This window comes from Panthera tigris, chromosome A3, assembly GCF_018350195.1.
Source record: "Panthera tigris isolate Pti1 chromosome A3, P.tigris_Pti1_mat1.1, whole genome shotgun sequence".
Classification (NCBI taxonomy): Eukaryota; Metazoa; Chordata; class Mammalia; order Carnivora; family Felidae; genus Panthera; species Panthera tigris.
Genome location: NC_056662.1, coordinates 138,183,205 through 138,425,222, shown reverse-complemented (window position 1 = coordinate 138,425,222; position 242,018 = coordinate 138,183,205). Strand labels below are relative to the sequence as shown.

At 54.8% G+C, this 242,018-nt stretch overlaps 1 protein-coding gene and 1 long non-coding RNA gene across 7 annotated transcripts; one reads left to right on the top strand and one right to left on the bottom strand.

Moving 5' to 3' along the window:
- Positions 1-41,787: 41,787 nt before the first annotated feature.
- On the bottom strand, positions 41,788-184,293 carry MYT1L (myelin transcription factor 1 like). 6 transcript variants are annotated; one of them, XM_042982600.1, is made up of 20 exons: positions 184,239-184,293; positions 184,033-184,066; positions 183,676-183,738; positions 152,958-153,310; positions 135,215-136,192; positions 130,700-130,834; positions 125,685-125,775; positions 123,948-124,055; positions 120,014-120,216; positions 112,618-112,880; positions 110,107-110,343; positions 107,787-107,908; positions 106,834-106,902; positions 77,870-77,932; positions 72,219-72,302; positions 70,638-70,859; positions 56,664-56,755; positions 49,650-49,753; positions 44,919-45,062; positions 41,788-44,622 (listed from the first exon to the last, which is right to left on the bottom strand). In XM_042982600.1, exons 1-20 carry the CDS (start codon positions 184,291-184,293, stop codon positions 44,482-44,484), a joined length of 3,561 nt encoding a protein of 1,186 aa, XP_042838534.1. In that variant the 3' UTR covers positions 41,788-44,481. The 6 variants fall into 6 exon arrangements, 4 of the variants coding, with proteins under 4 accessions (XP_042838534.1, XP_042838536.1, XP_042838535.1 ...); XM_042982602.1 differs by having other exon boundaries at positions 41,788-43,873; positions 49,644-49,753; positions 135,221-136,192; XM_042982601.1 differs by having other exon boundaries at positions 135,221-136,192.
- On the top strand, positions 77,889-83,114 carry LOC122237459. The gene is made up of 4 exons (XR_006216072.1): positions 77,889-78,720; positions 78,833-78,939; positions 79,243-79,492; positions 81,686-83,114. It is a non-coding gene; the product is annotated as an uncharacterized LOC122237459 (long non-coding RNA).
- Positions 184,294-242,018: the final 57,725 nt, after the last annotated feature.

The following is a 242,018-nucleotide window of genomic DNA, read 5'->3' as shown; positions in this document are numbered from 1 at the left end:
TTAGATGCTTTATTGTGGTTATTTTTGAAGGTGCCTTTATATATGGATGAAATGAAAATAAAACTATGAAATGAAAAACAAGTATTTCGTTAAAAGTACTATATTTCTCCTTTGTGAAAAAAATCCAGGTTACCAGCTCGATATACGCTATCAGCACTAAAGGCGAGTGCTGTGTTTGTTCATGTGTCCAGTGTCCATTTATTTTAAAAGTGGAGGCTGACATCAGACGACTTTCTCCCGAACTAACCTTCCCCTCCCACCGTCCAGGCCTCTCCTCGGTCAGCTCCTTCCCTGCAGGTTCTAGCAGCACTGCGTCCTCACGGCCTCTCCCACTGAAAACCTTCACTGGGACCCCACAGTCAACGGCAACCACCCCCCCCCAACTTGGCTCCCTGCCAATCTAGACCTACATCTCTCTGCCCCGCCGATCGGAAGCTTCCCACGCACGCTCCCCGGCCTCCGGCCTGCACGTTCTTGGGGGACTGCCCTGCTCCCCAAACACGCTGCAGCGCCGACATCCGTGGACAGACCTGCTCCCGGGTCCCACAGCTGGCGGAAGTCCTTCCCACACCTGACGCGTCAAAACCCAGTTGAAGAACCAGGTCCCCGTCCAGTGAGGGCGTCTCGAACTGCCCGGAACAGAAGGAATTCTGTGATGTCCTCACGCGGCGTCTGGCCTCGGAGGGTCCAGTTACTGGGGAACACATCCGTCATGGCCCCCGTGAGAGGCTGTGCCCTCCAAAGCCACAGCCCACCTGCGGACCCCACCTGTGACACCCACGGTCAAGTCCAGGGTCCTGCTAATGACCAGTGGCCACCCCAATGTGTGCTGAATTAAACAGTGGTAGACACCTATTCTCGGCCCCCAAACAGGCCATGTCCTCGTCCTCAAATAAAACAAAATGTGATTAAAAAAATAATAAGAACCTTTAAATACATGGTCAGTTCAGTTGTGTTGCTCTCGTTTCCTGTGGGGAGAGGAGCCCTCAGACACGGTCGGTCCCAGAGCTGCACCTGCAGACACTCCCCTGACCCCCCACCGTGCCTGCGGGGACCGTCCCGGCCGGCGCTCAGGTGACCCGTGAGCCCGGGATCGGGCGAACGTCTCGTCAGTGTCGCGACCAGCAAGGCTCTCAAAACACAACTGACTGATAAGAAAAATAAGACCTTCTGGATGCGGGATCTGGGATGTGTGATTTCTGCGCGCAGGAGAAGCTTCCTAAGACCACAGCCCGTGTCCAGCGCAGGCGCGCGGTAACCAGGACGCCCCTCCCGCTCTGTGGGGTCGGTGACAGCAGCAAACCGCCCGTGAGCACAGGGCTACCCCCATGTTCTCAGCAGGACCACCACGTGGTGGACACACAAACCCACGCGATGAGACACCCAACACTAGAGAAAATCGCTCCACAATACGAGGAAAGACGTGAGAAAAGACCACGATCACCTGAATACAAACGTCAGGTCCCACGAGCTGTCCCCGCCTCTGAGCGACAGAAAGCAGCCCATGACTCTCAGAGCCTGCGTTGGGGACAGAGCCAAAGGGCACCTACGGGGGCCGGTCCGGACTGTGCCGACACCCGCCCGGGGGGTGGACGCGTCAGAACCGACGAAGCCGGTCACCCCCGAGGGCCACACCTCTCAGGCCACTCACGCCTCGGCGCAGCCGCGGAGCCCCGGACCCAGCACAGCGGCCAGCCTCCGGCGAGAGGCGCAGAGCCCAGCCCTGGCTCATCCGAGCTCCGGAACCCTGGTCCGGTCGACTCATCTACGGTGTCGATCTGTGCTGTTAATCCACCGCACATGGACCGTGCCCCGGACTGGACTGGCGCACCAACCTGGTATCAGTCCACAACAATAACACTGCACTGACCTGCTATCCCAACTGCCCACATAATCGTTACTGACCTACCGTTCTACCACAATAATCAGTTACAACGACCTTCGGTTCTGATCTGCTGTGTTAACTGACTCTAATCTGCTGCGCTGACCCACTGTCCTAACCCACCGTACCCGAGTACGACACCATCGACAAAATTTAACCCACTACACCAATCTCTGTACTAACCTCCCAGGGCCGCCCAGGCCTGCTCCCTCCCTGAGCCCCCATGGCTTTGTCCCTCACTCTGAGGGTGGGGAGAGGCAGGACCGTGGAGGGTGGGGCCGGGCAGGCCACCAGAAGGCACCTAAGCGGGGGGAGGGGCCGGTGTGAAAAGGGCAAAGGGGGCTCAGGAGGGGCCCAGCACCCCGGCCCCCACGGCCCCCACGTGGCAAGAACCCCACACGAGGGGCCCATTCGGGCATGCTCCGTGCCCGGTCAGAACACACACACCCAAACCAGTCCCTGGCACACAGTCTCACCCAGACCCTTCGCAGCTCCGTGGCCGGCCAGGGGCAACCACGCACGGACACGGACGCACACACTCAAGGCACGTATGCGTTGGCGTGACCCTGAAGTGCCACCGGAGGGGGCACTGTCCTCCCTGCAACCACAGTGAGCTTCTTTACCTGAAAAGTGGGGCCACCAGCAGGTGCTTTGGGGGCCTGACCACGATCCTGCCACTGAAAATGGCCACCTTGAGGGCAGGCAGGCGAGGTCGACACACGGGGGCTGCAGACGAGCTCCTCACGGAAAGTAAGTAAACCGGTAACACAAAACACACAGACGTGCCAGAGGGAAAGCGGCCTCCACACCCAGGAGTGTGGGAGCAAGGCCACCAGTGTCTTCTCTGCGTCTTCCTCAATGAGCAGTTTGCTTCCGTGATAATAAGTAACTGAAAGATGGGGCTCTTTCCTTTCTAGAGAAATGTTTTAGAGGCGCCTGGGGGGCTCAGTCAGTTAAGCGTCCGACCTCGGCTCAGGCCACGATCTCATGGTCTGTGGGTTCGAGCCCCGCGTCGAGCTCTGTGCCGACAGCTCCGAGCCTGGAACTGCTTTGGATTCTCTGTCTCTTTCTCTCTCTGCCCCTCCCCCACTCATAATCTGTCTCTCAAAAATAAATAAACATTAAAAAAATGTTAATACAACACTAAAAATAAAAAAATAAAGTAATCAGGTTCCTACTATTTTGAGCTCAAGGGATTAAAAACTCATTTCACAGCTCGGGCTCCTGCACAGGAGCGGACGCTGGGTCCCCTCTCTTCCCTCCCCTCCTCCCCTCCACCCTGTGTGCAGGGGTGTGTGCCCCGGCGCCTGTCTCTGCTTCATCAGGGCTCTGGGCGTGCAAGGGGCTTTCACGGCAGCCCTGCACCCTCTCTACGGCCACAGCCTGGCAGTGTTGGTCCCCACTGCCAGCTGTTTATCCCTTAGTATTTTCTAGCTCCCGTTCCCCAGAGAGCAGTCTGTCCTTGGTCAGGGCAGGGCCGGAACATCAGCAAGTGGCCAGCATACAGACTCACTGTCCTTGGTCAGGTGCCCACCAGACCCACCCAGCTGTGGCCGGGACAACCAGGGTCATGTGACACTCGGCAGGGACAGTGCGTTGGTCAGGCTTGTCTGGAGAAAGAGACCCAACAGGCGTGTGTGTGTGTGTATGTGTGTGTACATATATACGAGGGGGAGTTTATTTTAAGGAGGGATTATGGAAGCTCAAGTCCAACATCTGCAGGGTGGGCCAGCAGGCTGGACACCCAGGAAACAGGTGCCGTCTGAGTCCAAAGGCCTTCTGCTGGCAGAATTCCTTTTTGCTCAGGGCACCCCAGCCTTTTTCTCCTAAGCCCTTCAACTGATTGGATGAGGCCCACCCACACCACGGAAGGCAATCCGCTTTACTCAAAGGTTACTGACTCAAGAAAGTCTAGAGTAACGTTCAACCAAACGTATGTCTACTGTGGCCCAGTCTGAAATACACAATTAGCCATCGCAGGCACCCAGGCATGCTGGTGAAGCCAATTTATTGCAACAAATATTATAATTTAAACCGTTGAACGAGTTACTTGAGGTTGTTCCTGCAGAGAGGGAGAGACAGAGCTCGCCCTTTGAGTTCAGCGAAATAACAGATAAACCATGTCATCCTACTGGGCACTCGCCCAACCTTCACCGACTGCTGAGCAGTCACATACTCTCAGCACAAACCAAGCCCAAGAAGCAACCGGTTTCAGGCCTTACCAAACAGATGTGTTTTTGCTTGCTGCTTTTCTAAAAGCCTCAAATCAGGCTGTGTTTCAATTACCTACACGGAGGAAATGGATCATAAAATAGAATAAAAAAATACGGAAATCAAATAGTTACTCTCCACCCAAAAGGCTCTGAGGGCACCTCACCTACGGGGCTCCTTACAGACAGAAGGAAGTTCCCGGAAGACAAGAAATGCGACCCGGTTAATTCTGAACAAGAAAACATTTTGGAGAGCTAAGTAAGAGTTTCATCAATGAGGAAATATCAGAGGACAAAAGAGGCGTGGGACAGATAATTAACCCCAAAAGGAACTCACAACAGATGGCTTTGGGGTCAATCACCAGCTTCTGAGGGAAGGACACACAAGGCAGAGAGAATAAAAAGTAACCCTGAGCCAAGGAAGGCCCTCTCCAAAGTCTCCTAGGTGGACCTCTTCACTTCAGTCAAGGCTGTTCCACGTGAACAGCCCGCCCTGCCTCGCCCACGGTGGCGGTGGGACGGTCTTCTTTCTTTGTCCTGATTTTCAGAGTCCGCAGCGCTGGAGTCCTTCCCCAGTGAGAAAACGTAAAGCCCTGATGCAGCACAAACCAGGTCCTCTGCACCTCCAGATGCTGCTAGCTGCATGGGATCCTCGAGGGAACAGAGAAACAACCAATAACAGTAGTTATCACGAAACAGTAGTTAAAGGCTGTTTGACACAGAGCTCTAAGAAAGCTCAAAAGAATAAGAAGGCTTCTCTGTGGCTAAAGAAAATGATAAGGGAGTGGGATTTTAAAGCTGGTGTTTTCTGAGCTCCAAGAGGCCTGGATCTACAGAAACAGTTCTTTCCACAGCCATTTCCTTTTCTGTGTCCCTCCAGCTAAGCTTCTAATCCCATTCCTGACCAATGAGAGGGAAGGAAGGAGCAGGGACTGGGCTGTGTCAGGATAGAGGCACACAGCTATCACTCGTGGCGGGCACTTCCGGATGTAGTGGTTCCGGTCTGCTGGTACAAGGAGGCCCCTGCAACAGGACGTAATGTGTCTCAGCACCAATCCTTGACACTAGCAGGGATGCCAGGAAGGAGAGAGGGAGGTAGGGATGAACAGGAGGGCAGATGGATGGAGGGGTAGGTGATTAGGTGGATGGATAGACGGATGATAATCTGAATGGGTGGGTGGGTGGGTGGATGGATGGATGGAAAGACAGGTAGATGGATGGAAAGACAGGTGGATGGATGGATGGATGGATGGATGGATGGATGGATGGATGGAAAGACAGGCGGATGGATGGATGGATGGATGGATGGATGGATGAATGGATGGAAAGACAGGTGGATGGATGGATGGATGGATGGATGGAAAGACAGATGGATGGATGGATGGATGGATGGATGGATGGATGGATGGATGGAAAGACAGGTGGGTGGATGGATGGATGGATGGATGGACAGACAGGTGGGTGGGTGGATGGATGGATGGATGGACAGACAGGCGGATGGATGGATGGATGGCAAGACAGGTGGGTGGGTGGATGGATGGATGGATAGATGGATGGATGGATGGATGGACGGACAGGTGGGTGGGTGGATAGATGGGTGGATGAATAGATGGATGGATGGATGTACAGGTGGGTGGATGTGTGGATGAGAGATACGTAAGTGGACAGGTGGAGGGCTAGATGGAGGAGTGTGACGATAGAAGAAAGGGCGGATGGATGGATGGAGTGACACACACAACGATGTAAGACAGTTACACAACAAACAAATCCACAAGAAAACACAAGCTCAAGACTAATATTAGCCACTGTTGCCATGCCAACGCAAACATCCCACATGTCTGAGTAAATAACAAAGATGACTAACTGTATCCACTTTAATCGCTATTTTTAAAAGTTAAAGTGCTGTGCAGCTGAGTACAGAACATCAGAAATATTGTTCCACTCCAGGAAGTGACGAGCCTAATCTGGGTCCCCTTCCCTAACGGAAGCCATGAAGGGAAGTGAAGCCGTATCCTCTGGTGACACACACTCCCACAGGTCTGGGAAGTCAGGTTTCTTGGCACAACACTTCTGAGTAAAGAAATCTTCCTGCCCAAGAGCAGTAAACGCTTTCTTCTCCCCCCACAAAGAGAGAAAATAACAATTCAAGAGCTCCAATCACTGCAAAGGCAAAATGTAGTAATGTCAGCCTTACATTTGCCAGGAGTAACTCTGAACTTCTTCTGTCCCTGTCCTCAGGCCTTAGCCAATAAGTAACACCAGTTCGCCGCCAGAGTGGCATGTTACAAAAGTTGGGAAGGACGGGAACTGGCCGTCACCGAGCACTTCCTGGATCCTCGCAAGTGCTGTCTGCGTGGGGTGAGTTTCATGTTGGTAGTTTGGTCTGTTAGAGAAAACGGCACCTGAGATGCATGGAAAATGCATTATGCTTAGTGGTAGTTCCTGTCTGAATCACAAGTATGTGATTCAGTCAAAGTCAGGGCACAGAGCGACAGCGCATCGGTGGCCCCGCAGCCACCAGGAAGAACACGAGGCTGTCACAACATCACACCCCTCCCCCCTGGGCCTGGGGGGCCTGCCTGCCTGCCTCTGCTGGCACAGCCCCACAGTTCAATTCAGCACACTCAAACCATAAGACAAGTCTCCACGGCAGAAGCGTCTCCTGGCCAGGCCGTGTTAGCAGATGCACACGTGTGTTCTTCCTCACTCCTCGAAACGCCCCTACAGATGGGGAAACCGAGGCCCCAGGGTGAATGAGCTCCCCTGGCAGGCGCGGGGCCGGGATCTCAGCACAGTATCACCCTGCCCTCAGACCACGGCACCTAACCTGGGGTGCCCCACACACTGGGTTCCTTGGGACGTGTTCAAATAGTAACTAAATGTAATGACTTTGGACGCTGAAGTCGGTCGAAGTCGCTCAAAGTCGTTCAGGGCACTTTGTCCTGTGAGACGTTGGGCAGACCCAGCAGGTGTTTGCAGGGGCCTGCCTTGTTCGTACCTCCCGGAACCCATGGGCTCAGACGCCGAGAAGGTCGCACAGGGGCGCGTGGGGTGTGGTGGCTACACTGGGGGACACCTCCCTTGTCCCTCAGGTCACAGCGTCTCCACCCAGAATACCGACAGCACACTCGATCCTCATGATCCGGGGATTCCATGTCTGCACACTTGACCCTAAAATCAATCCTCACGGAGCTTTTGCCATCACTCGAGGACCAGAAGGAGTGGCAGAGAGCCTGAGGGGCCGGACGCCCGTGTTCCTAGCGCAGAGGACAGCCAGGTGACCCTCTGCCGTCTGGCTCCTGCTCAGGCCGTGAACAGGTGTCCTTCTTGCTGCCCACTGAGTGCTAGGCTGCCTGCGTTCCTGTGCTCTCTTCGGGTGACTTCGCAGCTTAAAACTGACCCCGAGCATGGCGCTGGAGTCCTGTCCAGTTCTGAGTTCGAGAGCCCTGACGGGTCTCAGGAGAAAACAGGTGTGTGGGATGAGCTTTACTCTGGCTGGAGCTGCCGCTGTTGGCTGGGACTTCGTGGCGGGTCAGTCCAGAGTCTGCATTAAATACAGTGTCTTTAAACAGAAACACACACAAAAGAAGGTCATCCACTGTTGGGTTGATGACAGTGTTGTGACGAGACTCCCGGGAACGGGCCTGCATGTCCCCAGGACGGACGGTTCAGGGTCGCTGACCCGTGTCTGCAGTGACCTTAGGGAACAGGACCACTGCGAACGAGGAGGACCCACCGCAAACACGGCCTTCAGGAGCAGGATGCCAGGGGCCCAGGTGCCGATTGTGGAGCTCCTCCCAGGGCAGGTTCCGGGGTGTCAGTGCGACTGCCACTCCAAGACAGACAGCCAACCACGAGCACAGACCAAGCCAGGAACATGTGGCCTCCAGCGGAAGCCCTAAGGATCCGAAATAAAACAGACCCAGCCGACACACGGATCAGGTGATTGCCTGGGTTCTCAGGACAAACGCAGATGAAAGTCTCCAGAGAGAAGGCAAATCATAAGGACGAGGGTGTCCTTACCGAGTGAGGAAACAGGTACACACACCACGTTTCCAGGGTCCAGGCATCCGAGGGATGCCCCGTGTGCCGTCCTACCCGAGAACAACGAGAAACGGCCCCGAAGGGACTAGTTCTGTCAGCGGGAAGGGACCGACGCTCAGGCATCGGAGGAGCCTGTCCCGAGACTCCCCTTGGCCTGACGGGACTAGTTCTGTCACCGGGACGGACGCTCAGCCAACAGAGGACGCCTGTCCTCAGGAAAACACCGACTGTGTCCAGGAAGGAAACAGACCTGGAAAAGCCCACAATGTGTTGACCAGAATTCTCGGTGCAGAACAAGATGTTGCAGATTACAAAAACGTGCCCGGAAGTCCCCAAAATACACACACAATGGCATTGAGAGGGTACTGTTTAAAATAGCAGAAGCGAGGACACAAAGAAATGACCCATAAAAATGGACTTCAAAAAATGTGGTGATTCTGAGCAAAGAAATGCTACATGGCCATTAGGAAAGATCACACAGTCACAGGGCACAATGTGCTGCGATGTGCACTACAGAGAAGGGCACAAATTATGCCTCAGTTTTTACAGATGATGGAAGGGTGGATGGATGGATGATGGATGGATGGATGGGTAGATGAATGGACAGATGGGTGGGGGAGTGGACATTCAGACAGGCAGACAGACAGGCGGGCAGACGGATGGACGGATGATGGGGAAGCAGATGATACAGATGGGTGTGGGGAAGTCTGGCCAAAGATACGAATGGAATACTGCAGGTGCACAGATGACAGAGACAGAGAAGAGGATATAGGAAAACAGACGTACCAGCATCTCCGTGTCCGTACGTACACACACGTGAATGGGCACACGTGCATCTGACGGGCAAGCCCAATCCCGTAAGAGTTTCCTCCGACGACAGGAATGCAAGTTATTTGTTTTGTTCGGTCCCTCTGTACGTTCCCATTTTTGTTATGAACACATACAGCTTGCACGAAATACTTTCAAAACACCGTAAGAAAGATAAACTGGACAGAGTGATGCGGGGGTGAGAGGGCAGTTTTGCAGCTTCCTCCCCGAAGGCTCAGCCTTCCTTCAGCAGGAAGGCCCCTGTGCACACGTGCAACTGGCCGAGTGCGGAAGAGAGGTGAGCCCTGACGAGCAGCTGAGACAGAAGGCCTCGGGGCAAATGTCCAAGGACCGTACAGACTTGTGCACAACGTCAGAATCTCGGGAAGCAAACAGGAAGAGCCAGTGCCCCGCAGACAGGCGCAGGCCAAGTGTGCCCCACACGCGGGCAGCTGGACAGGCACGGTTTCCATCCCGAACCTCAAAAACAGCAGACTCTGGTTCCAGAAGCTGACGATCCAAGCTGAGCACTGTTTCCTCCTGGTTTTTCTCCCTCTGCCTCCCATCACCTCCACGTTATCTCTGATCACCTAGAAGGGACACCAGCCCAAATCCGTCAGCCCTCCGAGAAGTCTTTGGTTAAGCAACTGGCTTAAGAGAAATGTGGCTTTGATCCAGGAGTTACAATCCCTGAACTATCCTCCACCTACTGAAGAGAACCGCACCCAGAGACTCTCTACGGGGGATAAATACACTGCCTTTAACCCCAGACAACAAAATTCTTTTGCTGGAAGGAGAGGGAGCAAGTTGTTAGCCTCCGTTTACCTGTGATGGTATTTTCTAAGCCCACAGCTGGAGCAAAGTGAACAGGGCTGGGGGTGAGGCCCCCGTTAAGTCACACCACACTGAGAAACGTGGCCAGCAGCGTCCTGCCATCCAGCTGACCTGTGTCACAAGGGGCCCAGAGCTCAGAGCTGCTCTGTGCCCTGAATGGCAGTGCCTGTGGCGGAGGGGACAGGAAGAGGGGCCTGACTCGGGGCACGGTCATCAGGCACCACAGTGTCCCCCACAACGGTGCAGAAACTCAAGATGCCTGAAATGCATGGCACTCCCTGGGGGCGCACTAAGTGACGTTCCGTGGGCGGGGCGGGAGACAGCACGTGAGCGCAAGCAGTGTGTCACCTGCGGCGGCCCAGGGCATAGAACCTCCCGGGCATTCGCTCACCTTCTCTGTGCCTCCAGGACAGCGTGGAGGGCAGGGTCTAAGGGCAGCAGTGCATGGCCAGAGCCCGGGTCCCCGAGTCGCTCTGACAGCAAACATTTGGTAAAGGGCCAGATTGTAACTATTTTGGCTTCTCACAGCTACGCAACTCTGCCTTTGGAGCTGGAAAGCCGCCGTTGATAAAACAGCCGAGGGGGCCCGGCACACACTCGTACAGATCAGTCTACAAGGCGGGCAGCGATCGCGCTGGCCGTGGTCACGGTGTGCCGGCCCCTGGCTCAGAGCAGAACCCCGAGGACGGCTGCCCAACCAGGGCCATCGCCACCGCGCCCCTGTGGGTCAGGTAAAAACTCACGTCGTTTCAATCCACCGAGACTTTGCGACCAAGCTGATACAACAGCATTCCAAAGGCAAAGGGGGAACAGCAGGGTGGCATAGTTTTTAATTCTTTTTCAATCTAGACTTGGGCATGTGAAGCCAGTGGCTGATTGCTTCTTCTAATTGTTACTTTTTTTCTTTAATTTTGTTTTATGTTTACGCATTTTTGAGAGACAGCACGAGCGGCAGAGAGAGGGAGACACAGAATCCGAAGCAGGCTCCAGGCTCCGAGCTGTCAGCACCGAGGCCGACACGGGGCCCGAACTCACGCTCCGTGAGATCACGACCTGAGCCGAAGTCGGACGCTTCACCAACTGAGCCACCCAGGCACCCCAACTGTTACTTACTTTTTTAATACACTTTGTTGCAGAATAATTTAAATTTTTTTCAAATTAGAAACAAAAGCGAGTGGGGAAATTACACTTTTGAGGGACTGGACTTGCTCTCCTGTCTGAAGCGAACTAAAAGCCCACAAAAGACACAAAGCAAGTATTGTGAGGACCGTACATGTGGGTCAACAAAGGACATGATCCCTGAGACCATACAAGCACCCCAGAGGTCACGCCCTACAGGAGGGGATGATGCTGTGCCTCTGGGGAGACCGAGGCAGCTGACTCAGGGCAGTGTGCGGAGAAGAATGCACCGGGGGAGCAGGAAAACCCCAGGGATCCACTCGGCATCGAGCACTCGGCTGGGTGTGCAAGGGCCAGTGGAATCTGAAGTAGAAGAAAGGAAATTAACAAAACAAAAACCAGAAAAAAGGAGAAAACCCAATGAAGCCAAAAGGTAGGTTTTTGCGAAGGTCAGGAAAACGGATGAGTCTCCTGCAGACTAGTCAGGTAACAGCATTTGTCACCAGAAGCCAGAGGAGTGGCATCGCGAATGGCCCCGCAGATGTTAAGGGGCAGAAAGGAACAACTTTAGGAGGGCAAGCGCCTTGGGGACACTGTCTACCCGTGCTCATTCAGGAAGAAAATGCTGCCTTGACCGATCAGGACTCACTGTAAGCTCACCTTCCCGCGAAGAAGGGAAGCTTCCGCAGGAAGTCCTGCCAAACAAACATTTAAGAAAAGACTGTAATATAAGCAGTTCTGCCCACGCTCACCCAAAACGTGGAAAGGGCAGGAATGCTCTGAACTCATCCCGGGGGCAGGGCTGACCCTTAAGTGTCCAAATCAGACCAAGACATTCCAGGAACCGGGACAGAGACCAACATCCCACGTGCGAACACAGACCCGGTCACCTCAGTGGGGCAGGACGGGGCGAGAGGGGTCTTGCGGGTGAGGAGAGGGAGGGCCCTTACCCTGACCGTGGTGAGGGCTTCACAGGCAGGGACAGATGTCAAACTTACCACCTTCAACATGAGCACCTTTCAAAATGTCAATTGTGTTTCAATAAGGCTTTTTTTTTCTTACGTGAAAATTCGCCCAAAAGTCAAAAAAGGAGCATTATCGGTGGTTCAGCACGTGCTTCAGGCCCTACTATAGAGCAGACCCGGGATGATCCCGGCGAGCTCTGTGGTCTGGGGAGACCCGAGCCCGTTCCCACCCAGGGGTGGACTCGGAAGCAGCCTTCTCCCCGTGAACCTCGTCCACCGCCCTGGTGGATCGTCGCCGGGTGAAGCTCTGTTCCCCAGGGCGATGTTGAGAAACAGTTTCCAGAACAAAGAAACGAGCCAAGAAATTAGCGAAGCGGGCACCAGGAAAAGGGGACGCCCAGATGAACCCATGAAGCAGCGAACACATTCCTTCCTGACTTTCTTGCCAGGTTCCAGTTACACGGCGTGAGTTATCTTGTTGCTTTGTAATGGATCCCGCGTCATCATTTCGTTGCCACGTCTGAGGATTTACCCATGAGGTTCACACACTCTCCGGTGTGCAACCGGAGAGAAGCCAAGGGACTGGGGAGGAGAAAGCACAACTTCTGCTCTTCAAAATTAACTTCAAGACAATGTGTAAGTCATTGAAACGATCGACTTAGATTTTAAATCTATCGACGAGATTATCCCTCACGCCAACAGAGCACCCACTTACCCGCGGCAGGGACGCCCAGTCTGCACAAATCGTGTATGCAGCACACAGGGGCCCAGTACACAGGAGCCCATGACCATTCAGGGGCCCAGCATGCAAGAGCCCAGCACGCAGGAACCCATGAGCACACGGGCCCAGCACGCAGGGGCCCATGACCATTCAGGGGCCCAGCACACAAGAGCCCAGCACGCAGCGGCCCGTGACCATTCAGGGGCCCAGCACGCAGGAGCCCATGACCATTCAGGGCCCAGCACACAGGGGCCCATGACCATTCAGGGGCCCAGCACGCAGGGGCCCATGACCATTCAGGGGCCCAGCACACAAGAGCCCAGCACGCAGGAGCCCATGACAATTCAGGGCCCAGCACACAGGGGCCCATGACCATTCAGGGGCCCAGAACACAGGAGCCCATGACCATTCAGGGCCCAGCACGCAGGAGCCCATGACCATTCAGGGCCCAGCACACAGGGGCCCATGACCATTCAGGGGCCCAGCACACAGGAGCCCATAACCATTCAGGGCCCAGCACACAGGAGCCCATGACCATTCAGGGACCAGCACACAGAGGCCCAGCACGCAGGGGCCCATGACCATTCAGGGGCCCAGCACACAAGAGCCCAGCACGCAGGAGCCCATGACCATTCAGGGCCCAGCACACAGGAGCCCATGAGCACACGGGGGCCCACCTGCTGCAGGAACCACTGCCCCGCACAGGGAGAGGAGCCACCAGCAGTGTCCCAGCGGGCTGCTGAGGCATCAAATTCGGGAAGGTTTAACTGCTTTTAAATTGCATTCACCAAAAAACGCATTTTTAAATCAACTGCATCGTCTCCTACTTTCTCACGTGCCCCTAACACTATGGAAACGGTCACGATTAAAATGCCGAGTGCACTTGGAGGCCGCGCTTCAGGAGACCTTCCTCGCTAGACGCTGGCATTCAGGGAGCACAGGGCTTCTCCAAGTGCACACAGCACGCAGAGACAGGGTGGGGGGACCAGGCCCCTGCCTCCCAGCCCTGGGTTCTGACGGCAGAGCTCAGAGCTCAGCCACAGCCCTGCTGGGATCTACTCCAGTTTCCGCCCTGCTATGGTGTCTCCAGTCAGAGAGAGAAAACTCCTGAGCCGACGGGCATCAGCCCAGTGAATGCAGGCCAGACTTCTACTGGTTTTCCAACTGATGGGGAGAAAGTTCCGGAGACTGGAACCGTCTCCGTTTCTGCTGACCTTTGCAACGTTGAACCTTTCATCACTGCAGGGGACACCTCTCTGCCTTCCCGGCACTCGCTTCTTCCCTCCAGGCCAAGTGCCCTCGCCCGCTTCCAGCCCACGGCTCAGGCAGAACAGACTCCTCTGGGCTCCAGAAGCTGGTCTGGCCAGTGCGGAGCTCCAGAAGAATTCCCAGAGCTCGAACAAGGGGCTGCTCGTGCTGTGCCCAGGCCGTCACGAGGAAAGCCTACAGTCGCCAGTCGCCTCTACAGAGAGAAACCGAGTCACGGGACGGGCAGAGAAGGAAGCCAGGCCGAGTCAGAACCGCCTTCTGGATTCAGAGGTGCAGGGACTGACGAGCTCAAAATACACGGGAGGAAGCTAGTTCTCCAAACTCCTGAAGCCCAGCTAAGCTGCTGTGAGTTTCCAAGAGGGCCACCTGGTCACACGGCCTCCAAACACAAGCTTTCGAGGGTGGAGCTGGGGCTGTGGCCACACACACACAGAGCCCCACTACCCGGTGACAAATGTCTCAGTCACAGCTCTCCCAGGGAAGGTCCCTCCCGGAGCCTGTTCTGAGCGCTGAAGAGGGTCCTCTCCCGACCAGGGCACGTCGGCCGCTCTCCAGGCTGACCGCCAGCAGCCGCCCGTCGGCGCGGACCCGAGGAGCAGCGAGCATGGGAGGACACTGGCCCATCACCCTCGTGGGAAGATAAATTTCCACTACCTGAATATTTTAGAAATATTCTTGTGGTGCTTTTCAAGTACCTTTGAGCTAAAGACTCTGACTTCATCGTAACTGGGAACTTCAAAGGAAAATCAGAAATTGTAAGTAAGCCAAAGGCTCCAGCACCCCCCAGCGTCCTGCAAAGCCCAGCGGAGCCACCTGGCCACCTCCACCTGGATGGACCCGGTAACCTTTAGGTCAGCCTCCCCAGGAGCCCAGGGTGTCCCCAGAGGGCACGGTCAGGACTGAGGGGCTTCCCGTGAGCCAGAGGGACGGCACAGAAGTGCTGAGAGGAGAGCCCAGCTGGAGGGCGGTGCACTGCCCACCCCCACCTCGGACACGTTTCTACGCAGCCCCCGTGAGCGAGACCCCCTCACTGTGCCAGGGGGACTTGGCGGGAAATATAATCTCCCGACAGCCAGGCCTGGGAAGCTGCAAGGGAGGCTGGTGACCCAGGGGCAGAGACAACGTGAGACATGACAGACCGCCAGTGGGCACCACCATCCCCAGAGGTGCCTGCAGATGGCTGGGGACCCCACCCATGAGGCGGGAACCCCAGGGCCGGTGCAGGGGCACACTGGCTGCACCCCAGGTCCACAGCGCTGCCCGCACTGAGCAGCGCCCCCTCCAGCGCGCCACAGGACCAGGTGTTCCCCGAGGTGGGACTGCACGCGGGCACAGACCGCAAAACACAGTCCGATCGGGAAACAGAGGCGGCAGAACAGCAGCCTGGCGGGCAGAGCCCCTACCTACTCTGGGACCGGGCTGCGTCCCTGGGCTTCCTGTCACATTGACAGCTGTCTGGAGTGGCCTGGGCTGTCTGATGGCCATCAGTTTGGGAGTAGATTCCCATGAGCTCACAATGGAGGCCACAGGGAAAGAAAGAGGTTGGGGGAGGGTGCGGAGGGTGGAGGGCCCGTCTGCCCGAGGCCAGAAGCCCAGTGCGGACAAAGAGGCCGTGTTGAGAGGAGGGCCAGAAGGGCAGAAATGTCACACTGTTTTAGTCCTCGCTTTTTAATTACCGTGGGGACAAGCTTCTCCTGTGGTGAACAGACTAGAACATTCAAAACTGGAGCAGGAACTTCTACAAACACTCCCAGGCTGAACTGCACAACAGCACCAGTAGACCAGTAGAGAGGGGGCTTGTTGAGGCTGCCCAGGAGCACGTCTGGAGAAGCACAGTGACAGAGCAGAGCAGGGAAACTGGAGCGGGAAACTGGAACCCCAGACTGGAGCCCCAGACCGGAGCCCCAGACCAGAGCCTCAAACCAGAGCCCCAAGACTGGAGCCTCAAACCAGAGCCCCAGACCGGAGCCCCAGACCAGAGCCACAAACCACAGACCGGGGCCCGCAGACCGGAGCTGGAGGCTCCAGACCACAGGGGGCCAGTGCGGCTCACTCTAGAACACACCAGATACTTCCAGTGGGCATGAGCTGGGCTCAACCCAAACCTGAATCACAGGGTGGTCACAGACCGTTATTTTTGAAGCCCTGACCACGAATCTAAACAACCCAATCTCTGCCGGGTTTGAACACACTCCGGGAGCACTTCAGGAGATGTCAGAGTTCGGGGATTCTGAGTCAATCCTTCTTTTTGAGGGGGTGCAGGGAGTCTTAAAAGTAAAGGGCCGATGTGGGGTCACGTGGTCCAACTAACCTTGAAGCCAGGTTCTATCTTTATCTTCATATTTTTAGTGCCCGATTTCTACGAAATATTTTTAAAACAGGGGGAAAAAAAAATAGTGATGCATGAGAGCAGAGAGCTGGGAGAAAAGCCACAAAGGAAAATTAAATATTTCTGCATGAGCGGAGCTTGTCATGTGATGGCACCTACCAGAGCCCGAGCGAGCCTGGCACCTCAGACCTGGCCTTCCTCCTCCTCCACAGGGTGCACGCCTTCTGGACCGTATCCTGTCTCCCAAAGCCTCCTCCCTCACCATTTGTTGCCCTGCTCCCACGACCTCGGTCCGGGGCCCAGTGACCCACACAGGGTCCCCTGCTGGAATGTGTCACTGCAGGAGTCAGCTCGGCCCTCCTCCCAGCCTCTCCAGCCCAGGCAAGTGCCCTCTTCCCGGGCCTGGGTCTGCAGAGCTGTGAAATGGGTTTGTGTCCATTTCAGCAAAAATCTGTGAAAGTCTGCTTCCTTCTGGAAGGGATTTGGTCAGCAGAGTGTCCGTTCTGCCTGCCTCACAGAATCCAGCAGACCAAGCACGGGCATTTCAAAACATTTTCGAAACTACAAAGAGCCATGAAAATATATGGTAAAGTTTACGCAAAAGAACGCTTTCTGGAAATCTTTCAAGTGTTAACTATTATGTCACATTCCAGGCCTACCATCGGCTATTTGTCAAACACTCTTAAACCTCTGTGGAGAATCTTGCCATGAACAGTAAGCCGGAAGACTGCATTTCTGTTCCACAACGCTCATATTCTAAGATACTGTTCTTTTTGGGGGCGCCTGGGTGGCTCAGTCGGTTGAGCGTCCAACTTCGGCTCAGGTCATGATCTCTCGGTCTGTGAGTTCGAGCCCCGCATCGGGCTCTGGGCTGACCGCTCCGAGCCTGAAGCCTGCTTCAGATTCTGTGTCTCCCCCCTCTCTGCCCCTCCCCAGCTAGTGCTCTGTCTCTCTCTCTCTCAAAGTTAAATAAACATTTTCTGAAAAAATGTTTAATGCTGTTCTTTTTAAAAAGCAATTAAGAGTTGGAGACAAAGCACAGTACTGGCCAGATGTGAAAAGTGGTTTCGGGTCCAAGTTTCTTCCAGTGACTCAGTAAAGAAATTATCCGTATCCAGAAAGCCTTCACTGTGCCCGCCATCGAGTCTGTTAGTTTACAGTGTGGTGCCCTCTCGGGCGTCCTCTGGAAGGAAGGCCGATCTCTCTGAGAGGGACAGCTCGCGGAGGGTGACTCCCGCCAAAGACCCCGAGCAAGCTGCGTCGCAGAGTCAGCGGCCGGGAGAGGTGGTCTGCCACGGACTCGGTTAGAAGTCCCAAGGCTGAGCGCCCACTTCCTAGAGCTCACTTGAGATTTTACAACTTCTGCAGGCCCTTGGGCGGTGCCAAAGGAGTTGGGCTCAGCCAAGAAAAGTGGAAACTATTTTTGGCATCCAGAAGGGCAGCTGTAGGCCGCGGACACAGTCGGCGCCTAAAACGCATGCCTGCCTTTACAGATTTGGAGAGCTTCTAATCCGGGACGCATCCGGAAACCTCGAGGCCCGAGGCCAACTCGGAGCGCGCCAGGCCGGGGCCGCGGGCGCAGGTCGCCTCCGCACGGCCTCCGCGGAGGGGGCACTCCAGGGAGGGCGAGGCCGGCCCGGGGGTCTGCGCGCGCAGAGGCCAAGTGCGGGGCGCCCTGTACCCACTGGAGCGCCGAGCAGCGGCGAGTGTGGCACCCCCGCGAGCGGCGCGCCCGGGCGGAAATGCGCTCGGCCCCCTCCGTCTACACCCGAGCTGGCCACGGGGCTCGCTGAGCACAGGGAAAGCCAGAGGGAACGGACGCCCCCGCGAGCCGGGGGTACCCGGGAGGGAGGTTTTAGGCGCCCGGCGTATGCGGGGACCAGGAGGCGGTGCTGCGGAACTCTGAGGACCCAAAGAGGGGACGAGGGGACCGCGGTCCTGCAGGAGGGGGAGGCGCGCGGGGGCGCACCGCGCTTGGGCAGGCGGGGTCCGACCCCCGCCGCAGAGGAGAAGGGGGCGCGGAGGAGGAACACCGACAGGAGAGGGAACCGGGGAGGGGGCGGCGTGGAAAAGACGACGGGGAGGAGGGCGGGGGGATACGGTGCGCCCGGGCAGGGTGGGGACCGGGAGCGGCGGGAGCTGCGAGAAGGGGGCACCGAGGGGGGACGCGAGCGGGCAGGGAGGGGCCTGCGGGGGCGGCGAGCGGGACTCTCCCGGGGCTGCCCCCACAGCCCGCCCCCCCCCCGCCCCCGACCAGCCGGGGATTCCAAGCCGCCGGCTAACAAAGGAGGCTCCGGAGGCCGCGCGCCCCGGCCCAGGCGGACAAAGGCCCGCGCCCGCCCGCGCCCTCGGGCTCCCCGCCGCCCCCCGCCCTCCCGCCCGTCCGCGCCTTCGGGCTCCCCGCCGCCCCCGCGGCACTCACAGGATGGAGGTCTGCGGCGCCACGGCGGGCACGGCCTCCAGCAGCAGATGCATGCAGCGCACGGTGCTGCGGAAGCACAGGCAGCGGCTCGGGCAGCCGGCGCCCGGCTTCGGGGTCCCCGTGGCCAGCGCCCCCCAGCCGCAGCACAGCACGAGCGCCAGCAGGCAGCGGCGCGCGGGGCCCGCGGGGCCCGCGGGGCGCACGGCCATCGCCCTGGGCGCGCGGCGCTCGGGGACGCGAGACGACCGGGAGGGCCCGGCGCGACCCTGCGGGCTCCGGACTGCGCCCGCCCGCGCGGCCCACGTCCCAGCGGTGCGCGGGGGGCGGGGGGGCGCCAGCTGTGCACATGCGCGCGGCTCCTCCCACCGCACCCGCCCCGAGGGCCGGGGCGGGGCCGGGCGTGCGGCCGCGGCGCCCCGCTCTCCGCCCGGGGGCCCCCCGGGGCCAAGTCCGGGTCTGCGCGCGGGAGCTGCGGCCTGGGCCACCGCCCCGAGCCGCGTTTGCCGCTCGTGTTGTGTCAGAGCGGTGTGAGCGTGCTCGCTCTGCTCCGGACCCAGTTCCACGAGGCCTCTTCCTCTCTCTCTCTCTCTCTCTCTCTCTTCTCTTTCTGTCTCTCTCTCTTTCTCCCCCTCCCTTTCTATCTCTTCTCCTCCCACCCTCCCAGCCTCTCTCTCTCTCAATCTGCACCCCCCCTTCTCTAAACACACACACGCTGCAGCAGGATTGGAGCCAGGCAGACGGGCACCTGCCTGTGACCCCGCGGCCCTCTTTCTGCCGCTGCTGCCCCCAGGGCATTGTTCCGAGCACAGAGGACATTCGTGTAGGGGCCTGGGTTCAGTGCTGGGCCAGGATGTCGCTCAGTGCCCTTTCAGGTCCCTCCCTGGTGGACACACCCCCAGGAAACCCTCGGGCCCACCCCAGTGGGACATGGGTGGAACCACCAGGAGACACAGGGGGAGCTGTGGGAAGGAGGAGAGACTGAGTCACACACACACGCATCCGCACTTTTGTTCTAGCACTGCACATGTGATCCACTGATTCTCACAAAAACCCGATTCCTGCATTTTACAGGTAAGGACCATGCCCAAGTGCCAGTGTCAGAGCGCAGCCCAGGTCTGGGATGTGTCCACTGTGTGACCTGGTGGCAGTCTACCCCAGGTGTGCCTGAGGGCATGTGGGGTGAGGCTGCTTAGTGGCCGGGCACTTTCCTGGTGACGGGTTAGCACACACCTCCCAGGGTCCCCACCTGGTGGCAGCTTGGCTGGGGTCTGGCTCAGGTCCTTCTGAAGGCTTGCACGCCGGTCACTGAGGTCACTGTCGCCACTGCCACGTGAAACAGCCTTCCTGGCTGCCTCGGGACCCAGCACAAGCCACCCCAGGGGCCTGCGCACTAACCAGGCACAAAGCTTCCCCACTGCGTGCTCCTGGACTCCACACGCTTCTCCACATGCCGTCCGAGCGTCCCCGCTTGAATGCCCCACGAGAATTTCAGCACGATCATGTCAGAAACACGAAACATTCCTCTCCCTGGAAAACGCACTTTTTCTCCTGAATCACTGGTCTGCTGCTCCAAACCTCCTTCTCATAACTTCAACCTGGAGCTGCCCCTACCCTGGTCCTCACCCTGCACGATGGAGTCGTGAACCGCACTGCGCGTCACTGCCAGAGACCCCGTGCTCTCCCCGACCTGGCTTTCCGTGACCACCCCCAGCCCCTGGCTCAGCACGGAGGCCCCCTCCCGGGCACCCTCCTGCTGAGTCTGCCTGGCCTTCTTCCCCACAGTGGACAGAGAAGAGGTCACAGCTCTGACCCCGCCACTTCCTGTCCAAACATCTGATTTAAGTGGGCAAAGGCCACATTTCACAAGACACCTTTCACCCACTGCCACATCCAGGAGGCGGGGGCATCTCTGAGCAAAGCACAGTGTTGCCTCCTCTTCTCAGCTCGACAGCAATGTCTACACCAGCCGCAGGGGCCCTGTCCCGTGTCCATCTGGCCCGGCTACTGGCACACAGAGCTTGGGCCCAGCTCTGACCCAGGTGTTGTGCTGCAGGGGTTTGCAGATGAGACGAACACGGGTGGATGTGTGCAGTCTGCTGACTTTAGGTAACAATGGCCTCCACAGTGTGGGTGGGCCTCACCCAATCAGTTTACGGCCTTAAGCATAAAAATTGGGGTTTCCCAGAGAATAACTTCTGCCTCAAAACCGCAGCATCAACCCCTGCCTGAGTTTCCAGTCTGTTGGGCTGCCCTGCACACAAAGGGATTGCTGGTCCCCACAGTCACATGGGCCAGTTCCTTAAAACCCATCTATCCATCCCTCCATCCTTCCTCCCTCCTCCCTTCCTTCATTCCTTCCATCATTCTCTTGTGCTGCTTCTCTGGAGACCCCTAACACACGGCCATTTGCAGGATGCTGAACGAGGAGGTGTAGGGGGGAAGCCGGTGCGATCATTTGTCCAGGAAGAATTCACATTTTTGCAATGAAGCTCCTTCTATCGAGCTCAATTCACCTCACTTGTCTGTTGTTCGTGCTTCCCTGCTCCTGCCCTCTAGAGGCCCAGGGAAGCCTCACACCTCCAGGTTCCTGGCCTTCCCCCGGAGGGCTGCAAAGCCGCCGAAGGTCTCCGTTGCTAAGGACCCAGACGAAATACTCCCATTTCCCTTCGACGACCACTTTGCAGATCTTATCATCTGCCCCGAATCCTGTCATCTCTCTGCTAATTGACAATCTTTAGTTGCTTTGATAGCCACACAAAGAAGCAAAGATTAAGGAGTGAAGAAATTCTGTCTTAACCTCAACCCTGTTTTCTGCGGACTAAGTCTTTTTCCGGAGCCTCAGGGTGGCCCCAGGGGGCACAGGATACAAGCCCCACCCACCCCCACCTCCACCCCGCTCCCTGTGGCAGGCCTTGTCAAGCCCCGTAGCCAGTGCCTGGAGAATTTAGGTTACTGGTTGAGGACCGCTGCTCGACGGAAAGATGGAGAAAGGAGCACCGTGCTGGTCCAGGTCCACGTTGTGCCAGGCACCGACGCGAGCTGCCCGTCTTGCGATGGACACTGCTGGGGACCCGCTGAGACCTTCGCTGGGCTGCGGTGCCCCACCCCAGCTCCCACCTATTCTCTGGGGCGCTGCTCGGGGCCCGGAAGTTGGGGTAAACTGTGCCCCCCCACACACAGCCACAGGCCCAGAGCTCCCTGGGCCGCCGGCCAGCCTCTCCCCTGCTCAGCCGGCCGCCCCCACTCCTGAGAGCCCCGCCTCGTCCACGGGCTCTGGTGAGAGGCCCCACCCTGGGGGTGCACCTCACCCCTCTTGCCCGCAGGGTCCCCCCAAGGTGGGCAGTTTGCACTTCACGCTGCCTCGTCGCCTCCCTGCTCACCTCCCTGCCACGCGGAAACTCTCCACGGATCTACACAGGAAAGAAGACGGGCTTTGGAGCCAGAACCGGGAGGCAGCCTCACGCTCCTGGTGACTTTCTTCCCCTCTCTGGGCTTCAGTTTCCACACCTGTGACCTGAGACCAGGTAGGGGTGAGGACCAAGGGACAAGCCATAGCAGACGCCCACACGCAGGCGTCTTCCACAAACACAGTGGGCCGCCCGCCCGGGAAGCTGCCTGGGGTCTGCGTGGGCCCCGGAGTCTGGAAGGCTAGGAGGCCAGCCGTGGGGCCATTCCCAGACGATGAGTCAGCCCCTCGCAGAACCTGGCTGTGCCCGAGGGGAAGGCCTCCCTCTCCAAGGCTCTCAGCTGCTCCTGCAAATTCCTCTGTGAGCCTGTCTGCTGCAGGTGCCTGTGCGCCCAGCCCCCGTCGGCCCCCCACAGGCAGGGGACTCCACGCAGCAAGCAGTGCTGTGCAGGGTGGGGGGGCGCCCTGAGTCCTGGAGGGCGGAGGGCAGAGGTCAGCCACCAGGGTGTCAGCAGCTGGGGTCTTCGCCGAAGCTCCCGGACACAATCTGCCCCAGGCCTCTCTCCAGTTTCTGGGCACAGCCGTTGGCCTGGCGCTCCTTGCCGTGTACACACCTCCCTCCGACCTCTGCCATATGGTCCTCACATGGTGCTCCCCAGTGTCTGCTCACTCGTGGTCCTTTCCTCTTCCAAGGCCCAAACTGGCTTGGAGCCCTCCCCACCATCTCCTCCTAATGTGGCCATTTACATCCACAAGGGCCCTTCTTCCAGACAAGGTCACATTCTGAGCTCCCAGGAAAGACGTGGGTTCTGAGGTCACGTCAAAGGGCCCGTGGTCACGTCAAAGGGCCTGTGGTCATGTCAAAGGGCTTGTATTCCTCATGAGCCGTGGGTGAGGGGCTCGGGTGCAAGGACGAGGGGTGGCCTCCACCAGGGAGGCCAGGGGAGGCTCAGGAAGGGGCTTGCTGTCCGGAGTTTAGCCACAGAACTTGATACAATCTTGTGCGGCCCGGGGAGGACCCCTCTTCTGTGTCTCCCTGGCTCCATCCTTCTGGCATGGCCCCAGGCACCCCAGGCCTTGCCAATGTGGGGAAGAAAAGAGAAACCTTAAAAAGCCTTTCTTGGGGGCGTCTGGGTGGCTCAGTCCATTAAGCATCCAAGTCTTGGTTTCGGCTCAGGTCATGATCTCATGGTCATGGGACCAAGCCCTGTGTTGGGCTCTGTGTTGACAACTCGGAGCCTGCTTGGGATTCTCTCTCTCTCTCTCTCTCTCTCTCTCTCTGACTGACCCCCCCCCCCCGCTCGTTCTCTCTCTCTCCCTCTCTCTCAAAGTAAATAAATAAATAGGTTTTTTAAAGAGCTTTTCTTTGGTGGTTCATATTCCCATCACTTCTCTACCTGAGGAATGTTTACATACACTCCACACGGCTCTTTGGGTAAGTTGAACGATCATGGGGCCTTTCCTGTGCTGGCGGGAAGGGCTCTGGTGGCAGAGGACGTGCCCCGGAGAGGCGTCCCCGCTGAGTAGTGCTCCTCCTGACCAGGACCATGACCATGGGCACAAGCAGCGGGCACCCACCCAGCCCGCCTGTGTACACACGGTGTCTGGTGCGTCTGCCTCGGGCTCCCAGGAGGACACATGTGCACACGCGGAGAGCTGAGCCAGGAGAGGGGACCTGAAAAAGCCAGGGGGCACGAGGGCCCGCCCCCTGCACATCTCCACCCCTCGCAGGCCTGGGAAGGCAGGGGAGGGATGGGGTGACCGCGGCAGACCTGTCACCCACCCAGCAGGAGCAGGGATCCCCGTGACCCTCGGCTTAGAAGACCAGGCCTACGGAAGAACGGAGGGCACCCGGTTCACACAGTGAGTGTTGAAGCCCGTGGGTGGGTGCCGTGTGCTGAGAACCCCACAATCTGGGGGAAACATAGACCTGTACTCGAGCACTGGATGGGGGGGGGGGGCGCTCTGTGGCTTGTCCGCACAACAGGGAGCCGTCAGCAACTCAGAACCACAGTCCTCCTCTCTGGAGACGTCTTGTGTCACCTCCACAGCTGGGACTTCACCCCATCCTCCCTCCTGAGCCCACTGCCCTCTGTGGGGACCCGCCAGTGCCCCTCTGCCACCTGACGCCCGGCTGACCTGCCCGCCAAGCAAGAACAGGCAGTGTCAGTTTGTGGTCTGAGGTTCTAACTCTGCTGGTCTGGCTGCTTCCCGCCCCCCCCCCCCAGAGGCGGGGCCCTGGATGGAGGCGTCTTCCCAGATGAGGTGACCCTTCCTCATTTCTTCCCTCACAGGCCCGCAGCCCTCTCCCTCCGGGGCCACCTCACATGCCCGCAGGTCCCCATGCGGCTCTGTGCTCCTTCCTGTCGTGCTGGCTGGGCTTCATGTCCATGCTGGGCAAGTCCCTGCCCCTTGGGCTCTGACCTGTGTGCACACTCAGCACCCGGCAGAGGCAGAGGCCGTGCCAGGCATGGAGGGACCCTGAGCGCGTGTCCCCACCGGCAGGACAGACAGGCAGGGGTGGGGTGAGAAGGTGTGGCCGACGCCCCTACTAAGCCCCTGGGAAATATCTCTGCAGCAAATGAATAACCAAGGCACCTCTGGGCGGGGAGGGGGACAAGGATCCTGCCCCGGGGTCCTTCAGGCAGGCATCTTCATTCTTGCTTTGTGTTTGGGGGTTTAGTAAACACATGTTCAGACTCTACCCAAGATACTTAATACTCACCCCTCAACACGGAGAGTTTCTGATGAGGGAGCAGAAGGCAGGCTGCCAGGCCGAACCGCCCCCCCCTCCCCAGGTGGGATGTACGATGTCCCTGGACTCTCCTCGCTGCCCAAGAACAGAGGGAAGGGGGAAAACAAAGGGTTAACTATTGGGATCACGGTCCTGCAGGACCCGAGTCTCCATCTATTTACAGATATCTTAGTAAATCTCAAGAAAAGGCAATCTTATCAACAGCCTCATCTCCAGAGACCCATAGACTCTTGGAGCCCCAACATCACCGTCCGCGGCGGCAGCGACGTGGGAACAAAGGCAGAAGGAAATGGCAGGCGGAACTCAATGTCCGTATACCCTGCAGCCCATTGGCAAACACCGGAGGGGGCAGAGTGAAGGGTTTCTCCACAAATCCCCACCGTCTCAATCCTGATGCTTCACTAGAGGGAAAACCACCTTAGCCTGACAATAGCCAGGCCTCCAGGATCCTGGGAGTCCTCTTCAGCATTTGAAAACCTCACTGGAAACTTCCCTGGGGGGAGGGGAGCTCACCTCTCCCAACTCCCAAGTATGTAAACCAGTCTCTCCTCTTGGTGCCCTGGGCGGCTCTTCCTGCCCACCGTCCTGTCCCTGTGCTTTAAGAAAACCACCTTTTTGCACCAAAGACGTCTTCAAGAACTCTTTTCTGGCCATTGGCTCTGGACCGCACAAACCCCACCATCACCCCAAACTCCTCACCATTTTGATGACACAGAAAGTCACTTAGTCTGAAGTTCACAGAGCCCTTCCCTCCATGACTAGGTCGTGAGGTTGCTTGTGGAGGTGACCCTTGACTTGTCAAGGGCAAAGTGGAAAGCTTTGGGAAATTGAGGCCTCGGAAAGTCTCCAGGAGGAGGAGCAGGTTTGGGGTGGCTCTTGCAGCCCTCACGTGGGAGTGATGAGAGCATCTGGTGGGTGTCCCCCTCCCATTTTGGCAAAAACACCGCCTCCCCGACCAGAAGCGTCCTGTGCGATGCCGAGCTGAGCAAGCCGTTAGCCAGCAGAGGTGAAATCATTATTCGGCCTTGCCAGAAATGCCCCGTAATCCTTTAGGACAAATTAATCACTTCGGGAACAATAGTGTGGGCAGGGGCCGGCCGTTGACTAATGCACACAATCACTGCCCACGATCACTGTAAACAGCCTCGTCAGCCTGCTGCGGAGTGAAGGAGGCTATTTCATGAGAAGATTCGAGCGCTCTCCTTTGTAAAATCAACATGACTTCAGAAGAGTCCCTCTGTCCAAGTAGCACAGTTGCTGACTGTGTCTGAACTGTGTCTGAGCTCCCGCCTGGAGTCAGAACTGGGAGGTTCTTGCCTCCTTTCTGCCTGAAGGGCCCCCTTCCTTCCGACCCGCTGGGACCGGGGTTGCCCTGAGGCACAGGGCCCAGGGCCAGGTCGAAGTGTCTTCCTATGGGAAGCCCTCCAGCCAGCCAGACAGGCAGGGCGCCTGGTGCCAGACAGACCTGCTTCCGAATCCACCTCTGGAGGCTACCAACTGCCCGACTTTGGACACACGGGGCCTTCAGAACCCGGAGCCCCATTCGGGGGCAGGAGTTGCGTGCCCAGGAAGAAAGGATCCAGGTTTGAGCGTGTCATGGGGTGGGTGTCCTAGCAGGAGGGGTCACCGGGGCCCGTGCTCAGCTCTGCCAGCCTGGACTTTTCTCAAGAGTTACTCCTTCCTTCCCGGCTAAGGGAAGAGACACCTGATGGTTTTGGAGGGGAGTCTAGGTCCCCTGTGTGTGGGCTGAGCTCAACATTCGTGAACTCTCAGTCTATGAGTCACTGGTCCAGACTGGTTGGCCGGGGGCCCCCTAGAGCTCCAGAGGACACGGCCTTCTATGGTCACAGTGGTTATCGTGACACAGAAACTTCGTGATTTCATCCCCAAACCACACTCCACTCCACAAGGCAAGAAAACCACAGTGGGAGAGAAACATAAACACTGTTACAAGCACTTAATACTTAAGTCCCTGTGTCTGGCAGGAGCAGCGAGAGAGCAGGGTGATGCTGTCCATCTGGCCTTACCTCCGCGGCAGGACCCCAGGCTCGCCCCCTGGTCACACAGAGCTGTGGTCACATTTGGGAACCAGAATGGCTGGTCTGCGGGCAGACCCTGCAAACACGGGTTGTGAGCGTAAAGCTCTCTGTGCGTTAACCAGATGGCTCAGCCTCGTCCTGTTTTCCTTCCTGATAATTGTGTCTCTGGAGCTACGTGGATTGGAGCCTGAGCGTATTTTGAGAGTATACCATCTGAACTACTGGGGAACAAAGACATTAATACAAAGAGATTTTTGCCAAGAGTTAGCTTTTCTCCATGGCCTGGCCTCCAAACCTCAGACGTAATGTCCACCTTGTAAGTCAGAGGTTGAAGCTTTTCTATTGTTTTTTCTTGTCACTCTGATCCGAGAAACAAGATGTCAGAGTGATGGTCAGTGTCATTTCAATTTCCCAGGCAGTTATTGTGGATTTCCACAGTGGCTTATTTAAGAGTGTCTCTGCAGCCAGAGCAGTAAGGACATAACGTTGGTGATTTCGGACCCAACAAACGCTGGGGCTACACGTCGCACCTTCAATGAATTCATGGAGTTTCATTGGGCAGGTGCTGTCCTGGGACTGAGACCCTGGCAGGCTGGTGGGGGTTGCACTGTGTCCCCAAGAGAGGCGTGTTCAAGTCCTAGGATGGCTGCCTGAGGATGTGACCTTATTTGGGAATAGAGTCCTGCAGACGCGGTTGGGGTGAGGCTGGAGGCCAGCAGGGCGAAGCCTCCTGCTCTTATAAAAAGAGGAAAGTGTCGGGAACAAAGACACCCAGAAGCGCCCTGCGGCCGGGGAAGGGGGGCCCAGTGCAGCTACTGCCCGCAGGAGCCCAGTGACCTCAGTAACACCTCAGCTGGAAGAGGCAGGAAGGGTCCACCTCTGGACCCTTCAGAGGGAGCGGGACCCTGCCCACACCTTGATCTTGGACTCCTGTCCTCCAGAACGGAGAGAAGATTCATTTCTGTTGTTCGAAGTCACCCAGCAGCCGTGGGAGGTCATCCTTGGCCCAGAGGGCTGTTCCAGGTCTGAGAACAGCCGCGCCCTGGCTGTGCGTGGGGGATGGGCTGGCGTGAGCGGGCTCTTCTGCTGGCCTTCCCTGGACTCTGCCTCCCGCACCTTTACGTGCTGCTGATTTCAGCGTGTCCTTTCCAGGGCGCCTGTCCTTTCGGGGTGCCTGTCCTTTCCGGGGTGCCTGGGTGGCTCAGTCGGTTGAGCGTCCGACTTCGGCTCAGGTCACAATCTCACAGTTCATGAGTTCCAGTCCCGCGTGGGGCTCTGGGCTGACAGCTCGGAGCCTGGAGCCTGCTTCGGATTCTGTGTCTCCATCTCTCTTCCCCTCCCATGCTCACACGCTCTCTCTCAAAAATAAATAAACATTAAAAAAAATTTTTTTTTAATCAGCGTGTCTTTTCCCTGAAGCGAACCTTAGCTGTGTGTGACAGCTTCTCTAAGTTTCGAGTCCTAGGAAATGGCTGACCACGAGCATGGTCTTGTGGACCCCCACTTGCAGTGCGAGGGTCTGGGACAGCCCTGGGGGAGGCCTGCCCCTCGCTCTGTGTGGCCCAGAGCAAGCACACAAATGGAGACTCGGGTGGGGACTGGTTTACGTGTCCCCTCCCAGCCCATCATCGAGCCCCAGCACACCGGTCCCACCTGCAACAGCCACCAGGTAGCCTAGGACTGCTTGCTCGGCCCTTCCTTTGGGAGAGGGTCAAGAATTCTTAGAACATGGGGCTGGGCTTAGACTCCTGCTGGCACTTTCCTTGATCTGTGTGTGGCCCCTTTCTATGGAAGTGCACCCTAGAGAGGGCAGGAGTCTCGGGGCCCCAGGCTGCAGCAATGCTGACAGGAGGCATAACTGTTCATAAAATGGTCCACGGGGATAGACCGCATGGGCACACGGCTTCACAAGGGCAAGCCAATACAAGGTCACTGCCACCCCACCAGCGGGCCCGGGTATGTTGGGGCTCAGCCAGAGTCTAGACTGTTCTTGTTTTGTTTTTGTTTTTTAATGTTTATTTATTTTTGAGAGACAGAGACAGACAGACAGACAAGCATGAACAAGGAAGGGGCAGAGGGAGGAGACACAGAATCTGAAGCAGGGTCCAGGCTCTGAGCTGTCGGCACAGAACCAGACGCAGGGCTCAAGCCCACGAACCATGAGATCATGACCTGAGCCAAAGTTGATGCTTAACCGACTGAGCCACCCAAGGCAATTCTGGCCCATTCTTTTTTTAAAAGGTCAATCTTTATTTAAGCTAGCTCTAGATCCTTCCGATTGTTAGGCATTCCTTCAAAACCACCGGCCAGTTTTTCACTTAATAAACTGTAGGATTGATAAATTTAGGCTCTTCTCCCCAGTCTACAGATTGACCCCATACATATTAGGGATGGGCATTCCTTTTCATCATGTTGAGTCATGTCCCCCCAAAAGAGAGGTTGAAGTCCTAACCCTGGGAGCTGTGAGTCGACCTTGCAGGGAAATAGGATCTTTGCAGATGATCAAGGCAAGACAAGGTCACTGGGGTGGCCCTGACACCCGGAGACTGTACGCCTCATAAGAAGAGACACACAGGACTAAGGGGACCTGGGATGATGAACGTGGAGGGGTGGAAGCGGAGGGGCAGAGATGGGCAGGCGGGTCTGCGAGCACCTGGGGGCCCCAGAAGCAGGGAGAGTCAGGAAGCACCCGCCCTCGGGGTGTGGAGGGCGCACTGCCCTGCCTGCCGTCCTGGGTCTCAGACTTCCCTCCTCCAGAACTGGGAGAGAAGACGCTTTTGCTGTTTTAAGCCCACCAGTTGTGTCACTTTGTCCCGACAGCCTCAGAAAAGTCATAGTACCACCAGTCGTAACTCTGTGCTCTGTTGGAACGATTATTTAGGAACCACAGCCCCGGGCCCTGTTTTATCTCTGGATAAACGTGCTCCCCTTCTTCCAAGGCCCGTCGGCACACCCCCACTGTGGGCAAAACGACACCACTGTGACCACGTGGCGTCATTTTATTGAGAAAACCAGGTCACTCCATGGACAAATGGGTCCAGGGTGGGTTTTTCCAAAGTCCAGGTCACTCCTTTTGACAAAGAGACCCCCCCACCCCCCGCACCCTGCCCTTACCCCAGCCAAGCTGCCTCCACATTCAGATCAGCACGATGCCATGCTTCACACCAGATCATCCAAAGGCTCTTTTTAATCTGAATTTCGAAAATGAGGCGGATGACGGAATATGCTGGCTTAGACTCAGGTCAGGGCAGCCGGGCGTGTGGCCGAGCGACGCGCTCTGCCGGCGGGTTTCCTGCTTGTCGTCTGAGCGCGTGCGGCTTGGCCGGGCGGCTCCTCACGTGGGCTGCGTGGCACTCGGCCCACGTCCCCGTGGGCTCCTCCGTTCGTGAGGTCCCTGGTCTGGACTCGCTCCGCCGTCCACACCGGGGAGGCCTTGTAGCCCACGGTGACAGCACGTGGCCGCTGCCTGGCGGGCGGTGTGGGGGGCGCCTGGGCCCATGCGTTCAGCACCGGGCGTCCTGAGTCGGTCGAGTCTTGGTCGTCTTTAGCTCAAAACAGCCTACAGGCCGAGGTGGCCCGTTTTGGGGTGCTGTGCCCTGCTCCCCTTCATGGGCCCGAAGACAGATCCTTTGGAAGGAACCCAACGTCATTACTCCCTCCCCGCCATCCCCCCCCACCCCGCCCCAGGAAGACAGCCTGTCCTCACAGAAGGTGGAGAGAGGCCTGGAGGTCCACGCCCCCCCCTCCCCCCCCCCCCCACACACAGCCTGCCACAGGGCCACGGACGAGAGAACTGGCTTCCTACATGCACGTGGTGTTTGGAGTCGGCGAGGAAGGAAGTGTCCCCACGGGAGCCTGCAAGACGATGCTGGTGCCCTGACCCCACTTCCAAGGGTGGCTCTCGGGCCCCCGAGCTGCTGGGTCTGAGGCCTGCGTGGCCCTGACAAGGGTTTTCACCCCGACGTGCAAACAAGGACGAACGCAGGAGTGCCGGGGCGGAGGGAGATGGGAATCAGGCCTCGTGCTTTCACTCGCCCGTGCCCCACACCGGGAGCTGGTGGGCTGGCTGGCGTGGACCTCCCGCGTTTGGGTGGAATGCTCTGCACCCCTCCCTGCCCGGTCACCGGAGGAATGTCCCAGAAGGAATGACAGGAGCCGGAAGCACCGTGGGCTGTGGATGCGGGAGCACCTGGTGGGCGTGGACGCCAGGCCCCACGCGTGGAGAGGTCAGAGCCAGCGTCTCCCTGGGGTCGGCTGCCCGCCTCACTGTCTGATGACATCTCAGTGGCTCTGGGCACCAGGGCCACCGTCTGCGACAAGGATCCAGCGGCCCAGCAGAATTTACCCCGCGTCTCCTTAAGTAGTGCTTTCCTGGACTCGCCGTTGGAGTGGCCACTCACCCTGATTGTTCTGGGGTTCGAGCACGTAGCCTGTTTCCGTAATAGGGGAGAAAGAATGACGTTCCCTCAGCCCTTCATGTTCTCGGCTGGGGCCGCGGCAACAAGACAGACCAACAAGAGAAAAACAAGTTACAAGTATACCTTAAACAACAGGAGCCAGGCAGGGAATTCTGCACTGATAAGAATCTCTGGTAAATTTGGGGGCGCCTGGGCGGCTCCGCCGGCTGAGTGTCTGACTTCGGCTCAGGTCGTGATCTTTTGGTTGGAGGATTCGAGCCCCGCGTCGGGCTCTGTGCAGACGGCTCGGAGCCTGGAGCCTGCTTCGGAGTCTGTGTCTCCCTCCCTCTCTCTAACCCTCCTCGGCTTGTGCTTTGTCTCTCGTTCAAAAATAAATAAACGTTAGACAAAAAAAAAAAAGAATCTCTGATAATTTAGAATCATCCTTCTCACCCAGCACGAAGACGGAGACAAACGGAGATTTCCCCGATCATCGTTAAGTTCGCTGCAAAAGGGAAATGCGGCTCTGTGGGTAGAGCTTCTCCTGGGTCTGATGTTTCTCAAAATATTCGGATCGAAACGATCCTTGTGATGAGGGAGCATAGGGCAGGCTGAGGGCCCAGCACAGGCTAGCAGCCCCCCTGCAGGTGGGATGTGTGTGACATTCCTCAGGCACTCCTGGTGACCAAGGACAAAGCAGAGGACGGAAAACAAGTGGCCAACTGACAGAGATCACAGTCCTGCAGGGCCTGGGTCTCTATCAGTTTACAAATGTCTTGGTAAATTACAAGGAACAGGCAATCTTATCAATAGCCCAATCTCCAGGAACCTATAGACTCCCAACATCACCCTCCATGGTGGGAACAAAGGCAGAAGGAAATGGCAGAAGGAACTCAATTTCCTTACACCCTGCAGCCCACCGACAAACACTAAAGGCGACAGAGTAGAAGGTTCCTCCAGAACTCCCTGCTTCTTAGTGCTGATGCTTTGCTAGAGGGAAAACCACCTTAGCATGACAATAGCTACGCCTCCAGGATCCTGGGCGTCTTCTTTAGCATATGAAAATCTCACTGGAAACTTCCCCAGGATTTGACCCTCCCTGACTCCATAGTATATAACCAGTCTCTCCTCAGGGTCTCCTTATGATAAGAGAAGATAAGATAAAGTAAACAGAGAGGGAAAAGTTAGGACCTGAGTTCCCCGGGTGGAAAAAACACACACTTTGGAACAATGCTGGGAGTGTCTGACCGCTGCAAACCCCCTCAGGCGTAAGGCTTCTCTTAAGAATGTAACAGACCCACCTACTCCCCTTCTGGTTTCCCTCAGGCATTTGAGGAAAGACCTAGGTGTGGCCACAGACCCCTCTCACAGGATGCAGTCACGCCCATCAGGAGTGGACATGCCCTGGAGCTATCAAGCCATAAGGGTAGGACCTGAGAAGGGACACGCGGTGGGGGTGGGGGGATGGCCAGAACCTGGTAAAACAAGGACCCTCCCCTACAGCCGGGCATTCACTTGCAGAGAGCTTTCCTTGATTCTTCTGGTCTGATACTCTAATAAACTACTCTGCTGCTCGTGTCCCCTCTTCCCTCCGAGTTGCGAGACAATGAACCCCGGGTATTGAGGTAAAGAATCCTGCAAACTCAGTGCAGTTCATGCCCACGGGTCCTGTGCCTGTGCTTTAATAAAATCACTTCTTTTGCACCAAAGACGTCTCAAGAATCGTTTAGTGGCCATTGGCTCCAAACCCCAGCATCACCCCAAAAAAGTCTCATCAGGACTTCAGTACACTTTCCCATCGGTCCTGTTTCCCACATGGTGTCACTTAGGCCAAGTCACCGAACGGGGCCTCCAAACCTGACCTGACTGTAGTTTCAGCCTCGCCTGAAAACACAAGTCTTGATGGGCAGACAGAAATTTTCCGATCAGCACCAATGAGGCCGTCCCTCTGTCCATCACACAGGATGGGTTCTCCATCCCCACCCGCCCACCAAGGAAGTCAAGGTCACATGGGCCTTCTCCATCCCCGCCGCAGGAAGACAAGGTAGTCCAGCTAGTGGGGCCCCTGCCCTTCCCCCTCAGGGAAGGTGACCTAATAACTTCCTTGCCCACCCTCCTCCCCATAAGACCTTCCATTTTGTGCAAGTGCTCCCAGCCCCCTGGACCCGCCAGACGGGATGAATCCCTTGACCAAGCCAAGCGGATGCGCACATTTGCGAGGCTGAGTTTTGTTTCTTCCCGGTCTGTACCCTTCTGCCCTGAATTTGCACAGGCACCCCCCGACCCACAGAAGCCAGGCTTGCAAGCTCATTCTACAAGCAGCCAGGTCTTGGGAAAGGCTTACTAAGGCCCGTGAACCTAGTTTTGTACCAGGAAGGATGAGGCGCAGGAGGGAGAGGGGGACAGAGGACACCCATCTGGTGGCCAACCGAAGGTTAGAGGCGGTGCAGCCTCAGGTGGGGCTAAGAAATGGAACCATCTCGTTTTCAGCGAAAGACACAGATCAAGGTTCAAATCCAGACTTCAGGACAGCCTTTTCCATCTGGAAAGTGAAGGGGGACTCTCCCTTTATTCTGCAGGAATAAAAGAATTTAAGAATGTGGCCATGGGCTAATCTTCTGTGCTGTGTATCTGAGAAGCCTAAAGCATGTGAGAATATTTTGGAATCCACACTTAACTGGATTATCCTTGGGAAATATTTGTGGCAGCATAGCGACTGATGACATGTAGCTCAGGAGCAATGGCATGTGTGTCCCTGAAGGGATTGTGGGACCTCCAGCTCCGGGGGGGTGGGCTGTGGGACCTCCAGCTCTTGGGGGGGGGGGGCTGTGAGACCTCCAGCTCTTGGAAGAGGGCGGGCTGTGGGACCTCCAGCTCTGGGGTGGGGGGGTGGGCTGTGGGACCTCCAGCTCTTGGGGGGGGGGGGCTGTGAGACCTCCAGCTCTTGGAAGAGGGCGGGCTGTGGGACCTCCAGCTCTGGGGTGGGGGGGTGGGCTGTGGGACCTCCAGCTCTGGGGTGGGGGGGGCGGGCTGTGGGACCTCCAGCTCTGGGGTGGGCGGGGCGGGCTGTGAGACCTCTAGCACTGTGGGGGGCGGGCTGTGGGACCTCCAGCTCTGGGATGGGGTGGGGGCGGGCTGTGGGACCTCTAGCACTGTGGGGGGCGGGCTGTGGGACCTCCAGCTCTGGGGGGCGGGAGCCATGATGGAGGCTGGGTCCCGGCCATCGAGGCACATCACATTGGTGCTGGAAAAGGTGGCACCACATGGTCTAGGCTGAGATGCTCGGGGGGAGGATGTCACAGCAGCTGTGGGAGTTGGGCTCCAGACGATTTAGCTCTAAGGGAGCAGGTAACATCAATGAAAACCAGCCTCTTGTTTTCTAGATCCTTCTGTTGCTAATCTAGCACCTTCTTCAGTGTCTTTGGTGTCTCTGTGATCAGGAATATACTTTGGTTTAATGGAAAAAATGTTCAGCTGGTCCATTACTTTTCCCAAATCTCTCTGCCTGCCCCAACTCAAACCAAAAATGAGTTACAAATCGTGTCATCTGAGCCTTTTTGCACAGAGGGACGTTGTGTGCCGTCCATACTCAGATCAAAAAGGAAAATTCCTCATTTTTGCAAAATGCCTGTGGTTATTTTAAGACTGGTCTTCCGAGAACTTGGAGAGCTTTCCTTACGGTCATTCTGTGTGTGGAATCACTACCAACTCATCTTACAGAGAAGAAGGAAGTCTGCAATTTTTGTTCCGACAAGTGTCTGTCGTAGTCAGTTTGGGCCGCAGCTATAGACTTGGGGCTCAAACAACAGAAGTGGATTCCTCACGGTTCTGGTGGCTGGGAGTCTGAGACCAGCGCCTGACTGGTCCAGGGTTGGGGAGAACCCGCTTCCTGGCTGGCAGATGGCCATCTGGAGGGAGCCTCATGTGTTGGAGGGAAAGGGAGAGAGAGAGAGAAGGAATCACGAGAGGACTAATCCCATCACAGGGTCTGCATCCTCGTGACCCAACCGCCTCCCCGAGTCCCCCTCCTCCCACCATCACACCGGGAGCTAGATTTTCAGTGTCAGAATTTGGGGCACACCCATTTATTCCATGGTAATCCCCAGCAGACAGTGCGACCCACTAACTCCAGAAAGTGGGAGAATGAAGCGTCTTCTGAAGGCCCCAGCCCGTGCCGGGGAGCAGACTCCCTAGACTCTCCAGCCTCCGTCCACTCTCGCTCTCAAACTCGGGTTATGATGGTGGCGGCATCGGATAGATCCTTTTATCGATTTGTCCTATGCCTGGAACAAGTTGCTGACCCACCCTAATGTAACCTAATGAATTTGAAGAATATTGTGTGGAAACTAGGACAGGAAATGCCAGAGACCTTCACCAGCCTCCAGAGGGGAAGAGATAAAGCGCGGGGGAGACGGTGTCGTGGCATCAGCACATCTCTGACCAGTAGCAACACCTTCACCACCTCCTTTTCGTGTGTGGTGTTCTAGCCAAGGGTTTAATCTCTGCTCCCGCCCTGGTCCTGCCATGGGCCCCTGTCCCCGTGCCCCTCCAGGGACAAGCGTACCTCCCACGTGGAGAGGAGAAAGCTCACATCCGCCTTCATCTGACCTTTTTGACCCTTCTGTAATCTTCCCTCCCATTCCCTTGTTTGAAGTTATGTCTAAAAGGGGGACATATATTTACCAGGAATGAATGTTTCCAGAAAAGTAAACTTGCCCACATTAGAATTTAATAGAGGGTAAAATAGAGGCCTGCTTTCTCAAAATTTGGAAATAATAATTTTTAAAAAAAATTTTAAAATCTTTATTTATTTTTGAGAGAAAGAGAGAGCGAGAGCATGAGCGGAGGAGGGGCAGAGAGAGAGGGACACACAGAATGTGAAGCAGGTTCCAGGCTCAGAGCTGGCAGCACAGAGCCCGACGTGGGGCTCAAACTCATGAACCATGAGATCATGACCTGAGCCGAAGTCAGAAGCTTAGCTGACTGAACCATCCAGGCGCCCCTCGAAATGATAACTATGTCTTTAAATACGATCCAAATAAATTGTATAAGCCCATATATTTTTCTCCTCTGTCAGCCAAGTCCTTCCATAGGTATGAATCTCAAATGTCGCACTAAAAATACACATTTGTGGGGGTTCGTCTATTTTTAAGAGACACAAAGCCATGCACTGTCACTAGTAGAGTGATTTATGCTCGTTTTCATCGGGGACGGATTTATTCTTTCAGCAGCCAGAGCTCCAGCTACGTGTCCTGTGCTCAAGAACTTTCCTGGTTGACTGAGAAAACCCGGGCACTCTCTGCCCTTTAGACAGTTTAGCAACAAAAGGGAAGAGTCACGGCAACAGCTGACTTTAGACAGACGAAGGCGGAGCGCGTGGGCCTCTGACCCGAACCTGAGCTAGTTACCGCGAGTCACCACAGGAGCCGCTGACCACCCAGGCCCGGGCGGCGAGATGCACCTCCTCGCCGAGTGACCGGGTGACCGTGCTTTGTGGACGACACGTCCTCCCAAGGCCGTTTTCCATCCACCTGCTTCCAGGTCCAGCCCTCGAGGCGGCCCCCCGGCCCGAAGTGTGGGGTGATTGCCGAGACACCGGCCTGGTCCCTCCCGGCCCCGTCTGGTTTGGGTTTAGCCGCAGGGCTGCCGAGCCCCGGTCTCCGGGCACCTGTTGCCAAGCCGCTTTCCCTGGCGTCTCCCAGGCGGACGTGAGATATGCCTGTTCATCAACCTCAGCTTCTTTTCCTGTGGCTCCTCTGTCATTTGTTACAGGGCCCCCCAGCCCAGAACCCAGAGGGCAGAGTGACAATTACGTCCCCCTCCCCTGCGTCAGCCGCCCCCTCCTGGACCGTGTGGTGCCTCCAGGAACCTCCGCAGGAAGCTGTGTTCTCGTCCTCAGACCTTGACCGGCGCTCGTGTCACGAGGGACCTCGCCCGGGGGGGAGCCACACTCCCCTTGGCCCTCCGTTCTTGACCGGCCATGTCTCATCAGCGACCGTGATACGTCCGCCAGAGCTGTAAGGCCTTGGGGCCGCACCTCGTCCGTTCCACCGCTTGGAAAGGGGGGCCGGCCGGGCCAGGGCGGGCCTCCAGGGTGGGGGTCTGGGGGGGGGCAGGTCCCCCCATGAGGCTCCTCAGGGTGCTTCCCGAGATCTGCTCCCACCTCAGCCAAGCTGGTCCTGGGGTGGATGCTGCCGGGCCTTTGTGGGGACACGCGCGAGCGTGGGGGGGGACGCGTGCTAGGTGCCAGTGGCCCTTCCCCCCCTGCTCCCCAAAGGTCTCTGGCATGTTTCTCCTCCACGTATCAAATGAACGCCTCCTGTTACAAAAAGAAGCTAGTCCCAACCCTGAGAACACGCACGCTGTGACTGCTGGCGGTTTTATTAGATGCTCAGCGTCTTGCGTTCGCTGCCTGTGTTGCAGGAGCGCTGCTGGGCTGGGGGCTTGTGGGGGGTTGGCAGCTGCCTGGGGCTCACAGACCTGTTGTCTCTTATTTCAGATCTAGGGGCAGAGGGGTGAGCAGGTGTGAGGCGGGCGAGGGGTTGCTGGCTAGGGCTGACTGCGCCCTTGGAAACAGCCCTGAACCCGGCCCGCTGTTGCAGTGCTGGGACCTAGGACAGTGCAGTGAACACTGTCGTGTCCCAAGCCCTGGGGACAGTTCCTGCACATTTACCAAATCCTAGCTGGTCCCCACCAGCTGACACCAGTTCCCTCTTGACGCCCTAAGGTGTAATTCTTATTTCCTGACTCATCTGTACTCTTCTCTCTTCCCTTTAATGTTAAATTAATGTTCTGTCTTTATCATGCTCCTCCCCACTCCTATGTTTGTGCATAATGATGAGGTCCAGAGCATGCTTTCCCAGAACATGGCACTTGGGCACATTGAGTATTTTTTAAAGTCTTTTTATTAAATTTTTAAATGTGTATTTATTTTTGAGAAAGAGAGAGAGAGAGAGCGCAGGGGAGGGGCAGAGAGAGAGGGAGACACAGAATCCAAAGCAGGCTCCAGGCTCTGAGCTGTCAGCACAGAGCCCGACGTGGGGCTCGAACCCACGAACCACGAGATCATGACCTGAGCCGAAGTTAGACACTTAACCGACTCAGCCACCCAGGTGTCCCTTTTTAAAGTCTATTTTTATTTGTTTTGAGAGAAAGAGAGCGAATGCATGCAAGTGGGGGAGGGACAGAGAGAGAGAGGGAGAGAGAGAGAGAGAGAGGGAGAGAGAGAGAGAGAATGAGTGAGGGAAGGGCAGAGAGAGGGAAACACAGAATCCGAAGTGGGTTCCAGGCTCTGAGCTGTCAGCACGGAGCCCCACACGGGGCTTGAACTCACAGTGAGATCATGATCTGAGCCGAAGTTGGACGCTTAACCCACTGAGTCCCCCAGGCGCCCTGGAGTATTGAGTATTTTAAAGTGGAGAAATTTGGGGACAGCCGTCTCAGGAAGGACTCTACCTCCCACCCCCAGCGGGTCGGCCCCTCGGTGAGGTGCTCACCACGTCCCAGCGAAGACGCACCCTCATCTCCAGGCAGAGGGGCTCAGCGCAGTGCCCCCTGCCGGTGACTCAGCCTGTAACAATACTCTTCTCTGGTCTTCATTTCCTTACTCAGGCTCCCGGGTCTTATCAAACTTCCATTAAATGGATTTGTATGTGTTTCTCTTTTCAATGTCTTTTCTTGCAGAGGCAGCTAACTTAGCCGGGAATTTAGGGGGGTAGGAGGGAAGCTACCCACTCCCCCCCATGTTTAGCTTTGTTTATTTTCTTATGTTGTCTTGTTCAAAAATTATTTTGAGACAACGTAAGGCATGTGCACAATCACACAGGAAGAAAGCGGGTGCAGGTTAAAGAAAGAGTGGAAAGCGGAGGGTTCCGAAGGGCACACGGGGCCAGAGACCAGAGAGGACCCTGATGTGCCGGGATGGGGTCCCAGCATGCTCCCCGAGGCCGGCCGGCACAGGCCAGGTCCTCTGGGGCCGCCTCGTCCCGGGCTCGGGCCCTGGACGGGGGACAGGTGTGTGTGTGTGTGTGGGGGATGGGGACACGTCTGCTCTGTCCGTTTGCAACGAGGTAGCTCCAGGGTGTGGTGGGCTTTGTGCTTAAGTTCACGTTGTTTTTCCACTTTTGTTCAGAGTCTGTGCAGTGACCCATAACTTTTTTGGGTGTCATGTGATGGAAATATAAAGACAAAGTACAGAAGCTAGAGTTTTCCCTTAATGTGTATTTTATTTTATTTTTTTTTTTAATTATTTTTTTAATTATTATTATTTTTTTAACGTTTATTTATTTTTGAGACAGAGAGAGACAGAGCATGAACGGGGAGGGTCAGAGAGAGGGAGACACAGAATCTGAAACAGGCTCCAGGCTCTGAGCTGTCAGTACAGAGCCCGACGCGGGGCTCGAACTCACGGACCGCGAGATCATGACCTGAGCCGAAGTCAGCTGCTTAACCGACTGAGCCACCCAGGCGCCCCTTAACGTGTATTTTAAATCTTACCCCTGAGACCCTGGCTCCCTGCCTTGCTCTGCTGTGCTGAATGTCTGTGGCCAGGGACCCTGGAGGTGGGGCAGGGGGTGGGGGGGAGGTAGGTGCGGAGAGCCGGGAAAGCCGGGCATCCTCTGTGCTTTGGGCTGGGGGTTCCTTGTGTTCTGGAGGGTGGGGAATGGACAGTAGGTGTCCAGGAGGGGACTGAGGAGGAGTCTGGGCTCCGTCTGGGGTCTGGTGGGGGGGGTCCCCAGGGGCCTGGCCCTAGAGCGGCCTCCTCTCCAACCGGCTCTCCTGCTCCTCCCCCTCTGCCCGTGTTCTGTGTCCTCCTGCTTTTAACACCCTCGGGGCAGCTCAAGACCTTCTAGAAACCTCACTACACTCAGGCTTTTTATTTATTTACTCAAAAAATTTTTGAAGTAGGCCAGCTTCAGACAAAGGAGCCAGAGAACAAAGGGTCCCCGACACCTCTGCCCACTCTCTTGCTTTGCCTCCAGGCCCCCAGGCTTTCCCGTCATTCCCCCAACCTCTCCCTCTGCCTCCAGTGTCCCCCTCCTCCCTCTCCCTGAGGCCGGCCCCCCGCTGCCCATGCAGGGGTGCGGCTCACCAGGTCACCTTGACGGACCCCAGCCTCACTGCCACCCAGGTGGTTACACTTCTGTTCCCTGCGCTATTCACTCGTAGCATCACAAGCGTCTCACTCGTGAGCCTTTGTCACCAATGTTTAACGGCTCCGTAGCATCCTAAAAAGTGCACTTACCATGAATTGTTCAATCGTTCCTCCAAAATAGGACTTATAAGTTATTTTCATTTGCCTCGGTGCATGTATAATTGCAATTGTTTTGGTATTTTAGGATAGACCTCTGGAATTATTGGGCCAAAAATGTGAATCTCATAAGGTCTTTGACATGACTGCTAAAGTGCTTCCCAAAGTGTTGACAACAGTCCCAGCCTCGTTGCTCCTCAGGGGGAGTGGCTTTCTGGTGACAAGGTGCCAGACTTAAGGCACGACAGCGGCTCAGCGGCTCACGGACATGCCACCTCCTGCGTCAACCTCGTTTGGTCCTTGGGCAGGGCCTTTGACCGAGCTGCACCTGCTGTCTGAGGGAGACCATCCCTCCTGTCCTGGTCACTCCACGAAGCTGGCCCAGATGTTACCCGTGAGATCTCAGACAGCGCCAGCCGGCCGGGCGGGTGCTCAGGTGGCCCTGATGCTTGAGGACGTGGAGGACCCCCCACCCCCTCCCCGGGATACAGTTTGGATTTAACAAAGATCACCCGGCCTCTTCCTCAAACGTTGTATTTTGGGGGATTGTGTCTATATAGGAGGGCGTTTCTGAAATTTTAAAGGGTGACTTTTACCAGCATAAGTGAAGGAAAGGGGGTGATGCAGCGACATGTCATGTCTGAAGGGCAACTTGTCTTATGGGTGGTCCCTGCCAGTAGCTTGAAGTTAAGAGTGGGTGACTGAGCAGCAGGGCCGATCATGGGGGTGACACAGTGCCCAGGGAAGGGAGCTGCAGGGGCGCACAGGGCATCGCTCAGAGCACCTGAGCCGCTGGGCCGTGGCTGTGAGGCTAAGCCAACCTCGGCAGGGTCTGCAAACCCACTGCCCTGCCCTGCCTCCCGGGAGGCAGAAGGCGGCCCAGGACTGCGCAGGAACACGGCCGTCAGGCCCCAGAGCCGGCTGTGTCCCTCAGGGTGTGGGATAAGGGAGAACCGTAAAGGAGGCTGTCGGCTCGGCCGGAACGTGTGGATACGGTGCGAGGAGGACGTCGTATCGCGTGTGGTAATCGCGCTGTGGTTGTGCGGGACAACGAGCCTGTCCCGGGGGACACCTGCGTGCAGACATGACGTGTCCTCACAAGAGCGAGGACAGGAGCGGAGGCAAACGTGGCCGAGCGGCCTCGCGCGGCAGCAAGGGGCAGGGAGCGTCCTTAGCTGCGCGGACGGCTTCGAGAAACCATCTACGGGGAGCCGTCGCGGAGGGAGGCGCCCCCCTAGAGAGGCCGACCCTGAAGCCACCGGCTCTGGGGCCACTGGCTCCTCGTGGGCCCAGATGCCGTTTCCAGACTCAAGTGAAGACGCGGACCCTGGGTAGAGATCCATCGTGCTACAAATGTGGCAACACCGTTTTTATTTAGAGTAAGATGTGTTAACATCCAGCATGACAAAATTTGTACAAAGTTCACAATTTAAAAATGAAGTATCACTGCAACTTGTGATTCCACACATTTATAGCAAAATGAAAGTGTCAACAAACCCATGCCGTGTAGTACAAAAATAAATCAAACTTCAGTTCCACAGAGAGCACAATAAATATTTATACAAAATTCTGTCTTCATAAATGGTTACTTAAATTAACTCAGAAATGAATACGAACAATAAGTTATAATAAATAAACTCTGATGACTCACAATAATTCTGTATGAAAGGTCAGCATTCTAATATGTGACACTTTGTGATCCCTATATAATAGTCACAGATAACTCTTGATTGGATATTATGTACCAACGTTAGATGAGCAGCAGATTTGTGCTTAAAACCCCTTTCCATTGTACATAGGTGATAACGAGAAGAATCCGGAACTGATACTAGCTATTACTCTACTAAAAGCATTACTATATTGGCAAAGAAGCTGCGGACACATCGCGGCAGGGAAACGCATTCGCCCACACGAACGGCAGGGCCCCCCCGGGAGCCCAGGGCCCCGACGGCGTACACGGCATCGGGTGACCGAGAAGCACCTCGCTTCAGCTCTCGAAAAGGCAATTCTGAGCACGGCAGCTGCAACTAATCGCACAACAGAAAGAGGGCGCTCTCCAGGGCGGGCGCTGCAGGGCCCCGGGAGGTCCGTCATCTTTCCCAGCTCGTTATTAACGTCCTCGCGGAAAACTGTGAGCGTTTGTACAGTGGACAGTATAAAGTGCCGCTGGGGGTGTACATATATTTATACACATATATATACCGAGGTTGAGTATTGTATCAGTATTTGCTGTGAGATCCCTGTAATCTCCCTTAGCAACATCGTCGGGTCAGCCGTGAGGGCTCCTGTCATCTTTCCAGGGCCGGCCTCGCGAGGCTGCTGACCCCGGGAATTGCACACCTCCGTACGGATATATAGGACAAGGTAAGTGCAAATAGTCGACTGGCACGTTGTGGGGACAATGACCCTGTAAGTCCTGTTCTGCTAAAAATATTTTTTTTTTATTTTTACAAAACCCATCTTTTTTTTTTTTTTTTCATAACAAAATTTTAAAGTACTTCTGTACTTCCTGCATAACATCAAGACATGGAGGGAAGAGATGCCGTTACATGTAACTCAAGTCAACACCAGAAGACACAACACGCCGTCCTAGGGACTACTCGGAAGGGGAGGGCGCAGCAATGAAAAGTGGTCTTATGCATACATATAGTGCAGTCATTGGAAGAAAACAATCAAATCTCCAAGTATAAGCAAGTCTAGGATGATCTAGTGTAAAGCAAAAAAGTGCTGAAGTATAGGTAATTACTCTTAAAATCTGATTGCATTCGTTCTTAGAATAGGTCGTGACAAATCAAAGAGCAAGGCTCTGCAAAGGCCCTGTGGTCGCCGGGTCTCCAAGGGAAGGTGGAACAGAAAGGCCTGTGTGCGGGCACTCAGCGTCGGGCGTCCCCGCTGAGCTGCGCTCCGCCGCCCAGCAGAAAGCGCCCCGCGGTAGGACTCCCGCCTCATTTGCCTTATTCCCCGAATGTGAAGTCATAGTAACAGCAACAACGACAGTAATAATTTCTAAAGGTGGAAAGAGGGGAAATAAATACTCTGAAATTATCTCTGAACTTAAATTAGAGCACACAGGTTCTGTGAGACAGACGCCATTTGCAAGGACAGACGCTTCAGAGGGGCACACAGCTCTCGGGGAGATAAGGGGAGGTTGCTCCAAAGTCTACCGACACTGGAAAGGGAAATCTTCGCGCTGTCCACCTCTCATAAGCCCCTGTCTTAACTGCAGTTCCCAGAGGCACACCATGTAATGCTCAGGAGTTAATTTAAAAGTGCTGTTTAAGCTGCTTTGAATCTTCTGCCAAGTTTCCATGGCTTGATGTTGTCTTACAATAAATTACTTATCTCATTTCTTACAGTTAATCCATATGCCATTTCCTTGGAATGCAAAAAACCTCATTTATTGCCCCCACCATACACCATCCTCCTAAAACAAACAAACAAAAAAATCACATAATATTTCCAAGCATTGTTCAAAAATAAAGCATTTTTTTGCAACCAATTCTTGCTATGAAACAATATGCACACAAAATGTTATTTCTTAAATTCCATAAAATCCTCCAACATGAGGCAAAATGATAATGTCTAAAAAGTGGCTGCGGGGTCACCACATGATCATTCAAAGCTGGGTTTTTTTTTTTTTTTGTTTTTTGTTTTTTTTTTTTTGTCCATTTCAGTTCAAAATACTAAAACATTTAATCACTAAAGCATTAAAAAGAATTTACACTCTATTTATTTTGATCCGCTTACCTCTTCAGAAATATATATACCCCCAAATGTGCATACATTAGCAGCTATAAACATTACATGGCATATCACACTATGTCAGCTTATATGAAAACGTACAAAATGTGAATGTATTGAAAACTATTCTGCAGGTACTATCTTTAAAGCAAGACATAAAATCATTATGAAGTCTTGTAAGCGTCACACTGTTTCAAACAGAAATAAATATAGAACACTTTCTGGTGAATCACAGCAGCAAAGAACAACAGGTCTCCTTTTAAACAACATCCCGTCACCTACAGCAGCTGCTCAGACCTGAATTCCTCTTACAGCTTGCTTTATATTTTCCAGTAGGGCTTTATTTTCTGGGCTCTGATAACGATCTTGATTTGTATACATGTCCGTCAAAGTAGTCACGTATGCATCAAAATTTTGTTCATTGATTGGATCCTACGAGATATTAAATAGTAGTTCATACACAACTTTTACTTTCTTAATAGGATATTCACATCAGCATAAAATAGTATCATAGCATAGTGCCGCCGTCTTTACGCTACGTAAAAGGCCTACTCAGAGCGTAAGTACTTAATCTTACGGGGAGCGCAGGATCTGCCCCACCGGTGCTTCTAGCCGCTAGCGCTACGGTTTTGGGGGCGGTGAGCGCAGACATCCAAAGTGTGGAGAACCATGAGCTTAGGCACAGAAGCAGACAGCGACTGCCTGTACGCCCGCCCTCAGTCACTTACCATGTGCGGCAGCTGGATGTTGGCTAGGCTGTGGATCAGGGACTGGCTCAGGTTGGCCAGCTCGTGCAGGAGAGACTCATTCTGCTGCTCGATTACTTTGTTCTCCTCTTCAATGGTCTTCAGGCTGCTCTCCATCGTGGTGATCTAGAAGGCACAAATTTGTGTGCCATGTAACAGGAGGGCGGGCCGTGGGGTGCGTGTGCCCCCACAGCGGCAGGCCTCGGCAGCCCGCCACCCAGAGGCCTGCTTCCCCCAGAAAGGTTTCGACGGTAAGAAGCGGTCGTTTTAAGGGTCCCGTTCTTACGCTTTTGATGCATTACCCTCGAAAATTTGCTAACTCGGCTACCGCTGCTTGTCTTTCCGGGGAGCGGCCGATGGGCTGGGCCGGCTTTTATTCTACGTTTTCACAGCTCTGTCCTCAGGCAGGACTATCACCGAGGACCTCTCCCACGAGGTCGTCTCCAGCGACTACTCTGACCCCAACAACGCTGGGGCCAGCTCGTCCTGTTCAGCCTGAATCTAATTCTGCCCCCGGTTAGGTCCTAAACTGTAAAGTTACTCGTGAGGCAGGCGGCTGTCTGGTCCACAGGTGGCAGTGGGCCCTCGTCCACCTCCACGGGCGATCGCTGCCCCCTCCCCCCGGGTGGTACGCAGTAGGCGTTCTCCGCATCTGCAGGTGGAGACATGACCGCCTTCCTGGACTACCTGAGGCCTACCGGGCTTCTCTTAAATGAGAGGCTCAGGGGCCTTAGCGCCCCCCGGCCCTGCCTCCAGCCCACAGCCAGCGCTCACTGACCCAGCCCGAGCTGCCCCCACCCGCCTGGGCTGCTGGGCGTGCACGCAGCCCGGGCGAGGCAGGCAGGGCGCGCGGGCGACCCAGGGCACAGTTAGGGCCCAGGAAAACGGGCACCTGAACCCGGTTCTTCACGGGGAAGCCGCCTTCGCCCCTGAGTTACTTGCACCGCCCCTCAAACTCTGCCCCCTCCCCCCCCCCCCCCGTTCCTCACGGAGCCCTTCCCTGCTCCCGTTAGCCCGCCTGCTGCTTCCTCGGAGAGCCAAGACCCGGGGCCTAAGGGGGGCCGCGGGCCGCAGCGGCGCGGGGGTACACGGGAGGGCTCTGGAAAACACCCACCCACGAGGATCTCCTGCAGGGATGCGCACCGTGTTCCCACAAGACCTCGGTTACTCCTGCACCGCTCATCAGCTCGGGCCCAAACTAAAGTGACCCGCCCCGGAAACACGTGGAGTTGGCCGCAGGGCAGGCTGCTGAGCAAAAGCAGGCCCCAGCCCCGCCCACCTGCCCCAGCCCCGCCCCCTGTCCCAGCCCAACTTCCTGTCCAGCCCCGCCCTCCTGCCCCAGCCCCGCCCTCCTGCCCCAGCCCCAACTTCCTGTTCAGCCCCGCCCCCTGTCCCCGCCCCGGCCACCTGCCCCAGCCCCAACTTCCTGCCCCCGCCCCATTCTTCTGCCCCAGCCCCGCCCCCTGCCCCGCCCCGCCCCCCTGCCCCAGCCCCGCCCTCCTGCCCCAGCTGTCTGAGGGTGGGGCTCTCCCCTGCTCTGGGAGGGGCTGTGGAAGAGAAGGAGGCGGAAGCGGAGACCTCGCCAGTCCGTCCTGGAGCCAGTAGGGAAGCGGCTGTTGTGGCAAAGCCCAGCGGAAGAAAGGCCAGAGGTAACTCTGGTAGAAGGGGCCTACAAACCAAGAGGCCTGCACTGGTGGGGGTTCCAGGACTGGGGGTTTGGGCAGCCGGCCAGCAGCCTGGTTCTGCTGCCCATGAGCCATGTGGTCTCGGTCCCCTCCCTGTCCTCAGCTTGGGGACAAGGACACAGGTGTCCCTATCTGACAAGCACATCCTCTCTAAATGCTTGGGGAGCATCTAATCACTGTGGCAGAGCTGGGAGGCGCCGGGAAGGCCTGTGTGTGTGCATTCAAAATCTAGACAAGACTTGAGTGAAAAATGAGATTTATAAGCAAAATAGATGTAGCTAAGAATCACTGATTTGAGAATATTAGAAACATATGTAAGTCTTCATACTGTTCTGACCATTTCAAATGGAGAGACCGCCACTTTCGGTCTCCAGTTCTGGACCTGGGACCCGGGGAGAGGCTGGGGCCAGACCCGCCACCCAGAAGATGATCGGAAGCAGCAGAATCTCTTTCCACACTGAAGACTTGCATGCAGCCCCAGCGTATGAACAGGCGAGGCAGCACTGGGCCCAGAGCCGCGGGCTCGGTCCCTGTCTCTCCGAGTCACCTGGGCAGGGCCTCAGGCCTGGATTTGCTGGGTCGGGGAGAACAGCAGGGAACGGACCATCTCAGTGGTTCGTCCGCCCAGACTGCTGGGCTGCGTCCCCTGTGGTGTCTCTGTGCGGCCTGGTGGCCCCGGGAATGCTTGCCTTTACCTCTGGTCACTGATAAGGAGTGAGGGTGCCAGGGGTCATGGGAAACCCAGTGGCAGGACTACCAACCTTCTGGCACTTTCCGAGACAAGGTTGGGAGGCTAACTGTGCCCTGGCCAAAGTTTAGAAGGCAAAGGCACTCAGGGGCTGCTGGGTAGCGGGGCTCTTGTGGCCACAGCCTCATTTGTCCCTGAGCGCCGACTGGGGGTGGGAGGCTGCCAGGAATGAGCACGTATGCCTTCCTCCTGAGGGACACCAGGTCCGGGCTGCTCCTGGGCTGCTGAGTGCTGTCTCCGTGGCCGACTGACCGTGTCATCATTCAGCTGACCTGCCCTGCACCCTCCAGCCCCGGAAACTGTGGGCTCACGGACCCTGGCTCAGCGTGCTGCCGTCCCTTGAAGACACCGGGCTTGTATTCCAGAGACGAGGAGCCACCGAGGGACAGCAGCCAGGTCAGTGGGATACATGTCAACCCTTAAATTCATTTTTGACGCTGGAGGCGCATGGACGCCTCCAGGAGCACACGTTCCCATGGGATGTCGGAAAGCCCCAGGTGGGCAGTGGCAATCCACACGGGGACAAAAGGACCAGCGAGGGGTGAGACGAGTGTGTGCACAGGGGCCTGTCTCTGCTCCGGATGTGCAGGGCTGCTGGGAAGCTCGGGTCTGGGGGCGCCCAGCGCCTGGCCCTCGTCCCTGCCCTGGCTCCCGCTGCTGGGCCCCATTTCCAGCGTGTGAGGGCTCGGCCCCGTGAGCAGACACACGGGAAAGCTGCGTTTCCACTGCAGGGCCGGCCGGGCACGGAGGTGGGCAGGAAGGAGGCCTTCCAGTGGGACACGAGTGCGTTTTGTCAGAATGTGGCCCGGCCGGCTGCGGCTCACCGCCCAGGACGGGTGGGGGGTTCTGAGTCCTCAGGATTACGAGCGCGAGCTGGGTCGATCAGTGTTCAGGCTTCCACCCGTGGGAGCAGAATACAAGTCCGGGAAGGTGCTTTCATTGGACCCAGTGAAACAAGTCACTGCAGGTGTGCGGGCTCACGGGGGCCCCTGTGGCCCTAGAGTCCTCCCGGGGCAGTCACCTGCTGCGGGCCTCTGACCTGGGGCCGGGCACGGCCCTGCATGCGGATTAGTGCTAAGGACAATGCCCAACTGGTAACCAGAGTGAGCCCTGGCGAGGCTGCCGTGGGCCAGCAGGCTGGCGTGGAAACGGCTCAACAGAACAGTCGCACCGGAGAGAGGACGCCCCCGCTTTGCGCTTCCTTCCCACTCAGGGGCACCCATGGGGTCCCTCTGGGCACTCCGGTGGGGACACAGCCTCCCTGGAGGTGCGATGCCGCCACGGACGGAGCCAGCCCGCTGCACGGCAGAGCTGTGACCCCCTACCCGATGTGCCACAGGCCCGCTCTGTGGGCGGCCAGGAGGGGTCCGCGGGGGGAGGGCGTGCAGCCCTGGCTTCCTCCAGGATGGACGTGCCTCGCTGCAGCTGTGACGGCAGCACCCACGTGCGCTCCCAGAGAGGAGGCAGGGTGCCTGGGGTGCCGCGTGGGTGCCGCGTGGACTCGGGGACGGGGCTCGGAGCTGCCACGGACGGGCCATTGGCCTCGGCTCAGCCAGTCATGTGTAACGGGACAGTGATGACACTTACCCCGTGGACCACTGTGCGTGCAGTGGGACTACACACCACGGCTGCTGCGGCCAGGTATCCAGTAGGTGCTCAATAATGGCTGCTCCTTCCTTCCTTCCTTCCTTCCTTCCTTCCTTCCTTCCTTCCTGACACTGGGCACCTGGGCCTAGGACCCCCGTGAACGGGCAGCCTCTCTCCCTCCCTCCCTCCCTCCCTCCTTGCACTGGGTACCTGGGCCTGGGACCCCACGAACGGGCGGCCTTCCATAAGACCCTGGGGCCAGGCTGCTCCTCTCCGGGAATTATGCTGTCTCCCTAGGTAACACAGTGACCACAGGACATTAGGGCCTGCCGTATCTCAGGAGGAAAGCAGCTCATGTGCAGGAACGGGAGACCCTCCGGGCAGGACTGCTCGCCAAGGGCATTTCACTCAAGTGTGTGTTGGGGCAGGAAGCAGGGGGCTGGCGGTCACTGTGCACCAAGGGTTCAGCCACCAAAACAGCCCACGTCAGCAATCAGGACATGGGATGAAAACGGGGTGGCAGATAGGGGAAGGGGAGCACGTGACCCCGGCCCGAGCACTGGAGCATCCCCGGAGCCCCAAGGCTGAGCGCTGGCCTGTCCCTAGGCCCAAGAGCTGGCGTGTCCCCGGGTCCCCGGGTCCCTGGCCCGAGCGCACACGGTGGCTAAAATTGAGGGCTTCAAAAACTGTTACCTGAGTCCTGAGTTTGATCATATCGGCTTCCATCTGGGAGTTGGACTCGTTGAGCTCCTTGATCTCTTCATCCAACTGCTTGATTTCTTCATCGTTCTCTATGCCTGTAAGGACAGAACTGCGTTCAAGCATCGTGCGTGTAGACACAGCCACCGTTTTGAGTTTTCTGTGCTCTTTTTATGTTTGGGACTGGGTTTTCTGGAAGAAGAGACTCTTGGGTTTATAGAATAGCCCAGATTGCATGTTCTTCCAGCCTTACAACCGAGGCACACAGACCCCTCTCCACCGTGAGGGGGCCCGTCGGGGACAACCGCCCAGGGCCCCGCTGCCCCGTCTACGTCGTGGAGGTGGGCTCACCCCCCTCAGCCCGTTTTCAGTCTCTCCCTTGTCACACCATGGACACATCCGAAAACGAGACCAACAGCGTCCCTGCCCTCGCCAGGCCCCGCAGAGCCGCTGACATGTGACCACACCTGCAGCCCGAGCGCCCGGGGCCCCCTCCCGCCAAGACTCGTGGCGGCTGAGGGGGACTGCGGGGGTCGTCCCCAAAGGGCTCTCTGCACACGGGCCACGTGACTGACACAAACAGGAAAATGCTAGAAAACATGCGTCTGCTGCTGGGACCGCTGCGGCTGCGGGGCGATGGGGAGTATAGGCTGCACCAGCCCCCCGCCCTGCCCTGGGTGCCCTGGGACCGACCGCCAGCTGTGGCCTCCTGGGGCGCCGGGGCCAAGTTTCTAGCTCAGGTGGCTGCTTGCTGGCAGTGGAAGGCGCCAGGGCGGAACGATCCAGACCCTTTTTCGTTCTGGCCTGTGGGTCTTTTAAGGCTGAATGTAGTCAAGGGAAGAATGGTAGGAGTCCCACAGAGACCCTCACCCTTGACAGCCCAGGACTCGGGATTGCCATCCGTGGTCACATAGCTCAGCAGCGGAGGCTGACTTAACGCTCGGACAAGGCGCGCAACCCAGGCCTCGGGGCCAGAACAGACGCCCTTCTCCAGTCTGCAGACAGAAGGGGGGCGGCCACCCTGGGAGGGAAGGCCCGGGACACCTGGGGCCCTGGCCCACCCGGCCTCCCCACCAACGCGTCCGAAAGACAAAGACGGAGCGGTGGGATCCACAGTGTTGGGTCTCAGTTGTTGATTTTGGTGAAATGGAAAAGAAAATGGACATCGGAACAGTAGGCGATCTTCCTGAGGTGAACCACACGCGCAGGTCTTGGGGGAGACACGGCCTTTCCTCTGTACAGCAGAGAGAACACGCGTGTTCGGCTTGATTTCTGGGTCCACCACCCTTCCTTTCCAGTCTCCTCCACAGACCCACCCTGGGGGCTAAATTGCAAACAAGCAGATGTTGAACCTGTGGAGCTCCCCCTGCTCCCCCCCCCCCGAGGGACCAGCTGTGGCCCGCTGACCCCAAGGCTGGGTCTCGTGGCCCTGGCTCCACCATAGAGGCCTCAGCATGTGTCCCCAGCCATGTCTTACAGGGTCCGGAACGTCACCAGCAAAGCCTCCCTGCTCGCCATCCCACGTATGTCCCAAAGCTGTTCACGGGTCCAAGAGGAAATCCTTCCAGCGATTTGAGCTGTTACATTTCCCCCCTTTTTTATCTGTGACCAGACTTCCTTGGCAACTCTCTCAGTCAGGGCTAGGCTGATTGAGTCTCCGCATGTGGTCCTGAGCACACAGGAGGGCTCGGCCCAGGGGTGGCTGATGACATTATTGTTTCTGGGGACGTTCGGATGCGCCTGGAGATAAGAACACGGGTGCGTAAGAATCCTGATTTGTAAAGCAGCTAGACTGTGAAGCAGTCTATCCGCTAACACGGATTGGCCACGCCAGCAGCCCAGGTGCACGGAGAACATCTCTCACACAAACGGACCTGGGGACCTGTGTACCGACGGCCCTTCCAGCCTGTGTCTGAGCTGGTGGATTTTCAAAATGAATTTCGGTTAAGGTTTCTGAACAAGTGCTTCATGTGATACCTTCTGCGGTTTTTTAGGTCTGAACAAACTTAAAACTTCGCTTTTTCGGGCTGTATGTCATGTTTCTGTGGATCCAAAAACTGCATCAGCGTGAGTGTGGTCTCGTTTCTAAGAGGCACGGGGAACCTTCCTGTTTTGTGCCGACCCCTGAGGGACCCCTGAGGTCTGTCTCATCCAGATTCAGGTGACTTCTGAAAGACACCATTATTCACGGCAAAGCCTTCTCTCTGGTGCTCGCAGGGAAGGGGGCGTCTCCCCGAGTCCCTCTGGTAATAGCCTCTCCGTCCTGTGTGCACCGTGCAAAGGAAGAGCCATCAGCGAACCAAAGAACTGGTTTCTCTTATACGTCAAATGAAAGGTCTAGATTTTTATTTGTGTGTGGTGGCTAAAAGTGTGGAAGGCTAGACCTGACCATGTTATGCGGTGGAGCCTGTGCGGGAAGGCTGGTGTAGCTCTTCTTGGGGACCCGTCCTGCGTGGACCCTCAGAACTGTTTGGTCACGACGTCTGACTCTGGATCATTCCTGATAAGAAAAGGATGCTCTGCGCACCTGCCTGTTCCCAGCGTCAGGGTGGCACGTTTCCGCTGATGGCGTCGGAGTGGAATTGTGACCGAAACAACTCATCTGAGGTCAGGCGGGTTGAAGATGACCGCGCTGTCACAACGCCCAGAGGACTGTGGGGAAAATCGCACTGGCTTGTTGGAGGCGATGTCAGCGGTAGCCAAAATAAGCTGAAGTTCGTAAAACCCCCCGACGTGTCAACATCTTTCTCGTGGGGCTGCCTTCTAGCAAACGAAAGCTTGGAACAGTTTTGAGAAAGCTCTGAGAAGAGAATGTGGTCTCTGGAAAACGGGTGACATCTTGGGGGCCCTTTTACTGGTTTGAGTTTTTACAAAAGAGTGTCCAGCAGTTCCTACTTTCTACTTAACTTTCCTGGGACACCAGCTTTCCTGGGACAGCCGCAGAGACCACACGACCTGAGATATTTCCCGGACACTGGACGCATTTCTGACCCGCCCCGCTGAGGGGTTTGAGAAGCCACGGCTGTAGAGCCTGGATTTTGAAACGTGACAAACCCGGGACCTAAATCCGTACCTTCCCACGGAAGAGTTTGGTGATGAGTGATTTTCGTAGTCCTAAACTTCAAACTCCTCCATTGCAAAAATGGTCCCTCTCTGGGGACCAGATAAAGATAAGAGATAAATTAATCTATAAAAGACACGGGAGTCAGACTCGAGCAGCGGGGGCTAAAGGAAGCGGCTGGATAGCAAGTGTTCCTTGAGAAGCCAGTGTGGTCTCCGTGGTCACCTGTCTTCAGTGAAAAGTGACAGAGACTGGTTTTTCCCGCTGACCTTGCTGCAGGCTGACAAATAATTGAAGGGAAAAGGAAGAGTGAAAATACTGTATGTGGCCTAGCACGGTGGGCTTCCAGTTCTGCTGAACTGAAGAATTAAAGACAAAAATTCCTTTTTGTAAGTCTTAACTTGGTCCTCTAAATGTTTTATTGTAAGTTCAGCTTCCAAAGATACGTATTTTCAAAATTGTATGCTGTGGAGCGCTTTAAATAATGTCCATCAGAGCCTTGGACCAAAGAGTTTAGTCCATACGATTTACGAGCGACTTGCACTGCACGGACCAAGCGGCAACTCAGGCGTCATCACCAGAGCGGCCTGCGGGTCAGATCCACTTTCTGACGGAAGTCATATCATTGCACGTCCAGTAAAAATACAGCAGGCGGCCCTGTGCTGACCTTCCCATCTCTGAGTTTTCTTCTAGGAGCGCGGGATTCACGGACGGACGACCGTTAGTGCGTCTGTGAAACAGGACAGGGTGCCTGCCGCGTCTGTCCTGTGCGCTTGGGCGGCCCCCCGCGTGCCCGGGCGGTTCCCCCGCAGCCCAGCATCCCGGCCGCCCCTACAGCGAACATTCTCCTGTGAGGGTGGCAGGGACAGAGTGGGGGGAAGGTGGACGGGATCTCAGTCCCTTGGGCTCAGGAGAGAGTCCAGAGAATTCCAGCGTCTGGAAACAAATTTCCTCAAGCTCTCCGCATGCGCCTGCCCCTAGGACACCCCCGAGGCCCCAGGTCATGGTGCGGTGCCTGCTTCTGGAGACGGGAGAGAGCGACCGGGGCGCAGCGCGCTTGTCCGTATCTCAGGGCAGTGGCACCTCTGCTGGGTCCTCGCCTGCAGGGAGGCTGAGCTTAAGTGTGTCAGCGCCTGCAGCGGGCAGCGGGCAGCGGGGACAGAGGCCCGCCCGCGGCCTCCGTGTTCGATAGATGTCACAGCCCCTTCCCGCAGCCTGACTTCTGTGACAATCCAGGGAGGAAGAAGGAGGGCTGCCTCATTTCCTTCTGTCCTTGGCAAGACGGGGACAAAGATCCAACAACAACAACAAAAGAGCAAAAACAAAGGCGAGGACAGCTGGGCTGGCGGCGGCGGGGGGGGGGGGGGGGGGGGGGGGGGGGGGGGGGGGGGGGGTTGGGGGGTGGGGAGCTGCCTGCTGAGGGGGCAGGAGGGGCTCTGCAGAGGGGTCTGAGCAGAGGCCACACCTCCTGCTGCTTTGAGAGCTGTTCTGGGGGATAAAGAAATCATGGCGACCTTTAAGTTTGAAGAATAAGGAGAAGGGGGGAGGCGGAGGAAGAAGAGGAAGGAAGGAAGGAAGGAAGGAAGGGGGGGCAGGGTCCTGGATTTCAGCGCCAGAAGGGAGCTTCAAGGACACTTAGAAGAGCTCCTTTTTACTCAGGTGAACACTTGACGGAAGGTGCTGGAATGCCAACACAGAAGTAGCTCAGCCAACTGAACAGTGGTCTCCTTGAGGCCTGCGCGCTCACGGAAGAGCCGGGCGTGGAGGGAGGGAAGCTTCTGGCCACGTTACCCGCGAAGGTGTTAGAGCATTGTCAGGCCAGGTTGCACTCAAGATATTCGAGAAAAGAGACAGAGACAGACTGTTTTCCACATCTCAGCGGGGGCAACGCCGCGACCAGATCTCTGCACGTGGCAGGACGGGGGCGATCCTTGTGGAAAACGGCGTGTTCTGGCCCGTCCCCGGGAGCGGCAGCGCGTTTCCCCCGTGCTTGCCTGTGGGTCAGCGGCTCAGGGTGATGCCCGACCATCCTCGCCTCACGACACAGCCTCTGCACCGAGAGGAGTGTCCCCAGGGGTCACTAAGAGGTGACTCTGGTCCTGGCACGAAGAATGTCCAGACAGATGAGAAACTCAGGCTCAGGAGGACCCGGGTCGGTCCAGCTCCCACCTCTCATGGCTGCGTGACCCGAGCTGCCTCACCCTGGCGAGAGCGAGACAGAACACGTCCCTGCACCTGGATCCCGCCTGCCTCCCTCCGCACGGCCCCTCCTTGGGTCTGTTTTCTGTCCTTTCCTTCTCTGCACTGACCCCCAGCCCGCTGCCGCTTCTGTCGCCGAAGAGTGTGGACCGTCACAGGCCCGACCCACCAGCGGGGGGCGGCTGCTTGACCACCAGGGCGTCTGGTGAAAGGTCACGCTGAGTGTTTCTGGAAGGGTGGCGGTGGTGGTTTCTTCCCGGCGGCCGGCACTGCTGTTCACGGCAGCGGGCCTGGCACCTCCCGGCGGCTTCCCCACGCGGCCTCGGGCCTGCGGGTGACAATGAGGTTCCTGAAGCTCCGGGAGGCGGCGCTCCATGCGCTCGAGCTCCGTGCCTGTGGCCCCGAGTATGTGTCCCACAGAAGCGGGGAGGCCAGAGCCCGAGCCTTCCAGACGCACGCATCGTGACCCTGGCCGTCTTCCCAGCAGTGACGGCCGCGTGTTAAGGACCGTGTGGTGCAGGAGGCCCGAGGACGCCCCGGAGCTGCTGTCGGGACCTGGAATGAGTGGTCGGGTGGCCGTGACCGGCGGAGGCCTCGGGGCCCTGGCCCGGCCGGCCTTCCTGCGGGGGAGGTGGCCTCAGGTAGACCCCAGCAGAGGGGGCCAGGTCCCCGGGGCCGCAGCTCCAGGGACGGGCCCAGGGACTGGGCTCATCTGGGTCCACATCTTGCACTGCTGGCCTCTGCTCCCAGGGGCCCAACCTGATGGCGGTGCCTGCCCGGGACCCCTCCTTTGCCAGCCTCGGGGTCGGCCCTGCCCCGGTGCCCTCCTCGCAGCGTCCTCTGAGGAGGGGCCCTGCCCCTGCTCTCCGAAGTGGCAGTTTGCCGAGTGGTTGCAAATCCCGGGCGCCGTAATCCCTCGAGTCCTGTTCTACCAAGTCCCGCCAACACTGAGTCAGCCGCCCCAGGGCAGGCGCAGGTCGGAGGCTGCGAGCCCTGCTTACGTCCCAGCAACCATCGGGCTGGAGGTTCGTTCTATGCGTGTTTCTGCTGAAAGACACCTGGATGCTCGCTGTTGGTTCGTTAGCGCTGACCTCACGGTCACCGGCACACGACAGGCGTGGGCGGGGCTCACCTAACACACGCGTCACTCGCCCCCATCGCGCCTTCCCAACAGAACTCCCCCCCCCCCGGCAAAGTCTCAACAAACCCGAAAATGCCCCCCTAAAAAGACTGTGAAACGGAGCCCGTTTGCAGGATGAGCGCGGTCTTGTCCCCTCAGCCTGCAGAGCCACACTTCTCCCGCCACATCCCCAGGGGCCACACACGCACCGCGATTTGCAACTCTGCATGAACTCGTGAATGAAGGAGGAAGCTGTGAATACTGGAGAGGCTGGGCTGCTTCCTCACCCTCCCTCCCGTGGCACCCCTGTACTCCCGGCTCTGGCACCCACAGGTCCTTGCAGGTGGACGGTGGGCCAGCTGGGAAGCTCAGCGTGGAGGGGGCAGGAGGGCGGCTGTCCCCAACCCGGCCGCTCCAGGAGGGCCTGGGGCAGAGGCACAAGGGGGGCAAACCACTGGGACTGCTGGGGATGCTCCCCCCGACCCCAGACGGATGGACTGGCCTCTTAGATGCGGCCAGAACTATCCCGCACCGGCAGAGACGCTGCGACTGTCTCGGGCTGTGGTTACGCCAGAGGACAGAGCGGGGCCGCAGCTCCTGCCCCCCGGGCAGCCTGTGGGGTGGTTACCGTTGCTGGCCCGCTGTCGGATGGTCAGCATCTGCTCTCCTGACAGCTTCGCCTTCTTCATGGCTGACGTGGCTCGCGGGCATCCCGACAAGCTGGGGACAAGACACGGGTGGCATTAGTCACGGGCCTCCGAGACCCCCAAAGCCCTGCAGAGAGAACAGTCGTGAGCCACGAGCGAGGCGTGTCGCCGAGTCATTTCGTCAGACTGGTTGCCGGCCACAGGCTTTTTGCGAATGGGAAACAAGCCAGAGCAATGGATTCCGCGTGGCCCAGTCCCCGTGCACGAGGGGGGCTGTGTCTGCCTGTGGATTCGGGGACGGTTCTGCACGGGGCCCCGGGCCAGGTCGCCACTTGTCCCCTTCACCGTGTGCCTTCTGGGGCCGCGTGGCTGTCTATGGAGCGACTGGCTTTGGAAAACTTCCTTCTTACAGAAGGTGTCAAACTTACAGGAGGCCTGAATTAAGATCTGATTTTAAATGTACGAAAGCGGAAAGATCCGATAACGAGCTCACCCCCACATTCACCGTTCCGTCTCATGGCACAGCGGGTCCTCCTGCACCTGTCCTGCCTCCAGTAGAGTACTGGGGGCGATCGCAGTTGTGAAAATGGAGCCCCAATATCATGATCTCACTGGAATGTTTAAAACCCCTTTGCCGGGGCGCCTGGGTGGCACAGTCGGTTAAGCGTCCGACTTCAGCCAGGTCACGATCTTGTGGTCTGTGAGTTCGAGCCCCGCGTCAGGCTCTGGGCTGATGGCTCGGAGCCTGGAGCCTGCCTCGGATTCTGTGTCTCCCTCTCTCTCTGCCCCTCCCCCGTTCATGCTCTGTCTCTCTCTGTCCCAAAAATAAATAAAAAACGTTGGAAAAAAAAAAAAAAAAACCCTTTGCCACTGACATCAAATGTGTGGCCTCTTGGCAAACTTCCCATCTGCCCCCTGACGTTGCTAACTCTCTGTCCCCTCCGGATGCATGTACAGAACCGGGAATCTGGCCCCTGTGTCTGTCTGACGACCGTCTTCCCAGGCGGCTCCCCTCCCTCCTTCTCTTTCTCACTAGGTAAGCCTTGAGGACAATTGCATCCTGACACGTTCTGTGGCCCCGAGCCTGGGCCTCCCCACCCCTGCCCCTCGGGGGCTCACTCTTACCCGCCACCGTCCGGAGGGACCGACACTGGGGGCCCCCGCACTCGTGGTTCCCCTGGCACTTTGTGTGCGGATGAAATGAAAACTGTACGTGTGTATACAACTGTACGTCCAACATCACATATATATTGCATCACGTATGTATAACGTATTTCACCCATAATTCAGGGCCAGACGGACCCTGTTCACAGCCTAGCGATGCTGTGAGGGCTTTACCTGTACCCGTGTCCATCCAACAGCCGGTGACAGCGTGGCTTACGTGGTTATTAGCAAAACCGTGTAATGTCAGTGTTCATGGCGGAGGCTTCCTAAGTGTCTCCACAGACTTCTCTCACACGTTTTCTGATGGGGATTAGCACTGTTCGGGGGAAGACGTATCCTTGTGCGTCACGCATTTTCACGGTCCTGCGTGGTTCACGCCGACGTCCAAGCGGTCTTTGGTCCGCTGTCTGTGAGACGTTGGTATTCGGCGTCGTGCAGAGTATTCGTGAGGAATCGCCACACCTGCTGCTCTTCCTGGGACCTTCCCTCCGTGAGCCGTGCTTGCTGATGGTGTTTCCAGATTTTTAGGGCGTGAGCTCCCAGGGAAAATGCCTCTGGGCCCCCGATGGCATGGCGGGTGGGGGACAGGAGGGCACTGGAGGGTCCCCGGGTTTAGTCATCTGGGGGGGGCTCCGTGCTCCTGCCGGGGACGAGCCTCACGTGTGTTTGCTCCCCACTGTCTGTCACCACGGTGGCCCGCGACCGTCCCTTCGCGGAGCCAGGCCCTCAGCTTGGGTCCTGCCTGTTGAGCCCACTGTGGACGGACCACCGCCCTCCGGCTTCTCCAGAGCAGTGTCCCAGCGGCCGCCCCCACTGTCCTTTCGGGGCTCCGCGTCCGATGTCGGCAAGTGCGGTTTGTCCTGCCCGTGTCCGCGTCTGCCCCGCTGCTGGAAAGCGGGCCCGGCCGGTCACCAGCCCCCGGCTCTCGCATCCCGGTGTCCTCTCCTGTCGCCGCTCAGCGGGGCTGCTCAGAGGCCAGCTTGTTGCCGGCCGAGTCTGGCGGCTCCTGGAAGCCGCTAGCACCAGTGTGGTGCCCGCTGGGTATCTCCCCACCCGAGTCCCCCTGCCCTGACGATAGGGTGGTGGGAACTAAGCCACGCGGCAGTGCGCGGGCGCAAAGCAGCAAAGGGGAGGTGTCAGCAGAGTAGACCCACCGGGCATCTCCGGGGGTGCCTAGGACGCTGCTCCCAGACCCGAACGTGCAGCGGAAGGAACACGTCCAAATTCGGACTCCTCGCCCACACTGCTTTCATGTTCCGAGGCTTCTCCTGGTTTTCAGTGACGCGAAGGGCCAGCTGGGGATGGCAGGCCACCGCCCTCAAGCCGGGAAACTGAACCGGGACTCAGACAGCACTGCAGAGTCATCTGTTTTGCTCAGGCCCACCCACCCGCGCACGGGGACCGCATGACCTCGTGGGTCAAATTTGGAAGTGTCCCGTGGCACTGAGCCGGGTGCGGGGCGGGTCCGTGGATCTGGTGGCAGCTCACGCTGGCCTCACTTTGTGGCGTGTTGACTCCTGGGGGCCCGGATGGCTGAGGATTCAGGGGAATGTCCCACGCCCACTGCCTGCAGGGAGCGGACCTGGGGGTCTCGGTGTGGCTCCCACAGGGGCCCAGTGGGCCATCATGTGAACGCTTCTAATTACAACTGCATCACTCTGAGTGGGGGTTTGGAAAGTCACAGAGTCTTAGTTCTGGCTGCTGTGGGCATCACTTAACTTGTTGCCCACCCAGCTTGCCGCCTCCCCCCCTCCCCCAGATGTCAGGCACAGGGACAGCACCAGGAAGCCCAGGGTGGGTCCAGGCAAGCGCTTCAGAGGGAGGCGGGACATTCGGTCAGAACATCGGCCCCAAACGGACTTCCTTCAGGAGAATCTTACAGCTGAAAATAGCTAAATTAAGGGAAAGGCTCCGGAAGATACGGCTGAAAAGACACGGGGGCAGTGAGGGTGGTTCGTGGGAGGAGGAGAATAAGAGCCTTGTGGGCAGGTGGGGTGTGCTGCCCAGAGGCCCAGAGAGTGGGGGCGGGGGGCCGAGCATTTAGGGACAGAGGACTCTTGGGGACCCGCACGAGGGGGTGTCTGTGGCTCAGAACTCGGCCCGGAGGCACACACCCAGATGCAACTGGCCTCTTTCCAGCCAAGTTTTACCACCTGGACACTTGATTTACTATTTGCTGTTTCACCTTGCTGAACGGCCCCCTTCCTGTGTGACTGTCACCTGAGAGAGAGGAGATACACTCAGTAACGGGGCCTGCAGTGTGGACGGTCAATGGTCACAGCCATCCCCCCCCCCCCCCCCCCCCCCCCCCCCCCCGCTTCTGCTGACTCACGAGCAGGAGGAGGCATCATGTGGGGGGAGGGGCACCAATGTCCCCGCTGAACTGCCTAATGGGCTTCCTGGCTCTCTAGGGTTTCTAGACCACCTGCCCCCAACGTGTAGGGAGGGGGTAGGAGGCTGGTACACTGCCCACGGGAAGGCTGGCCGCCCCGGGGCAGGATGGTCACCCTGACAGGAGGGTCAACCTGGCTGGACGGTCACCCCAACAGGACAGTCACCCTGGTTGGAGGGTCACCCTGGTAGGAGGGTCACCCCGGCAGGAGGGTCACCCTGACAGGACAGTCACCCCGGCAGGAGGGCCTGGGTCTGGGTGCTGGGTGGCCACAGAGCATCGGGGGCCCCGAGGCGGGTCTTTGGTCCTGGCTCTGCTGCTCTGGGGGAGCCTGTGGGGCACGGTGCCCCCTCCACGGCTGCTCTGGTTCCTTCAGGACGCCGTCTGTAAACTCAGCAAGCGCAGATCTGAGCCGAACCCCCTCCAGGCTCGGGGACCTTCCCCTGGGTGTGTGTCCTGCTCTTTCCTCGGTGATTTTCTTTCTCCTCTTTTCTCTCTTTTCCTACCTTCGCAGATCCCTGTGAGCTCCGTAGGAAGCGTCTCGAATTCTTTCTCTGTTTTTTTAAATTATCTTCTTTTCTCATGTTTATAATTTAAGAGAGATTTCCTCAACTTTATATTCTGACCTTGTAACTGAACTTTTTATTTCACTTGTCTTTGTTTTAAAAAGATCTTTCTTGTTCTCTTAATTTTTCTTGGATTAGGAATATAATAATTTGTTACATTCTGTTTATTCTCCTTTTCTGATGACAAAATTAAAAAAAAATTCTCCTCTTTCCAGAAATGCCTGTTTTCTCTGAGCTTTTCTTTCTCTTTTTGCAGTTTCTCTCGCTTTCTGTTACGTTGCTTAGCGCTTTCCTTAACCAGTTGGTCGTCCTTGGCTGTTCATTCCCATGGCCCCAGTATTGCCAGTTGAGGCCTGTCTTTGGGGCCTGCGGATGTCCGTCTGGAGGTCGCAGGGGTTGCACACGGGCTGACGCGGTGACTACAGCAGGTTGGGAGCAAGAGGCGGAGGGCCCCACGCCCCCCCTCCATTCCTGCTTCCCATGCACCTGGGACCCCGTCCCTTCTGCTGGGGCGAGGGGCGCACGAGGCCGGGCTCCTGGAGCCCCTCTCCTTACAGAGATTTCCACCTGGTGCGATTTGGGAGCCCGCCCCGAATCGCGCCGCGGGGTCCGTGGGGCCCGCGGGCCGCGTGCTCACTTCTGGTTCCCACCTTCCTGGGTCTGTGCACCTGCGTCCGCCGCCTCCACGGCTCCCGCTACTTGGTGCGAGTGAAGCCCTCTTCGCTTTCTGCGTTTCCGCTGTTTTTGTTTCCTGGGTTTGTAAAATGAGAGCAGGTCGTTTCAGCAGAGTTTTGAGATGGTGGAGTGACAGGGATTTTCCCTGGAGGCGGTTGCTGAAATCGAGTGCAGGGAGGACATCTGTCCGTCCGTCTGTGCTCTTCTCTTCTCTTCCTTTCTGTGGGTCACAATGGCAGGGAGCCCGGCCACTCTTCCTCCTCAGCGAGGAATCTGGTGTGATGAGACCCCAGGCGAGGCCACGGGTGAGGAGGCCACAGGAGGACACCCGGCCCAGGGGACGGAGGCAAACGCTGAGTGGGTGCCCAAGAGACCGCGGCCCCCAGCCCCTCACGGGGACAGAAGGAGCCCCCGAGAGGAGGCTCGGAGTGTCCCGATGGTGCAGCAGCAAGACGGGAGCCGGGATCGGACGGCCACAAGCTGCCACTCGGAGAGACACAGCCCCTGTCCCCTTGTCACCTTGTCACCTTGTCCCCTTGCTGAGCCCATTGGGTTTTGTGCTGCGGAAGCTCATCCGAACAGGCAGTGAGGACGCCGTTGTCTTTCTGTCTGTCCTTCTGCTCACTCTCAGGAAGCTCAGAGCGAAATCCAGCAGAGTTATTACCGTGGGTCAGCGGTTACCTCAGAAAGATATGTTGATGTCCCAGCTTCCAGAACCTGTGAGCAGGACCCTATCCGGACCTTCGCCGATGTGATCAGGCTGAGACAACGGTATGCCGGCCAGTGACAGGTGTCCCTAGAAGAGGGACATGCCCTGTGCCCGTGGTGCTGGAGCGGCCGGGAGGACACCCCGGAGCCTTTGGAGGAAGCCCTGCCCACATCTTGGTGTTGGACCCCTGGCCTCCAGGGCATGAGAGAACACACGCGTGCGGCCTCGGGAGCGTGTCAGGGCGGCTGTGTGCGCGAGCTTCTTCTGTGTTCCCACCCCTTTCTGTTCCGTGGATGGGAGCTTTCCCGAGTGGGACACTGCAGGGGGCAGGCCGGCACTCCGGCGACATGGGGACGCACCTCGGGAAGGGCCGGTGGCCTCAGTCCAGGGAGGGGGCTGTGCGCGTCCTACCCCTGCTGAGCCCGCACTGGCTCGGCCTGTGCTCTGCTCGCAGCACCGGAGGAGGGACGGCGGGAAGGTACCACTGCAGCAACTGTAGACGAGAACCCCAGGGCGGCTCCAGGGTGTCCCCACAAGGGGCTGCACGTGGGTCCGCATGTAAACTCAAATCGTCCGAACCAGTCACACAACCAACAGAGGCAGGGACCCTGCCGGGAACTGCACTGACAGCTCCCAGCCCCACAGGTCGGTGGCCACAGGCCCGGGTGCCTGTCCCCAGGGTCCTGGAGGGCTGGTCCTCCTCCTGGGCAGCTGCCAGGAAACTGTGGGGGGGGACACAAGGGGTGTCAGTGGCTCCCGGGAGGGAGCAGGACCCCCCCCCCCGCCAGCTGGGAGCCCCGAGTGCTGGGTGTCCATGGGGCTAGCCCAAGCCGGGCAGGGAGGGCTGAGGCCAGGGGTGGTGGGTCCCAGAGACCCCAGGACACAGGGATTTCAAGGGACAGAGAGGACAGATGTCTTTGAGCACCGGTGGCCACTGTCAGGTGGTCCCAGTGCCTCTGCCGAGGACGGAGCGTGTGGGCCGCTGGAGGCAGCTGGTGGGGCGCAGGGGCCACGAGCAAGGACACCTCGCCCCAGGCGCAAGAAGTGTGCCCTCGGAGAAAGCAGGGGGTGGAGGCAGGACCCCAGGTTACGTGCTTGCCTCGCGGGAAGGAAGCACAGACACGAGCACAGTCCTAGAAGACACACAGGCTTGTAGAACTGTGCAACACAATCACATTCACAAAACTGCTGTATCCCCAAAACCTGCGATTTGCTTACGGGTCGAGGGTCGTGTCGCGCTGGTCAGAAGTGGCTGGAGACAAGAGGGTCCGCGGGGCCGGCTGAGCGGCGACCTCTGACCTAGAGCTCCCAGGTCTTTGTGCCGTTTGGTTTTGTGCTGTTCTGTGTTGGTGTTTTAATTCAGATTCACTCCCATCCTGGGACTTTAAAGCTTTTAAGAGTTCCGTTTCTTCATCTGTTTATTGGAGATAAAAGCGAGCTCGTTTGCATTATCGGGTTTTGGCTTGCACGTTGGCTTTCCCTACTCAATCCTAACAGGCTGCGTTTCTTGAGGCAGAGACGGTAGAAGAGATTTGTTTCTCTAAAGACCCTGGCACCGTGGCCCCGACGATATGCTGGTGGGGGCCGAGCTCTCAGGGGGACCCTGGAGTCCCTGCCCCCGTGCCTGGGCCCCTGTCGACCCCTCCCTGGGTGAGCGGTGCTTGCAGCAGGTGGCTGCTCCTGTGACCATCGGTCTGGACACGGGGGTGGGGGAGGTGGGGGGGTGGGGAGGGTGGGGGAGGGGCCTCAGTCCCGGAGCCTCAAGGAACGGGATTCTGCCAAGACCCCAAGTGAGTCCGAGGCGGACAGTGAGCTCCAGGTGGGGGCGCAGACCTTGATACCTTGATTTCAGCTCGGTGAGGGCCCAGCAGGGGCTCCCGCGGCCGGGCAGGTGTCCCGCGGGCAGGAGCAGAGCCGGGAGCTGGCTTTACGGCCCGGGCTGCGGTATCTGTGGAACCGGCTGCTGGTCAGGCCGCCTGGAAGGGAAGTGAGCCTCCAGCAGCCGTCGAGTGCGGACTGGGCCCGGGGGCAGAAAGATGTGGTGCGGGTGTGACGTGGGTCCAGGAGGGAGGGCCGAGCACCCCCCCCCCCCCCCCCCAGCAAACACTGCACGTCTCCCATCCTCTTCAGGCCGAGGAGGCCACAGGCGTGACCTCTCCCTTCTGGCTCTTCACGGGGCCTGTGGGGCTCGTGGTTCCGGGTAGGTGCTGGGCCCACGTTTCTCCCTCTCAACTGCTTCCCGTCAGACACAAAATGTGGAGATTAAAATACAGGAGTCAGACGACAGGGTGCTTTCAGGGGACAGAGGTCAGCACGGGGTCGTGCAGAGGGGACCAGTCCCACAGGGTGCGTCCGGACCCAGGCCCTGGCGTCCCACTGCTCAGGGCCCTGAACTCAGATCTCCCGTGCGGTTAGGGGACCGGCCAGGCCACCTGTGCGGGGGGTTCATCGTGCGCCCCAGTTGGGTCCTGCCCGCTGCTTCGGGGTGTGTGCAGGAGGAGGCTGTGTGGGCGGCTCTTGCCAAGGGCACGGGGCCCATGGCCCCGCGTGTGTCTCTGCAGGGGAGAGCTGTTTCCTCAGCGCGGCCTCACGGTACCCCTCTTGCCGGGGAGCGCCGGCCCCGCGAAGGACAGGTGCCCTGCAGGGTGGACGCTGCCTCCCGGCCTCCTCGGCCAACAGAGCAAATCCAAGGCCTCGAGCAGAACAGAGCGTGGAGGCATCTTTCCGCAGATGACGCCACCGGGTGAGATGGCCCCATGGTGGCCAGGGGGGCGTGGGGGCACGGCTGCCTTCCTGGACGCGGGCGGGGGTCCGGCAGATCCCCGTCCCGCCTGGCAGGACACCTCCTCCTTCCAGAGAGCGGCCACCTCAGCCCCTCCTTCCCTCCTCCCCTGGGACAGAAACCTGCAAGTTAGGGGACCTCTCTTCTCATGCTGTAAAGAAAAGCCTTCAGTAAGCTTTTGTGACCCCGAAAACCCCGGCCACGGCCTCCCCGTTTCCTCCTGCGGCAGCAGCGGGGGGAGGGAACTCAGACAAGTGTCCTTGTGACAAGGGTGAGGGCCAGGGGGCCGGGCAGAGTCCAGAGGGAGCATTCCAGAAGCGACAGGGCCCCCGGCTTCCTCCACACCTTGGATCACAGTTACTAGACCCGTGAGTTTTCATTCCTCCAAGCGGTGGAAAGCAGTGGAAGTTGGATTTGTCATCGAGGAACCTCCTTGCGGGTCCTCTGTGCACACATGTGGTCTTGGAGGCAGGGGCGAGCTCTCAGCCGTGAGATGACTCACCGCACAGGCTGCCACCTCCGGGTTGGGCACGGGCAGGGCCGTGCCAGCTGCTGACTCCCCCGAGGCGGGAGAGGTCTGCCCCGCTCTGCCTCCCCCGCGCCTCACGAGGAGCAGGTGTCTCGCCTATGAGGCGCAAAGGAAGCTGAGCTGGCCAGGTGGCCGCAGTGCTGTTCCCAACGCCTGCCAGGGTTTCCGCACTACAGGTGTCCCGGGCCTGTCCTGCAGGTATACACGACGGTCCCCGCGTGATGCCCCGGGCAGGACCTTCTCCTTCCCGGCAGCGTGCCCGCCGGAGAGTGCCTTCCCTCCTCGGTGTTGGTTGTCTGACCTCTGAATCTCAGGGTGCTGTGGCTCAGTGATACGTACGTTTGTAAAAAATTTAGGGCTTCTCAATACCCCATGGAAGCCGGATAAGGATAGAGCTTTCCTCCTCTTGGGCTCCTAGACTCCATCCCCCAGCGTCCCTTGGGGACACTCCATCTCCCAGCGTCCCTTGCATCTAGTGATGCTATGGCCTGGGTCTCCCTATGGGATGGATGTGGGGGAGGAGCTGGGTCCTCCTCCAGATCGTTGCGGGGGGTGACTGAGTACAAGGTAACTCCGGTAGGAAGCACTCAGCAGGGGGACTGATTTTTAATGCAATTCTCTCGGGAAATGCCAAGCAAAGTGAAATTCTGAAGAAAGCCAGCTCCCTGTGTGGGATGGACTAGAAGGAAGCTGAAAATAAAATAAATCAGGTTGTCGGATCCAAGTGGGAAAGTTTAAGAGGGTCTAGGGTGTGATCTTTTTGAAAGAAAGTTCATTTTGGTCAAGCCCAGTGAAAGATACGACTTAGTTCCAAGGTTGCGTATTTTGTTTCCAGGGTTTGAATTAGTGACTTTAATTCTGTAGACTCTTCCGCTGTTCCTTGAACTGCAGTAAGGTGGAGGGGATACACACAGAGAAGCAGGTTCAACAGCTAGGGACACCCACCTTCCCCCCCCCCCCGCCGCCCCCGGCCTCCTGCACCTGTGCCCCAGGATGCACAGTGGCCTCCCCAGGCAGCGGGGCCCCCGGCAGAGCTCTCTCCCTGTGGCCTGCTTTTCCACCTCGTGCCCCTCACCCCCAGACCGTGCTGGAACCTCTTGCCTCGGGACCCGTCACACCTGGAAAGCGTTCCTGTCTCGGAGGAGGCCAGGCTGCTCGGTGCACCCAGTGAGCCCCCCGCTGCCTCCTATTTTCACCAGAGCTCTGACCACCTCAGAAAACGTATTCCGTCGCTCACGGAGGCGGGAGACCGTTTCCTAAATGCTGGTATGTGGGGACAAGTGAGGTGCCCTGGATACGTGGAAGGGGGAAGAAGCCGTTGCAACGGAGCAGGGCAGACCCTGCAGTTGCCGGGGAACGGGACACACAGGGCACCCTGCGTGGACAGGGGAGTCCGGCCTGTTTCACCACCTGGATACAGATGCTCAGGGTGAAGGCGAGCCGCACGGCTCGGAGGAGGGGCCCCGGAATGCAGGAGGCAGGCTGCCTGGGTTCGAGTCCTGCCCCGTCACTTAGACACACAAGTACTTAACTCCTGTGGCCTGAGTTCTTGGTCTACAGACCAGGAATGTTTACAAACCGGGCACGTTATGGGGCCTAATTCCATGGGTTCTTATGAAGATGACGAGGGTTAACATCGCAAGGTATTTCGAACTCTGCTTGGCACACGACGAGCCCGACATCATGTTGAAGGACGAGGAGGCCTTCGTAGGGCAGGTGGGGAAGTGGAGGAAAGAGCGCTGTAGGCAACGGGAAGGCGCTCAGATGCGGAGGGAATGGCACTCAGCAAGGCTGGCAGGGAGGGAGCGAGGTCCCCGGGGGGGGAAGCCCAGGCGCCAGGTCGGGGGACGGCGGGTGCCGGCTGGGAATTGTGTCGCTACCGCTGGGTCAGCCGGCTCCTCCCGGCCTCCCCGCCCTTCCCTGCCCGCCGGCACCCCGCTCCCAGTCACCCTCGGGGCCCATGCCCGGGCTGCGCCAGGCTGCTGCCTGCTTTCCCCTTCCGCACCCTGCTGGCTGCCGGGACAGGGCGTGCCGCCCCTTCGGGGCCCCCCTGGGCCGCCGTCCGCTGCCCACCCACCCCTCCTCATCCTGCCCCACTTGCCCCGTCGTCGTCCTGGCCGGGCTCCCACCTCCCGCAGCCGGCCTGGGTCCTCAGTGTCTTACTGTCTCCCCCATTTTCCCCTTCTGGTAGCACGTGGATTCTCTCTTCCCGAGGCCGTGCCTCGATCCTGGGCCCTCGGGAGATACGTGTCTCCCTCCTGAATGTCTTCTACCAGTGGCCACATCCTCACTCCCCACCCTGACACCTGCCCTCTGCCCTCTGCCCTCTCTCAGGCTGGCTTTGGTCCCAGCTGTCCCCATCCGGGTTTTCTGGAACCCTCTCCACAGCCCCCTGGGAGGTGCGTGTGGCCACTGCCTCAGGTGACAGTGCTCGTTTGGCTCACGGCTGGCCTTTGAAGTGACGACGGGGAGAGCCGTCCGTCCCGGATGCTCCAGAAGCATCTACAGATCACGAGGGCCTGTGCCGCATGGTCAGAAGACAGCGACTTCGGCTTCCCGTACTGCTGGAGGGTTCGCAGTATGTCTGGATAGAAATGTGTCTGATTTACATGGGAAAGTATCTGGGTTTTCATTCTAAACACTGCTGTTTTAGGAAGACTCGGCCAATCCTGAAGAAAAATAAGACATTTCCTATGCCCTTTACAAGAGCTCTGCTGGGGACACGGGCTGGAGCCCACCACCCTCCCTCACAGGGTGGAGAGTTTGCCTCCCAGACTTGAATGAACGAAACGGTTTCGCGGCAAGCGGGGACTGTGACGTGCAGAGCCCCTGGGGCTCTGACCGTCCCTGTCCCGGAGTGTCCGCGGGCTGTGACCTCCCAGAGGAGGAAACTGGGGAGAGCAGCTCGGAGGGCCTGGAGGCCACAGACGCGTGTTCCCGCTCGCCCGGTGCTTATGTCCCGGCACCGTTAGACGTGATCTCTTGTCACCTACAAAGGCTGCCACACTTTGGAGGAAAAGAGGGATAATGGGAACTTTGTGTTTTCCCAGCACAGGGGGTGTATCAGGAACCCCACATCTCAATGCGCCAAGGCCGTCTTTCTGGAAACTCCTCCTCGCTAAGGCCTTAAAGGTTTGGGGTGACGGCTGGCCTGTCACCCCATGAGGCCGGGGCCACAGCCTCCAAAGGCTGAGCCTTCAGACACTCTGCTCAGCTAACGTCCGCACGCTGTTCCAATTCTCACCCGGGAACTGTCCAATTCTCGCACCTTCTGGGAATCGCATTTTGCCTACTCGATAAAATAAATGAGCACTTGTTCAGCAGATAAAAACTGCAGGTCAACAGACAATAGGGTGTGATTCAGCCTTAAAAAGGAAGGACATCATGACAGCTGCTACACACGGTGAATCTTGAGGACGCTGTGCTCAGTGAAATCGGCCAGACCTAGAAGGACAAATACCGGCTGATTCCACTCATCATACGTCCCTGGAGTCGTCTGATCGTGGAGGCGGAGGGTGGACGGTGGGCGCTGGGGCTGGGGGAGGGGGTCAGCGTCGGTGTTACTGGGGACAGAGCTGCGGTTTGGGAACACGAGAAGCTTCTGGAGATGGTGGGACGGTTGCACAAGAACCTGAGTGGCCTTTCTGCCACTGAGCTGTGCACCTGAAGGTAGTTACGATGGTGAGACGTGCGTTTTACCACAACGTACACACAGCAGTTCAGCTCTGCGCTCGGTTCTGTTCGTCCCCTTTACCCGCGTGCCGCCACCCTGTTCCTGCACAGACGCCGAGGGCCTGCAAAGGCATCTTAAGTGCCCGGCACCTGTGGGGGCGGAGCGGCGCCGACAGGCACGCCGACACCCCCTTCCTCCTCGGGGACGACTGAGACGCCAGCTCACGGCGCGAGGATTCGGCCGCTGTGGGAGCGCGAAAGGCAGGGCCCCTGACTCAGCGCCCTGGCACGTCCCCCCTCCCAGGTCCTCTGGAGGCAGGGTCATGGTGGCCAGCGCCATAGTCTCAGCCTCGTGCAGCAGGGCTGGTGGCCCTCAGGCTGGGTGGGCGTCATGGGTCACATCCGGGACCCTCTGTGGCTCCTGCGGGGACCTGGGCAAATGGGCAAAAGGGGGCGCCTTGGGGTCACTGTCTGCCCTGGGTCCCAGCGGACCTCGGCGAAGACCCTGGTCCCAGTAGCGGGAGTGGGGTCTGTCTGTGCACGGAGGCAGAACGGACGCCGTGTGGGCCCCGAGCATGTGAACGCCTGCGGGCTGCGGGGGCCCCTCCGATCGAGGCCAGCCTCTCCCAGGAGACACCAGGCCGCTGGCCTCGGGCCGTAGGCTGAGAGATTCGGTCAGGGAGAGCCATTCGTGTTTCCTCTCTGTCCCCTGACCCTGTGTGAGTTCCTATCACGGCAGGATTCTCTTTCACAGTGAAAACGTAACCTTCCCTTCAAGGGGCATCGAAAGGCTCCCATCCACACATTCCTGCACATGCCGTGACCCCTTCCTGTTTGCATGGAGGCCTCTGTTCATTCTGGCCTGGACACGGCTTACCGCATTTCCCCTGGCGTCCTCCAGCCTGCTTTGCAAGAAGCTGGGGACACGTGGCCCGACCGATTCCACTGCCTCTGCGATCTGTCTACACCACCCACCCCGACTTGTCCCCGCAGGGCCCACCGAGTGCCATTCGACTCAGCAGAATAGGCCTCTTCTGCTAAGACAACCTAACTGCACATATTTCTTTTAAAATGAAGCGAGTAAAACTTAACGGGCTGATTGGCTGTTCTGGAAATGTCCTGATCCCCTTTTGGCCCGGGCATGCAACATGAGGTCCCTGTGCTAAAAACCATCCCCCTTCCTGGAGGGAAGGGCCTGCCTGCAGTCTCTAGGCCAAACGAACAAACCTACAGATGCGCGTGTGTGTGCAGTTACAGCGTGCGTCTTACTGTGGATCCCGATCCAGGACTTTGGTAAACGCCTGTCCTGATACAGAGATGGGAATGAGGCGAACGTCTCAAAACACACTCCAGGGTTTTCCTCTTTTTGCCTCAGGAGATCATGAGTTGGTGGCACCTTTGCACCTTTCCTTTCTAAACGAGCCTCGCATCGTGCCGGCCGTGACCCGGGACGGGCGGCCACTCACCTCCGGTGTGTGAGGAAGCTGCCGCTGACGTGGCCCGACCCGTCACATCCTGGCGTGGGACACGACATGCCCTCCGTCTTGACCGACTTCCAGGAGAACTGGGAGCCATTGAGGTATCCGTCCTTCTGTCTCTTGGCGGCCAAGGGACATCCTGACGCACTGCGGTGGGAGGCGTACTTCCCGGTTATGTGGCCCTGGCCGTCACACCCAGGAACGGGACATCTGGGGAGCAGAAGACACGCACGTGATGGCCTTGCCACCATATGCCTGGTGGCCTCCACAACGAGGTCGGAAGAACCTGGCTTGAGGAAAAACCCATCAGGCTCTGCTCCCGCAAAGGAAAAGGACAGAGAAAAAGGCCCTGGAAGTGCCACCTAGTGGAGAGCCGAGGTAATTCCTCGCGTGGAAACGCCTGGTCAGCCGCTGACCCCAGGAAGGCGGTTTTGGGGAGAATGTCTGCGTTGGGGAGGAATGTTGGATGTCGCAAGTGAGATGCAGGCATCTGTTGAAAAGACCCCCTTTTGGACAGAATCACAGCTCTTTCGGTGGAGGAATGCAAGGCCACCGGTGGAGAAATTGCAGGATTGGTTTTTAAAGGCGATTGTATAAACCCGTGGTTTTTCTCAAGAGCTAGAAAGCGCGTTCTGTTTGGCTGTGTTCTCCCGGGGCCATAAAATAGCCTCCAGCCAGAGAGGGTGTTAAGCAGGAGGCAGAGATTTTAATTAAGTCTCCTGGAACGGTGTCCCTGCAACGGTGTCGGCACGTGGTACCCCGTCAGTACCTTTTGGGGAATAGGGAGGAAAATCATTGGCTGCAGCTGGAGGTCAAGGGCAGGCTAACCCCGCTCCTGAACCTCCCCAGGGCAGTGACGGCCGTGGGGCCGAGGACGCGGGCAGACCACCAGCGGTTACCGCATGGAGGTGCGGCTCAGCGCGCCTCACGGGCCCCAGGCCGGCGGGTTTCGCATGCGTTTTTTTAACGGCAACGTTTACATTCTACAAAGTTAGTGTAACCTGATTACTTTGATACGTTTTATGTAATTTTTACGATAATTTTCTTTCTTTTTTTTTTTTTTAATCAATTTCTTTTTTCTCCAAAGGCCCTGAGATGAACATCGCAGGAAGACAGGGCCAGGTTTATCTTACGCAGTTTGGGACCGGGCTCCGGGCGTCCGTGTGTGGCAAACACCCGGAGCATGTGCTGGAAGCCCGGGGTGCCTGCCCGCCGCTCTCAGGTCCTGCCGGAGGACCGGACAGAGGGCGGCTACGTGGTTTCCAGCGGACACTCGCCGTCGGTGTTACCGCTAACACCTGCCTCTCCCCGCCAGCGCCACCGCGTCTCCCACCGAGGGGCAGAGGGACGTTTCCTGGCTCTGCTTCCCCCAAGCATCAGGTGGCCGGAGATTCCCTATTTACATGGTGCTCCTGACCGGCAGGTGTGCTCTGGGATTGGTGCCCACAGGTGGCCTTGCAGGTGCCTGGCGTCCCCTCCGCCTGCCCCCACCGCCCCCCTGGGCTCCCCCAAGGGCTCGCTGCCCTCTGCCCGCCCTCTGCCCGCCCTCTGCCCGCCCCACACGCGCACCTGATGGGCTCCTGGTCTTCCTTGTCTTCCTTGCTCTGTGCCACCCTGATGCCACTTTTCTTTGCTCTCGGGCAACCTGAAAGACTAAAGAAGGGACACAGCCTCAGGACGCGTCCGCCCTGGCGTGGGCAGGTCCCTCCCCGCTGTCGCTGCTCAGATTCTGTTTCTCCAGAAGCTGGAGCTGCTCCCCGTGAGCACAAAATTATTCCGGGAGGAGGGACCTTCCGGGAACGGCCCCGTGTGTGCTCTCCAAGTCTTTAGACCCCGTCAGTCCCCTGGCGAGGGGGAGCCCTGGGTGGCCGGGAACACCAGAGAGAGGCTGGGTGGCGGGCCCAGAAAAGGGGTAACGCTGAGGGGAAAACACACGCTCCCTCCGTCTCTTCCTCGGCGACCTGTTGTCTGCAGCCCGCTGCCCGGGCCCTGCCATGTGGGGACAATGACACCCGGTGGTCTGATTCCTCTCAAGTACAGACTTACTGTGAGTCTGTAGAAGGTGCAGAGGAAGTTGAACATGATTATTTTATTCAGTCGTCAAAGTTTTGGAAACAGAAGCTCACGCTTATCTAAAGGAAGACTTCCGGCTGGAACAGAAAACTACTCATACATGTCTGATCATGCACGTGGGCCAACGTGTATGAACTGCACACGTGCTAACTTGCATGAGCGTGTACACGGGCTAACGATAGGCTGTGATATGAGATCGTGCACGAGAACGTACAGGATAAATGCGACTCTTGTGCAACGACTGAAAAACCAGAAACTGGGCCATTTACAGAGACGCGGGGACACACGGGTGCAGACTCGTCCGGTGCCGACGCGCGGCCGTGGCCCAGGTGGGTACCCGTCACTCCTCCTCCGTTCCTGAGCTTGTGCCCTGCTTCCCGGTCAGTCCTGGCTGACCACGCTGAGTCTCAGGGTCCCCTCACCCATCGCTGCGCTCTGCCCCCCCAGCATCTTCCCTCCTTTCCTCTCGGGTAAGAAGCAGCACCCCACAAGCAGAGGGTGGGTGCTGGGGTTGGGGCTTCGGGCCCTGGCGCTGCCCCCTCCTGTCTCCGTTGACAGGTGTCCCAACCCCTCTGGAACGTGGCCCGTCTGCTACGTCACCGTCTCCTCTAATAGGAATGTGGGAAAGACGAGATGTGCCCGGATCCTCTCCCTCCTGCTGCCTCTGGTCCTCCGTTTCAAGGTAAAAACTTGGAAAGTGGGTGTGCCGCTCTGTGGCTGTCCCCACTGCCGTCCAGCTCTGATCTCTTGCCAGGAAGAGCGCTCTTTCCGGTCACCCTGATCCGGAGCCGGAGGGCGCCCCTGGCCTCTTGCAGGCGAAGCTCCTCCGAGCCCGTCGGCAGCCTCGGCGTCTGCAGGGCCTGTGTCCCGGGAGGCCGGTGTTGTGTGCTGCCTTCGCTTGAGGCCTGAGCTCACACGTCCCTCGTGCTCCTGAGCCCCCGCCAGGTCCTCTCCCCACGTGTCCTTCCCTTCCGGCAGAGCTCGCCTGAGTCCCCTGTGCAATCCACGACAAAACTCAAGCCGTGCGTCCTACGACTCCTGGTCACGTCTCTTTGGGCGACGCCCTTCATTCCCGCTAAAGGTTAAAGTCCTCGCCCTCAGTTCCCTCCACGTCTCGTGTGCTCCTCTCCGTGGATGGGATTGGCGTCTGCTCCCTGGCCCGAGACGGAACTGAGCTCATCCTTGGCCTTACTTGCCCGGGGTCCTGCTGGTTTTACGTCCCCCGTATCTTCGGAACCATCCCCCTTCTGCCTCCACGACGCCGTGTTGGGACGGGCTGGCGTCAGCTCCGAGCTGTCTTAAGCCGCTCCATTTAGGACCTTCCGGTGGCCCACCACCAAACGCCTCGCCGTGGGCACTGTGGGCCGGCCCCGCCCCCAGTGACTGCCGGCTCTCCCGCCTGGCACACGCCTGCGCCCTCGCACGCTCTTCCGGCGGCCACTGTCCCCGCCGTCTGCTGGCGGGCACATCCCCCAAGGTGTGTTCCTGGGTGTGGGTGCCCTTCTGACAACCGGCCCTGGGAGCCCGCGGGGCCCCGTCCCCTGCGGGTGTCACTCGCGCTGTGCTGGAAGCCGTCCGCCCACCCACCACAGGCTGCAGAGCCGCGAGTTCCAGGGGCGCGAGAGCCATGTGCTCGGTCACCCGCGTCCAGTCCCACACCGTGTGTCCAGCCGGGGGTCTGCGTGTGCCCGTGGCCCTTCCTGGCTTGGATCCGGGGCCCTGCGGCCCGCATTGCTTCCGCCCGCCGGCGGCTATCCCCTCCTGGATGTTCCCATTACTTGCGAACGCCGCTTTCGGGTCCTCCCTGCGCGGTTTCCTCACGTGCAGTCAGGACACAAATACTAGTCCTGTAGGACAGCGAGACCACACAGGCAACGTGTACAGCCACGCTCGTGGTACATAGTACGTGCTCGACACATGCTACCTTTGCCATCAGAGAACATTCTGGAACCCTAAGCGAGCAGCTGCTCTCTGGGCCTGGGAGGCTGTCCTGGGGAGCCAGAGTCACGTGGTGGCTTGTGACAGCTCGAGGCTTTGGCGCTCTTGCTGCATGTGAGCCATGGCAGGTCACAGGGATCAGGAGCTCCTCGGGACCGTGTGCTGGGACCACGCTGGGTGGGGGTGGGGGGGCCGCTGCGCTGTCAGGAAACAGCCGGCCTGGGAAGGGCCAGCTCAAGAAATGGATCCTTGTTGTCCTTGTGGACAGGGCCGTGGTCTCTGTGGACCCCTCCAGCCTCACCTGGCAGACGCGGTCCCTCTTGTCACTGAGGACCGAGGGAGGCAGAACATGTGACGGTGGGCTGGGTTGTTTTTTTTTTTCTTTTTTTAAGTTTATTTATTTTGAGAGAGAGGGAGAGACAGAGAATACCAAGCAGGGGCTCGAACTCGAACTCAAAAACCGCGAGAGCAGAACCTGAGCTGAAATCAAGAGTCAGACGCTTAACCGACCGAGCCCTCCAGGCGTCCGGTTTGTTTTGTTTGTTTTGTTGTTGATGGAACCCTAGAGACCGCCAGCAAATATGGACGGTACTGAATTCAGGGAAGCGTCAGAGCTGGTGCAGAGATGAGAAAATCGCACCATGAAAACGGAAATGGAGCGTGCACAGGCCAGAACCTCTCCCACCCAGAGCTGGGACTGGGCGACCTTCGGGGCCCTTCTGGGCGGGGAGGTGGCCAACTCTGAACCTGTTTCCTCCGTGCGAGAGGACACGACCTCACCTAATACCGGCGTGGCCCTGAGAGCCGTGGAGGACAGCGCACTGTCCCCGGCTCCCGGCTGAGAGGGGCACCTGGCCTCTGTGCCCCAGTCAGGAGGGCGGCCGGCCCGTAGCAACGCCCCAGGCAGGGCCTGACTGCGTGCTTTCCCTGGAGAGGGAGGGGGGCTCGGCGTCCACGGCCCCCGTTCTGGGCCCCTGCTTCCTGGGAGACCCGGGACGGCAGGAGGGCTGCGTGGGCTCACGGCTGCCTGAGTTGTGGCACCGTTTTAAAGACGTTTTCTCTGGTGTTTGCTCATCGGTAACATTCCTTGCGTCCCTGGGAAGCGACAGTGGACGGTTAACCCTGAAAGCAGGTTCTCTACTTGCGTTTGGGCCTTGTGAGCGGCAGGCCCGGGGGCTCCGCGCCAGCCTCTCCTTCCTCAGTGGCCGCCCGAGGGAGCTGCCAGCCGTGTCTGCGCTTCCCCGGGTGGTGGCCTCACCCAGTGGGACAGACGGCCTGGCCCCGTGCGCCTCTTGAACTTTCGGGGTGCTCCTGCGGGGGGCGCTGGCTGTGCTCAGCTTTGCCAGGAACCGGGTCAGATTCACGTGCCCGGGCTTGGCTTTTCAGGAAACCTGGGCTTTATGACATTTTATTCATAGGTTTGTGCTCTATCAATACCCACCTCTCTAACCTAGAAGCTCAGGGAATAAAAATGGGGAAACTGAATTAACACATTAAGTGTCCCCAAGCCCAAAGAGAAATTAGCAGAACATGAAGTTGGATGTGGAGTGACCACCAATGTCAACCGTCAGCTGTGCACACACCGTTTCGTGCTGGGAGTCGTGGTCACGTGAGGACGCAGACATTTCTCTTCAAGATAAATTAAAATAAAGGGTAGCGTAGAACGCGCTTGGCGTTTCCCACTTAACCGGAGGGTTTACTTTCACCGAATTCACCCTGGACCAGTGACTTCACACTGGCGGTGTGTCTGCGGGTGTTTTCTCCTGCTCTGCACTCCCCTGACCGCGGCGGGCTCCGAGCTGTCCCCCAGCCTGCTCCCCACCCTGTGGTCCTCGGGGGTGGCTCCGGGAAACATTCGGTGACGTCCAGAGACTTTCTGCAGCCATCACGAGCCACGGCGGCGGTGGTGCTGGAGTCTGGTGGGCAGACGTCCCACCGTGCGCTGGGCAGGGCGCCGTCCGGCCCTCAGTGTCCGCAGGGCCCAGGCGGGTGCCCCTGGCGTAGAGGACGCATGTGAGGAATCCTCCCGTGACCCACCATTCAGTTCTCCATTCCTAAGCTGTGCTTTTCACAGATCCGAGCGGCTGAGGAGTGCTCCGGAGTGAGCCCGGGGAGCACGGGGCACGCGGTGGGGTCCCGATGAGGAGGCTGCATCTGCCCTCCTCCAAACCGGGCCGGCAGCCGCTCAGCATCCCCTGCTCTGACCACTGGCATCTGACCCCCCGGGCGGCCACGGGCAGCGCACGATCCACCGGCAAGCACCCTCCCTGTGCTGGGTGGCCGGAGGCTAACACTCCTTGTCAGGGGCCTCTGCACCCCCGTCCCCCTGTCCCCCTCTCTGCCCCTCTCTCCTCTCTCCCCCTTGTCTCCCCCCTCCCCCTCGCCCTCCCTTTCCCTCTCTCCTCCTCCTCTCCGTCCTGTCTTCTTTATTTCCTCGTGGGAGGTGCATCCGAAGCCCGGATGCTCATCCACTTGGGGACCGCCCACTTCATGCGGGGAAATGCAGACAGTGACCCAGCAGCAGTGTCAGCCTCTGTATTTGCAGCACCACCTCCCACTGTTGGATGGGCCTTAGCTCCTGATTCCTTGTCCCGACCTTGGCCTTGCCTGTTCTTGCTCACTGAACAGGACAAGAAATTGGTGCGGTGACCCCAGGTCTAGATCCACTTTTGTGGACACAAGGTCTCCAGAGTTTCTTTCAGGTCACTTCCAACGCCTGGCCCAGCACCCAGGAGGGAGACTTCAGGCTGCCCTTTGGACAATCCCTTCCCCTCGGGAGCAGCAGGGCCTGTGACGAGTCGTGTCTTCAGCTCTGCTACTGGGGCTCAGATTTTCATATTTAGGAGGCTGGCTCCCAGCGGCGTTGGAACGCCTGCCTCTAAGTGGCCATCCCAGGGACCTTATTCTATGCCAGCGATGGTCCTTTGCCCTGTCCTCTTCTGCTTTAGAACGGCTGCTGCTGGGTGACCCGAGGAGTCTCTCACAGGCGGACGCAGGTGCAGGACGGGTGGGGCGTCAGGGGGGCGGGCGGTCTGGGGCCGGGAGCGTTTGCCTCCCGTGAAGACCCCACGGGGAAGGCGCCACGTGGTGGTCTGGCGTCTGGTGCATCGGCGGGTGGCACGGAGCGTGCACCAGAGCCCGCTGGAGGCCTGCGCCCGCGCGGCGGGACAAGGAGCGGGGCCGTGCAGGGGGACGGGCTCGTCACGTACCTTCGATGAGAAGCGTAGTTGCCGGTGATGTGCCCAGAGCCGTCGCAGCCGGGGGTCGGGCACCTGCAAACACAAATGCAGATCGGCCAGTTGACTTGAGAGAAATCGACCCCCTCAACACGTCACGTCCTTACTCATCCAGAAAGCAGACTCTCAATGCTTCACCTCCCTACCGGAGAGAGACGAGCGGAGCAGGAAGCCCCGCGGCGGGGAGCGGGCACCTGTGCCCACCTAGCGCACCACCAGATACCAACCTTGGCCACCTTCTTCCTTCCAAGCACAAGGACGCTTTCCGGAGCATCACGCCCTCGGGACCTGCCTCGCTCAGAACACCCCCTCGGGCTTGGGCTCGAGGCTGTTGAGTCCAGAGGCCCTGACCCCTGCAGACACGCCCCGCCTGCTTCCCTCCTGCTCACGTGAGCCTCGGGGGGGAGGGGTCAGTGGGACTCAGCCACAGCAGTCGTCCACGAAGCAAGCTTCGTACACGGCGGGACGTGCGCAGGGCTGCTCTTTGTCTACACTTGAAACACCGGGACTAAATCGGGCTCCCATTAAGGCTGGGCCACCTGGCTGACCCGAGTCCAGTGAGGGCGGCGCCTGGGCCTGAGCCGTGGGGACTCCATCAGAGCGTCAGGCCACGTCGAGTTGCCTTAAAGCCCCGCGACCTTAACCGACCCGCACGGAGCCCAGACCTCTTGGTCCAGCAGTCCCCATCGGCCCAGACCCTAGAGTCCTTCTGGGACCTGCACCGGCTCTGTGGCGGCCTGCGCTACGGGACACGGCGTTCTTTAAGAACGGTTTCGCCATCACTGCCCTTCCTGTGACGTCCTAAGTGCACTGTCTCAAGGAAGGTCAGGCGCGCTGCAGACACCTTGCATCTCACGCTATTCTGGTTGCCATGTGGCCACCGGGACTGTGAAAAACGAGGACAAAAATTAAGAAAAAATTCTTCTTTCTTTCCAGATAGCTCGTAACTCTCAAAAACAACAAGGATGAAGGGACTTAGTAAGAACATCACGCCTGGGTCAGCCCTGTGCCCCACCCCCACTCCGTGAACACCCGAGTGCCTGGTAAGGACAAAAATCACAAATTTCAAGTATTTAACCAGTGTCTGCTGCTTCTGAGGGGTTTCTGCTCAGAGTCACCGGGGACACCGGATGCTGAGACAGGGCCAGCAAGTGACTTGTCTGGATCAGGACGTGGTGGCCCCGCTGCCCGCCCCCCCTCCCAGCACCGCCGGATGCTGGGCGGAGACGGCGGTGGGTGTCACAAGCCAACACTTGGTGTCTGTCTACATCTCCTTCAGTCCTAAGAGAGGGGTCCGTCCCGGCTCTCACGGTGTGCTAACGGCTATTTGCCGTGTCATATTACAGGTTAAAGTTCCGTTTGCGGCCCCTGCTGTGAGAGCTTAAAAAGGCAAACGGATCACATTTGCCACGTCGCTGGTGTGGACGCTTGGAACCAGGAGTTTTAAAATATGCGCTTGTGGTAGAACAATGAAGTGTGTGCAGACTCTGTGTGTCGAGAACAACCACCGAAATCTGACTGTTGACCTGAGTTTTGTTAGAGCGACAGCTGTTTGTGTGCGATTAAAGTCTGATCGCAAGACTATTCTGCCAATGGGTAAGTATTTATTTTCTAAATAATAACTTAAGTGACCGAGCTGAACTGCCTGCTTCCTCGCATGGATGGTGCTTCGTGTGGACAGGCACCCCGCTGTCCGCACCCCCCCCCCCCCGCCCTGCCCCGCCCACAACATGCCCGGAGGGAGGGGAGTCTGAAGGCAATAAACCTCATTCTGTCTAAGAAAAGCTCATCTTCGTGCAAGTTTCTGTTTTGAAAATGTATCAAGAAACAGAAATGTTTCCTACTAGCCAATAATACACACTTGGCCTTGCTTTTTGCTTAAAAAAAATTCTTCAAACTCTTCCTAAGTTAAGCACTCAGTGCAAATTTATTTAAAATTTATTCATTTTAACACGAGTAGAGAATTTTCAATGTGCCTTTTTTTGGTGAGGGCTGGAGGAGGTTGACATATTCTGTTCAAATTTAAAGTGAACCATTATAACCAAAATAATGCAAATGAAAATCAGATTTTACTAATTATAAAAAAAGAGAGAAAGACTTTCAGAGTAGATTTTGTGTGTTTAAGCCATTTACAAAGGCATCATCTGATAAAAAAAGAGGCGTTTAAAATGTCCTTTATCACCATGAAAACAACACACAAAATATTGATTTGGCCTGTTTCCGCTGTGTTGGGAAAGAAAAAACGTTTCCAGAAAGCCTCCTCTCGGCTTTCATCGTCAGCCGGGCAGAGGGGGTGGAGCCCCAGGCCTGCCTCAGGCCCTGTGACCCGAGTCTGCTCCCCGCCGGCCACACCTCTGCGCAGGGGCACCGAGGGCGGCCTCGTGGCCTCCACCTGTCACACGCCGGCTGCGGAGCGAGCCCGAGTGCAGCAGCCCAGGACCTTGGCCAGGCCAGGCGGGGGTGTGGGACGCCTTGCTCGCTGCCTTTCTTTGTTCGCTCCCCGTGACGCAGCCAAGGCTTTTGGGGGGTGGCGATTCAGCCTTTTCACCTTTAGGTGGTGCTTCCGGACCACGTAAGGCAGCCCAGAAAGGTTTCTTTCTTGTACCAGCTCTTCGTGTTCATTTTTCTGTTGCTGCTCAAGACTTTAAGGCTTTTTTAAACTCCTAGATTTACATGCCGATTTCCTAGCTTTAAGAAATCTCAGCACTCAAAAATACAATTTTCTGAAGTCGGTGAATGAGGGAGTGATGATTCAACCTAACAAAAGGGGTCTTTGCTTCCCAAGCGAGCCAGCTCCAGGACCCCTGATAATGGGGCGGTGTAAAATCGATTTACCAAAACTCGATTTGCATCTACCCATCTAAGAGCACATCTTTTCCATGAAAGGAGGCCCGTGTGGGATAATCAAAGTCCCCCGTGGATAGAATCAGACAGGAGCATGTGCCGCACAGCTTGGGTTTTGAAATGGCAGGAGAGATTGACTGGGTTTCCATGGAAACTCCCCAGAAGGCAGGCACGGGTTCTCTGCGCTGGAGTAGTCGGCCGCCCTCCCTGCTCCCTGGCAGTTCCCGGGGACAATGGCACCGAGTCTATTTTAGGTTCCTGTACTTGGAGATGCAAAGTTCTGTGACATAAAACACTTGCTTCACACATCGCTTCTCTTTCAGTCCAAGGGACTTTTGGTGGCGATAGTCTGAGCAAGCACGGATGCGGGGATAATCTTAGAGCTCTCCTTGCCGCCCCGGGTGGGGTGGGGGTGGGGGATGTTCGAGACAAAAACGTTTGTGCCTTATCTGGGATCTTGCATTTGCCTCGGGGTCTCAGCGATACCAGGAGAACATGATTTGGGGTTACTGCATGTTATCATCTGGCTGGAAAAATTGGTCCGAAAAAGACATTTAGAAATGGCAATGGGGTGGGGCCCCCGGGGTGGCTCAGTCGGTTAGGCCCGACTCTTGATTTTGGCTCGGGTCATGATCTCACGGTTTGTGAGTTTGAGCCCCGCGTCTGACAGTGCAGAGCCTGCTTGGGATTCTCTCTCTCCCTCTCTCTCTGCTCCTCCCCCCACTAGTGCTATTTCTCTCTCAAAATAAAGAAATAAACATTAAAAAAAAGAATGGCGATGGGAACATCATGCTAACATGTTTTAAAAGGTGTTTAGGTTTTGCAGAATCCAAGTAAAATCTGGAAAAACATCAGGACCACTCACAAACTCCTGGACTTCTGACTTCATGCATGGACCCACTCCTTCTCAGGTGGGAGCAGTGTGGGTTTCTGTTGCTTTTGCAGATCTAAGACGGCAAAGAGACCTGCGAGCCCGAACCTCCCAGAATGCCCTGTGCTCATGGCTGCACTGAGCTATGTACACCAAAACAAACATTCTGTTTGGATCTACACAGGAACTATCACTGATCACAGCCACAATGGGGGTCATAGGATGTATGCCCCAATGTCAAAGCACAACTTAATGTCTCTCCATTAAAACACATAATCCTGGACACCATAAGACTTTGCACTGGCACACGTCCCGGGAACGTGACAGCCTCGTGTCTGCCCTGATCTGTCCCTCTGCGAGACATGCACCTGTTACAGTGTCGTCTTCCCGCCCGTCTAAAACCCCTGTCCTGAGACCGGGTGGGAGCAATGGAACTCATCAGACCCACGACTGAAGTGTCATCGATTCGTTATTGGTAAGAACACCTTTAAAGTGCCTCCTCCAAGGCGCTATTGTGCCCCTCTCTTTTGAAAATAAATATGAGGATTTGGTAAAGAGTTCTATTAAGAAAGACATCTAAAATAGGGCGTTTTCTTGCAGTTAAACGGATGCCTGCATCAGAGTGCATGTTACTACACGTTGTGATCTGAGACTGGTGAACCGCTGTGGCTTCTGCCCCCCTGGCGACACGTCAGTGAGGTGCAGGGCGGATTCCACGCACACGAGCATTTCTTCCTGGGGACCCCAAGGTGCTGCCCAGGCGCCCTTGCCGGGTAGCGGGTGGCTAAGCCCCTGACCCCACAGGGCCAGCCCTTCGCCGTCTACCTGGGGGTGACGCCGCCCTGAGCGGTAACACACCCTGGGTGCGGCAGCCTCTGTGACCTTGTGCCCAGCGTCCCCCCTCGCTGTGCTGGCAGAAAGACCCAGGTCGTCTCCTGCGAATCAGCTTACAGCAAAAAATATCTGAAGGTGTCTCAGGCTCTCTCATCCTGGTAAAAGTCAATCACTTATTTTTAAAAACCTTCTACATAGAGGCAGAAAGAACCGTGGGTGTCTCCGGGCTGCACCGGGAGAGTCTGTGGTTGACCCGCCTCCGTGAACTGCCCTGCGAGGCCGAGGACAGTAGCTAGAAATCCACAGAAACAGACCCTGAGGATCCAGGGTGATCATACAAAATACAAGGGGTGCACTGGAGTTCAGGGAGGATTTCGTGGAAAGGCCCTCGGCCACGTTTCTTGCTCATTTCTTTCGTGGCAACTCTATCAAGGGAACGTAATTAAGTAAAATGCCAAGTATTAAAAAATATGTAATTTTTTTCTATTGCCCTCAACTTTAAAAGAACTCATAAAAATGTAAGATTAGGCCTCGTCCATAATAGCAAAATATGTTTGTAAATTGGAGCGATTCAGGCCACATGTACAAAAGTCTTTGCTTTATTTATATAAAAAGTTCAATTCAGAAACCGCTTTTTATTTTTATTTTTTTTGCTTAAAGAGATATGGTTCTAAAAATATATTTATTTTGTTTTTTTCTGTCACATAGACGGGAAACAGTTAAGAAATTCCGAGGAGTGCAAAATAAAGATATTTTCAATGGAAAAATGACATACACTGATTCTTACGCTACATGTCTGTGATTTTTCTCCCCAAATGCAAAGAGAACAGGTCACTTAAAAGCAACATACATTACTTCTGCCCAATTTCTTGGATATATTACCTGAAACTCAAGGAAAGACAAAATCTTGCAAACCATTTTTTAACCTGTAAGATATTCATTAATTTTCCCTTTTTTTTTTTTTGAAATGCAATATTAAGTATGCATACTTGAGCTTTCTGCAGCCCAGACACAGAGGCCCCACGCTGTCGTGTGGCACTCACCAAGGATCCCCCGGCCCCAGCCACCTGCCAGAAATAGCTCACGACACAGCCGAGCTACAGAGTCCGAGCTGTGGGCTGGAGCCCCGTGGACGCTGCAGGGCTTGGGGAGAGGCGGGTCGGGCCCCTCAGCCATCCCACCTGCGGAGAGGTCGGCTGGGGCGCCGGTCCAGCCTGCCAGAGTCCCTGAGCGCCTGTCCCCTCCGGGAGGCAGTTCTGGGGGAAGTCCCTGATTTGCTTCCCGCTTTGGTCCCCTGACACCTGGTTTCTCCCCGTCCCCCTTCCTCCTTGAGGGTCGGGCGAGGGGCTTTCATGTGGCCGTGTAGGACATTCTAGCTTTATGGAAACCTACATGTTTCAAAGTGTGAAGCGGCCACACCGATATTAGAAGAATTTAGTTGGAAAACTTGCTTGCTCCCTGATTGTGTGTCACATTTTTGTCCGAGCACTTTTCTTTTTAAATTACACTCAAAAACAAACCAACAAAGGAAAAAGACTGTTAAAGGTACTCTTAGCATGGTTAAAAAAATTCATTTCGGTCATTCAGGTAACCTTTCTGAGTAGGTCAGGCTGCAGGTACGAGTGCGGCCGTGAGGGGCAGGAACCCGGGGCCCCGGGTGGACAGAGCGCCCCGGGAGCTGTGTGGTCGGGAGAAGCAGGGGGACGTGGGTGGAGAGTTAGGGCCGCATCAGTTCCGCGGTGCCCAATAATTTTCATCCTGACTCAGGATTTTTCTGACTCTAGCAATTTTCATCCTGACTCAGAGGCCCACGCGCTGGCCGCCAGGCTCGGGTCCCCTCCACCCTGACGTGTGCTGTGTGAACCCCCGTCCGCCCTCCCCCGACTGGGGCCCCGGGGCACCTCCCTGGCTTTGGCCGGGCCTGCCGGACCACACGGGCCCCCGCGGAGCTGAGGCGGAGTCTGGGCCGTTCTGGGCCCGTTTTTCCGGGGGCCGCGGGAGCCGCTGGGGGGGAGGTGCAGCCTGTTGTTCATGCCGCATGCAACTCTTAGTCCTCTCCACGCATGCAGCCTCCGGGTCTTAAGCTCTAACTCCTCGGTCGGTCATGCTGCCTCCTCGTCCGGGGGGTGGGAGCCTGACTGGGGCCCTCGCCGCCACACCGCACTGCCGCCCGCGGGGTGGTCCCGGCAACGTCCGGGAGTAGGCTCCTGTCCGGTGCGGCCGAACGTACCTAGCACATCCTGGCGTCCCAGTCACTTAACGGGATGTGTCCATGGGGACTGCTGCCAGAGCACATGCACGTCCAGCAGCAGTGAAGCGGCTAAACAAGAGACTGGGGCAGCCGGAGCCACAATTGGAATTGGACTCGGAGGACCCATGCAAGAAAAAACACACAAAAGGTGACTGGTGCGGCTGAGCGAAGGCAACAGAAACCAGCATTCCAACGTCCTGTCCCACGCGGGCGTCCACGTGCACCGCGACCTCGGGATGCGGGCGGGCTCCACCCTGGGCATGCAGGGACCTCGCGCGGGGCCCTCGAGGAGGCACTCACCTGTGGCCGATCGCACTGAGCTCTTAGGCAGTCAGTGTCGTCTAGTGTAGGGAGGGCGGTTGGCAAGGACTGGGGCGCCTGCCGGCCGCGGGGCGGGGCTGAGATGCGCGACGGGGAGCGCCTCTACCCGCGAGGCCCGCACCAAGGTGCCTGGCCTCTGAGAAGGGGAGGGCGCTGGGGACCGTATTCCCCCCCCACACCCCCCGGCCTTGCTGTTGAGCAAGCCAGACGTGGCACCACAAGGACCGGCCTGCCGTCGGGGGCCACTGGCTGGGGAGGGGCTCTCTGCAGAGGCTGGCGGCCCGGCCACGCCGCTCCGCCCGCGTCACGAGCCAGGCGGGCCGCGCCCGAGACAGACGGATGACCCGGTGTGACCACGATGGCCCCTCACGGCTACACTACCACTACCACCCGCGGTGGGCACGCGCCAGCCCACGCCCCGGCTCTGAGGACAGACGGGGAGACCCGGGGGCGGCTGCAAACCCGAGGCAGCGCAGACGCGGCGTTTGCATGTCTGGGGACACCGAGGCCCAGAGCGGTCTGCTGGGCCACGCGCAGGCTTCCGTGGCCAGCGGCTCGGGCTGTAAAAGCCACAGTGACTGGGGGACATCGGTTCCGTTTCTCTGTCCAGAGACGGTTTGAAACTGCTTTTGAGTTCAATGAGGGGAGGGGCTTGGGTGGTTTACAAGCAGCTGCGTTTCCTCAAGCTTTCAGGCGTTAGCGGGCACCGGGAGAGTCAGGTCTTCGGGACAGAGGAAAGGAAAGGCCCGGGGGCCACGGAGCCGGGAGCAGCACACGCGCTCCTGGTAGCTGAGGTCGTGTTCCTGTTCCTAGCCTTCTTTCTAGTTTTGTTTCCCCTGTTTCTCCCCTGTTTGTCATGTTTGGGGGTCTTTTATTTTTTGAATCTCTCTTTTGTCTGGAGGAAATGTTTTTGGTCCCAACCGGGAGACGAGAAAACGGCCTGCTGCCTCTGCATCCTGTGTTGGCCTGGGCCTCTCCGTCATCTCTCACACTGCCACCTTGTGTTCCTCTCCTGCCGTCCCCAAACCCTGTCTTCTGCCCAGCTGCTTGTTGCTAGCTACCTGGTTTTAAGTTATTTTTTTAGTTTATTTTCTGCTCTGTCATCCCTCACATAACAAGATTGAGTTCCAGCCTTTTCTCCCTTCTTCCTGGGGGGTCTGCCTGTTTCGTACCTTGGTTTTTTTGGGTCCCGTTTCTAAGTGATTTCAGAGACTCTTAAGTTAGCATGAGTTTTGAGAACTAGGTTGATCAAATATGCTTATTTTACAGGCAAAGAGACAGATCCAAACAGGTGAAGTATACTGTTTAAATTTGCACAAAGAGCCGCCAGGTCAAGATGAGAACAGACATGTCTTCGGACCCAAAGCTCAGCTAGACTCGCCGTAAATGTCCCCTTGTGATCAGTGGCTCCTACCCTACAAAGCCGCCCCTCACGCCGGGCTCATTTTGTGCTGCAAGACAGAGATCACTTGTTCGTCTGTTTGCGATCCCCAGTGATCGATCTGCAAGGACCCTCGTGTCTCATAAAACAGGGAGAGTGGAGGGGATAGCAGGAAAGTAAAATGAAATTGCTCTAGACCTTTGTACCGAGGATGTAGCCAAAGCGGTTTCTAAGAGTCACACTGTCCGCCGACCGTGTGGTCCCCCTCCAGTCACGAGGGGCCGACCAGAGAGCAGGGGGCTCAGTGCCCACACCGCTGCGACCGGAAGGTCTGACCCCGGTGCTGGTTCTGGAGTCTACACAGCACGTGCGTTCCACTGAGGACAAGACGGGAACCAGCGAGAGCTGAAGACGGGGACACCAAGTCCAGATGGAAAGACCAGGGCAGGCGCAGAGGAGGGTGGCAGGAAGGGGGCTGAGGGCAGCACAGGCGTCCACAAGACCCTGCAGCCCCTGCACACGGGCCACTGTCCCGGGCGGGTGTGGGGCCGGGAGGCCCGGGCACCCCCGTGGTGCCTCTGAGCTCGGCAGCCCGGCCAGACGCGTCCTGTGGCGGGGACCCGAGAGCGACGGGGCTGCCCTCGCCCCGACCCCTCAGCCCCTGGGAGAGAGAACCAGGGACCCGTTCCTCCACAGGCGCCCACGCCTTGTTGGGGAAGCCTCAGCTGAGGGTCGGGAGCTTGGGAGAAGCGAGGACCGTGTGCTGTGCGCCAGCCGGTCTTCGGAAGGGACGCGGTGGTGACGCGGCAGAGGGGACACAGAGGCTGCCTGCTCAGCCGTCGCCCGGGCCCCTGGGGGAGTTCGGGGTCTGTCCCACCCGGACCTGCCGGACAAGTTAGAGGAGACGGAAAAGAGAAAGATGCTGAGGAAACAAGACGAAAAGCCGTGATAAACCGAACGGACTCGAAAGACGCTGCTGGGCAGACGGCCTCCCTGGACACGTGCCCGCCGCGAGCCTGTGCCGTGCCCTGACTCTGCAGGGACAGGAGCTGCCTTCGGCAGGGACCGGCAGGCGACCAGGTCACCTGAGAGAAAAGTCAATACAGCATTCGGAGGCGTTAGCTTGGAGAAGACTAGACGGCAGGAACCGAAGTCACCGTCCTCACAACGGGAAGGGAGGAGGGACACTTGCCCGAATGTGCCTAAGAGCCCGGGGCCACGCTCCTGGGGGGTCCTGCCCCCAACACGCGGTGCTCAACAGCAGGGTGGGGCCCCCTGGGAGCGTGGCAGTCCCTAGGGCGGGATGGACTGGCGCCTGCTGTGACCACCCCAGAGGCCTCCCGGGGCTGAGGGCCCGGGCTCTGTGCACAGCCCGAGGCGTCCTCCCTCTGGGGGACAGGCCGTGCCTTCCTCTCTGCGGCCCCCACGTCTCTGCAGGTGACTGGACGCCTGGGCCTCCCTCCTGGAAAGCTCTGCCTCAGGGCCCCCACGTTGTCACGCGGCCTTCCTGCCCGCGAGGGGCTCCTCCCTCGCGCAGGCCCTCTGGCCTCCGGCTTTTCCTCCTGTGTGTCCAGCCTCCCCGAGCCTCACGTGAGCCGAGCACTGTGCCTGGCTGTGTGCCGTCCCCTCTGACCTCCCAGAACCTTCCTCTCCTGCCTGCCGTGCCCAGGAGCTGGGGTGCCTTCCGGGTGGTTTGTCACTCTGAGCACAGGCTCTGGGGAAGGAGGGCAGAGCCCGAGCGGTGACACGGCCAGCCCAGGGCACACCCCACTGGGGCCCAGCGTCTGGTGGTTTCGTCCACTCTGTCTGGTGTGGTTCTTGTGCCGTTTGGTCTTCCCGTTTGCAAACTAGGTCCTGAGGGTCACAGAGCAGGTGCAGATGCCTCAGAGCTCCGGCGTGTGGCCCTGAGTGTGGCCTGTCTTAAATGTCCTCCTCGTTCTCAGCAGGACGTTGGCAGTTAGGGTCACTGCGTCCTAGGTATTGGGCGTGGCCCGCCGTCCCCAAGGTGTTGTCCCCAGCTGCTCTCAGGGGAGGCGGCCTGAGGACCCCGAGGGGGTGTCAGCGGGTTGCCCAGGGGGGACCGTGCTGTCTGGGTGTGGGGGGCTGGGGGGTGTCGAAGGGGACTCTGCCCAGAAGGTGAGTGCGTGCAGCCCCACCCCTGCCGGGAAGTCGACTTGGAGGTGGAGGGGCCTTGCCCATCACAGGCCCCCAAACCTGCCCGCGAGCGCTCGGCTCCCTGGGGGGCGTGAGAGCTGACGCCGGGAACTCGGAGCTCTATGACCCGCTGGGCTACAAAGATCCTCATGTCCTGGGGGCTGCTGACCGTCCGTCCCCCACTTGGTGGAGGACCAGGTGACCGCCCTGCGCCCATCTCAATTCCCGGGGGCACAGTGTGTGCTCTGTGGCTCTCCAGGGAGGGTCGATGAGGACAGCCTCTCCTACCGACCGGTGATACTCCAGGCGCTCGGGCCCTCGGCAGTCACGCTGTGGGCCCACACTGTGGGGCCCGGAAGGTCGCCGTGGACATTCTGACTGTGTGCCTGCTCTTCACGAACACCCTGTGCTCTGGGTCCTGCCCCATCAGTCCGTGTCACAGACGACACAGGCCCAGAGATGCTCATACTGTGCTCACAGCAGGAAGTGGCAAAGAGGCTTGATTCCCACCCACTGGCGGCCTGCTGTGTGCGTCAGAGACAGGGGCATGCTCGCGGGAACGTGGGGCAGGTGGGGGGTGTGCTCGCGGGAACGTGGGGCAGGTGCGGGAGCAAAGCCAATGCTTGTGGAGTGACTGGGGTCCCCAGAGGGGTGGTGGGAGGGGAGGGGTGGGTTGGGGGGCGACTGGGTCCCCAGAGGGGCGGTGGGAGGGGAGGGGCACAGAAGGAGGTCCTTGGTGATGTTTAGAGAAGAGGGCTCCTTCAGAGCGGGGAGGGAAAGTCGGACGACGTGCAGAGTGAGGGCCCACGACGAGAGGACAGTGCAGACACACGTGGCAGCGGGTGGCGGCGGGTCCGAGGGTACGGGAGGGGAGGGCCTTACAGTGCCGGGTCCCAGCGGGAGCAGAGGAAGGAGCCCTCGCACCCCAGCCGGGTGCCGTCCGAACAGGGAGGGGGCTCTCGTCCGGGCCGGGGGCTCTGGTCGGAAGGGATGGCCTGCAGTGACCCTGGCCGGCCACACACACGCCGCGTGTAAGGGCACCCTGCCTTGGCGATGGTGACGTGGGTGCCACCGTGGACACCGTGTGGTTTCCTCTGTCCCTGGAGCCGGTGTGAGCGGGTCGGGCCTTCCCGACTCCCAGCCACCACGTCCAGACAAGCATCCGGTCCTCGGGCGCATCTGGATCTGCCCGTGGAGAGGAAGCAGCAGGGGACGTCGGGCGATGACAGGTGACAGTCGTGGTCCTGGGCGGTGTCGCTGCTGCACGAGGGCGCGGGCGGTCGAGTCTGGAGGTTCCGAGCTCATTGCAGGTGCGGCTATTTCTGCCAGGAACACATCTGCGCAGACCCGCGCCCAGTCAGAGCTACGGGGTCTGCTGCTTGTGGAAGCGGGAGCGTCAACGCCGCCCATCTCCGTGTGAGCGAAAGCAGCCTTGGGTCCAAGTTTGAAGGAAGTAATTTTAAAATATGGTCGTTCCACAGCGAACTTTGACGGAAACTTCAGTTGCCTAACACCAAAAGGGTGTTTCTTAGGAAAAGGTTCACATTTAAAAATGATCTCTGTTACGTAAGCTATAAAAAAGGAATAGGAGGGGTGCCTGGGGGGCTCGGTCGGGTATGCGTCCGACCTGGGCTCAGGCCATGATCTCACAGTTCGTGGGCTCGAACCCCGCGTCAGGCTCCGTGTTGACAGCTCGGAGCCTGGAACTGCTTCAGATTCTGTGTCTCCCTCTCTCTCTGCCCTTTCCCTGCTCACATGCTGTCTCTCTCTGTCGCAAAAATAAATAAACGTTAAAAAAAACTTAAAAAAAGGACTAGAAAAGATTTTCTGGAAAAGGAAGGGAGGGAAAAGAGAAAGAAAAACGAAGACAACTTTTATAACTGGGAAATCTGTTAGGGGTCAAGGGGCTTTGGTGATTTCCAGTCTTCCTGTGTCAGCAGCCGTTGTGCGGGAAGGTCTCTGGGGGCCGTCCTTTGGCTCAGAAGACAGGGCCAGTGTCAGTGTCCCGCGAGGGGGCTCCTCAGAGGCCCGTGAGGGGTGGGGAGGACATTCCTCACCCCCACCCCCGGCAGACCTGTCATGGGGTGGGGGGGGGCTGGGTGAGGAGTGAGTTGCCATGGCAACCCACCGTTTCCCCCACCCCCCTTCCCGCCCCCCTGCCTTGCTGCAGGTTGTATAATGCGCAGGACATTCTGAGTATCAGGGCACGGAGGGCGGGGGTGGGGGGCAGGGCAGGCCTTTCAGCGGGCACTAAGGGTCTCTCACCCGGATGAAGAGCCCTGTGGATGCACACGCCAGCCTCAGTGCTGGGTGAACCATGGCCCTCGGGGCCTCAGGAGGCTCCCCTGCAGCCAGGATGCCCCCGGGGCCACCAGGGAGACTCGGGTCACGTGCATTCGAGGCTCAGTGGCGTTTCGCTGTCCTAAACCGTAGATGAGGGCCGCATGCTGCCACAGTCCCTGAGCACACGCTCCCAAACACGAAGCAGGAGCCTCGCTCGTTTTGTGTGTGAGCCCGTGTTCCGACTAAAACGTGTGATCCTAGAAGCAGGGTCCAGGGAAGGTGGCGCAGCCTGGTGGCAAGGGCATCGCGCTGGGCGTCACGAGCCCAGTGCGCAAGAGGCCAAACCTGAACGTGAACCAGTCTGCGAAAGCGGGGAGCCTGGGTTTGCCCATCACTGCACAAGGGTTTTCATTTCTTTTGTCAGGAAAGGAGCCATTGGCCTAATCAGCTCTTTACATTTAAAGTCCGTTAAAAGTAAAGAAACGTCATCCGTCGAACGTCCAATTGGCTTCTCGAAGGGTGATGAGCCCTCGCGTCACATTTTCTCAGGCCAAGTAGGGAAACACGGAGGGTTCTCGTTCTGCACGAGTAGGTCAGCCCCTGCGGCGCTCGTGGGGTTACCCAGTAGTGATCCGAGTATGTTCCGCGGGCGTCCGCCGACCGCGCTCCCTGCTCCCCCGCACAGCCGCTACTTTGCCGGGAAGGTGCGCGACTCCCGGGGCTCGTCAGGCTCTTTGCCCCTTCCGGCCAGGGGGAGGAAGCGTGACGGGGCTCTCGTGCTTGCTGGCGGGGACTGGTCCCTCTCTGGCTGCTCCCTGCTTTCGGGGGGTGTGGAGAGGTCACGACAACCCGCACCCGGAGGTCTGAGATGGCCCTCCCAGGGGCTCCAGGCGCGGGTGCGCGTGGAGACGCTGCGTCCTGCCGAAACCGTGCCTCGGTCTCTGGTCTCTGGTCGTCTCCTCAGTCGTCTCTGGACCAAAGCACACATTTCAGAAGAAGATGAAAGTGTGTTCCTTTCTCCTGGACCAGGGCACCAGCAGAGCTCAAACGCTAGACAAGGTCGGCGGGTCCTATCCACCGTGAGCGCCAAGGTTCTGGGCAGGATCTGGAAGGAGGGTTTCCCTTATGGCTCAGCACAGTGGATGTGTTGGTCAGTACTGCCTTCTCCTCTAGTTAGAAGACAGGACCAAGTCTTGCCCGCATGGGAAACAGCTCCGCAGCTGTGGTCCAAGTGCAGAACTCACGTTCAGAGGTCGCAGACGGTCAGTGTGTGGTCCCCGCGTGGGAGCAGAAACCCCCACCCATGGCGGGTTTCAGGCGGTCAGGCTTTCTCCACTGGCCAGCAGTCTCTCCCTGGCTTCAGCCCTTGGCCACTGGAAGGGGCACGTTGCGTATTTTGAAGGCATCACAGAGTCTCCTCTGGCAGACCATGAGAGGGGGTGGACATCAGAGAGGGCCACCGTGGGGGCCACCGCAGACGGGCTCTCCCAGCATCTCGGCCACCTCCAGGCCTGGCTCATTCCCCACAGTGTGTCACTGAACCTCGGCAGAAAGCCAGGATTTGGATGAACTGAGAATCAGCTGACTTCGGGGGAGGAACTGAGTCCTGCTCTGTGTTTACCCTTTAACCCCTAGTGAGTTGGAAATCTGCAGGTGTCTGCGTGAGGGCGGCCGGGAGGGGCTGAGGCCAGGCCCCGGGCGACTTAGAGTGAAGCTGTGATTCCGGAAAGTCTCTGGGCACCTGATCCTGATTTTTCCAAATAAGAAACATGAAGTTCAGAACTCTGGTTGACTTGCTGGGGGCCACTCAGCGAGGACACGGAGTGGGTCTGAGACGATCCCGTCTGACCCAAGGTGGAGCCCCTCTTCCCGCGCCGCACGGGCCCAGCCACATGGCCGCCTGCCTGAGGGCGCACCTGTCTGTGTCAGGGTCGGGGTCAGGGTCGGAGTCAGGGTCAGGGGGAAGCCTGCTCAGCGGTGCCCGGCGGGACGTGGCTCGGCCAGAGGGAGGCTTTGGGCTCATGCCGAGACCGTCTTTCCCGGCTCTGCCTGGCGCAGAGGTAACTAGCATGTGGCCAGGAAAGCGGAAATCTAACCTGCGGTGCAGTGGGCTCGGGGTCTGGCCTAGATCTGCGAACGCAGGAAAGAGAAGCGTGTTTCTCTAGGTCGTCTGCGCCGCTCTGACCCATAAGGCTGTGCACTGAATGACAAACGCCTGCTTCTAAGCGGTTCTCATCTTAAAATGCATGTCATCCAAATAAGGCAAGAGAACTGAAGCAAGAATCCGAGATAGTTTGAAAAGTAAAGAAACGACGGAGAATGGGACGATCAAAATATGCCAGTTGCGAAAACGGTTTTGTGCGGGAGGCGGGAGCCGAGGGGGGGTCGCTGAGGGACCAGGGCTGCTGGGGAGTCTGATAGGCTGACGGACACCTCCAGTTGATGGTTTTAAGCCTGATTTGCAAGTCTGATAAAAGCGTTTAAAACTCTACCAGATCAGACAAGAACGAGAAAAGACATATTAGGAAAATGGGATCCTTTCATCTTTGAAATATTTTGATCTCGGTTGTTGGAGTTTGAAATGTAAGAAGTTTTCTTTCGCTCGCTCGTCGCTGGAATCGGGTCAGACTTCGGGCGTTGATTGCCTGTGTCCTTTTGTTCCAGGGCCCCCTCCCCCGCTCAGTCGGCCTCATTCCTGCCCGAGCCCGTGGCCCGACCCACCTGGCTGCCGCCGGGCTGGCTCCTGCCTCCGTCTTGCCTCAGACCTTGCTCTTTCATTAACAGGTATCATTATGTCGACTTTTCTGGGCACCAGGTGCTTTTGCGAGCACTTGACAAACACAAACTCCTCAGTCCCGGTAACGAACTGCCAGGGGGGTGCCGGAACCGCCCCACTTTGTGGATGGGATCAGAGAGGTGAGCAGCGTCTGCGGAAGGCGGCCCAGTGTGGGGGTGGAGTGCGTCGGGAGCCAGGAGGCCCGGGCGGAGGTCCACACCGCTAAGCCTGCTGGCCGCCCCCGCCCCCGCAGCGCTGGGCCGGACCAACCACCCCCCTCCGGACGTCCAGGACGCACAGCCCCCGATGCTCACGGTCTCCGGCGGCCTGTTCTTCGAGACCCGGGGACATTTCAACGTCTCTAGGCCTTTGAGGAGTCTCTGTGAATGCACTAAAATACCCTGATTTAAAAAATAATTTTCTAAGGAAAACAAATAGATCTAACTACCTGGAGTGAAACATTAACCCCGATTTAATTATTTCTACTTGGCCTAGAAACTCCCTCCAGTTGATATCCCTGGGGCTTAGAAGCCAGACACGGGCGTTTTCAGTGGCAGAAATTGCTGTCATGACATGAAAAGGAGAAGTGCAGAAATACCTCAGGGAGAAGCCAGGCTTCCCGTCGCCGTGGGATTATTCTGACAGTGAGGGAGGTGTGACTGAGAAAAGCTGAGCGCCCCTTTGAAGAGCCAGAATTAATCACGGCGACTGAAAGGAACGGCTCAGGTGAGTGCACTCAGAGCTCAGTGTGGCGTGGGAGTGGGTGCCGGGCGTGGACAGGGCTGCCCACGTCCACACGCCCGTTCAGCGGGTTTCGAGGGGCCCTAAGTGCACACGTGGGGCCTCGCTGGGCCAGGAAAACTGAGCTGACACATCACACGTTTAACTGAAAACAAGCGAACACAGAAAATCCAACAAGTGTACATCAATATGCATACTTCCTCGGGAACGAATACACTTTGGAGAGGAGTGTGTACTCAATGCTATGTGGCCTAAAAACGCCCTACTGGAAACTGGGAAACTGTCTCCTACCCTCAATCTAAATCAGCGTCTCGGGCGTGGGAGAGGGTGGCCCGTGGCGGCCCAGGGGCTGGGGCCACGGGATGTGCTCTCGAGACCAGGAGGAGCGACAGGCTGTCAGGTCGGGAAGGAGGAAGCAGAGAGGGGGCTGGGCCACCCGTCAGGAGCCACACACGCGCCCCTCAGAGGCCCCAGCGGAGAGGCCCACGCCCCAGATAACCGGGCCTGTGCCTGTTTCCCTCCACGAACAGCCCAGGGCTTGACAACAGGTAAAATCGGTTTTGTTTGAAGACGAGATCTAAACGTGCGTAAGCGGGTGCACACGGAGACGTTCCATGTACTTGCTGCAATGAGTCCTGGGACCCTCAGCTGGCAAGTGGGGCCAAGAAGGGACGCCTCCTCTCCGTTCTCTGCTCTGTCTCCAGTCGGTCCTGCGTCAGGGGACGAGGCTGCAGCCGTATCACCTGCGTGCACCTCCGCGAGGCTGGACAGCGCCGACGACGGACGCCACTCACCACGACGGTGGCCTCGTCCGCGCTCCCCCGCGCGCGAGGGGACGACCTCGCGAAGCTCACACGCCATTCCTGCCTTTCCACCCGGGGTGCAGAGTTTCCAGGCTCACTCTTCCCCGGTCAGCTCGCAAGAGGGCCTCCCTTCACAAGGGGGAGGTTGGAGCTCAGAGTGAGCCGCCTGCTGACCCCACCGACCAGCACTGACCCCACTCAGCAGCCTCCCTTCGGATTCCCGGGCTCCTTACACGGTCTGTTGTACAAGCAAATGATTCTGACTCCTTCACGAACTCATTTACTTGACGGCTTGGCTGCCCAGCGACGTGCAAAACGCCCGTGGATGCTGCGGGGGAGCGGCCACACGTTGGGGGCCCAGGTCACACCCTCCAGGAGCCTCCCTTCCCATGCACGACACAGGTGACCAAATACCCACAGCGTGAGGTAGGGTGTCATCGCCGTAGTAAGAGGCCGGTGCGTCGCCGGGTCCTGGGTGTGGAGCGGTCTGTCCGTGAGTTCAGGGACTCTGGGAAGGGCTGACCTCGTTCCGTGGCTGGGCTTCCGTGGGCACAAGGTCAGGGAAGGTCATTGCAAGGGAATGTGCCTGTGCCACAAGGGTCACGTATTCTTTGTGCCATGGCCTGTGCATACGTTTGTAAATGCTTATTTCAAGAAGAAACATGCAGTGAAAGATCTCTTAAGCCTCAAGGTGCAATGGTCTGCAGATCTATGCGAATCTGTGGTGTTTCCTTCCCATCAAGGCGTTTCTCCCAAAGAGGCCCAGCTCCCCAGGGACAGCCGGCCTCACTGCTCTTCTGCCCCTGCCTGGAAGGCTGTGCTGGCGGGGTCTCGGGGAAGCCTGGGGGCAGGTCCCCTGAAGCGCGAGTGGAAGCCCGCTGCCCAGGAACAATCTTCACAGACGTTCATTTTAACTTTCTCGACCGACGCGTCCCCTGCGCCTCAGCGCCATCGGCCCAAGGATTCCCTCCGGCCAGAGGACGCCTGCCCTCACAGCTGTGTCCTGCCTCTTTGATCACGCGCTACAGAAAACTCGTCACTGGAGTCCTGTCTCAATGATCCCCACAAAGTCATACAGTCTTCACTAGTCAGCGGTACAGTTTTGAGTTTTGAAATCTCACCCTGCTAAGCACACGCTCTCGGTGAGGTCTGCAGGCGGCCACCACTGTCTGTAACCTGGAAACCTCTTATGCTCCCGCGTGCTCAGGGCCGTTTCCTACCGGTGGGACGGAGGGATGCTGTCCTCTGGGGTCAGCCGGACGTTTGGAGGGAGGTTATCTGTGACAGGACTTCCCAGCTTTGTAACCGTTTTCCCTTCCAGGACGCGATCAGCTCATCCGGGCCCCTCCTGCCAATGAGGGAGCAGGTAGCAGCCCAGGAGCCTGGCCGGCTGGGTTTCGGGTGGGTGAGAAGGACGGCCCTGCTCTCTTTGTCCACACTCGCTCCTGGAGCATCACCTAGCCCGCCGTGGAAGCGCCCGACCGTCCCCCCACCCCAGAGCCCCACGCTTGCTCTGGCCTCGCCCGGAGTCCTGCATGGACGTGCAGCCCTCAGCACGGGCACCCACACGACCTCTGCCTGGCCCCCCCGCGTGTCCCCTGCCCCTCCTGCAGCCACAGCCGCAGGAGAGGGCAGCCTCTGGGCGCCTCTGGGTGCGTCTCACGCCTACGTCCTATCCCCCCTGCAAACCTGCCGTTCTGCCCACAAAGCGCCCAGAACTGGCTGCTTCTCACCCCTGCTCTGCTCCTGACCACCTCTAGCCGGGACTGTCACCGAGACCTGTGCCCGCCCTCCCTGCGCCTCCTGCCACACTTCACGCTGTCCCCTCTGTGGCACCTGGCGTGGCTGTGGGAACACGTCACATCCTGTCACCAGTGCGCAGGTGGTGGGGGGCGGTGGGCTCATCGTACTCAGAAGGGAACTCAGAGCCCTGCCGGGCCTTATAGGCCCCTGTGGGACTTGACCCCTGCAGCCAAGCTTCACACTCCAGAACATTCCTCCGGCTGCTCCTCTTCTGAGTGTGCAGGCATTGTGCTCCTGCTGTTTCCCCCGCTATCAGGAGGCAGGGAAGGACAGGGACTGGGGTCGCTGGCTACCTGCCGGGGACCGGAGCAGTGGTCTCACGCAGCAGGCGTTTGTAAGCAAATCACCGTGAGCAACGTGAGACTTTGCCTGTTGTCCTTTTCTAAAGCTTAGACAAGAATACTTGAGTTGTCATTTCTATGAAATAAACCACACACGTGCGGAATATACCGTCGCACTTTATAAAGCACTTTCACATCTGCAGTCCACCCCCGCTGACCTTGACCGTGTGAGGGGTCTGCCCTAGTCCCCAGAGGAAGAGCGCCCCGTGGGCGGTGCACGCTTCGGGCATCTGGACTCCCGGCGCCGGGGGTTTGCTCTTGCTTTGTGTGTTGAATGGAAGCCGCAGAAATACCTCCCCACCCAGACATACGATGCGGCTGTTAAGATTACCCAACCCACGTGTTGAGCAAAAAAGCAGGTTTCAGGATCACAGAGAGATTGTGGTTGAAGAAAGCCTCACCAGATGCAGTACAGAGATGAAGGTACAGGGTTTCTTTCCCTCCTTTTTCAATTCCGGTGGCTTCTGTCTAAAACCTTCCTTGTCTTCTTTTTTTGTTAAATTTTTTAATGTTTTTATTTATTTTTGAGAGAGAGAGAGAGAGTGAGCGAGCATGAGCGGGGGAGGGGCAGAGAGAGAGGGAGACACAGAATTTGAAGCAGGCTCCAGGCTCTGAGCCATCAGCACAGAGCCCGACGCGGAACTCGAACCCACGAACCGCGAGATCATGACCTGAGCTGAAGTCGGGCCCTCCACCGACTGAACCCCCCAGGCACCCCATAAAAGCCTTCCTTGTCTTGTTAAGAGCACATGCCCCCGTCTGACGTAAGAGGAGACCTCTGTCCCGGGAGAGGGTGATCTTACACGCGATGTACATTGTCAGCGGAACAGAATGGACGTACGCGGGAAGCACCGGCAGGACTTGAGCACAGAAGCAGAAAACAAGGAACACGGACCAAGGAGATGAGAAGTAGCCACTCCCACACCTGCCCTGGGAGCCAGAGCAGAAAGGGCACACGTCCGGGGCCCGTGGTCCCATGTCCTCGAGCGCGAGAGCAGAGAAGGAGGGCCCTCTGGGGGCCCTGAAAATGAAGTTTGGCCGAAACAAGTCACTTGTGTGAACCCGGGTTGTGGAAAGGGCATTGTAATGACGCGTTCAGGAAGCAGGCGCTAACGTAATTGGAACAAGGGAAGGACCGACGCTCCCCTCTGTGTGGCAAGCTCTCCAACAGCGGGCTGATGAATGGTCTAAGCAGGCTTGAAAGAGAAATATTTAAGATACTAATGGCAAACAGTCTTCTAACAACCTTAAAGCCCCAAGTGTTCATAATGTATCTGCTAATTATAAGCCAGGTTTATTTAGTCACTGAAGAAGGTGGCTTAAGTATCTCTCTTTGATAACATCTGCTTAATGAAATTTGAATTTCTGTACAAGTTTGAAAGTAATAAAGTGGAATATATTTTTAAATAACGTAACAGACTTTCTCCTAACTTCTAATGAATGCTGCTCTCATGGTCCACAACAGTGAGGTCCAGGCAACATGCAGGTGTTCGAGTCTGAAAAGTTACACTGTGAAATTTATATCATATTTAATTCTAATCTGTCTACAAATGGCATTAATTAAAAAAAGAGGCCAGTATGTAAAAATAAAAAGACCTTCCCTCCATTTGTCTATGGCCTAGTACTAAAAAATGTTGAGTACCCAGATGCTAAAAAGAGTCCTAAGCTTTTCAGTTGTAGGAATAAAATATTCCTGAATGTTTATTAGAATATGGTAAAAAATATCTTTAAAGAACAGTGCAAACCGAGTCTGGGGTTCTCAGTGGCACTGTTCTATATGGACATCCGCTTGATAGCTGTGACTTTTAAATTAGCTTTGACAAAATGGACACCCTGGAAAGTGCATTCCCCTGGCGGCCAGGGCGCGGTGCGGTGCCCAGGAGGCGCGTGTGGCTGCGGCTGCCGTGCTGGACGGAGCAGATCTAGAACATTTCCAACTCCCCAAGACTTCTGTTGGACGGCCCTGAAAGACTCATCTCACAAAGCCGAATTACATTTTCGTTTTGGTTATTAGAAACTATTTGCACTGAAAGTTTTTTTCTTAAAAAGAAAATCAGGCGAGACTGGGGTTTCTCACGTCTTTACGCTATTACAATCTTCACGGACTCTACTGGAAGGCCGACCACATACCGCTATTTCCTAACTGCGGGGAGAGGACACTGCTGAGCACCTGTGGAGCCTGGAGACTTTGGCCATGCGGAGAACCAAATGGCAGTCACCAGGGCCAGGGTTGTAGCTCTCTCTGTAAACATGCAGTGGCAGAACTGCACCCACCGTAGGAAGGCGGGTGGGATTTCCCCTGAACGGTCACTCCCGGGAGATCACAGGTCGTGTTCTGGGATAAAGACCTGGGCAGGTGGGGTTGTGAGCCGTTCTGCTCCTGGGTCCACCTGCAGATACTTCAGCCCTTCGGGGTCCGTCTTTCTAATCAAGAAAGAAACCACAGAGAATGGTTCTCTCTCCTGGAATTGTCAGGAAAAAGTGTCCTCCAAAATCCTTGTCAATAATTTCCCAGAAGGAACATCTACTGTGTTTCCAATTTTGTTCATTTTGCTCCAGGGAACTGTAAATTAGTGAAGTGTTTACTGAAATAAAACCTCAAATTTATAATTAAAGGCCGATGAACCCGGTCCTTACTGGCCAGACGTCTTTCCCAAGGAGGCTGGCCTCTCGCCCTACTCGGCGCCAATGTGGGGCTCCCGTGATGTTGAAGGGAGGTCCACGCTGAGAATCACCCCAGCGGGGCCAGGCGTGACAGGAATATGAGACCAAACCCCCGGTAATTGCGAGAGGCCAGAGTCAACTAGACGTAGCATATGAAGCAGACCCAACGACAATTTGATGTGCTCTGTGACAGGAAGCGTGCCTAGCTCTGAATCCTGGCCTGAAACCGCGGACGACAGAACCTATAGGTTCACACACACACGCGTGTGTGAATACATTAATGACATATCTTCTATGTAAACGTGTACGCATATATAGAATACCTGTAAAACTGTAATATTTGAAATCGCAAGGAAAATAATGTTTCCTTTGTCTGGTGCACCAAGTATGCTGCGTATTTATAAAGAGAAGTGATTAATCCAGAAGCGAGGTCTGTCTAAAACGTCTGACTGCGAGTTCCTTGAGGGCAGACACTGCGTCTGTCCTCCGACTACCGATTACAGGTGTTTAAATAAATAAGTGAATGAAGCAGTGTGGCTCCTGGCTCGTGGACATGCTGTGGTGTGTGCTCCCATCCAGCAGTCTCTGGAGGGTCCAGACTGCCCCCCTCCGCAGGGCTGCGGGCTGTGAGCCAGAGGCGAGCGCGGGGATGGCCTGGGCATGTGCGTTGAGTGATGCGCGCGTACCTACAGGCTCCAGAGGGGCTCCCCGGACCTCCTGCCCAGTGTCACCAGCAGGGGCTTTCCTGTTTGAATTTGAGGACACGTGATGTCCTCCACACCTAGAGGCTCACTGACTACGGGGTGACTTAAAGTTCTCATGATACAAAGTCATTCAGTAAATGTTCAATTAACTTGTACATTCTCCTCCTTTCAATTCTGGTTAATATTTTCACAAAATCCAAATTTTAAAAAGAGCTATGTGATTTTTGTGCATTGATAATAATGTTTACTGAGCGTCCTCTACGTGCCTGCTCCCAGCACGGTCCCATTTCACAGGGGAGGACACTGAGGCACCAAGTCCGAACGACAGTGAGGCCCACGCAAACACCCGAACTGCATCCCAGATGTTGCCGGAGAGCCCCGGGTGTGCTTCTGGAAAGCACAGGTCACTTCCTAAAGGGAATGGGACACTGAAGTTTGCTTCCGGTTTTGTTTTGGTTGGTGTGTGTGTGGATGACCTCCGGTGAGGTTAACGAGATGTACGCCCACGTCCAAACACCTGGGATGCCCACTGCATAGTCTGGGCGTAACGTTGACCACCAGGAGAAGGAAGTGGGGAGGGGGCTCCCTCGCAGAGACTGAGCCCAGGACGCGGGGCAGCGAGCCCCCTCCCGCGGTGCTGACCGTGGCAGCGTCCGTGCTCCCGGGAGAGTGGAGGCTACTCTGGTAGTCCTCCCCGTAAGCGAGAATCTCCATGAGCTGTGAGCTGAGGAGCACACAGCTTTGCTTTACCTGTTATGTGTGTGTGCTCACCCGTGTGCGTTCATCTGTGTGTGTGCTCACCCGTGTGTGTTCACCTGTGTGCATATCAACGTGTACATCTGTGTGTTCATCATGTGTGTGCTCACCTGTGTGTGCTCATCCGTGTGCGTGCTCACCCGTGCATGCTCAGTTATGTGTGTGCTCACCCGTGTGTGCTCACCCATGTGTGTGCTCATCCGTGTGTGTTCATCTGTGTGCATATCCGTGTGTACATCTGTGTGTTCATCATGTGTGTGTTCACCTGTCTGTGTGTTCATCCGTGCATGCATCGTGTGTACATCCGTGTGTGTTCACCGTGTGCTCATCTGTGTCTGCTCATCTGTGTGTACATCCATGTGTACATCTGTGTGTTCATCCATGTATGTCCACCTGTCTGTGTGCTCATCTGTGTTCATCCGTGTGTACATCCGCATATACGTCTGTGTGTTCACCTATGTTCATCCATGTGTACATCTGAGTGTTCGCCCGTGTGTGTTCACCTGTCTGTGCACTCATCCCTGTTCATCCGTGTGTTCATCCGTGTGTGTTCACCTGTCTATGTGTTCATCTGTGTACATCCGTGTGTACATCCATGTGTGTTTACCCACGTGTGCTCATCCGTGTGTGTTCATCTGTGTGCATATCTGCGTGTACATCTATGTGTTCATCATGTGTGTGTTCACCTGTCTGTACATCCATGTGTGTTCACCCATGTGCTCATCCGTGTGCATGCTCATCTGTGTGTGCTCTTCTGTGTGTGTACATCGTGTGTACATCTGTGTGTTCATCCATGTGTGTTCACCTGTCTGTGCTTATCTGTGTTCATCCATGTGTACATCCGCTTATACGTCCGTGTGTTCACCTATGTTCATCCATGTGTACACCTGTGTGTTCACTCATGTGTGTTCACCTGTGTGTTCATCTGTGTACATCTGTGTGTACATCCGTGTGTGCTCACCTGTCTGTGTATTCATCTGTGTGTGTGTGCTTGTGTATGCCTGGAGTCATCCTCAAACATTCTCATTTTCGGTTTGCTATGCTTACCTATAATTCTTAAATTTAACTTATTTTAAATCAGTCCTACTTAAGATAAAATAAAAAAATCTACGTGCAGCCAAGCGTGTGTCTTAGGGTATTTTCAGAACCCTCTGGGGAGCGGACGTCCTAGACCTTGTACGGTTGTCGCACCCTGAGGCCTGAGGTCCGTTCTGCAGGGGGAGCGGTGGGCACGTGCCCCAGACAGAACCCGAGCTAGGGGTGTGTGTGCCCGGGACACATCCCCAGCTGTGTGTGCTGCGTGTGTACAGGTCAGCAGTCCTGGCTGGTCTCCAGCGCAGCCCTGGGGGGCTGGGGGAGTGGCTGCTGTGCGTGTGGGGCTGCCGGTGGGACTGAGCCGTGCACTCCCACTAAATTGCCCCTGATCTGCGGAGGGCCAGCGCCGTGTGCAAAACCCACTCGGTCTGAGCGCTGTCCCTGCCCCCTACAGCCCGTGGGTCCAGGCCTAGCCACCAAAACACCCATCCCTCAGTGTCCACACCCGGAAAATGGGCCGAACCCCTCCAGCTCTTCTCTCCGGGGGCAGTGTGTGCAGAGGCCCTCTGTGAACCGTCAGGCACCCTGGGCGGGGGACACGCCAACCCATCAGCTGCGCTCTTGTAGGTGCGGTGGGGAGGGGGGGCTCCCGAGCTCCTCTCAACCCCAGTGGGCAGAGCTCTGCTCTCGCACCAGGGGCCTGGTGGGGCTACAGCCCTGCCCGACCCTGCGGCCACCAAGAAGCTGGACTCACACAGCAGTGGCCGCCCCTCTGTGGGAGAAGCCAGGCCCGCGTGGAGGGCAGCTGTGATTCACCAAGCCCTGTGCATTCCCTTTTGTAAACCGTGAAGACAAACCATTACAGAACTGAGGATTACGTACGGGAACTGGTGCCCAGAGAAAGTGCATGCCGGACAACAGAAGCCTCAGGACGAGCCGCCTGCATCAGACCCCAGTAAATAATCCTCCTGCTGCCTAAAAAAACCAGCCCTAGAACATTCTAGAAACAAGCAGCTTGCAAAGCAAAATAATATCGTGGCCAAAATTCAAACTTTTAATTCTTTGATTTAAATAAATTGTGGCCTATGTAGGGGTTACAATTCCTGTGTACCTAGGACAGATGCCCAGAGACGCCAGGAAATGCAGGAAAACGCAGGGCCCCCACCCCATGGTGCTGAACCAGAACCTCCAGCATCAAGAAGGACGGGTGAGCGGCCCCCACAACCCTCTCTCCCACCACGCTCACGAGCGGCAGGGGTGGGGGCTGCTAAGAGAAAGATCCAAATAATGAAGAGGTATCTAAATTTGGCCAACCAAAGTATAAATGGAAGCCAATTTGGGGGCCCGTTTTTAGAGCTAATTGCCTCTGATTGAAATCGGTTTTGATTTGGCTCGAATTGGAGGCTCAGACGGCTACGGCACCTACATGCCGCCCGTGTCTACAGTGATCGCGCATCTGGAAGCGGACGGCTCCCGGCGGGAGGACGCGGCTTCGCAGGAAAGAGGCGGACAGCGATGTGAGGCGGCTTCCAAGCTCTTCCCCGTTGGTCCCTTCGGGTCCTCTTGGCCATGAAATCTTTAGAGAGGGGACTTCCCTTCAGAATGAGAACTCGCGTTAGGCAGAGTCCTCACCAAAAAGTCTCTTTGATTTGAACAATTCTATCTATCCTCCCCCCTAATTTCAGCCTGGGGTCCCAGTGAGTGTCACGGCCGGTGAGGCAGGTTTGCAGGATGTGTATGTGACACACGGCACATCGGCCCAAAAGTGTGTGCACGTGGCACGCGGGCTTTCCTGGGCTCACCCCTGCTTCCCTCCTGAGCCCCTACACTGTGCTGTCTACACTGCACGGGCCGGGGACCAGGGCGAGCAGCCCTTGAAGAGTGCGAATGGTATTCACGTACAGGTTACATTTTAATACATTTTCAGTTTACATATTGCACATAATTAGACATAAAATTACCCACTTCTTTTAAAGAATATCCCCAATGTGTTGCCCTGGGTAAGAGCGGAGCAAAGTGTTGTCTCAGGAAGTTTAAGACGCTTGAAGATCCAAGACCAAGAGTTTATCTGGCACAACTCATCTTTCCATGATCAGAAACGTCCTGTTAATGGCCAACAACCAAAATTCAGTGTCAAGTGTGACAAGAGAAACATTTCCAGAAAGTTCCACACTAGAGAATCTTTGGGAGGGTACTGGCACCTCCCGTCTAAGGTCTTAATGAAGAAGTAGAATTGTGCGCCCACAATGAACGGTGTGATCTCACTCTGTCACGTAAGCAGCTGCCACAGCACAGACTGACCAAACCTTTCGAAGATTTGAAGATGTATGTGATCTGTTGAGGGGGGCAGGTGCGTGAGTTGTTCTAGAGAAAGCTGCTGTAGATCTTTAAGGAATCAACCTACGCTCCTATGCAGGGAAAAGCCATCCCCAAGGCCCTCGTGACTCAGACTAAAGGTAACAAGTGGAGGGGTATCATCGAATAGGACGTTACAGGACAACAGATATTGTATTCTATAGTTTCCTCAGGTGGGAAAGACTTATCATCAAGTAAAACTCAGTCGCTGAAATATTGGAGTTTTTATAGCAGACATTTAATTGGAACCCGTAGTTTTGAAGATCCACCAATAAAAATGGGCCATTTTAGAAAACTGGTCAAGTTTAGATTTCCCAGAAAGGATCGCTCAAAATGGCATTTAGTTGTTGCAAAGACACGCTGACAAACGAGCGTGGCTTTCAGATGAACCACAATTAGGAAAAGGCCATCACTCCCTGAAGATCAGTTCTCATCCAGGAACAGGCAGCACGGAGGGAACGGACCACTCCAACACTGCCCTGGAGGACGAGGAGGGCGGACCGCCTGCCTCTGAAGACGCGGATGGCGAGGACCCTCACCCACCTTCCGAGACGGAAGAGAAGAAGACAATGCGGACGGAAGCCAGAGAAGTGGCGGCTATGCTCGGAGCTTCGGGGCAGCGTAAACCGAGCCCAAAGTCAAGGGACGAACACCCACAACACCTAGGTCCCTCAGAAAACTACTCTGGCCTCTGGGGGTGTTGAGACGCTAACCACTTAGAAGCAGTCCTAGATAACAAGCTGTGCAAGGGCTATTTCTTGTTTACGGCTGGCCTGCTGGAACTGCGTGTACGTATGCCAGACTTTTGCAAAGCATTCCTCATCAAGAAATTCAAAGGAAAGGTGCCATGGTCTGATGTGTTGGCCACGTTCCATGTGCAGTTAGTCACGTTTTGATCATGAGGGAAATAAGGCTTTAAGCTGTGAGAAAGGATGTCTTAACAAAGTAGGTTGAGGTGTTCTTGCACCTGTCCGTTCTGAGGTTCTAAAAGCTATTTGTCCATTAGGCACTGCGTGGACGACACTAGACTTTAAAGCCGTTAAGTAAGAGGATGCCCTCCGGGTGTTTACACGCCATGAAGAAAACGCCAAGAGTCTCGTGATGGAAGGGCTAGTTCAGGAGGTCACTGAACATGAGCAGGTGATCTATGGCGCTAGGGCCTTGGACAGGGATCCTGCAAAAAATGACACGATGTGAAACAGAGCCCTACACTCTGAGACAGGCCTGGTGTAGCACAGTGGGACAGGTGTGGGGTGGGATCCTTGGAGAAGGAATCGTGTCTCCTCCGATCAGAGCGCCGGAGACTTTCACGCACTCTCTATGACTTGTACTGACTCCTTCCAAAACTTGTGTCGGAACTGAATGTGGTTCTGCATTTTCAAAGAAGAGAAACCTTAGTCTGGGGAAATAAATGTAAGCGATCAGATTTATGCTTAAAGTATAGAAAGAGTTACAGGCACAGGGGAGAGGGAGAGCGAGCGGCTGGAGGTGTGTGTGCCTGAGTGCTGGCGAGCTCCTGGCTGGACCCATCGGTGAGGTGACGCTGTCCTAGAGTCTTTGGAACTATGACCACAGCATGCCTAGGGAATTGGCTACTGTCGTGTGAGTCCTTGTCATCAGTGCTATTTAAATGCCCATATTTTAAATGATCGTATTAACTAGCGACTGCTAAAAAACCAGTTTTTCATCTTTTAGGTTATAATCATTTCCTAAAAGCTTGAGTACCTCTGTCAAACTTCCTTTCCGTGTGCGTGTGTATCAGGAGAGAAACTACTTATGCCTGCGAAAATTCAGGACAGAAAGGCTATGGCATGAGAGAGCTAGAGACAAATGAGAAGCAAGAGGCAGAGAGACTGTCCGGAAAGGTGACCGAAATCCCGAGGACCCGGTCGTGTGTGCTGTCCAGGCACTGCGGGCGCAGGTGATTTTCTTAAAGACACTTTCCTTTACATGTGACACACCCATTTCGTTACTACTAGGTGCAGAGATTTTTAAAAGAATGATTTTCGTTAAATCTTACTTGAGTTCTTGTGAGCTGGTAGCCAGCATGCTTCGAATGCTTTTGTCAGCGAGGGGGCAGCCGGACAGACTGTAAGACAGGCCAGAGAGTCAGGTGAGTAGCGGCTCCCACCAGCTTACGCTCCCGGACAAACACAACATAAAGTTGAAACTAAAAAGTTTAATGCAGAAAAGCGATGGGGCAAGTGCTGTATATTGAATTTTTTTTTTTTGGTATAATTAACTTGGCATGTTTACGTCTTCATTGAAGCAAACAGGTCTGTTAATAAACGATTTTTGAAAAAGAATACGAAATGTTTGCGCTCTTTGGTTTAAATGTTTGTAAAGAATTTTCCAAATCGAGGTGGTTTATCCGAATGTAAAAGACACTATACAACACATAAATCAAGCACGATTTTATAGGTCAACATAGAGCACTTAGAGGGTTGACACGTAATTCGACGTTTTTACTTTGACAGCATTGTTGAGGTAAGCTGAAAACAATAAATTGAAAAGACAGAATCCACCATGAGAAAAAATGAAGTCACACCTTCTATGTGAGGCGTAATTACCAGTCACATGACCACTCCCATCACACCTTGGTGTTGGACATCTGCCACCAAACAAAAACAAAAACAGCCAAAATAGTAAGTAGGTTTAAAAAAAAAAAAAAACTTTAAGAAAGTTTCATTGTTTCCAGTTTAGCTGCAATGTCTGTGAGGGGGTTAAGCGCCCTGAGGGAAGCTGCAAAAACGGCACGGACCAAATGGTAGAAGGCGTCTCCATCACACAGAGCGTCCTGGGAACAAGCAAGCCACGCGGCTTCTCGCTCCCCTGAACTGGCAGTTTGAGACATTTATATGCTGCGAACGTCGCATGCTCAAACGGCAAGGCATGTACAGATCGGTTTTTAAAAATAAGCCAAAGAAAGGGACAGTCGAGAAGAGCAGGCATCTCGCCTGGAGTTATGCTTACGTTATTAAGTCCTTTTTGCTCTCCTTGCACTGGGGGTACTTGGGCTTGGGGCTGGGGATGGTCACCTCTCCCGGGTACCTTCTCTCCTCCAGAGCCTCCTGGAATGGGTCCAAGTCTTCCGGCTGCGGGCAAAACACAGCTTCAGGGCCGCACAGACGACAGTGTGACAGACCGACCGCAGACGCGTCCCGCCGGGACGCCGGCCGCCTCTGCGTTTTCCTCCCCTCCCACCGCTGTCCCTTTAAAGGTATTCCACGCCTTTGTCCGGATGAGGCCCCTGCCGCAAGCGCGGAGCGGGGCTCTGTTCAAAGACTATCGCTTTCCGAGCGGACCGTAGCCGCTCACCTACCGCTCTAAACTTCTAAATTCACGGTCACCTGTCGGGGGGCAGGGCCTCACTCGATATTTCTGTTGGGGTGCTAATAAGAGGGACAGACACATGGTTCGGAAACCAGAGACCCTGTTTCTTCGTTGGCCTTTCTCACTCGATGCCCAGCAAGCACCTGTTGCTGTCCGGCACCCGCGTCCGACACTGACCTGCTAAGCTTAAACACTGACCCTACACGTGTTCTAGAACGAGAGTTATTCCGACCATCGGTGAGCATTCTGCGCGTGTGCGTTAAGTCCCAAGGCGAGGGAAGACCAACTGAGATTAAGGTTGTAGTTCTCAGTTACTCTTTGCAACATTTTCTTTTTCAACAGAAAGCGTCTCCTCCTGGGTAAGCGGGTCCCCTTGCGCTAACTAAGAAATGCCTATAGATGGCAGTACTCAGCAAACGTGTCTTGTGAATGCTCGCGAGTACTTTTTCCTTCTGGGACGGTCTGTATGATGAAAACACTTCTGTCGGTTTAGGAGGGCTTAATTTTAATTAAAATAAATTCGGAGACTCAACCATCACGCCTTATTTGGTGGTGATGATTTAACACCGTAGGAGAGAAAAGAATACTTTGGAATTTAGCTTTTGCCACTCAGACTCTATTCTTTGGCAATGCGTGGCTTCAGTTTAATCAAATTTAATCATTTTTGAAGAATAAAGACGATAGGCTTTGAGATGAAATGGCCTTATAGCCGGGTGCCTTTTCTGCCAATTCTTACAAATAGCTAATGTTCCCTTTTTTTCTGCACTTCCTTGTTTCCCTAAGAAGCTATTGCTTTGATGGTGGTCTCCCTCTTGTATTCAAAAAGGATTTTCATTTTCCAGTGGCTAAAGAAGATGTCATAATTTTCAGAACTGAACCCTGGAGAAAAAGCCGGGACAATAAAGAACAACCTTTTCTTCGCTTCTTTTCTCAGCTTCAAGGCTATTTTCACGACTTGGGGAACTTGAGTGTGAACGTTGTGACTACGGGTCTCCCCCACTTGGCGAAAGCGCGCGTCACACCACTTTGCTCTCATGAAAGACCCACATTAGTACCTGCTTCTGCTAACAGAAAGAAGCCAAAGAGGATTCGTGCTTCTAGGAAAAGAGGCGAGAAACGCAATAGCGCTCGGTGTTGGTTTTGCGGAGAGCCGTCGGAGCGGCGGCTCGCACCCGGGCACGCTCCCGCCCCCGAGGGCCCACTCAGCAGCGTCTCGGCGCCCGGCTCCAGGGCCCCGACCTGTGCCTGTGCGGTGAGCACCTGGGCTTCGTTTCAGGCCATTTCCCTTTCGCAAAGTGTGTCCTCGGGTTGAGAAAAGCCTGAGAGGTTATTTTTGGGGTCTGGGGATGCTGAAAATACATTCCATATAAATTACTGGTACCTGCTTCTGCACTTTGTGCCATTTGGCTTAGGAAAGTCTCCACAGGAAAGCTACAATTTCCGGTCACCGTACTTCAAAAGTATGTTCCTGACATAGCTGTTTTAGCAATACTGCAGTCAAGGAAGATTCAGGCGATTCTACTAAAGCGACTTCTCAGGGCTGGAATATACTCTTCTGAATATTTTAGGTTTCTCTGGGAATAGGCACGAGCCTTCGCGTCAAAGAGCTAGCTAATTAACAGCACACAATTAACCATTTAGGTACTTAACACTCTCCTTAGGATTCTCTATCTGCAGGGAAAACCATGCATCATAGCAACATGTCACCCAGAAAAAGGGACAGGCTGGCTGTTGACGTCTTTTCTTAGAGAAATCGTTTGTAACTAAATGCACTTGTTGGAAAATAAGATTCACGCTCAAAAAGACCCCGGGGTTTGTTTCACCGAATCGGTGTCAGTGACAAATCTCTCCCTGGTCCACGAAGCGCGTGGTCAGCCCTAGTCAGCTGAGGTCACCCCGCGGGTGCCCGCCGACGCCCGACCCCGCGCCCCGAGCCGGCCGGCAGGTGGGGGGGACGTACAGGGGCCTCGCTGGTGTCGCCCCCGTCCGCCCTGCGGGGCTTCATCTTGGTGTAGTCCACGGGCAGCTCCCAGCAGTCGTCCTCGCCCAGCTGGAAACACCGGCCACCCATCACCGCCTGCTGCTGGGGGGACATGGGCTCCAGGGGCGTCAGGACCGGGCAGCAGCTCTCCCGCGGCCGTGGCTTGTTCATGCTGAGGTCCAGAGTCCCGTTCTCATCCACCTCCATGTCGGGGTTCTGCCGGACAGAGAGACACGGTGACCGTGCGGCTCCACCGCCAGCCACAGCCCTGCCTTCGGCCAGTGCAGAATCCAGACGCGGATTCCTCCTGGGGTCTCCCGCGCATGGGCTCCCGAGGTGAGCGAAGCAGTGCCCTGGGGACATGTCTGCTGTCCCGCACTTAGCCGCGACATTGGATGGCAGGTGCGTGCATCTATTCACCTGTTGGTGACCTGCGACCTGTCCATCTAGCTCTTATTTATTTGTCTACCACTCACCGCTTCTCTTTATCTTCTCTTTTCTGCAGTTCCCCTCTGCTTTTAGAAATAAGCCTGGCCGGAAGACAATCATGCCTAATCTCCACTCTATTCCAGCTCAAATACCGTTTAAGAGATCAGGGATAGATGTGTGTTTACGCTTAAAAATTCTCCTTCAGTTTCACCGATGCAAATACTTCAAGACCGGGAGAGGAGGAGACCAGACCAGTCAGAGGCATGGAGGGCGAGGGAGAAGGAGCCAGAATTTACTTTCCAATAAGAAATGCTGCGATGAACAGCCTTTCCACCTTAAGGGAGGGAGGTGTGCAATCACAGCTCAAATGACCTCTAGTCCAGTGATTCCAGTCTGACCTACTCTGCGTTTCAGCAAGCCCGAAATTTAGACAACTGTCTTAAAAAAATAAAGAAGTACAGGGTGAGGGTTTTTTTTGTTTTTTTTTTTTTTAAATGATGCTTTGAAACAGACGAAGAAGTCTTCAGACCTTGCCTCTCCGGAGGAGGGAGGCAAGGAAGGACACATGAAGGGCAGAGCGAGAAATACCGCCAACCACCCTCCGCTTCTGTTCCCGGAGAGTTACACTCTCTTGAGCAAAATTCGGGTTTCAGGCTGGCGTGAAAGCTGCTGCCTACCCCAGCGTCTGGCAGCTCTTTCCTCTGGACGTCACAGCGGAGGGAAGCTGCCCGGACGTCGGCCCATCCAGGCTGCTACCTTGATAAATTACCGAGCGGGATTCTGTCTGTGCTCTTCCTGTCCGTGAGCACTCCAGCTTTCAAGCTCTCCTACTAATTTAGCCTTCATAATGTTGGAGTTAATTCTCTCAGTCTTAGGTTTAATAAAGTGAAACAAAATCCGAAGGGGTTACTGTCTTTTTTTTTTTCCTCCTTGCCAGGGAAGCCCGTCCATGCTAGCCTTGAATTTTAGCAGCCCTGATCACCACAGAAATCGCACGCCCCTGACACTTCTCCATAATCGTGGAATAAAAATATTAAGAGTAAAGAAAGCGGGGCGCCTGGGTGGCTCAGTCGGTTAAGCGTCCGACTTCGGCTCAGGTCACGATCTCACGGTCCGTGAGTTCAAGCCTCGCGTCGGGCTCTGTGCTGACAGCTCAGAGCCTGGAGCCTGTTTCGGATTCTGTGTCTCCCTCTCTCTCTGACCCTCCCCCGTTCATGCTCTGTCTCTCTCTGTCTCAAAAATAAATAAACATTAAAAAAAAAAAGAGTAAAGAAAGCATTTGCAAAACATGAAGTTACTGGCCTGTCTCCATTCATACGCATCACAAGCACTCGTAAGGAGTCCCCTCAGGTCTGAGTGCTCAGGGTGCATGGCCGGCTGCGCTAGTACAGGAGAAGGGGTGACGGAGTGGCCCCCGCCAGGTGGCACCCTCCGCTCTGCGGCAGCCTGAGGGACTGTCCTGCCCCCACGTCAGCAAGGTGACAAACCCTGCGAACAGACGTCTCCGCGCTAATGAAAGCCAGCCGGGATGCGTGGCAGTCCCAGCGGAGACTGGATTTCTACTTTCTTTCTTCCCTGATACTAGTGACCCCCTGGGAGCGAAGGGACAGTCCTGTGCTTGATTTGACAGCGGGGCCACCCGACCCTCCTGGTGTTCAGGGCTCAGTTTCCTACTGTCCCTGTGGCCACTGAACCGGCGTGAGGGCACTGGCTGTCCTGTTTCCAGAAACGCCCCTGGGTCCTAAGGGCAGGGTCCACGCACACGTTACTCTACCAGGCCTGCGCGTGCCCCCCTCCCCGCCCCCCGCGTCACAGAGCGGGTCGTCCTGGGACGCGTGCGAGTGAAGCCGCTCCCGGCAAAGCCACGCTTGGGGCTCCGCTAGGTCGCGCGCTTTGTGGGGCAGGGAGCGCCGGGGGCGCGCGGGCTCCGGGGGGCGCGGCGCCGGGACGCGCGCTTTGTGGCGGGATCCGCTGGGGTGGGAGCGCCGGGGGCGCGCCGCACGGCCCGGCAGCGGGCTCCCGGCGGGGCGGGGGGGGGGGGGGGGGGGGGGGGTCGCGTACCCGCGCGGCGCACAGGTCCTGCGGCTTGGTGGACAGGTTCTGCGGCATCTCCCGGCAGCGCGTGGACAGGTTGAGGATGGCCGTGGCGGCCATGTGCGCCGCCTCCATGTCGTGCGCGTAGTCGAAGCTGCTCTTGCTGCACGTGCTGCTGGCGCTGCTTCCGCCCCCGCAGCTCAGGTTGCTGCTGCTGCTGGGCGCGTAGCTGCTGGTGGTGCTGCTGCTGGGGCTGGCGTTCTTGCAGTACCGCTTCGCTGGGGAGACACGGGGACGGGGGTGACTCGGGTCCCCGCCAACGGGGCGACGGCAGAGCGGGGCCCCCGCGCGCCCCGCCACCCGCACCGCTGCCCTCCCGCCGGCCCGGGGCACACCCGCGCCAGCGGCGGGGGAGGGGGCCGATCGGTGGAGAAAAGCCCGTCTGGCCTTTCCCCCGTGACCCTGGGAAGTCGGCGGGGACAGAGCCGGGCGTGGGGGGCGGGGGGCGGCAGGGGAGACGCACGCGGCTCTCTGGCCGGCCACACGTGGCTGCGGTGGCCACCCCCCAATCCATTTAGAGGCGCACACCTGGTTAGGATTGGGTCCCCTGATGTCAGGGCATGACCAGCGTGCCGGCCTGCTCCAGCCTGGAGGAGGGGTGTCCCGGTCATGACTGCCCATGGGCTCAGGGGGCCACGGGGACCCCACAGACCTCATGGCTCCAGAGACTGGCCGCTCCTTCCGGCCGGGAGGGGCCTCAGTGGCCACCTGGGGCTCGCTGTCTTGTGTGCAACCGCACAGCCTGGTGGGGGCCTGTGTGCTTTGGGGGGTGGCCCAAACACCCCTTTCCTCAGGGGACCAAACACCCCTTTCCTCAGGAAAAGCCTGGTCCTGTGATTCTAATAAAGAGCCACACGGAGGAACCAGCCATGTCAAGGGACAGACGATGGCACAGGCCGTGGGCTGAGCCCAAGGTGAGCAGGGCAGGGCGGCCACGCGCACGCCCCACACCGGCCCTCCTCCTCGTCGCGACGGCCTCCTGTCACCCGCGGGGAGCCTGGCTCCCAGGATGCCCTGGTGAACAACCCGCGCCACCCACGGCTCAGCCACTTGGGAGCGAGTGTTGCTTTTGTTCGTTCGGAATCTCTGGCACGCGGGTGGGAAAACGTTTGTGGGTTATTCGTCCGGGCCCTGTGGCCATTGCCAGGGGCGGCAGAGCCACAGGCTGTCTGTCCACCTGCAGGCTGCCAGATCTCCCCTGGGGTCCTGGGCGGTGAGGGGTCACCCAGGGCGAAGCTGGGGGCGCGGGAGATGCCCACGGTCCTCTCCCTCACGGGGTCCCTCGCTCCGTCCTCGAGCGGCTCTTTCCCGACCCACCCGCACGTTTGCGCGTCCTTTCCAAAGCGACTCGCGACTCGGCCAGCTCTCCCGGCGTGTCCAGCGCTGGCAGCAGCGGTCCGTACCTGGAGCCACTCTCCGCGGAGGACACGCGCAGCGCTTTCCTCCCGGAGGGAGGGGCACACCCGGCGATGTGACCAACGGACCCCCCCTCCCGCACCGGCGCGGTCGGTCATCGCGAGCAATGGCACGAGGGTGCCCAGAACACCTCATTCGGATACAAGTGGCAGAATAAAGAAGGCCTCACGGTTGAGAACTTGCAACTTTGGACCGAAGGCCTCTTTCATCTCGGCCCCGGGTCGCACAGCGATGCTGGCAGAGAGCACGCGGGCCCTGGGGTGCGGAGGGCCACCGGGCCCCTCCACGGCCCCCACCGCGAGTCACAGAGCCGCTGCACGGGCAGGTGGCCGTTTGAAGTCCCCTTGCGTGGACCAGAGGGTGACTGCACACACTCGGACCCGGCACGAGAGCGGGCCAGCTCTCTCTCCTCGAGGACTCGTCACACACCCGTTGGCGTGTCTGCGATGTGACCTTCCTTCCTCTTTCTTCTGCGAAGGCAGCTTGTCTAAGCAGAAGATGACACCGTGGGTGCCAGTGGCCTGGGGGGCTGAGGCAGCAATGCAGGGGCAGCCGACAGAGACCCTCCCTGGAGAGACAGCCCCCCGTGCCAGACCTGAGCCTCAGGCACAGGGAACCATGTGACACAGCAGCTTGGGGTACGCTCTGCCTGGGCTGAAGTCGTGGCTTTACACCATTTACAATTTTGACACAAAAACAGGCCTATCAGGGCGCCTGGGGGCTCGGTCGGCTGAGCAGCCGACTTCGGCTCAGGTCATGATCTCACGGCACCTGAGTCGGAGCCCCGGTCGGGCTTGCTGTTTTCAGGGTGGAGCCTGCTTGGGACTCCCTCTCTCTCTGCCCCTCTGCTCACGCTGTCTCAAAAATAAATAACAATAAGGATATAAAAATTGTAGGAAAAATGAAATAGTATTTATCAGGGTTCCTGTCCCTAGCGAGGGTTAACCGCTGGCTCAGGAAAGAAATGTGGTGCACGTACGTGAGAGAAAAGGCCACTTCGTGGTGAAAGGAGCAAATTTCAATTTCTAAAAGAAAGTAGGCAGGACACGTGTTCATACGGCAAATGGCAGCAAACGTTGGAATCTTGAATTCTGGGGTCGGGGCAGAATCCTAGCCGTGACTGGCCTGGGGGCCACCTGCCGATGGGCCTGGCGCAGGAGAAGTCCTGGGACAGGCATCCACGTCATGTGCGGCCTCCTAGTAAGCGTGACCCCTCCTTCCTCCTTTCATTCAAAACGAAGACAAGAGTGTGGACTTCAAGTCTTCCGGGCACGTGGCTCCTACTCGTGGGATGCTCGCAAAGCCGGCGACGCTGACCGCTGACCACGACCAAATGCGCTGCCCTTCCCAGTCAGTCAGCAGACAGAATCTGTCAGTGTCCCTCCGCGTGTCGGCCTGTCACTGGAGGTTACGGGGTGCACACTTTCCCACGAGACTGCCATCACCACGCGCGGCAACCGCGGCAGCCAGCCAGGCCCCACCCCGCGTTGAGACCCCTCTTCGAGGATTCTGCCCTCTCTGGCGGGACAAAGAAAGACTCCGTGGGATTTCTACTGACTAAATGTGACCAGTTGGAAAGTAAAAGCAACCAGCTTCCAACCAGAGCCTTCTGGTGACCCTGTGCTAAGTGCGTGCCTCCTTCCTCCAGGAACGCCCACCTTCTGATGTATTGACGTAAAGGAACAGACCGATGCATCCTTACGAAAACCAGACATAAAGAGCATAGTCCAGACGTTCGCCTCCTGAGGCTTCACCCGCGGGCTGGGAGCCGGCAGCCGGCAGCCTGGCTGCGTTCAGGCATCCGCACACCCTGATTCACGGCGCTGACTCTCACAGTGTCGACGTAAGTCAGCATCGTCTTGAGCACACGGAGACAGACGCAGAGGATACGTGGGAAAGGAGCTTTTTGGCGAGAACCCGCTAGAGGAGGTCTGCCCGTCGTTCGCTCACGTTACTTAAAGCATCGGATCCCAGTTGGGACTCTCCATTTTCCCGCTCACCCATGCAGTCAGGTGCTGTTCTCTGCATGGCCCCGGTCTGCCTGGCCGGCCCCGGCACTGTGAGGTTTGAATCGGCACGGGCGCTTCCGGTCCAGTGGGAAGATCAGCTGTTTACCCCGAACTGCCACGCGTGGGGCCCAGAGCTGCACGTGGGCCGAGGACAGTTGTCCGGTTCTGCGCAAGTGACCTCGTGAAGTTAGGAGGAGGGCTGATTAGTGCCGGCCGGGTCGAGTCAGAGCGCTGAGAGCAGGAGAGGCCCTGGGAGCGACTGGCCCTGGGGGAGCCCGCGGCCAGGCGCGGGCAGGACGGGGGCCTTCCGGGGAGAGCTGGCTGGGGGCAGCAGCGAGGAGGCCTGGAGGGTCTGGCTCCTGAGGATTCACCCCAGACGGCCATCCAAGCAGCTCCGCCAGCCGGGGGGGGGCCCAGGCAGGGTGGAAGGCGGGAGGTTGAGCACATTGGGGTGGTACTGAGTCTGAGGAGCAAAGAGAAAGTCCAGTTGATCGCTAAGCGCTTAGCTTGGAGGACTTGGGAGTTGGCAGCAATACAAAGGGAGGCTCGTGGTGGGAGCCCACGGGGGCTCTGGCGACTATGGGTTTGGACAGAGCTTGGGGCCGTGATAAGTTGCCCAGAGACAAGAGTGGAGATGTCTTAGCCTGGGGTTGGCAGCTGTTCCTGTAAAACACCGGACAGACAGTAGTCTAGGTGTCGTGGGCCCCGTGGTCTCCGGCAGAAGCACTCAGCTCTGCCGTTGTGCGAAAGTGGTCACGGGCCAAACAGATGAGGGTGGCCGGGGCCCGTACAGCTTTACCTATGAACGCCGAAATTTGAATGTCACATGATTTTTAGATGTCACAAATTCTTCCTTTCCCTCCAACAATTTAAACATATTAGAGCCATTCTCAGCTCATGGTAACAAACAGTTAAGGGGAGATGCCAGCCTGGTGCCCATGGGAGAGGGCAGGGCCGACACACATGTGCAGGAGCCCCACGTTCTTTCCCACTTTCCCTCCTTGAATGCCCTGCACATAGACTTTCAAGCCTTATGAGAGAGAACCCCAAGCTCCTTGGCACAGTGGGTGATACACAGCCATCTCGTCGCCCTCTCCACAGTTGCCTGTTCCTACTTTCAGGCACCTTGCCAGGCCACTGGCCATTCCTACCAGCCCATGGGGCTTCTGTCTTTGTATAACTTGTACTCAAGCTCATGATCAAGTGTAAGGTTTGCCACTTCAATAAAGCTCATGCTAATTCCTCCAGAATGGATTCCTTCCTTCATTGTCTGCATGAGTGTGTGTTTCACTGCCTTCCATTTGTTCTCAAGCTCTTCCTTGAAACTTGACATCCAGAGGGAAAGAAGAGATAGATAGATGATACATGATAGACAGATGAGTGGATGAATGTGGATGGATGGATGGATGGATGGATAGACGAATGGATGGATGGATGGATGGATGGATGAACAGACGGATGGATGGGTGGATGAACAAACGGATGGATGGGTGGATGGGTGGATAGACAGATAGACAGAAAGACAGATAACAACTAGCCAGTGTCTGGAAGAATGCAGGCAACTAAATCAATGTGTGTTGAGTGTTTTTGATCACAGGTGGTGGGACCTAAGTCATGATATCCAAACACTGGAGAGAAAGGTCCTACTCTTTTTTCCTGTTTGGCATTTCCATGGTCCTGCCCCTTCCTCCCACACGTTATGCTTCTCCTCACAATAGGCTCATTTCATGGTTATTCTTCAAGAGCAATGACTCAATTCTCTGCACCTGCAGCAAGTCCCAGGGAGGACGCTCTTGTAGGGACCACAGACTACAGTTGCTCTGTGGTGCAGAGGTCCAGGGAAGGCTCTTCTCAGCTCTATCCCATCAAGAAAACTGACCTGCCTCATCCTTAATGGACACTTTCTTTGATGTTTTAAAAGTCTGTCAGATGAATCTAGTGTAAGGAAAACATGGAGTCACCGATGCTTTTCTTGGTAAATTGTGGTGAAAGACTGCCTTTCTTTTGCTTTTTTCTCCCTTCTTAAAGATGTAATATTGAGGTTTTTCTTCTGTATTCTTGCTTCCTTGTGGGCCAGCTGAAGAGCATGGCTCAGCCCTGGTTTCTGACAACAGGTGTTTTCAGGCTCGGTGAGAATGAATGCCAACGATCAAATGTCTGTCCAACTCTCTAGAGCTGTAGCCAATTCTCACAACAGCTCTGTGAGGTCCCTGGGGTGGGCCACTAACTCACGGACTAACCACTAACTAACACCCAGGAAGATTATCTGCCCCACACCACGCAGCTCCTAAACGGAACAGCCGAGAATACGCCCGAGTAGGTTTGACGTCTGGCGCAGGAAAATGTGCTCTACTGGTCGTGACCTCACCCAAAGTGCAACCATAACTATGAGGTTAAGGAAATCAGGCCACACATAACAACAGGTGTGGCAAGCAGGTGCGGGAAGACAGGCTTCCAGAGGAGCTCCTTCTCCAGTCACCGTGAGATGTCACTGAATCGGAAATCGTGTAAGCGGAACCCTGATGGCATGGGTTCAGTTTTTTTGCTCCTTCCTTTGCAATCACATGGATAAAATTCTCACAAACCAGAAATTGGCAAATCATTAGGATAAAATAAACAGAACAAAAATAACTATTTTCTGTTATACCCTAAGACACTCCCTTTTCTTCACCTACATTTTTCTTCCTCTACGTTGAGAATCGATACGCACAAGGATAATCAATATGCAACACATCTAGGAAATACTAAATTTCATTCACTATGCATATTAATTGTTATTAAGGCAAAGAATGACTACCATAACTTAGACACATGCGCAGCAACTCACACTGAATTGTAAAGAGGTTTTGGAACTCCCCAAGCGTTCAATCGAAATGAACTTTTTTGTGTGCTGTGATTTTAATTAAAGATCTTTTTCAGAGAGGAGTTAAAAGATCTTTAAAGGCCCATCTCCTTGCCTCCGCTACAGAACACCAAGATAAGACTTATAAGTCATCAGAACTCCTATAACCCACATCTTAGTCGGAAACGCTTGCCAACTCGGTCCGTATATATCCTAGAATTCCAAGCAGAGTTGCGGTCGGATAAATACATGGTGTCAGAGAAACGCAGTGGTCCCTCTGGTTCAACGACTTACCATGTTAGCAGTGGGAACCGAAGGCAACTAGTTCACGCCCCTGGCAGAGGGCCCAGAACCCGCGAGAGGAAGGAAGCTTCCCCCTCCTGAGGAGGTGGCATCTCATCTGTTCTACCTGCTCTTTGTTTCTGGCGGATGCATGGTCGCTAGGTCACAGGGGGCGGCCCTGCCTGGCCCCACTCGCGGTGGAGGAACAGGCCAGGGCCGGTGCCTGCTGGAAAGAGGCTGGGTGACACCGGTAGAAATCGTGTGCCCTTGGATGCACCTTGGAATCACTGGCTACTTAGAAAATGTCACCGCACAGGCAATGCCCCCGGGGATTCCGGTCTAATTGGTCTGGGGTGCATCCCGGACAATAGAAGTCTTAAAATCTCCCTAGATGAATCTAATGTGCATCCAAGGTTGAGATGACTGCAGAGTGCTGGTGCTGGGGGCTACTTCCGGCTCTCCCAGGCTTCTCTGCGTTGGGGCCATCGACTAGAGGCAGTTCATGAACCTAAGGACGCGGCAGCAGCACAGCCGAATGCAGACAGGCCAAAGGCTCGCTCTGTCCGCATCTGAAAGCGGCCAGAATGCATTGCCTTGGAAACCCCGAGGGAAGGGCGGCTTTCTCCCTCCCGCAGGGCTCCCGCTCACCCACACCCGTGAGCACACAGGTGCGCCCAGGTGGGCATGCTTTTCTTTGGTACCCAAGGGACCACATGCTCGACCAGTGTGCAGGGAACGGATAGACACAACAACAACATTATTAACGGCAAGCGTGACTCTCGTGTATAAGAGTGTGCACCTCCTACCATCATATCCTTTGGGGATATATCCCTGGTTTGCACCTTGGGGGCTATGGCCCGCTTGCCGTAAGTATGGCTGTCGTAACTGTTGTACTCAAACGAGGTCTTGGAATATTTCTCTAGCTCTTTGGCCAGGTTGGAGCGAGGCGTGGTCGTGGGGACGTTGTTTCTGTAGCCGTAGTGAGGGATCTCGAGCTGCTTGACAAAGCACATTGGCCTACGAGCAAACAAGAGATAACCGGTAGTTTACTTTCTCGCGGCTGCAGGGAAGACACGGTTCACATCAAAACGAGGGCACGTTGCTCAAATCCCACCTTCCCGAGCACAGACCACATGTGCCGGGATTTTATAGCACCACATAAGCCATCCGCCTGACTTTCAACACACCAATAAAGAGAACGAAAGCAAGACCTTTAACTTTTCCCCTTATTTCTTTTTTGGAGTCCTAGCCGGCTTGATGAACATGGGAAAGACCTCACAGCCGGGCCTTCCTTTCCCAGTGGCTTCAGAGACGAAGAGTCACAGCAAAGGAGGTGGGCTAGTAAGACCTTTTCCTCAAAGGAATAAGCGGAGGGGCGCCTGGGGGGCTCAGTTGGGCATCCGACTTCGGCCAGGTCGTGATCTCACAGCCCGTGAGTTTGAGCCCCACATTGGGCTCGCTGCTGTCAGTGCAGAGCCTGCTTCGGACCCTCTGTCTCCCTCTTTCTCTTCCCCTTCCCCGCTTGTGCTCTCTCTCTCTCTCCTCTCCCCCCCCCCCCCCACCGCCCCATCTCTCAAAAATAAAAACAAGCATTTTTAAAAAAGAAGAAATCAGGGAAATATGAGGTGAAAGGGTAGTATTTGCTCAAAGACTAAGCTATTACAAGTTTTTTTGATAAGCTTCATCTTTATCTTTTAAAATATTGGGCACAGGGGCACCTGGGTGGCTCAGTCGGTTAAGCGTCCGACTTCGGCTCAGGTCGTGATCTCGCGGTGCATGAGTTCGAGCCCCACATCGGGCTCTGTGCTGACGGCTCGGAGCCTGGAGCCTGCTTCGGATTCTGTGTCTCCCTCGCTCTCTGCCCCTCCCCCGCTCATGCTCTGTCTCTGTCTCTCAAAAAATAAATAAACATTTAAGAAAAAGAATAAGCGGAAATTAGAGACATACCCTTAGGGACACGGGCTGACGCAAAACTGGATATTAAAACAGAACATGTGATGTGTTTTGACGAACACCAGCCTGTGCCTCCCGCACTTTTATTGGGTAGTCGTTCAGCTTTCCAGACTCTCGAATGAAGTATTTAAATGGAGGAGCACTGAGTTCCATACGCTCATTACTATTCTGCCTTGTGCTGTGCGTGCGCGTGCATGTGTGTGCTCACCTATTTCCTGATCTCATGGGTGGGATTTTTAAACTGTTTTGGGAAATCACTTCAGATTTACAGGCAAGTTGTGCAGAGGACTCCTTGCATTCTTCACTCAGCCCCCCATCATGCTAGTGTTTTACCAGATCATCAACACATTTATTTTGGTTTCATTAATTCAGCGTCTTCTCGTCAAATTAACGAAATAATGTGGTCATTCGTTGAACGCCTGTTATTGGAGGCCCTTTTCCAGGTAACACGTGGAGGTGCAGAAGTGAATACAACTCGTGGCCTTGTCTTCCAAGAGCAGGCAGAGTGTGACATTAGTTTACGAGTCGAGGTGTGAGGTCAGCTGTTGAGGTGGATAAGTGGTCCAGGGGCACAAGTGCAGGGGTGAGAGAGGAGAGGCAGGTGCGGCGACAGCATCACTGGGGGCTCTCGGGAGGCGGGTAGCATGGGGCCAGGGGGAGTCTGCTCTGCCTAGGGGCAAGGCGGGGAAGCGTGGTCCGCAAACCTTCAAAAGTCTAGGCCCAGCTCAGAAGCAGCAGCGCCTGGAGCAGAGGCATCGGAGACAAGGTGGCACTTGGTGATGGACAGAGGCTGTGACGGAGGCCGGCCCCCGCGGCCGGGAGTGGAAAACTGGGACAGAACTGGAAACTCTAAGCCCTCCTGTTGGACACTCTGCTTGAAGACTTTTCAACTCTTAGCTACATAAGTGTAGGTTTAAGCGATCTCTTTCCTCCCTTCCTGTCTCTTCCCTCGCCCACCGAGTGAGCATCCCCGCATGGAGACCCCACGGGGAACGCAAAGGTGGCCCACCCGGAGACCGGGTCCCCCAGATCGTGCTCCTAACTGGGACGTCAGTGCCTGCGGTGAGCCGTCGGGAGCTGGGGAGCACGGGGAGCCCCGGAGGCCTGGCCAATTCGCCAGCCTGGAGTTAACTCCTCCGGAGAGAGCCCCCAGTCCCCACGGCCCGGGCTGGCTCCCCGGTGCCTCCCGCTATGGTGGCTGAGGGTCCTTCCCTCTGCGGCCCCTCCTCGCCAGGCCCAGCCTGGGCATGTAAAGAAAGCCTACAGGTGCACCATTTGTGGCCCACAGTCGTCTCCTCAGGAGGACGGGGCCCGAGGGGGCAGCCATTCGCCCCCTGTCTGCTTTACCTTCCGGGAAGAGGGGGTCTCAGGCACACGGAGAGGTCTAGAAGGATGCACACCAACATTTATGGAGGGCTTGTCTCTAAATAGTGGGATTATAAATTATTTTTATTTTTCTTATTTTTGCCTATTTCAGTATTTTTCATTTTCCATAAAGACTTTAACTTTTCTATTGAGGGACAAAGTGTGTTTAACGACTGTGGTAAAATCCTTTCAGAACACTTCAAAATAATACACAACAAAACCAAGCAGGTGTTCAGGCCATTTGAACAGTGATTTTTTTCCAGGTGATTTATCCCAAAGAAAGAATTGGTAATTGAACAGAATCAAAACTGTGTGTGTGTGTGTGTGTGTGTGTGTGTGTGCGCGCACACACACATGCGCACGAACGTACTGCTTCCTCTTTAACAGCAAGACTTGGAACCAACCTAAATGCCTCCGAGGGAGCGCCTGTTTTCTGTGCCAGTGACCTCCCACTGGAGAAGGTCTGAAGCCACCACGGCCACCAGGGCCGCCTTTGTAAGGACACGGGGCGTGTTCCCACTACCATGTCCAATGAAGAGTCAGAATCCCCGACGATGGTCACGCAGCCCGGGGAATGAGCTGGTGGGTGGGTCCTGTCTGGGATGAAGTTTTCTCTCTCCACCGCCTCCCGAGAATCCTTCTTTTCTAAACTTAAGAAAACAGTGGGTGGGGCGCCTGGGGGGGGGCTCAGTCGGTTGAACGTCAGACTTTGGCTCCAGTCATGGTCTCACGGTCTGTGAGTTCGAGCCCCGCGTCGGGCTCTGTGCTGACGGCACGGAGCCTGCTTGGGATTCTCTCTCTGCCCCTCTCTCTGCACCTCCCCCGCTTCTGCTCTCTCTCCCTCTCTCTCAAAATACATAAACATTAAAAAATCAAAAAAGAAAACAGTGGGCTGGACCAGGTGATCTCTGAGGTCTTCCTGCTTGGACCGTCAGGGACTGAGCGGGTTCACGTGAGTCGCTTGGCCGCTCTCGGGTTCTCAGTCGGGTGGCTGAGGGTGGAAGGCCCCCCGAGGGCTCCCGTGTGGAGAACGGCTTCCGCACCCACCGGGAGGGGCGCCGGGCTGCGGGCTGACCTCCGCCCTCTCCTCCACATTAAGATAAAAGCACTTCGGGTGACTGTCTCATTCACGTGTAGAGCTCCCCTCCGTCCCCCCACATTCAGAGAATCACCGAATACGTTCAAGGCCGGAAAGAAAACCAGAACCACCGACAGCAGGCGGACGGAGGCCCCGACCACCGAAGCGACCCCCTGCCCTCACACAGCCCTGCGGGCGAGGGGTGGGCCGGGGGCTCGGCTCTTTTACCCGCACCGGTGACCGCGTGCCCGCCCGCCGCGGCGTGAGCCCGCCCGCCCGGCCCGGACCCCCACATCCCTGGCGTGCTGGGCACGCACGGCTCTCACGAGGCGACGCGCTCGGCATCTGGTACCTTAGCACGCGGTCTGAGGCCTGGTTGGACTTGGACACATCGCAGCTCTGGTGCTTCTCCTGGGCCTTTGCCAGTTTCTCCGCGGCAGCAATAGGACATCCAGAGAGGCTGCAAGGACAGAGAGGGGGCTGAGCTGTCTCCTCCAGCGGCTTCACGGCACACTGACCCCGTGACCACCTCCCCCTCTCCCCTGGTCGGCGCGAGAAGGCTCTGGCGCGGGTTCCCACACCTGCCGTGGGATTTCCTGATGGGACGGGTTAGAGGGCAACAACCGCGGCTGCACCTTGCACGGGTTCCTCTGGGTCTCCGGTGGGCGGTGCTGACGGCCAGGCCGTGCACCAAGGGCACGCAATCCTTTCCAGTGACAGCAAGCCAAGTTCCGTGTCATTCAAGAGTACAGGAGCGAGTTGAAATTTCAGACACAGATTCCATTCCGGGATGTTTCTGGAGACGAGGATCTAGCCGTCTGGGCCGATGAGCCCAAGAACGGCAGGTCTCTGACCGGCACCAGAAGGCGAGCTCTCGGCTGACCCCGTGAGCGCCACCGACCACAGCGCTCTGGCTTGTCACTGACCAGCTCGTTCACGCCCTCCCCGGGGGATGAATGGCATTGGGAGGAAGCAGGATAGTCTCCAGGACCACCGTTAAGTGGTTTTTGGAACTAAATGCTCATGGGAGAGACGGCAGGTTGGCTGTCTTGTGTTTGGGCTTATTCCTCATGAACTCACAGTGTCTATTCTTTGTGTGTCTGTATATATATCTACACACATGTGCGGACGCTCACCCCACGTGTGCGTCACGTCTCAAAAATACACGACCCCGCCAAGGTTTGAGGAGGGGGCCGATATTGTAAAGACCATACGGAACAGTGCTCGGCGTGAACTGAACCGACCTATTGATCATCCCTTTCTTGGCAGACTAAGTCCCGGAGGATCGCTGAGGGGCACAGGGTCGTGATTTGTTTCATGGTAAACTTCACACAAGTCACAACATTTACCAGTCAGGCAAGCAGAGATTAAGACGAAACTCATAACTGTTTCCTCCACTTAGGCATAATTTTATGTGCGCTTTTGAAGCTGAAAGTACAGGCCATGAGGCGGACCGTAACAGAATCACTCCGCTGTTGATAAAGAAGTATTTGATATGATCTGAATATCATGAGCAACTTGCTAAAAGTCAGAACAGGGGAGGAAAGAGAATTGGAATTTGTCAGAGCAAAAGTGCGATTCTGGGTACGCCTACGTACCTGGCTCACGGTCGTGCCAAACGCCCCCCAACTAGCGCTTTTGGACACTTGCTAGTGTTTTGTGTCCACACTGTGTCTACACTGATGACTGGGGTTTCGGCAGAGCTCTAGGGGCAACTCGGTTGGGTCGCGGACCCCCCAGTCTCGGTGCGCTGGAACCCTTCCCTGCACGGTGCGCACAGGAGAGCTTCTCCCCACCCGCGAGGGTAGCTGAGCGTTCCCCACAGAGGGCTGTGGATCCGTTCCTCACACCAAGGAGGGCGCCTTCTAGAGGACGCAGGACGAATGAGTGGAACAAGTAACAAAGTCCACGCTTCGAAAACGGTTCTCCGGATTTGCTTCCCCATGCACCATGCACCAGTACCCTCCGCTCCCAGAGAGCGACCCAGGAGGGGGAGGGGTGCAGGGGCGCACTCCCTCCCGAGGGACGGGGATGGGGCTGTCGGGGAGCCGCCTTCCCCGCAGCGTGGGGCGCAGGACGCTTTGCTTACCTTCTGTGCGAGTTTCTGTTGCTATTTACATGCCCTCGCCCTGTGCAGCCCGGAGTAGGACACTTGAGAACATTCTCATGCATGGCAAGAACTTGACAAGGAAGAGGCAGAGAAGACAGCCCAGCGTTAAAACACAGAAATGGTCCGGATACGAGTACGCGATCATTTTAACAAAGGCTGGGTTAGTTCACAATGGACAGTCCTACACACACTTGTGATGGGCATGGTCGGGAACACACATGTGGAAAGAAGAAGGTTCTCTCAACCTTAGTGTAGTGGGCATGCAGAGCAGGGAGCGCTGGGCCGGGGCCGTGGGGGTGGGGAACGTTCCAGATGGGGCAGGGAAGCGGGGCCTCCCTACATCTCCTGCGCGTCAGCCCTGAACATCGGTTGGCCATGAACAGCACATACACTGGTGATTTGTAAGACACGCCTATACTCTCTGGAATCACATGGTATTAACAAGGAATTAAGAAGGTGGTCACCGGTGAATAGAGAAACCCAAGCCTGATTTTTAAATAAAATGAATTAAATAATGACTTTTCATCTGAGAATCGAGTATTTTGTTATTCTTCCAATGGAATGAGCTAGAATAGTAAGTGAAGTCAGCACGGAGACACGGCAGGATGTGGTTCGGCAGCACCAGGAGTCAAGCGGCCCGTTGCTGGGAGACAGCGTTTGCGTTTACACGTGTCGGGAACTGGCCCTGACAGTTTGCATATGTCATCCTCTGTCTGGCCCTCCGTGAGCGGCCGCTACTCTGGGGAAGCGGGAGGGGCTGACAGGTGCCGGTGGGAAGCCAGGAGGACTGAGCCACAGCACCTGCCCCCACACAACCGTCCGCTTCGAGGCAGCAAGACCGGGGGGCGCTTTCCCGGCCAGCGAGGTTCACCCACGATCGAACCATGGAAAGCAAAGTCTGCCCAAACTACTTCTCTATTTTCTACAACTTTCCTCTTTCTCTAGAACAATCTCTCTCTTCCCTGACATTTGCATGCTATTCCCATAAGACACTGTTCTACTGGAGCCTACGAGAGCCTCCTCACTCCTGGCCAGTTTCTTGAAAAGGGAGTATATTTTGGTTTCATCTTTACGGTTTCACGGCTCCCGCATCATCTGGACGTCCGCTCAGCGCTCGGCAAGCACCGACCTGACAAAGGTGAGTCAGCCTTAGGCTCCTTGTGTGCTGGGGAGCTGGCCAGAGTGGGGTGTCAGGAGGCCTTCTCCCCGGGCGCCCCTGTACCCCCACCCCGCCTATAACCCCCCACCGTGTCCTCTGAGCACAAGGAGGCTCCTCCTGCCCCTTCTCTCCCCCACTTGGCACAGGGCATCCCCACCCCCGTCTACGAGGACTCCGCCCCCTCACCCCCCCCCCCCCAGTCTCCCAGCTTGGGTGCCCCCCTCCCAACCCAAGTCTTCCTTCTGTGCTCCTCCCTGGCCCCAGGCCTCCACTCCCCGCCAGGGCCTGGGTTCACCTACATCAGTCTTTATTCAGTAGGGTTCTCCCGTCTTCCTGTTACAACATCACGCGCACTCTTCCCAATGTCCTCTTTCCTGTCTATTTATCCACACTTGCCACAGCTGGGTCCTCACGGCAGATAGCAGACCCCTCCGTGCTGGGCTGCAGCTGGGTCTTGCCTGCTGCGTGCGGCCTGCACCCAGCCAGCGGTCGGGGGGACGGCCGCCCTCTGCTGCCCCCCCTTCTGCCCTAAATCCTGTTCCCGTCCCAGGATCCTGTGCTTCTGCCACCGTCAACCCACCCCCACCCCCCCCCCCCCCCCGCTCTGCCCCTGCTCCTGTCCCCACTCCTGTCCCGCTCCTGTCCCCTCCTGTGCTCCTTTGGTCACGGCGAGTGCCCTCCAGGTCGTCAGGGCCCACCGCTCCCTTATTGTATCCCCAGGACGGAGGCTGAAGGTCAGATGCCTTCCATCATCCCTTGTACGCTCTCACTTCATTTATAAAAAGGAGCCTGGTTGTTACAAGGTGTGTGTGAGCTCTTAAGCCTGACTTAAGAGCTCCCCTTTGCCTCCCCTGCTCCTGCCCTCCCCTGCTCTTGTCCCCACTCCTGTCGCCCTCCTGTCCCCACTCCTGTCCCCACCCTGAGCCCCTCCTCTGCTCCTGTTGCCCCCTCCCCCGCTGCGCCCCCCATGTTCCTCGGACTTGTGTTGCATCCACGGTTCCCGCTCTTCCCCACCGCCCTCTGCCCTCCCTTAAATGTCAGCGACAGGTTTTGCTTAAGCCTGGTGACCCCGGGGTCTGGCCCCCCGACACGTGCGGATCTTTCCAGAACAACCATGCTCTCCTGGCTGCTTGTATCCCCTCTTCCTCGGCCCCACGTTCTACACACTCATGTCCCAAACTCCTGTTTTTGGCTCCTGTCCGTTTCCGCTTTATGTCTCCTCTCCAGGCAATTTCATTCCCGGTTTCCGGCAGCATAGCTGGGAAAAGAGGTTGGGGAGCCGCCTGTGTACCTGACCTTGGACCCTCCTCCAGGCAGCCTGTGGCAGTGCCACCCAGCACTTCCAGGGAAGATGGCAAATCCGAGCCTCTGTTCCTTCTGTTACATGGGGCCCTGTTTCCCCATCACATCTACTCCTGGAGTCCACGTTCTTACGTGCCAGGTGGGAGTTCTCGGCGTCACCCCCACCCCCTCCCTCTCCCCTCCTGCACGCCAGCCTGTGTCTGGAACGCGTCTGGAACTTGTCCCAGATCCTCCCTCCCTGGCCACTGCCTCCGTCACGCCTGGTCTCCCGCGTGGACTACCGCAACAGCCTTCAGACAAAGCCGTGGACCCCTTCTCTCTCCCTCAGGACCGGCTCAAGTGCGACCCCGGTGAAGCCTGCGGGCCCTTGGGAAGTCTGATGTCTCAGGTGTGAGTCACCCACTGTCTTGAGCACGCGTCTGTCCTTGGCTGGGCTGGGGCTCTTGGAGGGCCAGAACTGAGTCCCATAAGTGGGATGTCCTCGTGTTTCTAGCACAGCGTGCTGCAAACTGGGGTGTGCGACACTCTAATGCCTTCGGCTTGACGGAAAGGGTGATTAGGGGAGCCTAGCCAAGGAAAAACCGGAAAAAACACCTAAAAACTAAAAACTAAGACATGCCCTTTGAGGAGTCTCATGTTTTCCTTTTAAAGTTTTTATGATTCTACAAAGAACTATACACAAGTATTTAGGAACAGCTTCCTACAGACGCTCTGGAAGGCATTTGGGAGACGGGTGTCGAGCGGACCTCCGGCCTCCTCCCGGCAGAGGTGAGCCCAGGTGCGGGCTGACCCGTGGTCTGTGGGAGCACGTACACCACGCAGCCGGTCGGGGCGCATCCCCCTTCTCTACTACATGTAGGCTCTTCCTGTGAAAATGAGTAGCGTGGAGAATTTCTCAGCCACGGAGGGGAACTGATTTTCCACTTCGGAGGCGAAAACGTGTGCCTTCGGGAAAAGTCGCGTCAGGAGCCTCTCTGTACCTAAGACACCAGTGATGTCCTCGTGCCCCAAGCTGGGGATAAGGAAAGTGGGGTGTGGAGGGCCCGTGGCTGGCCCGGTGTCTCAGCTCGTGGGGACCCGGGCAGGAGCAGCAAAGCCAGGCCTCGGCAGAAACACAAGCTTGGGGTTCCGACAGGTGGAGTCTCCAACTCAGCCCTGCTCCCTGCTCAGGCGGGTTAGTACCTGTGCAGATCGGGGTCGGCCAGACACCGCGCTAATCCCCCAGGAAGAGAGGGTGAGGGCATCGGCTCCCCACTTTCCTCATCTGGGAAACAGGGGCTCGCCAGGGAGTGAGGGAGGCAGGGAGGCTGGAGTGCGCGGAGAGGCCGGCACGGACGGTGCTCAGACAGGAAGCCGCTGCGGTCAGACCATGCTGTCTCCCTGCTCATGTAACACACGGGCACGGCCATGCACTCGAATTCGTTTCTTTCCATACCCTTCAGGTTTGCTCACAAGGCCGTTACGAGAAACACGGGCTGCTTACTTTCAGTAGCCGTTTGAAAACCTGGAGGCACAGTGGTTTCTAAAAAGATTTCATCGGAAAATGTTCAGCCAAACCCGTTTTCTAAGCTTCAGCGACTACCCTGAATTTCTCTTTGTTCTGACAGATTTGCGTCTCAAGAATTCCAAAGTTAGCCATTTTAATGGGACAACCCTCAAAAACTCCTCTGAACCGTCACCTGGTCATCCTGACGAATGTCGGCCAAGCGATTTCATTTTCCCTGCTAGAAACTGTGTCTCAGCTAATGAGGAAAATCCTTCACATACCTTAGGCTCAAAATCGGGATCTTAAACTCATGTTGTCATTTCTGAAAATGTGCCTTTTCCCCTGAGCAATCAATTCTAATTGTATTTAAATAGCTGGCATACTTTATGTGCTGAGAGGAAGATAAACAGAGAAGGTGTACACCGTTTCGGTCCCGAATTAAATTTAGTTGTGTTTGTAGATAAATTGCACACTCTCACAACCTAACTCATTAAAAGGAATGCGTAAGATCTAGACCCACCCGATTTTAGCCTCCATGGCTAAGCTTTTGTTGTGTGGAAAAGTTGGGGTAGCTGTGACACGAGACAGACTCTGGACAAGCAAAATGCAGTAAGATACAAAAACAAATATGGGTTCATATATACAGAAGTCTACATAACTGGGCGAGAGGAGGCTCCGGGACCTTTCTCTCGGGGACTCATAGGAGGTTAGCCCTGCAGGGGGCGGTGGTCTTAGAGACCATCTCGGTCCACTGCTATGATTTCTGAGAGATGAGGGGACAAGTCACTTGCCCGAGGGCCCGAGCGAGTCAGAAATGGAAGCAGAGTGGGGTCCCGGCTGGTGAGCTGCCGTCCTGGGCCACCACGGAGCAGGAGTGACTGGGCCTCGAAGGGGCCGCCAGTCCTGGCCGAGCGGCCCGTCAACACAGGAAGGGCCGGGGAGACAAGGTTGGGCTGCACTGAGATGGAAATGACAGAGGCACGTGGGGTGACACAAACAGATCCCCGGGGCTGTGCTCCCACGGGTGTTGGCGAAACACGGACTTACTTTCCGGAGGGACCCTATCTTTGTGCGGGCATCCAGACAAACTGCGGTGATGTGGGTAAAGCCCGGTTACGTGGCCAGTTCCGTCACACCCCGGGGTGGGACACTTGCTCTCTTTCTTTTCTGCTCTCGAGGGATCTAAAAGCGACAACAGGTGTCAAGAGAATGAATTTCTTTACCCATTGAAGACAAATGTGATAAATTAACAACCTGAAGAGACCTTGACAAATAAAGAAAAAAAGCAGGTGTCAGGGGACAGGCTGTGACATAGACTTTTGCGTAGGTAGTTCCGTGGTTTTGGGTGATTTTTTCTGACCTGAAACACTGCAATCATGAATCATAAAATAATTTACTTTCTATGAGATAAAAAAAAGACTAGCCCTACCGTAGCTCCTGATTAATTGCTTTCCCGTGTGTTACATGATAAGCTGTGTTGCTCAAAGAAATCAACGTAAATACTGATGAGACAGTGACCTTCTCAGAGAGCAAAACCGCACAGCGACCCTCAACGATCGCTCTGTGAAATCCAACCAGGGGGCACAATGCCGTTAAAACACTGCTCAGTGCAGTGTCTGTCTCTTCTGGTGCTCTAATCGGATACACTACTAGGTGCAAAATTTTACTGGTGGTGGAATTTTTAAATTTTTATTTCTTTTATCTCGCAACGATGTTCCATAGCACACCAATTCAGAGACTTTTCTGAAAAGGAGCTGAACTCTTAGAAGGCACTGTAAGCAAATGACCAGAATGGTGGAAATCCCACCTGATGGGGGTGATGGGCAATAAAAAATGTTTCAGAAGCTGCTGGAGCAACCATTTCTTTTGATTTCTTCATCTGTCCTTGGAACCAGAGGAAGGATCTTACGATGCTGTGCATGCGTACACAAAATTAAGAGGGAATGGTCTTATACAGCCCTGTTGGCTCTCTGCAGGGAGGCGCAGAGCAGACCTTTGGTCAAAACTTGAACGCCAGATGCCAGAAATGCAATGCTATCGTTAATAAAATTATTTCTCTATCCAGAATTGACCACAGCTCATCAATGTGCAGAAATAGTTCTAAGGTAAAGCTCAGACCAAACAGTAATATAAGTGTGCAAAAAAATTATTTTTGAGTCAGTTTTTGAAAACCGGTTGCACAGATCATCAACAGAGAGTGACTACGGTGGTTCAGCCCAGGGAGTGTGTGCTTAACGTTTCTTTAGGGGTGTAACACTTTTCTATCCGTGGCTGGTTAACCGGGCCAATCGTGACAGCTAGAAAATACATGCTTGGTTCAAGTTTTTTGAATTCGGATGGACTTTCTTCTTAAGTCATTCATGTGAACTTGAAACGGACACAGGAGTCACAGGAATATGTAAACGCTTTTACGTTTGTATAAAAAGCTCACCTCCCCCCCCCCCCTTCCTTTTTTAAGCTAGCATTTTAACCTAGGTAATACATCTTTCAGGTCCTGGATCGCTAAACTGGGGCTGCTGTTGACGGGCCTGTATCCTGGATGCAACTGTCAGCTACTTCCTACAGGTGTCGAAGATCACGGTTTCCTGAAACAACTGAAATTATGTTGTAGCTTCAGTTTCTCAGTATCTTACTGGAGCTTCCCTTACACATATAATCAAAAAGCCTGGCGTTTTATTGCCTTTTGGGTAGTGTTGTAATAATATCAGCATCATTTAATTAACGTAAATATAAAATAGTAAGTGCACAGTAACAGTTTCAGAGCAAAATACTCATTATTTAAGATCATTAGCTAAATATAAATAGCATTTTAAAGGTAAAAACCTAAATTTTAACTGTTATTCATCATTAAGTGATGCTTTCATCAGTACACTTGCAGCTTCCTAACAAGTGCTATCGTTTCATACATTTCCAAAGTGTTCTGAAGTTAAGTGCAGATCTGTATAAAAACAAGTGGCTCAAACAATTTCAGTTTTGGAGGACACAAGGGTATACTCTCCTCTCGATGCCGCTCGCCTCCGCCATCGCCTCCCCGCGCATGCTGATTTCCGGGAATCTCAATTCATCTTGAAGGTAAACATTCAGACAAACCCAAAACAACCAACCAAGCAAACAGGCCAGTAACTCAACTGAAAACCCGGCAAGGATGTCTAGAAAAAAAACAAATTGCACGCTGGGTTTAGCTTTGCTCCCCTTCCTCCCTTTCGAGTGGATGCTTGAGGAGGAGAGAGGTAGAGGAGGTTCATGATGAACGTGTTTTGTTTTAGCTCAAGATTTTGGAAGAGTCACTCATGTATAATTCAAACCATTTTGAGAAGATCGTGTTTAAGTGAGAACTGTTGCAATAAAATAACAAAGAAGCTGGAGATGAAGATTGTTGACGTGCTGTGCGGTTGTAGGAATTGTCCATTGGCTATGTTGGTAAAATGTCACATAATTAATCGTTCTAGTAAGGAGGGCATTAATCTCCCGGCCCCACCGGGGGTCCTTGCCTGGCTTTACTGATTTGGTCCTGAACATGCCCACAGACATCTTGAGAAGGGACCCGGGAATGAAGCAGGACACACATGAAAATGGACAAGCCTTGCTCGGAGGAGGAAATCTAGAGAAACTGGTCAAGTCAGGAATCAATGATTTCTGACTCTTCTGGAAGGTCCCAACCCCAACCCTTCCCCCATTTCAGGGAAAAGCACATCTCCGCTTTTACTGTTCCCACCCCTGCCCCATTTGTTGAAGGGAAGCCAGCGGTTTGAATTCCATTTCTTGCCCGAATCAAAATAAGACCAAATAGCAATAACAAAGCAAAATGAGTAAGAATCTACAGAAAGCTGCCGGGCTTAAGGGAACCACAGAAGCCAAAGGAGCCAGGGGCACACATTGCGTGCGCTGCCCCGGGAGCCCACGTGTTCCCACAGTGCTCTGCCGCGTGCCTCGCTGCCCGTTCCGCGTGAAACCCGGTCTGCAGATGTCTAACACGTAAGCCCAATGTGTATTCGCCCCACCGAGCCGCCCTGTGAGAAAGGACACTCTTCCTTCCTAAAAGCGTTTAGCTCCTCTCCGCCTCTCAAACGTCCAACTAAAAGGTCCTGATAGATCGCGCTACGGGTTATGAACGCATGTGCTGTTTCCCAGTCTTCACAGCGCCAACCCAAGCCTGATGCTGCACTGAGCTAGAGCCTGTCGCCTTTAAGAAACAGCCCCTTCCTCATATGCCGCCCCTCCGGAGGGTCTCCCTGCGTCACCCGAGACGGCGGTCAGCGCTCAAGCACCTGCCAAAGCAAGAACCCGACGGGCCTCTGGCTACGGTTCGTCCCCTGTTGGGCTGTGGTTACAGCGATGCCACAGAGTTCTGTGCACACATTGAGAGGAGAATACACACCTATGTCACAGCGGGAGAAAGAGGCTTTCTGATTGTTTGGTTTTCAAACCAGATTCCTGAACCTCACCATCAGATCCACGGTGGGGAAACTCAGTCTTTATAAGGAATACAATCGAATACAAGACAAAAGTTCTGTTTTTGGTCCTAATATGGAAGGATTTAAGGAATTACCAATTTCATTCTTGAAATTGCTCCTTATTTAGTTCTGAGAGAATCTTGTAACCGAAATAGCCACAGCGTCAAGGTTCTGCACGAGGTTAAATCATGACCCACCTCATATCACAAGTGGACACGGTTGTTACTGCAAACATGAAGTCAGTCATTCATTCAGTGTGTATTCATACTCTTAGTGGATATGGTGACTACACATGGGAACGATTAAACATACAGATACATGCAGATACGTGTCAATATATTTTATAAGTGAAAATCTGTTAAAACTATCATGTTGGATGGTTTTTTGAGTGTTTTATAATAAAGTAAGCACCATAACTGTTTCCACCATGGGATGGAATCAGAGAGCGGGAATGAATATACTAAAGAAATTACTATTGATCTCAGCTTGGGATACACCATGCCTTGCATAGCAAATGGCTCCCATTACTTACTATCTTAGGATAATTAATGTGCAGTCACTGCCCTTGTCTTATGTTATCGGTCATTCTGTTACTGTTCAATTTCTATCAGGGATGTTTTTTATGGGGGGGGGGGTTCATCAATAACCGCCATTTGATGATAATTTTATAAATCATGATGCCACCTACCCAATCCAGTGTATAAAAAATGTGCTTCCTCCCTGATTGGCTAATTGTTGTGTAAACCCTTGCCACTCCACATAGATCGTGGCTCCTTTGTAAGAACACAGGCTCATGCTAGTGGTTTCTATCACGCGATGCGTGTGTGCGCTAGCCCTGTCTTTCCGAGGCAGGCGTCTCCCGCTGAAATATCATATTACTCGTCTGCTCTGATCATAGGGCATTGAGCTGCTTTGTGTATTTCCCAGAAAAATATTTTATTCGCTGTCCAGCAACATAGTCACAAAACATAATCGTGTAACCAACTCTGAGAAATCTGCATTAGTGACATGACTTAGTGTGATGCGCACTTCGCTTGTGGACTATCCTCGCATCTTTCACCCTAGCTCCTGCTTGCGTGAGGCAACTTACGTTAGGTAGAAATATTACCTTTACCATAGTATGGCTTTTTGACATGGCTGTCACTGGACTTAGGCTTTCTCTCCTCCCCGGGAAGCTGTCTTGGCGACTGCTCTTCATAGGACCGCGCATTGTCCCGCCTTCCGGCCTCCATCGCCATCTTCTCCCTCATGGCCTTCGCCCTTTCTGTCTCCAGAGCGATGGCTTTCTCCAGGAGGGTCAGGTTCCCCTTGGTCATGTCAAACACCTCCTCAGACCTGTCCGAGTTCACGGAGGTGGTGTCGTCATCTCGTTCGTGATACCCGTCCTCCTTTGCACAGCTGGAGAAAGTTCTAGACCTGGGACTCAGCTGCTCCTCGAGCCGCATGAGGTTCATCATGTCGGAGTAGCTCCTGTCCGGCGTCCTCCCCGCGAAGTCGTCCTCCTGACGGGCGTGCTGGCGGATGTTCATGTTCGGGGGCTGGCTCCGGTCCTGCGGGTTCGTCTCGCTCAGTTTCCGGGCCAGATCGAAGCACTGATTCCTCAGGCACTCCAGGCTGCTCAGACACACCTCCTCGTCGCTCTCCTCCACCATCTTGTCCACGAGCCCGTTGTTCATGGGCTTGCCCAACATCACGTAGTTCATGTTCCTGCTGTCCTGCTGCGACAGAGAGTCTGCGTACGCCCTGTCGCCGAGGTTGTCTGCAAGCACCACACCGTGTCCCTGCGCCAGCAGCTTCAGGGAGTCCACCGTCTCTCTTACCACGTCGCTGTCCAGATCCAGGCTCAGCTCGCTCTTCCGGCCCAGCGTCTCGTTCCTGTCGCTGCCGTCGTCCAGGCTGGTGGACGTGTTGCTGTTCATCTCCGACTCAGTCCTGGCCCGGTAGGCTGCGTCCTCGGCAATCTTGCCGAGGTTCAACAAGGACTTGGCCACCAGCTCATCGTAATTATCGTACTCATCATTATTGTTATCATCCTTTTCTGCGTCTTGCATTATTCGAGTATTGTGACAGTTCATTTGATGGTCTTCTGCAAAGAAAATAAAAAAAAAGGACAAAAAAGAAAAGAAAAGAAAAAAATGGCTAGAACTTGAAGTTTAGTTGCAACAGCATGGAAAGCAAGTCAATGGCATGTCAAACCCTGTTCACCACGCACTGGAGACTTAGGTCCCGCGTGCGGCTCGGCGGGCGGTGTGGCTCAAATCGAGCGGACTGCTCTAAAACCAGGAGGCCACAGGAAGCACTTGCTAGAAACTATCAATTTCCTTAATTCTTCTGAAAATAAACCAGCATATGCGGTAAATGTAATTTTAAAATATTAATTTTTCATTCTAAATTTTACGAGTGACTTTTATTTTTTATCCGCTTTATTTATTTACAGCCCAAACAGATGCATGATAATTACACTCATCATATTACCAGGCTTTCTAAGAGTTCATGAACTTTGCTTGTTACCAACTCTTAAACAGATGTTCGCAGCAATTGCTTTTAAATGGTTTGTTTTCGCAGTGACGCTCAGGCAGCACAGTGCAAGGCCTCGGGCTCACGCAGCGACGCCACCTATGCTGGGCGTTCAGCATCAGAAGCACATGTTTCGACTGAATTAAGCTATTTTGAATTTTCTACCTTACAGACAATTCATTATGATATGCAGTGAGGCAACAGAATGCACGTAGAAGTTTAGAAGCTAAATCTAATTCGCTGTGGTTCCCGCATGCGTGTCTCAGCAGGATTGAGAGAGAGGGGGAGGAGTGTGCAGGGACCAAACGCCCATGAAATGCAGGACTGAGGTCAGTTGGTGCCACCGTGGCCCGTACGATGTGTCATTTAATGTGACCAGTGCACCCCTGCGTTGGCCTGCCTCCTAGCCTCAGGAGAATTTTGGTGAGCTGCTAGAAATAACACCCGAATGAGCATTATGTTCAATCGCAAAAAAGCATTTAGGAAAATCCGCTGAAAGAAGGCCATGTTAAAAATTACATAAAAGCCCTATGTTTCACCCGAAATGTATCCTGTTTAATGCTCAAGGAATGTTTGGGACGCGCATCTGTCTCCACCGGGCTGCATAATTGCTGCCAGGTATATTGCGAATACAGGTAACAGTATGTGTGGATTCTAAAGAGCCCCTCCCCCCCCCCCCAGCCCTCAGACTGGACTTTGCTACCTCCATGCCACTTTCACACCTGCTTTTTGTTTCTTTGATTAAAAAAACAAAGAAGGATTGTTCAAGTTTATCGATGCACTGAGGAAATGAGGTGTATTGATTAGGAGAAAATACCTGTTTGCTAACAGCTGAGTCAGGGTGTCCCCGGGGGCCTCCTTTATGGATTTCATGCTGTTCCCTCAGAAAAGACTTTTGTTGGTAAAAGAGGTCTGGGCACCAACATATCAATAGCAAATCAACACATTTTTAAAAATCTAACACATCTTTCTAAACATCAGCAAGTCACACTTGCTGTACCTTAGTCATAGAGCGTCACTAATTGTATAAAACAAGTATCGTCTCTTTTCTGGATAGTTCCTACAAATACTTTTCTTTAGTACAGAGATACGTGTATTCCCAAAGAGTGGCAAGAGGACAGAAACCCGACCCAGTGAGTACAGTCGGGAAGACTGTGGAAGGACTCGACGAGCATGCACCGTGCCCTTGGCCCAGGGTTCAAGGTGATATGAGTTGAAGGCGACCCTGTTCTACAGAATTCTTGCAAATATAAAAGTTATATTCACCTCTCAATTTACACACTGCGTGTTAGGTTCCTGGGCTGTGATTGGAGAAGCAGGCCTCCAGGCGGCCGCTGTGTCTCCGTGGCACCGTGACTGGCCACCTGGAGCCCAGCACTGCTGTGCCCGCGAGGGACTGACCGTGACACGAATCTATACATACGTTTGAAAACACGGAAGCACAGGCAACATCTTGGGGCATTTTCCAAGCTGAGTCCGAGGAGAGACCGCATCAGGCGAGACTTATTATTTTTGTGATTTTCTCTGAACTTCTTGTGAAACACATCCCATCACCCTCAAGAGCTTGGGGAGGAGGAAACGATGGAGGGAGCAACCACGGAAACAGAATGCCCCTGTCACCGCCTGGCTCTTTCTACACCCACGAGAGAGGCTGCCCAGAACATGCCAGCGGTCCATGGGTATGACCTCTGCACCTTCCTATCACGCTGTAGTTGTAGGGAACTTCAGTTAATTCTTCACACTGTAAATCTTAGGATTATCTTCAATTCATTTGTCCCGAGAAGGAAATGGTTTTCGCTGCATTTCTGAGCTTGCGGCTGCCCCTCTGCCCCCCACCCGGGGAAGGAGCCCAGGCAGGTGCCTGGCTGGAAACAGGCAAGGGAACCCGCGTCAGCGCCTGGCTACCCGGCCAACGGCAGAGCGCAGCTCTTCCTCCAGGCCACCGTGCTCGGCGTCGTCTGAGATTGCGCGACCGCCATCAGTAAAGGTGGCGATGGCTGGTGCAATGGTGCCAGTGGCCACAGATCCTTGCAGGTTAATGGAATTTCTCAAGTTACTGGCATTTAACTATTTGGAAGCATATGTGCAATAAAGTCTGCTCTTCATTATGTGGACTAGTGGAGGGGGACAGTCAGTGCACCCATCAACAAGCTGGCTCTAAATATCCTGCACGCACCAGCCTCCTCCAGGATTCAAAGTCATTTACAGAATTCTATCTCTGGTTTGGTGTTTTCAGGCAATTTGCTCTACTTACGTTGTGCTGAGGCGAATAATGAAATGGGTCACAGGTGAAAGCAGGTATGAAGAAAGGGCGAGTGTTTTCGGTGCCGATCCGGGGTTAACCGCGTGGCACCAACAACAGTCCACAAACCGAACGTCCCCTTGCAGGGACTTCAGGAGTCCGCTGGACTAGTTCTTCACGCAACCCACGTTCTGTCAGACAGGGACAATGTGTGCTGAAGAAAAGGGTTTTACCTGAAAATCATATTAAAGTATGGGTTCACATGCTAAGTAAAAGACGAGAACTATATAGATGGGGGTTTCAGGAGGAGACCCGAGGACCTCAGTTTCCTTTTTGTGGTTTTCTGCTGCGATCGTGGGTCCAGCAGAGCTGTGAAGTAACAGACACGAGTCGGAGCCACAGCAGGTGGGTGTCAGAGCTGGCGTCCTCCCCTGGGGTGGGGTCGGACTTGTCACACTGGGGCGTAGGTGAGGGAGGCCTGGCCCAGCTGCTTCCAGGGTGGAGTCTGGGCCCAGAATGCAGAGGCCGCTCTGGCTGGGCCCAAGGGCCCTTTTGGTTTCTACGTGAGTGTTCTGAAATGTTGTGGGTGTGAATTTTATCTCCTTTGAGTCAGATTGTTATAAACAATTTATACTCAATAGTTACAATTTGAAAACACAACCAAAAAACCCACCCAAATTCTTAAACAAAACCATAGGGCATTTCTTTTCCACCTTCATGACTATAATTTGATGTGGTTAGAACTCTGGGGATTACAACTTTATAATTACAAGTGCTATTTGTTTTTTTAGTGCGTTGTTGCTAAAAAATCCGATTGAGACACATCTAGATTGAGACCCAATTCAAGATCTAGTCCTGATTGTGTTACTATTGTTGTTTCCAGACATTCAAATAAACTATGGGCAAGCAAGTACACAACTGATGTAAAAAAAAAAAAAAAAAAAAAAGAAAGAACCCAGAAGAACAACGAGAAATGAGAGATACTACTTCAAAGCAAGAATTGCTCTAGACTTTTCCAGGTCATAGGAGATGTGGTCTGGGAGCGCCCCCCAAAGGGTCTCAGGTAATGAAGTGCATTGTTGCAGCATTAGGTGGGTGTTTCTTTTTGATTACAGAAACGAATTGTCAGCTTCCTCAACCTGCCATGTCCTGGGGCCTGGCCAACGAGTTACACCCTTTCAGACAGGCAGAGGAGGCTGGGAAATTAGGGGAATCCTGGACTGATGCTCAGGAGGCCGCCGGAGTCATGAGGTCGTGTTCCTACAGAGCGCGAGGGGACTGGAGCCGGTGGGAAGGTAGCGGACGCCCTGGCGAGGCCATGTGGGGGGCTGGGCAGGGCCACGGGCAGATGGAGACAGCCTGGTTGCTCTGACGGTGACGACCCTCTCCTTCCCTGTGACCTCTGCAGCCCCTCCCTGAGCCCAGGTACAGTGACCTGAGTTCACATCCCTCTGTCTTCATCCTTGTCAAATACTCCGGATCTGCTCTGGGACAAGTGTGGCGTCTTTCCCTCTGAGGTAGAGAAGTCTCCCACCTGTCTAGGAGCTGGTCCCGGCCCCCGGCACCCTCCCCAAGGCGTCACGCTCTGTCGTGACAAAGAGGGGCCCCCGGAGCCCCTTGTTCCACAGGGATGAGAGGGGAATCTCTGAGTTGAGAGCCGGGAGACCCCCGTTCGTCACCCTTAGACTCAGCTGTTGCGTTTTCTAATCAGTTACTCAGCGATGTTGTTTGTCTTATTTATGGGGAACTTTTAGGCTAGGTCTGCTCATATTCACAGTGACAGCAATTATTAGAGGCTAAAATTATCCAAGCGGAGATGCGCTGTCATGACCCTTGTCAGCGTGAGTATGGCGAGGGATGCCCAGTCTTCTGGAGCCCCGAGGCTGCATTCTTAGGATCGCAGAACGTTCGTGTGGGAGAGCGTTCCAGGTACAACTCCATCAAGACTCTCCTGTGTGAAGACGCGTGGGTGAGTCCAGGGAGTTGAGGCCGCCTGTTTGCAGCCACGTGTCTTTGGGCAGCGAGTCCTTCGTCCAAGGTCACCAGGGCTTCCTGCCCCGCCCATGACACTTCCTTAACTCTCCAGAACTTGCAGAGATTCTGGGGGTTAACTAATGGGCTAATCTCAAAGATCATTTCCCAGGAGATAAGAAGATCCAAGAGAAGACTTGTCGCTGCTTCCAGTGGGAAAGGTGACTCCTGGCCCCCACGAGTCTGCGTGGGTAGGTGAGCAGGCTGGTGAAGGCACAGCGGGCTCCCCAGCTGGACGGCACAACGACTCACGAGGAGCCCCCAGCTCCTGGGCTTGAACCAGTGGTCGGAAGGGTCACAGACTCTAGGCTGGGGGGGAGGGGGTGGGCACTGAATTCACGGCTCCTAAGGGAAGCTCTGACTCCTGAGCGTTCTCCATTCTTCCCAGGGGCTGGGAGGGTGTAGGGCCATCTCAGGACAGAGCTGCCCGCTGGCTCTCCAGTCCCCTCCCCCCACCTCCCAGGTCGCCGAAAGAGCCCTCTATGTTTCCGTAATTAATTCGTTTCTCATTTTGCTCAGCAGATGCAGATATGGTCTGATTCTACTTTGCCTTGTTTTTTCCTTTCTCTTCCAAACGACGAGACGTTTGTCTACCATAACCAGCTGTCTGCGGTCCTGAAACTTCAAGCACCAGATACGCACGTGAACGTGACACGGGCACAGGACCCGTCCCCGGGCGGCTAACGCTGCCGCGGGTGGCATGAGGCGCCGGCCACAGCCACGTACCCACCAACTCTGTGGCCACGATGAGGATGAAGATGTGTTTGAATTTGTTCATACGGACTAATGAAATACTCAAAGTCTCTTTCAATTAAACGTTTCAAGTGAGTGACTGAAATCTGACGTTCGATTTCCCAGTTGATTGTGAAAAAATATTTAGAAGTAGTTGGATTTTGCTTTTAACTAAGGAAAGTAGATACGGCATGCCCCAAGTGATCTTCCCGCACTGTGTAAACGAAGCAGGGTGGCCCCAGGCCCATGTGGGAATCGGGAGTTCTCGCTGAGTTTTTGGGTTGGGTTTTGGTTGTTTCCACTGTGGGAGGCTGGTGCTGGCCAGTGCGGTCTCGGGCTCTGGTGCTCTGTGTGGCCTGTCTGGGGGACCTGCTCTCGTGCGCCCCCAGCGGGGAGCTGCTCACGGGTCCCAGAGCTCAGGGGGCGGGGGCACCCCCAAGATGGCCTCGTCCTCGCTGGCCTGGCGCGCTTCCTCACCTGTGAGCTGCAGGGGGAGAAGTGGACTGACGCTTCTGGGCTGGGTCACGGATGGAGCCTCCTCGGAATCTTGGGCACTTTCGAGGGGCCCTGTCCGACTGGGCTTCACTCTGGGTTCCTCCAGACAGCGGTTTCTCTGTTCCAGTTGGTGCTAATCACCGGTGAGATGATTTCGGTGAACTACCTGCCATCAACCAAAATGTGTATTTCCAGCCCTTTTTTTCCGAACTGCGTGTTTTCCTTCCGGGGCTGTTTCTGGGCCGTGGCCTCATCCCCATGAACGTCTGTACATTGGCTCTGCGCCTTGGTGTTTGCCGCCGTCCGTTGCTTTTGTCTTCGCGGTCGGTCCGCTCTGCGCAGCGGGAGCAGATGCCTCCTGCACCCGGTTAGGTCGCGCCTGCCGCCTGCCGGCTGGGGTGCCACGCGCTCCTGGCTCCTCCCCTTCGTGAACACGTGCAGGCTCCCCGTCAGGTTATGAGTATCTAGGTTTACTGACCTTGGCCCCTGTCACTGCCCTCAAGCTTTCCTTGGAACTGAATGACAAGCATTTCCTGTGCCCCCGCAGATGTCCGCGGCACAACCTAAGGGTGACCGGGTGGTGCCGACTCTGGTGGGGATTTGGAAGTACTGGTACTCGGGGCCTGGGGGACACAGACCCGGTGTTGCTTAGTTACTCATTCAGCAGCTACTTATCGAGCACTTTGTAGCGCGGAACAAGGGACCAGAGCCTAGTCCTGGCGGCCTGGAAGTGACACCGCGGGTGGAGGTAGGTGTGCGCCATGGTGTCGGGTCGGGGTCTGTGGGATGAAGAGGAACGGGGCCTCCCAGGGGCAGACGGGGCCAGGGCGCGGCGGGCCTTAGGTGCACGGTCAGCAGAGCCCCCGTGAAGCTGAGTTTGCGCCAAGATCGGAGGAGAGGAGACAGGTCACGGGATGGGCCCCAAGGACGAGCGGCCGGCGCGCAGGCTGCTGAGACCCAGGAAGCACGTTTTTAACATTTTGCCATTTAATTAATTTAAATTGATTTCATACTTGGTCAATTTGACTGATGCACACATAAATAACCGTGTTTGGCTACGGGCTACCATGCTGGCAGCACAGGGTCCGAACACGGAGAGTCAGCGGGAGCTGAGCTCTGATTTCCATCTTCGCAGCATGCGCACGGGCACACCTCGTTTTCTCGGGCTTCCCTTTATCGCAGATACTGCGGGTTTTACAGACCCGCGGCCAGCGTGTGTCGGGTACCTCCGTCAGCACCACTGTCCCAACAGCATTCGCTCACTTCCTGTCTCTGTCACATGTGGGTAATTCTCGCAATATTCCAACCTTTTTTGGGTCATTATTATGTTTGTTATGGTGATTTAGAAGCACAGATGACGGCTAGCGAGTTTTAGCAACAAGGTATTTCTTAACTGAGGTGTGTCCTTTGTTTGTTTAGAGATGCTGCTCTTGGACACCTAGCAGACTACCGTGCGGTGTAAACACAACTTGTACCTGTACCGGGAAGCCACACAGGTCCCTGGGCTCACTTTATTTTAGTGGTCTGGAATAGAACCCCCAATATCTCGGAGGTGTGCCTGTGTATACGTGTGTATCTAATTCATACACATACTTGCATAACACAAATTTTACACGAACCATCTACTGGCCGATCACTGTGTGTGCGCGGACCAGTTCTGATGGGTCTGCAGGCCACACGGCTCCGTGAGCCCTGGACCCTGGATCGTGATGGATACTCTGGTCCTGGGCACGAAGCCCGAGAAGCGTTCACTGCTTGTCGCCCTGACTGCTGGGGGCGAGTGCTAAGCTTGTGTTTTTTTGTGAGCAAACCTCCAGTGCGTGCAATGGGTCCTGGAATATAGACGGGGCTCCGAGAATGTTTGTCACCCAGTGAATGAAGTCAGTGAGGAAAAGCAGAGCTGGTGGGCAGACACCTCTCCTGATCATCACAGGGCTGGTCCCGGAGCCCTCAACCTGTCTGCTGTGGGCTCTGCCCCTCATCCCGCCTGTCAGAGAATTTGGAAGTCCCGGGTCGCACCTGAGGTCTCGTGTCGGATCTTGCGTTAGACGGCGAAGCCGCCCCACGTGCTGGCGGGCGGGAGGGGTGGGAGCACAGGTCAAAGCACCCATTAAAAATCATTACAAATTGTCTGAAGACTATGGCTGTCTCATTAATTCTGAATGCTGTCCATTCTTTTTTGTTAAATTTTTTTATTTGAGAGAGAGGAGAAAACAAGTATGAGCGGTGGTGGGGGGGGGGTGGAGAGAGAGAGTTTTAAGCAGGCTCCACGCTCAGTGCAGAGCCTGATGCAGGACTCGATCCCACAACCCTGGGATCATGACCTGAGCCAAAAATAAGAGTTGGACATTCAACCAACTGGTGCCCCTAAATCTTGTCTATACTGCAAGTGAAACCATGATTGGAAAATTCCCATTAAGCTAAGTGAGATAAACTGAAGGAAAAATAAGTTTTCACGAGGGACCCAACTCACATAATAACTTGTAGAAATCGTGAATTATGTTTCTTTTTTAGAGTGATTGTTCCTGAGGATCTGAGCGAGTGGAAAATGGAAGAATGACGCTTTGAGGGCCTTTCTACTTGATGACATTTTGGGTATCTGGCTTATCTAAATTTCGGCTTAAAAATAAGGTAGTCCTATCGGCCCCTCCCCACCAGAGAAGGAACTATAAGAAGTCAGTATCTCCCAGACTGAGACAGACTGACACATATTAACCACACTCTCTCCCCTCTCTCCCTCTCTGTTTCTGTCTCTCTCACACTCATAGACACACACACACACACACACACACACACAGAGCTCACAGAGTTTCTAAATTTTACAGAATGGGCTGGAAAATTAAAGGTACTGCTCCAATTGGAAGGTTTGATTGGGACGGAACCTGAGAGTCCCTGTTCTCTGTTCCTACTCGACCATGGTTAATCCCCACTGGATGGAAATAATCTGGTCTGTTTGTAAAGGCCCTTGGCAAACAGCACGACAGCTTTCCAGGGACCTAAGTTCAACAATCTTCAGCATCTGGAAGTTTTGTTGTTTTGGGCCAAATCTTTAAGGCTCTACCTCAGCACGCGACTTCTAATTCTGCCATTTGTAAAGAATCGTAATTTATATTTTTTCACGGACGCACTCAGGGGACCCCATGCACGTCTAGATGTAGGGAAAGCACATACGATTTTTTGTAAGAGGTGTCACCGTGCTGGGAGTCCCTCACGTTAACGCAGTCCTGATAGGCACAGTAGGCTTGCTACCCACAGCCGGGACCTGGGGCGCAGAATCACGGACGAGCCCGAGAGCGTCCCTGAGGCCCAGCTGCTGCGTGTAGCTCTGAGCTGCTTGCCCTCTCGGGACCGCACCTTCTCTCTGCTTCCAGACGAGACAGCAAGGTGAATGATGGGCCAGCGTCAGCCCCCGAATCCTCGGAGGGCCCACTGACAGCCAGTGGGGGCAGTGACCTGCCTGGTGCGATAGGGCCACCGGGGCTAGAAAACACCCCTCACCCGCTGGGCTCTTTTCTACGCTTTGAAAAACTGGTGTTTGGAATAAAAATTATGTTAATAAGACAAAACAAATATGCTGGCGATTTCTTCAAGTGGACCTTAAAACAAACCGAATGAAAACATATTAAGTCTGTTGGCTCGTGTCTTTTATTCCTCCTTACTATGTAAAGACAGGTTTTTCCCCAGTACGTCATGCATGTTGCTGGCATCTTAAACATACATGACGTTACAACCTCAGCAAGATTTGCGGTTGGGATTTACTTGTCTGCAAATTCATGAAATATAAGCCCTAGTTATATTTTATACTTGTGCAAAATTAGCTTGCATGAGGGAAGTTTAATTTTTGTCACTGACTTCTACCTGCAAATGTCTAACTCTGTGCTCACTCATTTCCAAGTTACAGAGCCACACCCTCCCGTATACCTGCGTGGGAAGCCTCCTAAAATAAGGCTTTCAAGGATGGAGGGAAAGATTAATTTTTAAGATGATATAAAATCACCATATTCTTTCTCCCAGCTCTGTCCACAGCCGTTCTCAAGTTGAAGCCTTGCATACTAAACACATCATCTTTGTTTCTATGTTGGTCTCAGAACTCATTGCTTTTTCTGCTGACTGCAGTGGAAAACTGGTTTGCTAATTCCGATTTTCACAGTCTGTCTGTATTTCAACTTGCTTCCTCATCAGGGACATTTCCCCGAGAACGATGTAAGAGGATAATTGGCTAATCAATATGAGAACAGCCTCCTGAAGGGAGTTTGGGGAACTCAGCGGCCACAATACAGACCCCTCATCACCTTCCTTCTGCCTTTGTCTTAGAGAAATTCAAGCCCGTCTATTGCAAATTGTCACGATGTTCTAACAACGTGGGGCCAAGTGCATCATCCTGTTTGAAAGAGAAAATACCTTGGAAACTTTGCAATTAAAAAACAATGTTTCTTCGAGGAGGAATTTATACAGGGTGGGTTTTGCTTTGGATTCCCTTCGAAGAAAGTGGAGTTATTGCATAGAATGCTCTGTTAACAGCTCAACTGTTTCACGTGAGGGTGGTGGGAACAGTCCAGAGCCAGACGTGAAAGGCTCTGACCACCAGCGCGGCGTGGCGATCCGAGCAGAGGCTGGAGGAGAACCACGTGCAAGCACCCCTGGTCAGCTGTGCACCTGACACGGTCATTCTGCATGTGGTCCGCTCGCTTCCCCTTGCCTGCAGCGATCAATGACACACCCAGGAGGTTCTCACCACCATTACTCACACTCCCTCCAAACCACCCAGTTCCTCCCTGGCTGTGAGCTCTCGGGACCGGCACGACACATCTGTAACCAATCCACATGCAGAAGAGGGGCTTTGGGAGCCAGACCACCCTCACGGCAGGAAGGCATTTGTGGTCCGTACCATCCGATCCAATGACCAAGTGAATCGTCCCTCAGAGGTGAATCGTCCCAGGCAATCCCAAGATTCAACCAAGAGTAGTACAGAAAGGACTCTATTTACTTACAAATGTATTTAAGAAACAGAATGTTATGAGACGGTTGTGTTGGAGATGGCCGTGAATGTGAAAGTTCTCTCTAGTCTTGGAAGCAAATCGCTACGTTCTTCCCCATGGGCAGATCCATATGAACTCCTAAGGATACGCATATGCACGCATTGACTGTACACACGCATATGTGTGTGTTTATTCTTTAAAGCTGTGTTCTTTTTAGTGGGGTGACCTATGAAAAAAAAACGTTAACTTGTTGGGCATTAAATGACCATTTAATCTAAATTTCTCAAATCATAAGAGTCTGAAAAGATATTTACCCCAAGATCTGCAAAATCTGCTATGAGAAAAATCTCTGACCCTTGAACAATAACTTTCTTACTTCTAGTATAACAAGGGAGCGTTCATTTAATGAATGCAGATTAGACCATTACAGTGTATTGTGAAAATAAAATTCTCCAGGCCACCTGGACAAAATATAATTTTGATTAATCAAATCTGAATTTAATGTAATCTGAAATGAATGACTCAGATATTCTTTCCTGTTGTTCAAACAAGCAACAAGTGATAGAAAGAACATGAGCCCCTGGTAAGAAAACACCTCAGGAGAATCGGACTGCGTATCCACCACTTACTGGAAATCGTCGAATCTTTCTGAGCCTCACTTTCCAGGGAGGATGACAGTGAAATGGTATCTACCTGTCTCACGTAATCACTGAAGATCCAACACAACCCTGTATGTTAACACACCCGCTGGAGGTGTACGTTAGAGGCAAGATTTTGTTCATACGTAACTACAGTGCCAAAGGCTCCTTGGAATTAAAACAGATATCTAATTTCCAAGTTATAAATAATGGTCCTTTATGGACAATGGGCTCCTCTGTAATAATGTGGGGGTTGATATGCGTTTATTTTAGCTAAAACAAGATCTCTCAAAGCGCACAATGCAGCTTATAATAGGGATGGGATTGCCACACTGGCTGAATGCATAGTGGCATCCCACTGGGAGAAATGGAGACTTTGCACCTGCTCACATGGCTAACATCAGCCTGTTTGGTCCATGTGGCCCCATCATGGTGCCCTGCTTTCTTCACGTTAGATGGTGGTCTGCTACTTGTGGACGTGCTCGTGTGTGAACCAGCCTCCTGGCACCGTCTGGAATGTTCTCCTCTCACTATGGCATGAGTGCTTTGCTTCTCTGTTAACTTAAGTCACTGTCTGTGCTTCTATTTGCTGAGATAAAGGCACAATCCACCTTGGAGGGAATATGCTGACCGCTCGGGGATATAACGGTCACCGAGTAAAGCATGGGACATGAAAGGTTGACTTCAAGATGGTGACCCAGAACTCTGGTCACCAGACAAAAAAGGTACACCCTGTTCCTAGCTTTTCACAAATGTATGATTTCTGCCAAATCCATTTGGACAAAGGCATGCAATGTGGGATGCCCTGTGCTCGGACTGTGTTTCTCATGGTAGAGATGTTGTTATCATGGCGGGAGCTCACACATGTTGACAGCGATTTTGGCATTAAATTTACCAGTAAGGTAAAATAGAATGTATTTGGTAAGTGAGGACATGAAAGCAGGAAGTTGACAGACGTATGCCTTTCAGAGTCCTGTTTCACTGAATTAAACATAGCTCAGAGTTTGATCATGTAAAATGAGTGCTTGCTCAGCAAAGCACCTGGCTAACCGGAGTCTCAGACCATGTATTATGGGGGTGCGTCCTCCAACGGAGACTTCCTGTATGATAGAGAATCTCGGTGAAGCCGTCTCTAGATATCAGGCATCTAAAGGGATTTCTCAGGAAAGATACTCTGGCTTGGCTCAGAAATCGAGCAAAGCGTTTGGTGCTTTCCTGCAGAGAACCAGCAGTGGTCAGAACCACAGCGGAAGGTCCTTCATGTGGACTGTCACGGTTTGGTCGGAGTGACTCCTCGGGACCGAGGATTTGCGGGAGAGCCCATCTGAAAGGGGGTGGGTTGTTACACTTTACTGCCGAGAACACTCAGTTCATCGGAAGTATTTGTCTTACAACGAAGCAGATAGTCTAACGATCTCGTAACGCTTCACTGTGGCCAAACCCTTCTTTAGTGGTTCCAGGGGATTCCTTTACAGTTTACACAATAGATGATTCTAGAAGGTGCTTAGCTGGGGAGCTGGATGCCGAATATGAATTCTGAATCTATGAATCCAAAAATTGATTATTTATTCTCTTAACGGGCATTTGCTTTCCAGAAACCAATTCCTTGTATGCTTCAGATTCGGACTTGATGTTTGCTGAACACGAGGGTGCCAGTCACCGTGCTAGGTGGGTTGTGCAGTTAACCACTCTGGGGCTGCGATATACTCACGCAGCTGTTCATTTCGTGGCTCCATCACACATCCATTTATTATGCCCACTTACTTGACTTTTTCTAGAACAATGTCACTAGTTTTGACCTACCATCTCACTTTTTAAAAAACAGTTATGTTCTAGGCATTCAAGTTAGAATAGTAATTTAAAAAAAAGTCCATCTAGTCACATTCTAAAGCTATTCCAGTAGGGCTCTACTCTTTCAGAATATGTCACTTTGCACTTTTAAAAGTAGATTATTTGAAAAATGACCCTAAGTAAGCTAGAATTGAAAGTTTCATTGTAGCAAACGAAGACAGGACCTAAAATCTGGTTCAGACCCTTGGCTGACCGCACATGTACGAACCTCTCCTGCCCGACTCTGTCACACACAACAGCCGTACCTCGGACACTGACGCCTGGCGCCGGGCAGCGCAACCTGGGCACGAGGAAGAGCGGGGCTGTGCACCATCTTTATGAGAAGCCACAGTCAAGTCACAAACCATTCACCAGCTTCAGCAGATAACGATTTCGCCCCAAACTGCGCACGTTCCGTACAGAGTCCATAAGCAAGTTGCCAAATTCGTCTATTTTCCAACGTCCCACACACTGTGTTACATGGAGCCCCTGTCTGTCATCCTCCGCGCGCAGCCCTGGTCATCAGGTCGGTGACACTGGGGCGCGGGCACGGCGGGGCTGCTGCTGCCGGCATGTGTGTGTGTCCCGATGCGCCTGCTTGGACTGTCTCCACGCCTGCTCTGTGATGCCACAACAGGAGCAACAGTCTGGGAGCCCACGCTGCAGTGTGTGTGTGCGTGTGTGTGCACATGTATGCACGCAGGCATACATGGACATGTTCGCATGTCTATGTACGTGGAACAATTGAGGATTACTTCCTAAGATCCAGGTTTCCTGGAACAGACTGTTCCTTCCGAAGGGGGAACGTGAATTTCTGTCCGCCACGTGGGATTAACAGCAACCGGCTCACACCCGCCCGGCCCGAGACAGCTCCCCACACTGGCTGTCCAGCGGTCCACTATACCGAGAAATTTGCTCCCCCCGAATTCAGAGTTTTGAGGAGCTTTGATCCCAAGGAAGAAGCGTAAGAGAAGACACCCCCTTTACTTTTAAACACGTTTGGCATTTCTCTGAGTCAAACTCTAAGCCAATGAAGACTGTATGTATCTACATTCTTCAGAAACTTACTTTTTTCTAGAAAAGAAATGAGTTTTATAAAATGATTATCTTTGATGTCATAGTTTGAGTCTGACACTGACAGAAAATTGGATATAAAAGCAAAACCACTTAAATTCATCGCCCGAAACACGTTCAGCGCCCCGTGCGCTGTGCCTTTTCAGGCACCTCTCACGGGAGCCGGACACCTCAGGTCAGAGACACGGGTCTCAGATGCGAAGAAGATGACGGATCGATCAACCATTTCAGCTCAGCGGTTTCTATTCCCACCCTGGCCCGTGACGAAAGGTAAAGCCTCGGTGATCAGCAGACAAGCCTGACTCCGGCAGCCGGCGCCCTAGAGGGTCTTGCAAAGCTCCCAGCTGCTGGGAAGGCAAGCGGGTGAGCCTTCCCGGCAATGGTGGGGCTACTGTCACTATGTGCTGGGAAGAGCATCCAAGAAGATGCCGGACGGAGACCGGGTGCGCCGCCCTAGGTTCCCGGACGAGGGAGCCGAGACAAGTTAATCAAGCGCGCGCACCGTAAAGGCCACGGCACACTTCCGTCACGAGCTCTCTGAACCGTAGCTCGGGGGAGTCGGCAGCTACCCTCTAGCAGGAAACGGAAAGGGATTCTTTAGAACCAGGGTAACGACACGGGAGTGGTTGTTTGTCTCAGCCTTGACCAGGCAGACGCAGCAGGCGAGCAATCGGGAGTGAGTCCTGAGCACTTGCTCCTGTGCCTGTATCTGCAGCTTCACCTGTGCCTGCACCTGTGCCTGGAACTGTATCTCTGTCTGTGCCTGTGCCGGGGCCTGACCCTCCACCTGCACCTGCACCTGCGCCTGCACCTGCGCCTCCACCTGCACCTGTCCCTCCACCTGCTCTACCTGCGCCTCCACCTGCACCTACACCTGCACCTGTGCCTCCACCTGCACTTGTCCCTCCACCTGCGCCTCCACCTGCACCTGCGACTCTACCTGCACCTGCGCCTCCACCTGCATCTCCACCTGCACCTGCGCCTCCACCTGCACCTGTCCCTCCACCTGCTCTACCTGCGCCTCCACCTGCACCTACACCTGCACCTGCGACTCCACCTGCACCTGTGCCTCCACCTGCACTTGTCCCTCCACCTGCGCCTCCACCTGCATCTCCACCTGCACCTGTGCCTCCACCTGCTCTACCTGCGCCTACACCTGCACCTCCACCTCCACCTCCACCTCCACCTGTGCCTCCACCTGCACCTGCACCTGCATCTCCACCTGCGCCTGCGCCTCCACCTGCATCTGTGCCTCCACCTGCACCTGCACCTGTGCCTCCACCTGCACCTGTGCCTCCACCTGCGTCTCCGCCTGCACCTGCTCCTCCACCTCCACCTGCACCTGCACCTGCACCTGCACCTGCGCCTCCACCTGCACCTGTCCCTCCACCTGCTCTACCTGCGCCTACACCTGCACCTCCACCTCCACCTCCACCTGCGCCTCCACCTGCACCTGCACCTGTGCCTCCACCTGCACCTGTGCCTCCACCTGCACCTGTGACTCTACCTGCACCTGCGACTCCACCTGCACCTCCACCTGTGCCTCCACCTGCGCCTGCGCCTCCACCTGCATCTGTGCCTCCACCTGCACCTGCACCTGTGCCTCCACCTCCACCTGCGCCTCCACCTGCGTCTCCGCCTACACCTGCTCCTCCACCTGCACCTGCACCTGCACCTGCACCTGCACCTGTGCCTCCACCTGCACCTGCGCCTCCACCTGCACCTGTGCCTCCACCTGCACCTGCACCTGTGCCTCCACCTGCACCTGCGCCTCCACCTGCACCTGTGCCTCCACCTGCACCTGCACCTGTGCCTCCACCTGCACCTGCGCCTCCACCTGCACCTGTGCCTCCACCTGCACCTGCACCTGTGCCTCCACCTGCACCTGCGCCTCCACCTGCATCTGTGCCTCCACCTGCACCTGCACCTGTGCCTCCACCTGCACCTGCGCCTCCACCTGCACCTGTGCCTCCACCTGCGCCTGCGCCTCCACCTGCATCTGTGCCTCCACCTGCACCTGCACCTGTGCCTCCACCTGCACCTGCGCCTCCACCTGCACCTGTGCCTCCACCTGCGCCTGCGCCTCCACCTGCATCTGTGCCTCCACCTGCACCTGCACCTGTGCCTCCACCTGCACCTGTGCCTCCACCTGTACCTGCGCCTCCACCTGCACCTGCGCCTCCACCTGCACCTGTACCTCCACCTGCACCTGTACCTCCACCTGCACCTGCGCCTCCACCTGCACCTGCGCCTCCCCAATGACACACTGGCCCCCATCACCACCGGACGCGTCACTACTATTTTAAAGATTACCATTCTCGTCCTCCTCCTCGTCGTCGTCCTCCTCCTCCTCGTCATCCTCCTCCTCGTCTTCCACGTCCTCCCCATCCTCGTCGTCATCGTCCTCCTCCTCCTCTAGCTCCTCCTCCTCCTCTCGGTCGCCTTCCTCATCCTCCTCGTCCTCCTCCCTGCGCTCGTCCTCGTCCTCCGAGTACTCCTCCTCGTCCTCCTCCTTGTCATCCACGTCCTCCGAGCCCTCGCTCTCATAACACTCGTCCACCGAGGAGCTGTCGGCCTTCACGGCGAATGGTTTCCGCTTGGGAGCAGGCTCTTGGGGCTGCTTATCCTGCGTTTTTCTTTTTTTAGCCAAGGGGCAGCCATACACGCTGTGTAGAGACAGAGAGAGAAGACCTGTGTCACTATCTTTGGAGGTTAGAGCACGGGCGCCCTGCAAGAGAGCCAGGGCTTAGTGTGAGTGCCACCCACACAGGCGCGGGCAGGGTCTCGCACACGCTCCTGCGTGTGCACAGCCTCGGTGCCAATGCTGCAACGGCGACGGAGCTCCGGGCACCTAGTCACCACACACACATGTCACCTCCCAGCCCCTTGTCCCGGCCATCACGTAGGGACGCACACCCCATGGCGCTCAGGAGGACGGTTTGTGACACCCCTCACAATCGACAGTCGACCACACAAATCCTCTTTCTTAAACATCTTGCCAGATACACATTACGTATGATGTGTTTCACGAGAAGAATTAGTTCATGCACAGTATATTCACATATCCCCTCTTCTGTGAAATATGACAATATATGTGTTGTGAGGAAGCTTTGGATGTGTTTGTATCTGTAGATGCTGCCGACAAAATGGTATCTGTAAACTAACGAGCTACTCATAGAAGATGAGCCACAAATGCCTGCTGGTGAGAACAGCCGCACAGTTTAAATTGATGAAGAACACTGTCAGTCCCAACGTTACGGAAAAAAGTCAGTGTTGTAGGCAGCCATCCCTAAACCCTGCTGAAATCAGTCCAAACCTGGGCAAGACCCCCGGACCAGGACCTGTCTTCCATAGAGGGCAACTTTCCAAAGTGACTTTGCTATTACGGTTCTTGTCTTCCTGGAAACCCCACGATACACCGCAGGAATAAGGGGGAGAGACACAGGGCACGGATGCTGTGGGCGCCTATTCCATTTGTCGAAAATAAGACGTGTGGTCTCCGGTGCTGACTGAATGCTTTGGGAGCACTGTGATAGGCTTACGTTTAGACCTGAGATGATAAGTATCCAGTCTCACATGGACCATCCAGTACATGCTTATTTGGGGAGGATCCTTGGGGCTGGGTGCTGGGCCCTGGCGGATTCAGAGGGGAGAGGCATAGATATGGACCGGTGAGGAAGACTGTGTTGGAGCCACTCAGCACAGGTGACATGTGTGCCAAACACATGGCATGTCACGGGCACACAGTAAAGGGCTGTTGAATGGATAGGTGACGTGTGATAAATGCTATGATAAATGCATGTTGAGGGCGTCCCGTCGAGAGGGTCAGGGGGTCAAGGGAGCTCGGCCATGCTCCAGACAAATGAGGCTGGGGCTGGGCTTGAAGAGGTTGCACGAAGCTATGGAAACATATTTCAGGCAAAACAGAGACTTTGTGGGGCACTTGGGGGGCTCAGTCGGTTGGGCGTCCAACGTCGGCTTAAGTCATGATCTCACCGTCCGTGGGTTTGAGCCCTTGTCAGGCTCTGTGCTGACAGCTCAGAGCCCGGATCCTGCTTCACATTCTGTGTCTCCCTCTCTCTCTGCCCCTCTCCCACTCATTCTATGTCTCTCTCTCTCTCAAAAATAAATAAACATTAAAAAAACCCAGAGACTTCACAAAGACGTGAACACAACGACGAGCATGATCCGTGCAGAAAATGGAAACAAAAACCAAACACAGAGTTTAGAGTGCGCAATGGTGGGGCCAGTAGGATTGTGTCTGGCAAGGTTTAGGAAGGGGCAGACCGGCCTGGGGACCCATCCAGGAGGGGCCTGGAAGGAAGGGGAAGGCGAGGCAGTCACTGTGCTGACCTGATGTCCGATGAGGGTCCCCAGAGCCTCTGCTGGACGCACAAGTCTCTGATAGGCACTGTCCCTCCCCACAGCGAGACTTAGGTCCATGGTTGAGGGGTGGGACGGGCAGACAGGATGCACTGTGTCTGGAAGATTATGTGCGTGAACGGCTTGTGGGAGGTGTCACAGAGTGAGGGGCTGGGGAGACATTTGACGTTGTACTTCAGGGTCCCAAGCTGTAAGTGCACATCTCACACACTTGCTTCGGGGATGGAAGGGTCACTTCTGTAGAGAGGTCAGTGCTGGGCACACACGCAGTACTCATACTTGGTGCCTGCTGTTGATTATCATGGCGATTTTTATTCTTACTCAGGAATTGGGTGCTCAGCAGGCATGTCCCTCTGTGTTTTGGACACTTACTGTTGTGCTGTTTGTCACTACCGTCAACAGTCCCCAGACCATCTGGATGAACGGCATGAGCGAAGGGGTGGCCCTGACACTGTTTCCTGGAGAATTATTTCTTCTGGTTGCTTGGGTGCATCTCATGCTCTAGTAAAGACAACGCCATTCACCGGGGGCCCTGGAGGTCGCTGGCATGCACTGGCTCCCAGAACGGAAGGACTTCATTCCTATCCAAGTGTGTGACCGCAGTCAGTCCCCTTTCCAGCGTGGATGTCCCTTTCTTCATCTGTAAAGCGAGGGCCACTGGGTGATCGCCAAGGCTCCACCAACCCCAGAATCCCAGCACGATTGGTCATCTGCCTTTTGAAACTAAGCATCTCTTAGAACATAATAATCAAAGCAAGAATAATACTTATAACCCGAAAAAAACCTGAAGAGAACATATATTGGTCTCTGTAGCATTTCTAAGATGAAACAGAGTTCTGAGCTTTCTTTCGTGCGACTCTTTCCACGGACCGGGAGACCGGGTCCGTGGCCTCAGACACACAGGCCCAGCCGCCCCCACCTTGCTGTCCACCCCCTCGTGCCCAACGACCACCTGACAGTGCGTCCAGCCCGAGCTCCACACCAGCCAGGCTTCTCGGAGATGGCGGTCGGGGGACTCACTCATGGGTCCAGTCTGTTTGTCCAGATAAAGGATCAGCGGTAGGTGCTCGTGCCAGGTCGGCCCACGACGTTCCGGGGCGTAACGACTGTTGTCACCTGCCCGTGAGGGAGCTCTGTTCTGCACCAGTGCTACCCGCACAGGGCACCAGGCCTCTCTCTGACCGTCTCTGACCGTCTCAGGTTCATCCGGATTGCTAGGAAGTGACGTAAAAACGGCTGTCTGTGCTGTTCAGCGATGCCACCCACAATGTTCCGCTCCAGCTGGCAGTGGGGACTCCTTCAGGCAGGGTGAGCCAGCACTGCGGCCGGGCTTCGTGCCCTGTCCCCCGCCCGTCCACACACACCTACCTGCCTCAGATCTCCTGGGGGCCTGCCTGCTGCTCAGACCTTAAATGGTAGGGCAGCAACGTTCAGAGCGGGCAAGTGGATGTTATCCTTAAAACGGATGTTGCAGTCAGAAGCGGACACAACTGGCCTTGGCTCTGCCCAGACGGGCCCCTGGGGTTGTGGGAGGTGGCGAGTCTGGCCAAGAGGACACCTGAAAGTGTGGGGTCTGAGCTGGAGGTCGGGGGCTCCACCCGAGGGGGGCATCTGGCCCTCAGGACAGCTCCTCCTCAGACGTCTGCCCCGTTACCCCCGCAGGTGCAGTGGTGACGATGGAACCACGGCCAGGCACCCATCTGCCAGTGCCCACCGTGGCCCCCTCTCCTTTAGAGCCCTGCGGGGTGGCCAGCGGGGCAGTGGAGGAGAGAAAAGGAGGAAGAGTAGAAAAATCGCAGAGTATAGACAGTGGGAAGCGTGGGGGTGGGGGCGTCAGGGCAGAATGAGAAGGAGGAGGGAGTCGGCCACGTTTGTGCCCCATCACACCTGCGCCTCACGCAGCGGGTTCTGGTGTCAGCGTGTGACACGTTGCGCAGACAGCCCCGGTGCCGTCAGGGAGGCGACGTGGAGGGAACAGCACGTCTGGAGCCCCGTGTTCCTGTCTCGGCTTTGTTAACACCTGGATGGGCTCCTGGACTCTGGCTGGGCCTCTGTTTACCTATCTGTGCAATGAGGGGGTTGCCCGTCCCTTTGCTGTTCTATAGTTTTTATTGCTCAAACTTCCTGAAGGATTTCCTCCTCATTGTGGTCTGCTCATCTACTTCCATTTAGTTCCCTGTGATACATTTTGGAAACCATTTCAACTAAATTCCTGACTGTTGGAATTAGCTGGCCTCAAACGTCCGGTGCCTTCTGCTAATTCACATGGCTCGATGCTCAAAGCCTTTTCCTCCGTCCATTAGCGTGAACCGTAGGTCAAAATCACGCTTACCGCAAACACATTCCGTTGCCCCATTCCCTAAGTGCCCACTTTCAAGGTGAGAGCAAAGTCCCAGCCCATAAGACAGATTTCACTCACGCATCAGGCAGCAGGTGGCCCGGATGCCCGGTCTACGGGACCCAGTGGCTTGGAACATCCCTCCACCGAAAGAGAGAGTCTGCATGCACAGGAAGGGCGGGTGCTGCCCTCCTCTACCCGGCAGGTGCTGTGGAAGTGAGCGTGTTCCACAGCCGTGTTGTGCTCCATTCACCCGGGCTCATGCCTATCAGCCACGCGAGTCTTTCTAAGAAGACAGCAGAAACCCACGGTCCTGGAATGTCTCCAGATTGTGGACGCCAAATGGAATCAACGGTGGAGTCCTGGGGGTAACTGAGAAGCTGGCGCCGAGGTGAAGCGCCAGTTACACGAACGCAGCAGGTGCACGGCCGGCCCTCCTCCACATCCCCGCACGCGGGAGGGCCCGAGCTCAGCCGACTGCGTGGGGTTCACGTTGTTGCTTTGGTCCCCGATTCTGTTCCTCAATAGGACAGGTGGGCCTCCACCAGCTGTGTATTTCCCATGCTGGCCAGCGGAGGCTTGCTGCTGATGGTGGTCACGGAATATTGCTTGAATGAACAAACCATGGTCTCCTCCATTTGTTAAAAATGAAAGCACTTACTGGGGGCCCTGGTTGGCTCAGTTGATTAAATGTCTGACTCTTGATTTTAGCTCAGGTCATGATCTCATGGTTGGTGAGATCGAACCCCAAGTCGGGCTCTGTGCTGGGTGTTGAACCTGCTTGGGCTTCTCTGTCTCTCTCTGTCTGCCCCTCCCCTGCTTGTGCTCTCTTCCTCTCTCTCTCTCTGCCTTTCTCTCTCTCTCTCTCTCTCTCTCTCTGCCTTTCTCTCTCTCTCTCTGCCTTTCTCTCTCTGTCTCTCTCTCTCTGCCTTTCTCTCTCTCTCTTCCTCTCTTCCTCTCTCTCAAAAGAAAAAATGAAAGCACTTATCACGTACTGGTGTGATTATGGGTTCTCCTTCACGACACTGAGAAAACGGCCTGTGTTTAATTGATTGTTATATTCAGAGCTGCAGTATCCAATATAGTAGCCCATAGTCATCTGCAGCTATTTAATTAGCATTAAAGAAAATAAAAAAAATGGACTCCGCGGCCACACTGCTCACATTTTAAGGGTCCAGTAGCCGCAGGTGGGTAGTGGCTGCCATATTGGTGGTTTCCATCACCACAAAAAAAATTCAGTGGACAGATCCGTGACGGCCATCTGGGACACAGTAGGTGTTCATCAGGTATTTGTTGAGTGAATAGTGGCCACTGGCTACTGCAGGGAAGCAGGGCAGGACGGGGCAGGAAGGGCTGAGCTTTGGGAGGTAGCTCAAGATCCCAGAACTCCGACGTCAAGAAAGCTCATTCTTCTCCAGTCGCTCAAGGGAATGTGTCCTGTGTCACTGTAGCAAAATCAGATGGATCCGTCTATGAGGGGCAAGGCCGATCCCGGGTGGAGATCCCAGCGATGCCTGCAGACGCCCCAAAGCAGAGCTCCCCGCACGCTCTGGCAGGCTCACCTAATGGCGACCCTGGACGCCAGTTCCCCGTCTGCGGGGTGTCGACAGGCTCTTTATGTCCTGCGTCCGCTCCTACTTTACAGAATCACAACCTTTGGAGATGGCGACGGATGCTCTTCTGGTTTTCTCCCCACAGTCGAACCCTCAAAGCACTAGTAATGTGGTGACTCAGGGTGACGGTAGCTCATGTGTTTGAGCCCCGCCGAAGGCCTTGAAGTTGCAGAGGGAAGAACTGTGTGCCGTTAGCGGGGAGTTTCCCGGGGCCCCCACGTCCTGCGAGCCTCTCTGTGCCGCTCACGTATGCCCGGAGCGTCTCCGCCAGTGCAGCTCTTACGATCCTTTGCTGTTAGCTTGGCTTAAGCCATCTTGAGTCTTTCCTGTCACGTTATTCTAGCAAATTGGTTACCTGGCCGCAGTGAACACTTACATTTAAAATGTTGTGTATTACAAGCTCTCAGGGCTGGTTTCTGTGGGGTTTTCAGTGGCCTCTTGCTTGGTGTTTTCATTTATCTGATTTTAATATAAACAGAAGGTCAGGTCTCAGTAACTGGAAAATGGGCTTGGCGGCATGTTCCTGGTCCAGCCCTGTCACATGGCCTCTGATGAGAGAGGAAGGACTCGGGCAGGCAGGTCACGTTTCCCAACATCGAGGGGAGGCTCGCGAAGCCACAGCCACTTCACAGATGCACGGTCGCTGTGTATGATCAATGTTTCACGGGTGACACCTTTCTTGTATTGCCTGAATGGCCTCGGTTGTGTCAGGGCTAAAATACTTATTTTGGAATCATGTAAGTCATATTTGCACATGATTCTGGAGCCCTGAGTTCAAATCCCAGCTTGGCGAATATGGCACGACTCACAGAGTCCTTACCTGCTGTTTTTTAACATCTTCACAAAAATGAGCCCACTAAGCCCTCACGGCGACGGTACACGATGACGGGATAGAAATGATTATAATTCTCTTTTTGTGGGACGGAGATCGTGAGGGATCTTCTGAAGGTCACACGGCTGAATAACATTGAACAAAGTACTTGAGAGTCCCTTGTCCCCACATCTTGCCTTTCTGGTCTCTAAGGACCAAGAAACCCTGTCCCACTTTCTTATGGGGCTGTGGTCAGGATCCATTAAAACAATCACACACCTGTTCCTCTAATGTCTATCACACGGTGGGCAAAAAATACGTTTTGCTGAATGAATTAGACAGAGTGGCTCCTTTGCGCATTTGTTCAGAAAATGTTTCACTGAGCAGCACGGACACAGTCCCCAACTTCATAGGACATGAGCAGAGAGTTGCCTGATGGACCGGACGGGCTGTGGGGCAGGAGACAGACAGACAGACACCTGGGAAGGATGGGCCACACCCACACGGATGGAAGAGTTCAGGCCATGTACATGGAGAGGCGTGTGGACAGCCGCAGATGCACAAAAACGCAGACAGTACTGGTCACACCTGTCCCTACTTCTCACTCTCGATGCCCAAACTCTCCTTCGGGGGGTCAACTCTGCACACATTCCACTCCGTTAGGAACCCCCCACCTCACCCTGGAGGAACCTGTCCTGGACTTGTCTAGCCTGCTCTAAGTGTCTGTCCCTAGACCTCTGTCCCCCTGGGAGCCCCAGCAGCCTCCTCCCAAGGATGCCCTTCCCTCCACCGGTGCTGGGGACGCCCTTCCCTCACCTGTGCTGGGTCCCCTGCTTCTGGACCCAACATCTCTGTCCTCCACTGTCTCGCGTGGGTGCAGCACATGGTCCAGGAGCTCACAGAGGAGGCATGAGAAAGGGACACATGTGAGACCCTTGCACGTGTGCAGGTGTCTGTGTGCTGCCCACAACCGATGGTCCGCTCAGGAATGCAATTCTAGGTCATATGGCATTTTCCTCGGTACGTCTGCTGCTTTCTTCCTTGCGACCTAGTTCCTTGAGAGCCGGTCAAGAAGTCCAGTTCTGTTATGAGTTTTGATCCTCTGTATGAAGCTGGGCTTCTGAGAGTCTTTGCCAGTTTCTCTGGCTGGGGATACATTCCCACGTTCTGGGCCACGCGCTGCTGTGGAGTCAGTTCAGGGAAATTTTTTACTTACTTCCAGCGCTATTTTATCCTTACTGTTTTCTCTGGTTCTGGATTGCTATTATTTGGCTGTTGTGCTTCCGGAGCCATCTCTTGTGTTGTCTTATCTTTTCTCTGTTTTCCCCCAGGGTTTTGTCCTTCTAACTGGACAGTTCCTTCAACTTTACCTCCAGTCCTTCTCTTGAGTTCTATTTCTTGCTATCTTTCATTTTTCTGAATTTCTTTGAGGTCCTAATTGTTTTCTCATCTTCCTGTTTGAGAATATTACACCTTTGCAGGGAAGATTTTCTCCGGGTTGTTTTTTCTGTTGCGCTGTTTCATTTTAGAGGCTTTCCCCCGTGCCTGGTCCTCGGACGTCCCCCACACGTGGGGCAGGACTGCGCTGACTGCGGGTCTCGGGTGTGGCCGGACCAGGCTGCTTCGTCAGGTGGTCCGGCAGGAAGTGGCCGTTCCTCCCGGCAGGCGACGTGCTGGGAATCCAGTGTGGAGACTCCAGGGTCTCGGCATTCCTTGCACAGATGCCCACGCAGCCCTCCCCTCAGCAGACAGTGACCCCGTGGCAGTGACCGGTGACCTCGGTGACAAACTCTGTGCTTCATTCTCTCCAGAGAACATTTTTTTAAGCTGATCAGGTCTTGGGGGTGAAGAGTTGGCTCATCGGCTCTGGGCCCGGAGCGGCCCATTGGGGTGGCTGCTTCTACCCACGCGTAAGACCAGTTTCCCCGCTGTCAGGTCCATCGTCAACACGTCCAGCCGTGCCTGGTGCCATCGATTCGGGAGTTCTAGAGGATTCTAGGGTTCAGGTTTCGTCAGGGCCACCCGAGTTTCGCCTGTTGTTAGGGGCCGGGCGTCTGCTAGATCTCACAGTACTCAACTCTCTGCTCCTTCGCCTCCAAAATTCTGGTGCTGTTTCTCCTTTCCCATTATTTTTCCCAGTGTCCTTTTGCCTTTAAGAACCAGACTCTTGGCCGCTGTTTTAGTGAGGTCTGCAAGGCGGCCCGAGCTAACAAGTGTGTTCAACTCTTTCTGGAACTTGGACATTGTCTACTCAATTTTCTTTAAGTTTATTTATTTTGAGAGAGAGAGAGACAGAGACAGGGAGTGAGTGAATGGGGGAGAGGCAGAGAGAGACAGAGAGAGAGAATCACAAGCAGGCTCCACACTGTCAGCACAGAGCCCGACAAAGTACCTGTTCCCACAAACCGCGAGATCACGACCTGAGCTGAAATCAAGAGTCAGACGCTTAATCAACTGAGCCATCCTGGCGCCCCGACTTAATTTTAAAGAACTTAAAAAATATGGCTCTGTCCTACCTATGTAATTTTATTTTGTTTTTATTTTTTATCATTGGCTGCTTTTTCTTTTCTTTTCTTTGTTAAAGTTTACTCATTTGTTTTTGAGAGGGAGAAGGTGTGCACGTGCACACGAGCGGGGGAGGGACAGAGAGAAACGGAAGAGAGGGTCCCAAGCAGGGTCTATGCTGTCAAGCGGAGTCTGTGAACCGTGAGCTGAAACCAAGAGCCAGACGCTCAGCCGACTGAGCCACCCAGGCGCCCTTCCCGTGTATTTTAGATCCCGCCACATGGCCCTGGAGCTCTGGTGGTGGCTGCCTGTTTCCCCCCACTCTCCGCCCGCAATCCCATGCCCACCCACGACCGTTCCCTCTTGCTGACCCTTTGAAATCCGTCTTGAGGTCCACCCTCCCGTAAAGTCACTCCTGACCAGTCCAGAATTCAGGACTCTCTACTTTTAGGAACCATCTGATACCTTGCACCAATCTTGTAAACCACCTTATTGTGGTCTTGACTTTTTGAGATGCATTTCCCTTATCATCTCGATTCAACTGTTTTCTCCTTGGCTTAGGGACTGTGCCGTATAGTTAATTGTTCTCAATCCTCGCTGTGCCAAATGAAGGAGTGGGTCTTTGATACGTCTGTTTCTATCGATCAATATTATTGGCACTTTCAGAACGGGCCCACCAGTCTTAGACTTGATTTTACCAGCATCTGGCTTTCAACAAAATGTGTGCTCTCTCCTCTCCCTGTACAAAAACAACATTTACTATCTTTGTCATTGACGAGACTAGAATGTTGAGAATGTTAGGATAAAATTACCCCAAGAACCAGGCTACCTCTTGGCAGTGAGATTAGAAAATTAAACCGCTTTGTAAATACACATAGACTTTTTCTATTTTAGTTAAAAATGTCAAGCGGTTGATAAGGTTTCCGGAAGAGGCTGGTCCATCATGAGCTAGTGAACTGCGTGCGAGGAGATGCTGCTGACTACGGTAACACCCTCAGAGCGGTAGGGTCTGGAGGAGGTAGAAGCCTTAGAGATCGCCAAATCCATCTTTCAACCTAGAAAATGAAGAAACCGAGGCCACAGGGATTAAGTGGTGTGCACGGGCCGACGCGTGGGGTGGCATCAGACCAGACTTTGTCTGCGAGCAGCTCTTCCGTCGGGCACCACGCGGTAGAGGCTGACGCCAGCCAGAAGCAGCACCTCCGTGGGGGGCCCTTCCGCACCCCGCAGGCATCCCGCCCGCACCGGCCAGAGGAGGGCGTCCCCGGAGAGAGCCGCGCACGCAGATACCAGCGTCGGCTTCTCTCGACAACGCGGCAACTTCAACTTTGTCTTTCTGAACATTTACAGGCTGACGCCGGCCCTCTTGGTCTGAAGGGCGCCAGGTCACACGGAACATTAGCAACGGAGGCCACCCGGTCCGCATTTAGTCCAGATGAGGAATTTAACGCTTGAGGCGGCAAGTGTGACAATTCCGTTAGTGAGTGGCTGTTCCGCGTGGTACCGCCACGGGCACTCAGTGCCGTGGTAACGCTTAATGTGGCAGGAAGACTTGGCACTTGGCACCACCCACACCGGAGACGTGAAATATGTCACACTGACGCGGCCGTCCCAGCTTCCGTGAGCCGCGGTCAGTAGGATACGCAGGAAGAACTGAGAAGCGTGCCACTTGCATGATGGCACCGGGGACGAGCGTGTAAGAAAAGGCATAAAATAAAGGGCTAAAGATGTCCTTCCGTCTCTTCCCCAAATACATGCTAGATTATTCTCCTTCAGGCGCAGTAGGACACGATACTTTGTCTTCACGTGGTTGCTCAGTTGCGAAGTATTTAAAATTCTGGTAGTTGAGGGATTGAGTTGTTTACAGATTTAGTGTGGGAATGCAGGTGATGCATATGAATGTCCGTGGCTTGTGTCTATCATAGATGTACATTTTATGTACACACACGTGCACACACATGTGCTCGCACACACATACATATGCACACACACGCACACACACGCGGATACACATGCACGCATACAAACATGCACACACATGTGCTCACACACATGCACACATACCCACACACACCCACATGCATACACACAAGCACGTGCACACACATGTACAATGCTTGCCTGAGACGCACATATGCACACATGCACATACACACATGAACACATAATGCACACACGTGCACAGACATGTGCACACACATGCAACACACGCCTGCCTGCATATGCACACACACAAGCATGCACACACAGTACACACGAGTGCACACATGTACACACATGCACACATGTGCACAGTGCACATATGCATGCACACCCACATGTACACAAGCCTGCATGAGATGCACGCATGCACACAAACACATAGTATGCACACACGTGCACACATGCATGTGTACACACGTGCACACACATGTACAACGAGCACACACACGAACGCATAATGTGTACGTGCACACACGTGTGCACACATGTACACACAAGGACACACATGTGCACACACACACACACACACATGCACACTCCAGGCAAGATATGCCCTTGATAGAAATTTGAAGCTTCTTAAATATGCATTTTCTAATAAGCAAAATATATAAGCTTTTACTCCACATAGGTTTTCAAAAGCTGCTCTACAGTTTTGTCGACAGCAGGCTACAAATAATGAGCCTGGAAATCTGGTCGTTCTAAAGATTTAAGAATGTTTTCTTCATAACGTAGCCTCGATTTTAGTGTCTGTGGCAACGGCTAGTTACAAGCTGTCGCCGCTGCACATTTTTGCCGAAGAGCAACCTTATCCCCAAATCCATCTGCGTTTGGGGCTCCGCCCCCGGAGCCGGATGATATCTCAGCTGAACGCAGCTATGTTCATTCCCGTTATTTCCGTCTCCGAGTCCAGGAGGCGTGCTGGGCCTGAGGAAGCACACGGCAGCTTCTTTATTGCGTGACTGCCCTGCTCACGACCCGGCCCAGGGTGTGTATGTGGCGCAGCCACGTCCCCGTGCGGGTGACTCTTCGTCACAGAACACCACACGCGCGGCCGTGGGTCCGCCACTCCTCCTACCACCTGCTCTCCTCCCTGAACTCAGACGACGAGATGCTACGTTCTCTGTGGCAGGCTGCTGTCTGCTTGGACAGGCAGCCTGCTTGCACACGGTAGCCGAGTGAGAAGCGCTGGGGGGCACCCTGTTGGTTTCACACGAGCCGGAGTGAAATCTCACGGGAAAGGTGCTCTGAGGACAAATTCGGGGCCTCCGCCGTGCCCCTCCTCTCAGGATCTCTCCTGGATCCTCTGAATGTGGCGTCTCTGTCCCGTCTACCTCCAGCTTGCTTGTCTCCGTGAGCAGGGAGGTGCCCTCAGGGGACACGGGGGTGCCCTGTGTGGCTGCGCTGGTGGCTGTGGTCTTTCAGAGTCCCCAGCCAGAAAGGAGGTGCAGAAGTGGCTGGCGGGGGAGGCGTGCTGCACGGTGCAATCACACTGCTTTATTTAGGTGTGGTGTCCCTGGGAGTCTTGCTTGGGTGTGAGGTCCTGGGGTGTGTGTGTATGTGTGTGTGTGTGAGGCAGTTCTGTCTCTAACTTCCTACACGGCGGTCCTCACTTCTCTCCTCTTGCTTTGAAGCTGCTCATGTGTTTAGGCAACAAGGAGGAGGACTATCTTCCTGGGCACACCTGCCAGGGACCTGGGCACACCTGGCTGGGGTAAGTCCTCGGTGTGGTTTGTCTACTTATGTTTGTTTTATTGAGCACTTGGCTCATTTGCAGAAAGACACGGGATGTTTTGGTAGCAAGGCTCTAACCCTCCCCGCGGGTCCCCCACGAGCGCTAACAAGGGTGGGAGGCTTCCTCATCGCCCCCAGCACTTTGCCCCTCCAAAGGGGACAGGCTTCCGAAGCCGTCTTCAGATGCGGCTGGACCCGCCGAGTTCACTGCATTCCGGGTCTCATCCGGGTTGTAGAACTTCTTTCTTTTTTAAAGAAACTCAGCACTGCTGCTTTTACATGGTGCAGACACCCTGCTGGGGCCTGGGGAGGAGGGAGCCGCGCGTGGGGAACGCAGGAGAGGCGCGCGCACTGGCCTTCGACTCCGTACTGGGTTAATGGAAACGGTTCTGCCGCGAGGCACTTAAATCTGTCTCCATTTTTAACAGTAAGGAGACAGGAAGTTTTTCCAAACTGCCAACCTCTCCTCCCTGTGAGCAGAAAAGTAAATCTTAGTCGTACAAATGCAAAGGTTCTGAGACTGTTTGTTCCAGAAATGGATGCCGGTCTGGGACCAGAAAGCTCTTTACTGACGAGTGGGTCTGTCCTTAACTAGGGTCTGCGAAAAGAAGGCACCGATCAGATCCTCAGCACTTTCAAAGGCGTCGTCTGCAGCCGGGGGCCACAGACCAGGTGTGTCTGGGGGTCTGGAAGCACCGAGGGGGCTGTGTCAGGGATGCCCTTGTTCCCTGTGAGACTCTCGCCGGGCCAGGGGGTCGGGAGGTTGCCGAGGCCCCTTCCTTGTAGGATCCCGTGTGTTTCCTTGAACAGTTCCCACGTCAACGCGGTTCCTCACATGTTTTATTGAGATAACAGTCTCAAAAATGTAAAACTCCCCGGCGCTAAAAAGAAACGAGTGAGGGCCGGTGTGTATAGCACGGGTCTGCTTGGGGATGAGTTTCCCAGAAGTTGAGACGCGGCAAGAAAGGTCAATAGTGTCACATCAACTTATTGCAAGAAAAACAAACAACAGAAAAACCAGAACCCGAAGCAAAAAGGCCGGATCCTACAGGCCGTTCAGAGGTGCGGCTCCAATGTGATGTGCCCGTGGGCTTCCTGGGCCGCACACAGCACGACGTGGCCCTGACCCAGTGGCAGCCTCGAGGGAGAAGCCTGAAGCCAGACGACCCCGCCTCTGCCCGTATCCGGCCCTTCCCGGGTCAAGGGCTTTGCCGTCTGAAGGCTGGCTTGGAGAGGGCAGAGGGGGCTGGCTGACAGTCCTGGCCGTCCACTGCACGGTCTCAGAACGGTCCCTGCAGAGGCCGGGCCCAGGACTCCCCGAGCGGGGACGTCAGATTCCGGGACCACAGCAGGCAGGTCAGCCTTTGGCTGGAGGCTGAGAACCCAGAGTAATTCCGTTTCTCCGGAAATGACTCTCGTATAAAAACAATTTCTCGCCGCTGGCTGAGAACAATGCACGGGCTTCGCTACTTCTGGTCCTTCCGCCGCATCGTGACAAGAAAACGTAGGCCGCCAGCAGATGAGCCGGTGAGCTCTGGGCTGGGCAGGCCGGCGGGGTGCGCACGCGATTACCTGACGGTGCGGCCCCGCTGGCTTCCTGCCCCCGGCGAGGGCAGTGACCCTGCCGCACGTGGGAGTGCCGAGGGGCCCACCTGGATGTGCTCGCTTACCTTCTGAAAGATGCCCGCGTGCCCCAGACGCGAGTCAGTGTCAGACGTGGGACAGGCCCGCCATTACAAGGGGCGTCTGCCCTCAGGTACCTCCACACAGGCCGGAATCGCTAAACTGGGAATGGCAGTTGGGCGAGCGAGTGGCCGCCTGCGAGTCCCCGTGCTCTGAGCATCACCGGTTCTGTTCCCTGCGCCTTTGCGGCGAGCGGAAGGACCCTCATACGTATCTCCACTTCCTGGGCCGCGTGGGTTCTGTGAGCCACCCCTGAACCCCAGAACCTCAGGGCCGTCAGATTTCCGTTGAGCTGGAAACAGAAGGCACCAGAGAAGGGCACGGGGCGCAGGTGGGAAGGACTGAGCCCAGAGCCGGCGCACAATTCTGGTCCCCGGGCCCCGAGCTCAGTGTCTCCAGCTCCCTGGGGGCGAGAGAGCCTTCTGGCCAGCGTGCGAGGACGCCAGGCCGCAGGTGCGTCCAGAGTCCCCTCGCTCCACAAGGCTTTGACGTCACGGCAGAAATGCTCCCAGCGGCACAGACACTTGCACTGACCCTGGCGCCTCCTCCGGTCCCCCTGCCGGTCCTGGGCCGCGCACCTGGGAACCGCTGCCCCGAGGCCACGCTGGGCCCTTCCCCGCCTCCCCCCTCCGCCCCGTCTGCAGGCTGTCCTCACTCTCCACCCTGCTCCTGACCGCAGGCTCGGCTCACGATGTCTGCTCCTGTCCCGCACGCCATCCTGAAGCTGGGGCTCCGACCTCTCCCCGTCGGCACACGGGAGGCCTCTCACCTGCTGTCCTCCGCACCCCTGCCCTGGGGGACGGCCTCGGTTCCCGCGGGGAACTTGCTTTTCTGTCCTCACTGGGCTCCCGGCCCCCTGCCCCACCTGCCCCTTTGAGGGCTGACTCCCCCTTGCGCTGCCCCGTCCTGGGCCTCGGCTACCTGGTGGGCGGCCGCCCCTGCGTTCCGAGTCCACGCCCGGGCACTGGAAGAGACGCCCACTCTGGTGGCCGGGGGCCTCGGCGCTCGGCACACGGCTACCTCGTTGCAGGGGCGCAAGCGCTAGCCTCGCCGCCCGGCCGACGGGCTGAACGAGTGAACGAAAATGTGGAGTTTCCCCACGGGCCAGGCCTCATCCCGCATTGCCTCCCTCTGCCCGAGCAGCGCAGTCCCCCTCGCTCGCCGGTGGGAGGCTCTCCCCTTGGGAGCACCCACCAGCCCAGGAGCGTGCGTCCACGTTCCTCTGCCCCGCTGTCCCTCGACGTGACTCCATTACGGCACCGGGGACGCTGTGTCCTACGTGTGTTTCCACAGGGAGGTGCAGGTGCTGTGGGGAGAGGTGCTTTCCTCCCCGGGATGTGCTCCAACACGCACAGCAAGTTCCTGACGCTCGGTGCAGAGGCAGTTAGCATCCGGGTGGCGCCCCCGGGCCTTCCTCCGGGAAAGGGCACAGTGTCTTACTATGGACGGTAAACTGAGGCAGTGTCATCTGCTCACGTGTAGAAGTCGCTCTGTGTTTCGCCCGTTTCCCTTATTCAGGGTCTTGCATTTCGCCGGTAGCTTCCCTTCTGCAGGCGTGTAGTGAGGGCCCACGGGGAGCCCGCGCTGTAAGGGGGCCCGTGGCGAGGCAGACGGAGAGGCTCTGTCCCAGGGGTCGAGGGCCATCCGTCTGGGAAGCAAAGTTTCCACACGGGCAGACGCGGCAATAATGGAGGGGCGTGTGCAAGCATGTGCTTGGCGAGGTTGGCCTTGGTGACACGTGTTTGACGTGTAGAAGGGAACCCGGTCTTCAGAGGGTCGTGACCACTCCTTGCACAAAGTGAGAGCCGTCGGGCAGTGGCTGAGGCGGAATGTGGGCTGAACCGGGGGCTTGGTGTCCACCTGTGTCTCCCACCTGCCGGGAGGTGAAGTGAATTGTTCCAGACCCTTCGGGTAGCTGGAGCCAGAGCTGGGACAAAAAAAAAAAAAAAAAAAAAAAAAAGTCTTCCAACTTCCAATTCCAAAATGTCACATTTGGAGATCTGTGTCCACGTCATTTCTTAGGTGAAGGTCACCATGAACAGCGCCTGGTGTGTTTATAAGTGAACGAAAGAGATCGAAAGTGACGTGGCCTCCTGTTCAGGCATTTTGGGGTGCACGGCAGAGCTCGTGTGGAAAGCCAGGCCCGCGGCTGGAGACGGGTCTCCGTGGGCACGCCTGTCTCGTCCCAGCCTCCTCCTCCGGCAGCCCCGGGCCACGGCCCCACGATCCGCACCTCTGGACGCATGCCTCCCTGAGTGCTGCACACCACAGGTCACGGCTGCTCCCAGGGCGGGAGGCGTCCCCCCCACTCCCCTCCAGGTATCCTTTCTCCTGGACAGAGAGCCCTCGGCCGTCAGCATCGCGGGGCGTCCCTCCAGCAGTCTGTGACGTCACATGGTCTCGCCACTGCCTCTAGGCCGCTCCCTACGAGCCCTGTGATTTCTGGAGGAAGCGACTGGCAGAGTCCCCGTGTCGGGCTGGAAATGCAGCCCGTCCATCTGCTTGCCCCTGCTGGGTCCCTGCTCCCGGGATGACATTCGCGGCGCTGTGCTGATGTCTGTCTGTCCGCCCGGTTCCTCGGTGCGTGTGTCCTGGGGCCGCGGCCAAGGGCAGCTGCCGCAGAAAAGGTTCGCTGGACCCCCAGCAGCTCGCCCCAGCCACACCGTCGGGGTGGGGTGGGTTCCCAGCAGCGGCACAAAGACGCGCAACGTGTGGGAGCCTCTCATAACCTGCAGAGGCCCCGGGGTGGCGGCAGGAGCGGGAGAAGGACTCACCCGGGTGGAATCTCTACGCCTGTCGCCCGCCTGAATTCTGATCGTTTTAAAATCTAGAGACATTTTTGTGCAGTGTTCACACCCAGAACGGCAGCAGTGGAAAAAGGTAATCTATGAAAATGCTCTCCAAGTACTCCACAGTGTTTCTTGTTTTCAGGAGAAAACAGATGACAATTTATAATTTAAGTAGATCTCTTCTGTAGAGTTATACATTTGTGAGTGATATAAAGATAAAAACAGCCCGCACGAAGGGATTAAAACTGCTGGTGGTTTCAGGCGTCAGGGCTGAAGGCCGAGCGCCAGCCTGCGGGGCGCACGGCATCCAGGGAGCGGGTGCCGTGCGTGCGAAAGGCTTACGTGAGGCTGGTCATGGGTGTCCGAGGCAAGAACCCTGTTATCATGGAGGCTGGGGCCCGAGGCCACGGGGGTCGGGGGCAGGCCTGGGCGTGCTAACTCGCCATCAGTCCCTGTGCCCAGAACACTGCCGGCTTACACGATTTACTCCAGTAACTCGATGGAGACAACTGTGGGATCTCACGTACCGTCAGTTTCCAGAAGACTAACCAGCCTTCTGGTCACTGGTAGCCCTGTCTGTGCAAAGGGACGGAGGCCATCCCGGAGCCTGCAGCGACCGGCCGGAAGCAGGAGCAGTCCAGGGTCGGCCTCCCACGCACCAGATCAGCTCTCACCATCGGGAAGGGATACGTTTGGCCAGAGTCTATCCAAGTGCATGGAATGATGGAATGACAGGGTCACGGTGAACGGGGCTGTCCCCAAGCTCCGAGTGTTTGGCGGGTATAGATCGCTATCAGTCCCGAGCATGGAGACGCAGGGCAGGGAGGGGACCAAGCTCACACCCTGTCCTCCCTTCTCTGTACAAATGAAGCCAGGACAATTTAAGTGGTTGCCTTGCTGTCCTTTGGCATTGCAACTGGTGACAAGAAGAAGATGCTCTAATCTTCCCGAAGTTAAATCATGAAGACACGTGACAGACCGAAAGGAACGTGTCTGGGCACGCTCACCAGCTCAAAGTTAAAATGCAGCGGCATTGGTGGGGGGGTCCTGCTCACTCGTCGGCTGATGGGAGCACAGAGACGCCCGGGGCCTGGTGCTGTGTCCAGGGTGGCAGGAAAAGGACTCGGGGGGAAGACGCCTCCAAGAAACCCAGGCGACGACAGGTGTGCCCGTGGATGTGCCTTGAGGAGGTCAAGGTGACTTTCCACTTTCTCGTGTGCCCTGTCCCTGCACAGACACACTTGTGCTTCGGGCTTTGTTGTCTGGTCACCCGGCTCCTCTTCTGAATCCCGTGCTTGCCGTTCAAGGCTGGGCTGGTGGCAGGGAGGGGTGAGCCGGGTGACCATGACAGAGAGGAGAAGGTGAGTGTCCTTTTGTGCCTGGCGCAAAGCATCGGCCCCTCTGCTTTTGCCCGGCTGTGGAAAACACTGTCCTAGGCTGTGGGAGGGAGGAGCGGTCTGGGGGGCCAGCTCGCCCAAACACTAAGGGGGATCATTCTCAGGCAAGAAGAAAGCATGGCTTTCATGGCTAAGCATGCCATTGTCCGGAATTGTCCGGAAAAGGCACTGTTGAAAATAATGATCAATCTTTTAAAAATGGATCCTTTCACAAATACTATAACTCTTTCTCCAAGAAGAAGGAAGTATTTTAGAAACAATTACATCCCCTATTGTGTGCAATGGGGTAACATCGCATCCTTCTGCTGGTGGGAACGTACGAAGATTCCTTTTGCTGGAAAGAAACTTAAAAGAACAGTTCCTGTTTTCCTGCTCTCCGGCCCCACGCTTCTCCTTATGACAACATACACCAAAGAATCAAAGTCGTAAAAAGGTATCTGTAAAGATACTTATCACACATTTTTCATAACACGAGAAAGTTTCAAAAAACTAAATTATTTCTAACAATAAGAGTGGAGTTGGAAGTCAGCCATGAAAGTCAAAATAAAAGTCTTTACTGATATAGGAAAAGGCTCATGTTATAATGTTCAGTGAAAATAAAAAAAGAAATACAAATTTAAATCCTGAGACTGATTTGAATAAACAGCAAAAACGCATTAAAATCAAAGGAAAAACCCAGCAGCAGTGGTGGCTGACGTCCGGGGCAGATGTCACGCAGTGACCATAACACAATCAATACTCAGAGAAGGCTGTCCCCATTTCCGTCCTTTACTCTAAGTCACTCTGACTCCCTTCAGCCTCTCTGGTGAACAGAGGCCCCTGGAGAGTCAGTTAAGAGCATCTGAAAAGCTAACCCCTTATCTTTCCAAGTTCAGAAGCGTTTCAAAGACTGAGGAGCCCTGCGTGTGCACGGTCCCTCCCCGCAGACCTGGTGCCAGGCGCCGTGCCGCGTGCCCCGTGTCCCCCCAGTGCCCCGATGGCCCCGGGTGGGGGTGAGAGCCACCGGACGCGCCTCCTGGCTGGGGAAGGGCTGTGAAAGCCCCCCCCAAATTCTCCTCTTCTCAGCCTGCACCACACCCCCTTCTTTTCGTGTATTAGAAGTCAGTCTAGGATAATTTAAGAAGTGTCCCCGATAACGGCCATGCCCTCCTCGCAGGGGGGACTGGCGCTGGAGGGGACAGAAGTCCACCGGGGTGTGGACAGCAGCCCAGGACCACGGAGCTGTGCTGGTGGCCAGTGCCAACACCCACGGGACAAGGACTTGTAAACTATAAAGTGCTTCTCGCATCGTCCTGCCGCTGTTGTTACTGTTACAGGCATTACGGGGGCTTCCCATAGGGAAGGGGGGAGGGGCTACAGCAGCGTTCCCGATGTCTGCTGGCCAGGACCCTTCTTGGCGGCCACCGTCCCACCACGCTGCGTCCCACCTGTGAGGCCTGTGCCTCCTTTAGCCACCTGTCCTTGGAGAGAACTCTGTCGGCACCCACCCCGCCTGTCCCCACCCCTGGGCCCCCGCCGGGAGGGGGTGAATCGAGAAGACACGAGGAGGGGCCTGTGCCCATATGTGGCCCCACCAGGGCGGAGTCTCTGTTCCTGACCCCATGCCGAGTAGCTGCTCTCCACGTGACGGGCCAGGTCTGTATGAACAGGGACCGGAAGCATCCATGAGACCGAGTACGCACGACCCGCGGTTGAGGCCTCTACTCCAGGACTGCCGTCTGGCGGACCCTTCCCCGGATGGCGCCTCTGCCTCCCGCCCTCTTAGCTCAGCTGCTCTCTGGAGAAGCACACGGCACCGCTGGGCCCGCTCCCCTCCAGCCTGTCCTGCCCACCTGCTCTCGGGGGAGCACAGACTCTCCACTCACAAGCCATTGCGCTGGCCGAGGGGCTCACAAAACGGTTCGGGCACATCCCTGAATTGTTATGCATTATTTACGAATGGAATTTCTTCCAAGATGCTCATTTCCCTGCTCTCGCTCCCTGGAGTTTTAGGAAATGCATCCACTTGTACGTGAAGCGTATCCCTGGCGATGTTAAATATAGCATTAGGTAATATTCACAGCCCGGAGAGTGGCTACTAAATTACAATGAGTGGATCTTTCAAAGTCTGTTGAATCATACAAATGGAGTGCAGCACTCTCCCTTAGCGGGAAAGGGAAGGTGCGTTTATCTTGAGGATCCATTCTAAGCCCACAAGGGCTCGACGGAGACTGCCGGGGCCCAGGCACGCCTGTCCGAGTCAGGCTCCACACAGTCTCCAGGGCGCGTCCGGCTCTCCCCCCAGCCCGCCCGCCCGGGCCCTGCATCCCTGCGTGCTCCTGGCTACTGCGCTCTGTTCGGGCCAAGGCCGTGGGGCAGAAACGGCCAGGCGGCCACAGCGCCTGGCTCTCAGACGACACGCTGGCCCAGGGCCTGGAGGGGGCTCCAAGCAGCCCTGAGTCCCTGGACCCCACCCGTGAGTGCAACACGATGCCCGGAGATGGCTCTGGGGGGTCCCAATCTGGGGCAGGGCTGAGCCTGGCGAGGCCGCCTGGTCTGCCCTGACCCCTTCCCAACCAGGCCCGCTTCCTTGATTCCGCCGTGGGAGGAGAGCCAGATGCAGGACGGCACTGTCCCCGGTTGGGAGTCGTCCTCTGCGGCCACAGGGAGGCCTCGGGAGCGAAGGTCATGGCGGCACCACGGGGGCATGGCTGGGGCTGCTGGAGGGACAGCCCTCCTCCCCAGCTCCTGGGAAATGCTGGGGCCACGTCACGGTCACAGGCAGGGCTGAAGTCTGTGAGGTGGGACGCCAGGCTCTGGCCTCGCGTCCGCAGAAGTCTGTCCGGCCGGGACCGAGACGTTCCCAGGCCGCCCCCCACCCGGGAGAGGGGAGGAGGACAGATTTGTGAGGCAGCTTCTGGCACTTGGGGTCTTCGGGGCACGGGTTTGTCACCACCCAAGATTTTTCAGATTCGTACCCGCTCCTGCTAGATGCTTCTATCCAGAAGAAGTCTCCTTCCTCCGTTACCTGCAGACTCCCTCTGACCAGGTGCCTGCCTTCTGTATACACACACCTGTTCCTTGGGCAGCGGTTGTCCGACTCAGGGAGCATCAGAATCCCAGACCGCAGGGCCCCCTCCGCAGCGTCTCACCCAGCAGGTCTGGAGTGGGGTCCAAGCACGTGCTGGCTTCCCAGAAGGTTTCCAGGTGGCACTGATGTTCCAGGTCACGGAACCCTACTTTGAGAACCCTTGCCTTAGGGGCACTGACCCCCCTCCGGCTCCAGGGGTGGGCCCGACAGTCAGGAGGGCGATCAGGGAGGGCTCGCAGGTGGCTGGAGACCCAGCTGGAGCACTGGAACAGAGGATGGTGTTGGCAGCTTCTCGGAAAGTTCCCCCTTGTGTTTCCGCGAGGTCCTAGAAGTGACCCCTCCGGTGTCTTCTGTCCCGTGACTCGGGAGAGCTTTGCAACAGAGGGGCCGGTGATGGGGCAGAAGCCCCTGAGGGAGGGAGGCTCTTTGTTTCCAGTTTACGTGAGACAGTTAATTCTGCATTTTGTAAGCCCGTCGGACGAGGGTTTTCCATTTACTGCAGCTGGCGACATACTTAGTCACACAGAAACTTTTCAGACAAAAGCACTAAAATCTCACTGAACGAAAGCAGCGTTACCGCCAAGTGAGCACTTCCTCCCTCCGTCTCTCGCTAATTCAGGCAGGAAGAGGGTACGGTTTCAATCGGGTCTTGGGGTCTAATGTTTGACACACCGTTTTCTCTTCGGGACACAAGATCAGAGAACGAGGAGAAGGGAGTCCTCACGAGGGTCCTCAAGGTGTGGGTACAGGTGAGCGCAGTGTGACCGCTCTCCAACACGGATTTAAGGAACGGGCTCACAGTGGGGCTCACCAGGCGGTTCCCCCAAAACCGTTCATTGTGAAACAGATTCCGGGCGCTGGGAGCCCTTCCTGGAATCCTCACCCGTGTGCACGCTGAAATCTGGTGGGGGGTTCCCCACCCGGAGATCCCCTCTCCCCCCCGCCTGCAAGCTCTCGTGTGGGGACGTGCACCTCACAGCGGGAAGAGCCTGGCCCTTCCCGTCCCAGGGGGAAGAGTTGTCAGCACGCACTGCGGGTCCCACAGCGGCTCAGCCCCCCCCGACCTCAGGAACCCTCTTGTCGCGCTTCCCATGGAGAAAGCGGCTGCCGTAATCCCAGTGCACGTGGTGGCGGTCAGAACTGAACTTGGGGAGAACCCGAGATGATGCCTGTTGTTCCCACCAATTTCTGAGGAGTAAACACTCTGTTGATGTTTCAAAGCCATGTTTATATATTCTCATCATTAGTCAAGAAATGAGAGCCAGGTTATAAATGCTACGTCTAGACTTGACCAATCCAGACTGTGAATGCCACCGAGTGTCCACGGGTATGCTTACGGACATTAGTAACTGCCCGAAAATGCCCAAGTTCCTTCTCTGTGAATGTGGAATTATTTGAAACATATATAGAATTTCGTCAACATCAAAAGTGTGCCCCAAATGCGCTATGTGTTTTGTTTTTCAGATTTAAATGCACCGAATCAGTCACGCTGAGCTCTAAAATACATAATGAAACAGGCAACGGCCAGAGACCTGGCCATCTGGGCAGACGTACTACGGGCAGCAGGCAGACTGCTTTTCCAGGATAATGGCCAGGGAGCTTTGTATTTATTTATTTATTTTTTCAAATAAAGGATGTATTGTGACAATAAAGGTTAAGTGTCGTCTCGGTCTGAAAGGACTGTGCCTGAATCTCGTCTGTCTGCACACATGTGACTAATAATAAGCTGTGAGCGGCGAGTCCGGAACCCTCTTGCTTTGATTCTACTCCATACAGATAAGTCCCCAGATCTCCAAATCTCTGCCCCCTGTACCGTCGTGCAAGCTACCAAATTGATATTAAAACATATATGCCCTGACTTCTGGTTTATAATGCCAGTGACGAATGGTAAAAAGGAGAGGCGTGCCATAGGGTTCACGGATGGGGTGATGGCGTGCACAATGACGGCTCATAAAGAACGAGGGGGGAGTTCTTGATTCTTGCGGGTTCGTGAAGTAAAACACCGATAGCCTGGCTGAGTGGCTTCGTGCACAGAATTTTTCATGAGCGTCCCACGGCGTGCCCTGCTGTATGGCATCCATACATTAATTAGAGCATTCAGCAAACACTGCAGTGTGCTCCATGCACCCGAGTGAATCTTCATTTTTCACATGCAGGCCCTTACTAATTAAAATCAGCTTTGCAATTAAACGCGGAAAATTGTGTTAAACTTTCAAGCGTAGTTAGAAAAAAATGCAATTATGCTGGGGTGTTTTATTTTAATGCAAATGAAATTTCTATCAGTGTGAAATGGGTAAAAGGGAAGTGCAGGGATCCCTGTTTCTGCTTCCTCTTTTCTTTCTTTCTTTCTTTCTTTCTTTCTTTCTTTCTCTTTCTTTCTTCTTCTTTTTTTTTTTTTTTTGGATTATAGATGCTCTTCTCTGTTGCACATTGCAAGGCTCCACTCCACTATCTCTCGCCAGTACCTGGCTCTGTTCCAAGGCTTTTAGTGAGTGCTCTCTGCCAAGGCATGAATAATACAGCCCCCAGGCTGTTGGCAGAATCCAAATGAGGCATGCGTACATCAGGAAGCAAGCCCTCGACTTCAGCTCCAGAACAAGCTCCAGTGAAGACAGGCAATTATTCACCCGCGGCTGCCGCCATGGCAATCACACTGGCGGGTGCAGAGGTATACGAGATGGGAAAAAAAATCTGAATATGGAATGTGCACAACAAGCCAGAGAGAATCCAATAATTTTCTAATGAAAAAGGAAAGCTACCATTTGGAGCTTTTAATTTTAAAGTTTCAAGATCAATTGACTTGACTCAGAATTTTCTAAATTGGGGAGGATTGAAATATGATACTGATACCCATCACCTAGCTTTTGGGTGCTTGTTGGGTGGGCAAGACTCTGAAGGTAGATTTCAGGTCAAATATTCCATCAGAACCTTATGCCCAACAAACACATACTTTTAGAAACTGAAGTGAGAGGTAAATATAAATGAAATCCACTAAATTTCAGAAAGAAATCTGGAGAGGTCACACAACAGATGAGTGAGGAATGAATCCAAGTTAGGGGTTTCCTCTGTCTCTCTGTCTCTCTCACTAGAGGCTCATACAACAATCGCTATTCAGAAAGAAGTAAATCCAACAATTCCAAATGTTCCAGGATGTACATAACTATTACAAAAAAGGCTACGATTCAAATACCTCTACACTGGTTAGTATTAATCTGTAATAGATATTGATATATTTTTTATCATTCCTATTTCTAATTGGCATTGGTGAAATTTCTAAAAACTTTAAGAATAGTGAATTGACCATAATTTTGGCAATAAATTTAGCTTACAGAGATATAGCCCTTTCTAAACATTATTTTGCTTTAACACAAACAATATTTCATCTCAACAGGGGGAGAAAAAACATACATTGTGAATATAAGGCAGTAGAGTTTTCAATCCTCGTTAAATGTTCATAAGTAGATTTTTTGCAGAAATGCTTTGACATTTGGCATTCTGCTCCTATCTTAGTATCCGTTCTTGCAAAGCTCTGGATTAATAACCACATCTCTCCGTCGTGTGGCTGAGCGGCCACAATGATTTTACATAAGAAGTCTTATGTGAGGCTTCTTGTCACCATGTCCCCACCCTTCCTTGAGATGTCCATCTTTGGCCGGGGGGACGTCCAGCCTGAGGTGCCCCCGCCAGCTCCGGGGTCAGGCTCAGCAGCCACGGACACCCTGCGCCGTGGTGTTGCTCACTCCGCGGGCCTTGGCGACGTCCACACACTTCCCACCTGGCCTGGCCCCTGCTCCGCCAACACATTCACGGGCCGGCAACTTCCTGAATTCCAAGGGTGTGGCTTCCACACATTCCATTTTCTCTGCCACCTTCCCACCGCAGAGATAGCTGTGGACACGTGGGAAACCAGTGGTTTTTCACCCATGGGTGTCTGACATGCTTACACTCCAGGAAAGGAGGTGATGCGGAGGAGAGCAGAGGGGGCTCAGGAAGCTCCTGTCCCTGAACTTGGGCATCTAAGACTTTGGAAAACCACTTAAGATAGATAGTTTTGGGGCACTTGGGTGGCTCAGTTGGTTGAGCGTCCGACTTCGGCTCGGGGGATGATCTCACAGCTTGTGAGTTCAAACCCTGCGTCGGGCTCTGTGCTGACAGCTCGGAGCCTGGAGCCTTCTTCGGATTCTGTGTCTCCCTCTCTCTCTACCCCTCCCCTGCTCATGCTCTGTCTCTCTCAAAGATGAATAAACATTGAAAAAGAAGTGAGTTTTCCCATCTACAAAGAAGCCCCGTAGTTGGACCCATGTTTGAGATACACGAGGGTCTCTAGCTGCCTGTAAGTATCGCTGAGAAAAGTCGTATGCACTCAGGGAGGCAGAATTCACTGAGCCACGTGTGAGGCTGTGTGACAGTGAGTCCAAAGGAAGAGGTCAGCTCACTGCATACAGAAGAGGCTATGTTAGTGCCCTGGTTCATAACAGGAGAATTATTTCTGCCCCGATCGCCAAGTCCGTAGTGTTTTTGTCATACTTGTATGGTGGTAACACGAAACCTCAGGTGGGAAAAACAGAAGTCAGACTCATGTGTCCAGATACTAACGATGCTTCTGAAGAGAAACGTTTCTGATGTTGATTAGCTTCAGGAGGGGCCTGGTCCTTATTCTGTCTTCCAGGGCACAGAGTGTTGACTGAGCCTGGATCCCTGCTTGTCAGTGGATGGCAATTCAGATGTGTTTACCTTCGGCACTAAGGGACTGATGTACCACTTGCACCAGGTAGTGGAACTGTTTCTTTTTTCCCATTTTTGCTTCGGCTGCCCAAAGACTCGGAACAAAATGCAATGCTCTGTTCAAACCCCTGATACGTCCTGGGTTTCTGGTAAAAGTATGTTCCTGTTTCCCTCACATTCTTCCTAATTTACATCTTTGATCCAACTTTTAATTGTGCAGAGTTGTACGCATGTTTACCAGCTACTTCAGACTGTTTATGACCCGTGAACATAAACAAATGCCCGTGGGGGCACCTGGGGGCTCAGGTGGTTGAGTGTCTGACTGAAGCTCAGGTCATGATCTCACAGTTCATGAGATCAAGCCCCATGTCAGGCTGTGCACTGACAGCACAGAGCCGGCTTGGGACTCTCTCTCTCCCTCTCTCTCGCTCTTTGCCCTCCCCTTCCCCTCAAAATAAAGAAATACACTTAAAAGAAAATAAAAACATACCCATGAACAGACTGTCTTTTGTTCAAGCACGGTATAGATTTCCCACACCTGCCTCAAATTACTTTCCGCGTGTTCAAATAAATAGATGTGTCCACATACTAAAGTACCTTTTTACTTGACTACGAACTGATGTGATATATGAATAAAATGAAATTATGTCCCTAATAAAATGAAAATACATTCCCTGAATATCATGTTGCTAAAATACCAAAAGGGTGGGTAATTTCATCAAAACCAAGACCCAGGCTGCCACTCTTGTCACACTGGAAGAAGCTGGGTCTCGTTGGGGATGGAACAGCAGAGAAGTCAAGGCCACACCTGTGCTGTGGGTACGGAGGTCAGGGCCACACCCGGGCTGTGGGGTGCGTGCAGACACTTATGTACATAAATAGCTGTCAGAGGGGAGAGACTTCGGTAGCAGGGAATCCTTTAAAGCCAGAAATAATTGAAATGTTACAGATTTGAAATAGCGCCAGTCACAAGATATTAATGTATACGTGAGTCTCATCTACCACGAGAAGCACCTTTTCGGTTTAAGTAGTTCAAGTGTCATCCCTTAGTTAAAAATTACCGGTAATATATAATCACTAGGGAAATGAAAATCAAAAACTACAATGAGATATCACCTCACACCTGTCGGAAATGGCTAAAATCAACCACGCAAGAAACAAGTGCTGGCGAGGAGGCGGGGAAAGAACCCTCGTGCACTGTTGGCGGGAATGCAAACTGGTGCAGCAGCCAGAGACCAGGGTGGAGGCTCCTCAGAAAACTGAAAACAGAGCTACTCTATGATCCAGTGGTTTCACTACTAGGCATTTACCCAGAGGGAACGAAAACACTAATTTGAGAAGCTCTATGCACCCCTATGTTTATTGCAGCATTAGCTATAATCACCAAGATATGGAAGCAGCCCGAGTGTCTCTTGGTAGGTGAGTGGAGAAAAACCACGTGGTATGTGTATATATATGTAGGAATATTATTCAGCCATAAAAAGAAGGTATTATGCTAAGTAAAATAAGTCGGAGAAAGGCAAATATCATATGGGGAATCTAAAAAAAAGCCAAAGAAACACACAAAAAGCAGAATCGGACCTCTATGTACACAGGACGAACTGGTGGCTGCCAGAGGGATGGGGGTGAGGAAGGAGGAAGACGGGTGAAGGGAAGGAGGAGACACAGCTTCTGGTCACGGAACGAGTGAGTCACGGGGATGAGAGGCAGAGCACAGGGGACACGGTCGGCGATACTGTAACGGTGTCGCACGGGGACAGATGATGACTACACTTGTGATGGTCACAGTCCAACGTATAGAGCTGTCAGATTATTGTGCTGCACGCCTGATGCTAATGTAACATTGTGTGTCCACCATCGTAGAAAATTATCGACAACATATAGACATCAAAAATAAAATGGACAGCCCTGACAGTCTTGTTGAGAAGCGGCTTATGTGGTCACATGAGTTCTCAATGGTGATTAGTTCTACATAACAAAGTCTGTAAGTATCTCATTCAAAAACTGAGGAAATCGAAGTCCTAAATGTTCAGTAATCTGTCCAACGCCCCTCGCTGACTCGTGGCGCCGTGGTGCTGGAGGAAAGTCCTTCGTCCGCCGCCACCACATTAACTGTTTCTACCAAAATGTTAGAAATTTTAACGATTACGTAGACTATGACTTGTGATAAAAATTATGACATTATTTTAAATTCAATTAGAAATGGGTTGAAAAATTGTCTAAAACTGGATGTGTCCGTGACCCTTCTCTAAAGTGCCGGCCCCATCACTCCTGGAAGATTCGCACGCTCTGTGCTCACACCCGCATCGTGTCCCAGAGGAAAATGCAGGCTGGCGGTCTTGAGGCCACCCCCAAGCTAAGCGCCGAAGTTCTGTGCACGCAGGGAAAGAGACCTCGCAGGCAGGTGTGCACGCCCATGTCACGTGGGGACGCGGACGCACCGCTTGATGCGCCTTGGGTAAGAATGTGTTTCAGAGGGTTCTTTGGAAACGTCATGGGTTTTCCTGAAAAACCGTGGTGATGAATTGTCTAGCTAACACCTAATTCAAACTTTCTAGCCAAATGTGATCACTCCTTCCAGTAACAGTATGATAAATTTTAACCATTGACTAATCAAGAGAGGAATAAGGGAAAACCTTGATTTCATTCATGGCTTGCTAACTTGTTTTTCATTGAAAACATAATCAATGTGGTTTTAAAAACCTTTAGATTAAGAATTTACAAAATAAATTCTTATAAAATAAAATAACATACTTTAAGTAAACTAATTATTTAACTTACATACTCAGGATTTTACTATAATATACAATAACAATAATAATATGATAAATTGAATTTAGGTTTTAAATAGCCAGATTCCCTTAGAAACGACCTGTCGTTCCTTTGGTATGTAGAGAAGTCTGATAACCATTTCATCATGGATGCTTGTTAAAAATTCCCCGTCTCCTTAGATGCTAGCATGGGGGTTTGGGGAGTAATTTGTAATTTTCCCCTTGATTTTACTGAAGGACAATCAAAATAATTGCTTGATTTCACCCGTAAATTAATGTTCAGCTGAAGAGGAAATGAAACGTAGGGCAGCGCAGGCAGGGTCACCCTGAGGTGTTTCAGGCACACCTGGTCGAGGGTCTGAGCTTTCATTACGTGGGCTTCCTTCTTGATGGTTTGTTAGGATGAACGACCTTAGTCCTCGCAACCTAATTTGTGAAAAATTAGCTAAAAATTTATTCTAGCCTGTAAACATCTCCAACTCCTCACGACCGAAACCTTCCCTTGAAAGGTAAAGCTGCATTAATAGCACAGGGAAGAAATTCCTTATGGAAAAGTAAATCTAAAGATTGATCTCTTCATGACTCTCAGCCCTAGATGTGCAATACAATTCTGCTGTGATGCGTTTTTAGCAATAATTATCTAGCCACCTGATCTCCTGGATGTTCACACCCAGTGCCGTTACGGACCTAGACTCCAGTGTTTGCAAGAATAATATAATCGTTTAAGCCCCAAAGTCTCATTAGTGTGATCTGTCCTGGATGTTAATCTCCTGCCAGAACCTCCCCCAGCAGCTGCCCAGGTGCCCACCTGGGCTTCCTTTTCCAGGACAGATAAATTATGGAAGCTGAGTTCCTCCAGAAGGATCAGGAAGGTCACACTTTAATTTACCATCCATGACTTGCCACCCTGCCGCTACCAGAATGAGCACGTGGGCACGGACAAATAAGCCGTCCCAGTGAGGCAGAGGGAGGCTCTTAGCAGGTGCCCTGTGTGTGTGGGAAAATGAGTTTAAGGCTGTTCTTAATTTGTGTCATCTTATGTATTATCGTGAATTCTGCCCACCCTCTGAGACTTTGCCCGGGAAACCAAAGGCTGAATTCACAGCAGAGGAGAGGAGGAAAAGACAGCACTCGCTCTTTTCCAGGAATAACCCCCACTCATTTTCGTCCTTGGGTTTGGGTGTCTCAACAAGCCACTGTAGACCATATATAGTGAAAAAGGCGGCCGTTACCTTCTGTGTCTTGCGTATTTGCCACTGACATGACCGCTGCCGTCACAGCCCGGCGTGGGACAGCTGCAACGGGAAAGAGGTAATTACATGGGGGCTTCGCTGCAGGCGGGTGGGACCGAGCGCTTGGTGGCATCGGGGGAGGGGCACACAGAGGGACGGAGAGGAGGCAAATCTGGAAGGAGGGAACAATTAGGGCTGCTTTTTCTTAGCAGGTCTCAGGGAGTTGCCTCCATCAGTGCAGCAGGGTAGGACCAAGCCGCCGACAGACTGGGGGCGGGAGGGGAGCGGTGTGCCCATTAAAAGGCATGGGTTCTCTATACGGCTTCTGGGGATACATCGTGCCCACGGAGTACTCACCTGAAGGGCTCCTGTATGGCTGGTTCCACGGGAACTGCAGAGAGATGGGAAACAGAGATTTATCATCGATCACACGCGCCCTCTCCCACAGAAAGCTATCGAGAGGGTGGTGGCAGAGCAGGTCCGAGTGACCCTCACACCCAGCTCCACAGGACGAAGGGGACCCTGAACGGGGCCTCCGGGGGCTTGGAGAAGCGCGGACCTACCTCGAACCCCTTTGGACCGTGTCCGATGGCGCTTCTCCTCGGCGTCCACCTCCATCTGTGGATAGACGAGCAGGCGGTCAGTTCGGTCAGCAGCGCGCATGCGGCCAAACACGGGCGTCTTAGTGGCTATGGGGCAACCCTCTGGGAGAGCGACGTGGGGGGAAAGCACCAGGCAATCTGTGTCACTTAACGAAGCAAAGCGGACCTTGACCTTGCAGGGGACGCTTCAGCGGGAGGCCCCACCCTCTGTAACGGGGTGGGGGGGGCTTTGATGAAGCTTAGGCACAGCCTCTTTGCCCTTTTCAAAGACCGATTGGGAGACCTCGGCGTGAGTTACGAGTCGCACTTTGTAGCCAGCACCTGAGAGGTAGCCCTTATGTTTGCAGGAAGGTTCATACGTGTAGGCTGGAATCTCCTCGGAACCCAAAGTTGAATCCGATCACACAGTTAAGGGGGGCTGGCAGGTGTGGCAGGACATGTCTGAGCCGGGGGCTGATGCCGTGTCATCTAGTTCCGGGTATAATCACCGTCCACACTGCTCCAAATCATTAGGATGCTTTCCAGGGACGACGAGGCCCTTTGCTCATGGTAACCAGCCCGTTTCACAGGTCACAGACTACCAAACATTTTTGTGTGTTACTGTGTCTGATCCTCACAATTTTCTAAGAAAGGTATCTTTACATCTGTTTTGTAGATAGGACTTGCCCAAGACCGTCTAACTAGGAGTTTTGGTTCAGGGCCCTGAATCCAAGCCACTTGTCTCTACACAATGTCTTTTTTTTTTTTTTTTTTTTTTAATGTTTACTCATTTATTTTTGAGAGGGAGGGAGAGAGAGAGAGAGAGAAAGAGAGAGAGAGAACACGAGCCAGGGAGGAGCAGAGAGAGAGGGAGACACAGACTCCTAAGCAGCTCCAGACTCTGAGCTGTCAGCACAGAGCCTGACACGGGGCTTCAACACACAGACCACGAGATCATGACCCGAGCTGAAGTCAGACGCTTAACCGACTGAGCCACCCAGGTGCCCCTACACATCATTTTTATTTTTTTAATTTTAATTTAATTTAATTTAATTTAATTTAATTTTATTTTTTTATAAATTTTTTTTTAACGTTTATTTTATTTTTGAGACAGGGAGAGACAGCATGAACGGGGGAGGGTCAGAGAGAGAGGGAGACACAGAATCCGAAACAGGCTCCAGGCTCTGAGCTGTCAGCACAGAGCCCGACGCGGGGCTCGAACTCACGGACTGCGAGATCATGACCTGAGCCGAAGTCAGACGCTTAACCAACTGAGCCACCCAGCGCCCCTACACATCATTTTTAAGCCAAGGGACCACTGCTGGAGGGACGGACGTGTGCTGGTGTATTGGTACACCCGGTATTTCCACATGTCTGGATAATTTATACACGCAAAGTTGCATAGTAGGAGAATTTCACTCAACAGAACAGGGGGGCTGATGGGAGGAGAGCGGTAAGAACGGTCCGTCTGATCGTGAGGACAGGACATTTCAGCCCCATCTGTGATGTCCTTGTCCACCGAAGCTACCAGGAGGCAGAAGACAGGGGCACGAAGTGTCCTCTCCTCCATGCATGGTTCGCCTGCCCCGCAATTTAGGACGAGAAGGTCGCAGCGGGGCACAGAAGGGTCGTAAGGGCATGTGGTCAGTCAGACTCCCACGAAGGAGAGAGCAGGGCAGGTCTGCTGTCACAAGCAGCTGCCGGCGAGGGGTGGCTCTCCGCAGACGCAACGCTCAGGCAGTGCGACACCAGGCTCCTGAGTTAGTGTTCCTGTCGACTGACCGCCAGACCCTCATTCATTAACACTGTGTGCTGAGTATGGCAGCAAATGAAACACACACACAATAAAAAACATAGCTCATTTAATGAGTGTCGTGCCTTTTAATGGAAGATGTGTGTGCAGATGTAGGGTTGTAGATTCAATCAGATACGGATCCGAGAAATCGAGCAGCCAGAGTGAGGTGGGTCACGGAGAAAGGGCTTCATAGGGGAATCTTCGCGGCTGAAGCACTATCTGAACGAAACAAGAAACAGGTCGTGTTTTAAGCCTGTGTGGAGACACGAGAGACCCAGTCGTGGGCGAGAGAGAGGGAGTGGGAGTGGGTGGGTGTGTTTCCCGGGAAGCTGGCCGTCACGGAGCTGGTGCCAGCAAGGTCGGTCCTGACGAGCGGGTGGGGGCTGGGGGCCGCGGCCTCGGGGAGAGCGGGGGGCACGTCGAGGGCCTGGCACACCCAGAGGGGTCCCTGCCGCCCCGGTGTGTGTATAGCTGCAGCCGACCCTTGGGCACGGGGCTGGGGGTGTCTCAAGTGTATTGTGGAAACAAACTGATTCAGCGGGGGTTGAGAGCCTGTGGTGGGAGCAAGGGGGTGTCCACAGAGGCGGACAGCGCTGGGAGAAGGAGCCCTGTCGGGGTGGTGGCTCCCTCCTGCAGTGCGGTTGTCCAGAACAGAGACGCAAGAAGACAAAGATGGCCGTGAGGGACGTTTCGAGAACAGTCAGCGTGACGCAGGCTCCGCTGTGCGCCCGCCTTCCCGCCCTTGCTCTGGCGTCGCGGCCAGGGCACAGGGTGCGAGATCCCCGAGGGCAGGCACGCTGTGCGGGTTCGCGGTGTGAGTCAACAGCACCGCGGGGTAACGCATCGATGCTCCCAAATTGCTTCCCTACGTGGCGACATTTTCCAAACACTGTAGAATGCTGGCAAGGCAGGTGGGGCCCGTGGGGCCCAGAGCAAGAGTGGGCTAACCCGCAGGAAGTGATGGAGAACGTACCAGGCCACGTTCTGTGGAAATGCTGGGTTTCCTGCCACGTGGCCCGCCATGCCGTAGGACTGCGGATGCAGCGATTGTGGGGTGAAATCCTACTCTTTAAGGAATTCAACGCCGAGTACTAGCTTTCCGCTAGGGTAGATAACCTGAAAGCCGTTCTCACTGGGGCACGAGGACGTTTGGACGCGCTGCAGCCAACCCATTCTGGGAGGGCCAGGGGGGCTTTCTGGGGAGGGGTGGAATCTGATCTGAGTTTTAAAGGTTAATTGCTGGGTTTAGATTAAAAGTGGGTGGGGTGCTCATGTTCCAGGCAGAGGGAATGGGATGTGCAAAGAGGTCTGCGGGCTTGGGGGTGCCCTCAGGGCACCCGAGGAGGGGAGGGCGGGCTCAGCCCGCTCCCTCCCGCCCCCAGGAGCACATGGGCCACTCACCCTCCGTTCCTGACACTCAGGCTCTGCAGTCTCTGATGGGAAAACCCGCCTGTTGCTTCGGACAGACCTTGTGGCCAAAGGGTGCGAGGCTGGCATCCCTCTGTGGGTATTAAATGGAAAAACTCAGCCTCATTTGCTAACTGCTCATATAGTTGTGTGAGGATTATTTTATTTTTTTACGTTTAAATTTTTAATCCATGCTTTACATATAGAAGGACGATCTTATTTCCTTCCAGGAGAAGTGAGCTCTGCCGCTAATCCCTCGTTACACGAACCGTGCTTTCCCGCTACGCCACAGTACCCCTCTCGCTGATGTTACCCCTCACCCAACCTGGGTCTACCTTGGGGCCATCGCACGCCACTCTTGTACGTGTTTGTCGCAGTGCTGATCCCGCTTGAAGTTCAGGGCTCCGTGACACGTTCCGCTCGCTGTCAGGGCGACTCGGGGTAATTTGGCAAACACACGGGAGGCACCAAGCACACGGGGGCTCCCTTTTCTTTCTCCTTCAACCAACGACCCCGAACGAAGAGCTCGAAATGGTTTTGCATTTTACTTGCGCTCAGATGTGTCAGTGTGCAAAGCACCGGTGAAGTTCGTGTTAAGCAGAAAGCGTGCGATTTGTCACCCAGAGTTTGAGGAGCGTGTTCGTGTCCTGACGTTTATGCCTACAAGCGTGTGGTCGAAGGCGAGCTGACAGCACGAGCTCATTCACACACCGGCTCCTGTGGGACCCTGGTCTCGCCCGCCTTCTCACCTCCTCGTCTCCTCCTGTGGCTCCCCTGTGGCTGGCGGCTGCCCTCTGTGCCCGGTGGACCGTGGTGCCCACTTCGTTCCTCTAGTGCCTCTGAGGCGTCAGTGGGTGATGCCACGTCGGGGTCATCTCAGGTCTGCCCCTCCCCGGAGCCCGCAAGGGGTAACCCTGCCGTCATCGCCTCACCGCGTTCCCATCCCTCTCCAGCAATGCACATCTGGAAAGCGGAGCCTCAAAGCCGCACTTAGCAGGAACGCTTTTGTTTCTAAGTCGGGCGCTCAGTTTTAAAATAAGGAGAGGTTTTTCTTAGGAATTTTAAACGGTTTTATTCTTAAAGAAAGGCTCAAACGTAAGACATTTACTTTGGAGCCAACGAAAGCGATCACACTGATTTGCTGAAGAGAGAGTGAACTGGTTTGTAATACGGGATGTCACCCTTGGAGTCAGGACGCTTTTATGCTTTTCCCTCTGTCGTTGCCCCCACCCCACAAAGTGCACACTTCCTTCAGGTTGAGGCTCCGTGAAGATCGTAGAACATTAATGATATTGAAGCCTCACACACTGCTCTCTGGTCCCTCCAGTCCTTAGAGGTTGCTTTCTGCGGGAAGGTGCTCATCGGGCCACAGCAGTGAACCCCAGGGAGGGGCGCGGGGGTCCCCACTGCCGGCCACCCCGCGCTCCGGCGACCTGCGCCTTCCGGCGGGACAAGGACGGGAAGGACGGGGTCACAGCCTCCCTGGTGCACAGCTCGGACACAAGCTGAGCCCGAGCTCCCTCCCCCAGAGACGCCCCTCAATTATTCAGGAAGCAATTACCTATGTTGTCAATTAGCCAGACCCTGTCTTTCACCTCCCGCTGCTCAGCACCGGGTCCTTTCACTGCTCGTTAGCACCGGCAGGAGGAGTGGGCTACAGGAGGGTCCTTTCACTGCTCGTTAGCACCGGCAGGAGGAGTGGGCTACACGCGCCCAGAGGCGGGTTCATTTACCGAGCGGTGTGGCAGGTGAGAAGGTCTGCGGACTCTACTAATGGAGAGAAACCAGAGCGGCCGGCAACCTCAAGTGTGCGGATCAAACCGCGCCCATGTTTTCTGTGCACTTTTGTTCCCGTGAACCCTTGCCCCCCCAGGCAACCTTGGCCCTCATGGCCTCCGTGTCCCCCCTCGGACGCATGGAAGTCTTGGCTCATAAAAACCCATCGGTACAGATCAGCAAGGGTCAGAAATTATATGTTGTTGGCATCCTTGAATTGTGTTTAGAATAAATACGACTGCAGTTAAAAGTCGTTTCCCGGGAGGGCTGGGTGGCTCAGTCGGTTAAGCGTCCGACTTGGGCTCAGGTCATGATCTCACGGTTCAGGGGTTCGAGCCCCGTGTCGGGCTCTGTGCTGACGGCTCGGAGCCTGGAGCCTGTTTCAGATTCTGTTCTCCCTCTCTCTCTGCTCCTCCCCTGCACGCACTCTGTCTCTCTGTGTCTCTCTCAAAAATAAATAAACATTAAAAAAAGTTGTTTTCCACACTATGACAAAATGTTCTGCTTTTTAGTGAATTTAATGTGGTGCAAATACATTACATTTTGGGAGTTCTGTTCGATGTTTACATTAAGTGACAGGACGGCATGCTGTTAAGAAGTTGCAAAGTTAGGAGAGACAGAAGTGTCTCCAGCTCAGGCCTCATGGTTTGCAATGGTTTCAGTTTTAGGTCTCCAACCTCACAGGCTGGAAATGAAAAATTAGGCAAATACAACAGGTGCGAGAGCCTTGTTTCATCTGCTCCTACTTTCCTCTCCCTTCCCAACCTTTCTCAGCAAGGACTGGTAGCCACTGAAACCAACCTCCGGGGAAGGCGGCCCATATCCTGGGGATTCTTCACCCTGACTGATCCCGTGACGTGTGCTTGGGGCCAACAGGGGCAAAGAGAGAGGAAAAGAAAAGTAGGAATTATCTGGGCAGAGAAGAAAGTGAGGGTGTGGCTATGCCCCCCCCCCCCCCCCCCGCCACCTGGGACCACGGTGCAGAGTGCGGTATGGTGACCCAGGGGAGCCACGTCAAACACTTATCAGTGATGGAGTGTAGGACGATATAGAAATGAGCATATTTTTATTAAATGTTTATTTGTTTTTGTGTGAGAGAGAGAGAGAGAGAGAAAGAGTGAGCAGGGGAGGGGCAGAGAGAGCAGGACACAGAATCGGAAGCAGGCTCCAGGCTCCTAGCTGTCAGCACAGAGCCCGACGCGGGGCTCGAACCCACGGACCGTGAGATCATGATGACCTGAGCCGAAGTCGGACACCCAACCGACTGAGCCCCCAGGTGCTTCAGAAATGAGCGTATTTGAGGATCATTTAAATGAGGAGATTTGGAGGCTAATTATGTTGCAAACTTGTGAACAAGTTCAAGCAGGTGGCATACACAAAAATTTAGAAATTCGTTACAAAAGCGTGGCGTGCCAGGGCCTGACCATGATGGGAACGGAGGAGGGAGGCTGCACCCTTGGTTTGCTTGTGGATTCCTCGTCATCACGCCCTAAGGAGGCAGAAGCGTTTATGCGTCCAGTTAAATGTTGACCTTGAAGTGTCATACTCTTCTCGGACTCCTGTCACCGACGATGGTTTTCTGCTAGCTGTTCCCCAGACGGAAGCCCTGAACGGTGGGCACAGACGCCCAGCTGTGCGGCAGGAAAACGTGGAACACAGAGAGCAAGCAGGCGAGTCTGTGACCCCCTGGGTTTCTCGTGGTCTTGAGAGAACTCTGGAAACTCCTCGTCGCTGCAATGTTCCAGGCGTGCCCCGACCACGGTGGTGGTGGTGGTGGTGATGGGAGCGGTTTGAGTGCCGTGAGGGGAGTGGCCACGTTTTCAAAAGAAGCCGTATGGACTGGTGGTCTGACCAACATTTACGCTGTGTCCTGGGGCAAAAGCAGGCTCTAAAGCCAAGTTACTGGAACTCGGGGACAGGGAGGGAATCTCTGGCACGCCTAGACAGGACAGCTGAAATCACCCGGGAAGCATGCTTGCCCTCAGGGCTCGGGACTGTCACGCGGGCTGATGTGCCAGTATCATCGGGGAACCCTGGGAGGTCACCCTTCCAGGCAACACCGGGGAGCCCTTAGTAAACCCCTGCATGTGGTTTGGGACTTAAGGCTTTAAGAATAACGCGACGCATCCTAAGAAGAACCCTAAGGAAACAGCAGTCAATGCGACAGTGGTCGGCCATGCAGATGCCCTGTAACAGGGCCCTCGAAGGGAAATCTGTCCTCTCGACGCAGTCACTTGGAGAGCCAGGTGCTGGGGATGCTGCTAGTTCAGGCGCCTGCACAAGGGGGCCCCACGCTGACCCCCGATCCCCGTGCACGGACCTTGTCTCGTTACCCCAAGGCCTGTGTGTGTTGGGGGGGGTGGGGCTCGGTCCAGCAGAGGCAAGAGCACGGCCACGAGGAAGTTCACTCCACTCCAGCCTCTGAACGTAGGAAAAGGAAATTGTGGGGAAAGAGAAAATGATCTTATTCTTGAGGCACGCGGACAGGTGACCGCGGGCGTTGTGGGTTCGTGAGCGAAGGAATGAATGAAGGGAAGAGTTACAGGCACTGATGCTTCGCTGGCTCAGCTCCACTGGTCAATGACTACTGATTAGTAATTGTATTAGCGCTTTAGAACTTTCGTGATCAAACGTAAGGCTGCAAGGGAAATGCGCCCCCCTCCCCCAGGCCGGCAGGCGCTGCCTCTGCTTCTCTGCAAGCACGCGGGCGGCCACGTCCACGGAGGTCTGCACGCGCCCACTGACTTCACGTTGGGGGTGGGGGCTGCGAGCTCTGAGGAGCCTTTCACAGCCCGGAGGATGGGGGTCGGCCCGTCAGGAGTCCCAGACGGCTTCCTCACAGGCGAGCACGTGGGGGCCGGGGACCTAGTGGAGCGTTGGGGACCAAACCCAAGTTTCAAAGGTGACTCCACGGTGATGAAGGCAGTGGCTTTTAACGAAATGACTCCCATTCGGTTTCGCTCCTATTTGGGTGACCTGGCGATTTTACATCCGCAAACAACCCACCTCCCAATTTATATCGTCCATCACGGCTGTGGTGACACCGACATCCCAGAGGTGGTTCTGGGGGGCAGAGGGTGGGCAGAGTCCATATTTCACTACTGTTTATGGTCACGGCGGGGTCTTTACTTTCAAGTGTGGGACAGCCGAGCAGGGACGGGACGGGCGCCTGCTTCCAGAGCTTTGGGTGAAATGCCAAGTCAGGAGCCTTAGTTTTTATAAAATCTCTATTGCGATTTTGGCCCCGAAAGCATAAGAAAAGACGCCCGCACCTGCACTGATCGGGTTCTCTGACTTCAGGTGTGCCCCTATCACCACACCCCTTTATCCCGCCAGCAAGTTCTGGCAGAAAATGCCAAGAGTCAGAATGCAGGACCCGGGCCCAGAATGGTTCTGCTGGGCTCTCGGTGCTTGCCCCGTGGAGCTAACACCCACAAATCCGGGGGCTTTATATGCGATTCTGCACTTCCGATTTCTCTGGAAAAACAGGAGGATCTGGAAACACCGCGCTCGGTTTCTGTCAGCCACAGCCGGCGAGACAGGCAGGTTTCCCCCGTGGCCACTGTCGCCTGAGTCCTCGTCCGTCCCGTGCCTGGTGGTGACAGCAGCCCGCTGCGGGGCATGTGACGATTCTCTCTGTCCACTGCAGCAGCTTCTCCTGTCCCTGCCCTGGGGGATACCCGAGTCCGAGGGAACATCTAAGTTCCGGGGCCCAGAGAGTCACACACGTCGTAGGATCTCAGGGAGTTTCATAGCGTGTGCTGTTCCCATCCTGGCTCTCAAGACCCGGGTTGTCGGCCGAGGCCTCCGTGGACAGTGCAGCCGGGGCGTGCTGGGATGGCACATGTGGCCGCGAGGGCCTTCTGGACAACTCTGGGTTTGCCTCGCAGGCCGCGGTCCGGGAGCGCGGTCCCCAGCCAGCCGGCCGCCCAGATGGAAGGAAGGGCTGGCCGCGTCCGGGCCTTCTGTGTCAGCAGTGCCCCTGGCTCGTCTCCATGGACGCAGTCTGGCCCGCGGTGTGACGGCAGGCTCCACGTTTGCTAACTGTGCGAGACCCGGCAGGGTCCGGTCTGTGGATCACGGTTCTCTCGTCTGTGAAATTCCTGCTTATCTCCCTGGGCGGCCGAGAGGCTCGAACAGAACGACTCCATGGGAGAATCCAGCATGGCGCCTGGTGCACCAGAAACACTTCCCTCCTTCCTCCATTTTCCAGGTGTGGTGCGTGTCCCCAGGGGTGCTGGCAGCAGAGAAGCTCACGGCCTCCGAGTTATGGGCACATGCGTCATGGTGATGCACGTAGGATGTTGTGCTCTTTGTATTTTTAATCACCTTTGCTAACACCAGCATTTTATTGGCCTCTGAGTATCTGAACCAGTTCAATGGTGCACAGCTTGGGAGGACAGTCTCCATAATGACCCCGGGCCAGAAGTTCAGTGTGTGTGTGTGTGTGTGTGTGTGTGTGTGTGTGTGTGTATGCCTGTGAGAGAGAGAGAGAGACTCTTGATCACCTCCCTCAGTCCAGCTAACAGTTCAACGGGGCTGGAGACTCATCGCTCCCAAAGCCAGGCAGTAGGCACATCTTCTGAGAAGCTCCCGTCCTGGGAGCCTGGAAACAGGGCATCACACCCAGGGTGGCTCTCCGTGGCTCCCAGGGCTGCGGGAGAAGCTGGCAGGGGAAGCCCCGCTTGGTGCCTGGCCCAGAACGGTTGCTTGATAAACACTGGCCGAGTTGTGCTAAAAATAAAAATATCACAATCCCCTTAAAGGTCACGCGGATGTTGGGCAAACTTTCTTGGAAATATGGAAAGAAGTTCTACAGAGTAGAGAGGAGGACAACAAACGTGAACTACTTTCTAGAAAGGAACATTCCTACCTAGGAAGGGGCCGTTCACAAGTATTAAGAAAGAATATTCAAAACAGGATCAGTTGGTGGCTGGTCGTTGGTGTTTTCCTAGACAAGTATGGTCTGAAGTAAAAACCGTGAATCTCAGCCCGCGGGGCTCCAATGACGCCAGTGTCCTGCCGGGTCGTGGCGTGGTCGAGGGGAACCGGCAGGGCCCCTCCTGTCCCGTCCCCTCAGGGCGCGGAGAAGGGGAGCCCGTGTTGCAGGGGCTCCGGGCACACACTGTGGCAGTGGCCCCCGCACCTTCTCCTGAGCGGTGCAGGTTACAATTTGCAAACTACTGACAGACCAGCCAGTCGCTTTTGAGAGCGGGACCTTTATTCTCTCAGAGGGTCCTCTGTGTTCGTGCCATTTCTCGTAAATAAAAGACCCTTAAATAGCTGCCAGATCAAGCAGAGGACAGACACGCAAACATAACACTGTAAGACAAGGTCAAGTGCCGACATACGAGACAACCGTGTGGCGTCACCGGAGGCAGTGCAGAGTGGGGGGCAGCTGCCGGGGTCCTGGAGCTGAACCCCCGGGCCCGTTTCTTCGTCCCCCGCAGCTGCATGAGCTTGGACAAGGAGCTAGCCCGGTGCGTCCCCGGTCTCTGCTCCCACGCGGAGCCTGGGGTGTTGGGAGATCAGAGGAGGACACAGCTTTGTGAGCTCTCGGGGAAGAACTAGTCCCAAGTAACCCAAGGGCGCTGGGGTGACGGGCCAGGTGTCGCCCGGTCTTCTGAGCGGCCGTGCGTGGTACGGACCCCAGTCCCGGGCTCAGGCCGCATCACGCACAGCAGTGCGGTCGGCACAGGCCTTCCACGGGCTGCACAGGTGGAGGCCGGCTGGCAGGGGAGCGGCACGTCCGGCGTCCCTGGTCTTCCCGTCAGGAGGGCCACCTGGCCGCCACCGTCCTGAGGAGCGTCCCCACTCGTCCCTCACAGCAAGCCGGGTCACCCACGCACACCTGCCCGGTGTCTGCTTTGACCCCCATCCAGCCCTCCCCGCATAGAGAAGTCTGCCTTCCGGACGCTTCTGGCCGCCCCCACGTCCTGACTGCGGGCGAGTGCTGTACCACGTGCTCCCTGCATCCCTACATCTCTGTGTCCTCTGCGTCCCTGCGTCCCGGCATCCCTGCATCCCCTGCGTTCCTGCGTCCCGTGGGTCCCCTCTGGTAGCAGCCCTTGAGGGTGGCAGGTGGCAGCACCAGGACTGACGGGGGCTGGGAGCGCTGGGCCCATGCTAGCCATGCAGGACACACAGCAGGGCTGGAGCTCACATCCGATTCCTGCCCCGGGCCCCACTGGGGATCGCGATCTTGGACATCACTTTCCTGCGAGGTGGGGGATCCCTTCTTTCTAGAATGTTCCATCTACTCCTCTCACCTGGCCCTCGTGCTTTCCGTTGGACTCAGGTCCCCTCCACCCTTTGACTTTGTTGACCTTTAGCAGGTGCCACGCCCCTCCTTCCTCTGTGGCCAGGCTGCTCCCACAGAGGCCTCCAGGTGGTTTGCACCTGTCAGGTGTCACTTCAGGGGCCACCAGCGGCCACGTCCTACAGCTGCAAAGTCTCACGGAAGCTCATGCCTCAGGAAAGCATGTGGTGTCCGACTCCCCTGCTCCCTCGGGGCTCTGTCCCCAGGCCACACCCACTGGGGACATGGCTGCGCCACCCTGGCCGCACATGGGGCCCCTGAACTTGGGTCAGCCTCGACCCCACGCCTAGCGGCCCACAGAGCACCCTGGTCACTGTGAATCCACCCCAGAGCCACGTTCAGTGTTCCCTTGCCTCCCGGGGTCTCCTGAGCCACGTCCCTGCTTCCTGTCCCCACGTCCATCGCTGTCGCCACTCTCCTCCCTGCCACGCGTGGACTCTCAGTCGTGGGCTTTTCTGCCTGACGGTGGAAGGTTTTCCTCCCTGTGTCGCCGGGTCTCCAGAGGAGGGACCTTGTCACAGCCCAGGGTCGGCCTTCCTGTGATTGACTGAATAAAGGAAGTGCTCCGAAACCTTATCACATTTGACTTCTGTCCACCATCCGTCCGTCCCCTCCCTCCGCGCCTGGTGGCTGTCACGGCCACCCCTCCCACCGCTGGGGGAGGCGCTACCTCACGCCCTGACTGTTCCGACGCCGGACCCTCCGAGGGGCTGTGGGCTGAGACACCTCCAGCCCGCGTCCCTCGCCGAGTCCCCAGAGCCCTCCGTGCTGCCCTGCTGCCCCCCTCCCTCACGTCTAAGCAGCGACGCCCCCTCTCTTTCCCGGGGCAGAAATGGTCACGACCAGGATCGTAGGAGCCTGCCCGCTGGGCAGTGGGGCATGGCCGTCTCCTCCCTCCAGCACCTTCCGCGTGCAGAGTAGCGCTCTCTACTCCTAAAGCATCATCATGAACACACACTGCACTGTCCCTCGGTGTGTGGACTATTGACAACAGCAGACTCCGTGCTACACAGGATTTTCTGTGAGTTGCTATTTTCACTTACTAGGAGTCACAGCTGCCTCTCCAGGCCAACGCCGTGGACTCGACTCCTTTGAATGGGTGCATAGTATTCCCCAGAACGTGTGTCCTGTGATTTATCCAAGCATCCCTGTAAGCTCCCCAACTAATGGACATTTAGGTTATTTTACTTCAGTTATTTGTCTCATTCCGCTATAAAAAGAAGTGCAATAAATATCACACACATCTTTGTGCGTATCTCCATAATCTAGTCCTCTAGGGCGATAGTTTCGGTACTTCTGGAACACGTACAAAGCTGCGCGCTTTTTGGTAACGTGTGATGGCTCTTCTAAGAGCTTTCCCACAGTGCACCACACAAGTGTCACTTTTCCAGAGGGAAATAGCTTCGCTCACTCGAGCTCCCACCTCTCTTCCCCTGTCCAGGGGTGAGCGTCAGCGCCTTCTCACGTGCTGGCCTCTTGCATTCTGGCCGCTGAGAAGCCCTTATTCTCACTCTTGGCCTGTTTTTGAAATGTTCACAGCGATTTGCAATAGCTCTTTGTACATTTAAGGCATTAATCCATTTACCCATCTTATCCGTTGGGAGTATGTTCTTGTGGCCTTTTCCCCCTTGGCTGGTGGTGTTTCCCCCAGGATATGTGAAAGGTGTCGGCGACCCAGCCAGGACCTTGGGAAGAGCCGCAGGCTCTCCGGCTCGGCTGCCGTTTCCGAGTGGCTCCCCGCCCTCCTGACAGTGCCCCGTCTCCCGGGGCCGGGCGTGTGCGGCCTCACGCGGGTCTGCTCCACACCCCCGAGACGTGTCCACGAGCCCGCCCAGCCCTCCTCTAATGAACACCTGCTCCGCTACATGTACCCTCAGGTGGCAGGGCCACGAGAGGCCACACCTCTCCTTCTGAAGCTACAAAAACCCACAAATGTGACCAAAGAACAGCTTTTAATAAGTAGTAGATAATGTGCTATATGCATAAGCTCAGCTATGTGCTCTCTGAGACTATGTTCGGTCTGTATTCAGCATTTTCTACCTTCACTTCTCCCAACCCAAATTTTGATAAAGTGGCACCAAAAATAAAATCAAAGGTTCAAGGGGCGCCTGGCGGGCTCATTTGGAACAGCATGTGACTCTTGATCTTGGGGTTGTGAGTTCAAGCCCCATGTTGGGTGTAGAGATTACTTACAAGTAAAATGTGTAAAAAAATTTCAAAGATTCAAACATGTTTTGACCCGGAAAAGTACTGATAGAGTTGTCTATTTACTTAAGTGTTTCAAGTTATCCGACTGATTTTCTAGTTTGGAATTTTTGAATTCACTTTTTCATTTTAAATTAAAGTATCCTCACCACACTCCATATCAGCTTTGGTGCACGACACAGTGATTCAACATTTGTATACGTTATGAAAGGCTCGCCACGGTCACCATACAATTGTTGTAACACTTTTGACTATATTCCCTTTCCTGTACTTTTTATCCCTGTGAGTTATTTACTTTATAATTGGAACTTTGTACTTTTAAAATCCAGTTAAAAAAATGTTTTGCTTGTTTTTTAAGGGGAGAACAAAGTTAAAAGAAAAAACAGAAGAATTAGAAAAGCTTATGTCTACATGTAAAGCATGTTTGTATTCAGGGGAGAGGAAGACGTTCAGAAATTATGACATTTCAGAGATCAGTAAATGGGAGATATTCATGAGTTTTGGCGAGAAGGGGCTGGGCTTGGAGTCTTAAACGTGAAGTTGAGTTTTTTCTACTTACTGTGTCTTTGCCCCTTGAGCCCCGTACAAACGGTACCGAGAGGACGGTGTCCCCGGGCGCTTCATGGGGTGGCCAGGCGGGTGTGCAAGCACATAGTAGGTCCAGAGGAAATCCGTAAATTGTGTGGCACCCGCTCTGCCCGTGTGGCGGGCGGCACTATCCCCGGGTGTCCCTGCTCTGGTGGCTGTGTGGCTGCTGTCACGGTGCTGCCTGCCCTCACCAGGCCGTCACTGTGGGACGCCCATTTTTGTGTCAGCATTCCTTCTCAAGGGGAGACTCACCGCCCCCCACCTCAAGGGGCTCTCAAAGGGCAGGCAGTGGGGTATGGCACATTGACGGAAGATGACGGGACTATTCAAGTAATGGGAAGGACACCTAAAGAAACAGCACTGAACAGAAAGCAAGACAGGAGAAAGTTCTAGAAGGGGTGTGGGGGAGGAGAGGAAGGTGCATTCAGTTGTGACCACAGGATTTTGAGGGGGGAGTGTTGCGTGTAGTTCATTGGTCCCACCTTGACCCCCACTGGGAAGTGGTCCAGTGTGGGTGGCGTTGCCTCACTGGGGTCCGTCCTGGATTCATCCACTGGATTTTGGCATGTGGGTCTGCCTGGTGCTTAGAACCCCTTCTACCCTGACATTGTTTGGAACAGGTGCTCATGAGATCCACGTGGGATTTGAGAGAGCAGTTTCAGTGGGAGGGGGGCGGTTTCCACGAACCTCACAGCGGACGGGCAGCGAGGGAGGCCAGGTGGAAGGTCGAGAGACTGCCCCGGAAGGATCAAGATAAGACAAGAGCTTATGGGGGCTGAAGAAAGTGTCTCTCGAACTCTTTTGAACTCCCAGCATGGAGTGTGTCTGCCCTCGGAGGGGGAGAGGTGGTGGACAGAACGAGAGACGGGGTGGATAGAGAAGGCAGGGACACTCTGATGCGGGAGGAGGGGAGGGCGGGGCGAGGGCCCAGGAGGGGTGAGAGCTGCTCTCACAGAGGGAGGATGTGTTCCTGACACCGGTGGTCCAGGCGACGTCACCCCAGGGCGGGCCGCACGCACCCTGGGGCGCAGGGGCCCACTGTACCTTGCGGGGCGTCTTCTCTCCTAGGAAGGGAGGCAGCGTGGCTCCGTGGGCAGGACGCGGGCCCAGAGTCAGGGTCCCTCTACGTTCTCTTCCTGGTCCTCCCCAGCTTGGGACTGTGGCAAAGTCACTTAATTTCCCTGTGCCTCCATTTCTCCATCTGCAAAATACGAACCACAGTGTGAAGCGCCTCTGATTTCGTTAGCACGTGAGAAGGGGACATACATACATGGAGAACACCCTGTGGCAGCAGCAGACGTGGACCCTGTGTCATCTGTCCTGCCTGTGGACGAGGGTTCCCCTGGGAAGCACTCTTCCGGACCTGGGACTCTGGGAAAGGGTCTCCCCAGACACTTGCAAAGTCGGCTCTGCAGTCTGAGACCTTGTGCTGGACCCGAGGAGGTTCTAGAACTCCCATCCCTGTGGTCCAGGATCCCTCCAGGCACCCTCGCAGAGATTACAAGATGACACCGACAATTCAGTTAACCAGCTTCACATAGATGTCACATAACCCTTCCAGCAATAAACTATCATATCAAATTGCTTTGTTTGAACAACAGGCAACTAGGTTCTGGGGTTAAATAAAAATCAAAGGTCATTAGGCCATTTTCCTCCGAACTCAGCAATTCCTTCCTGTCGTCTGGGACCCGGCATCCCTGTCTGCTGCTGTTGACCCTTGGGGACGGAGCTGTAAATCCTTTCCGGGAATACTTCTTCTCAAGGAGTGACTTCACCCACACAGGCAGTGAATAAGTGTTTGAGCACGCGATCTTGCCAAAAACACAAGGATGTAGACCACAGGAGATTTAAATCATAAATTCCCAGAAAGAGAAAGCATTTGTCTTTTTATTTTCAACGTTGCCACTTAAAACAAGAGAACTTCTGCCCACTTCCTCCTGAGGGTTTGATAATCTCCGTGAAACCTTACTATGAGCTCGCCATCTGTCTTGCGTGCCGAGCCCCTGGATGGTGCATCACTCGGGGCAGGGACAATTCTACCTGTTTCTGTATCTTGGCTGCCTACACCCCGTGGTGGGCAGTGTGGGTTTGTTGATCCAAATGACAAGAGGAAAGAAGGAAGGGAGGGAGGGAAAGAAAAGGAGAAGGAAAAACAGAAAAAAGAAAAAGACAGCACTCCCACTGACAGGGGCAGGACGAATTCTAAACGATTGGATTAGGATATACAAGTAAAATGTGTTATTTTATTTTAATTTTGAATGTTAACTTATTTTTGAGGGAGAGAGAGAGAGAGGGAGAGAGAGAGAGAGCACAGGTGGGAGAGGGGTAGAGAGAGAGGGAGACACAGAATCCAAAGCAGGCTCCAGGCTCACGAGCTGTAGATCATGATCTGAGTGGAAATCAAGAGACAGACACTCAACCGACTGAGCCCCCCAGGCTCCCCATGAAATGTTCAATGGTTAAAGGATCTAAAATCAGGCTGACTCGGGTTGCTAAATCATTACCAGTTATCACCTCATGACCTGAGCTTGCTGTTTTATAAGCATTACATTTTCCGGAATTTTTCAGTCTCTAGAGAAGACTGGATACAGAAGGGATCTAGCATACTGTACGTAAAGGCTCAGGATGGCGTGGTATGTTTACATATGACCATCGCTACACTTATCATCACCGGTTTGCTTATACACCTGCATAACGTCTCTGAGTTTCAGTGTCTCACGTATGATCACGAATTTGTGAACAGCAACAAAGCCAGATGCAAAGAATTCTGGCCAAGAATGAACGCCTTCAATGAATTCAGCCATATTTACTGAGGGCTCGCTCTTCGGAGCTCTGCTGGACTCTGACTCGTTATAAAGCAAGGTGAATAAGATATTCCTACACACATACGGGGAGGAGTGAAAGAAACGATACAGGGAAGTTGGGATCGATCTAGTGGGAATCTTAAACCTGTGAAAAAATCATTTGTTTGGGGTATGAAGAAAGAGAACGTGAAGGAACAGAAGAAAAAACAAAGAAAAACCAGTCTGTTTGGGTAAAATAGAAACCCCATGGCCATCATTAAACGTACTAAAAGAAGTAAAAAGAGGAACCCCGATAATTGAGAAAAATACAACATCATCTACCGGCGCAAAAGGTGAAACAATACATTGCCAACGTGTTCAGTGCTAATGCTGTGACAGATGCAGGTGTTTGACTTTTTTTTTTTTTAAGTTTTTATTTTTGCGACAGAGAGAGACAGAACATGGGCAGAGGAGGGCCAGAGAGAGAGGGAGACACAGAATCGGAAGCAGGCTCCAGGCTCTGAGCTGTCAGCCCAGAGCCCGACGCGGGGCTTGAACTCACGAGCTGTGAGATCATGACCTGAGCCGAAGTCGGACGCTTAACCGACAAGCCACCCAGGCACCCCGAGGTGTTTGACTTTTGAAACAGATTCTTGTCTCCATTCATCAGTCGATGGACGTGTGGGCTATCTCCACACTGTGGCTGTTGTCAACAGCGCTGCCACAAACATCGGGTGCCTGTGCCCCTTCATATCAGCATTTTTGTTTTGCTTGGATACATACCTAGCAGTGCAGTTGCTGGGTTGTGGGTGGTTCTATTTTTAATTTTTTGAGAGCACTTGTCGGGAGGAGCACCGGGTGTCGGACGTAAGAGGCGAATCACTGGGTTCTACTCCTGAAGCCAAGACTCCACACTGTGTTAACTAACTTGATTTTAAATAAATAAACTAAAAAAATAAATTCTTTTATAAAACCATAGTGGTGAAAGAAGCATTTTGCCAACAGCTAATGTTCAACTGAACGTTGGTAATATTATCAAGAAATACACATATAAATAGCTCATAATATTTAAAAATTCAACAGTTAGATTCCATATTGACGAATGACAGGCAAACTATTAATTATGGTTCCACTCATGTTCTTAGCATAATTCAACTGAATTCGAGATTCTGGTTTCTGCCGGTTGTTACACACACCTGAAGCGCCTTTGTCTGTGGGTTTGTGTTTCGTTACCAACAAAGGCACAGAAGACGATGCCCTTTACAAGAACGAATGGACAAGCAGGACCGATGGTGGGTTCATCCCACGCTTCCATCAGAAGGCGGCTCCTGTGCTCAGGAGAGTGTTCGTGGGAGGAACAGGGACGGTGGGCCCCACCACCCCAGGGGCCCCTCCTCTGACAACCAGCTCTTTTTTCAAAAATTTTAAATTTTTTACTTAAAAAAATTTAATGTTTATTTATTTTTGAGAGAGAGAGAGAGAGAGACAGAACGCGAGCAGAGGAGGGGCAGAGAGAGAGGGAGACAGAATCCGAAGCAGGCTCCAGGATCTGAGCTGTCAGCACAGAGCCCGATGTGGAGCTCGAACTCACAAACCATGAGATCATGACCTGAGCCGAAGTCAGACACTTAACTGGCTGAGCCCCCCCAGGCTCCCCTAGGTCTTTTTATTATTATTATTATTATTATTATTATTTTAAGGTTTATTTATTTTGAGACAGAGAGAGAGAGAGCATGAACAGGGGAGGGTCAGAGAGAGGGAGACACAGAATCTGAAACAGGCACCAGGCTCTGAGCTGTCAGCACAGAGCCCGACGTGGGGCTCAAACTCGCGGACCAGGAGATCATGACCCGAGCCGAAGTCGGACGCTCAACCGACTGAGCCACCCAGGCGCCCCAATATTTTTTTTAACATTCAAAGTCAGTGGCAGAAACCCCTCTGGGAAAATTATTTCAGGAAATCAAGGTCTCAGACCTAACGTATTTCTGTTTATTTGCTTTAGAAAAATGTGCATTCACAGTGTCTGAACGGATAGCCTGACAGGAAAGAGGCAGACTGACTCGGGGGTGCAGCGGTCACGCCTGGGCCCATGGTGGCACCTGCCTGTTCCAGCTTCTTCAGCCCTGCGCCCGACCCCCGAGGGCAGGGCACAGTCCCGGCCCGGATTGCGCCCCTGGAGTATTGACCTTCTGCCCAGGACGAGTTCCTGCTGAGGCTCCCCTGGGGAACGTCCCTCGCTGTTGGGCATGTGGCCGCGGGGTACAACATGTCCCGAGACCACGGAGTCACGGCTGCCGACACAGCGCCCACCACTGAGGCCGGTCCCGTCACGGGCGCTCGCGGTCCCCACCTCGGTGGCTCGTGGGGACTTCTTCACACAGGCCGACCCAGCCAGAACTTCCTTCTCTCTTTGATGATTTCTCCCTCTTTATGTTTTTTCCCTTTTTACTGTTTTGGGGGTGGGGAGGGGAGGGTTCCCCCTAAACGGATTTGCATTGTCCACATTTACCCTCCAGAGATCTTTGTTTTTGTATTTTTTAAATCTCTTTTTCTGTTTCCTCTACCTTCTGGGAGATTTCTTCAAATTTATCTTTTAGTTCTTCAGCTGCATTTTAAAATTTCAAGAATACTATTTTATTTGCCACAGTTATACATTTGCATTTACTTCGGTGACTATTCATCTTTCCGAGAAGTTGGGGGCTGTGTGTCACTAATCTCTCACACACCATGGCATATAAGGAGCATTGGGTTAATATTTGATGGTGAACTGGAAGTAGGAAGGAGGAGGGAGGGGGGAGGAGGTGGGAAGAGGAGGAGGGGAGGAGGGAGGAGGGAGGAGGTGGGAGGAAGGAGGAGGGGGAGGAGGGAGGAAGTGGGAGGAGGGAGGGAGGGAGAAAGGGAGGAGGGAAAGGGTGGAGGAGGTGGGAGGAGAGGGGAGGAGGGAGGAAGGGAGGAGGTGGGAAGAGGAGAGGGGGGAGGAGGAGGGGGAGGAGGCAGAGGAGGGATGAGGAGGGAGGGAGGAAGGGAGGAGGGAGGAGGTGGGAAGAGGGGAAAGGGGGGAGGAGGAGGGGGGAGGAGGGAGGAGGTGGGAGGAGGGAGGAGGAAGGAGGTGGGAGAAGGGAGGGAGGAAGGGAGGAGGGAGGAGGTGGGAAGAGGAAAGAGGGGAGGAGAGAGGGGGAGGAGGGAGGAGGTGGGAGGAGGGAGGGAGGAAGGGAGGAGGGAGGAGGTGGGAAGAGGAGAGAGGGGGGAGGAGGAGGGGGAGGAGGAAGGAGGTGGGTGGAGGGAGGGAGGAGGTGGGGGGAGGAGAGAGGGGGAGGAGGGAGGAGGTGGGAGGAGGAGGGAGGGAGAAAGGGAGGAGGGAGGAGGTGGGAAGAGGAGAGGGGGAGGAGGAGGGGGAGGAGGGAGGAGGTGGGAGGAGGGAGGAGGAAGGAGGTGGGAGAAGGGAGGGAGGAAGGGAGGAGGGAGGAGGTGGGAAGAGGAAAGAGGGGAGGAGAGAGGGGGAGGAGGGAGGAGGTGGGAGGAGGGAGGGAGGAAGGGAGGAGGGAGGAGGTGGGAAGAGGAGAGAGGGGGGAGGAGGAGGGGGAGGAGGAAGGAGGTGGGTGGAGGGAGGGAGGAGGTGGGGGGAGGAGAGAGGGGGAGGAGGGAGGAGGTGGGAGGAGGAGGGAGGGAGAAAGGGAGGAGGGAGGAGGTGGGAAGAGGAGAGGGGGAGGAGGAGGGGGAGGAGGGAGGAGGTGGGAGGAGGGAGGAGGAAGGAGGTGGGAGAAGGGAGGGAGGAAGGGAGGAGGGAGGAGGTGGGAAGAGGAAAGAGGGGAGGAGAGAGGGGGAGGAGGGAGGAGGTGGGAGGAGGGAGGGAGGAAGGGAGGAGGGAGGAGGTGGGAAGAGGAGAGGGGGAGGGAGGGAGGAAGGGAGGAGGGAGGAGGTGGGAAGAGGAGAGAGGGGGGAGGAGGAGGGGGAGGAGGAAGGAGGTGGGTGGAGGGAGGGAGGAGGTGGGAAGAGGAGAGAGGGGGAGGAGGGAGGAGGTGGGAGGAGGAGGGAGGGAGGAAGGGAGGAGGGAGGAGGTGGGAAGAGGAGAGGGGGGAGGAGGAGGGGGAGGAGGGAGGAGGTGGGAGGAGGTCTCTGCGGGAGAGGAGGCCCCCCCCCCCCCCCCAGTCACGGGCAGCAGCGGGGCAGGGACTCCCACGCCCAGCTGCCCAGGAAGGCATCTCTGGTGTCCCTGCTCGTAGCTTGGGTGCTGACACAGCCTGGATCCCAGGGGAGTTCGGGACCTTACTGGGTAGGACGCACAGGGTGTACTGGGGCCACGGGGCACCCGCGGGGCAGGGTGGGTGGCAGGGAAGCTGCCTGGACGCCGGTGGGGGAAGTGACTGTCCTGCCCCTGCCAGCCCCACGCAGGCCCGCGGGGGATGTGGGGCGAGGCGCACTCAGATTCTGAGTCTGGAGTTCTCACAGGCGCCAGCACACTGCTCGCTCCCCTAGGTGTCCGGGGGGGCAATTCCTCGGCCACACAGCACCGTCTAGAAGGAAACGGGAAGCAGCACCCGCAGCACCGCTCCCTGCAGCCGCCGGTGGGCGAGGCCGCTCCCAGGGAGACACAGGCGCGGGCAGAATTTAAGACAATCAAAGGGGAAGTAACGTTCATGAGGCAGGAAAGAAGCTGGCCTGCGGGATCAGAAAGGCTAACAGTACGTAGGACACACACACGTGTGTGCAGCTGTCTCCATCTGTACACACACACCCATACCTATGCACGTGCGCGTGTACTTGTCCGCGACATGGAGACACAAAACCCCGTAGGACCGACAGCCACGTGCGTCCCTGCGACTCCTGTCCTGCCCATCGCAGCCATAGTTCGGGCGCATATCCGCCAGGTTACGTCTAATTAAAGCAGACCTAATCTCCAGGGATGGAGTTGGCGACACAGATAGCAATTAAAAAGCATCTCTCTGCTTAAATTACAATTTAAAGGAGGTGATACTAAATCCCTGCTAATAATCGAGTCCACAGGCCCAGCGACAGCTGTGCCTCCTTCACTTCAAGCAGCAGGGAGCAGAGGCTGGGTCACCTGGGGCTTGGAGGCAGCCAGCATCACAGGGGCCGGAAGGCAGAGGGTCGGGTCCTGGGCTCCCACGACCCCAGGGCGCCTGAGCGTCCTTACGGGGCCTTGCTCCAACCTGCCCCTGCGCAGGGAGAGTTGGCTGCCTCCGGGGCTCCTGGCTGTCTCTCCTCCCCTCACCCGTCACCTCCTGAGCCTGGCACAAGTTACTCGGGAGAGCGGAAACCGGAAAACCGTGTAAATAGCCCACGCCACGGGGAGGCTGGGGGACGCACCAAATGTCCAGTTCCTGGTGTGAAAGCAAAGACCACTGATCTCTGGTGAGCGGAGCCAAGTTCTGGCCTGACCAGCTGCCAGCCAGTCCTGGGTCCGATGACCCGGCAGCTCGGAGTCCCGGGCTCTACGCAGCAGGGGAGTCCGAACTCCTGCCTGATGGGCCGCTGGGCAGACCAGAGGGGACGGAACGGAACTAACCCAGCACACGACCAGGGCCCGGCCATCGGGAGCCCTTCTTCCCCAGGTAACACGAGTAGTTATGAACACTGGAGGCAGTGTCTTAAGTGCTAATGATGTACTTTTGAAATGAATACTCGTTGCACAGTTAAAAGCATGATATGCTAATAACCACAAACACCCCCACAATGAACACGAAGAAATATAGGTAAGAAATAAATCCAAGTGTGGATAAGGCCTGTGACGGTGGGGGTGGGATTTTGGAATATGTGCTCTTTAGCCCACACTTTCTCCACCGTTGTGCTCCTGAGCTGTTATTTGTGAGGACAATGCTCGTACCCTTGACGCGGCCCCCAGATGTTAAGTACATATCCCAGCCACTACTAAATTCTTAGGACAAAAGGACACTTGTCATTGGCCAGGCTGACGGTCTTTAAAAATACTCATTTGATGGTGGTTTTGGCGATCTTTGTTTTGTTCTGGTGACTTCCCCACCGAAGAGGAATGAATCGTGGCAGGAGACGGGAGTTAGACCCAACCGAGTCCCCAGTCAGGTAGCCAGGGAGGGGCCGGGACAGGGGAAAGTCACACTGTAAGGGGGGGAGGTCTCCGCGGCAGAAAGAGTCGGGCCGCGTTGTGGACTCTGTGTCAGTGTTGAGAACAAGAAGGGCCCAAGCACGGTGGTCACAGGAGGTCTCCCGAGCAGCTCGTCTGACCCACACTCTTCTGCCTTTTATTGTAATGTGCATGGTGTAAAACAACGCAAAGTCCACGAGCAATTATTTGCCCTTCAAATCCTGGATCAGTGGGAGTGAGGCCAGAGCAGGGAATGTTCCAGAGTCAGGATGGCCTCTCCTGCTCACGTGCCATTTGGCTCGGAGACCACGCACCGTCCCCGACGCGAGCCTGAGGTTTGTACACAGGCTAGAGGAAGGCGCGGTTTTTACACTGGTTTGCGGTCTACACTGGCTGGGGGGTGGTGGCCAGCACTGGGCCGGGCAGCTGATTTGCGGCTTAGGCAGGTGCAGAGCCTGGGTTTTGACCTAGGTCAGAAACAGCAGCTGGCTTCAATTCCATATTTGGTGCTGACTTCACAATCTCCACTTCTTACACAAAGGAATTAATTTTGGGAACTTAGACGAGGTCAAGGAGCATGCCCCGGGTCACTCAGACAACAGAACGGGTTTGCTCTCCAAGCCCAGGGGTCCTGGCCCCCCAGCCACTGCTGCGAAGTGGGACACAGATACATTCCCCGTGCAAAGAATTTGGAAGTCACAGGTCACACCAAGCACCTTGGACTGGACCTCCCGCCTCGTTCCCTTCTCCGGAGCCAAGTGCGTTTAGCAGCTCGGTTTGTGCCGTCACCGTGACGCTCATCGGGGCACGCGCACACGCCAGCTCGCACGCCATCCACCTGGGCGTCGCCAGCTGCGCCACATGGAACAGGGCAGAAGGACCCCGTTTCTAAGCATAAATGCTATTATATTTTACACATCCTTCTCCAACTTCTTTTTTCAGTTGAGGCTGGACGCATTTCTACGTGAACGTGATAAGCTATACCGCAGACTCCGTAACTGGTGGTTATGTCGTAGCCGGGCGGCACGGACCTTCCAAGACTCTCCAACACCTCGACACAGGTTCAGATTGTTTCCTGTTTTCACTGAGCCAACGCGCTCTGATAAACGTCCTTCTGCGTCTCTCCTCCTCACACACGTGCTTAGATTTTTCAACATTTACAACGTTAGCACACAGCGGCAAGCCGCCCTTCGAGGGGCCGAGTCCGTTCACAATCAGCAAGCGTGTGGACGTGCATGTCCCCCAACACTTGTGCCAGGACTTGGTTGCAACAAACTTCCTCTGACAGGACGTTTGTTTTATAGACTCTCTGTGTCTGAACTTCCTGCTTCCCGTAGCCTCTTCTGTCTCCTCCTCTATGATTTACTGATTGCATCATTTACCTTTTTTTTTTTAAATGTTTATTTACTTAGAGACAGAGAGTAAGGAGGAGGTGCAGAGGGAGAGAGAGAATCCCAAGCAGGCTATGCACCTTCAGCGCAGAGCCCGATGTGGGGCTCGAACCCACGAACCGTGAGATCATGACCTGAGCCCAAATCAAGAGTCCGACACCTAACCGACAGAGCCACCCCGGCGCCCCTGTTTCCTTCTCCTTCTTGATTGCGTGGTCTGCATACACATGGGCTATTTGTTGTTTCCTGCTGTTCAGGCAGTAACCCCCGGCCCCGGTTTGTCACGGGGTCTCTCAGCTTCCTGTACAAAGTGTGGGATGGGAGGCGGCCATCCTCTTCAGTCTTGGCCTGCCAAACCTCTACTTCCTACGCCGCATCTAGGAGGGACTTCCTCCAGGATTTGCTCCCACATCCCCCTAAATCACAGTCGCTCAGTCCGTCTGCGGGGTGTGCAGCGGGGGCCTGGCCCGGGGTTGCGATTCCCGGGACCACAGCTGCCCAGAGCAGCAGCCCTTCCTCAGCGGGGTCCTCCCCCAGACGGCCCTGCATGCAGCCCTGCCTCTGATGGACGCAGGCCCAGGACAGACAGAGGTCCGGGACAGAGGGATGGACAAGAGCAAGAGGTGAGCAGCCTCTGGGAAAGGAAGGGGCCGGCGGGACCTAGGCGGTGCGGGGGTTTTCTGGAGGCCACCGGTACTCTGGCTCTTCCAACATGGGGTGTCGGGTTTGATGGGAAGGAGGAGACGGGTGGCCGAGTGAGAGGCAGTGAGGATGTTTCCAGACCAAGGACAGGCCCAGGGGGAGACCCAGGTGTCGGCAAAGGGACCACAGGCATGCAGGCAGGCAGGCAGGCAGGCAGGAAGTGCCTCAGGGGATCCTGCTGCCACAGACGGGCTCTCGGTTTTATTCTGACCGTGGCAGGGACTTTTCAATGGGCTTGAAGTGGTGGGGGCAAGTCGTCCAGAAAATTTTTCATTGGGCCGGCCCCTGAGCCTGGCCTTCTGTGTTCTCTGGAAACCAGAGAGTGGGGAGCGAGGGCACACGCGCGCTGTCTTGGGAAACGGGCCCCGTCCCTGCCTGAGACCCGCAGAGATGGTGGCACTTGGAGGGGACACGGGACACGTGCTGAAGCATAGGTATGTGGAGCCCCCGCCAGGACCAGGACTCCGTGTCGGTGCAGAGCAGGGACCGCGACAGTGAGCCCCAGCTCCAGAGACGCTCCAGGTCTGTTCGGCACAGACCAGGCCTCCCTCGGGGCTGAGCGTGTGCACCCCAGACCTCCCGCAGACGCCTCTGGCCCAGGGCACTGCGCGTACGGGGAACACAGCCTCACGATACTGGTGACCGAGGGTCTCGCTTTGCCGTGGCCCCCAGCACACGTCTGCTGACGACGTGTCGGGTTCCTTCCAAGTCTACAGAGGCGTTTCGCAGGGACAGGCTGGGGTCCTTCTGTTGCGCAGTCACGTAAGCGCACCTGTCCCGCCCCTCGAGCACACCTACCTCCAGGTGCTCTGACAAACTAGTTTAAGCTCTCAGTTGCTTAACAGCTTCTCATATAAATTTAAGTGCCCTTTATCTTATAGGATGGTAGTTTTCTTTGTCAGATTCAGAGTTCCGTGGCAGTAATTTTGAATGGCTTTTAAATAAAAAGAATCACAGGTTCGGCCAGGTACAAGATGAGGGAATGCGAGAGATATTTCAATTTTTCTTTTCCTCTTGTGAATGTGTTGCAACGTCTCTGGGGTCAAGATTATGTACAAGATGTTGATGTATAAGGTTAACCTTCATCCTTATTTATCCGTCCAAAAATATCATTTTTCAGCTGCAGGCTCGACATGGCCAAATTGGTTAAATGTGATAGGAGATGATCATCCACCCACGTGTGACCAAAATGACAGGGACTTTTCATCTTAAAGGATTGCTCCTGCTGAGAATTGATTCAAGTACTCGGGGGTTACTGACTCCAAAGTCAGTCGCATCCGGGGTTCACTGATGTGGCTCAGGACTGGGTAATTTTCTCCACCGTTTAGAAAAGAGACAGCGTCCTCGGTCATTGTTGGAATAGCCTCCTGTACGACCAAAGGAGCATTATCAACATTCCTGCGAATGTTGTGTTTCACTCGCCTAATTGTTAAGGGCTGAATTGCGTCTCTCAAAAATTCACATGTGGAGGTGCTAACCCAGGACTTCAGAATGTGACCTTATCGGGAAATAGAGTCATTGCAGACAAAATAAGTGAAGATGGGGTTGTACATAACAGGGAGGGCCTTGACCCGCCGTCACTGGTGTTCTTACAGAAGGGGGACACTTGGACACGTGCACAGGCGGGGGGATGCTTTGTGGCCCTTTGGCGGAGATCAGTGATGCCTCCACAGGCCGGCAGACCCCGGAAGCTGGGGACGGGCTGGAGCAGAGCGTCCCTCATGGCCTCTGGACCTGCCCCACCGACGGCTTGCCCTGGGACGTGGGCTTTCACCCACAGACTGTGGGACTGTGAGCCCCTGTCCCCTCTCAGGGACACCCCAGCCCGTGGGGTGAACACCACCTACTGGGCCAAGGCTTGGCATCCTCCTCACTGCACCGCTGGATCTCATTTCACGGCCCCCAATGGCCTCTTTTGGGCAATTCACTTGGATGGCATTGAAGGCCAAAGGTCATGGCCACACGTGCAAGGTGAGGCCAGTCACTCTGGTTCAGCCTTCCAGGCCGAGGGGCCTTTTAGGCAAATGTCAACCTGCCCTATTCTCTTCATACGGGGAGAGAAACTAAGTGTCCAGTTGTCTGTGGGTAATGGGACGTGATGCATGAATGGAGACTGTTTGGGGTATCACTGCTCAGGCTTCCTTGTCACCAGCCCCTCATGACCCGGACGCGAACTGACGTGGCTGCGGTTGGACCCCAGAATTAAGATAAATGAGGCGATTTAGTGTTCTGGCCTCCGTAATAAGTACGGAGTATCTGAAGGAGGACACGGGAGGCAGGCACGGGATTCCAGTCATGGTCCAGGGCTAGAAGGAGACTAGAAAGCGAGCCGGCCTCTCACACCTCGCCCGAGGTGGGGGGACAGGGTGCTTGCCCCCGGCTGGGAGAGGAAAGAGGGGGAGAAGGGAGGAGGCAGCAGGGCCAAGGTGGCCCGGGCTTGTGCTCTGGGGGCTCCAGGCTGCCGGATGTCAGCGGCCTCATCCCAACACGGGCGGCCGACCTCACCACGGTTGTGCACACGACTGCCATTAAGACTCGGGGAGCCTCGCCAAGGGCCGCCTGCATATCGCCTGTGGGTGGGTTGTCCAAGGTGCGGCTGGACTCCATGCCAAACCTGCGTGGGCGATCCGTGCCCGGCTTCCCCGATTCCGGCCCTGGTGTGAACCCCTCCCCAGCAAGGGCGTGGAAGGGAGGGTCCCAGCAGAGGAGAAACCCGCCCTTGCCGCCTTCACCATCTGCAGACCCGGTGTGCCGTCTCCTGTGCTGACTGCACTGGGGTCTGTTCTATGTGTCAAGCCGCTGTGAGGACCAGGGAGTTGGAGGGGAAGGAACATACACGGGCCACCCGAGCGGGGCGGGGCCCCTTCAGGCGTTCCCGTCTTGGACGATCTCATCTGGGATCTAGAGAAGCATCCAGACTCTCGGTAGCACACTCCTTCGGCGCAAGTGTTAAAATCAACATGGGATGCGTTTCCTGGGGTGAGATTTTCCTTTGAAGAAAAATATAAATCGGTGATGAGATCGGATATGATTCATGGCGTTAGGTACTTTTGGAATAGTCTGATTTTATTTTATTATTATTATTTTAATGTTTATTTATTTTTGACGGTGGTGGGGGAGGCAGAGAGAGAGGGAGACACAGAATCCGAAGAAGGCTCCAGGCTCCGAGCCGTCAGCACAGAGCCCGACGCGGGGCTCGAACTCACGGACTGTGAGATCATGACCTGAGCCAGAGCTGGACAATTAACCGACTGAGCCACCCGGGCAGCCCTGGAATTGCCTGATTTTAAAGTTCCTCAATGAAAAAAAAAGATTCAGGGTAAAAATGATCTTGCCAGCCTGCTTTCTTTATATCCGGAAAGCTTGGACTCTCTTCTGAGAAGATATTTTACATTGATTTTGAAATACTTCCCTCAAAGCAAATGCCAATTTCAAGTAATTCTGAAGGTTTTTGTCCTGACTACAGCCTAAAGACTGACGTCTTCTTTCTCCCTTCCGCCTCTGCTCCGACGACAACATCTTCCGAATCCAGGAGGGCTTCCCGGTGCAGCGTCTGACGTGCCTGGGCCTTTCATCGCTCTGGAAGCCTCTTCCCGATTTTCACGCGGCCCCATCCCCCAAACCAGGGTGTGCCCAGGGTTCCGAGCAGGCCGTGGTGGTCTTCGAGCCCCGAGCACGCTTCGCTGTTATCTGCGGTTCAACCAGTCGTGGAGCGTTACCGCCAAGACCGTTGCTCCCTCACTCCTCCTGAACGTCAGGCGTCGTTTCTCCAGCCAGACGCCAGTGGTGCCCCGGCCCGTGCTCCTGTCGCCGGCCGCCCGCCGGGGACCCTGCCTCAGACCCGTGACGCCCGCCCGGCCACGGTGTCAGCACCGTGCCCGCCTCGTCCCCCCCTCCCCGCTCTTTCCGGCAGGTTCTCAGTCGGTACAAGGCTCAGAAGCCCTTCCACGGCGGCTCCGACACGACCCGCGCCTTCCCGTCCCCACCGCCCCTGCCCGCGTCGGGGCCTCTGCGTGTCAGAGCCTCTGCGGCCTCCCTACGGGCTGAGCCGTCCTGAGCCGTCCTGAGCACCCGCGGTTTTTCCACCTGGAAATCTTTCATTTTTACAGTCTTATCTGGAAACTGAACACGTAAGATGGATGGGAACTGGGACACCCGGGTGACGTGGGGGGACGGGCTCCCGACTCGGCCGCTGTGGCCCTGGAAGCCCTGGGCTCAGCAGAGCGCAGCTGGGCACAGGTCACAAACGCTCCAGATCCTGGGTGGTCCCCCCACCCTGACACAGCGCTCCCCACCCGGGGTCCACCTGCACGCGGCCAGCTTCCCCGGCTGCAGGGTCCCCCCCGCACCAGCGGCTGCCTTGTGTTCACCCAGCACGGTGTCTCACAGAAACGTGCAGAACGGTGGTTACCAAACTGAAGTCGCTTAAAACCCAGCGCACGTAAGAAACATCTAGGCTGGTTCTTGTGTAAAAAAGACACAGATAACTTGAAAGATCACCAGTGTGATTTTCCTCATCAACTCGAAAAGTCTGGGGGAGTTTTGGGCTCTTCTGAGAAAAGCTATCAGGTTGTTTGCGACAGAGCAATAAATATGCTCCGGCCGTCCTGAGCGTGTGGGGAGCGCGGGCTCCTCGGTGCACTAACCCTCACCTGGGGGCTGCAGTGGGACATTAGCATACATTTACATACATTTACATGTAACATTCCTGGCACCCTCAGCTCCCAAACCTGCACTCTGGATAAATTTTTAAAAAAGGCAGTGTGACCTATGACAATTATATTCCAGCCCAACATTCAGAACAAGATGCACGAAGCGAAACAAAAGCCTAAGACAACCAGTTACGTGCCTGATTAGGATAAAGACGGGCGGAGCCTCAGCGAGAAACGGAAAACCAGACAGAGAGCCGAAGTCTGCACGGGCTTTCCAGAAGCAGCCGGCACGAGCCTGCGCCCTCACCGTCCTCGCTGGTTTCAGAAACGCTTCTGGCTCCGCGCTGAGCGGGGCTCCGCGTTACGAGTTCCCTGTCCGGTCTCCAGCTTCATCACCGCACCGAAACCGTGGGCTGGGTCCCACTGCCCCACTGGACCCGTCCCCTGCCTGTTTGAGTAAACATCTGTTGAGGCTCCTCTGGGTGTGACGTGACATCACGTCTGTTTCTATCGTTGTCCCCACGAGGGTCTGGAGACGGTCTGCTGGTCTTGGGTCCATGCCAGCCTGCACCAGAGGGGTGTGGCGAGGCTCGGAGAGCACGGCACGAGGCCGCCGACCAGGCAGCAGACGGAGGGCATAGGCTGCAAGGCCCTTAGGCAGGCTGAGGGGTCCTGACCGGGACACTCCCCGCAGCCACTGGAAGCCCAGTGCGCATGGCCTCCCAGGGCTGGTTCTGGAGACCAGTTTTTCTCCCTGAGCCAGGGCTCCGGGGGCGGGGGGCCCTCTGCCGACTATCGACGCTTGCCGTCACCTGGCTCCTGAGGCCGGGACGTGCAGAGGACCCCTGTGTCCTTGCTGGTGGCACTCAGCTAGAATGTTCTTGAGTGCCGCCCTAGCCCTACTGCTGGCCGGCCCCTCAAGGCCAGCAGTGGTGGGTTTTTGGGAACCAGCTCCACTGACACCTTGCGGGAGACAGAGTCAGCCTGTCCATGAAGCGGTTTTCACTGAGGGCGAGTGGTCAAGTCGTGGCTGGCACGGCAGAGAGAACAATGAGCCGGAGGCAGACAGAGAACGGGCACATCCGTGTCGTCACGTGCCCGATGACGCTCGCCGTCTCCGGGAAAGGGGCTGAAGCTGCAGGGGCGGGGGGCGGCAGAAGGGAGATTACATGGGGGTTGAATCTCCAGACCTATCTGAGACCTTTCAGGGGTGTGCACCCCAGCACTGCTCAAGGCGCCTCCGTGGGGCAGGCGGGCATCTACCCGATTCAGGGGACTCGGCAGCTGGACAGGCAGAGCGGGGCCGCGCGGGGCCAGCCCCCAGCTGGGGTCAACGGGTGCAGCGTCACTCAGTTCAGCTTAGCAGCACCGGACAGACGCAACACAGTGTCCCCGGTATAGCCTAGAAGAGGTCCACGCTTGCCCTGGACTCCGGCATCTGTTGGGGTGCTTCTGCATCGTTGGGAGTAAATTACCAAAAGGGTAATTAAATAATGGGAAGTTTGGCCGGTGAAAAGTTAGGAAAGCACATGACAAGTAACAAAACGTCTTCAAGAGCCCGGAGATGGCAGATTTCGTGTCCACACGTGAGACGATTGTTTAGTTGAAGAGATACCTGGTTATAGCGAGAAAACGAGCGCATCATGGCTCCCAATATTGCTCTTGTAACACCAAGATTAGGCTTTGTAGGGGCGCCTGGGGGGCTCAGTCGGTTGAATGCCCGACTTCAGCTCAGGTCATGATCTCGCGGTCTGTGGGTTCGAGCCCCGCGTCGGGCTCTGTGCTGACAGCTCAGAGCCCGGAGCCTGCTTCCGATTCTGTCTCCCTCTCTCTCTCTGCCCCTACCGGCTTGTACTCTGTCTCTGTCTCTCTCTCAAAAATAAATACACATAAAAAAAATGATTAGACTTTGTTGGGAGACACGGTTACTAACCTTGACTTTGTTAAAGGAAACTTCCTTCTTTGGCTCCCCACCTTTCACTGGGAATCGCCTGTGAGTGGTGGGCCAAGGCCGGCTATGAGGACGCAGGATGGAGCCCTCAAACCTTCAAGGATCCTGCAGCCTAATGGAATAGACTAAAACCAAACTGCCAGCCAACCATGTTTAAGGGGCACAGAAGAGGCCCTTTTCTGGCACTTGAGCCAGAAAAAATGGGGCTTACATGTCAGGGAAGCACTTGAAAAGGAGGGTGATTAATTTTTTTTTTTTAATGAGACTCTTGGAGCTGCAGTTTTCTTATCTATAAAATGAAATACGAGAATAGACGCTCCTTAAAATTCTTTCCAACTAATGTTCCAGAGTTAAAAAGAAACCTTCTAGATGTTCAACAAATCAGAGCAACGGACTCTTCTAAATAAGCCAGAAAGAGAAAGGTAACTTGTATTGACGTGTAATGACACGGGCAATCACTCCTGCTTTAGGCTCAAGTGACCGGTAGACTGCATTGCTGACTGACCTATACATGCCTGTGTCCGTGCACACACACGTATTATTGCTTGGCTGAAACAGCTCTCCATGCTGTTTGATTTGGAATTGGAAATATGTTTGTGCGCATAAAATAACCCAGGTCCCATTTCATTAAAAATAAACCTAACGTTATCTTCAAAATTCCTAACTGAAGAATTTGCACACAGTTGAGAACATTGTTGGCATAAGTCAATTGTTCGTGTGTCCATGTGTGTTGACCAGATATGTATTTTTATGTCTAAGATGATACAAACATAAACACACGCACGGCCACCATGATTGAGTTGTTCTAAGCTAATGTTTCACCGATGTTCATTTGCATATTTCATAATTTAGGTTCGTCACCCCTTTTCCTGTAAGACAACGGTTTGCAAGAACAGATTATAATCTGGTAGAGTGCCCGTTACAGCAATGATTGGCTAATGTGCAATTTAGCATGTTTTCAAGTATACAGATTCATATTTTGTGTCTGAAGCATTGATTCTTACCTACCATTCATTTGCTCACTCATCCGTGCATTCTTTTATTCTATAAATACAAATTGAACACTTACTACTTGCAGGCTGTTGTCCTAGATGCTAAAGATTCACAAAACGAGGGGCGCCTGGGTGGCTCAGTCGGTTGAGCGTCCGACTTCGGCTCAGGTCATGATTTCACGGTCCGTGAGTTCGAGCCTCACGTTGGGCTCTGTGCTGACAGCTTGGAGCCTGGAACCTGGTGTGGATTCTGTGTCTCCCTCTCTCTCTGCTCCTCCCCCACTCAAGCTCTCTCTCTCAAAAATAAACAAAAATGAAAAAAAAAAAAAGATTCACAAAATGAATAGGAGAAAGCAAATGACTTAACTATAACTTAAAAAAGTGTAAGTCTTTAAGATATTTTACTTTTAGCTTCATTAGGCATGTATTTATAAGCTGAATGTATATCTTTAGAAATTATGGAGGGCTGACAAATGTAGATTGCTTCTGGAGTATACTGAGGTAACATTTCATTAATTTGGAAAAATCTCCTCAAAAGTATAGCGTTATTTATATATCATTTTAGGTATATATTTGATAAGCTTTAAGATATGCCTGTTTTGACTTCCGAATTTTTTTAAATATTTATTTTATATTTGAGAGAGAGAGAGAGAGAGAGAGAGAGAGAGAGCGTGAGAAGGGGAGGGGCAGAGAGAGAGGGCGACACAGAATCCAAAGCAGGCTCCAGGCTCTGAGCTGTCAGCACAGAGCCCAACGCTCGGCTCGAACCCGTGAACCGTGAGATGGTGACCTGAGCCAAGTCAGACACTTAACCGACTGAGCCACCCAGGTGCCCCTGTTCTGATTTCTAATCAGAATGACTGTTCAATATGGTGCTTATGTGTGCTTGGTTTAATCGTTTTTCACTTGCATCAGATTAAGTCCATCTTACATGCTGATAAAAGCATTAGTTTTTAACATCTCGCATCGTGAGGACACAGTTACTTCTAAATATCTCGTACGTGTACTAAGTACTTGTGTGACTTAGTTTTTAAATTGTGTATGTTTCATCACCGACTCGAATAAAAGCATGTCTACTAATTTCCAACAAAACAACCCTTTCACTTTAGAAATTAAAATTTATTTTTCCATAAATTTGAGAGACCTGGCCTGTCAACATCACTGAACTCTGGGACACCTCGGACCTCTAGGACTGTCCGACGTCCTGATGACATCGTGTCTGATGCCCTGAGGATGTCACGGTAGCTATGACACCAACACGGAACAACAGGCAAACGTCACGAAGCGTGGCATCAGGGAGACGCGTTCAAGACTGAGGGTCACACTGGACCCAGTTAGTCGCCGCTTTCAGAGCTCCTGGGAGAGACGGCGCACTCGAGAGACTGCATCGCCCATGGCCCCATGTCATGACAGCCACGGAGGCACTGGCAGGAAGGGCGGCCACAAGGTACCCTGCAGCGGCCCAGCCTTGGCCCAAGGACGCGGAGCTGTGGACGCGGCTCTGCTCACGGTGCCCCTGCCCGATAGGCATTTGGACATCGAGGGGAAAAGAACCTCCAGGTTTGCACCTTGCGAAAGAAACTGCTTTTCATCATATTCTGATAGGGATGGTCCATAGTAAGGAGACTACTACACAAACCATCCAAGGAGGCGACTCACCGCCCTGCTGGTTTGTCCCCCATTCCGAACGGCTTCGAGGACACGGTGATTTGACCGTTCCCAGGTGGCGTGACTTTGTGCCCTGGACGTTCTGTTTCCAGGAGCTTCTCCTGGCAGCCGAGTACCACACGGTGTCCCATCGCGTTTCAGTCCACCGTCTCATGGTGGTGACAGGAGGGTGTTTGCCACAGACAGGTGCACACGCTGGCATTCCCAGAACCTAAGCGGTGGACACACGCAGGGTGAGGGTCTGGGCCTGCTCTGGGCTCTCATGGAAGTGCCTTCATGACTGGAGAGAAGTCATTAAATTTCTTGTATTTCAGGGGTGCCTGGGTGGCTCGGTTGGTTAGACGTCTGACTCTTCGTTTTGGCTTAGGTCACGATCTCCTGGTTCGTGAGTTTAAGCCCCACATCGGGCACTGGAGCCTGCCTGGGACTCTCTCTCTCTTTGCCCCTCCCATGCTCGCTCTCTCTCTCTCTCTCAAAGTAAATAAGTAAACTTAAAAAAACAAATCTCTCGTATTTTAAAACTGCAACAGAAGGATTCAATGATTCTGAAGTTCTCGAACTGTGGTTTCCAACTCAAAGAAGCCCCGAGGGGAATTAGCTCAGACCAGGGCATTGGTATCAGCACAACTCAGATGTTCAGATCGACACTGAACGTTACGTCCAGGCTCCACAAGTACCCGGAATGGGACTTCTGACTCCCGCGCGCAGTCTCTACCCCCCGAGGCTTCTTGTGCACGGAGGGGAGCTCCCCCACCGGAGCGTTGCCCACGTCAGAAACATGGGAGCTGGCCTCAGTTACTCACTTGCTCTCAGGCACCCACGTCAGCACGTCCTCACGGTCCATCTCCACGAGACATCTCACGCCACGTTTCCTTCATCAAGACTGACTAGTCCAAGCCACATCACCTGTCACCTAATGAAGGCAGTGCTTCCCACGTGGCTTCTCCATCGCCACCGCGGCCTCGAACAGTCAAGTCCACAATGTGTGTAAGAACCAAACTTAAGACACAAATGTGTTCCCAGCACCATCTTGTTTGAAACCCATTGGTCGTTTTGCCATTGTGCCTCATCTTCAGACTCCTTGTGGTGGCCACGGGCTCTCCGGGGAAACAGCTCCTTCCTTTCAGGTCTCATTTTGTTCCACGTTGTCCTGCAGCCCCTCAGCTCTGGCAACAGTGTCTTACTTTGGTTCCATCAGCCCAGCTCAGTTCCGTCGTGGGGTCTCTGCTGTTCCCTCTGCTGAAACATTCTCCCCACACTTTTCCTGGCACCAACCCTTCCACCTCAAGCCTCGGCTTAACTGCCGTTTTCCTGGGAGAGGCGTTTCCGAGTCACCATACAAGGAATATGCCTGCCTTTGCCCCCAGAACGAGACACCTTCTGCAACTCGTAGCCATTTTACGTGTCCACGTGTGGATATGATCCCTATCTGTATGCTCTGTGGCTGCTGGGACCAGGTCCTGTCCTCATTGCCTCCACGTGGCACAGAGCATGGCCAGAAGTGCTCTGGTGAGACCGAAGGCAGCTTTTCTCTGCTTACAGTGATGGCCCTCTTGCCCGGAACGGCAGTCGCTGGGCTCGGGCGGTACAAATCACTGGTGGGAGCCCCTAATCACTCTGCACCTCTCGTGCCCTGAGCACTGATTCTACACGGCTTCAAAGAGCAGTTATTTTGTGTGACTGCCTTGCTCTCCTTGTTACGTTAGAAACGCTCACTCCTGGGTCGGGCCTTGGTGGACTGCGAGATGCACGTGGGTCTAGCGTGGCCAATCCGACGGGGAATGTTTACAGGGAACGGGATCAGGGGAGTGTTTCCCGGTTGAATGATGCTACTTCCTGGCACACACACGTCTTGGGGGAATGTGAGAGTTGCCTGCACTAAGGTTCACTTTTTAGGAAGCATGACCCTTTTCATGACCTATCATCCCACCACAACTGAACTCAATGGGCAGACTTCTGAGATGCCTCTTAAATCTAAGATTACACTGTAGAAACTTAAAGTGTGTCCTTAGCGGAGCAGAATCTCCTGCGTTCGGGGGTGACCGTTACCGTTCTCGCTCTAGGGAATGGGATCCCCATCCGACTGAAGGTTGCAAGTAAGCCCTTGGAGTCCTGCCCGCTCCGGCTTCCTCTCCACCACGGGCCTGCTTCCCTGATTCCACAATGGCCGTCGATGCCCAGTCTGTATCTCCATTTGCCTGTTTCTGTCCACCCTTCCTACCGCCATTGTCAGGGCCTCATACTTATCTGTCTGTGTCCCAGGGTACGGCCTCGTTGTTCCCGCCACAAACGACACCTCCTTCAGGTCAACTCTCCATGCTGTGGTCATGAGTCACACACATGACTGTGCTCCTTGTCTGCCTCCGTGTCTCCGGTCCATTCTCATGGCCCTCAGAGCAAAATCCGAGCTCCCGACACCTGCAGAGTGGTGGGGAGGCCCAGCTCGCTCTGCACAGGACATGCCGTCGTGCTGAATCACAGCTCCCTGGTTTCTGCTCGTCTCCTGCCCGCGCTGGCCCTCGCGGTCTCCAAACCTCTCTTAGCTACCCCGTCTTCATTTGGGGCTGACACTCAGGTATCACCATTTGCACCTCTCCCTGGACCCGTCCTCACCTGTGTGCCTGTTACGACCACAAGTATCGTGATGCTGGTCGTCTCCCGGCCATCCTGCCGACACCAGGCTCCGCAACGTGCCAGCTCCCGACTTTCCGGGTCTCACCCTTCCCCACATTCCGGTGCCCAGAGACCACCAGCAAGCACTGTTGGACGTGCCGGACCTCAGTGGGCACAGCTTTCCTGGTGCTGAGACGTAGGGGTCGTGCGGCCCCATAGGGCGTACGTCTCCCCCATGCGTACCGCGGCATCAGCCCCGACGATATCACAACGGCCATTCGGTACAATTCTGCGCTCGACCTTTATGTATTCTACGACAGACTCCTAGTAAATACGTCGTCAACTCATCAGAATCTCCATTCTCTAACTTACGGGACGGAGAGCTTACCATCGGAAGGAAGGTTCGAGATGGAGTTTCTGAACGGAATTTGTGTGAACTGTTATGGGAGAGCTGATGAGTGAGGACTGTGGACCTGGATGTGGGCCTCCACCTGGGTCTGCTATAGCCGTCCCGCTGGCCCTGCTCACGGTGCCGGGCCCGGGAGTCCCTTGGGGGTGCCGGTTGGTGTCGTCGGGCGTGCGGAAGAACAAGCCAGGCTTTCCTGGGGGGTGACTGCAGGCGCGGGGGTGCGAGAAGGACTGAGCAGGGCCGCTGTTGGCGCCCCGGCCGAGGAGAGACGTGCACGTGAGGACACAGAGTGGAGGGCCAGCCAGCAGAGGAGGAGAGGGACAAACCCAGGCGTGTGTGTGTGTGAGAAACAGACCTACGGGCAGGTTCGGGCCGCACCTCTGCCTGTAGGGGCCGCTCTGCTGTGCGCGGATGAGGCCTGGGGCCACGGGTCCGTGTTTCCATTGCAGCCCCATGTCATTCATCATGGTCCCTGGGTTTAATGAGCCTTGTCAGCCGGTATGTTCAGGGACCAGGGGTCCAGACCCCCAGGTGACGGTCTGTCCTTATCCCTTGAGACCGTGTACTCTGGGTCCTCGGTGAGTGAGTGACTTTGCAGGGGCGCAACCAGCTTGTCTGGCCGCATGTCTTCAGGGACACGTGGGGGCTGGACTGCGGGGCGGGAGGGTTGGCGAAGGGACGCCAGAGGTGAAGCCCCACGGAGGACCCGTCGACACCACGGGCCCCGCGCGGCCCGTCTTCCCTTGGGTGCGCGTGCCTGGAGCAGGAGGCAGCTTTGCCAGACTCTGGGGCGTCCCTCTGCCCCAGAGCTGAGCTGTGCATTTATAATACGGAGCTGTGTGTGTTCAGGCAGGAAAATTAATTAAAAGTGAATTTGTTATTTACATTTTCAAATTCTGGAAGGAACTTAAAACACATTCTTGCAGAGTCGCTTGGCCTCCTTTCAGAGAGAATTAGAAAGATGTGATACTTATTTGGAGAAAATACTGATACTCTCTCATGTTCTGTCAGCTCCTGAAGAGTGAATCCCTCCGGGGGGCTGGTCACCGGGGGCAGGTATCTGCAGCTGTTAAGTGACAGCATTCCTTCTGAGGGAGGGGTATCGTCTCTTTTACGTTCAACTTCAGGTCCGAAAGCGCTCAGTGATGGGCTGACCTCTGCTGAGCACCCCCACACGACCGAGCATTTAGAAAGGGGAAAACGGAAACAGCCAGATAGGACAAAAGGCGAAACAAGATAAATCACGGTGAAGGAGAACCTACTATTGATTGTCCCGCCTTCTCTGGAGAGACATGTTTGCTTGTAAAGACGTATTATCTAAAAATGCAAGCAAGCTACCTGAGGTTTTATCCTATGAAAATTGACACCGTAGGTGAGCACAGAAATCTCCTGCCCCTGCATTAATCACTCTGTTGCTGGCCTTTTTAATTAAATTAAAGCTTTGAGGAAAGTAGGAATTAAGGTCAGTCACGTGGCATAAAACTGTCGTTGCTGGAGCCGATGCGGGCCGTGGATGCCCATCTGGGTTTGGTTGCGGCAGCCGCACACGCAGCGCGACGTGTTGCCGTCGGGGAGGAGCCTGTGTGGGGCCCGGTCCTGCTCCCGTGGCGCCCGGGCGGCCCTGCAGGCAGTGTGTCACCCGAATCCACTGAAAATCGGATCACGCTGCAGCTACGTTCTTCTGCTGAATGTTTCCTCGACCAAACACGAGAAAAGCCCACACAGCCCCTCGTGCTCCGAGCAGAGTTGGGGTGTCCTCACTGCCCGGCCCCGGGTCATTGTCACGGCCTCTCGGGAAGCCGGCGAGGGCTCCCGGCACGGGTGAGGTGCGGCTCAGACGCCTGTCACGTGGGCCGGGTCCCGCCGGCGTGGCTCACGACGACCGCCTTTCCGCCTGTGACCGCGCACGTGGGACCTCGGAGCTCGAGGCTTCTCTGGCCACGAACACAGCTCCGCACTCATTCTCTCCCTCCAGACGTCTTACCAAACAGCCTTCCGTTACGTCACCCGCATTTTCAGGTTCTGTTTTCGCGACGGTGACGCTACAGCTGTGCCTCGGCCCTGAACAGCACTGACAGGGCAAACGATTTAAAATAACCCGTGTGATGCAGGTGACGTCTTACCAAGCAATTAAATGATTTTTGTGCTCCAAACTGCAATGTCATATATATTACGTTTATTCCCACTGGCCCGTGTATTTTCTCAGGAGCCTTGTTCTAATAGATTATCTGCAATCAATGCTGAATTACAGAGGGGGTCCGTGGAATCACTGTCATCTGCCCATCGTCACCACCGGCAGAAAGAAGGGGGCCCGGGGACCACGCAGAGCGTGCCGCCTGGCTCCTGACGCGGGCGCCCGAGGTCGGCACCGCTGTGGACCTGCCCTCAGTGTCTGTGCCCACGGAGCTCAGGCTCTGGGGTCACCCCCTGACCGCCGACGTCCCCGTTCTGCTGCACCCCTCTCTCCTCCTGCTGGAGACCATCGGTGGCGTCCTCTGGCTTTGGGCCGGCAGCTGCAAACTCCCGTCCCCTGTGCGCTCCTCACAGGTCTCCTGCCCGCCTCCCCTCCGTGGCAACAGAGCCTTCGGGCACTGCACTTTGGTGGCCCTCGCGTGGCAGCCAAAGGGACACGTCCTCCGCCCCCCTCCGCACTCCCTGAGTCCCCACAAAGCCCTGCGGTTGGGTCTCAGCTCGTCCAGGACAGAGACTCCTGGTGTCACCGAAGCCCAGGGCTCTCAGCACGTCCTCCCTGGCGACATCCCCCGTGACTTCCGCACCAGGTCACGGACCCCCAGGCCGGCATCTGGCCCAGCTGCCCCCTCTTGTCCTCGGGTCCCGCGCCCACTTTGGCACCTCGGGTCTTTCCGGCTCCATCCCTCTGCGAAGCTGCCCGGCCGGTCTCTCCTCGCACCTTCCCCCTGCAAAGCCTAACCCCGGTCTGGCCCCTCTGTGCCCCCTGCTGTACCCCGCCTCGGAGCACAGCTGACGTGGCCTCATGGGGTCTCTGGTGATGCAGGCTCCCCTGTGGCCCCGAGCCCTCTTCCCTTCTCCCGCTCATGTCCCCTCCACACCCCATCCCTTCCCTCCTCAAGTTCAGGGACGACCCTCCTGTCTCCTCAAGGAAACAGACACGATTAGAAAATGCTACCTCAGCTCTTACGACATCTGTGTCCTGTTGTTGTCATGAATCCCTGGGGGGGGGGTGGGGGCGCTGTCCCTGCTCCTGTTAGAGGTCAGCGATCCCTTCTCTCATCAGGGCCGTCCCTCCAGGAAGCCTCCTTCACTCCCCTGCATCCTGCCCTTTCCTTCCTCACCCACCGTCCTGAAAGGTGAGGGCAGGATCTGTGTCCTGCTCGGTCACGACACCGGCCCCAGGACAAGGCCGTCCCTTCACGGGTGCTCTGTCACCGTTGCCGAATGGATGGACGTGTGGTGGGGGACACACAGCCATCCAACTATCCACACAGTAGCCCAAGTGACCATTAGTTTAAAAAATCATCTCTATCAAAAAGACTGTACGAATTGAACCACAGGAGAATTTGACTGATTACAGAGGAGGACACAGTTTTCATCATTTTGCTTACAATGAGACTGATTCCATCAAATGGACCTTTTTTTCTGAAAAAATCGGGTAATGAAGGAAAAAGCTCGGGAAGGCACCTTTCTTCACTGAGGTGTTGCTCTCCTGGATCAAACTGTTCAAGTTCCTGTTTCGTGACCCCTCTCCTCTGTGACCGTCCGTCCGTCCGTCTTCTGCTCGTCTCACGCACACACTGGTCCTTGTGACACGTCACTGTGTGGGGCACCTGCATGTGGATGGTGCTAACGTGACGTCTGCTGTCACTATGCTTTTGGAGTCATGGGGACGAGGTCACTGTCACCCGTAGTCGTGACTCACCATCAGAGCGGGATGCTCCTGAAGTTATCATGGTCAACTTTTTTTTTTAAGATTTTTTTTTAATGTTTATTTATTTTTGAGACAGAGAGAGACAGAGCATGAACGGGGGAGGGGCAGAGAGAGAGGGAGACACAGAATCGGACGCAGGCTCCGGGCTCCGAGCCATCAGCACAGAGCCCGATGTGGGGCTCGAACTCACGGACCGTGAGATCGTGACCTGAGTCGAAGTCGGACGCTCAACCGACTGAGCCACCCAGGCGCCCCCATCACGGTCAACTTTTATCAGCAGCCGTGCACGCGCACGCTGGCGTATGAACACGGCCAGACCCCGCCTCCCGCCGGCCGCGGCCTGACCCCCAGCCCAGGGGCCCGAGGCCCTGAATGCACCACCACATGGTGGGCACGTGGATGGTGCTCGGAACACCTGGTAACAGAAAAGTATCCGACTGGTTCCTGAAAACTGCTGGTGCCCCCCGTTCAGACGCAAGGTGAGTCAGGGTCTCGGGTGCCCCCAGAGACAGCCGACCCCAGTTCTTCTCCAGTACTCGCCTCGACATCACAAATAGACCCACACTTCACGGGCCTGAGGACAGGATGGCCCTCGAGCGACTCGGCCGAGGGTGGCCTTCCTGTCCCTGAACACAGTCCTCGCTTCACAGACAGGCCGGCGCTTTAAAAAGCACCAGTATCCGTAGTCACTTTAGGAATAATTCAGTGCACAACAAGGACTCCCTGTCCCCATCCCTCTACCCCCTGCCTCTATTTTGGGATGCAAGCCGTGTTGTCACGGAGCAGAATGACACTCGCAGCAGGTACAACTGACACGTGGAAATACGCCGGATCAGCTGCATTAATTGGGTCTCTGATGGGCCAAGTAGGAGGTGTTGCAACATGTGAGCTCAGAGCCCTGTTCACGGTCCATTTCCGTGTAAATGAAGAGTGCCCGCCGCCTAAGTGCAAGGCACGCGGTAGCACACCGGAGCTGGCCCCAGACCGGAGGAGGGAAGCCTTGAGCCAGAGAACCCACAGAGGCTGCGAGCAAACTGGCTTTTTCTCACCTTCCGCATGTAAGATTTATGCAGGCGACTCCCGTTAGCACTAATGAGAGCTGCGCATGTAAATCTCCCATGAAACGATGGGAGATGAGCCTCATCCATCACTGTGCGGGTGTTACAGCGTCTGGGGCCGGTTTCTAGGCGGCAGGCCGGCTGGCGGGAGGGATCGTGCCCGAGAGTGCTGGTGTGGCGGCCTCGGGGGGCGGGGGGGCTGGGGGAAGGCGCCCGCACGGCAGCGCAGGGGCGAAGGCTGGGTCTGCGAGCGCGCTGGGAACGACGCCGAGGCCGCCCTCCACGCCACCCGCGTGCTCGTGACACAGAGTCCGAGAAGGGTGAGACCGAGAGCCCCCTCCACGTGGGTGGGTTCTCTCCCCCCACCTCTGCTCATGCTTTTACACTTGCTCCTGGGAGCGCGGGGGAGTGCTGTGAACGAGTTCCCGGCAACTGCCCCCTTCTCCGTGTCCCTGCTCACGTGGTTGCACCATGCACACGTCAGAAGTGAGGCAGACTGGCCCTTTTCCACGTAAGGCCCACGTTTTCTCGCCACGGTGCCTTTGCTCATGCTGGCGGACATCCTGTCTCTACTACTCTCACATTTATTGAATTGTCAGCATCTCTGGGACACCTTCTCCTTCCAAGAGCCTCGCCTGTCTCTGAGTTGGGTACGGACATTACCCTACGCTCCCCTTTCCCGTGACTGCGTCCCTGTCCACTTGGAGCCTTTCGCGGAGCCACCCGAGCCCTGTGGGAGTGTCAGCTCCTCCAGCCACGGCCGTCTGGCATCTCTTTGGGACACTTTACAGGTTCTACACGGTGGTGCGGGCACATTTTAAAGAGGAACACACGTGTACGTGGGACAAGGTTCTTCCTCCCCACAGAGGTGCGTCCTAAACACGCTCCCAAACCTAGTGGTGGCAGCACTCTCCACACCCGCGTTTGTACCCTGCGATTTTTCATTTCACAACATATGTTGGGCTAAGTCCATGTAAGCCCCCGCCTTTAAGAATATTAATTCATACTGTTCCGTCGCGTAAATATATCATGATTTATTTAATCAGCATTTTCTGGGCAAGGAAAGAGCTCCTTCCCCAAATCCTACTCCCACAGATAGGTCCACAACGTGTGTCATAAGGTGATCAACTCTCCTAAAATGCTCACTGTGTGACACACGCCATTTAATTCACCCAGTCCTTCCCCAGCCCTCTAAGGTAGACGTCGGGTTCCTGACACACAGAAGAGGGAGGCGAGGCCTGCAGAGCTCACAGAGCTCGTCGGAGCTCCCGGAGCCAGTCGGGGGCCAGGAGAGGCGCCCGCGGGGGCCGTGCTCACGACTGCAGCTCTATGCACACACGTTGCTCGTGCATCTGAGCATCCATGCGCGAGCCTCTGGACTCGCTAACACAAAGGCACATCCTTCCTAAGCTTTGGAGACACAGTGACACTGTGAGTCGTCGTTTAGGGCTCCTGCTCCTCGTCTCTGCCGCTGTTAACCTGCAGGAGGGTCGCGGGTCGAGAGGCCAGCAGTGTTGTGACGCTGTGACTTTTTGTGGCGGTGAATTTACTATGCTAATGAGGCTGAGCCCCTTTCCTAGTATAAAAGCTGCTTGTGTCCTCTCTGAGATATCTTCCCAGATCCGTGGTCCTTGTTTTGCTTAATATTTTGTTGAATGTAACATGCCAGTAAGTCGCCGTCTGCCTGCTTCTGCCATATTCTAATGGGTTGTTTCCTGTGTGTTTGTTTGGTTTATTAACGCAACACGAAAACAATTCATGCCCTAGAATTTCCATATTTTAGAAGCGATTTTGATGAGGGAAGATTTATTCATTTAACTTCTATATTATCTCTGTGTAAATTTAACACCCCTTTCACGACTGTAATATGTTATTCATTATGCTTTAGCAAATGTCTACTAATTTCCAACCATGAATTTTACATTGGATTTAAATTGCTCATGAAAGCTACCAATGAGATAAGGGCTAACGTGATTTTTATCCTGGTCAAATTAGAACGAGTCTACAAGGCAAATGAAGATGATATGCCCAAGGATAATTGTATTTCCTCCCAAAGAGGAAAAAAGAAGGACGAGTACCTCCGATGGCCACTCTAGAACCTAATGTGTAGTTCCATCAACAGTGTCCTCTAGGATTGAGGAGGGAGACCCCACCTCGCTAACACCCCACCTTCGCTATCCTCTGGCAGAAAAACTCTACAAGACTTGGGGTATTGAATCATTACAAGTTTCCATCGTTTGGAAGGAAATTTAAAAGCTCAACACACCACTTCTTTCTGATAACGCAACTTTGGCTCAGTACACACAGAAGGAGCTGTTGACATTAGCAGACAAGAGGTTTAATTATGAGAAGCGTCACTGGAAGGCGCCCCTCGTTATTTAGGCGGAATGTGCTTCTCCAGACACACTAACGGCAGATCTTTATAACTAAGACGGCACACAATCTTTTTGTCAAACAAAAATTAAGGCCAAGGGAAGGACATCAAGTATTATTAAGGAAGAGATATAAAATAGGAACCAAAGTCAGTCTTAAAGCACCAGAACAAAATCTCCCACCAAGGTGCCAGGGCACACACTGCTTATGAGACGCAGAGTTTTAGCAGATCATTGCGGTTTCTGTCTCCACGGGTATTTGTGAAGGTCCCTGCGGTGAGGTGTGGGGCCTCCCGGGGACACCGTGCAGTGTGTCGGACCCTGGACCGGAAGCTTCTGTAAGGCACAGGCCACAACACGGGTCCGAATACTGTACGCGCAGCACCTGCTTTTGTGGTGTTTCTGCTTTTGGGTTTTTTTTTGAGAATTTTGTGATATACAGCCTGATGTTCCAAACAGTTGGTACCGGTGAGCACAGGGACAGTGTCAGCACACTCTGCTAGTATTTCCCTCATCCCCCCAAGCTCGTAGAATGGTTTGAGAGGTCAGGACCTGCAACAGCCCCAGCGGCGTCGCTGATGTGAACGCTGTGCTCTCTCCCGGCATCTCTGGGCTTGGAAGGCACCTAGTTCACTCCCAGGGTAGAAAGCAGGAAAGCGTTCTCCATCTCTGATGCTCGTGTGCGGAAAACCCAAGTCGTCCCAAGGTGTCCATGGACCTGTGGGGCGTTAAGGCATTGCTGGGACTCCCCAATCTCGTCACACACAGTGAACAAGGAGTTCATGGAAGGTGGCCCCGCGGCTGACCTCCCCTCACGGCCTGGGCCCTCCAGCGCAAAGAGAGCTCCTCTCTGGTGATCACTCCCCCTGCTTGCCAGGTGGACCCGGGCTGACTGAAGCCCTTTGTGATAGATGCCTGCCCCTAGATCTGAGTCCCTCAGTGATCTACGGTCCCACATGACCTTGCCTACTTCCCAACCTTGCTTCAATCAAAACGCCCACTGACTGAAGGTGATTGTTCTCTGTTGGGAAGAAAGAAACCTCATGATTTGCAGTTTCTGTCACACTGCGGGGGAAGGAAAGCAGGTGTTAGCAGTTTGTATCCTACTTTCCAAGAGAGTGGTGGTCCTCGGCTTTGATACCAATGATGAAAAATGCGTATTTCTACTCGTTCCTGAGCTAAATTCCAGAAAAACCAAAGCTCAAGCACCTTCGTTTAGTTTTTACTATCCACAAGATCTCGTAGCATCACATTTAACAAATATTGTTAAAATGGGGAGTAACGAAAGTCACGAGAATTATTTAAGCAATGTGCGTGAATTGTCGTGAAAACAGTTGGAAGGCACCATGTCATGAGTTAGAGCTGATCCTTGACGAAGCATGACTCAGGTTATGTGGTTGTTTTCTGGGGAAGCATGTCTGACAGCGGTGAACTGAAGTCATATTAGCAACGCTCTACCGTGAGGCACAACAAGGTGATCGAGTAGCAACACACGGCAGTTTTGCAAATTCTTGGCGTGTATGCATACACACAGGGTGCGATGTGTATACACATAACATATTGTGCCTGGATGTGGGATAGATACCAGAATGGCAGTGTGTCTATCTGCCTAGGCTTTGGAGACAGGACAGAGACAGGCCCCAGTAAAGAATGTTGGTGGGGAAGTTAAATACCTACCCAGGTCTGAATTCCATCTGTGCCACTTACTAACTGCAGAAGTTATTTAACGTCTCTGCACAGTAGTTTCTTCTGATATAAATCATGGGCAAGAATATGGATAAGAACGGTAACAACTCTGTAGGGTCCTTTGAGGACTAAAATGGCCCACATTGAGTAGCACTCGGTACATACTGGAGACTTAATATATATTTAGCTACAGTTATCATCACTTGTAGTTTACATTACTTTCATGTAATCCAACTCATTTGATTTAACCCTTTATCCTTATTTCACAGAAAAAGAAAGATTTGATGTGATCTGCCCACAGGCATACAAATGGTTATTGGCAGTACTAGGATGAAGCCTAATGGCATTTGTCAGTTGTTTTAAGTAAATTCGTTTCAATGGGTCAAAGAACACAGATTTATAAAGTTTGAACTATTTCAGCAGATTCTTCCTTCTGGATACACAATACACTTTTCTTTAAAATAGTCGCCATTCAGAACACAATTCACGACGTTTTTTGGGAAACAGATATTGATTTTATTTTAAGTAAAGTCTTTAGCATGGAAATTGGATGCAGGGTGTGATTTTCTCTTTGGGTCTAGTTCAGAGGAAATTGGATTTCCTAGAGTGCCAGCTGCAGAGACGCCACAGGTGTTCATGGCTCAGCAATCACAGTGGCTAATTGGGACACAGTAGGACAAAAAAATTGCCCTAAATCTAAATCTTGTTCTATGGCACTTTCATTTTTCCCATAGGAGCAAGCCCCAAAGTCCTTCTTCATTGGGGATGCTAAAGGAAGCTAGCTGCCGGGACAGGAGATATGGCGCATGGAGGGGCAGTGGCGGAATCACAGGTAAGGAAGGATAGCCTCTGCTTAGCAAGGGCAGTTGGTCCCAGGGTCCTTCCACCTGAGTTTTTCCGACAAAGAGTAGGATCAACAAAAGAATAATCCTGAGAACCTATAATTCAAAGAGCTGTACAGCTGCTCGTTAAACTAGAATCTGCTCAGTTGAGTACAATAATGTTGGGTGCTAGAGGTGGGAAGAGTGGTGGGTAGATGACAGACAGCAGTGGTCAGTCTCTAGGGTTGAGAGCAAGAAGGCATATCCTTAGAGTGGACCACTCTATACCCTCCCTCTGAACGGGAAGGGAGATACACCACGTCACATCGCCCCTCTTGTGGACCACACAAATTGTACAGCACGCAGACTTGTTTTACGAACACCAAACCCAAGTCACCAGGAGTGAAGAAGCCCCTTTGTCCTAATATGTTGCTGGGCATACGAAGTGACCCGTACCCATATCTGTGCCTTGATCCCACCTCTGGGTTTTGTATTTTTCCACCATGTAGCAAAGCCACTCCTATATTTGCACATTTATTGAGCTAACCTTTGAAGACCCAGGTCTGGGGTCACCTCCTCTAGAAAGACATCCTTGGGCTCTCTGGTCAGAATTAAAATCTCTTCCAGACCTCGTAAATCACCTCACCTCGACCTTGTCAACTCGACAGGAGGTGACCGAGTGCCACACAGGGTTCAGGGCAGGTGGGTGCTCTGGAGGGCAGAAGGAAGCCAGGTGCATGCGTGGTTGAGGAAGCACTGTGTGGTCTGGTCTCACAGGTCTCACCACGCCTTATGTTGGTTCCATTTCTGAACTCTTTGAGGACTATGACCATGCCTCCCTCATTTTTGTACCTCCAGAGACCAGAGGGATTCCCAGCACAAACTGGGTACTCAACAGTGTTAGAAATGAGGAACTGATGAAAACATGGATTAACACACACTTGTTCCTTCCTTGGTACCTGTGACAGGGAAGCGTGGTTGGAAACAAAGCCTTTTCTTGGAGTAATTTTTTGTCTTATCCTATTCTAATGCTAACTTGGCAATCTTTTTATTCAGCTTGGAAATAGGCTTGGATTAAACATTGAAGTGTAAAGGCTACTTGGAATTAGTGATTCATGTTAAATCTGGATTTCTTAACAAAACTCCCTTCTCTCCCCTTGTAGACCAGGTACCCTCTTGGCCACTTAATGATGTCATCCTTAGGATGGATACTTAAGTTCACTAATCTTCCCTTTACTGGCCTTTAAAATGGGAAGAATAATCACTTAGGCTTGGGGACTTTGGGAGGAATTCAGGGCTTGCCCAGGGCTGGTGTTCAGCATACGGCTCAGGCTCATCGTTTACAGGCTTCCACCCCGGGGTGGGGGTGTGGTGGTGTGAAAATGACACCGAAGAACCCAGTGCTTCTCCCATCGTTAATAGTGACTGTCGTCTTGGATGATGCCTCATGATATCTAAGTTTCTGTATCTCTTATGGTCTTATTATGAACAAAGAACCCTTGAATGCCGGACAAGCTTGCCTTCGATGGCAGATTGTGTGGAACATTCCATGACAGTAGTGGCTTTCCACTACAAAGTAACTGCTAAGGGGAAAAAACCTGTGAAATGTGGAGTTTTAATAAATTAAACAGAACCGTATCTTCGTCCTCCGCAAAGATTTTTTATTAAATGTTGTATTTAACGTTCTTTGTAAATCCTCGTGGTTCACCTGACCGGCCTCCAAAAAAACTAGTAATAAAATCTGAATTTTTTTCAAAGTGGAAAAAAGAATTTTTAAAGATAATGGTACATGCTGAAAGGGGATATGGAAATCTACTACTAAAAAGGATGAAAACCCCCATTTCTTTCTGATTAAGATACTTAGCCATGTGATCTACAGACTCAATGGAATCCCTGTCAAAATCCCAATATCATTTTTTGCAGAAATAGGTCCATCCTAAAATTCATATGGCATCTAAAGGGACTCCCAAATAGCCAAACAATCTTGAAAACGAAGAACAAATTCAAGGTTTCATACTTTTTGATTTCAAAACGTACTACAAAACTACAGTAACCAAATCAGGTGCTTGTAAAAAAATATAGACACATAGAAATAGAATAGGAAAGAGAGCCAGAAAAACTCCCCCCATATGTGGTCAAATGGTTTGACAAGGGAGCCAAGATCATTCAGTGAGGAGAGGACAGTCTTTTCAACAAATGGTGCCAGGAAAACAGGCTATCCACATGCGAAAGAGTGAAGTTGGATCCCCAACTTATAGCACAACAAAAATTGACTCAAAATGGAATCCGAGCCTAAACAGAAGAGTCAAAACTCCTCAGTCCTTAGAAGAAAATGCAAGGGAAAGCCTTTATGATATTGGAGTCTGCAATGATTTCTTAGAAATGACACAAAAGGGACACACAAATGGCCGCCGAGCACAGGAAAAGGTCATTAGCGAAATGCAAATGTAAACCACACCGAAGTACCACTTCACACCCGTGACGATAGCTCTTCTTAAACAAATAGACAAAGAACCCAGAAAACAGAAAACAACAAGTGTTGGCAAGGATGTGGCGAAATGGGAGCCCTGTGGTTTGTTGGTGGGAGCATAAAATGGCGCAGCCACTGTGGAAACCAATAGGGTGGCTTCTTAAAAAATTAAAAATCGAGCTACCATATTATCCAGCAACTCCGCTTATGGGTATTGACCCAGGAAAACTGAGAGCAGAGGGACTCAGATATTTGCACACGCGTGTTCTCAGCAGCATTATTCACAATGGCCAAAAGATGGAAACAACCTGCGTATCCACCTATGGACGAACAGGTGAACAAATTGTGGTCCGTCCGTATGATGGAATATGATTCAGCCCTAAAAAGGAAGAAGATTCTGACACCTGCTACCACAGGGAGCTTGAAGCTTGAAGACATTGTGCTCAGTGAAACAAGCCAGACACAAAAAGACAAATCCTGTGTAATTCCACTTGTATGAGGTCCCTCCAAAAGTCAAATTCACACAGACAGAAAGTGGATGGTGGGTGCCAGGGGCTGGGGGGAGAGGTTGGGGAGCAAGGGCTTAACGGACACGGGGTTTCAGTTTGGGATATGAAAAAGTTCTGTGCACACGTGTGCTGATGGCTGCACAGCTTTATAAATGTATTTAATGCCACTGACCTGCACACTTAAAAACAGAGGAAACGGTAAATTTATGTTATATGCATTTTACCACAATTTAAAAAAATTCTTGAAAAGCAAACTCAGCCACAACCTGAAATTTTGTCAGGAACATGGCTCTCAATGTCCACAGTGGCACCGAGGAGAGGTTTGTCAACAGCAATTGACAGCAACCTGTAAAAAGGCCTTGGGCAATGCAGATTAGGCCCTAATTAAAGGCATGTTTATTTTACTTAAAGATAAAATGTCCCCCGAATAGAACTGATACTGGAAATACAGATCTGATTTCAAAAAAAGCTTTACACCAAGGAATCTCTGTACAACTGCCAAAGAGTGACCAGACCCGTCAATGTGGCTATGAAATTATTTGGGGGTTAACGTTGTAGTCGAATAATAGGAGACCCTCTGAGTCTATGTTTAGTAATAGATGATAAATTTTGACTTTAAATGGAGCTTGCTTATTAAAGTTAATGGACATTATGGTCTTTAGTAAATAAAAAAACCCCTCCATTTACAAGCCTATCTTTATGCTTTTTCAAAGTAAGACAGTTCAAGATAAATATATAAAACATTTTGCTCCATGTAGATCGTAAAGTATAACATAGAACCGGTACCTTTATGTGGCTTCTTGGACAGCCATACGTCTGTGGCACCGACCAGAACCTTTCTTGACCCGATGTGGTTGATAATTTCAGAGACACAAACAGTTGATTGGATTCGATAACTACATTTTTTCCTTCTTCCAGATGCAGTCACTCTAGAGGAGAATAAAAGGCAGAGAAATGAGGTTGACATATATAATGAAAGAAAAATCCTACACGAGGGATATAATTATCAGGGAGGTTTGCTTGTTTATAACGCACTTAAAGGGAAAGGGATGAGAGTAACCAGGCCAAGTGCACAGACACAGGATTTGTCGCGAGTGGCGACAGTGGATGGGACCACCTACTATCACGAGCGAGTAATCCATTTTATTTTACTTTATTTTTTGAGAGAGGGAGAGAAAAATGTGAATGGGGGAGGGGCAGAGAAAGTGAGAGTGAGAGCAAGAGTGAGAGAGAGAGAGAGAGAGAGAGAGAGAGAGAGAATCTTAGGCAGACTCCACACTCAGTGCAGAGCCTGACGCGAGCTCAGTCTCATGACCGTGAGATCATGACCTGAGCTGAAATCAAGAATCAGACACTTAAATGACTGAGCCAACCAGGCACCCCACAAGCGATTAGCTCTTGATGAATGATTCATAATAGAAAAGTTCCTTTAGAAAACTAAATTAGTGTTTGTGATGTGCAAATTACACAAAACTGTAAACAAATTCTTTTTCTTTTTAATGTTTATTTATCTTTGAGAGCGGGAGAGAGACACAGAGCATGAGCGGGGGAGGGGCACAGAGAAGGAGACACAGAATCCGAAACAGACTCCAGGCTCCGAGCTGTCAGCACAGAGCCTGACACATGGGTTCGAACCCACGAACCCTGAGATCATGACCTGAGCTGAAGTCGGATGCTTAACCGACTGAACCACCCAGGTGCCCCAACAAATTCTTATAAAACTGAGTGTGAGAGTTGTTTTGCGACTGTGTCTGGAAAGTATTAAGACAGTGTGAACGATTTAGGGCTAATTGCAGAAGCAAACGTAATGTTTCTGCCCACGTGCACACAGCTCATTTCATCAGGCGCCCGTCACGTGGGTTCTTATGTTTGTCCTTCTCCATTCAAAAGACACACACAAAACCTGCAGTTCTCTCCATAGAGGAGATTTTACAAGAGCATGCTTTCTGCTAACTAAAAAAACAAAATACAATCTTAAGTGATAATTTAAATTTTTTATTTGCTATGGCTGTAAAGTTACACCCAAATATAGTGTTTACAACGGGCCTTATGTACAACCTTCTATGATCAGTATTTATGTAGCGGGCACAGTTATTCTGAATACGTTCTGAGATGCTACTCACTAAACTGGCTAAGAGTGAGTTGGGCAGTATTCAGTACAGTGGTTTTATGAAAATGATGTTTTTTCTCACCAAATGAGGAATGTCAAATAGACAAATTTAAATACATCTTATAAATGAACCAACATAAAGCAAAACAATTAGGCGGTTGAAAATGTGTGAATAGGAAAGGACTTTTAGGATCAAAGCCACTCCATCCACTGTATTGCTGGCACTTTGTTTAAAAATCACATTTTCAGGGGTGTCTGGGTGGCTCAGTCGGTTGGGTGTCCGACTTCGGCTCAGATCATGATCTCACGGTTCGTGAGTTCGAGCCCCGCGTCGGGCTCTGTGCTGAGAGCTGGGAGCCTGGAGCCTGCTTCGGATTCTGTGCCTCCCTCACTCTCTGCCCCTCCCCCACTTGTGCTCTGTCTCTCTCTCAAAAATAAATTTAAAAAATGTAAAAAAAACACATTGTAATAAAACATTATTAAATTGATTTTCACAATATCCCACTCTTCTGGGAACGCCAGAAATTCACCTGTATCACTTTAAGCATGTACCGTCGTTCTGGGGGAATCCTTGTGGTTCACAGAAGGTCACAGGAGAAAGACCTGGACAGTGCCGTGGCTGGAGGACTCTGACCACACAGGAGTCCAGAAATGGTTGGGGGGAGGTTTGTCATGAAAGTGATGAGCGTCTACAAAATGGGGTTTTGTGGACAAGATGACAGGTTTCTCGTGGCATGTGCTGCATTCTCCAGGAACACGTTCACAACCCAGGGCAGTGAACCCCCGCTTTGTCCCCTCCCACACAGCTCCACTCTGCACTCAACCTTTTCTCCATCAAGTGTCACTGTATCTGTCCTCCCCGCCTCACCGGACGGGGCCACTGGCTCCTGTCCTGGGCCCTGAGCCCCGAAGGGGCTGGGGCTGCACAAGGCAGAGACACCCGCTCCTTCCAGAAGAAAGGGAGCCCCGGGCTGTCAGTGTTTTCATCTGGGCCGTTACGAGATGTGGATTAAAAAGTCACTGGCGAATGGCTTATAGGTTAAATGCCCTCGAAGGGAACTTGAAGCTTCTTACTAAATGAATATAAACATTCTGATTGAAGACAGCTGGGACGTAAAACAGAAATTTCTTCTTAAAAACAGAAGTTAAAAAAGAATGAAATGAAGTGACATGACTGTTCTTCCAGCGACACACCTTTCGCTACGTGAGAATTCCCAGAGGACCCACTGATGAGCGACTCCCTCAGGGACGCGACCTTATCCCAATCACCTTTTCCCAATGGTTCAGCGACAGTAGGGGGGTTGGGCACCTATGGCTCCTGCCGCTCACGGTTTTGCATCACACCTGCTGCTTGTGATAAGTTATGACGGGATCCCCAGGATGAGCTCTTAAGTGGGGTGTTTAGCAGAGAACTTGGCTGAAGACACCAATGACACTGGCCAGGTAGGGGTGGCCTCAGACTCCCGGCCACACTTCGCCCTCAACCAAAGCTCTGCTGGCAATGTCCTCTCACCCACTGTCACTCGGATGAGAGCCTGTGGGGCTTTCTTTATGGCATTTGTCACTATGTGAAATTATACTGTACATTTTCTTTGTTTAAAAAAATTTTTAATACTTGTTTATTTTATTTTATTTTTTTTGAGAGAGAGAGAGAGCACAAGCAGGGGAGGGGCAGAGAGAGAGGGAGACACAGAATCGGAAGCAGGTTCCAGGCTCTGGGCCGTCAGCAAGGAGCCTGATGCAGGGCTCAAACCCATGGACCGTGAGATCATGACCTGAGCCGAAGTCGGACGCTCAACCGACTGAGCCACCCAGGCGCCGCACGCTTTTCTTTGTTTCACGTGTTTTGGAACATTTGCAGACTCGTGTGCAGCTGAACAGATGATGTAGCCATGCCCTGTACTCGTTACCCCTGTCCTCATCCTGCGGAACCGTAAGACGTTACCACCAGCGGGACGTTGATTCATTCCACTGATCTCAGCTGGACGGCCCAGGTGTACTCGTACCCACCGGTGTGTGTGTGCACGTGCATCATCCGTGTCACTGTGTCCCCTCCCTGTGTGTGAGCATGGGCCCCCCCCTGCAGCCAAGACAGGACGTCCCTCCCCTAAGGGTCTCCTGGCCATCCTTTGTGACTACACCCACTTCGACCTGCAGCCACACGTCCGTCCTCCAGCTCTGTCCTGCTGTCATCTCAAGGATGTCTGTGGTCTTTAGAGACTGGCTTTTTTCCCTCGGCCTCAGTGTCTGGAGACTCAGCCAGGGTGTTTCTGTACCAATAGCTGGTTCCCCCTTATTGCTGAGGGGGCTCCACGATGTGGACAAACCAGTGTTCACCTGCTGAAGGACATCAGCGTTGTTCGCGGTCTTGGGCTACTGTGAATAAAGCTGCCGTAAATGCTCGTGTACAGATTTTTGCATGAATACAAATTTCCATTTCCTTGGGATTAATGCCCCAGAGTATAACTGCTGGGCCATATGGTAACAGCGTGTTTAGTTTTACTTTTTAAAGACACTGCCCAACTGTTTTCCATGGTGACTCCACCATTTTACCTTCCCACAATCCACGGGTGAGGACCCAGCTTCTCGGCCCCCTCATTGAATTTGCTGTTGTCCCGCCTTTTTTCCCGCTGTTCTGATGGGCGTGTGGTGGTCTCCCTGTGGTTCTCCTCTGCATTTGCCTTGTGGCTTATGATGCTGAGCATCTTTTCATGTGTGTAACTGCCATGTCTGTATCTTCTTGGTGAAATGTCTGAGTGTCTGTGTCTTTTGCCCATTTTCTAACTGGATTTTTTTAAATGTTGGATCTCTGAGAATTCGCTGAATATTCTGGATACTAGTCCTGTGTTGAACATGTGGTTTTCAAATATCTTCCCAACCTGTTGCTTGTCATTTCATTGTCCTAACAGGGAACGTTGTAGAGCAAAAATGTCAATGTTGATGACGTCCAATTAAGTAGTTTTCCTTCATGGATCATATGTTTCTTTCTTTACACATTTATTTTCTGTCTTCTTCCACTGAAAACTACACTCCATATGGTGGAGACTTTGCTGTCCAGTTTATTTCTATGTCCCCAGAGTCTAGAACAGTGCCTGGTACCCAACATATGTAGAGTGAATTAAAAAAAAAAAAACAAAACAAAACGAAAACTAGGTAAAAATTATTTTAAATAAGTTCTTTTTCTAACACTTTGAAATAACAGTAGTAAATAATATCATATTTCTATTCTGTAAAATGCCTTCGAGCGCATTATCATCGTGGGATGTTCATAAGCTCCTGTGGAGAAGGCAGGTCAGGTGTTGGTCTGCTGTTTCAATGGAGCTCAGAGATCGTGCGCACAAAGCCTGAGTGTGTTTTCACTGTGGTAGGTGGCTCTCCAGTGCTCTCCTGACATTTAAGGTGACCACAGATGAAGAGAAGGAAGCACTAATTCGTACAGAAATAACAAAACTATAGAAATGACAACCTTGAGTGAAATATGAATTGAAACCAAAATAAGCTTAGTCACAAGTCATATAAACTCATGAACGGTTGCCCCTCACCTGGTGTCTAAGTGTGGCAGGAATTCACCTAATCTTAGCAGCACAGCCATCCGGCTGTCCGCCGAAGATCCGCGCTGTCCCTGAACTCTGGGGCCTCCCCGCTGCTCCGGAGCACAGGCCCCCCCTGGCTTAGTCGGTAGGAAACCGGCCACACTCAGAGCCCCGGCTTCTTACAGTGAGTCAGGCACCAAATACCAAAAGGGCATGAAATGGCCTTCTAAATAATTGCCCTGTTGTTCCCAGGGGACTCTTTACAAAAGCATCCTATATCTTGCCCCGTGCAACAAAGAACATCCACATCACGGGCACCCACAGTAAGTCACCTGAACGGTCTTGTTTTCCAGTCAGTGTCAATGAGTAGAGCCTTCTAGAGCCACCAGCTCACTGCCCAGTGCTGGAGGCACTTAATTCCTGCTCAGGGTGCCGAGTCCACACTGTGGATGTCACATATGTCCTCCACCAGATGCCTCACACCGAAAAAGAAAGAAACCTTGTCTGCTGCTCATCGGGGCACTTAGTGGGTTCGTGACACTTCTCCTGAAAAGTCCCTTTCTTGGAATTCTTAATAATTTTCTCTTCTTAGGCTCTTTACCTTTCAGAAATATTGTTGTTAAAAAAAAAAAAAAAGAAAAACAAGAAAAAGAAAATATCCAGAGTGCACAGAAAGTAGCATTGTTCTTCAGGTGGATATTGAGAAGTTCATGATTCTCACTGGAGATGTGGTGAATTATCCAGAAAGAATTTTCCAGAAAGTTTTGGAGGCTGTAGGCCATCTCATGAGCTGTATTGTGGACTTTCTGCCTAGCATCCTGACTCCACTGTGCGCCTTTGAGGGCCTGGACCACGGTCTGTCAGGCTCTGTGCCCTGCACTGGAATGAACTGGACTGATCTGGACTGAACTGGACTGATCTGGACTGAGCTGGACTGGGAAGACGCAGAACACGTGCTGAGCAGGTTTGCTACAGTGAACGGCTCAGCAAAGACGCACTAGCCTAACAGGTGCTTGCCCACCGCTGCAGGACCGTCAGGTGGTGCCACGCACAGGGGTGAGGAAGGGTGTGCTTTCGGGGAACAACTCCTAGGCTGGGCTTCGGCTGATGGCCTCCCCTTCTCGGATAGTCAGATCACTTCCTCATTTTAACCGAAATATGGTAAATAAGTGATTTTAAGTAAAATTGAGTTTTACATCAGGACGTTAGTAATGGTTGTGTTACAAAATTCTTTATAACTTTATTATTTCTAAACTCTGTTACTGACATTCACAATATAAGGAAAAAACAATTTGACCTTCCCCATTTAACAAGCGTATCTACTGTTAATGTACTTTACGTCGGTGATGTATCGGGGCGCCTGGGTGGCTCAGTCAGTTAAGCATCCAACTTCAGCTCAGGTCATGATCTCACGGTTTGTGAGTTCAAGCCCTGCGTTGGGCTCTGTGCTGACAGCTCAGAACCTGGAGCCTGCTTCGGATTCTGTGTCTCCCTCTCTCTCTGCTCCTCCCCTGCTCATGCTCTGTCTCTCTGTCTCTCAAAAATAAACATTTTAAAAAATTAAAAAAAAATAAATTAGTGGTGTATTAAATAAAAAGCATTAATTGTCCCCTAATTCAAGAATGATTATCGAATGTTTGGTTTTCAGATGATTATAGTATAATAGAATATATATTTATATAATTATGTGTTGTATATGTGTTTTATATTATTACTGTATTACATATTATATGATAATTGCATTCCATTACTTATACATATTTACATACAATTATCTAGTTATTATATAATATAATTATTATATTATAATACTATAAATTAAGAGATGGATTGAAATCTAATAATATAACTTGTCATGAGAAATAGAATCATATGAGCTTCTGTTTGAAAAGTTTGTGCTTTGGGCTAAAGAAGACCAGACTTGTTTATTTTTCTTTCTTCCTTTTTTGTTTTGGTTATTTAT

Excerpts from the sequence above, each read along its gene's own strand:
- MYT1L (XM_042982600.1), bottom strand. The coding sequence starts at position 184,293 with ATGGAGGTGGACGCCGAGGAGAAGCGCCATCGGACACGGTCCAAAGGG. Across the intron at positions 130,835-135,214 it reads AAAGCCATACTATGGTAAAG|ATCCCTCGAGAGCAGAAAAG; the intron begins GTAATATTTCTA and ends TGTCGCTTTTAG. Across the intron at positions 106,903-107,786 it reads AGCAAAAAGGACTTAATAAC|TCTGTCCGGCTGCCCCCTCG; the intron begins GTAAGCATAACT and ends CCTGTCTTACAG.